General features: G+C 41.4%; 4 protein-coding genes across 7 annotated transcripts in view; 2 read left to right on the top strand and 2 right to left on the bottom strand.

Annotated features, from left to right (window-relative positions):
• Positions 1-59,230, top strand: part of ATP8A2 (ATPase phospholipid transporting 8A2) — a 612,290-nt gene extending 553,060 nt beyond the window's left edge. For both annotated transcript variants that reach the window (XM_075198918.1, XM_075198920.1), the window contains 5 exons: positions 3,906-3,994; positions 18,603-18,707; positions 51,182-51,273; positions 57,085-57,742; positions 57,789-59,230. In XM_075198918.1, coding sequence (XP_075055019.1) covers positions 3,906-3,994; positions 18,603-18,707; positions 51,182-51,273; positions 57,085-57,182 — 384 coding nt within the window. In that variant the 3' untranslated portion in view covers positions 57,183-57,742; positions 57,789-59,230. The remainder of the gene's footprint in view (positions 1-3,905; positions 3,995-18,602; positions 18,708-51,181; positions 51,274-57,084; positions 57,743-57,788) is intronic.
• A 39,915-nt stretch (positions 59,231-99,145) lies between these two features.
• On the bottom strand, positions 99,146-117,048 carry SHISA2 (shisa family member 2). The gene is made up of 2 exons (XM_075198917.1): positions 115,940-117,048; positions 99,146-104,046 (listed from the first exon to the last, which is right to left on the bottom strand). Exons 1-2 carry the CDS (start codon positions 116,250-116,252, stop codon positions 103,493-103,495), a joined length of 867 nt encoding a protein of 288 aa, XP_075055018.1. The 5' UTR covers positions 116,253-117,048; the 3' UTR covers positions 99,146-103,492.
• Positions 117,049-163,085: 46,037 nt separating this feature from the next.
• Positions 163,086-208,515, bottom strand: NUP58 (nucleoporin 58). 3 transcript variants are annotated; one of them, XM_075198914.1, is made up of 15 exons: positions 208,290-208,515; positions 198,324-198,466; positions 192,312-192,458; positions 191,498-191,626; positions 190,334-190,435; positions 188,701-188,725; positions 188,414-188,479; positions 186,281-186,455; positions 185,239-185,318; positions 184,459-184,577; positions 184,193-184,275; positions 182,122-182,323; positions 173,752-173,850; positions 166,821-166,916; positions 163,086-165,722 (listed from the first exon to the last, which is right to left on the bottom strand). In XM_075198914.1, the coding sequence occupies exons 1-15, from the start codon at positions 208,394-208,396 to the stop codon at positions 165,553-165,555; spliced, it is 1,743 nt and encodes a 580-aa protein (XP_075055015.1). In that variant the 5' UTR covers positions 208,397-208,515; the 3' UTR covers positions 163,086-165,552. The 3 variants fall into 3 exon arrangements, with proteins under 3 accessions (XP_075055015.1, XP_075055016.1, XP_075055017.1); XM_075198915.1 differs by having other exon boundaries at positions 192,312-192,455; XM_075198916.1 differs by lacking the exon at positions 173,752-173,850 and having other exon boundaries at positions 208,290-208,514.
• Positions 208,516-214,801: 6,286 nt separating this feature from the next.
• Positions 214,802-267,256, top strand: MTMR6 (myotubularin related protein 6). The gene is made up of 14 exons (XM_075198913.1): positions 214,802-215,183; positions 225,498-225,611; positions 228,704-228,866; positions 234,821-234,978; positions 236,118-236,246; positions 239,935-240,069; positions 240,828-240,960; positions 243,889-243,998; positions 248,824-248,949; positions 249,488-249,537; positions 251,251-251,451; positions 262,149-262,283; positions 262,371-262,497; positions 262,866-267,256. The coding sequence occupies exons 1-14, from the start codon at positions 215,160-215,162 to the stop codon at positions 263,124-263,126; spliced, it is 1,866 nt and encodes a 621-aa protein (XP_075055014.1). The 5' UTR covers positions 214,802-215,159; the 3' UTR covers positions 263,127-267,256.
• Positions 267,257-288,358: the final 21,102 nt, after the last annotated feature.

Below are 288,358 nucleotides of genomic sequence, written 5' to 3'. Positions count from 1 at the left end.
ACAAAAAAACAATTTATTTGCACCCCTTGCATCGCCACATGGTTTGTCCAAGTGCAAATTCGCACTCTAAAGCTGGATTTGATTGTCTACAGTAGTAGATTCACGTCAAGCTACTGTGCTCTGGGACAAGTCTATGGTCTGCATTTCTCTGCATTTACTTTATATGGGGATCAGAAACATACAGTAGTTTATGGAGGAGCTATAAGTTGCATATGTATTTCATTATAATGAACCAGAGGCTGTTTGCACAGTTACAAGCAGCCTTGGTATGAATGTTCCTTTTTACTTTTAGGTTCAGTTATATAAGCATTGTTATTTGATTATATATGCATTTATGTGTAAAATCACATTGACAAAGTATCTTCAATATTGTTTTTAGCCTGTTTGTTTATGTTGTGGCTTTAAGTTTGTTTTCAATGCTTTTTTTTATTTTATTTTTTATTTAATATCCATTTTGAAGGCAAATTACACAGTGCTATATTGTAACAAAATGTAATGCAAAATAAACAAGTTAGATGTATGAACTGAAATGTGTTTACACAGCCATGGGGAAGTCTTGCTGGTAACACTTAAAGCTGGTGGTGTTATCACTGACAGTAACCCCCTCAATGGATAGAGTGATGTGATAATGAGGCTTATGGCTGGTCAAAATTAGATTTTTCGCTGGCAATAAGGCTCTTTGCCCAGTTATATATAGACCTGGCAGTCTGTGACTTCCTGCCAGGGGCTGGCTGGCAAATATTAACCTGGAGGACGAGACTCTGCTCAAAGTAGCCTACTGTAGGACCGGCCCGGGGGAGGGCAGATGCCCCCTTACCCGCCAGTCCCTGCTTACTGCTTGCCCCCACTCCCCTCCTCACATCATGACACTGTGCCTGTCATATGCAGCCTTATCCTCACTAATATAATCACAGGAGTGCAGAGCCATAACTTAAAACTTTAGCACCTGGAGCGAGAAAGAAAAATGCCCCCATAGCCCTCAACTTTAACCAAATGCTGCGCCCCCCTTCAGCCTTGCGCCCAGGGCGGTCGCCCCTATCATACAGCCCTAGTTACGGCTCTGCAGGAGTGGACAATATACTGACTTCTACAAATTGAGGACACTCATCTCCTGGCTGATCTGCAGGATATACACAGGCCCACCGGACATGGAGATTATATCAGTTTTTTTAAAAAATATCATGGGTTTTTAAATTTGTTTAACATGTGTAAACAAACAAAACACATTGAACACATCCAAAAAAAAAAAAAACACAATGAATCAATGTTAAAGTTAAGAAACCTATATCTGTGTACAACACCATCATGATTAGTGATTTAGTCCATTTTTACAGAGAGAAACAACCACATTAATATTGGAGGAAAAATTACCCTTCACTTTTTGTAATTAAACACCTTCTCTTTGCACATATGTTTTATAACCACGGCCTTCCTTCTAAAACTTTCAGTATATGCAAAATTGTGCAGTTGCATCCGGCACATTTCTATCTCACCTTAGAGTCATTTAAATGGAATCTCTTTAAATCTATGGCAGTTTTCCTAATTTTTACAGCTAGGAAACATTACAGGTCAATCCAAAATCAACCCCGAAGCTGCCTGTTTTTTTTCTGTAGGGTGGGAAGTTAAACACAACAGCTAGTCTGAGAGTTCAGCTGACAGAGCGGCAACATTTTTACAACCATCTTGTCACTTTGACAACAGCCGAAGGATTTAGCACCTAACAACTGATAAATGAGCATGCGAACACCTGCCCTTTGTCATACGCTGTAAGGGAAACACTGACAGACCCAGCGCTGCCAAATATGGCTCAATTATCAGACGGCCACCCATAAACAAACTCCTATGTTGTGTTATGGCTACAGCATTCCTGATTTCCAGTTACTTCACTAATGAAGTTTACAAACACACATTCAGAGCAGGACTCTAAGGAAAAACACAGGCTGGACAGAAATACACTGGAAATATTTTTCTCCCATTACAGTAGTGTCCAGACTACTAAATACCATTTTTACCAGCCAAGCCTGTAAAATAAGCATCCAGATGGCAATGTAATTGGGGACATATAGGAAATTGTATTTGTGCAGAAAGAAGGCACTGTACACCATAGTAGCAATACCAACGGTGGTTGCTTTAATTTCCTAAACTGTAACTAGAACAATGATAATTATGGATCTGATTCATTAAGGATCTTAACTTGAGAAACTTCTTATTTCAGTCTCCTGGACAAAACCATGTTACAATGCAAGGGGTGCAAATTAGTATTCTGTTTTGCAATTAGTTAAATACTGACTGTTTTTTCATGTAGCACACAAATACTTGATAGCTTATTTGTACACTGAAATTTAAAGTTGATATTTGTGTGCTACATGAAAAAACAGTCAGTATTTAACTTATGTGCAAAACAGAATACTAATTTGCACCCTTGCATTGTAACATGGTTTTGTCCAGGAGACTGAAATAAGAAGTTTTTCAAGTTAAGATCCTTAAAGAATCAGGACCTATAATCTGATTGGTTGGGTAAAGCACTGTTACCTATTACCTGTGTTCCAGTTTGCACACGTGTCCCCTATTGGTAGATATCTTTGTACCCAGAACCCAGGTTGCCTCATAGTTGATCCGAATGCTTGAACCAGTGCTTCTTAAACTTTCACAGTTTTTCCGGCACACTGAGAAAACATTGTTATATTTTTTATATATTTTTGCAATGTAATGTGGACTGAAATATTTGACTAAATATCGTATTTATATGCAGAGCCATAAAATGATTGATGTTCAGTTCATTCTCTTCAGTTAGACCTGAGCGCTAGAGAATGAATAGTTCTACCGCTGAGCTTCCGGAATTTATCTTTTCTGCAGAAATATCCAGATGCATTTCAGGGGGAGTACAAGTGTTCCTCCTCGGTATAGTTTGACAAATGCTGATTTCAATACACTCTTCATCCTCATAACTTCTGAGATTAGCCTATAAGGGGATCCACTGAAATGTGTTGGCACTTATTAAAGTTTGAGTGTACAAGCTTTACAATGAGGGCAAGGCAAGCAACCATTGACAACAGAACAGAAACATACACTGCATTAAGTGGTCTGGATCCTCCTGGGAGCCTACATTTGTATAGGGGTGTGGTGGGAACCAGAGATTAAACACTGCATTCTGTTACTTCCAAAATGCTGATGTTTTGTATATTAAATGACACTAGCCTTACTTGCTTCATACGGTATCAATGAGCTGTTTCATTAGAATGATGCTTATATGCATTTGAGGAAGAAATAAAAGTGTTTGGCTTTTAGCACGTTTGTCACATTGTCTTGACCATGCTACAGCCTTCAAATCAAAATCCCTAAACAAAATCTATCCAAAACTAAGGGGTAAATTTATTAAGCTGTGGGTTTGAATAACTGGAGATGTTGCCTATAGCAACCAATCAGATTCTAGTTATCATTTATTTAGTATATTCTACAAAATGACAGCTAGAATCTGATTGGTTGCTATAGGCAACATCTCCACTTTTTCAAACCCGCAGCTTGAAGTGGCTGGCATCCCTGTGACCTCTGCTCTCTTGCACCCCATGGTCAGTATGCCGTAAGCATTGGTGGTGTCTCATGGTATTTGGATGGAGCCTTTCACTGAGCGTGCTGCTCGCTTGCTCATTGCCTCTTAGCATATATGTTACACAAACACCATTGACTATATAGCAACATTAGTCATTTTGCTCATCTTTGTATTTCCTATATGTCACATGCGAACCATACCTGCCCATTACTATATAGATTTGCAGCCTCATATATGGATAATGTGTTTCCACCTTGTAATGAAGCATGCTACCAAGATGCAGTAACCAAAAACTGAACTGTGCCTACATTATCCTTCTCCTTTGTAGAACTTATGTCTGTTTCTTGATTTCCAGGCAGGAATGGTGTTAAAGTGTGGATACTTCTGGCTTGGATTGTTGCTGGTCCCGGGTGCATGCCTGATTCGAGACGTGGTGTGGAGAGCGTAAGTTTCAGTACATTTGGTATCTTACTATGCAATGTTTAATATGCACCCAACACCCTAAGTTAATGGAGCCTTTCTATTGGCTAGAAACTAGTGACAGCACACAGACTTTGTACCTTAGTGATTTTACTAGGTTCTAGTCAATTCATAGGCTGAATATTGGTTCACCCTGCAGAATGGCTTTATCCATTATTCATAGGTGACTGGTACATATGAAAGGCTAACTCCAACTGAATTTTGGGATGAAATTGGGTAAAATATGTTAAATTAGAAAATCTTACTTCTCTGCTCCTCTGTGATCCTTTCAAATGGTTGTTCCCCCAGTTACGCTGACTGTCCCGGAGATCATCTACCCTGCTAGGGTTTTTTTTCAGTCTGATAACTAGATAGTCAAAGTCCTTTTTCCATGATACTCCCTGTTGGGATGATAGTTTCAGCCAGCAGTATTATTGGCTAATATAGTTCCTTTAACTGTTCTGCTCTTAACTCCGATTGGCTGTCAGAGTTCAGTGCAGTGTAGGAAACATAGCTCTACTTGTCAATAACACCAATCACTGATACAACAGGCACCTCTTTTCCCTCCTTATATATATATATATTAGATACAGAAACAGTGCGCACGAAAGTTAAAAGTTCAGTATTTGGTAGTGCTAATTCTTAATCGTTGTATAAGTCCATGATACTTTAAACACCAGCAGTCCATACTCTGCGCGTCATTCCCTTCAAACACCCGATCTCCACGGGGAACCAGCAACGCACCTATAACATCAAAAAGACAGGGGCGCTTCCATGGTGTAAAATCCAAGTAAAATGTTTATTTCCAAAACATTAAAATCAGGATCACACTGATATGATATTCCCACTTGGATGCTAGATACCTACTGATTTATGCCTGAAAACTTTTCAGTTCTGGTACGTGTATTTTAATGTTTTGGAAATAAACATTTTACTTGGATTTTACACCATGGAAGCGCCCCTGTCTTTTTGATGTTTTATATATATATATATATATATATATATATATATATATATATATATACCGGTATATATATATATATATATATATATATATATATATATTGTGTGTGAGTAAGATCCAGCTGTTCATTGCTATGCCCGATAGGCCGGAGTCACTTCTGGAACACATCGGGCCTGTTAATGTGGTCAGAAGATGACATCAAGCACAGGAGGATAGCAGTCGTCTTCTGACCACAAATGCCAATATTCCCGGTATTGATCCTATCTGTTGTGATGATCAGTTTTGGGTATTTTGGTTGTTTCGGGGCCACACCCTCTGATATCTAGTCAATATTGTATGGTGTGGGATCACCTTTACATAGGTTTCTTACTAAGTGGTAAAGGGACATTTCCAGTCTAGAGGGGGATTAATAAATCTCCAGCAATCTCCTCTTCACTGTGAAAGTACAAGAGATCTTTTGATCCAATTTAAATGAAACTAATTCCATGGCCATGGTATTATTGGGCATTGATAGATGTCATAGCTGTATATTAGAGGTAGGGTCATTTTCTCACATGATTTGGAATGTACCCAACTGCAAATATGCTATGTATAGGTATGATGAGTATGTATGTCTACAATCATTTTTGCATCTAGATCTAAAGAGTAATTTCTGAATATGTGTGTGTACTGTGTAAATGCTGTTCTGTAATATGTGTAACCACATTTAAGAACATGAGTTTTAGCGTGTCATGATGAGGCATATTAGTGTTGTCCCTTACTGAGTGTGGACAGACATGCAAAAAAAATATTTTCTTTTGTGGGATGAGATTATATTAGTGGGATAAAGGGGTGGAATTTAGTGAAGTGTTCCTCATTTTTACTTCCAGGGGGACATATATGGCACATTCCAGTTACACTTTGACAGAAAGGGATTTTCAGGCGCATTTCAAGCAGTATAATAAAGACATTATAAAACTCAAATGTTATAAAGGTAATAAAAAGCAGTGTGTGCATGTATGTCTCTCTCATTGTAACTGAGCCTCATAGTGTCCCATTGATGTCATATTAATGAGATGCTCATGAAGTACATATTGCATCTTATTATACCACATCAGTCACAATGAGATTTATAAAGACCTGGATTTGAAAGTGCTCACTGAGCCTATGTTCTATGCATTTGTTCCTTTATCAGAACTCATCATTGTGTGAATTTGTTCCTACAAGCAGACTGCTCCTAGATCCAGCTAAACAACCAGAACAGTTCTTCAGCCTATTAAACTGTGCAGATGCCGGTAGAGAGTGAAGGGCACATCTGTTCATACTAATATCTGTCTACTCCACAGTCTGACTGATCACTGAACAACAATCTCTGTGCTCCTTGCTGTTGTAGAGAATGACATTTACCATGTGATACAGTTATATAAATTGTGTATACAAGTTATAATCTGCCTACACTGTAGGAAGTTTATTTCACAGAACAAGCTTTATGCAAAGAAAGTTTCAATTGAAAAATTGGTGGATTAAATGCTTGTCTTATTGATGGTTTAACCCCTTATGAGGTCTGTGGTACTCTTCTCTGTTCTCCAAATAGTGCACAAGACCATTTCGGCTAGGTACACACTATAGGAAAAATAATAGATTAGCCATTTACAAACGACAGGACAAAAAAAAGTCCCGATTAGCGTGTCGATTCATGTGTACACACTATACACGTTTTACAAGATTTACCTTCAGATCTGTGCTCTTCATCTGTCATAACCATCGACTGGTTGTCAGACTGTCGTTCAGCAGGGATCTGCCCACATGCTCTCAGCCTGCATTCCTAGGTATCCCCAAGGCACAGATACATGGGAATGCGGGCTGTTCCAATTTTTTCCAATTCTGCAGAGTACATACACACTGCAGAATTGGAACAACATTGTTCTATTACTGAACAAGATTTTTAAGTCAGTTTGAAAATCTCGATCAATGATTTCAGTGGCTTTGGAACAACCATCGGTCATCGTTTCCCTGTACACACTAAGGCGATATCGGGCCGAGCGGTCGTTTATTGTCCAATTGACCCAATCATCTGCTCAAAGCACTGTAATGTGTACCAAGCCTTATGGATGCAGAAAGTATCATAAAGCTGTTACATCTTCTTTTCTGGTGTCATACACATTCATGACTCTGTACAGCGCTGCGGAATTAGTGGCACTATATAAATAGATGATGATGATACTTATTTTTATAGGTATTCACATGGGTTACTGCATTCATGTATATATCACCAATTGAATTACATTTGTACATCACGTATTAATGACCATTTAATGCCATATATATTTGCAACGGCATATAAACGTAAAATGGAGTGAATGCAATTAGTAGCACTATGTTATAGCAATGTGGAACATTAATAATATCTCTTTAGCAAAATAAACAATAGTATTATTTCCAATGTATATCCAGTGAGTTCAGAAAAGTTCATATACCCAGCATGTATATGTTTCCTTCCAGACTCAGTGGGTCTGTAGAGTCTCACTTTGATGCCTCTAATTAGGAACTTCTGCATAGTCCCAGCATCTCAGAGGCTGTGTGATCTCATCCACACACAGATTATACAGACATACTTTGCTGTGTATGACAGCGCTATGTAATCTCTAATCCACCCCTTTGTGATAATAGCTGGGATTCGTGCTACTGGTTGCTCAGTGTTAAATTGTTAAGTATTGTAATATGGCTGGTTCTGTGCCCAAAAATTATATTTTATTTACTGTTATAAGATATTCAAGGGGGTGAAGACTGCACATGTAGGGGGTGCTTTCCCTGCTTATGTGGGTACAACGTGACCTCTGTATCAGCACTCTGAGGTGATGGTAGTCTAGCATCTGCAGTTACTTTCAGTGCAATGCCTTCTGAACAAGATGCAAGTTATAGTGAAGTGTACATATATATGCTCACTCAGAGCCATAACTAGAATTGTCTGTTTCATTTGTTAATTATTGATTATGATTTATATTATGCAAAAATGAACAAGTATAATTATAGCACACTTCTAGAGACTGCCCTGATGTATAAAGAGGGAATTCACCAATGCCAATATATGAAAAACAAATGCAAAATTATACATACACAGGTGCTCATAGATATCTACCAGGACAGGATAATGGAATTCTTAATGCAATCATGCACAAGACCAGTATATAAGAAATATAAATGACATAGTGTAGTATATTTGTATAAATGGAATAAACTTCACCATATAGGTAACAAAGAACTTTGTTACCCATACGGTGAAGTTTATTTATTTTACTCGGCAGCATCGGTTGTTATTTGTATACTTACTATATGTAGATCCATATTACATATTATATTATACAGCTCTTTAGAGAGAATGTTTAATCATGTACATCAGTGCCTGCCTAGTGGAACTTACAGTCTAAATTCTCTACCACATACCCAAAGGTTATTTACGCACAGGCCTACTAACCTACCACTATGTTTTTGAACTGTGGGCTGTCTGGGGTAAGATGGAAATATGATGCCCCCATACCTTCAATTGTAACCAAATTAAAGTTAAATATTCTTTCCCTGCGCTCCGTTCACATTTGCGCCCTGGGTGGCTGCCCCTGCGCACAGCCCTATATACGGCCCTGGTTGCGCAGCATATGAACAGATGAACAGCAGAATGGGGTTGGTTACCCAAGAGATAGCGATGGAGTATTGTGTGATGGTTTCACAATTCCACATTTACAACAGGAGCCTCTGGAACCTGGACCCCCTAAATCATCAGACCCATAGGAGCTGCATTGGCATCTATGCCCATTTTAATGCCATTGCTATTTTCTCATTAACATCACAGTCCAGATGCATGACGTTCTGGTGCTGAAAAAATAGAGGGAAGGTTATCATCAACATTTATATAACGCCAGCATATCCATAGCGCTTACAGTTATCACCTTGAAACATCCATGTCTCTAACTTTAAGTTTCTATAACGTTTCTGTTCCATGTTTCCTGTTGGCTACTGTATTGTCACATGATCAGTAGAACCTTCAACTCCTTCAACTCCCTCCTCTCTCCCCCTCCCCCTCCGGTCCCTCTGTCCCTCTCTGCTGCTGACTTCGCCACTTTTTTCTCTTCTAAAATTGAAGCCATCAGACTTAACATTTCCGCTTCTAAACCCTCACCAGCTGTCCTCATCGCTCCACCCCCATCCAACAATCAACTCTAGTGCTCCTTCTGCCCAACATCAGGCGAAGAAGTCCGCTCCCTTATTCTTTCCTCTCCACCCTCCACCTGTCCTCTCGACCCCATCCCCTCCAACCTCCTTCGCTCTCTCTCTCCCACTGCCTGCTCCTACCTGGCACACCTTTTTAACCGATCACTCTCCTCCGGTGTAGTACCCTCCTCATTTAAACACGCTCTTATCTCTCCGATCCTCAAAAAACCCAATCTTGACCCCACCTCTGTCGCCAACTACCGCCCCATCTCACTTCTCCCCTACGCCTCCAAACTTCTTGAGCGGATAGTCTGCTGTCGCCTCACCAGATATCTCTCGGACAATTCCCTCCTTGACCCTCTCCAATCTGGATACCGTTCTCTCCACTCCACTGAAACTGCCCTGGCCAAAGTTACCAACGACCTCCTTTCAGCCAAATCTAAGGGTCACTTCTCCTTACTCATCCTCCTTGACCTCTCCGCGGCCTTTGACACTGTGGACCATCCCCTCCTTCTGCAAACTCTTCTCTCTCTCGGCCTCTCCGGTTCCGTCCATGCCTGGTTCTGCTCCTACCTCGCTAACCGCACCTTCTCTGTCTCCATGTCTGGCTCTTCCTCCACCCCCTCCCCACTCCCAGTAGGCGTCCCCCAGGGCTCTGTCCTCGGCCCTTTACTCTTTTCGCTATACACTTCCTCCCTTGGTGCGCTCATCTCCTCCTTTGGTCTTCAGTATCACCTGTATGCTGACGACATTCAACTCTACATCTCTTCTCCTGATCTCTCTTCCTCCCTTATCTCTCGCGTATCTGACTGCCTCTCTGCCATCTCCTCCTGGATGTCCTCCCGCTTTCTCAAAATTAACATCTCCAAAACTGAATTTATTGTCTTTCCTCCCCCCAAACTCCCCTCCCACCACAACCTCTCTATCGTTGTTAACAACACCACCATCTCCTCTGTTACCCAACTCCTTTGCCTGGGTGTCACCCTTGACTCCTCTCTCTCTTTTGCCCCCCATGTCCAATCCCTTGCCCAAGCCTGTAGACTCCAACTTCGCAACATAGCCCGCATCCGACCCTTCCTCTCACAAGACGCCACCAAAACCATCATCCACGCACTCATCATCTCCCGCCTTGACTACTGCAACCTTCTCCTCACTGGCCTCCCCCTCTCTCATCTCGCCCCCCTCCGCTCTGTACTCAATGCGGCTGCTCGACTCATCTTTCTCTCACGCCGCTCCTCCTCTGCTTCCCCTCTCTGCCTTGCCCTACACTGGTTCCCCATCCCCTACAGAATCCTCTTCAAACTCCTTACCACCACTTACAAAGCTCTCTCCCAGTCTACTGCCCCCTACATCTCCGACCTCCTCACCATTCACACTCCTGCCCGATCCCTGCGCTCTGCCATTGACCGTCGTCCTCTCTTCCACTCTCATTACCACTTCCCACTCCAGAATCCAAGACTTCTCCCGAGCTGCCCCCCTACACTGGAATGACCTCCCTCGCTCCATCCGTCTCGCTCCCAAGCTGTGCTCCTTCAAACGAGCACTTAAAACTCACCTGTTCCTTAAAGCCTACCAATCATCCACCTAACCCCTCACCTACTCTGCTCGCTCTTCCCTCTCTCCCCTGGTATCACCGCTCCCTCTTGTGTCTGTTTCGTCCACCCTCTCTTAGGATGTAAGCTCGTTTGAGCAGGGAACTTCTTCCCTCGTGTCTCCACACCTGTTCTTCTGCTCCGTCCTTACTCCATTTGTCTGTCCCGGAGTTTCTGAAGCACTGGTACTTTGTGTTTACTGTTCTGTACTGTTAAACCCTGTATGGTTTACTGTTTGTACTATGTACGGCGCTGCGGACACCTTGTGGCGCCTAACAAATAAATGATAATAATAATAATAATAATAATAATAATAATAATAGAAGGCACTGGAGTCTCTCTAAAACCGTAAAGAGGGAATTACATTCATAACAGTGCCTCTCCTAAAACTGGAAGAAGAAACTTATTAATTTAACTACAAATGAATATTCTGCAATAAACTGCATTGTTTTTACTGTTTCCAAGTCTATTTAAAGGAAACCTTTTTACATGTGCAACACATTAAGGGCTCGTTACACAATGACTGGGAAAATGGATAAAAACGCATGAAAATTGACTTTTTAGTGATGTATTTTCAACATGGTTTGAATGCGCTTTTCATGCAGTGCACTTATATTACTGGACTTGAGAAATAGTTTGTGCCTCATTCTAAAATTTTAAACTACATTGTTAGACTTTAGAACGCCGTGGTTCGAACGAGCCTACAAGGAACTACTCATACTATTGTTACTGCACTTTCAGCCATTGGTTAGCAGCTGAAACGTACATCACCAGCGAATAGATGTGAAAAAGTTCTAAATATTTATACATTTGCAAGAAATATTACATGAGGGGATTTTTTTTTTATATATATTTTGGAACCTAAACCCAAATCAAAGAGGAATCCAACCAATGAATGTCCTACAGCTAAGCCATATAAATGTGACTTGTCATAGCTTAGTCTAGTCCTGTCAGAATAATTCCCTTTTAAGTAAGGTTTCCATAACACTTCCCAGCTAATTAATGTAACAAGCTTACGCAACCCATTAGAGGACAATGCCAATTGTGATGGATTTACACAATATCTGCTCAGCCTGTGCTGGGGCGTCCTCCACAAATCACCAGTTGTTCACAGCAGGATTAGTAGGTTGTCACGGTAACAATAACACAGATCAGCCTGGATAACCCCGAACACTCACTTTTGCTACTACAGCAAGAGCCTGAGCGGCTGTGGATGGCTAGAAGCCAAATTAGAATAAACATCCAGCATAGTGGGGGGTATACGCAGGCTCTTATCTACAGAGTACATTAGTTTAGGCTGGAAATGTAGGACAATTTTAACAACATGATTTATAAACCATCAGGGAGTTTAAAACCTGGGATTCTACCTCCAGAACATAAATAAGGAACCAGAAGGAAGAGTTTGTCCCCCGCCTGCATTATGGGAAAGATTTGCTGGACGTTTGGGATGTTTTAAATTTGACAGTATGATAAAGTTTTCCAACTGTTTCCCAAAGACAGGAGAATCACGATCATCCTACTTATATCTCATTTATTATTCATACGTTTTACAATCCTCACAGAACCATTCTGTTATTTTGTTGCAAAGTGTTGAAATGCAACATTCTAGGCCTGATTCATTAAGGAAAGGAAAGCAAAAAAAAGTCACTTATTACCTTGGCAAAACCATGTTGCATTGGAAGGGGTGGTAAATTTAAAATGTGGGAACAGATTTATAATTGGGGTAGGACATGTCCTAGATCACCTTCAAATGTCAGTGTAAAACTAAAGCTATCAATTATTTGTCTCCTACATGAAAAAAACAGCCAGTATTTCAGTATTTTCTGTATGTGCAAAATAATAAACCAATTTGCACCCCTCGAATTGTAACATGGTTTTGTCAAGGAGAAAACTCATTTTTTGCCTTACTTTCTTTAATGAATCAGGCCCTCTGTCTTTTTTGTGTGTTTCACTAGCTTGTACGTGCCATTGTGGGTCATATATGAGACAACAAATAGTATATATTGCCTTCTCATTTAGGACTGTTGCACTTGGATATATTTTCAACTCTCTGAGCATGCCCTATAGATCTTGGTCATATTGCGCATTTATTTTACATATTGGTTTTGGGCGATTGCAAAGGTAAAAGTGTCACATTAAAGTACTGCCCAGTTCGATCATTTCAAAAGATTATTTTTCCTATGCACAATAGACTTCCTGTTTGTGACCTTATTAAAGGACACTGCAACCAAATTGCAGTCTCCATTCAACTGTATTGAAGGCAATACAGTTGAATGACAAGCTTATAGTATTCCTCTACCACCATCTTAATCTCTCTAGGTCAGGGTCGGATTGGGAACTTAAAGTGGCCCTGGAAAAAATTATTGAAGTGGCCTCATGTGGGCGGGACCAAAATAACTGTAGGTGGGGCCAACACAAAAGTAGGCGGGATTTAGAACTACTGGAATCTGTTTGTAGTAACATTTAGGAAAACCTAGATGTGACGACTTTACACACAGTGGGTCATTTCTAAAGCAATGCAAGGCAAATGCTGCCAATCCGGTGTCATAAAATTACATGAATCCTTTTACATTATCTGCCACTGGTTTATGCCTCTGTGCTCCAACTTTAGTTGCCTACTAACACATCCTTCCAAAATTCCCTTCATAGAAACATACCTGACTTTGTTTAATAAATTTAACTATTACGAAAGATGTTGGCACAATCGTATTTGATCAGACTGCCAGAGCAGCATATAAGCAGCTCATGCACTGTTGTTTCCCTGACATCATGAGATGCAAATTAAATCTCTCTCTATATATAATATATAAATATGTGTACCGTGTGTTTCAAAAATGCATTAATAATAAGCCTTATAATATATGGCTGTCTAGGTGCGATCATCACAAAGGTGAAACAACATCTGCAAGAAAACACTTAATTTGCAACAAATGTGTATGAGCCCTAAATGTGCCCAGTGATTGGGGGTGGTTTGAATTAACAGTGTAGGGAGGGTTGACAGACAACGGCATAAGTAAAGGGGAGAGCTATTACAAGTGTTTGCTGGTGATATACTAAGTGCAAAGGAGGCATGATTAATTATATTGTCAGTACAATGGGGGCTGGCCATATTTTCAACAAAGTGATCTGAGAATGGGACCAGTGCAAGGTAGAAGGAGGTAATGGAATCAATGTAAGAACCACTAAAGTATCATCAGAGCTGGAATAAGGCTCTCGGGGGGGGGGCACTTAAGACAGGGGGGTTATTGTTTTAGATACATTTTAGACAAATACACAGGCAAAACTGTGTGTACTACTGTTAGGTGCACGCATCTCTGCCTTCACAAGCAGTACACTGTGAAGCAGGACATACCTCCCAACTGTCCTTGCTGTCTGACCAAATCCTGAATAAGCGAGACAGTCACCCAAATTCGGGACTGCCCCATCAGATTCAGGACAGTTGGCAGTCTGTCCTGCTCTCTCCTACCTGTTCTTGTCACTAACACGACCTGTGGCTGCTGGTTTCTTTAGATCAGTTGCTGCTTGTCTGGATACTGGAATACTGGAGGCCCTATTTGGAAAAAATAATGGGTACATGAAAATTAGAAAATGCCAATCAGCCCCAGCATTAAATCTATAGCATTCACAGTAAATAATTAGGCCTCCCTCTAGCCCAAACATTAAAATAATAGTACTCACATTTGATAAATAGATCTATTTCCATCCAACCAGCCCTGACAATAAATTAATAGTATACACATTTAATAAGTAGACCTACTTCCCTCCAATCAACCCCAGCAAAACATTAATAGCATTTACATTTAATATTACCATTTCCCACAATCATTCTGAGCATTAAATAAGTCATATTCACATTTAGTAAATAACTCTCCTACCCAAACTCAGTCCCACATTGAATTAATAGCCCCATATCACATCAGCTTAAAAGGTCCCGCCACCCCATCTTAATTTAATAGGCCCCACTATTTAATGAAATAGCCCACAAATAAATTAAATTGCCCCACCATCACCCCACAAATAAAATAGCACACATTAAATAATTAGCCCCCACCTAAACCCCACCATTAAATTAATAGCCTACCTTCCACCGATGTGCTATTAAGACAGCCCTCCTCCCTTCCCTCATATCACACATTATAGCAACATAACCCCCTTTCCTTCACAAATTATAGTAGCCCTTCCCTGTCCTTCACACTCCCTATTGTTTAGTATAGGCAGCCCTCCCTTAGTATAGTACAGACAGCCCCCCTTAGTATAGTATTGGCAGCCCCCCCCTTAGTATAGTACAGACAGCCCCCCTTAGTATAGTACAGGCAGCCCCCCTTAGTATAGTATTGGCAGCCCCCCCCTTAGTATAGTACAGACAGCCCCCCTTAGTATAGTACAGGCAGCCCCCCTTAGTATAGTACAGGCAGCCCCCCCTTAGTATAGTACAGGCAGCCCCCTCCCTTAGTATAGTATAGGCAGACCCCTTAGTATAGGTAGCCCCCCCTCACTTACCTTCAGTTACTCAGGCCAGTGACTTCTCTCACATCAGGCAGACAGGAAGTGAAGTTAGACTTCCTGTCTGCCGAACAGCAGCCTGGGAGCCCATACAGCAGCAGGCAGCCTAGCGATTGGCTGCCTGCTGCTGCCCACTGAACACCAATGGTTGTTGCTTCCCTGCACACCAGCCCACGACACCCCCCCCCCCCCCCGCGCGGTCGAGCACGATCCCCCCCCCCCCGGTAAGGTCTATGGCCAATCCGCCCCTGCTCTAGGTTACCCTATTACCACCCTCTACACAGCTAACACAAGACAACAACCCTCTGACCAACATAGTTGTGTGACTGAGCATACAGCCCACTAAATACTTTGTAAGCTTTGCATTCTAGCTGGACAAATATTTAATATGATGTAGCACTTACCCTTGTGTATCAAACCATTGTCCCATAGATTGTAAGCATGCGAGCAGGGAACTATTACCTCTCTGTCTGTCTGTATTACCCAGTATTGTTTTATTACTGTTTGTTCCAAATTGTAAAGTGCTACGGAACCTGCTTGCGCTATATAAATGTTGATGTAAAACACTTGCTAGGTATCCTGTGTTATCAAAGATATCATCATATATATGTGAATGTAGCCGCAGAAGAGGAATGCATAGTTGTAATCATCATCATATATTTATATAGCGCCACTAATTCTGCAGCGCTGTACGGAGAACACACTCGCATCAGTCCCTTCCCTAATAGAGCTAACAGTCTAAATTCCCTAACACACACACAGACAACAGACTAGGGCCAATTTGATAGCAGTCAGTTAACCTACTAGTATGTTTTTGGATTGTGGGAGGAAACCCACGCAAACACACAGAGAACATACAAACTCCACACAGATAAGGCCATGGTTGGGAATCAAACTCATGACCCCAGTGCTGTGAGGCAGAAGTGCTAACCACTAAGCCACCGTGCTGCATATATAGTTTTTATAGAAATGTGCAAAAGAAAAAAACTATAATCATCAAATAACTTCATTTTAAATAACACTAAATTTAATTTTAAACTTTAGATGCTATAATATGAATAGCAGAAAAAAATGAGTACCAAGTAGACGTGATATAGTATAATGTGTATTTGTTACACACATAGGTAAAATAAATGATATAAGAAGAACAAAGTGTAATGGATGAGCAGCAGGCAGACATCTGACAGCTCTTCTCCCCTCTCATCCCTCATTTATAGTTTTCTTGTTTCCACTAAATCATCTTACACATTTCATTACGGATAAGTGTCATCTTTTCACTGTTCCTTACATGCTTATTCCTGTTATATTTATTCAAATCGATCTTATTATGTTTGTTTTATGTCCTTTCAAACAGAACTGATACATTGTTGTTGTAGCCGTGTTACGCACTCATTTGTAACATTTCATATCTTTCTAAAAATGAGCCCCGCTGTGCATATTTTGGGACACCCTGGTAGAAGATGATTGCTCTATTATCTGATTAGTTGTTTTTTTTTGTGTTTGATCTGACATCCCTGGTGCCTGTCTGAATAAACAAATCTAGGGCATGCTGCACTTCAGTTCGCATGTTATGACATTACGGAGAGTGTTCCGAGGTACAATTACGCCTCCTGTACAAATCTACACCGACTGTCAATAATTCAAGAGCGTGTCATTCCCTGTAGATGGGATCCTTATTTATGAAGTGATGTGGGGGGTTTTTTTTTGTATCTCTCAGTGATGAGAGTCTCAATTATTTTATTTCTCCTTGTGCTGTGTGTTGCCTGATGTCTGCAGTGGTGAATCCTGCTATAATAATACCATAGTCAAGAACTTCTCGTTTAACCCACCATGTTCATGTGATTGTCAAGGCATTGTTTTGCCCTTAGATGCAGCAGTGAATTGTTGTGGATACAATTGTGTCCAGTACACAAAGCTGAGCTGTGTCATATCTAAAAGCCAAAGATATAAAGAACTTCACCTTGATAATATAAAGGCTTTGGTGTAAAACATAGAAATAAGCCAGAAAGATAAAGCAGGCTACTTAATAAAAGTTGCAGCAGGACACAACCAAAGGTATCAGAAGAACTGAGCAGAGGCCTGAGAGGGTTTTAAATAAAAATTGTGTTACCAGGGGTCCCCCAAGGGACTGCAGTAATTGGGAAAAGAGACTTTATTTCCATTTGGTGTTTCACATTTCTAATTTACACTTGCTGTGCAGTTGAGTGCAAGCTACGTTTCACTGTTAGCAGACATTGCAAAAGGTTGGTAACAGTGACTAATCGGTGGTAATCGATTTCACGATTACCACCATTCCGACATTGAGGAGTCCTCAACTTAAATTCCAAATCTGTGAAAAAACTATTTAAATATAAGCAGACTTACCTCCATACCGACGCTGTAGGTCTCCGATCGCAGCAGGATGCTGACCGCAAGTTATTCCGACTAGTCAGGTGTCCGTCACTAGACTTTCACGTCATTGCGACCTCTATCACTTTTAATTTAAAGCGGCAATGTCAGGACTCCCGCAGGTTGAGTATTTAAATACTTAAGCCGACATTGCCGCTTTAAATTAAAAGTGATATTATTATTATTTTTATTATTATTATTATTATTATTATAGATAGTGGTCGCAGTGACGTGAAAATCTACTGACGGACACCTGACTAGTCAGAATAACTTGCGTACCCAACCCTGACTAATGGTGTGTTAATTTGGGGAGTGCCTACCTGCCATCCGCCTCACCACTTATTTAAGTTCTGATTAAACCCTAAAACATTTCAGTAGTGGTCAAAGTGGGGGAGTATACGGTGGTATTCCATACTGCCACTCTCCATTCCCTTACATTTCCATTACATTTTTCACACCACCACATCTAAATGTTCACTTCAACCACAACATTTACGTATATGTTCATAATTGTTTCTATTCTCAAGACAACTTAAATTTTCGGCTTAGGCAAGGAGTCCTGAGTGCCAGCATGCGGATGTCCCTGCCTGTCAGAGCATGATAGAACCTGTAGGGCCACTGGTTAGATATCTCTGGTGTAATCCTCTATTACCATGGAGCTCCACATAACTGTACCTGGATCCACGGATTGGTACATGTGGCCCAAGGTTGGAATCAGGAGACAAGTCTACACTCTGGGATACTACCCCCCACTATATCTTTGTTGAATATTATTACTTATTTTTGTATATGGATTTTCTGGTAGACCATACCCAATTTTAAATGAAAATATTACTATATGGAGTGCAAGAAGAGACTTGCAAAGGAACTAAAAAAAACTTTAGATGTTTTTGCAGAAAAGAAGAAATTTCATATCTTGTATGTGTTGTAAAATGTACTTGTTATTGGTTTGTTTCTGCAGGGCCAAGCATACCTACAGCAAAACACTGCTAGAGCAAATCCAGGAGATAGAGACCAGGACCAAAGAGATGAGCAAGGCTGCGCTTCGTGATTCCAACGGAAAAAGGTAAAACCGTTGTAACCTCCTGACTCTCATAGGTACCACGAGATCTGAAACAATGCAAAAGACCACAATATATATAAACAGAATGTACCCTTTTCTTTTAGTTAGTTAACGCGTTATTTTTTTTTTATTTTCTTGTTTAATTCGCTTTTTGCTTCAATATACTGTATATTTTTCTAATTTTGTTTTTTCTACAAGTCGTAGTAGATTAACATGAACTACAGAAAAATGTGTTCCTGTTCGGTACCAATAAACTTAAACTTTATATGTTTCACTACATGTTATCAATGTTTAACTACAGTGAGAAACAAGAACCAAAGTACATTATGCCTTATAATGTGTAATATTACTCTGCTTTAACCTATTTTAATTAGTTTTTCATTTTATGTTTAAGGACAGGAAATTATTGTTCGGATTAATGTCTGTGCCATAAACATTATTATTGTGCAGCATCATTTGTTCATCTTTAAGGGCCTGCACACCTAAGCGGCATTAAATGTAGACGGCCGGATTTATTTACCCAGCGTTAAAGAGGGGTCAGATCTTTCAGTGCTGTATCTGATTGGTTGCGAGTTGCTTTTAACTGATCTCATGTTGACTTTTATTGCTCTCACCACTTCATAGCAATCCTGGTTAAATCCAGTCTCCTGTATTTATGCCGCTTAAAAGTTGAACACCTTTAAAACTTGTAAAGTAATCATTTTAGTGCCTGAAGGAACAAGCTATAAACTACAGGCAGAATACATATGTATAGTAGTAGTGTAAACGCACAGAGGAATGAGACAGCCGTGTAATCAGATAGTCCCCTCTCAGGCATATCAGAGTTATGGTTCCTACACACGACATAAAACAACCGGCTGCATCATTGCTTTACTCTTGTTGACCAGAATTGACTTAAGGGCATGTAAGAGCTAGGTACAGACATAACTTTAAACCTGTGCTGCAGATAGTCGCATCCACTATTACCATAATGATCATTGACTTCTATGTTAAGTCTTACCAGCCAGCATTGGCAATTAGAGATTTGCCACACTCCCGATCCATCAAAACCGTGCCCCGTTTGGGCTCCAAAAACCTGTTCCTTGAAAATCTGGACTGGTTGGCTAAATTCTCCCTCCGTACCCCACGGCTTTTTAATATAATCAGTAGTAATAAGTTGCTTTGTGTATCATTTGTAGTCAGTTACTGCTGTCTTGTGGCTGCAATACAGCAAACACGAACATTCTTAAAGATATGTGGTTGTCGGCAGCATTAACGGTTAATTGAATTCCAGTTTGAAAAATAGTCTCGGGGTGAGATGGTACCTGACTTGTCTCATGCTTAATGACTGTGAGTGAACTCTGCTGGGAGTATCCTGTGTTGTGTTAACACTTAACAGAGGTTAAATGACTCTGAACAATTCAAAATACAGTGCTTCAGCCAGTAAGAATATTAAAGGTCAGCAATAGAAAATCTTCTTTATCTCTGGGTTTTCTTTGGTAGACTCTGAAATCTGCAGATGATATTACTAACATTACAATGCAGGCACTTTATCATATTTTATATTTATATTGTTTAATATTATGTATGTAAATACAGCACCTTAACAATTGATTATTAATGTACTTCATTTTTAATTGCCTATTAGCAATCCAACTGCTGCTCTACAGTTCGCTGTTCTCCATCAAATTACACATTATTATCAAACACTGATCAAAAACACAACCATGGAAAACAGCCTTTATAGAAATAAAACCTAAAATGTGGTTTAATATGGCAATGAACGGCTCAGCAACGACATAAAGAGGTGTAATATGTAATTGGTCTATTAGACGTATAGGTTAAGGTTTAATTATTAAGCAGACTCCATGTGAATTTTTAAAGAGAGGAAGTGTTTGAACGGCTGATAATTGCATTCAATGTTTTAAATCAACACTTCCATGAGTGTAGAGGGGGCTGATTGCTTGCCTGAGACCCTATCACTGCACTGCGGTATGAATCTCTGCGATGGTGTATCATGTTTTATTAAGCACCGCTGTGTCCGGCATCCAGTCCACTAACCCATGTAATAATGTTCCGTGTTTTGTATTAATTTTGCTGTATTCTCAACGCAGACTTTCATTTGTGTTCCTTCATGCAGATTTCCTTTACATTCACAAGGCATGCCTAGAAATGATGTAAGCAGCCCACCTCTGTTCTGCCTCTCACCCCTCCACACCAGTCCCCCCCCCCCCCTCTCCTAATTACTGCCAGATTTACTGGGTGGTCCAACTGTGTTCTAGATAATGGTGGAGTGCTTAAATCTTCTGGAGTTTGCAGTGTGTGCTCTATGGTGTGGCCTTCTGAGTGTTCTTCAGAACCGCACTCCTTTCATCTCTTCTCTTTGTATCTTGCCCCTTTCACACCTGCTTCAGTGGTGCATGTCTCCGGGGAGGGTGCCTGCCGTCTTGAGTAGATGAGTGGTGTGGTGGGATTTCATTCTGAAGCTTGTTTGTGTTTCAAACCTGCCCACCCCACTGTTCTCATGGAGTGTGTTTATCTGTGTAATAACCCGCTCTCTCCCCAGTCCTGCTGGGCACCTCCTGCCAGTCGCTGTGATAATTCTGTTAGCTTGGAAATGTGTTTAGCACAAATGAGTAACCAGAATCTTTTTGTTTCCAATAATGTTGTTCCAGTTTTATTAGAAACCTGCAGAGACAGTTATTTCCTACTGAGAGTCTTAAAGCTTCTTGTCAAACCTTCAGATTGTGTCACACATCTGATTGCTGTAACAAAAACTCAGCTTGTTTTAACTGCATTACCATACAAGGTGTAATATTTTAAATACATAACTCCTTTACATGCCCTACATATTGTTTAACCCTAGTATACAGTACATTATTTTATGCTGTAACTGATTATTTACTGATTAGTTGGTCCAGGTGGATTAGGACTTTAGCTGAATAATTTGTAATATAGACTACATGGGACACATTTTGTTACATTTACAAAGGTTGCAGCAACAAAATAAAGAAAAACAAGAAACCTGTTGTCTTTACAGTGTACCCATTACACACTAGAGGCAGCCATTTTGTGTCATCTCTGAGGCAGAAGGCACAAAGTGAATTGATAGGCTGAATAGGCAGCAACAGATCCTTGTTTATTTTAATAGCTTCTTGTCCTGTTTGTTGCTTTTTCTTTGCTTCTCCTTTTAATCTGAATCAAAGTAGAGAAATAACAAAACAAAAAGGAAAATCAAAGCAGGAAAACAGAGAGAAGAAGCACCATGCCCTAAACTGCTAATGTTGGCAGAAATACAGTATATTGGAAAGTATTAAATACAAAGTAATTGTTGTGGGTTATTATAATTCAGCACGGGAGAAGCGGTTTACAGTTAAAGTGGATTGTTAGTACACATTTGCCCAGTAATTAAAGAACAAATTTAATTCTAAGTCCAAAATGTATGTTCACTCTCATTTACTCCCCTCTCCTTGAGTATGAGCTCAGCTGTACAACCTTTGGGGCATATTTAATGAGCTCCGGAGATTGCGGTTATGTTCCAGAATGGCTGCAAAGTTAATCCATGTTACCACAAAAACGCAGATTTCCCTTCACCCCCCATAAGATTGCGAAAGAACATCTGCGTTGTTGCGGAACCGTATTACCTTATGTAATACACAGCCGCCGCGTAACCGCGATCTTCAGAGCTATTTGAATATGCCCTTTTATGTCATTTACATAACAACTTAATATGCATACATTGTCATTAATTATGCAGTCAGCGCTAGTTGTTCCATAATGTGCTTGCAGAGGGTGGGGTACATAATTGCGATGGAGCTAATGTCGGCACTTAATCTGCCGACATGAAAATGTCGCCAGGTTAAATGCAGACACTTAAGCTGGATACACACTACACTGTTTTCGACCAATAATCGGCTGAATCAGCCGACATACGATCGCTCGTTCAAAATTCGGGTCAGTATGTACAGTGACACGATGGTCGACAGTCTGCCCAAATGGACGATTGTAGCCTCATTTGATTGGTCGTACCGTTTAATATTTTCGTTCCAATCTCGTTTCCGCTGTGTAGTGTGTATAAACTTCCGACCGATCCACAACAGTGAGTACGAAATTACAATCATTGCTCACGACAACATGGCTGTAAAAATTCGCTAAAGGGACGTCCGATCTTCCCTTTATCGTCCTAAACAAGTCTAGTGTGTATGCAGTCCATGGACCGAGCGATCGGACCATCGATCGCATGTAAAATCGCTCGGCATAAAAAGTTGGTCGAAATTTCTGTAGTGTGTACCCAGCTTTACATTGTGCAGACAGGTTGACAATGTCTTCAGTGTAATTGGCGACCTTGACAATGTCACCAATCACAATGCCGACATTAAAAGAGCAATGCAGCCGGGTCCGAGGAATAGCCATCGGACGTGGCGACATTGGTCTTTTAATGTCGGCATTGTGATTGGCAACTTGTCTGCACAATGTACGTGTCTGCATTTAGCCGTCACAGTTATGACCGCCACCGCTTGCAGACAACAGAGGATTATTGTGGAGAGAATGCTAAGAACTGTATAGTACAAGAGTGCGTAGTCAGAGCTCAACCTCACACGTTATGCAATAGTTGAAAACTATGAAATGATAAGTCCCCCCTAGTGTTCACATAGAATGCAATAACACAGACTTCATCTATTTCCTTGGAAGTACTCCGCCAGTTTCATATTGAGGCGGATGGGAATGAGATATCACAATACAAAGAGAGATGGCGTACAGTACAGACAAGACCTTATATAGTCCCCTTTGTGCTGCAGTGACCAATGTTGCTTTGTTAATTATGAAAACAACTTCTATTCTTGTTATTTCCAAAGTACCCTTATGGGAACCACATTATACAAAAGTGAACAAACATTCAGAAATCAGCTTGTGATTACAAGTCCTAGCCTAGGTCCACAGATTACCTGCTCCATTGAAAGCGCTGTTTGAAGTTGCCGTTCCTCAGTGTATTGCCGATCAGATCACAAGTTAGGTGTGTTACCAGATGAAAGAGCATGTTCTATTCCCGTTTCCATCCCTGGGATAATAACAACAAGGAATAGCTTCATTATCATGCTGAGCCTAAAAGAAACCTCAAAGTGAAATAATGAAATATATAAATAGAAAAATAAATCATACACCTGGCTTTTAAAAGAAGGTTTTTTTTAAAATATTTTTTCAATCTCCATGTAAACATTTGCTGTTTGTTTTTTATAAACACTAGTAATACTTTTTAAGTGTTTGTTCACTTGTTTTGTTTAATCTATTAATAGGACCTGCTTGTTCCCGTTGGTTTATTAGTTCAGATGTGTCTGTGTTTGTAGTGAGAGAATTGAACATGACACACCTACACAGAACTGGCACAGATCAATGGATCCGCTAACCTTATTGATACATCCAAACAGCAATACTTATACGTTATTTATGTTAAGGTTATTTGTATCCTATAGATTTTTTTTTTATTTTTTTTTATCTGAGTTGTCTATACTGAGGACAGACATTATAGCTGGAAGTGCGTTGGTTGCATACCACAGCAGAAATAGCCAATTTTTGGCTTGTACAATATTCCTGAGAATGACGCAGCCTATGTGGTGGCGGATTACATTTGGGCAGGATGGTGTGACTGCCCGGGCGTTAGGGGTCCTATAGTTCTGGCCTCGTTCTCCCCTAAGTGCCTGCTGCTGTCTGTCTTCATTTATTGTAGGTTTTTTTGCGCAGTGGGAGGGGGTTTGTCAGACACTGTGCATATCAGACTAATTGTACAGCCTCAGCCAATCAGAATGTAGTGCTGAATGCTGAGTTCGTGTTACATTCCGACTGACGCGCTGCCAGGGCTGGTGCTACCATTAGGTGACCCTAGGCAGTTGCCTATGGTTAGGGGTAACCCAAAACAGTGAATAAATGACATCATGTCATTCACCCAGTGATTTTAATGCCCCTGTGGCGCACCTATATGGAGCGCCGTCCGCTGAACAAGAATCTGCCAGCTAAGATAAGGGTCTTTAGTTTCCCTTGACATCCCCAACCCGTTATGACTCCTTATGGGGCAGGGGTCTTCAGGCCCACCTAAGCCTTTTGGCATCAGACTACGGCAGCTTGCTCCATCAGAGATGGAGTCTCCCTCCTACTAGGACAGAACTACATTTGATCATAGCCAAAAAGCCTGAGAAGCAATACTACCCAATGTGCTACTATACTGTGTTTAAATTACTAAACTAAAGTTGCGAAAACTGTAAACCACAGTGCAAGGGCCAATTTAAATAGTGATCTGTTTAACCTATGGCTAGCTTCAAGCTAGGACTCATTTTTTTGAACAAAATAATGTTTTTTTAAAAAAGAGTTCGAGCCCTATGCAAACAGTTTATATTACCTGCAATTTAAATGCAAATCCCTTTAGTAGCATATTCTATATACAACAAATGGCGTAATTTTGAATAAATATCTACTTTTTACATAGGACTAGATCCATATTTTGGATAAGAATATTATGCAACACTAGCTCAGGGTCTTGTGCTTCATTATATGTTTATTCTTTTTATTTGACAAAACTGCACAATAACTTGTCACATGTTCTTCATATAGTTCTCAATATCCAATCAAATTCTGCATGCAAGGTTGACTGATATAAGTTCCTGGGTGTGGTTTTATGGGCCTCAGACCAGCTCAGTCTACTTCTGAACTATAAATTCACTAAGGTCATCACTAAGGCTGGTTACACACTACAGAATTTTCGATCAATGTGTTATCCACAGTGATGTTACCTACGACTGAATTTCCGATCGGTCGGTAGATTCATGCCTACATACTATAAATGTTTTCAACTAGTTTTGCACGAACAACCGAACGGGCATCGATTTTGGTCAGGCATAACGTCGTCTCAAAAGATTGTGATTCCGCACACACTGAAACGATATCTGGCCTTCCTGCAGCCATATGCCAAATACATTTAAATAAAGGGCTGAACCTCATCGGCAAAAAATCCCACAATTCTTCTCCTCCTCTTCTGCCTGTTTGAGTATTCTTTTGATTTGATTTTCCACGAGCAAGGATGGGATCTGTAGGTCTCAATGAGAATGCAGCCTATCCATCAGTTAGGAACCAACCTGAGGTATTCTCTGACCAATATTCATGAGCATAAATAATAGAGCATTCACAGTCTGTCTTCATTCTCAAGAATTTTAGTTGTGCTCATAAACAGTGTGACAGTGGTGCACTGTAATTTCCCAGTAGAATTTAGAATCTTATTCCTTCCCTCATTGAGTGCCAACAGTGTATGTGGCCAGGGCCAGTGCTCAGTTGTTTTAGAGCCTCCCTGCTTAGGGTCGGTGTGTCACTGTGAAGTCCTGCTTGACACTTCAGTGCACATATGTGGAAGAGGTTTCACTGCACAAGCACTGCTCTCCCTACCACTTTACTTACTCGCAGAAGGTGGAGTGGCTCCCGCCCTGCTCTCCTTACCACTTTACTTACTCGCAGAAGGTGGAGTGGCTCCCGCCTTGCTCTCCCTACCACTTTACTTACTCGCAGAAGGTGGAGTGGCTCCCACCCTGCTCTCCCTATCACTTTACTTACTCGCAGAAGGTGGAGTGGCTCCCGCCCTGCTCTCCCTACCACTTTACTTACTCGCAGAAGGTGGAGTGGCTCCCGCCCTGCTCCCCCTACCACTTTACTTACTCGCAGAAGGTGGAGTGGCTCCCGCCCTGCTCTCCCTACCACTTTACTTACTCGCAGAAGGTGGAGTGGCTCCCGCCCTGCTCTCCCTACCACTTTACTTACTCGCAGAAGGTGGAATGGCTCCCGCCCTGCTCTCCCTACCACTTTACTTACTCTAAGAAGGTGGAGTGGCTCCCACCCTAACCAGAAAGAAAAAACATTTTGTGCAGGTGGGCTGACATAAGCCATGTGTCCTCAAGTGCTTAACATGTTACACCAGCCTAGGTGTCGCTTTAGCGGCCGGATCCATTTCAGTTAAATTCCCAGATTCTATTTTAGAGACTATTCGTATGTGTAAATATTCCCAGAAGGCACATGGGACATAGCCATAGGATTTAGGAGGGAAAAAAGAAAGGGTTACTGTATTGAAAAATAGACTACAAATGGCTTGTATTGACTACCACATTGGTACTGGAACATGCTAATAACAGTGAACCATTAGGATATTACATATATAGAAACACAGCACATTACCTCCTTCATATAGCTTCAGATTGCAAGCTTTAGTGAATATAGCCCTCTCTCATATATATATATATATATATATGTGTGTATCTTTACTGTGTTCATTTTATATCCCAATTTGTACAGCACTGCAGAAAATGTGAGTACTATATATATAAAGAATAATACTGAGTTGCCTGGAACCAGTGTGTTTTGTGGTGAACAGCTGACTATTTGTGGGTGGAAACTGACACCCAACTGCCAGGACAGGTTAACACAATCTTTGAAGGCTGTATTGCCCGACAACAGCTGGATAAGTAAAATACTCTGCTCCTGCCGTATTATAGAAGGTTGGCTGTCTTTACCGTGGAGACAACTCATTTATCACAGTGCATTTTTAAGGCTCCTTCAGACCAGCATTTTGCTAGATTACACTCGTGCCGCTTTCAAGATAGAAATCAAAGTGATCAAACCACACGGCAGACACAGGGATCGTTGATTTATTAGGAAAGATCCTTCTGAGTCAGAGGGAAAACAATGACTTACAACTCTTATTAAAAAAAACCTGTAATAGTGATCTTTTCTTAGCTTGAACGTTACCTATTGGTTATTATTAAATCACTGTTGCATGCAGGGCCGGTGCTAGGGTCCATGGCGCCCTAGGCATTTTTACAAAATCGGCGCCCGCTCACCCCGTCTTTCCTTACCTTGTCTCACCACCGCCGCCTTTCTGCTCCGTCTCCTTCCCTCCACTCACTGACACTAGTGAGTGGAGGGGAGGAGACGGAGCAGAGAGGCGGCGGTGGTGAGCAATAGCCTCTTCCCCCCCCCCCCCCGTGCATCTGAATGCTGTGCGGCGGCCGTGACAGGTATGGTCAGCGGTCGCCGCACAGTTTTAAAATTAATTTCCAATTCTGTGGCATCCTCCAGAGCCCGGCGCCCTAGGCAAGTGCCTAACCTTGCCTAATGGGAGCGCCGGGCCTGGTTGCATGTTATCTAACAGTAATGAGGGGTGGTAGGAGACCTGAATTATATCGTCCTGTAATCATCTGACCCCTATTAGCTACAAACGTCCCAAAATTCCATGCCAAGCTGTGCCAAAGCCATGCCCATATATACCAGTGACACAAAGCCCAACATTTTCTGAAGGCCAGTAGTTTTTACTGACACATTCTTTAAGCAGATGAGATAACGTGAGAATAGAAACTTATAGAGGGCTACTGAGAGCCTCTCATACAGCCATAAACACATGTATTTTGGAAAAAAATGTGCATTGGGAATAATATGAATTAGTTATAATGGATAAATATTCCCACATTCTAATGCAAATCTGACAATGCAATCAAGAATGCAGGTTTTTCAAACACTTCAGTGGAGCTTACAGTCTAAATTCTCTAATACACGCCCACAAACACGTACATATTACCATACTTATCTACTCTCCCGGAATGTCCGGGAGGCTGACACATTTCTGGAATTTTTAACGGGCTCCAAGGAGAGCACCCTTCCAGATTACCACCAGCATCCCTAGTGAAGGGGCTGAGATGGGGCCTAGATGGCATGATTCATTGTGAATCCTGTCATCATGTCGACTATGCACGGTGGGGAGCCATGATAATGTAATTTTGTCTGACCCCCCAGAGCTCCCCTGCTGTTAAAAGTATGATATTACCTTCATAGAGATCATCGTTCAGGTTATCCTCCCACTTATTATTATTTTTAATATTCATTTTTATTTATAGGGTGCCACAAAGTGTCCGTAGCACCGTACAGAGACAAACAATAGTACAGTACAAGGTAAAACAGTACAGTTAACAATAAGCACTATAACTCAGGAAGCTCAAATCACAGCTAAAGAGACAGGCTGAAAGGTTACGGGAGAGGGATATTAGCACAGGTTGGAAACCTGTGAACAAGAGGGTGGGTGCGGATGACAGGTAAGAGCCACTGAATGGTGCAGAGAAAAGCGCGAGGAGACAGAGGGCAGAAGGTCCAAGAAGGAGGTGGGCTGAGTAGCTGGAGAGGAAAGTTAAAAGTGGTGGAAACAGGAGAAGAGAGGGCCGTGCTCAAAGGAGCTTACAATCTAAAGGGAGAGGCAAACAAACTGAAAACGCAAGGGTGATACAGAGATAGATTCACAGAAAACGAGAAAGGAAGGGGGAAAAAGGGATGAGAGGGAAAGGTAGCCGACAAGGTGGGTAGTTAAGCGGATGACTGAAGGGCCTTTAAGAAGAGCTGGGTTTTTAATGCCCGTTTGAAACTACAAATTGGCCAATGTTCTGATGAAACAAGGGAGAGCATTCCAATGGAGGGGGCAGCATGGGAGAAGTCTTGAATGTGTGCGTAAGAAGAGATAATCAGAGGGGAAGAGAGGCGACGATCATTGGCCGATAGCAGTGGAGGAGTGTGAATAGAGATGAGGTTGTAAATGTAGGGAGCAGTGGAGTTAGCGAGGGCTTTGTATGTGAGGGTAAGGTGCAACCCAAATTTACCTTTGGGATTCCCAGTGGCTACCAAACACCAGAATAAACTGGTTTGTTATATTATATCTGCTGCCACCTGCCAAATTGCAACCGACTGGAAACACATGCTCCCCCTCTCTCTCTCCACTGTAATTACCAGAATATGGCATGTCCACTGCATGGAATTTCATGGCCAGCATTATCAATAACTCCTCTAAAATGTTTAACAAAGTGTGGGAGCCCTGGTTGTCCTACTTTCAATTCCACACCCCCTGCGCTACCTCCCCCTCCTCTCCCTTGGCGGTTTCTGCCATACTGACCCTCCCCCGTTCTTTTTTCTTTCGCTCTTTTCTTCTTTCGTCCTTAATTTCAGTCCTGTATATCTTCTTTTGCTCCTTCTATTCACTTTACTTTCCTCTCCAAACATAAAACCACCGGTCATCCTGATTTAGGGGTCTATGTATCAAGCATATTTAACACATAAAACATGCGAAAACTTCTGTTTTATGTATGTTTGCTATGCATTACATGCCTACAGAAATCTCCTCCGTTTAGACTAATACCGTGCAGCATCACAGTCCCCATAGGTTAATATGGGAACTGTATTGTTCTGCAAAGCATCAAGCTTTGCTAAGCTATACATTGCGCAGACAGGTAACGCCATCTCAGGATGGCGTTACCTGTAATTTCCTACGGGATCCTGCTGAAGCCTCTCTGGCTTCACAGAATACGATACAGTGTTATGTGCTGTGCGCATGCGCACAGCGCTTTCGGTGACAGGAGGAAGCTGCCGGTAAACAGGAAATAAAGTTTGTAGCATAAGGGTCACTTCGCCGGGGCTCCCAGCGTAGCCCCGGCATGGTGCATCGCTGCGGTACATAAATATACATTACTGCACTGTGCAGCGGTGCACATTTAGCTGTACCGCATCTAATTGATGCATAGACCCCTGAATGTCTATGTTTCTGAGTAGTGGAAGTTCTCTTTACAGATGACTTTTGTTATTTTCTGTAACAATGTATTTATACTCTGTTATCTTGAACGTAAATAAAAACTTGTTTTCAAAAAAATAAAAAAAAAGTATGATAATAACATACCAGTATATTTTATAGCTGTGGGAGGAAACCAGAGCAGGTAGAAGGTAGAGATAATCCACACGAATGCAGGTAGAACATACAAACTCCACACAGATAGTGCCCTGGTGGAAATAGAGCCCATGGTCCAGCAATACTAACCTCTGTGCCATACATTCACATGTTCTAGTTATAAACTGGAATTCCACTTGATTAAACGTGTAAGAGGGGTCTCAGTCTCATAGGTGTCTCATGAATTGGAAATGAAGCATTCACAACACTGCCCTATATTGATATAAATTAAATGACACAGTGATCCCTGCTTGAGCTGACAGATAAGGCTGTAGGTTGCCAGTCCTAAGATGGCCGCACACCTGCAGATTTGGTCCATCAGTTTTTTACTGACCATTGCATTGATCGCACTGAACTATCAGTGATCACCCATTGGTACATGTGGAGGCAGGGCCAGATTAACCTGAGGTCTAACTGGGCTATAGCCCAGGGGTCTCGGGCATCCAGGGGGTCCTTCAAAGTCCTCAGCAGCATTATTGATTGGTCTGGGGGCGGGGGCGCCCCCAGCCCGATCAATGCTGCTGAGCACTGTCACTGTAGTCCTCCGTCCCCGGCGCTCAGTAATCTGCTTACTGAGGAGATCTCGCGAGAGGACTACAGTGACAGGTAAGCGCTTGGTGGGGGGGGAGGCCCTCACGGGCTACGGGGGGCGGCGGGTGGCTCACATTGGGGGCCTCACGGGGGAATGGAGGCGCCCTTAGCCCAGGGGCCTCCATTCCCTTAATCCGGCCCTGTGTGGAGGTGGTAGGGGGGGTTTGTCCCCATTGTGATTCCCTTGTTCTGCCTGGGTGACTGGATGTCTGCATTTATGTCCCTTAACACATAAGTGGGCAAACTGTTTGCAGATCCATTTGTTCAGTAATCACAGTATTACAGCGTGTGACCAGATCTGCATTAAGAGAGCATCAATCAGTGCAATGTTTTGCTTTGATATTGGTATTGTTTTGCATTGAATATTATTGTAATCAGAGGTCGAAGTGGAAATTTAGAAGTGGCGGTATGGAAATGTAAGTGAATGGAATTTGATAGTTTTACAATAAAGACAGTAGTTGCTGTGTCATACCACCATGTACACCTGCACTTCCACTACTGATTGTAAAAAAAAAATTTTTTTTAGTATATCTTGTGGCTCAAGAATGTGATTCACAGAAGAAGCTTTATTGAATGTGATCAACTAGGGCTCCTAAGACCAACAAACTAAGCTCCTCTCGTCCTTGCGCTGCACACGGACCAGTGACCATCGGTAAGGGTGTGACTTTATTCTGTGGATAATATTATAGGGGCTCGCCTTGCAAGTTGTGAACCATTGAAAAAGAATCTGTATTAAGAATTTTAAAAGAATTTAAAGATGGACAAAATATTCAACTGATACATTGTTTAATATTAAGGGGGAAATTAAATTCCCCCCGAAGTACCGCCGCACTAAAACTATTACCGTTATTACGGTGGTTTTAGTCCCGGCTTTCAGCTCAGGGAGCTGCGAGCAAAAAGGCGGCGTTAGAACTACCGTACAACGGTAATAATGCGCAGGCCGCTTTACTTTTACCAGTAACGCGGCCAATTGAATACCCCCCTGAGTGTTAAGAGTAGCATCTTTTACTTACTAATCGGCAACAATGTTTTACTGTCTGCCAGTAAATTTGCTGGCAGTTGGGAACCCATACTTGTCTGCTATCCGGCAGACCCCCGAAGTTCAGGTGTTTCTCCTGCACCCCTACAAAGTGGGCGGGAACAGGGCCTCATTGAAGTGATTCTGTGAAAATCGAGTCATTTTGGCCCCACGACAGGATGACTTAATCACAACGTTTTGTTCATGGGGCGGCCCAAAATGATGTGATTTGTGGCACCATATGTGATCATCATCATCATCATTATCTATTTATATACCGCCAGTAATTCCACAGCGCCCTGCCACATTGGAGCTTATAGTCTAAATTCCCTAACATACACACACACACACAGACAGACAGACAGACAGAAAGAGACTAGGGTCAATTTGATAGCAGCCAATTAACCTACCAGTATGTTTTTGGCGTGTGGGAGGAAACCGGAGCACCTGGAGGAAACCCATGTAAACACGGGGAGAACATACAAACTCCACACAGATTAGGCCAAGGTCGGGAAGTGAACTCATGACCCAGTGCTAACCACTAAGCCCCCCTGCTGCCCATCAAGACTCCTTGTAGTGTTGCGTAATAAATCTGTGCATAGAATAAAATAATTATGATAATAACATAATAATAGCTTTATATCAAACATTTACAGTTCTGTTTAGCTCATCAGATAGTATCGGTAGTATCATTTAATCTACAGTAACTTGCATTTTAGGTTCAGTGGCCCCTTAAATTCTGCATTTACTACTAAATTCTATGTTTAACCAAACCCTCCTCCCTGTGTAGATGTAATCTGCTGCTCCGCCCCTCCTTGTTCTTTACATTCTATTCACTAGTATCTGCTCCCTAGACAGTGTGTCACCACCGGCCTATCATTGTCTGCAACCTTTTTCACAGGCTGCGGCTTATCTCTGGGGCTCTCAGTCCTTTAGCATCCGTCAAGAACCTCTCTGTACTTTCTTCAAGACCCTTCGTAGATAAGCACTCCAGTTATAATTTGTAATAAATGCCAAGGAATTTCATCTTCTCATACCATAGACTATACTTGTTTGCTCTTTATCCAACTAGTTATGATAAAAAAAAGTGTTTTATTATATCCAGAGGACAGTGTTCTTAAGCATTGCTAGAAAATAGACACAATTTAATGTGGGGGGATATGGAAATAATAATAATGCCTCCTAGCAGACGTGCTGGGAATAAATCTATGTTAAGGACTTAATCAGATATAAAGCAAAACATAAAAATTATACATAAATACACGATCAGCCACAACACTAAAACCAATGGCAAGCGAAGTGAATACCCGTGATTATCTTGTTATAATGGCACCTGTCAAGGGATGGAATATATTAGACAGCAAGTGAACAGTCAGTTCTTGCAATTGGAAGCAGGAAAAATAGGCAAGTGTCGTTCTCCAAAATGGCAGGGAGGGGGGGGGGTGTTCCCGGTATGCAGTAGTTATTACCTATCAAAAGTGGTCCAAGGAGGGACAACTGGTGAACCGGCGACAGGGTCATGGGCACCCAAGGCTCATTAATGCGCATGGGGAGCGAAGGCTAGACCGTCTGGTCCAATCCCACAGAAGAGCTACTGTAGCAAAAATTGCTGAAAACGTTAATGCTGGCTATGATAGAAAGATGTCAGAACACACAGTGCATCACAACTTGCTGCGTATGGGGCTTTGTAGCTGCAGACCAGTCAAAGTGCCCATGCTCATCCCTGTCCACTGCCTAAAGGGCCTATAATAGGGACGTGAGCCCAGAACTGGACCATGGAGCAATGGAAGAAGGTGGCCTGGTCTGTTGAGTCATGTTTTCTTTTACATCATGTTAACAGCCAGGTGTGTGTGCATCAATTGCCTTAGGGAAGAGATTGCACCAAGATGCACTATGGGAAGAAGGCAAGGCGGCGGGGGCAGTGTTCCTGGGGTGACGTCATCACGCCCAATGACATATTCATTGAGGAGCTGAGAGAAGGAGAGGAGGCTGCCGGGCCATGTGACTTCCAAGTCAGGTGATTTATTTTTTTCTCTTTCTTCGGCTGCAATTTATTATCCTGGGCCAGCGGACAAGCAGCAGCAGGGAGGACAGGTGGAGGGGAGCGCATCTCAGGCTTGGCACTCCCCCGCCTTTCTTTCCCTGCTCACAGCGGGCCCCCTGGGAACCACTGGGCCCTAGGCATGTGCCTAGGTTGCCTAGTGGTAAATCCGCCCCTGCTACTCAGCCTACTCACCGAAACACCCCTATGCTCCCAGAAGCACCCCTACTCACCCGGGAACACCCCTACTTACCCCAGAACACCTCTACTCACCCTGGAATGCCCCTACTCACCCAGGAACTTCCCTACTCACCCCGGAACGTCCCTACTCACCCCAGAACTCCCCTACTCACCAAGGAACTTCCCTATTCATCCTGGAACTCCCCTACTCACCCAGGAACTCCCCTACTCACCCAGGAACATCTCTACTCACCCAGGAATGCCCCTACTCATCCCGGAACTGCCATACTCGCCCAGGAATGCCCCTACTCACCCCGGAACTGCCCTACTCACCCAGGAATGCCCCTACTCACCCCGGAACACCCCTATTAACCCAAGAACACCTCTACTTACCGCAGAAAACCCCTATCTCACCCTGAAATGCCCATATTCACCCGGAACTCCCCTACTCACCCAGGAACATCTCTACTCACCCCGTAACTGCCCTACTCACCCAGGAATGCCCCTACTCACCCAAGAATGCCCCATCTCACCCTGGAGCTGCCCTACTCACCCAGGAATGCCCCTACTCACCCAGGAATGCCCCATCTCACCCTGGAGCTGCCCTACTCACCCAGGAATGCCCCTACTCACCCCAGAACTTCCCTACTCACCCAGGAACTCCCCTACTCGCCCAGGAATGCCCATACTCACCCCAGAACTGCCTCTACTCAACCAGGGTCTTCCTTACTCACCCTGGAATGCCCCTACTCACCCAGAACTCCCTCACTCACCCAGAACTCCCTTACTCAGCCAGAACTCCCCTACTCACCCAGGAACTCCCCTTTCCACACAACTCCTGACATCAGAAGATGCTACATGTTTACACGTCCCATACAGCTGGGTGCATTTGCGCGAACACATGTGCAAGTGGCATTTACATTGCTGGAGGCGCAATTTTTTACTTTAGAGAATTTTGGGGAAAGTTTTGGCACATTTCATTTAACTTTAAGTTTATTTGAATTCTTATGTGACGCTCATGCAATAAGAATTAATAGGATTATTAACAGCAGTACATAGGGACTTCCACTACATCTTCCTTTGCCACCTTTACAACCAGCACATATTACATATATACAGATATATTACTTGAAATTTTAGAAATGTTGTAACTTACTATAATTAATATCATGCAAAATATATTCTTCTATTTGGCTCGCTCTGGCATCAGCATTGCCAAATCTAACAAAATACTTTACATCTACCAACTACTTCACTTTGTGGTCCAGTGCTCGGGCCGCACATTTGGAAAAAACACATTTTTAATCATCTGGAGCCAGCTATGTCAGTAGGGAAGCTGAGTGATAAGGTCTATTCAGAATACAGGAAGCTGCAATAACGTGACTTTCAGTGGTATGAATAGGCTATGTCCCCCAGCTTCCCAATTCATGTATATGATTTCTAGGGACTGTACCAGAAAATGAACTAATGACCCCTCCCGCCACATAATGTAAATAGTGTAAATGTAAATAGGTATGTTTCTGCATGTATGTACAGATGTATGTCTGCTGGTATGTAATTGTGTTTATGTATGCCTAATGGTCTGAAATCTGTACTATATGAGATACATTACCCCATGCTATATAAGAATATTATATTATATTGGTGTTCCATGACCATATAAGATTATTCACCATGCAACTTGTGCTTTTATGTTGTCACAGAACTCCGCAGTGACTTCTAATGTTTTACAGTTGGGGTGGGGGGTATTACCCCTATTGTATCCCCATGGTATTATAAAACATGCAAACAAACAATTGAAATATACTGATGTTTTTTAAGGTATGTGTTAGTGATTTATCCTCATAGGCAACAATATGTCCAATAATAGTGGTGTTCATTATAATGGGATAACGATTATGGTACAAAACAGGCTCAATGTTTAATGCTGTTAAATGAGCTGCAGTTCAGAAGTACAAACAGAGAGGTATGTTAATGTGTCTTTGCAGCAGAAGAGATGTCAGTCTGTTCCATTCTGTAGCTTTGAAGGGCGGTGAATGCCTGGCCTGGATTAAAGAGCTAAGGCCACTCCTTCTGTTCTCTCTTCTTGTCCCCTCTAACAAGGGACACAATGACTCCTGAGATTCCCTTTCACTTAAGTGGTTTCTGCTGAACTTTAAAGCCGTTCTATGGCTGATTCAAGAGGGGCTGCATGACTAGTCTCACCCCCTCTACTGAGGTATGTTACTTATCTCCTCTTCCTTTCTACTCAGCCAATGAATACAGATGCATATCTAGTCATTTCAATAGCCATGACCTCAGCATTGACCAGTCGGCTCGTATTATAAGCCCGATTTACTCAATGGCCCTCTTCAATCCATAGAGTGCAAAGTAATGGAGAACTAACTCCAGACACAAACCAGGAAATCTAATGCTCCAAGCCTCCAACTTCAGCCTTGCATAAGAGTATTGTGCAGTGCTTCTCTTCAACATGTCTATAATGCGGCCTGTGTGACTGGTGTGCAGCAGGTAAGCTGGGTACACACTGATGCAATTACCGTGTAGCACATGATAAACAACCGTTTGGTCAGATATTGCATTAGTGTGTGCGCTCCAACGATCTTGTTTTAACTTACCAAAACACATTGCTTCTTTTGATTTGGTTTTATAAACTTCCTAAACATCACGATCAATGGTGGAACGAACAGGCAAATGTGGAAGTGTGTACGCACTCACCACCAGCAGTGTAGGCAGATCTATAGAGCTATATATTAAGTTATATTTAAATGTAAGTTATACAAGTGTTGATTCTATAGCCCATGGGAACTGTTTTGAATGTAGGTTATTTTACCTGTTACAGATATTTCGTATAACTATAACCAGAGGACTGTAGTGATGGAGATTGTATTACATTATCGGGGACTTATAATTAATACCACTTTCATACTGCCGTCCCTGCAATATCCCGGGTTTTTGAAGCTGGGTTTTTGCAGCGTCTCGGAGCGTCCCAGCTCAGAAACACCATTCATACTGCACCTCGGACCCGGGAATTTCTGTGCCCTGGCAATTTGTGGGAGTCATCACCAGAGCACTTTTCATTGGCTGAAAGCTGGAATATGAAAAAAAGTTCTCTCTCTCTCTCTCTCTCTCTCTCTCTCTTTTATTCCTATCAGTCCCTCCCATATCGGAGCTTAAACTCTAAATTCTCTAAGACAGATAGATGCGGATTACCCTATTCGTACACAATATAATGTAATGAAGGGTCATATACACAGGAGAGAATCGTGTCTTGATGGTGTTTTTAATAAATGCAAGTCACATTTTTAATTTAAAATGTAATTAAATAGAAACACCCTACATCCATCACTTACCGCTTTTTAAATTCGATGGGAATCTTCTTTCCTACAGTAGTCCAAATGGAAGTGACAAATACGAAATCAGAATAAACAACTTCACATAGTAAAACTGATGCTAATGAATGACCTGCTATCAGCTGGAGGGGTCAATACGCAGCTATCTTTATACCAGGCCTCCAATACCAGCAACAGATAACAGATGCGCCTCCTAAAATGTGAACCTGGAGATATGGCTACATCTAATTATGCTGCATCTCCAAGCACTGTGCTACACTGACACCCTAAATATACTCATCTTATGTTTTCCCACCTCCTTTCGGCCTCTCCAGACACAAGGGGCCATGTCTAAGATACACTTACGGACACATATTAGTACACATGTGCAGTACAAACGCATTTTCACGTCTCATAAATGGACTTGTTTTCTACTCAATAAGGCCTCTGACCGCTGCCAGCAGCGCCGGGGAGCTGAGCATTGCTCTACTACCCCGGCAAACACTTAATGGTAACTTGTGCGAGAGAAGATTTTCTATCTCTCCCATAAGCAGAGATAGAAAATCTTTCATATCTCGTATTGTTGTTAAATAGACCACTTAGTGATGCTGTACATGGGAACAGGTGCATCTTAATTGCCATGTGCCGTGTAGTATTTACCAAAGTGGGACTTTGGTGATTACAGTTTTCATTATGATATGCTTAATGAACATGGGAGACTATTTTGAATATTATCCAAAGATAATTTTCTGACTTGCAGGTGTATGTAAGCGTATCATGCACTGTACTGCCTAGACAGACATTCATGCACTGCATCTCGTAGCGCTTTAGAATTGGGAACAAACAGTAATAAAACAATACTGGGTAATACATACATACAGATAGGGTAACCTAGGGAGCTTAAGAGGGTGGAAGAGGAATATTATAAGCTTGTCTGAAGAGGTGGGTTTTCAGAGACGCTTGAAGGTTTGAAGACTAGAGGAAAGTCTTGTGGTGCGAGGCAGTGAATTCCACAAAGTGGGTGCAGCCCAAAAAATGTCCTGTAACCGGGAATGGAAGGATGTAATGAGGGTGGATGAGAGACGCAGATCTTGTGCAGAACAGAAGTGTTGAGTTGGGAGATATTTTGACACATGTCGGTGCAATTTTGTTGTTTTTATATTGGATTCGTTGAAATACAGGCAACCAATGTAGAGACTGACAGAGTGACTGAGAAAAACGATTTGCAAGTAAAATCAATCTAGCCGCTGCGTGCAAAATAGATTGTAGGGGTGAGAGTCTGATTTTGGGACGGCCAGTAAGAATGGAATTACAATAGTTGATGCCGGAGATGATGAGTGCACAAGTTAAAGTTTTTGCAGTGTCTTGTGTGAGATATGTACCTATTCTGGGAATGTTTTCAGATCTATGAAGCATGATGTAAATATAAAGTTGATGTGGGGAACAAAGGATAGTTGCGAGTCAAGGATTACACCTAGGCAACGAGCTTGCGGGGTGGGATTTTTCTGGTCATCTTGTCAACAGAAATAGAAGTGTCAGACAGAAAGCTTCTACTGTTGTGTGGGAATAATATTAATTCTGTTTTTGAAAAACTGAGTTTGAGTTGGCGAGAAGACATCCAAGATGAAATGGCAAAATGACAGTCAGTAGCGCGAGACAACACAGATGGTGAGAGATCAGGAGAGGATAGATAGATTAGTGTATCATCCGCAAAGAGATGATACTGAAATCCAAATAATTACTATACTTGTTTACTATACATTGCTATAATGATTTTTGCTTTGGTTGTATGGCTATATTGGCTCTATTTTTTTTTTTTATTTAAAATTTTGAAATCATGTCTAATAAATAGTAAGATATACAGCCAGAGAAAGTGAGAATTTAATTAATTGTACAGAATAAGAGGACTTGTGTGTATATATGTATGTATGTATGTATGTATATATATATATATATATATATATATATATATATATATACACACACACCACAATAATAGAAATAAGGGAAGTTAGTTAGCATTGAATAGTAAGGGCTTTTCCAGGATTGATAGTACTGCTCTTGAAGCCCCTTGTGTGTCTTAAAAGGCCCCCTACATAGAATGATCATTAATATGATGAAATATTCAATTACGAGAATGGATGTAGTTTCTTCTTACTAACGTTTATAGATCCCATTTATACTGATCGTGTGGTAGTTGACATGATTGGGGCTATTGAGGTAAACCTGCTTAGTGAGGGTGAGTTTTATCTCCAAACGCTGCGACTGTGCAGCACTCCTGTTACTGAATACATAAAGGACTACTACAGCTGTATATATATATATATATATATATATGTATAAGGTTGTATAAATCATGTAGCCGGTGAAGTTCAGACAGTATCAGAGATAATTGATACCCTACTGCACATATAATGATATTTGCAGGAATACAGTAATCCTGATCTCAGGTTTATTTACATCACATGAGAGCAGCCAGCGGTCTCCTGTTATTAATCATCCCCGGACATAATGCTCTGGTGAGGGGTATTTCATCTTCCACAGTAGATGTAAACAAAGCATCCCTGATTATCTTTGTTTGTAATGTTCTACATCAATCAATATAGCTGGCTTTCCCCAGACAACTGTAATCCCACATTGAGGACTGAGTTGCTCTTCACATTAATTCTGACAGCAGTGCGGTAATATCTCATCCTTGTAGATGCATTTACATGTTGTGTATGGGGGCAACTTACCTAAGTGTGGTTTTGGGGTTTTTTGGGTAGCAAACCGCCAACACATCAAATGCAGTTTTGACATCTAAACCGTACGATAGTGATAACTCAAACCGCATCTGGTTGTACCCCTTCCATTCTGTAAGAGAACATACAAGCATCGGGCCTGATCCTCAACGGCCCAGTGCTGAGTAGCTTTGGGCCCTTCCCTCGTGGGGTACCTTGGGAATATTGTCCAAATATATTGCAATTGCTGGTGGCACTACCATGGCCAACATGCACTGAAAGGACATTAGTGCTCTTGGCTTGCATGCTGGCACTTGTAGAACTACAAACACCAGCATGGTCATGGCCGCCTGTGAAAACTTGTACTTGTGGTGTTGTGTACAAGTGTTGCCCCCCTAATAAATTAAAAATGATTTACCCGATCTGAAATTAAATAAGTAATGGCCCCAATAATAAATAAATAAATAATGTCCCCAATAATAAATACTGTCCCAATATTACATAAATAAAGCCCCCCCAATAATACAGAAATAACTAATGCCTCTGATATCACATAGATAAATAATGCCCCCTATAGCAATAAATATTTTTTACCATCATAAAAAAAAACACAAATGCTCCCATAATAAATAGTTGATAAATAGGAAATACTTCTTGTCTTGTAATCCAAAGGCATGGGGAAAAGGTAATCCATATAGGAAAGAAAAGAACACCCAGATGGAACGAACGGACCGCTCGCGACATCATCCAGCACAAAATGCCAATCACAGATAAGAGAGACCGCTCCTGATTGGCTAGGTAAAAGCCAGACTCCCCAGAGCTTAATTCTTTGTGTGTGAAAATACTCCTCTGTGCTCTTCGGGAGCAGTCCGTCCGTTCCATCTGTTTTGTCTTCTATCTTTCCCATATAGGATGTGGTTTCACCTTGGATGGTTTTGATTCATGATATGCAGTTTTGATATGCGGTTTGGCCTTCAGTAACTTGCATGGATTACAAACCGCACATCACAGTGCATGAAATCTGCAGGTTAGGAAATCTTCCTCTATGTCTGTTTATTTTTTATTTAATAGTAGCACAAGTACAGTAATGTGGGTAACTGTTGTTGGCGTTCTGATGCAATTTAATCCAAAGTGCTTTCCACCTTGGTGATCAGAGAACGTTTCACATTGCTGTGCTATGTCTGTTACATTAGGAATAACTTCTAGTTTTTGTCTGTGTAAATACATTTTAGATCTATTTTATTGGGTACAATATTTTTTTTATTTATTTAGAATATTTTTATTCCATCATATTTTGAAAAAATAGCCAAAAATTATTGGTTTCTTGTAAGCATTTAATGGAAGCAAATAAATGTACTATGGTCAGTGTTGTATCTGGTGTAAAATATGAGGTGGACCCCCCTACCGCTAATAAAACACACACACACTCACACACACTCACACACACTCATACATACTCTCTCACACACACACACACACACACACCTTGGTTCTTCTCTGGAGAGCAGGAGCCCTTTGTGTGTGGGTAGGGCTGGAACCATAGCCGATCACCCACAGTGCAACTTAGACTTCTGCTTATTGCCGAGTGCACACTAAGGGGCCTGAATTATGCTTTCCTGTTGGTCCTTGTCTGCCACATACCTTGTACCCATTGCAAGACTTCTTCCATTACTTACACCATCCAGGCTTTTTCCATTATACCCACCTATTGACTGCTCCCATCCCTCCAGGTTTTGTGACTGCTTCGCTCATCACACGTCAGTGACGCCGTTCCATCTCACTCCTTACACCCCTCCATCCTCTACACCTGCCTAGCAAATGCTCCTGTCACTTGAGTGAGGGCATCTGGACACACTGGCTGGTATAACAAAGAAAGGAGCCGGGAAGGGGTCAAACCAGTATCCTGCCTAGGGCCCCATGAGGTCCCAATCTGACTGACTGTAATTGGGATTTTGGATCCACCTTCATTCTTGGTCACATGCCTCTGCCAGTACAGGGTGATCACACAGTCCTGGTCTGGCCACAGTATCTGGACAATGGGATTGTTCATGTCTGTTATGAGTAATTAGTGAGGGAGATGCTATCAGGAGTTTGGAGAGCAGTTAATTTATCTCCACTTAAACCTGCTTTGCTCCTAGTGTTTTGTAAAGAAACAGACATTGCAGATCCAGCAATTATTGTATCATTATATTAGTGCTAAATAGTCTTTTGTAGGGTAATTGATGGTAATAATGGAATTAAAGCTTATCTCCATGACGAGGTGAAAACATGAGCCACAGGGCACACTCCATGTTTGAATGCTGTTCATTTACATCAATGTAGGACCTTTCAAGACCCTGAAGTGCCTGGCTTAGGGAGACAGCACAGCAAGGAAAACTTACGTCATCAACACGACATTGGGCATGACACCTGGCATAAGACACCATAGATCTGATGTTCTAAACCTGAAGCAGCCATTGCTCTAATTCCATACAAAAGGCCTTAGTGCCCAGAGAGCCTGCAGGCTTTAATTAGATAATTAGTTTAATATTTAGTTATCATTCTTATTATTTTGCTTGTTACGATCCTATGACTGAAAGCATTGTGGTCTCTGATCTACACTGACAAAAGGCATGGATGATCTGGAAGACCGAGAGATATGTTGGATAGACAGTGCTTGATGACCACAAACAGGACACAATTAGCAGATTGTGTTGAGAGCATCTCAGTAAAGATCAATCACGAAAGTGCAAATAATGTGGGAAGCAAAGCATTCCTATTTGTACAAACGCATCTGCTTGTCCACCTCACACATACGACAGAAACGGAGCTGCTGCACATGCGCCGGAGCATCAGCCATCTACGGCTTCTTTAGTGAGACATCTTCGGAGCTCCGACATGCGAGACAGAAGTGGTCCGCATGCCACTTCTGGCAAGTGTGTCGGTGGTTGCCGACCCCTGCTCTAGTATTTGGTTCAGGCCGTAGAAAATCATTCTGTGCCTATATTTGCAGGATTAATAATGTGGCGCATGGTGTAAAAAGCAAAAATGTCACTTCAAAGTCCATTGAAGCACGACCTTAGGACCAGGGGCAGACTTAGACTTTATGTTTAGGGGGGGGCGATTTTGCATAATCACGCCCCTCCTTTACGCTGATTGGCTGGCCCGCGTTAAACCCCGCCTTTTGCCCGCGATTGGCTCTGCCCCCTCCGGTTTTGAGCGATGGCTGGGACCACTCTGATTGGCTGGCCCACATTTAGCCCCGCCCCCCGCTTGCGCTTAGCCCCGCCCCTCCCGTTTTGCTCGGCGGCTGGGACCTATCGCCCCCCCCCCTGGATCCGCCACTGCTTAGGACCACATTTTACATGATCTTACAATTTAAATTTTTCTCCTAAAATACTGCTCAGTTTTGTCGTATTTATATCTTAAATTCATTGTGAGACCGTAGCCTGATTAAAGCTAATACATCCATAGCCCCCCCATCCCTCCCAAGTCTTTAAAGCAAAATTCAGGAGTGTTCTCCAGCATTCAGATTTGGACATATTGTGCCGTTCTCTCTTACCTGTCGTCTAGCTGGCTTCTGGAAAGTTGTGGTCTTGTTTAAAAATATGCATAAATTGTAGTATAATGCAAAATATTAAATAAACCTGAATGATTAGGCAGTTTAGAGAGTGTCATCATTGACCCCCCAATAAGCCTTTTTATCAGCCACCAGCGCCAATTCATTGCCACACTCCCCCCATGAGATTTCATCATCCATCCCTCTTCAGCAATTTAATTAACTCCCTCAGAGGCCAATTTATGCCCCCCCATCATTGCATCACCCACCCGCCTCAGCTCCCCGTGCATACATTTCACTTGCCCATTTATAACATTAGTAAAATGAGTGTATGCATAACCTCCAGTGGACAAATTATGAGCCCTCCATCACCAGCAATTTGCCCTCCCCCATCCATCACCCCCTTCCAGCCATTTCATCACACACACACATCCAGACATCACCCCGCTCCCCAGCAATTCTATCACCTCTCCTGCCAGCACGTCATTTACCTTCCTCTCCAGCTGCAATCTTAGGGCCCTGCTCCTCTCTTTTGTTCACTGGGCTCCAGCACAGTAGAAATCTTCTTCTTCTTTGTGGACCTGCAGCCTGGCAGCAAATCCTAATGCTTTTAGCGGCGTGTCAGTGCAGACAACTCTTAATCCAGTCTTGTAACGTGGTAATCACGCGAGACCAGACTAAGAACTGCGGACTCACTGATAGGCAGCTGACAGCATTAAGATTTGTTGTGATAGTAACTGTCTGTAGGGGGCGCCCATGGTCTAAAGCGGCCTGATGATTACAGCTCGCTCCGGGAGCACACGCCACTTATATATGCTGTAGCCTGATCAGCGTATTGGTTGATCAGGTCCTGCGTGAGACCAAGGGGACATCAGATCTGACTTTATTACATGTGCCACTATTGCCTGGTTTTCTGACCGAAGTGGGCCTAAAAATTCACTTTACTTTATAAAGTGAGTCTGGGCTGTGCAGATCAGCCAGTGTATGGTCAGCATTGAAATGGTATTGTTTCCCAACAATGTTTTAAAGTCAAGGAAGAACTTTAATGTCTTTGTGCCCAGTAATACCCCATTCATACTGCACCAAAATCCCGGGTTTTTGCTGGGGCGAGCTCAAACGACCCGGGTCTTGGTGCAGTATGAATGGTACAAGTGAAAAATCCCGGGTCTTCAACCCGGGATTTATCGAGGGGTAATTCCCGGGTCGGACCCGGCTTGCCTGCACTATGAATGGTGCAACCCGGGTTTTTGCATAGTTGCATAGGGGAGAGAGAGAGAGAGAGAGAGAGAGATTTCTTTCATATTCCAGCTTTCAGCCAATGAAAAGTGCTCTGGTGATGACTCCCACAAATTGCCAGGGCACAGACTTGTGCAGTATGAATGGGGTCAACCCGGGAAATTCCCGGGTCCAAGGTGCAGTATGAATGGTGTTTCTGAGCTGGGACACTCCGAGCCCCTGCAAAAACCCGGCTTCAAAAACCCGGGATATTGCCGGGGCGGCAGTATGAAAGTGGTATTACTGACTGGCAGATCATTATATTACTAATGTTGGAACACCCATCATTCCTCAACACGATGAAGCTGAACTATGTATTTTTCTTGGTACTCATGTTAATGACATTATTAATGACACTCATGTTAATGAGCATTGACATGAAGAACTTCCTCTGCTCTTGGTTTAATTTATTTTTCTGGGTGAGAGGATTGAAGAATCTTGGAGGGGTTAACTTATAACCATTAACTGGACAGAAGCATAACCTTCATCCAGTATGGTGTATTCTCCTAGTAATAACTCAGTCCTCTGCAGTGGTCTCCAGAGCAGTATATTAATATAGAATGTATTTATAAAATGTTGCCACAGTCCCTTGTGCTGTGTTGTGCAAATGATGACATACATTCTATTCGGTTCACAGTTTTCCTTTAGGAGTGCTATCAGATATATGTACAGCTAGGGTGACTTATAGAGAGGGAGCTCTGTAGATGTCTATTAATATGGGCACACTTTTGGTACCCTGCAGTAATTTTAAGGGAAGGATCACAGATCTTTCTTTGCTCCATCTCCTGAGATTTACTGCTGACTGTTTTCAATCATTCTAAAGGAGCATAGGAAAATCGACTCAGGGCAGGTGACACTTTTACACCACGCTTCATATTTTGAGACAGTGCTGATTACTTTTTGGGGGGCTTTTTTTGAGATGCTAATTTTCTTCTTCAGTAGCAATTTTCTTAAATCCGACTAAATGGATTATGAAATTAGTTTTACTAGTTTCTTGTGTTATCTGCAGTTTTCCATGTGATCAGTCTTCAGTGGTGTAAAGCTTTCTAATTTATATTGCTCATTCCCATATCTGTAGGACTTCATCATCATTACCATTTATTTATATAGCGCCACTGATTCCGCAGCGCTGTACAGAGAACTCATTCACATCAGTCCCTGTCCCATTGGAGCTTACAGTCTAGATTCCCTAACATACACAGACACAGACAGACAGAGAGAGAGACTAGGGTCAATTTTGATAGCAGCCAATTAACCTACCAGTATGTTTTTTGGAGTGTGGGAGGAAACCGGAGCACCAGACTTGTATCTATAAGGCTATATAGGTGCGTAATAACAATAATAACTGAATTTTTAGAGCATATATGATGGCTGTAATCTGTGTATGATATCCTACTACAAAATTAATTTCTAAATAAAATATGGTCGGCAGTTTAGGTGGAGTTGTAAAACATATAGAATACACCGATCAACCACAACATTAAAACAATCGGCCTAATATTGTGTAGGTCCCCCTCGTGCTGCAAAAAGCAGCTCTGACCCGGTGAGGCATGGACTCCACAAGACCTCTGAAGGTGTCCTGTGGTATCTGGCACCAAGACGTTATCAGCAGATCCTTTAGGTAATGTAAATTGTGAGGTTCGTGCCTCCATGACTCAGGCTTGTTTTTCCAGTTTTTCCGACAGATGCTTGATTGGATTCAACACCTTAAACTCTTTGTAATGTTTATCAAACCAATCTTGAACAATTTTTGAAGTGTGGCAGGGAGCATTATCCTGCTGAAAGAGGCCACTGCCATCAGGGAATACCATTGCCATTAAAGAGTCTACTTCTGCAACGATGTTTAGGTAGTTGGTATGTTTCAAAATGACATCCAAATGAATGCCAGTTTCCCAGCAGAACATTGCCCACAGCATCACACTGCCTCCGCTTGTTTGTCTTCTTCCCATAGGGCATCCTGGTGCTAGTTCCTCCGTAGGAAAACGACGCACACACACCCGGCTGTCCACATGATGTAGAAGAAAGCGTGGTTCATAAGTCCAAGCCACCTTCTACCATTGCTCCATGGTCCAGTTCTTGTGCTCATGTGCCCGTTTTAGGTGTTTTTGGCGGTGAACAGGGGTCAACATAGGTACTCTATGTTGACCCCTGTTGACCCCTCTATGTTGACACACATATGCACTGTGTGTTCTGACACCTTTCTATCATAGGCAGCATTACCGTTTTCAGCACTTTCTGCTACAGTAGCTCTTCTGTGCGATTGGACCAGACTGGCTAGCCTTAGCTCTACACAACTCATGAATGAGCCGTTGGGCACCCATGACCCTGTCGCCGGTTCACCAGTTATCCTTCCTTGGACCATTTTTGGAAGGTACTAACCACTACATGTTGGGAACACCACACAAGACCTGGGGGTAAATGTATCTCCTGTTTTGTCAACTCGCGGGAGATTGATACATTTACCTCCTGGCATTTTGGAGATGCTCTGACCCAGTCATCTAGCCATCACAATTTGGTCCTTGTCAAAGTTGCTCATATCCTTACGCTTTCCCATTTTTTCTGCTTCCAACCCATCAACTTCAAGTACTGACTGTTCACTTGCTGCCTGATATATCCCACCTCTTGAAAGTTGCCATTGCATCGAGATAATCAATGTTATTCATTTCGCTTTTTGTGTATTTTACAATTGTCTGAGAAGTCTATTTTGAGTTATGAGAGCCAGGTATAAAATATGGGGCCTCAGGGCTCAGGTGAGGTAGGGGCCTTAAAACTGGGCAAGGACACCAGTAAAAAAATGTAACAATGTCTTTACTGATGTTATATTGCTAGAATTATAAAACACTGTAATAAAAATCTAGAACCTAAGCTGGAACACTTGACTGATCATGTGATCTCCAATCAGCTGCCTCCCCGCTCTACTCTGGAAGAGTATGTGGCTGTTTTGTGAACAAAGGAAGATCAGGAAATGAAACACGTTGAAAACTGCATGACAAGTTGATGTACAATATGGCCTTAGGTCTGTTTGATAAGCATCTATTTCATGAAAATATATACAATATTATGTGGAATCTTATATGATCAGCTAAACATGTATTTCTCTTGATTCATTTTACTGCCCGAAGACATTGAGCAGTTTAAAAGTTTAAAGTGGTTGATATCCCTGTATCAATATCAGCCACATATCTGTACTTACCAGCGCCCCAGGAGACACAGTTATATGGTTAGTTCTTCATAATAAGATCCCTTGTAGTAACGAGATCATTCTGATTTTTTTTATTTACATGTGTTTCTAAGTCACACATATTTCAGTGTTAATCGCTATAGTAAAGTAGAATTTAAACTGGAAATCGCAAAAGTACATTACACATTGTAACACAACAAGGGGAAATCTTGTACAACTGCTGCAGAGGGGTGAAATAGTCCATGTCACCGACTTATGCAGCTGTAAGTGTATGGTTGTGGCAGGTTGTCCTCTTACATAAAAGTGCCAGAAACAAAATTCCAGAGAAAAAAGTGAATTTAGAGTTATTTTTGTGATTTTCGATTGGTTCCACCTTGAGAAAAAAAAACCCAGTCTAAATACCATTTTGTTCCTGGCAAATTTAAACCAATTATTTTAAAATGTTAACTTCTGGTAGCACAGTCGTTAGCACTGTTATCTGACAGCTGAGGGTCCTATGTATGTGGAGTATGTATGTTCTCCCCATGTGTGTGTGGGTTTTCTCCAGGTGCTCCTGTGTTTTTCCACAGTCCAATTGGTTTGTGACAAAAGGACCCTAGTGTCTCTGTGTGTGTGTGAATTTAGATTGTAAGCTCCATTGGGGCAGGGACTGCCCTAGTGACCTCATATCCTCTGTACAGCCCTGCGTAATATGGTAGGCACTATATAAACAATAATATATCAGAAACCGTGACTTGTCTTAAAGCGGCGATGGACGGACCACGTTGTTATTTATGTCATGTAAGTATTATTTTAGGGGTTAGACTTAGGGTTAGGGTTAACCCTAACCTAACCTAACCTAGCCTATCCTTAACTCCTAACCCTAATACCCCTAACCCCTAAAATAATACTTACATGACATAAATGACAGCGGGGTCCGTCCATCGCCGTTTTAAGGCAAGTCACAGTTTCTGATGACGTCATTTACTAGAGTCGGCAACAGTGCAAGTCGTCCCATCAAGTCATCTGCATCGTGGCAAGTTGTTTCATTTGCAGATTGCTGTACTATCCAAACGGACCCCTCATGTCATTTTCTTCTGTGTCGGGGTAGTCAGTACCGTTGATAGTTACTACACCCGTGCAGAGCTACATACATAAGTAGTCAGTACCGTTAATAGGTACTACATCCGTGCAGAGCTACATACATAAGTAGTCAGTACCGTTAATAGGTACTACATCCGTGCAGAGCTACATACATAAGTAGTCAGTACCGTTAATAGGTACTACATCCATGCAGAGCTACATACATAAGTACTCAGTACCGTTAATAGGTACTACATCCGTGCAGAGCTACATACATAAGTAGTCAGTACCGTTAATAGGTACTACATCCATGCAGAGCTACATACATAAGTAGTCAGTACCGTTAATAGGTACTACATCCGTGCAGAGCTACATACATAAGTAGTCAGTACCGTTAATAAGTACTACATCCGTGCAGAGCTACATACATAAGTAGTCAGTACCGTTAATAGGTACTACATCCGTGCAGAGCTACATACATAAGTAGTCAGTACCGTTAATAGGTACTACATCCGTGTAGAGCTACATACATAAGTAGTCAGTACCGTTAATAGGTACTACATCCGTGCAGAGCTACATACATAAGTAGTCAGTACCGTTAATAGGTACTACATCCGTGCAGAGCTACATACATAAGTACTTTATAAATATTGTATAATAATAATAATACAAACAATACTGAAGCTGACTGGAGTATACTTGTGATGGTGCTGTGTCTCCAGTGCCTCTAATCTGAGCCTGATTATCCAGTAGGCTGATTTGGCTGCCGCCTAGGGCGTAAGGGGTAGCACAAAAATTTTGGGGGTGCAAAATTGTGACAGAGAGAGGTATAAACTGAAATTCATTTTAATATATAAGAGAATACTTTTTCTCCAAAGTAAAAAGAAAATATGAAAGAAAAATATAGTAGGGTTTTAATCTTGATGTATTCCCATGGTACAGACTGAAGAGAATGAGTCATCCTTGGGTGGGCGCTTGTGGATGAGCGAGTACAGGAAACTAGGAGGATGACAGCGCAGTGATGACTGCCCCCTCCCACTTTACATCTTCACCCTCAGTAGCGCTTGTTCACACCTCCATTCTACGATCTGCAGACAGTTCTGATTTGAATGACAACTAAATGAGTGACAAACATTGCGCCTGAGCTTTTTAAAAAGCTAAGTGGAGCTGAGTTTTTGAAAACATGGGAACATAAACATTGGTGGGACGGACAGGGGGTTAAATTAAGGAGGAGTTCGTTTTTACCTGCCACATAGTAACTTGGCGTGGAAGCGGGGGAGGGGGGGTGTACAAGCGCATTAGCCTAGGGTGGCCTGAGCCCTTAATCAGGTCCTTTCTCTAATGAGTTACAAACTGTTGCACATACTACAGCTGTACACAACAAATAAAATGGCGAAAAAACATTCATAGCATACTTAAAGTCATTCCATCACATATGTTTAAACTATGTTGCATTTACATTAATATCCTAGAATTTCCTACAAATCTAGATGCCTCAGATGCTATTGTCCTATTTTCGTTTTTGACAAGGTAATAAATAAAATTCAGAAGACACATTGCTTAAGCTATGGTATTATTTCTCCTGGCATTAGTTTACTGCTCCATTGATAAGAAATGTGCTTCCCTTATTTAGTTTCTCTTGCCTAACAGAAAGCTTGTAATCTTTGTATCAGGCCGCTGTCGTCTAGTAAGAAGAGACCATTTCACATCTTAAGCAACAGCTGTTTCCGGCCCGGTTGACATGCACTGAAAGTAATGTTTATTTGATCTTATTGCAGCTTGAACGAACGTGACCACTTGTTGAAGAGACTTGGCAGAAAAACCCCTCCGAGCCTCTTTCGTGCTAATTCTGTCCAGCAAAGTGTATCATGTAAGTATGTGAGCGTAAATAATACGGCTGGCTGCTTCCTGCAGGCAGGTGGGGAGTGGGTTTTAATTAAAGTGTGCATCAGGTATAGCTGATACGAGAGGAAGCTTTCGCTAAAGACTTACATTTGGATTGTGATCTCTATCTGACCCCAGAGTAAAAGTAAGCTTTGTTAAAGAGGGTAATGTCTGTTTTCTTGTGTTTAATAGAAGATAAATACATCCTCCTTCCCTCGGGCAAGGGAAATACGGAAACATTAGTTTGATAAATGTGATTTTCCGTTCATTTACTTAACAAATCCAAAGTAAAGCCAGCCACACGCGGGCCGATCCTGCCACTCGGCTGATGGGGGCATCTTTGCTCATCTTCTGTCTTTCCATGTTGATGACCATGCCCAATAATGTCCCAATAAACTTCTACCTGTCATTAGATGGCAGTGCACCGTCTCACACTGTGATATCAGGGCAGATATCGGCTGCAACATTGTATATATATGTTAAAGTTTTGAATTGGACGCTTCATCCAAACATGGTGGAGGCAGCCACTTTGTGGTGACAATAGTTCTTCACGTTCTTATAGGCAGTGGTTTCCTATATAGCGTCTTTCCTTTTCAAATGATAAACGCGTATGATGAGACGCATCTCCACACATGTATACACGTCTATGGGCCTAGTAAGACGGAACACTGGACGTATAGCAACAATTCCGTCCTTACCGATGAACTGGGTTCTCTGCTGAGTACTGATTACATCACTCTGAAGGATAACACTATAGTGCAACTTTAATAGGATAGGACCGTGAGCTCCACAAAACTATACCCAACACTGCCTGAAAAGAGGAACCAGGTGAAGGACCTCCAAACGTGTAAAATTAGGGTGGTCTGTTGGAATATCTTGTCTGTTTCACAGAGCAGATATCAGGTCATATGTGTGATGTGCATTTCACTGGTTGATATGACTGAAGAGAAGGCCTGTGGCACACTGTTTGCAGACTAGCTGAACATATAATCACAGACTCTTGTTAAAAATAATTCCTGCACTCTTATGTTCAAGCCTCGAAGAGCTGCTAGAATTATTTTTGGAGAGACATGTAAGCTTACCTAAAATGTGTATGGTTTCTAATTATGAGACTTGTCATAGTCTTGGTTTAAGAATAAGCAGGGGCGAAACGCGACATCGCCAGATTCCCCCCCCCCCCCCCCCCCTCGGGGCTTCACTTTGCATGCACCGATCCCTGCAATTGCTCAGAAGAGTAGAGCAGATGACTCGAGTGGTTGGATCTGCACTACTGGGATCCCCTCACATCCAGGTCCTGTAACAGCCGTAATTCCTGAAATAGCGGTAGTTCCTGGGAATAAAGGACTGTGAGAGAAGGGTTAGAAATGTGATGATTGATCCTGTCACAGGCAAGTTTAAAGTGGACATGCTTCTTTGAACAACTCGATAGCGGGAGGCGGGGCCAGAAATGATGTGCTTCACTCCACAATCGCCAGTTCATCCTCCCCTACAAGTCTGCTGCTATCTGCCACCTTGTCAGTGGCATTGTATGCAAACGAGACTGTATCGGGAGATATCGTGGGTATCTGTGGGGATGATAGCTCCATTCTAGATTTCCTATTGAAAGTAAGTCCCAAATTCCTGTGGTCATTCTTCACTTGTTTTGTGCCTCCAGTTTAATGCAGACTGACAGGCGGAATCAATGTAACTCCATAATATGCATTGACCTGTAAGGATTCTATTGCTAAGTGACCCAGCAACTCACATCCTGAAATGTGTTATTTTTTGTTATCTGAATTAGAGGTGAGCAAAACGTTCAGAATCGTGAAATATTTCCCTGAGTTGGCCTTGAAATCACTGAAATAGCTGCTGCAATAACACTTTCCATTTGTGAAGTGGTCCAGGATCTAAACATCTTTGGTCATTTCAAAATAATACATTAGAAAATATGGGACCAAGTGATGGGCAAGTCTCACCAAAGGGGGTTTTAAAAACGTATTTTTGAAGGATCTATGTTTTACCTGAGACTGCAGCAATGTGGTCCTGCCTCGCACTGCTGTTCCTCTGTCTTAGACGCTGAAGTTGGGCAGGTATTTCACACCATTAAGACAGCCAGACACCTGAGTGGCCAAATCAGAGGTGTCCTGGCTATATGCCTGTGTGGTGCTTTCAGAATTGGACCACAGACACATGCAGCTAGTGGTCACCTTCTAACCACATCTGTTGTGTGCAGAGAGTATCCTATCAATTTCGGTGGGATCATTATTTGGTGTCACAGTAGTTTTAAGACCCCAGATGCAGGAGTATCATCATCATCAGTTATTTATATAGCGCCACTAATTCTGCAGCGCTGTACAAAGAACTCATTCACATCAGTTCCTGCCCCATTGGAGCTTACAGTCTGAATTCCCTAACATACACACAAACACAGACAGAGAGAGACTAGGGTCAATTTTGATAGCAGCCAATTAACCTACCTGTATGTTTTTGGAGTGTGGGAGGAAACCGGAGCACCCGGAGGAAACCCACGCAAACACAGGGAGATCATACAAACTCCACACAGATAAGGCCATGGTCAGGAATTGAACTCATGACCCCAGCACTGCAAGGCAGAAGTGATAACCACTAGGCCACTGTGCTGCCCATCAGACCATTATCGTCTGCGATATTGCACATGTGGGGCCAGTATTAGCCATGCCAGCCCTAGTTTGATTTACTGAAGAGCTGAAAATGGGTTTACACCAAGTTTTAAGTGCAGCTTTAATAAGTGAAGACTCTAAATTAACATTTATACGCTCTGCAATCACTATTTACAAAGCTCCATTCATTACTATGTATGAGTGCTTTCCTGATTCATTACCGCACTTATAAGACGACATTACACTGAGCTCCCCCAGCAAAGCTTCTCGGTGAAGCCTTTAGAAAATAAATAAATTTAAAAAAGAGTCTGCGGATGGGTGGCTGGGGTAATTTAAACTGTTGAATATGTTAGTAAATGCTGTACTTTATTACATAGCATGGACACATTCTGAATAAATGGGCATTTGAAGTGCGTGGAGACCCTTTAAGAAATGCTTCAGGCGTAATTGTCTGGGGAGCCATGAACAGTGCAGTGTGATAGTCACTAACAGCTGGAAAACGTATGTTTTTCTGTCAGGATCAGGTAATGTAAATGGGGGGCGGATTCACCGAGCAATAATGGGGAGGGGGAGGTGTAGAATCCCAAAACAGACAGCAGTTCTCACCATGAAATAAAGATCATTAAAAAAAAAAAACTACTTTAAAGTGTACCTGTTGCCTAGGCACAAATGAGGCAGCCATTTTGGGAGCTGAACCAATGTTACCAGAATGCAGCCTGTCAATACATTAAGAAATGGTAACATCCAGGCCTCCATTTGTCTAAAGACCAGCATATAAGCCTGGCAAAGTTTATGTATTCTTGTTTCTTTATTCATACTACTCTCTCAGAATGTCCAGGAAACTCACAGATTAGGTGAGACCTCCAGGCAATACTCCCGGAAGGGCACCTACAAAATGGGTGAATTGCATCTTTAAGCCCCGCACATCCCAGTGAACACCAAGTCAAGGTGTGATGACTAAATTAGCGCGATCATACACCGTGTCCCGCCCGATTGATGACACAAATGGTGTTATTGAGTCATGGCCACCTCTTCTTGTCATACTTTAGGATGTAAGCTCTCAGGAGCAGGGCCCTCTTTCCTTGTGTGGCACTTCTACTATTCCATCACCCTCTGTACCTCTTGGCCGGCTTCCCTAGCCCTGTTTTCCCTGTTTTTTAAGCTTCGGCCTACTTCTGATTTCTACCATCCCTCTCACTATCTGTCCCAGAAATAATCTGATTTGCTTTACCCTGTCACCTGTTTTTGTATATATTTTGTTCTTTCTGTATCATGTTGTGTCTTGGTTCTGTTTCTGTATATGTAATGTACGGTGCTGCGGACCCTTTGTGGTGCCTTATAAGTCAAAGATAATAATAATAATAATACTTCACATCTGCATCTGGCTGAAGTGAGGTATGCAAAGTAGATAAGTACAGTATATCATATAAAATGTCGCCTGTCTAGGGGTTGCCATCTTTTCTGAGGAAAAAATCCCAGTCTTTCTATCTCTGTGATATTTCTACCATATTCAGGGGGATAGAGGGTGCAGTTGCCCCCCCATGATTTCTGCTGGGTGGGCAAAGACTGTGTTTTGCCCCCTATGAACTTCTACACAAAGCCTTCATGCTACTTTCTGAAGTCATGGTATCTGTTCTAAACTTGTGAAACTTTTTTAAATGATAGATTGTCTTAGTATAACTAACAAATATCCTTTAATATAGATTGCCTTAGTATAGATTTAATACAGATTGATTGATTTGTTTACTTAAAAAACTCTTAAGTGTTCTGGTCATAAACATTAATAAATAATCTGTATTGATGATGAACAACTGTTTACGTTATGTTTACCCTGAATTTCGTGCGGTGCGTCCAGTAACAAACATGAGATATTGCAATTTCAATTTATAGCACAGACCCTAATCAGTGAGGCAGTGACTATAGGTTTAAAAATTCTCCCAATCAAATAAGATTATGCTGTCAACGAAAACTGAATAAAAACCTAGGCTAAGGACTATAAAAAAAATGTACATTTTTAAGATGAACAATTGAATTTATCTATCTTTTTAACACCTATTGTACTTATTGGTAGTTAATATTAATAATAATATTTATTTAATAAAGTGTAAATACATTTTTATAGTAAAATAAACAATAAAACTGGGAAAAGTCAACCTCTGAAACACTGACAAAAATGAACATAGGATTGGGAGTCTTTGTATTTCTACAGTCACTGTTACAACTGTTGTAAACCAAAATACCCAATGCGAGAAAAAGGGACTCCAAGCCCTATAGTAGTCCTTGGCCTTTCCCCCCTCCCCCCCCCCCCCCCCCCTATTTGCATCAAGTTGGATAAAAAGGTGAAAGTCGCAGTTTGATTCTGCTAAGTGGGAAAAGCTTTGGTGATTGAGAACCATCTGTCACTCTGTGTTGTATTGTTGTACAGTGATAACAGGGGCGCACGGAGGATTGTCGGGGGGGGGGGGTTTCCCCCCTGACCCCCAAAAAAAACAGCAGCTCCGTTTCGTCAGTTCTGTCCTATACAGCAGCCGCGGCGCTGTCTAAGAAGCGTCCGCGGCGGTGCTGTATACACTACAGCACCGCTGCTGACGCTTCTTTGACAGTGCCGCGGCTGCTGTATAGGACAGTGGCCACTTAGTTAGCGCAGGGGGGGGGTTTCTAGAGACTCAGAAACCCCCCCTGCGTGCGCCACTGGATAACTAAAGCTACATAGAACTTGCTGGAGACGTAATACCGGTGTTACATATTTTACCCTGAATACTTAGATTAGTAGAGTTTCTGTAATTAAAAGCAGCAGGCCTAAAATCCATTAAAACATTTTGAAAAATTACCCATGTCTTCCTTCACTCTCCCTTTGGCATTCTCCTGCTGATTGTCTTGTGCAGCAGTGCTCCTCGCAGTGACTGCAAGAGAAAGTGCACAGTATTTGTGTGACAGTACCACTGATGATTTACTTTATTTTTGATTTCAATACTTTCTGGTCTCCGGGACTTCTGGTGTAATATGCCATACTTGTTCCTCTTTTTTGCCAAGTGATCTGCATGAGTTATCTGTACCAAAATTCAGTCTATTTCCTGCCCTATATGATATATCTTACTTGTAGATAGGTTTGTATGATGCATCACACACGGTAGACCTGGTGTTTTCATCAATCTGCTTTTCTCACTTCTTGTTTTCAGATGGCTTTGCCTTTTCTCAAGAAGAACATGGTGTTGTATCTCAGTCTCAAGTTGTCCGCTCCTACGACACAACCAAGCAGAGAACTGGGATAGAATAGCAAAGGCTTTAGAGACTGGTGGCAGAAATAATGAGCTTTGGACAATGCATCTACTGTTAACAGATATTTGACTAAGTTTGGCCGCAGCAGCCAAAAACTGGGAATCCCATTTCTGTGGCCTTTGCCAACAAAATTTCTTAACTTTTTTTTTTTTCTTTTCCACCAGCAGGACCTGCATGAGATTTACATTCAACTATGCATTACAGGTCTGTCTGGGAGCTAAAAGGTTAATATGTGTACTTTTACCTAGGACACAGTATGTATTCTGCTTCTGAATTGTTTTTCTACCACAGGTATGTACCTGCCTGTCTGTTAGTCCACACTGTTAATAAGCTACATTTATGGAATCCTGTCGTTAGGGGCCATTCTTTAAAACAGAGATACAGTTATTGAGAAGAAGTGGTATTAGAAGCAATATAGGTGCATCCTCATATAAAGAATTGATTTGAAATAAGGTTTTAGGTATGTTTGTAAAGCTATGTTCTGGACAAATAAAGGATAATAATAATTAGGTTACAGCATTGCACTTTTTGGTTGCTAGCTTGACTACAAGTCCCAGAGTTCTTAAGGTGACAATATAGGAAGATCCGACCGTTGCGCAGTCAGACCATAAGGGTGATTCCCATAATGCTCTATTAACGTGGTCAGATGATTATTACCAATTTAGGTGGGACAGTCCCGAATTCTGCAACTGAAAGAATCAGAGCTGCACAGTTTAGATAGAGGAGCCGCCCTATTTAATGCGTATTTGAGGTGTTTCTGGCAGATCAGGGCATGACCTCGGTGGATAAGAGGCGTTGCCTAAAATGCCACAATTCAGAAGTATTAGAAATGATGTGACTGCACACAAAGTGATAGTGGTCAATCATTCCAATCATTCCCAGCCATTTCTGGTGGTCCATGGAACCCCATACAAACTATGATTCTGATTTAAATTGGTTTAAATTAAAAAAATTGGTCAACATGTGTGGCCCCATTGCCAAATTACAGGTGCTGCATTGAATAACTGGATCACAAGGCAGGCATGGTCTCCTGGGCTTCCATGATGGATCCACATAACTGGCAATGGGGGGGGGGGGGGGGGGTCATTCTTCAGTCTAATTTCCTGTCATATCTGAAAAAATCAGATCCAATCAGATTGGACTATCAGGTATGACAAGGTTACACACGATACATTGATTGGTAGATTGTCCAACCAAGATCATGCAGTGTTTTTCCAGTTTAAGAATTTCTAGAGCTTATCGGAACTAAAATGATTTGAGGTTGTGATTGTTGGGACAGGTTTTATTACTATGCATAGCAGACGTCTTGTCTGTAACCCTATTGAAGGACACGGCAGCCAGGCTGAATGTGAAATAAATAATAATTGCAGACAGTAGTTTAACATCTCATGTTCTGTCAGGAACTTTTCCATATATATTTTTGAATGCCATTAGTACAGAAGCTCTTTGTAGAAGTCAAGTTATATTTTGGGTTTAGTGACCCTTTAAAATTTCATAATGATGGTTTAGTTATCATACAGAAAAGTCAATTTAAGGACATGTTTACAATAGAACCCCCTGGGTCTGTTTGTTTCTTTGTTAGAGCACAGCGGAATGTGTTAATGCTATATATTCCATATATGCTAGCTTTTGGGGGTTTGTGCAAAACCTGCAAATATCATATATAACCTTGGAGCTTGCAATGAATTGCTAACTGTGCAGCTACCTCCCAAGTTTTAGTATATTGGCTTGATCTCGGCTTCATGCCTCTTAGTAAATTTAGCCCATAGAGTAAGTTTAAGAATCCTTTGGGCCAATGACATGACATTGGGACACAAGAATGGAGAAATGGCCACACGTGCATATCTATTCCATTGTTTGACTTGGCTTAACGAAACTATTATGTTGGTTTACTTGTAGTCTTAATCATTCTAAAAGTTAAGAGTACATTCTCTATATTTATGAAATGTGACATTTTATTTATTTATTGACTATATTTTGATTCCTACTGGTTTTGCAAATATGTATGTAGTGTTCTAAGAATAAAAAAAGAAATCTAATTGCCTATTCCATTGGTGATGATTCTTATTTTAGTAGAAGATATCCAAAGAGTGAACAACATTCAGCATTCTGCTATTGACGGATGCTAATACCTGGGATGGACAAATACCTGGAGGCAGAGCCGTAACTTAGAATTCTAGTGCCCTGGGCAAGAAAGACAAATGCCGCCCCCCTAGCCCTCAATTTTAACCAAATTAACCTAAAAAATTCCTAAATTGCGCCCCCCTTCAGCGTTGCGCCCTGGGCGGTCGCCCCTGTCGCACAGCTCTAGTTACGGCCCTGCCTGGAGGGGGCAAAGTTATTCTTACAGACCCTCTAATTGTTCTGTAGTGTTTGCGCAGATCTCATGCAAAGTGCATTTAAAGAGCATCCGTTTCCTACACACAATGGAGACAGACATTTTTAAACTGCAGCTTATCAATTAACTAGGAACCTGTGACATCACTGAGGCCCCGATATACATTTTATGCTGCCCTAAACTGCTTTTCTTGTGTAGCCCAGTTAAAATCATCATTGTTTTTTTTAATGCTGGCAGGCATATTACTCCTACAAACCAGGCAAAAGTGTTGATGCAAATTATTATTTTGTTTTTTAAGGGGTTCGCCACTTAAGAACTATTTTTCGTTGTTCTACACAACCTGTGTGGATGTTTAAAGACGTGATAGTGTTTGTGTTAGACAAAGGTCCCCGATTACATCTTCCTGGTGCTGGATTAGTGTAATGTGCTATCACATCTTAGTGCATAAGTAATCCAGAGGAGTCGGGTGGAGCCGGCGGAAGATGGAACACGACAGAAACGCTGAATGTCAGAATGATGCAGCTGTCAGCGGGAAGGGGGCCTTTGTACTCTCCAGTATCCTCTGCATTATGTTAGTGCTGGAACGTCGGTGGTATTTCCTGTATAGATGTGCATCATTTTTATTATCTCCCATAAGTGGGGTAGGAGAATGAAGAAAGATCATTTGCAAGAATCTCTTTAACCTGTTTCCATGTTATTCCTTTAATGGGGAAAACCAGATATCTGCAGCTGAGCGTTTTCATAGTAATGGATATTGTTTTGCTCTGAGCATATAAATCTCAGGACTGCCAACTTTATTCATCATGGCTGCTCCCAGTCAGCACAAGCTAAAATTCCAGAGCTGGACTAATTCATCATCATCATCAACATTTATTTATATAGCGCCACTGATTCCGCAGCTCTGTACAGAGAACTCACTCACATCAGTCCCTGCCCCATTGGGGCTTACAGTCTAAATTCCCTGACACACACACACACAGACAGAGAGAGAGACTAGGGTCAATTTTTGATAGCAGCCAATTAACCTACCAGTATGTTTTTTGGAGTGTGGGAGGAAACCGGAGCACCCGGAGGAAACCCACATAAACACGGGGAGAACATACAAACTCCTCACAGATAAGGCCATGGTCGGCAATTGAACTCATGACCCCAGCGCTGTGAGGCAGAAGTGCTAACCACTAGGCCACCGTGCTGCCAATTTGGTATTTTATCCATTTATCACGTTAAAATGCAATAATAGCTGTCTCGGTCATGGACCTTTTGGTTTAGTTTTAACTTTTTGTGGTCTATTTATGACCCGTTGCATATTGCTCACGTTAAATATCATTTCTTATTGCAAAAATAAGAAATTAAATAATGTGTCAATTTATTCAAATTGATTACCCGGGACCAGTGCCGTATTAAGGGAATGGAGGCCCCTGGGCTAAGGGGGCCTCCATTCCCCCGTGAGGGCCCCCCCCCCCCGTGATCCGAGCATGGCGCCCCCCCCTGCACTTACCTCCTTCCCCGGCGAGCTGTACGCTCTTTACTGAGGAGATCTCGTGAGAGTGAGACTCACGAGATCTCCTCAGTAAGGTGACTACAGCGCGCCGGGGACGGACTGCAGGGAAAGTGCTCAGCAGCACTGATCGCGCCGGAGGCACCCCCGCCCCCGACCGATCAATACTGCTGCTGAGCATTTTCAAGGGCCCCCTGGATGCCATAGGCCCCTGGGCTGTAGCCCAGTTAGCCCTATGGTTAATCCGGCCCTGCCCGGGACAGCGGCTCTGATAGGAGTTTTTGCAGACGAATTATCTATGGTAAAGTGGTAGCAATCGCGATCACTTTACTTACAAAATCTTCTGGCCTTGGACTATTTGCGATGGGGGAGCACGCGGCCTGATCTGAAGACCCCTCTCCTGCGATGTCCTCCCTATAGGATGGAATGGCCAACGCCATTTACAGAATTTCAGAGCTTGATAAATAGGGAATTTCCGCACTCTCTATTGACACCTATGGGGACTGCATTTACGATCTAAGAAGCTGGGACCACAGCCGATCTCTGCTATATGCTGCAATCCTCTAATAATATATAGCTTACTTACTTTAAAGTGAGTTAATCCCCCAAAAACTGCTGATTTAAACCTCTTCAGAGACCCATAGATATGCTCCTAGATACACGCCCAGGCGCCTGCTTTGTTTCTCTGTTTATGAAACAGTCCTCATTGTAAAACAATACATTCATAGGCGTCTATAAGCGGATGGACGAGCAGCCGTATGAAGATAAATACATATTTCTTGCTGCTGGTTATCGTCTGTTATCTGTTTGTCTTGAGCTGGTTGAACATTTACTGAATATTTTTTTCCCCAGGATAATTTGCAGCAGTTTTCCACAGCAAATTGTGAGTTTTTAGGAAGGGCAGCTGCCCCTGATACGTGATATATTGCCCAGTCCCATTCTGCCTTATGCCTTAATTGAGGTCAGAAATTGTCATGCTCACAGAATCTCTCTCCATTGGTCTGAGCTGTTTTACACATGTTGGTCCGAGGCGGTCAATGAGAATAACACATGGGCTTTGTCACTTGGTCATTCCCAGAGTGACACAAAGGAGGAAGGGTCACACTTTATCAGCATATTGGGACAGTAAAGTAAACCTTTGTTTATCCTGGAGATCTCCCCAGGTCAGGACACGGCATTCTTCCTGTCCCAGTACTGCTAGGTGAAGCGATTCCGTGACCTGGGTCTGTTATTTTTTACATTTGCTTTTACTGAATAAACACGTAAACACACGAGTGGAACTAAATGTAGTTGGTTTTCTCACAGGATCATTTTAAACACAATATATTAGTTTAAATGGGACAGTATATTAAATGACAATACTCCTGATTAGCTTTTCTTGGTTTATTCCTGTCAAACAAAATCAGGATATTGTGCTTCTTGCGCTACGGTGGCGCTTGGTAGAGGAAGTTCAGCTAGTCCACAATCCTGTGTTACACTTTGAGAAAAAAAAATTAAACTTTATAAAACTATTCCACATATAACAGTGAATAAAAAGTGGTACTTGCTATTAGGTCTAGGAGCTGGTAAAATCAATAACAATGTTTTAATTCCCTGAAGCATATTATAAACTATCTAACAAAACAATGCACTTGTACTTACAATGACAGGGAACACATTCCTTACCATAGGAACCGTGTAACTTCAAATCAATCCTTGTTATTGAATAAGGGCAATATTTATGAACACTATTGTACTGCACTTGGTTATTCCTGAAACATTATATTTTTTTTCACAAAGGTTACAATTTTAATATTTATACTTGAAATCTATTTACAGGGAAAATATATGCTTAGTAAAATAAAAAAGCTAATTTTGTAACCAGAAAATATTTGTGTACACAGTGCTAATGCCGTCTTGTAACATCATGTGCCCATTTTTTTGTGACTGCTTAAATATTTGTACTGGGAACCTCATTCATGTACAGACCAAATCAGAATCAACTCTAGAGGGGCCCAATTTTGCATCTTCTGATGCAAGGAGCTGGGCAGATTGGGTGTTTCTTACTTGGCCAGTTGCATTTAGGCTTCATTCTGCAAAGGTCTACTATAGGTGAAGAAAACAATTGATTGGTAAAGATAGATGTTATACTGTGTTTAGTTCTTTAATCTATGCCTTTTCTTCAATAAAATCAGAATGTACAAAAACAAAACAGATAAATGGTTCTTAAATGTTGCCATGTAACTATTGTGTTAAATACAAGTCATGTTATAAACATTGATCATGACAATGGGGACTTTAATATTATTAAGCACTGTTATCCACACAGATAATTCCGGAGCTCTCATATTCTAAGCAGCTACACTGGTCCAGAGGTGTTGGTCACTACAAAATAATGTTAAAGGATTAAGCCAGGGAAAGAAGCTCACTTATCCTTATCAGTGAGGATTAACTTGTGCAAAAGTGTTGATGCACATTGTTCACACTTTAGGGAGTCGTCTTCAGCAGAGGTCCAGGAGACGACATGAAGCAGAGAAGTGTCTCTGGACCACCCCCAGAAGATAAGGTTCACCAATCCCCAAAGCCAAGGAAGCTGGCACCCCCTGATTCCCAGCATCCAACATGATGGGAACCAAAGGGGCCATAAAAAGCGGTATCCAGCATTCAATGAGAGACTTGGAGACAGTAATGATGGGGGCTACAGTTCTCTCTGGACTATTGAGGACCGAGGCTGCTAAGAGAGGCTTTACAAGAATGGCCATCACCTTAGCTTTGCTACCCAATCTTGGTGGATACGTTACAGTGTATGCCCCACGAAAGGAGGGTGACATTGTAGTTTGGTTGCTACAAGAAATAAACAGCCAAAGACTGTTACCTGGTCATACATGTCCCAGGGGTTGGTTCAATGCTATATGTTTAGTTATAATTGTATAGAGTGATTGAGTACTTGTTCATAAAACGGTTATATCTCTACTAGTGAAAGATTCTTGGTTGAATAAAATATAATCTTTAATCAGATATTATTTGGATATTTGTCTGGGAGTGAACATATGTCCTGATAAGCACTGACGAGACATTACTGGTTAACTCTCCATCAGTGGGTGCAGGTAGGTGGCCTGAGGGTGCCCTGGTATTGTAATAGATAAACAGATATGAGAATGAGATAGATAATCTTATGTACATTGAGGGAATCATGAAACAGGTAAATAGGATACATTGACAGGAAGCAGAAGGTAAAATGGCCCGGCCTAAACAAGTTTACAATCTAAAGGTGTGGAGTACACTTGGTATATGAAGTAGAGGACTAAAAGATTGAAAGTGATGTCTGATTGGACAGATTATTAGGCAATTTGTCCTTCTCTTTTTAATTTTGGGCCCCAGTATAGTAACTGCTTAGAGCATCTGCCATAGCCCTTGAAGGGGGTGTGGCCTCATCATGGTGGTGGCTCCTCCCACTACACAGGCAGGCCTTGGCCCCGGTCCTTTTTTCCCTTCTCCCCCTCCGCTCAGCGCCCCTGAGAGTAATAGAGAGTGTTTGACACTAGCCCAATGCTTAAACCGTTACCTCCAGTCTTGTGATGTCTTGCATTTACAGTGCATATAAAAAGTATACACACCCTTATTATAAAGGGTGTGCACATTTATGAACATAATTTTAAATATGATCAGTTAGCTCTGAACACAGCTACAGTTCCATTATGACTGGGTGTGCATACTTATGCAACCGGGGTATTGTAGTTTTTTTTGTTTTGACTTCTTTTTCCTAAACTAAATTTTTCTGTATGTTTGCACTTGGATGTTGGATACCAGGTCACATTAAAGGTTGAAGGGCTGACATGACATATCTACTGTGATCAGGGGTGGGCTGGGGCGGGGTGCTGGGGGGCATTGGTCCCCCGGGCCGCTCCGTCTGACCCCTGTTCGGGCCGGCCCAAATGTGGGTGTTTTGGGTGGGTGGGAATTGTGCAGAGTTTGAGGGGGTATTTGGGGTGAATGGGGTTTTGAGTGGAAGGTGTGGAAATCTGAAGGGTGTTTTGGAGTACACGTGAGATCTATTCTAAGGTCACGTGGTGTCACTTTATGTGATTATATGTATTATTTTAACTTATGACTGAGATTTAGGGTAATATTTCGCCTTTTTGTATGTTAGAGTGCCTTGATGTATATCATGTTGCCAATCACTGACCTAAATGATCCAACCAGTGCATATAGGTACATGATTACTCTCCGCTCTAATGGGATCCTTCACAAACTAGAAGTGTGCTTAAGTGTGTGATAAGACGGAGAAATCTGAAGATTCACTCTGTGGAAAAGGGTCATCAGAAGTCCAACCACTTACTAGTTTAATATTACCCTTTCATTAAATAAAACACTGCTCGGTTTAGTCTCAGGTGTTGCTTACTTTATTTGGGAGAGTGAGGGAACATCGGTATTGTTTTTGATTGGGCAATGTGCACCTAGATGTATCCTTCTTCTCCAAAATCATTCCATTAAAGGTATAGCACAAGACCTAATCTCAGCCAGCTTGGAGCTAGTGCAAAAAAGAAATTCCTTTTGCAGAGGAAAAATTACTATTTCCATCTAAAATGTGTCTTCCCCATCCCTTTATCTAAGAATATACCTTCCCTTTTCCTTTTTAGAAGGTTTGGTAAATCTGCCCCTTAATCCACCAGCCAGGGGAAATTAATGTGAACATGCAAACTCCACTCAGCCTGAATTCATACTTAATTGAGAACTCCAGCACTGAACGACAGCAGTGCTAACTAACCCATACTTGTCAACTCTCCCAGAATTCCGGGTAGGTCTACCTGACTCCAGGGAGAGCCGACAATAAGAACTGAGGGCTGTATCTAAGCTCCAGGGATATTAAAAGATAAGGCTGTATTGGACTGTATTGGTACTCTGGGGGTTAATTTGTTTGGTATGTGGAATGACGCCCATATGAGTCATGGGGAGGGGTTACGGAGTTCATATCGGGAATGGGCGGAGAAGAATCAAGTCCCTTATGCAGCTGGACGTTGATGTGGAACGGCTTGGATGGTCATTTGCAGTATGATCCAGTACCGGTATAATCTGGTGGTGGTGGTTGTCTTGGAGTAGCAGTGGCCGGAAATCGCAGTACAGTCGATGGCCAGTGGTAAGGTCACATGATGGTATCGGGCACGCTTAACCCACCTGTTTTCAAATGGAATAGGCTATTAGTCTCGGTCCAAGTACTTCCCGACCGGGTTGGCTTGTGGTTGCTTCCGTTAGCCTAGAAAGGAGGAGGGTTCTCTAGTGCCTGGGGCGGTGGCCCCGGTGAGGTAGATAAGTGAACCTTGGGGTGTGTGGTTGTCCCCCATTTGCAGATGTCCCATGGAAAGGCTGGGGCATCCTGGTTCCTGGCGGATGTCAACTCGGACTGCTCTCTTTCTCCACCACCTTACAATAAATTCCCTTTACTTTCGCCACATTTAAGTTGTCTGTGTTTTATTTCTGGTTATAGTTAAACGGTAAGAGTATAAGGTAAGGAAAGGTTATCAGCCGTTAAGCATTTTATTCGCCCGCATCCTACTCGCAGTGAGCTTAAATGACGCGATTCACTACTCACTACTTCATCTTGACGCAAATTGCCATTCTCCGCCCCTTCTGTCCTCCAACCATGCCCCCCTTTCCAGGATCTCCCAGAGTCCACCAACAGAAAGTAGGCAAGTATTAACCAGCCACTGTGACACTGTGCTGACCCCCATGCCTGATGAAGATGAACTAACGATATAAGGAGCAATTTGTCGCTTAACAAGACTCTACTTGTTTCTCTGGCAGCCAAATGGTCAGCATACTGTAGATCTGTATTATAACAAAGGATTAATGAATGTCCATTTGTGGCATTTGTTAATACCCCTTTCTCTTATCCTGCCTCTTACCACTGCTTTTTCATACATACTTGGCACAGTTTTCGAGTAACTTAAAATCATATATGTTGACAATACTTAGCCATGCAGATGATTTAGGTAGTAAAAGATCTTTGTCTGATTCCTAAATAGCTGCTCTGTGAGACGTAATGTAATCTACTGACATACATAGCTAGAAGAAAGCACGGGAATCTTTATCTCCAGCTGAAATGAGAGATGCAACAATATGTTCTTGATCGTGATAAATAACTGGTTGGGCGCCAGCATATTTTTTTGGTACAAAGACAGAAGAAGACATAGAGACAACCATGTCATTGTACACTGTCTGGAAAATGCAAATACTCTGTAAAACTACACAGGTTAGATTGTTCAGTGAAAGGAAGGTACTCTCGTTTTCATGGGATGCTACTTTTTATCAAATTACTTTTGCATATCATAATAAACCCTAATATTATCACAACCACAAATTTAGCTTATTTTTCAAATTAAGGTGTTTTTGTCCCCAGACCAGAGGTGCAAAATCAACATTAGATCCTCTGTGTAACTAAACCCCCAGCATTGTTCTTGCAGAAGCCTGAATCAATGTATTTCATACTAAGAAGACGAAATACAAATAAAACAGTTGTAATGATGACTCTGTACCTCTGTCCTTTATTAAAGTCTGTTGTGCATGACACACAAAGCACATCAAACGAAAAGTGGTCATTTGCATGTCGCTGTACTCCCAGTTCCTAGTTGCAACAGCTTTTCCTGTATCTTTTGGGTTTGTGTGGAAATAACTTGCATTCAGTTTTTTGTGGTAACCATTCATCTAATGATCCCGGGATAATGGCAACATTCTATAATTATTTTACATTACTTTACTAAAGTAACACTGATTTCTGCTCATGCCCCATAAAGTTGCGAGCAAATATCTGCGTCACTTTTTACTATAATGTCTGTAAAAATGTGCGTTCACTATGTTCTTAGGAACATCGAGGACAATTGAATCCCCCCCCCCCCCATAAAATACATTATTAGGATGTTATTAATGCCTACTGTACATAAAATGCATTTTTACAGTGGCTGCTGAATGCACACACATGTTCTAGCGTACTCAACCGCCATCACTAGTTATCAGTACTTACACCAGAGCTGTAGCTGGTACTAGTGATACAACGCTTTAATTGGACACTGCTGCGTGCATTTAAACTTGTTAGGCCCTTACTGTACATTGACTACGTGCATACGCCCAGTTCTCTTCCCTTTGCACCCCTGAAATCGTAGTCTATAATAAGGGTCCTGGAACGATGAGCAGATACATATCTCCAGCCATTCTGCACCTTTTGGGCTCAGAATTACACCTCTGCCTCCCAATGGTTCTGACCACGACTGCATCCCACCTATTTTATATAGAGATGCTCTGGCTCGATTTTCTGAAAACCGAGCCCCTTGAACTTAGGAGATCCGAGTAGGCTCACGAGCCGGCTCAATACTTTTGCACGTCCTCGGATCTGAATCGAGGCAAAACGTCATTGTTGCATTGTGGAATCTTGCAGGTTTTGGATTCCATAAGTACCTCCCTCCCCAGGAGATCTAGTGCCATTGCTCACACAGAAACAGGGGTAGCAGTGTTCTTGTCACTCTCCATTTTGAAGTGCCATTGCTCAGTGCCATTGCTCACACAGAAACAGGAGCGGTAGCAGTGTTCTTGTCACTCTCCAGTCTGCAGTGCCATTGCTCAGTGCCATTGCTCATACAGAAACAGGAGGGGTAGCAGTGTTCTTGTCACTTGACAAAAATTGACTGGAAATTAATGTTATTAAGGTTAATAATAATAATGTAGGAACGAAAAAAGAGCCACATTATGTGATTTTTGAAACAAAAAATAGGGATTTTAGAAAAATAATAGGGATCCAAAACACACAAGGGCGGTTTTGCCAAAACCAAAATACGAAGTTAATCCAGATCCAAAACCAAAACACCGGGGGTCAGTGAACATCTCTAATTTTATATAAATCTTATTAAAACATTTTGTATACATTAATAATGCAAGCTAATAACAAAGCATGTACATTGTAGCAGGTTCCATTTAGCTACGAGGGTATAGTAGTCACAATGAAGTAAGAATTTGAAGCAGAAGAATGTTGTTTTGTGAGGGGGGGGGGACATATTCTGCTTTTGAAAATGAACACCATCAGGCTGACAGCGATACAGCTTATTGTTTAGAGAGGTCAAATATTCAGCTGTTTGAGTGACAGGGCTGTCTCATCAGCAAGCAGAGTCATGTGCATACTGCCTCTCTCATGCCTTGTTCACACTGCCTAAATATTGTCTTAGATTTCGAAGTTTTAATCTGGATATGCAGAACAAGACATGCTGTGGGGAGATGTTTAATTGGCTCCCAGCAGAGCGGAGGCTGCTTCAATTGCTTGTGTTTTTCCCTCTCAAATTGGTGCCATTTTCACATCCCATTAATGCCCTCTGGTAGTTTAAATACAGAACTACATTGGACTTTTTTTTCTCTCTTTCCCAAAGTAATTACTAAAGAAGGTCATATTGTAAAAATGTATTATCGTGCTGTGCGCCTCAGTGCAGAATCAACAAGCAGTTATACTTGATTTGTTTTGAAGATGCTTTTATCTCATTTTGTGAATTATTTTAGTGACAGATAAATATGAAGCGGGATTGCTGGACAGCTCTGTAATAACAGATACAAAAGCACAGTGGGACTGCAGGATCAGTGAGGACTAATTTGGAATCAGGAAACAATTCAGAAGAGGGAGGTTTAGAACCTTTGAACTATAGGAACAATAAGAAGTGAAGGTATATAGAAACAATATAAAAGTATGTAAAAGTTGAAATGAAAACATAATGGATATAAAACACATCTGGTATTCACAATGGTGACTTTATGGCTATATGATTACAACGTTCACCTGAACACGGTCTAATTAGAGGACCACTAACCCTACAAGTTGCTTCCTATAAACGAGCTTTTAAAAGACAGCATCAGATATATACTGTGATACGGACACCCAGCAGACACAAACAACTTCTTGCTTGGATAAAGGGTGCTTTTTCATTTTCACGTCACAAATAGCACAACAGACTTGTATCAGGATAACAGCAGACGACCCTCGCTCTAACTAGATACAGTTCAGTTGCATAGTCACCGGCCAACTAGCTGGCATTGGTCGCCCTGCTCACAAGAAAACCCAGTGTTTTATCCTCCACCCAAGCACTACAAACCAATCACTGAACACAACAAACCAAATACATCCATGTGATCCACCTGTGTGTTTGTATGCTGCAAGAGGAACCCAGAGGGAATTTAACCCTGTCTGCAGCCTGTTCCTGGGTTTTCAGTTATCCCTCTGTAGGATCGGTATGGCAAATAAGCGTCTTTGTCACTATATATAATTTGTTTTATTTTTTATGTTTGTTACAAATAAAACCCTCTCCAATAATACAACTACAGGCAGGGGTGGGCTGGCCCGGGGGGCGCGTGCAGAAGGAGTTTGTTTTGGGTCGGTCTCTCCTGCTCGGTGGCTGGTCCTGGGGAGAGAGCAGTCACCGAGCAGGAGAGATCGGCCCCCCTCCCGCTCAGTGATAGGCCAAACATTCAGCCTATCACTGAGCACTCTTGTGTGACATGGGACGCGCACCATGTGATAGGTGCCGTCCCATGTCTGAAGACTGCAAAGCGCGGCGCGGATGGAGAACGTGCTGCGGGGAAGAGGGGGTATATTAAGTGTGCGTGTGTACTATAGTGTGTGTGTGTGTGTACTATAGTGTGTGTGTGTACTATACTGTGTGTGTGTAGGGCCACTATACTGTGTGTGTGTGTGTGTGTGTGTGTGTGTGTGTGTATGGGGCACTATACTGTGTGTGAAGGGGCACTATACTGTGTGTGTGTGTGTGTGTGTGTGTGTGTGTGTGTAGGGGCACTATACTGTGTGTGTGTGTGTGTGTGTGTGTGTGTGTAGGGGCACTATACTGTGTGTGTGTGTGTGTGTGTGTGTGTGTAGGGGCACTATACTGTGTGTGTGTGTGTGTGCGTGTGTGTGTGTGTGTGTGTAGGGGCACTATACTGTGTGTGTGTGTGTGTGTGTGTGTGTGTGTGTGTGTGTGTGTGTAGGGGCACTATACTGTGTGTATGCTGCACTATACTGTGTGTGTGTGTGTGTGTAGGTGCACTATACTATGTGTGAAGGGGCACTATACTGTGTGTGTGTGTGGTGTGTGTGTGTGTGTGTGTGTGTGTGTGTAGGGGCACTATACTGTGTGTGTGTGTGTGTGTGTGTGTGTGTGTGTGTGTGTGTGTGTGTGTGTGTGTGTGAAGGTGCAGTATACTGTGTGTGTGAGTGAAGGGGCAGTATACTGTGTGAGTGAGGGGCCAGTGTATTGTGTGTGTATTACTATTTTATTTGTGTTGTGGCGATGGAGCAATTTAATTTAATAGTGTGGCCTATGAAAGTAAGATGAGGTGATTTGACCTTTAATTTAATTCTGGGGATGTTTGGGATCTATTAATTGAATGTGGCACTGTTTGGGGAAAATTAGATCTATTTATTAAAAGTGATTATGAATTATTTAATGCCTGGGATGGTTGTGGGAAATGGTTATATTTATTAAACGTAAATACTAGTTAATGTATCGCTTGGTCTGTTTGGAGGGAGGGAAATAGGTTATTTTTTAAATGGGAATACTATTAGCTTTAATGTCAGGGTTAGTTGAAGGGAAATAGGTCTATTTATCAAATGTGAATACTATTATTGGTTGGAGTTTTCTAAATTTCATGTACTCATTTTTTTCTCCAAATAGGGCTTCCAATATTCCAGGATCCAGTCAAGCAGCAAATGAGTTAAAGTAACCAGCAGCCACAAGTGGTAACAGTGACAAAAACAGGTAGGAGAGAGCGGGTCAGTCTACCAACTGTCCTGAATCTGGTGGGACAGTCCCGAATTTGGGTGACTGTTTCGCTTAGGACAGTTGGAAGGTATGTCCCGCTTCACTGTGTACTGCTCGTAAAGGCAGAACTGTGTGCACCTAACAGTAGTGCATACAGTATTGCCTGTGTATTTGTCTAAAATAATAACCATACTACATCATAGGGGGTTACTCTGTCTAAAGTGCCCACGCCCCCCAGAGCCTTAATCCAGCTCTGGGCCTAGGCATAAAAATATATATATGGATTAAGCAATGCTAAAATAGCCTCTTTTTATGTAGATAAATATATATTGTACCAAAAACCACCCTTTAAGGATGGGCCGCTACTTATGGGCCAGTGCTGTGTGCTTGCTCCCCAGGCTAAAGTCTGCCAGCCCTCCCCTGACTCCAGGGAGCCCTGCTGCCCATGGGGTTCACAAGTCAGAAAGGATGATTTTTTAAAAAAAAATCATTCTGCAGTGCTCTGATTACTTAATCTTGTCTTGTCATTGCAATTCATTCTGTATGCAAGCAAATGTGATGATTTGCATAAAATGGTTAGGATGAATTAATTATAAAATAATTCCAAATAACCTAAGAAAATTTGATGGAGAGGTAGTAATAAATTATCTTGCTTACATTAGGCAGACTGTTTTACAGATGACTTGGGAGACTTTTTGTGACTGAATGACTTTTATATGAATCGGCTTACAATTACTACAGGATGGTTTCTAAAGTAATATTGTGTGACATGGGTACTCACCTGCAGCAGCACCTCACATACCGTACCCTCCAGACATTGTGGACAGTTCTTGTAATGGGAAAATAAGTTTGGTTCCAGGTTATATGGGACCATCCAAATTTGAACTATAGCCCTTATATTACACAGGTATATATATATATATATATATATATATATATATATATATATAATATGTGGAACGGGGAGTCGAGAGTGGTTCAGAGAGAAACGACTCAAGAGGTTAAGAGAGAGAGATAAAAATGGAAGAGAGAAGTTTAGTGTTATTGCAGAGCACGTTATCCTAGTCTCACTTCAAGCCCGTGGTTGAGTCATAATCATTCTATATTTGTAAGGCGCCAACAAAATTTGCAGTGCTGGAATCAGAGTTACTACTCATACAAAAATGTTTCTTAAATTGTTCTTTAGACTCTTCCACATATAGTAACTTAGCTTAGCTTTCCCATGTATCACTTATGTGCATCTATTCAATAAAGAAAGATGGCAAAAAAACTAAAAACAGAACATGTACATATGATGTTGACAAAGAAGGTGAATACATGAGGAAAAGGCTACAGAGGTCCTGCCTGTAAGATCTTAGTCTACAGGTAGATGGCTATATGGAACAATAGGCGCTAGTGTGTATGGGACTGGAGCAGGTAGAACATGCAGAGGGAGTAGTGTCAGGTGAGAGTAGGACAGGCTATGGTAAAGAGGTGGGTTTTGAATGAGCGCTTACAAGGTTAAAGGTTACGGGAGTGTCTGGTCAGGCAAGCTAGGAAGTTCCATAAGTGGGGAACAGCGAGAAGTGGTTACCAGAGAGGAGGAAAGGTCATAAGCAAGCGGGAGTGTATCTAGTGAAGAAGTCAGAGATGTATGAAGGGAAGACATTGGTGAGGGCTTTGAGAAGGTTAAATTGAATTCTGGAGGAAATGGAAAGCCAGTGTAGAGATTTGTAGAGTGGTGCAGTGGATCTGCGAGAGAAGAAGATTAGTCTCACATTGGCATTTAGTACAGATTGTGGAGGGGAAAGATGAGTGAGTGAAAGGCCAGATACTAGGAGGTTGCAGTAGTCAAGGAGGGAGATCATGAGAGAATGGATAAGGGTTTGGGTAATGCCCAGAGTCAGAAAGGGGAATATTCTGTAAAGTTTCGAAGTTGGATTTGACAAAACAACGCAAGAGACTAGATGTGTGGAGTGAAACTAATGCTGAGTCAAAGATGATAATCACCTGGGAACTCAATGTAGAACCACAGGGAGAAGAAGAGTGACAGAGATTGTATATAGCTGCCAAGTAAGTGTATGCAAACTACTATTATTCACATCACAAAATGATCAGAATCCATTTTTCTAATCGTCTCTGTCATTGCACCACTTCACCTGCTTCATCTATATCATACCTCATGACCATCAAATATAACTCTATTCCCAATGCAACAGCCTCATATTAACCACATAGAGCCACATGCCCATCAGTCAGTCAGTCTTACACATACCACAGTCATGTGTCCACCATTGTCATGCCTGCATCCACCAAAACAATCTTATGTCCACAGTTATGGCCATCACACACTTTGTTGTACATAAGAGTGTCATACCCAGCACAGTATTATCCTGTGCCCATCATATTAAACTCAGGCCAACTACAGTTGTGCCAACCATACTCTGCACTGCGCTTAGCAGATTCATGCCTCACATAATGCTATCCTCTACACAGCAAAGTTCTAGCCACAATACAATGCACTGTATGTTCCCCCCATAAACGGCTACATTAATCCCATTGTGATGGTTAGGTAAGAGAATGCCCTGTGTGGAGAGTCTACGGAGAAGAAGCCGTGTGATTTCCTCTAGCAAGGTCATCGTCATTGTTTATTTATATGGCAGCACAGATTCTGTAGTGCCTGACATAATACTATAGATCAGGCCTGTCCAACCTGCGGCCCTCCAGATGTTGTGAAACTACAAGTCCCAGCATGCCCTTCCAGCTATCAACAGGTTGTCTACTAGCAAAGCATGCTGGGGTTTGTAGTTTCACAACACCTGGAGGGCCGCAGGTTGGACAGGCCTGCTATAGATGTATCGTACATGAAAACAGTATACAACATAATAACAGGATCATGGGTATAGTTATGCAAAATAATAAATGCACAGATGCAATTAACAGAACAAATCCCATATCATACTGAAAAATTAGGTTTCGGGACTAACACGCCGTAGAAATGAAAGGAAGTTTCAGAGAATTAAACCATTATGATTTGATGCAGCATGCTTCAAATAGGAACTCGGCGGCTTCCATTTGTCGCAGAACAGTGATTTTGATAAATTAAACCATCTTTTAATGTGTCAAGGGAAAGCGAAACACATCGGTCTTTAAAGTTAGTAATAGTCCTCTGTAATGCCAGCAGACGGCCGTGTACACTGGATGCAGTCCTAGCACTGGCTATTGAACAGTGGCTGCATTGAGTGAAAAATACACTTTTTATAAGGCTGATGATTACATGTTTCACTTATAATTAACTATATTAATATAACTTGAACTATACCAATGTCGCAATTTATTTCAGGAAAAAGCATGAATTATAATTTCTCTATTCTGTCACAATTAGATTGAAGTATATTCCAATAATCTGAACAACACTACTGTGATATTTATTTGAGAAAATGAAAAAATAAATAAAATGACCAGTATTATGTTTTCCATCAGTATATAGCTATTAGAACATTGCTGTCCTGTTCATCGAAAATGCACATATGGTTTGAAGATGTACACATTTGTGAAAGTTGTGTGGGACAAGGTAGAAATTGTTTAAAAAAAAAAAAGTATATTCCCATAATTTCAATCACCTCTACACTAATATTTATTTGACTGACAAAAGGCATTTAGAAAACATAATTAGGTATAAACTATATTCCAGCGATGAGAACCCTCATTTGATGCACTATTTAAATGAACTAAAAGAGCGATTACTATCACTGCAAAAAAAAAAAAGCTCCACCTTATATAATGTAAATTACAACGTGACCACCATATCAGAAGATTTTAAAGCGACAATGCCGGGTGACGATCCCTAACCCGAACCTGATCCCTAACCCTAACCCGATCCCTAAACCTAACCCTAACAGTTACACTTACCTTACATGACAGCTGGCATTGGCGCTTTAAAAACTTTTGATATGGCGGTCGCCATTTTCAATTACGTCAAAACCCAGTGCCGTTATTACTTGTCATCGGGATGTTTCAGAACACAGTCAGCTGCTTCTGTTGTCATTAAATATGTAAGTCTGGATTTTTTTAATGTCGTAGAAGTCACGTTCAGCCATATTTTGTCCATAAACTCGTCGGTGTTATCTACCCATGAATGTGATTACCACTGAATCAGATGACGTTAGATGGACAGAGGCATCATTTGATATTTAGACAAGTAGATAATCAATTGTAAAGCGCTACCTAATTTGCTGTCGTTATATAAATAAATGTTCATGATAGACGAAGGTGGCCTGCACACATACTACAAAAGGAATTAACAACTGTTTTTACTTCACCTTAATTTTAACTAAAAGACTGAGATATTGTGGGGAACCTTATCACTACTGTGTGGGAGAATATGGTACACTGGTGATGCAGGACTATTAAATGCACCAGAAATAAGATTTACACGTTGCTATTAGGCGCAGGAATTTATCTAGTTTGATCGTTGGGCTGTCAGTTTATTGAAGTAATTGTTTACCTGTTATTTGAAGTGTGTATTTTATTACCTAACAAGCTGCTTAGGGAATTGCCTATGCTAAATTCATTGTCTAACCAATGTGTATCGAATGTATTATTGCCAATTTGCCTTTTTCCACCTTAATCTCTTTGATCTAGAAATAAAAGGTTAAAGGTTCTGCTTTCGGTTATTGATTTGGGAAAGAGAAGGAATATGTGTGCCCTTCTGTCATCCATGTTCATTCTCATACCAACTGAATCTGAATTGCGAGGAAGGGGGAAGAACAGCATTGAAGAAAAAGAAGTAACTCCATTCCTCCAGGGTGTTACATTGTGAATCAAACAAGATAACTCTGATATATTAGCCGGGTACCATGTATATCTACATCCAGTTACCATGTCCAGTTTGAGATTAAAATGTCAATCTCAAGTGTAGTATCTGACCTAGTACAGTTGGTTCGGGATGCCCTGAATGGGCGGGTCTCCTTGGTCTGATGCCGAAAGGCCGGTGGTATTTGGAGCCCGAGCTGTCTGTGCCTTGAGGGGACAGGGCCCATAAGTGACCTGAAAATGCAATAGTGGTGGGACTGCAACCCTCACCTTGCACAACCCCAGGGAAAAGGGGACTGCCCGAGGCTTGCAGTGGAGGCGGTCCCGAAGACCCATGTATATAAATATGGAATGTCTATAAATATGGCATGTATAAATAATATATATATATAAAAATTGATATAAGTGAAGTGTAAGAAATATGTACAACAGACAGTTCAGATAGGCCACTAGATGCCCTTACCACACAAGTAAGTATCTATAATACTCATATTGATGCAGATTTGGTTGCCAAAAACATCTGTCTTGACAATGCAATTGTCGAGACAGAGAATTTAAGAGGACATAATTTGGCACAGGCAAAGTGTACATGTATAGATGGAGATATGATGGCTGATGACTTACACTATGTAATGGAGTTAGATACTGGTTAATTATTTTTTTAATTGAATTGGAGAAAGCAAATGCAACGATGGCAGAGTTACAATATCCTTCATTCAGATGAGAGTGGACACAAGATCTCAACTACGGATATCGGCATTAGCAGACATTTAAAAGATAATGAGGGGGCACAATGTTAAATGGAGAGTCAAGATGGGGCAAAACCTGTAACAAAACCAAAACACAAAGACATTTTAGAACCAAGACCACATCCAAAACCAAAACACGGGGGTCAGCGCACACCTCTTATATATATACAGTGTATATATTTACCATTGTGGTGGTCTCAATTAGAAATTCTGCCTTGAAAAAAAAACAACTAGAGGGTACATATTACACCCACAAATAAATAGCCCCACCATTACTCAGCCAATTAATAGCTCCCATCCGCCGTTAAATGATTAGCCCTCACCCCAACATTAAATTAATAGCTCATACCCCCACCCACATTACATTGATAGCCACTCACCCTTATTCCATTTAGCATTGTATCTGCTGAAGCTGAATCTTGTGTCTTGCTACCTGCACACATGGTACTGCTCAAATGCCAGCCTGTGCCTGCTCCACATGTGACATGTTGTCAGGGCACACACAGGGGAGGAGAAGGAAGTGGAGGAATGGATCATACGGTATGGTGGCTGGTCCCGAGTAACAGGCCAGCCACCAGGAAGCACAACGTGCCATGGCTATGGGCATCCACCACCCCATTCCCAGGAGGGAACTGTAAACTTGTCCATACATCCCAGTTGCAATTCATAGAGAATCCACATGTGGGCTGACCGGAACACGATTTGGACAATATTGGCAATAGTCTGTTCTTGATTAAATAAAATTAGAAATATTAGATAATGTTTTAACCTCCTTCACAACGATGTACCAGGGGAACAATGTAACTGTGTATAAGGTACGAAGTTATAGCGTGATCAGGGCTGGATTAAAGGAATGGAGGCCCCCGGGCTGAGGGTACTGTGAGCCCCCCACCAATATATATGTCACGGGCACTAGGAGTCTTTACCCAGGGATCACCAGGTGGTAGGCTTACCAGAGCAATGTAGATGGTAATAGGGTACTCTGGTAGCTGGGTGATCACGGAACAGGAAACAGCAGATGATGAGATGCTCAGGAAAGTCTATGACTAGCAGCACTGGTAATATGGAGGTAATAGTACACGAGGAACTGTAGGACAAGGACATGTGAAAGTAGTCAGTGGTCTGCGATAGCAAGGTGTACCACTGCTATAGTGAGGGGGAATGTCCAACAGAAACGAGGAGGTGATGAGAGTCAGCGGTCTGCGGATAGCAAGTGGTACCGCTGTCTGAGTGAAGGAATGGAATCCAAGTGGAGGTATCCGGAGAGTCAGTGGTCTGCGATAGCAAGTTGTACCACTGCTATGTGAGAGGATACTGGAACAGGTGATACTGGAAGCAGGGATCAGTGGTCTGCTACTAGCAAGTTGTACCACTGAATATATATGTGAGGAGGTGCACGGGGAGAGACTGCAACACAGGATATACACAGGCACCTATACACGATCCACAGTAACATGCACAATATATATAAATGACTGAACAGGTCTGCAAATATAGAAAGTCTCTTGAAGTAGTCCAGCACAAGTTAACACAGTCAATGATGGCAATAGACTCAGCGGATAGCAGACTCCAGAGGAGAACCAACACAGTCCAGCAAGATATGCAATACACCAGCACAGTCAATGAGAAGTATGCATACCGTGGTTCAGAAGCAGGCAGTCAGATAGGAGTGCAGCGATACCTGAGCGGCAGGAGGCCGACTGGATGAAAAGTCCCAGGATAGATGAGGCAGCGGTCTAGTAGGTGCAGCGCACAGATAAGAGACCAACAGGGACACGAATCCACAGGAATCAGTAACACGTGGAACTGGACTCAAGGAGGACCCAGGAGAGTGGAGATGATCCAGCAGAGGAGTAGTTGATGAGATACAAATCCAATGCTGACAGGAGAGTAGACCAGCGGGACACGTGAAGGCGTGGAGAGCGGGTCAGCAGTAGATGGGTGATAGCGCGGTCAGCAGCAGCAGGACTCTGCGGTACACGGAGGTAACCAGTAGCAACCAATGGGTGTCAGTAGCGATGGAACACGGGAGAGCAGAGTAGACCAGGAGCTGTTGATCACGGAGAGTAGCAAATGGCAATGAGAGCAGCAGTCTCGAGGAAACACAGGAGAGCTGAGAAGAGACTGCAGTGCACAGGGGCAGCGGATAGGAATCAGCTAACTTGTCACGATGATGAACACAGGCGAGTTGTAGGCTGGAGGCTGTAGTGCACGGAAGCAGCGGAAAGACATCAGCTAACAGTCACGATGATGAACACAGGCGAGTTGTAGGCTGGAGGCTGTAGTGCACGGAAGCAGCGGATAGACATCAGCTAACAGTCACGATAATGAACACAGGCGAGTAGTAGGCTGGAGGCTGTAGTGCACGGAGGCAGCGGATAGGAATCAGCTCACGGACTTGATGAGGAACAGGTGAGTGGATGTAAAGTAAAGGTTGGAGTGCACAGAGGCAGCGGGTAGGAACCAGCAAACAGTCACAGTGAAATATAATAGCGTGATGTGGATTAGAGGACTGTAGTGCACGGAGGCAGCGGATAGGAATCAGCAAACAGTCACAATGATATGTAATAGCGTTGAAGTGGTTTGGAAGACTGTAGTGCACGGAGGCAGCGGATAGGAATCAGCAAACAGTCACGATGATACAGATGATGGTAGAAGTGGTATGGGAACCACAGTAGTAGAAGTGGTTTGGAAACCACAGAGGTAGAAGTGGTTTGGAAACCACAGGAATCAGCAGCGCTGAAAACACGAGGAATACAGGAACACCTTCAGAGACTCATAGGGAATGAGACTCCAAGATCAGGCAACGTGGTATTGACCACAGGTGCTTAATATAGGGAGTGTTGCCTGATCTGCCAATTGAGTTAAAGGGACATACACTGAAGTATAGGAAAGGGCTGCGCATGCGCAGACCCTCAGGATGGAGGACGGCCACGGTTCCTAAATGTCCGGGAAGAGGCACTCACAGTACGGTGAGTGACAATATATAATACAGCATAATATAATAGCTCTGCTTCTCCTGTACCCCCCCCCCCCCCCCCCCGAGTGTTTACCTCTTGTTCCTTGTTGTCCAGATCCGATCTTTCTTCACTGCAGGCTGCATCAGGTGTTCTTCAGTCACTCCCTGTAGTGCTTGCGCGGTCCGCAGTAAGATCCTTAGAGGTTGGTCCATGCCTATGCATACTTCTACTGCTTCCTGCTGACCATAAAACTCTCTTTGCTGAAAAGCAATTGCTCTCCTATGTTTTAGAGATGATTTGCTCAAAAGTCATTGCATGGTAAAGCCAAGTACCAATCTTCATTATTTTCCACAGAAATTCTCCATTTTACAGAGGTGACAAAAAAAGAGAACGTGTGAACTTCCTTTTCCTATTCACAGATTTATTTGGTTACTGTTTGTATTGCAGCCAGACGCTGCTTCTGCTAACTTTTGTGTTGTAATTTAGCTAGGTACAGATTGGTTCTAACCCCATCCATTCAACGTCACTTATTCAGAGACAAAAAATTAACACAATACACACGTTAACCCCAGTAATACATGACTCAAATTTATATAAAAACACAATCACAACTTGCAATCTTTCTATCAATACAATTACACTTATGTGTTTAAGAGATAACTTGGTAGTGATTAAAGTAAACTCCCTTTCAAACACGTACAGAGGTTTATCTTGCATTTTAATGTGCTCATTGCAGTCTGTCCTGTTGATAAGAGATTTCTATCTAACTTGCGCTTCTCTGCATCTAACCTGAGTAAGAATAATTAATTCTTTTTCAAGAGTGTGTATTGCTGCGCCATTGATTCCACCTGGCTCCCCATCAATAATGTTTACAATCAGTCTTTTTCTAATTTCTACTCTCTGTAAATCTATGTCTGTGCAGTCTCAAAACCTTATCTCCGTGTTTGGTTATTCTCTTGTGCATCCTTATCATCCTCTTCTGTCTGTTTTTGTTATCAGTCTGACTTTTCAATCCTGTAGTTTGTTTTTCAGTTTATTCCCAAATCTTCCTGATACCTCCCACCTCCATTTATTCTATCTTCCTTGTCTTATGAATCACTCTTAAGCCTGAGCATTAGTGATGTTACTTGAGGACAATCTTGAAGCTAACTTTACTAAAATAAATACAAAATACTATGCTGGTGTTCATACATTGGGTGATTAGGGGGAATTCCAGGTTCCTGCTGCTCCCATTATTTTAGTTAGAAATGCTTCATGAACAAGTTCAATATTTTGCAAAATTTAAGGAAAGGCTATAAAAATTGCCCTATACATTTATATGATACATACCTCTGTATACATTCAGAATTTGATTACCACACATTAAATATATATAATTAAGATAAGTGAAAGTTTAGAAGTGGCGGTATGGAAAGTTTAAGTGATTGGAATTTGATATAGTTTAAGTGGTGGTATAACATACCACCGTATACCAGCCACTTTGCCACTGAATAAGACTAGCTGGGGAAAAATCATTTTTTGCCATATGTATTATTTCTGAGAATGTACCAAGGCCAGGATTTGATTTTGAGACATCCCACCCCGGCTCTCAGGCGAAATACACTCCTTAGTTCTCAGTAGCTCTCCTTAGATATCTTTCACCAGAAGAAGGGCTTCTAGTATGCCCACTCTCCTGGCTGATGTCATTTATGATTGATAAAGTAATTTAAGTGACAAATCTTCCAAAGAACTGGACTACAGGAGCTCAAAAGTTTCTTAATGCATGAGGAACCAGGGGAGATCCCATGGTGAATTTAGAAGAGTCACTGCCTTAAAAAATCTATGGACTAGTGGATCCTCTGACCACTTAATGGCTGTTAATTAAGGAGTTCTAGCTCAAGTTGTGGTCTAGGTCATTTTGACGGAACTCCAGAACTGTTTCTGGGGATGAAGTGAGAAAAAGATTCACGCTAAGAAATGAAAGTTTACCAGTTCTGCTGGTATTTTGATTATTTTGATGATGTGGATGGTTTTCTGCTATAAGTGACTTGAAATACCTCGCTTTTGCATTTTCTACCACTCAATTTCCATGCAGTGAATGCCAAATAATCAACTTCATGATTGCACACTGGACCTTGCATTAATAAATCCTATTTTATTGGCAACCTGAAAGGAAGGTGCATAGCTACTTGAGTAACATTTCTGCAAACGAATATAGTGACTAGAGTCTAATCCTCTATGAATTTCCTACATACATTCAGAATTGATGGAACCAGGGCAAATATGTAATTCAAACTGAGGTTCCAAGTCATACTGAAGGCATTTGTTGCTAAATATCCTGCCTTCTGAAACCTTCATCAATAATTCTTTAACTTATTGTTCCCAACTGGGGCCAGAAAGTCTACATGGGGCAGACCTCACATCCTTGTCAATAGCCAAAATGTCTTGTGATTAAGCTGCTACTCCTCTGGGTGATTGTTGATCCTCTGAGGAAATCTGCAATTAAGTTTGTTTGCCGTGAGATGAAGACAGGTGATATATTCTTCAGTTTGTTGTCCACCCAGGCAAATATTTAATGACATTGCTTGGTGGATGCTGCTGTATGTTCTTCACTGTTTGGCAGCTGATAGTGGTAGAATAGCCTGTTTAGATCTAGAGCAGGGGTGTCCAACCTTTTAGCTTCCCTGGGCCACATTGGAAGGCGACAAGTTGTTTTGGGCCGCACATAAAATACACTAACACTAATGATAGCTGATCATCCAAACAAAACATAGAAAACATTGCTAATGCTCCTTGTTGCTCAGTGCTTCAATGACATGCTAATGGCTGCTGTCAAACATCAAGTGATATTGTTACAACATTTTATGAAGGGCTTCAATACAGCAGTCATTAAGACAGGAAGATAGGGTCCGTGATGCTCCAGGACCAGGTGAGTTTATGCACTAGTCAGCGTCCCTTGAAATAATAAAAAAAACAAAAAAAACCCCTTAACTTACCTTTTAATCGGCTTGTTCTCTGATCCTCTTCTCTTGTTTTTTCCGTTTCACTGCTGCTGATAGTTCGCCCGGGTGACTCTTATGTGCTGTGCTCCGCAATGGATGTCGGACGTGATGACGTCACGCCCGACATTCACTGCGAGTGCCGCTCGGAGGAGGAGACCAGGGAGGGACCGCGTGACCACAAGGTAAGTATTTTCTTATCTTTTTCTTTTTTTGCAGGATTTTTTTTTTCATTAACAGTGCTGCCCCCTTGCCACAACCAAAACTCCTGCTGGGCCACATTTACAGGCATGCTGGGCCGCGGGTTGGACAACCCTGATCTAGAGTGTTTGTCCATGGATTTGGTGTGCAAGATGCAATATGTTCTGCCTCAACATCCTCATGTTGGATGGCCCTTATGTCTCTTGGACAGTACAAGTTACCACACTGTTTCTCCCTTGAGTTGCAGACACCACGCTGTTTTGCAGTCATCTGTTGTTTTTTTTTCTTTCTTTCTTTTTTTTAAACATCTGTTTATCGAAGCCAAACATGACAAAAAGTAGAAAAAATAGAGAACAGTACATTGGGATTGTCGTATGGCATAGGAAATAAATCGCGTGCCACAAAAAAGTGTAAATCAGCATATTAAGCCCAATAGATATGCACAAAAGCTATCCTTCGTATCTCTGGTGCATAACATTGGAAATGGAAAAACGTAAGGACCAGGAATCACACTAGATCATCAATAACTAATCAACAAATCAAATCCCTCCTGAGACACACCTAACTGAGAATGGGGGGATGTTCGGCCACATTGCATAACTCATACAATGACGTATGTTGCAAGCACGCCCAGATTTGGTCCTTGGTAGCGGAGGGTAGAGTGTTTATATAACTTTTCCACATATCAAAAAACTGCCCAACCCGATTTTCTTTAGCTAAAAGAGTTTCCACCCAATCCATATGGAATCTGTAGGCAAGTTTGTCCTTGAACAATAATATACAGGGGGAAAAGGGGGGCAGCGCTGTATCCATAAGTGAAGAATAGAGATTGACAGGCAGCAGTGCTAAGGGCGAGCATTAAGGGTTTCCCACCTCTAGTTATTTTCTGAGCTGCAGGAAAGAATCCCAATATCATCCATTCTGCAGTGAAGGAAACAAAATTGACTAACAATTCCTCGGCATAGCATTTCACCAATGGCCAAAAGGACTTGACTACGGCGCAACTCCATAGACAATTATAAAGATCTGCATTAGCAGCATTATAGCGAATACAAATATGCGAAGGCAAAAGTCCCATCTGAAATCACCTTTGAGGAGTCAAATAAAAAAAGACATAGGGCTAGATTTACTAAACTGCGGGTTTGAAAAAGCGGAGATGTTGCCTATAGCAACCAATTAGATTCTAGCTGTCATTCTGTAGAATGCACTAAATAAATGACAGCTAGAATCTGATTGGTTGCTATAGGCAACATCTCCACTTTTCCAAACCCGCAGTTTAGTAAATATACCCCATGGAGTCCCATGGAAAATGTTCAGGAACATCTTAGTGTATATATTGGAAGATACCAATTTCCAGGAGTCTACCAATGTACGTAGAAATATTGTGGCATGGTAGGAGTAGGAAAATAAGCCAACCATTGGAAAATCCCACTCCGAAGACCAGAATAGTCTATTATGTTTTGCAACATACCATAGTGAATGGTAATAGCCTTACGTTTAAGCAGGGGTGGGGGGGGGGGGTAGTAATAAGTCTAATGGAGTTTGCCAATGTCTTAAGGACTCCATTGATATAGTGCTGCACCTGCAGAAACGCTATTGAGTATGCCCCTATAGTTTCAAAACTTCTCAGAGGCCTCCAGAAGCGTCAGGGGTCTCCTATCCCAGCTATTGATGAAGTGAGAAATAGAGGCCACTCCACCTGCCTGCCAAATCACGAAGGGACAGGTTGCCATGCTGCCCTGGAAATCAGGATTCCGGACCAGGTGGAGATGTACAGATTTGTGTGAATTTAAATTGTGTTTGTGTCGGAGGATATGTGACAACTTATGAGATCTCCTGATCACGTAGGTTTAAAACCACCTTCAGAATGATGTCGGACAAAAATTGGTGTTCAAGAGCCGTGTTAACATACACAGTTCGGTCACACAGCCATTCCTGTAGATATCGAAGAATGGTGCATGATTCTATAAAGTAACAATAGGGAATCTTCTCCTCCAAATCCTTAATCGCTTTAGAGAAAGTAATCTGATAGAGACGTGACAGAACTTTAGTAAATTGTAATCTCAAGTACATAATCTGGTGAGTAGCCCAGTGTAGACTAGTGGCCTTTCCCCAAGAGGGACACAGCACATTAGCTTTTAGATTCAAAGTGGTAGATTTTTCCTTCTTTACTGTAAAGCCAGGAACAAGGTCAAAGTCCTCTGTTCTCTCGGGATTGCTGACAGTGTATTCATCTGATTGGTGATACAAAGCAGTACATCATCTGCAAAAGAAGAAATTTTGATTTGTTAGTTCCTATACCTTGAAATTTAGGCAAATTTAGCAAAATATGTAAAAGTGGGTCTAGCCCAAGATTGAAGAACAATGGTGAGAAGGGGCACCCTTGCCGAGTTCCTCGCTTCATTGTAATCTTATCATCCTTAATACCATTAAACACAATTGCTGTCGATGGATTGGTATAAAAATTCTTGTTCAACTGTACAAATTTTTAATTTTTATTATGTAAAATCACAAAGAGCTTGGGCCAGACTACCATAACAAATTCCTAGTTGGTGTCCACACTCAACAGCATACAAGGAGTGTAAGTGTCCTGGGACAACAACACTACTGCGGCTATAGCCATGTGATTCCCTTTCACTGAGTGTTGTCCCATCAGAAATCCCAACTGATGGTCAGTGAGAAGATCTGGCACAACAGAATGCAGTCTGGTGGCTAGTATTTTGGCCAAAAGCTTAAAGTCAAAATTTAGTAGAGTGATTGGGACGATAAGAAGTCACTAAATGGGGATCCCTACCTGGTTTCGGAATAACTGTGGTGTAAGCATTATTAAACAAGGCGGTCGATTAGTATGTACAGTTTGGAAGAGTTGGGGCTATGTTGTGTTGTAGTATCTTATAACATTTTGCTGATAATCTATCAGGTCCCAGAGCCTTATGACATGTTAAGCCAGATATGGTGGCATTAAGTTTGTCCACCGTGATAAATCTTATTAGACTTAAGACTTCCTTCTCCCTTGTCGACTTAAGTAAGTTGCTTTTGCTCAAAAGTCGTGAATGCAAGTAGGGATCAATAGGGATATCTTTATATAGGTCGGCGTAATACTCCTGTAAAATATGGCTCGATTGTATGTAAAGCATGTGAGACACAGGGTCCTTGATCGCAAGAACCTGGTGTGTTCGCCATCTCGGTTTGGACATTGTAGCTAAAAGTAGTATTTGTGTAGTATTTGTGTTGGGTAAATTCAAAATTTCGTTTCGCATGGTATAGAAGATAATTCCCCAAAAGAGCACAAGCCTGAGTGTAGTGGTCCTGGGTCTGATCACTAGAATCATTTATATATAAGCTGCAAATGCATCAGCCAGTGACAAGTACAATGACCGGTAGCACACATCAGCCTCATTTTTTTTTTTTCCGTAGCTGATAATATGGCCTCTCTCATTACCGCCTTTGACGTCTCCCAAAAAAGAACAGAGGTATCTTAGTGCTCAATATTATCATCCATAGTTTCAAAGTCATCAGAGTTAGCTAAGGAAGCAGGAAACACCAAAGGCAGCAATGGTCCACAGGTTGTGTATAACTGATTGAGTTGGACACTGGGGCATGATCGGAGAGGATATCATGTACGGTAGCATCTTGAATATCTTGGATCATGGAATCCACCACTAAGATGTAATAAATCCTGGAGAGTGATGGCCTGCAAAGTAAAGGTATAAGTGTATAAGTATAGCTCCGATCCGTGGAATTAAACAATCTCCAGGGATTTGTCAATTTAAGAATTGTCCATAAAGTGTGGATTTGCTTCAACACTTGTTGAGAGGCTCTAACCACAGAGGGCATTTTATCCAGTGAAGGAAAGAAGTAAGTTGTGAGTTGTTCCTCTGGGCAATAGTGTTAATCAAACTGATTTAAAATTCCTGCAGTGCCGAGTAAGGAGCATACATATTAATCAACGTATAACGTCTGTCAGGATTCCTAGCATGAACGGCTTATATCACCAGATAGTTAGCGAATGAAATAACCAACTGCCGGAACCCTTAATCGGGCCCTGAACTTCTGGCTCCCTGAATCCCATTGCAAATTGATGCTTGAATCTTAGGACATTTCTTAAAGGATAAAATGGAGCTTCAGACAGTTGTCTAAATTAGGGTTTTTGTGGCCTCTACTGCTTTCTTTCCCATAGTGAATATTTATAACCCTTCTGAAAGAAAATAGAGTTTCCCATCTGTGGCCTTTTATATATTAGTATCCAGTTCAAGCAGAAATTCACCCTGAAAAGGCAGTTCACAGTTCACAAGTGGTATTTGCCTGCCACTGTTCCGCCATAAGTAACTCCTAGGACTAGAGCGTACCATGGATTTAATGGTCAGTCTCAAAACTTCTGTATCTACTTTTGCCATAAAAGAGGAACTGCATCTGCTGAGGAGGCTGATGAGCTTCTCCTAAGACCAAGAATTTTGGGTACAAAAAAACCTCATGTCACAGCTTTCAATTTTTAAAGGAATGAGAGATTTCTGCTAAAAGGTATAGTTGTACACTCAATAAAAAGTAACTTACAAAAAAGCAAGCACACAGCTTTTCCGTTTGGACAACTCTACCAACTTGTCCAGTTAGCACGCCCATAGGTGCATGCGAAGACATCAGTGTCGGGAACAGCAACCCCCACCCTCCTGTTAAACGTATTGAATACATTATGTAAATTTTTACAACATTAAAATAAAATGCGAATAGAAATCATCTTTGCCGGAAAAAGTGCTCCTGGAAGGTGACAGACGTGTCATTGGAAGTATAGGCTGAGCAATCGTTGTCTTCATCTCTGAAGGTGTCCTAAATTCAAATCCTTTTGCAGAGAGGACGATGCACTCTGAACATCCCGTCAACACGCACCGTACGTCATTGTGTTGGGAGTTGGTCAACAACAGGACCTGTGGTCACTTTTAGGGATCTATCCATCAAGCAAAAATTTGATGCATAGATCCCCTAATTGGAGACGGCTGTTTCTGCATCTTTTAAGTAAGTTTGCTATGTATTAACTTTCATAGCGATCTCCTCCATTTAGGCTGACACCGTGCAGCATCGCAGTTCCCATAGATTGCTGCGATGTTCTGCAATGCATGAAGCTTAGATAAGCTTCGCATTGCACGGACAGGTAACGCCATCTCAGGATGGCGTTACCTGTCATTTTCTATAGGATTCTGCTGAAGTCTCTCTGGCTTTGCAGGATCCGGTACAGTGGAAGTGCTGTGCGCATGCTCCTGTCGCTGCCAGTAAGTAGGAAAAAAAGACCACAGGAGAGGGGTCACTTCGTCGGGGCTCCCAGAGTAGCCCCAGCATGGTGCATCTTAGTGGTACCTAAATATGCATCACTGTGATGTGCAGCAATGCATATTTAGCTGTACCGCATCTGATTGATGCATAGACCCCTTTATCTTTTTTCTTTTCTTCTATGATTTAGTGTGATGTGGATGCAGCAAGCAGTGAATGTGGTTACATGGTTTTTTTGTTGTTTTTTTTAACAGAATTATTTTTATTGGGGCATTTAAATGGTAAGGGATGGGGTACAGAAAAAAGAAGAAAGGAAATGGGAAGGGGTACATAGTGGGGAGCAGACACAACACATATAATCAGAATATGAAATGACATAAGTATAAAAGGATTAATATATCAGGCGAACATGTGGCAGATCACTACGTTAAATACTCTAGGAACAAACTGCTGCATGTCTTATGAAGGGACTTGGGAAGGTTGAACCTGAGGGTCATGAGTAGCAGAGGGCAGCATGACTGGTGGGCCAAGCATCCCGGCCCCCTCTCATACCAGGACATCCACTTGATAATAGGTGAGGATGGGGCCATGGAATAGGGAACCTCATATTAATAATAGGGTCTCCATCTCGTAACTGAAATGGATTTTAGCTACAACTTTGTTAATGGGTGGAGGAGAGGATAGATTCCACTGCTGTGCTATGGCCGCTCTAGCAGCAATCATAATATGACCCCACACATATCTATGGTGTTGCTGAAGTTGTTTGGGTAATAGTTGAAGAAGGGCAATTTCATGGTTTTAGTTATGTATATATGTTGTATATTTATTTAGCACCAGAGAATGTTTGTTTCTTACAATACAGGTCAAGCGACTCATTTGGCCACACACACGGGTTGATGGCACTCTGGCTGAGCGGTCAGAGTAATGGGGGCCTGTTAATGCCTGACTACACATGCCTCTAGATTAAGAGCATGATTTATGTTATAACATATTAGCCCTTTATTGTAACATTGGCAAATACATTAAAATCAAGATTTATTTACATGCCACACTGCACCAATGCAGCCAGAAAAGACATTAAAACACACACATGCTCCCACAGCGGTCATCTACCACAATGATTTTTCTACACACCCAAAAATTATGAGATCAGTTTTGATCAGGTTTTTCTTACGCATGGAGATAATTTGGGGACAATTTGTGTTGTCATTACATTGGAGGAAAGATATCCTGCCCGGAGGTGCTTACATGTGGCTGACTGTCTTGTATTTGTAATCTGCGACATGTAATATGATGTATATTTGTTTGTATAAATAACAAATATTGCTTTTTAGACTAGTATATGAAATGTACAGGACACAGGCCCGGCGCTCCCATTAGGCAAGGTTAGGCACTTGCCTAGGGCGCCGGGCTCTGGAGGGCGCCACAGTATTCTTAAATACTTTAAAACTGTGCGGCGACCGCTGACCATACCTGTCACGGCCGCCGCACAGCATTCAGATGGACGGGGAGGGGGGGAAGAGGCTATTTTGTCACCACCGCCGCCTCTCTGCTCCGTCTCCTCCCCTCCACTTACTAGTGTCAGTGAGTGGAGGGGAGGAGACGGCGCGATTTTTGCGGGGGGGTGGGGGGGGGCGCCGCTTTTTTAAAAATGCCTAGGGCGCCGTGGACCCTAGCAACGGCCCTGACAGGACAGCATACAAAGCCACAATGCTGTACTATATGAAAACCTCAGATGTATTAGTACAAGAGCCCATTCACATGTTAATTAGTCACAACCAGGTTCATAAATATGAGCGAAGAACGTGTGAGTGGGTTCATGCGCAAATTTAAAGCGATATGCACATTTTTTTATAAGAAATTGGCAAATGCCCCAATCCTTAATTTCTGAGTGTGTGAAGAACTCCCTTTTTGTTACATATTGTTATAGACTTCTGTGCTTTCCTAAGCTTATGCAACCTGTGTCTCTAGGTGTGGTGGAATTACATGCGCCCCTAAGGCATGCTGACACTTGTAGTTCCAAAGCAGCTGGACAGCTACAGGTCGTCAACTACCTTGCCCCGCCTGTAAATAAATAAATAGGGGGGGGGGTTGGATGGGAAGCATCCCCCTGCCCCAAAATCCAAACCAAATCTAGGCTGGTATTAGCTAAATCAGAAGACCCTCTCAGACCCCCCAAAGATGCTGATTCCAGCTCTAGACTATGCCAACCAGGGCTGGTGGTGCTATAGCAGGGCAACCTGCAGCATAGGGTCCCCCTGCCATAGTATCAGCCAGCACAGGGTTGAATTTCCTATGCGGATCAGGCTCGCAAAGAAAAATGTATCTTCCCCCACTTGGAAACACCAGCCCCAGGGGCAGGCTGGGGGGCAGGGGGGCATCTGCCCCTTGGCCCTGTCCTATGGTGGGCTACCTTGGGCTGGGTCACTGGGCCACCTGCATTTTTGTCCTTTAAAATGTTCCTATTAGGCTGCTGAGTGGCGATCGCCCCCCCCCCCTAGCAGACACTTGCTACCGACGGCTGCACAGTATGTGCAGGTCCGTCCAGCCGTGACAGGCAGGGACAGTGTGCTGCCCGGCTGCTCTGAAACACAATCAGAGCAGCCGGGCAGCACACTGTCCCTGCCTGTCACGGCTGGACGGACCTGCACATACTGTGCAGCCGTCGGCAGCCTAAACTGTTAGAAAGGGGCGTGGCCTAACCCCCCCCTAAATCGCCCCGGGTACGGTAGTTTTCTAGATCCACCCCTGCTGCTGAGTTGAGTCTTGGTCCCTCTGGGCTAAAATTTTCCAGCCCTCCCCTGACCAGCTCTGTGCTGATAGCAGTCGGGTTATCAGCACAGGGCTGTGGGTTAATAAGTAAAAGTTTTCCATTGTGCACTACTGAATGCCCTGGCCACCTTAAAAGAACTACAAGTGCCAACATGCCCTGGCATCCAGGGTCTGTGGAGAACTGTAGTGTACCTTGTGAAAAGTTTTAAAAAATCCACACACCAGTAAAAAAAACAAAATAAAACAAAAAAACTACCCTTTAACCAGTTTATTGCCTCACCTAAATCCATGGATGAAGGCTGGTACCTCTGGAATCTTAAGAGACCTGAGACTCTGCATACTATGCAAATTGTGTACTCTTCACAGTCTACAAATTCAGTGTAAATTATGTCTAACTTATACCTCACAGCGCTGGGATCATGAGTTAGATTCCTAACCATGGCCTCATCTGTGTGGAGTCTGTATGTTCTCCCTGTGTTTGCGTGCGTTTCTCCAGGTGCCCCAATTTTCCGTGTGTGTGTGTGTGTGAATTTAGACTGTAAGCCCCAATGGGGCGGGGACTGATGTTAGTGAGGTCTCTGTACAGCGCTTCGGAATTAGTAGCACTATATAAATAGCTGATGATGATAGGGCCCTGAATGTAAAGTAATGGCTGCACATAATAATCCAATTTCCTCCAAATCTACATATTGATAGTTTAAAAATATATCTGCTGTGTCTGATTCAAATAAATTATCTGGAACCAAAAACGATTAAGAAATGCATGAAAAAAAAAATATAGTCTCTAACAATAAAGTTGAGCCATAGCAACAACCAGCGAGCTGCTTAATGCTTTGCACACATATGGAGGGACAGTTAAGTATAGATCTGTCTTCCGAGCACAGACACATTCTGTTCAGCTTCAAGTACTTGCCCAATTTTTTCTGTCTGATCTCAGGGCAGCCAGAATAAACAAGCTTCCTAGTGAGCTCACTTATACTGAACATTCTCTCTTAGTAACACTGAGATTTATGGGTAGACTGAGCAACATTCATTTTCAGCAGACACTTTTAACATAGCTTTCTGCTCACAAGGCTGGAGCTGCCTGCTGAGAAATAAGATGGTGTTATATAAATGAAGGACATTGTTTTGTCATCGTTTATAATAATAATAACCAAGCCCAGAGCATGCACAAGGCTATCCAGACAACCAGGGGAGGGCTGGCAAATTTTACCCCGGAGGGCAAGACTCGACTCAGGAGCCTATTTAAAAGGGAAAAAAGTGCAGGTGGCCCAGTGAACCAGCCCAAGGTAGCCCACTATGGGACTGACCCTGGGGGGCATATACCCTATACCCCATATACTCTGCCCTCCCCCCTCCCCCCCATCCCCAGCCCAGCCTGCTCCTGCAGACAACTATCTAGGGCCTGAGACTATTAGGGGCATAACTAGGAAATTGCTCTGTACCTGCTTTCAGTGAAGTATCTAATCTCACCTAGGGAGGAGTTCTCTGTACAGCGCTGCGGAATTGGTGGCGCTATATAAATAAATGGTAATAATAATAATTTGTAGGTTGAATCATTTAGATCAGGGTCTGATTTAGCATGAGGCCCAGAAGTGGCTCTTTGCTTACACAGCACATATATTAAAAGTTTTCGCTTGTTTTTTTTTTTGTATAATTGACAATGAAACTTAAGGAATGAGAAAAACACAAACTTAGAGGTTGGGAAATGTTACATTACCTAATTTTGGGGTAGTTCAGCAAGGGGGCAGCAGGCAAATTTTCTGATCTGATTTTTTCATTTATTTTTTCCTTTCCTTTCACATATTATCAAACAAGCCAGTGTAGTGTAATTTACCAGCATTATGAAGGAATATTATTTAGCTAAAACTTTGAGTTCTTCTCTGAGGAATTATTGACCATCAATATTGGTATTAATTCAGAAGCCGCCCAAACAGTTCACTCTCCCTCACTCCCCATTCATTATAATGCTTTATAAAAATCTAAGTATAGAGATACTTCTGCATTTTTAAAATATATATATATATATATATTGTTATTGAAGCATTGTGTTACAATTCAAGGATAATAAACATATGTAAGCCATGATCATTCAAGGTTATATTACAAGAACAAAAAATAAGCTATCATAGTAGACATAATATCAAGGAGCAGTTTCCTGTAACTCAGCTCTCAACCAATGAGAATGTCATAGATTCTGAACTACAGAGAACAACTTTGTATGATACCATTTGGAAAGAATCAGGAAGAAAGGAGGTCTAAGGTCTTATAATTATTGGGGGACCATCTTTCACAGTAGGACTGAAGGATCTTCCACAAGGTTACAGAGTTCATACCATGTAGTATGACTTAGACAGTCACATAGCAGGTAGAGAAGTGACAAGCAGGGGAAAGAAGTGGGGTTAAGTGGCACAAGGTTTTGGGAGTGCAAGGGGAAGAAATAAAACAGGGAAAAGGGATATGTAGGGTATTTTTGCAGCAGATACCCCTCAATTATTTCTAATTACGCTGTCACTGTGTAGCAATAGGCTACGTTCCAAGATAGTGGTTCAATAGTACAAAGTCTGAGTGCAGCTACACAATGCAGTAGAGGTTTGGGAATCAGCCACTTAATGCAGAGCCAGGCAAGTAGAAAAAAGCCAAGCAGATCTGGTGTGATGTCCTGGTGGATGTCTGAAAAATTATCCTCATGGTGGCTCAATCATTCTCCTGGTAAAGGGCCTCCGAGTGCAGTAATTATAAGGCTATACCAGGTGGGTCGGCCAATGACCAGCTGAGGCTGCAGCTGTTAGGCAGAGTCATTCAATTCCCCAATAAAAGGCACCTAGGGGGAAATTCACTGTGAGCCAAATTCACATAGAAACTCTGATGTTCAGCAGTGAGTGGGTTGAGTCCTGTAAATCCAGGTAGGTGCAGACTGACTGCTATGGGTGCAAAATGGCAGCCACACCTGCTTGGTTCATGACGGGGAGAGTGGTCCAGTGAGGACTGTTTTGGAGATTGTCTCCCACAATTATCCATAGACCCTATTTGTGATTGAATTCTGTGGTCCTAAATGCTCAGTTCTTGAGGCAAGTGTGTCAGTCCTGGGGATAACTACTTCAAATGCAGCCTCAGGTTTTTTTACTTCTTCTGCTCCTAGGCGAGTAGGCCAATGAGCAGCCGAGGTTGGATAGGCCCTACATGGATTCCATTACGCCAGCTGCAACATTGCCCGGAGTGAAGTTGGGTAGCAGTTATCTAATTCAGCAGGCCTTCAGAAATCGCCAGTTCCCTAGCAATAGACACTGATGTGGACAATGGGTTATAAACCCAGATTCAAATAGATATCCCTACTATTACAGATAGTAATGTGGTCTCTCTATTTAATTGTAAAATGGGTTCCTGGCACGTATTGCCTAAAATAGCATGTAAACCTGTTCAGTCTGTGTCTGGGGAAGCAGTCCAGTAAAAGCTTTTTTGAGGGCTGCCCCCCACTATTATCCACAGCCCCTTTTTATGGCTGAGTTCTAAGACCCAGTATGCTTAATTCTTGGAGCGACTGTATACCAGTGTATGTGATAGTCCCAAGGAGTAGCTGACAGGTGGTGTCACTGGTTAGTATTCATTAGAAGTCTCACCACTCTTTGGTTTAATTGAAGGTAGCACATCCCACTCTTTCCAGAAATACCTGTACTGCCACTTGGCATAGTGAGGGTAAGCTGTTCCACCAGACAGCAAAGCAATGGTTTCTCTCTGACTGGGAGGCGGAGCCTACAATACTCACTTCCTTCCTGTCGTGCTCGTCCCATCAATCGTCCACCGCAAATGGATCCTGTCTGGTTAGTCCTCCATAGTATATAATTAGGGTAGTAGATGTAGAGGTTATATCAAACGCCACCACACCACAGATCATGCCCAGATTAGGGCTGAAATCCAGCCAAGTACTTAGTAGAACAAGAAAATTCTAACATCGCTGGGTGCACTGTGGTTTTGTGTTATAACTACTATGTCTCTGGATTAATCTTACACCAGGGTTGGGATAATTTAAGATTCAAATCTCACTCTCAGGAGCCCTGCTAAAAAGCGGCCATATAGTAGTCCTACTTCTACGTTTTACAATGTTGGTAAAAGTCTGATGCAGATTTAAAAGGATTTTCAATAATGGCGTCACCTTTTCTAATTCTGTATTCTTACACACACACACACGTTCTTTCACACTTCTATATGGCAAATGGTGACGTTCCAACTAATGACGAACTGCAAGTACTAATATGTCCAGTTAGTCTGCTTACAGATGTGCAGCTGAAGAGTCAAGGGTTGCATAATCCTGTTCTGTATCATCTATCCTTTATGTCACACCTTTTTCCAAAGTGCCCTATGCCAGCCAAATACACAAAGAATGCACCATATACTCCCCTCTACTGTATCTTCCAAGGGGCACACTATTTGCCCAAACACAGTGGTGGCCAAATCTGACCATACTGCAAAGCCTTGAAAAAACCTAGTGAAACGCGCGTCGGCGTTGTCGCTGTGTAACTCTCTGATCCAGTTCTATTTATGATTCTATGACATATTTAATAGGCTCCTTATACCCAAAGCTAACGTGGCTCAAATAGGTAGCTAGCAATACACTGCCCGTAACTCTCTCTAACTATCTCAGAATAGTAACAGTGAATATGAGTCTCTAATGGATCCAGATTAGCGGAGACATGTTCATTGACCAATAGACACTATCTTTATTTTGGGAGACTTTATCATACTTAGTGGAGGAAGAGATAGCATTGTCAGCCAGATATTATCAAATAACCTGAACGATTAGATAGGGCTGTGTTGATGCACTATACATCTGCTATAGAAACCAGTATGAGATACTGCTAGTAATAGCCTCAGTGCAGGATATTTAGCATAGATAATCCATGCAAGGCTTATTCTACCTATATTAGATGAGAACAAGTAATGCCATTGATTTGATGATCTCTGAGTGGTCTTTATTAATAATAAGACCAATTATCTCCCTGAATAATCAATATGTGATCACACAATAATCACAATAAGGGGGATTCCTGAGTTAAGGAGAAAATAAAACGCTATAGATGACCCACTATTATATGGTTCATATCCAGAGCCGGATTTAGACCTCATGGGGCCCTAGGCAAGATACTGGTTTGGGGCCCCCTCCCTGAAAAAATCCATAGCACTATAGCTTTTTAGCATAATATATACCTCTATTCAGGGGCTGGCTGGCAGACTTTAGCCCGGGGGGGAGCATATAGCACTGGTCCATAAATAGCGGCCCATTTTTAAAGGGTGGTCTCACCGCCGGCCCTCTGGGGACTGCTGGGCCCTAGGTAATTGCCTAGGTTGACTAGTGGTAAATCCGGCCCTGGTCATATCTAGAATTACTTTATTATATACTCCTCTGGATAAAGAGTGCTTCCAGCGTATTTTATCTCACGTTCACTTTATGCACAATAGTCACTTTATATTTCGCTACTTCCGATATTTTAAATGTATCAATAAAAGTTACGTTTTACTGATTGATATACGGTATCTATTACATAATCCCTACGATTTTGGAAGTCGCAGTGCATCCATATTAAAACACCAACTCTCTTTTCTTTCTTTTGTAAAAATTGCTATATCTTGGTGTCATTAGATAGCACCCCTCATATCTCTATTAGGAGGATAAATTGTAATATTCTAAATGAAGAGGGAGTCTTTCAGTAATCTGTGCGATTGAATTTCCTTTTACGAGTACTCATACTGCAAAGCAGCCAGATCACACAGAGGACAGCCAAGCTGGATAGACACTGCAGGTGTGATTTCTGTAGTGATATTACAGCAACTGAAAGTCCCGATGGGCATGATGCCAATTCATGTGTTCACAAGTTTTCACCCGATGGGTTATCTATAACACTTTTACCAATGACTGAAAAGAAAAGAAAGACACAATGAGCATGCTGATTCATGTGCACAGGTTTACAGGATTTACCTTCAGATCTGTGCTCTTCATCTCTCATAACCATCTGTCGAAAAGATTGTGTCTCAGTAAACTCTATGGAGATCTGCCTACACTACTGGTTGTGAGTGCGTACACACTTCCACATTTGTCCAACATCGTTCCATCATTGATAGCAATTTTTAGTCCGTTTTAAAATCAAATTAAATGATACCATGTGCTTTGGTACAATAAAACATGATTGTGGGAGTGTACACACTAGTGGACCTAAAAGTCAATTATCGCGTGATTGGTCGGACAATTAGTTGAAAAACCTGTAGTGTGTATCCAGCTTTAGTTTGGATGTAATGTGATCCCACACACAAGAGGTCATCCGCAGGCTGCAGTTATGGGAATGAGTGAGGATAACCTAACATCAAATGGATCATTTACTGCTATCATTATGGAGCCAAACACATTCTAAATTTGGGCCAAGTTTCCATTACTGCAGGTGAAATTGGAAAAATAGAATAAACAGCATTCATTTGTTTCTCTTCTAATTTATCTTTTGCTTATTATTTGATACTACTTTGCCAATTATAAAAATACATGTTTTCTAACCAAAATGGTTTGTATTTGTATTCCATTAATCCATTGGAATGTTCCATACAAATGTAATGATATGAATGCAGGGTCACATACTGTAGAGTTTTGTTCTTAAGGCTTCCATCATTCCAAACTCAGGATGACTTATTTTTTATCTGCTGTATTATTAAAAATATTGTATGATTAAGTTGTATTCTGTGGCCTGAGATCTTAAGAATCTACAGTTGTTGCAGCCCGATCTCAACTGAGATCCATGGTGGTGGGCCCAGGAGCGGTCTGGGGCAGGGGGGCATATATAAGGTACTAACACCACTATACTCTTCACTCATTATCCTAAGATACATATAAAATGTAATAAAATGCAAATCTACTGGAGACACAATCATTCATTTCCAGATCTGTTCTATTATAATTGACTGTCTCCATAAAACCTCCCAAAATCTAATATGACAATTACAAAATTTCTACGAATCTATTTTTTTCAATAAAGGACTTATATATTTTACTCAAGAAATCCCAATTTTTCAGAAATAAACCCTATATGAAGCATTAATCTGATTAATACCCTCTCTAATACGGTATATCTAAGAGCGTACCGTATATTACATCATTTGTTGTTATGTGGGAACATTAATAAAAACCGATGCACAGGACAAGGTGTATAACCCATAACTACCACATGGTTCTAAATGTAAAACTTCTACTACAGGTTAGAAAATTAGAGTGAACATCTGGTTGGTTGCCATGGTTTCCTCTTTATCCTGTATTCCATTTATCATAAACGGTCCCCATTGCGTTTTAAATCCGCAGAGTGAAATGTGTATATAATTATGTGCACAGGACCAAGAGCCAAACAATATTTTTGTTTTTCACTTAGATCCCTGATTTATGTATTAGTGGTTTTTCCCTAATATAAACCAAGTGATAAATAAAATAACAGAATATACCCTGACTGATATACAACAACAACAAAATACCACAAAATGACAAGCGTAAAACTACAAAAACAATAACAGATTCTGCACCCCATCATTGGTGAACAGCAGATGGGGTATGTTTGTGTAAATAATATATATTTAAATACAAAATACATTATAAATAATAAAAAAAACAGTTCTATCACACCATAAAAATTTTATTAAAAATTGAAATTTTACTTCACTTTAAGAAACACTTTACGTTAAGTGCCCTTTCAGAAAAATGATGGCAAACATGGATATTTCTTTTACACTGTTATACCCTACACATAGAAATTGTGCAAAACACCACATATCACAATTTTTGTTTTCCACTCATTTTACCCCCAAAAAATGAAAAATATTTTTGTTAAGCTTTACAAATTTAACTTATTTTTTATCTTTACAGTATACAATATACAAATGATGGACCCCCTGAATTAAGTTTGTCAGAGAAAATCGTCCTTAACAGGCTTGTGCAATGGGTGTATTTTGGGAACATACAAGTCACTCAAGAATAAAATATTTTTAGTGACATTTGAGAGAAAGAAAAGGCTTAAGCCCAGATTATGGCTATACAAGTTAAATGGCTTCGTTAAAATTATCGTTTCCTCATGATGTCAGAAATTTTCTAGAGACACACTGACATGGTTTAAAATTTTAAGAAGTTGGAGCAATTAAAAGACAATGAAATCTCAAAAAGCAGATAGAATGAAGTATGTAGTTAAAACGTGGTTTTAAACGTTACTCTTCTTTTCTCCTGTACCTTTATTAAAAAGCATTTACTTCTCACATACTGGAAGCCAAAGACATACCTCCCAACATTTATAAATGCTAGAAGCCCCGTCCTGCCCCAAATCACCCACTTTTGGGTGAACTCCACCCCTTTTGAGCTCTGTGACTCCTGACAGTTGGGAGGTATGCAATGAGTTAGATCTATGAAGGTTTATGCTTCTGTGCACTGCCCCTTCTCTCCTTCCCCATCCCAAAGGGAAGTTAAGGAGAAGTGTCATCCTCTAAAAATAACTTCAACATGCTTGCTATCAGCAAATTGGTGTGACAGAGAGCAGGCTTGACGGATAATTAGCTTAGTAATGCACAGCATTTGGTACATATTAATGACTTGATCTTTAAGGAATAGTTTTATTCTTTTACAGGCCACATCTTTTTTTTAACCCCAAGTCTCCCATTTATCCCTTCCATTGAGCCTCCTCTTGTATTACAAAGAGGGATACATTGCTTTTCTAGCTGCCAAAATGATCTCCCGGGCTGTTTAATTCTACATAATGCTATCATCTGTGTCCAATGTTGTAAATTACAGCGATCATCTGCATATTGTACCTGCCATCCCACGTCATTTCACAGTATGATAAAGTTCTGCTTTCCCCAATTATTTTGTGGTTGAAACCATCTGGGCTACAACAATTCATCAGTATTAAATGTTAATATCAATTATTTAGTTCTGCTGAATGTATTTCCTTTGCAAAACTAACTGGAGATGAGCGGAATGCCGTCATGCAGTGAAATGGCTCAGGTTAGCAGGAATGCACCTGGTCTATTATAAGAAATGTGAGTGCTCTTGTGGCTTTGTATAGTGTGTCTGTGTCTATGTGCATTTTCCTAAGAAGGACCAGATTTACCATTAGGTAAAAGCACTAGTACCCAGGAGCGGCTAGGCTGCAGTATCCATGTTTAACTTTTTTTTCTTCATCGGTAAGGAAAAATTAGTTAAGAGAATAAGAATCAATCACTAAGGTGAGAAAACATTATATTAACCAGATGTGGGGTGGACATTATATATCTGAGGAGGGACTGTTTAGGCTACATACTATTCTGCGGCTGGTAACTGTGGCATTGCTTAGGGTACGGTCTTATTCCGAATCTGGTTGGATGGAAAATAAAGAGGCGTCTCTATACTAATATCTATCAGAAATTTGAAGACATTGGATGTATTGTGCAACCTATATCAACCAATCAGATTATTGCTCTTAGTTTGCCAGGCAACAAACTTGGCCCAAATATCTGATCAGTTGCTAAGTTGCAAACAATACAATATTAAGTTGAATTAAGAACTGTGTTCACAACATTGGTGGCAATGGGGGTGTATACGGTGGTATGTCATACCGCCAATTCTCCCACTGCCCTCATTGTAATACTATCACATTCCATTCACTTACATTATATATACAGTATATACAGTGGTAGAAGTGGAGTGTATACGGTGGTATGTCCTACCGCCACTTCTCCTACTGCCCTCATTGTAATACTATCACATTCCATTCACTTACATTATATATACAGTATATACAGTGGTGGAAGTGGAGTGTATACGGTGGTATGTCATACCGCCAATTCTCCCACTGCCCTCATTGTAAAACTACCAAATTTCATTCACTTACATTCCCGTTACATTTTTCATACCACCACTTCTAAATGTCCACTTCAACCACTGGTTCCCAACATACATAGTAGGAAAAAATTCTTAAACTTCCATTGGGCGGTATTATCAAAATATAATTTTAAAATATATTAAAATAATGCATAATATTCATTCTATGTATTGTTTTGCTCTTTTGTTCATCCTGCTATATTTGTGGCTTAAAAATACCCTTGTTCAATCTGCAAATGTCAATGCTGTAATTGAAATCGAGGATCTTCTCTTTATACATGTCTAGCAAAATCAGAAATTAGCCTCATTGTTGACAAAGAGCCAGAACTGTTGAAAGCTCACATCTGATTTGTTGCTATGTGTTTTAGTTTACTTGGAACTCATACTTAGTGGCTTATGTAATAACTTATGTAATAACTTGCTGCAAAGGGCAATTCTGTGCTGTGATCACAGCAACCAATCCAATATCTGCTTTGAGCAAGTGGCGGGAGAGTAAGAGGACCTAGTATTTGGCCAGCTGCTGTTATCTGTAGCCAGAGCCGAGTTAGGCATTCGACACTGTAGACGTTGCTCTTACTGTTTATTTTGTATTTTATTTTCGTCACCAAGGAAAGATTAACTGGGGGTCTAGGAAATCTTGACTGATATGATGAGTTCATCTGGTGAAGGGACAATGCCACTATATTCTGATCTGTGACAGAACCAGTGAAACGACAGAATGTTCATCATGAGTAAGGGGGTAGCTAGTGGATAGGGCAGAGCTCGGGGTGCCAGGTGTGCCAACAGCTTTTACTGATAAACATCTGACATGCCCCCACATGGCACTCTCCTAATGTTGTGTGACCATGTGCTCACCTCCTCCTCACTTCCTGCACCTATGTCAGGAGGTATGATTTGGCTGTGGGTGCAGCAGATCATTACTCCTTAATATTATGTGCACCTTTATCATGTAAACTTTTTGATTTGTCTATTAACTTTGGTCACATATGAAATTGCAGATAGATGATATTGTTGTACTAAAGGAGTATTTTCTATGTTACCTGATACACATACCACAATTATTATTATTTTATTACTAGTTATTTAGAATTATTATTTCTAGCTTTGTACCTGAAACTGTGTAAGAGTTGTGGTCTTTTTTAATTTGATTTATTAATTGTATTTTTGGAAATAAAATAAAAGCAAAAATAGACTTTTGTACCACAAGTGGAATCAAAATATTACATTTAAAAAGTGGTGGCAAAATATTTGTTACACTGAGCTACTTTCTGTACCCATTAGTAGCAGCTTGAACAATACAGTATACTATTACCATACACAGCATTTTAAATTGAGCGGTCAGCTACATTCATCTCTGAATAAGTCCTGAGGCTTTAAAGAACATGTATTACCTACACACAGTGCAGGCAGCCATTTTGAGGACCAACAGTCATGAGAAGGCAGCCGACCAATTAGGAGCAAGTGACACCACAGGCTGACCTCTGACAAATATTTGTGCCAACCACAAAATGGCTGCCTCCACTGTATGTGTGGGTAGGCGACAGATGCAGTATAAAATCTATGGCACATCCATTCATAGTTTATTATGCATTAATTATTTGTTTTAAACCGTAATGAGTTAACATGAGTGCTATTGTTGTGTTTCAGGCCTGAAATAAGCATTAAATAAGCTTGTGTGATTGCACTGTCCTGCATGATTGTCTGCATGATTGTCAATGTTAAATATAAACATGTTATTTGCACTATAATTAATACACTTCAACAGGAAAAAAAAATCCCTATACCTGCTATACCAGAGTATACTAAAACCTGGTCTTTGCTGAAGTTGTGTCCAGCAAAGAGTAGGGTAATGGCTCAGGCATTTTAAGCTAAAATAAGTATTCTGCCCCCCCACCCACCCCTCCAAAAAAAGAAAACATACACACATTCATTATAAAAACAACAACAACGTTTTTGCTATTGTGATTCCACATGCATTTTACAATAAAGCTGTTCAACGTCTTTCTTGCCAAGTAGTCTCTAAGTCCCGTAAAATGCAATATTTAGTGTACTTCTCAGTCTGTTCCCTCACAGCAGAGAGGTGATATTGTCCTAATTTTCAGTCAGATAAATATGGCTCAGCTTATACTGTCACTGCCGGGTACATCATCTGTTCTGGGTTGCTGTGAGGATATGGAGATTGCATTTGTCTGTATCCACCTTGTAGCCCATCCAGAAAAGGTGGCATAGGAGTCATGGGTACAGAGTCATGAGGTACAGCATATCCCACAAACTGAGGGTGAAGATATTGTCCTTGGTGCGGAACCATCTGGGTCGCCTGTTGACAGTTTAACACCGAGTAATTGGTCGGCATGTTTACATAGACATTATTCATGGCTCCCTCTGGCAAACAGCAGTTGGTCTGTGACCTCGTTGGAGGAGCCCTTGCCCCCGAATTGGCACTGGAACTTGAGCTGGTAGCCGTGCTGGACTGGCGAGAGGACGAGCCCCGGGAGGTGTTGGCACTTGATATCATAGGGATGGTCTCCATGAGGCGGTTGCTTCCGGGCGCTCTGCTCTGCTGGGGTTCCTGCTTCGGTCTCAGGCAGCGACAGCAACAAATGGCTACCAGGGAGCCCAAGATGATGAAGGCAACAAATACAGATCCGACAATCAGAAATGGCACGTAGATGGGAACTGAAAGAAAAGAGGAAATCGTCAGTTTTAAAGTGAGGAAATTAATATGAAGTAAATATTACAGCACAAGCCATGCATGGATTCAAATAGGCACGCAAGGCACAGATTACAACAAACACCACTAAAATAAGAAGAAACAGACAACAAGTTGCAGCTCAACAACATCACAGCCACACTGTTTGTGTGGTTTTTCTCCGGGTGCGTGTCAGGGAATTTAGACTGTAAGCTCCAATGGGGCAGGGTCTGATGAGAATGATTCCATTTAATAGAAAAAGAGCGCGTCCAAGATGGCTGCCTGCAACAATGTAAAGTGCTTTAATGAGTCCAATTGGGAGAAAGGTGCTATGCAACAGATAATTATTATTATTTTAGGGTCTCCCGTTAGTGCAATCATAGGAACCAGCTTTGTGGGTGCTTGAGTACCCCCAGTGTTTTTGCCACTAGCCACAGCCATTCATGGAATTTTTCAGTCATGAGGGGGAAATTACCATTTTAAAATATTTGCTCCTATGTCCCCAAAAATAACAATATAGGATTTTCTAGGGTGAGTGAAAAAATAAAGTTATTCCAACAAAACCTAATACTGCGCTAAAATGCACAAAAAATATGGGGCCTCCGGAGGTGTAATTTTGGACCCTGGCAGTGAAAGGGTTAATAAGGGGGTGAAGACCGCACGTACTGGGAGGAGCCTTCCCACTGTACAGTACATCACACTCGGAATTCTGACAGTTTGTAATATAATGATCACATGAGATTAGTGTTACAGCCTTCAGTCCACAGAATATTTATAGGTCTTAGGGTTTTCTTTACATCAAAGATGATTGGCTCATCTTTATTTATATAACAGAAATAGAATGTAATGAAAGTCCCAAAAGAGCAGGTTTAATCAATACAATAGAAGGAAAAAAATAATAGCCAAGGAATATAACGACTATAGGACTTCAAAGGATTAATAGTGCTTACAAAATAAAACAATATTTTTGCTTTTGGCCAAGCAGTCCTAGCGCTGCTTACATCCTGCTAATTGAGTAAGCTCCAATTGCAAATCCCAAAATGAAACCAGCATGCATAAACAGAGGCTGTAATTATACAAGAGGATTCTGTGCATTAGACAGGTGGTATAATTTCACTTATTGAAGCAATTTTTTCATTAGTACACTACAGTTGCCTCGGACACAGGAAAGGCAAAGAATCAAATAACAGGAAAGGAATCTTAATGATAACGAGAATGTTTCCACTCCTGTAGGACTGGCTGCTGTGACGGTGTGGCAGCTTACGCTGCAGACTGTGGCCCCATTCTGCAGGGAAGACGGCCTGGCTGTTTTCTATGCGTAACGCCATTTGACAGCGTTGGGATTTAACCTAGGAAATTAGTCAGGCATCTGCTTCTCTCCGTATATGAAATATGGCACTCGATATTGATATTTAATATCACAACCGATATTTTAATCCCTATAATGTTCAGTTTAGTGTAACAGGATTACACAGAAATTGTTTCCAGAATTTTCTTTTCTTCGGCTTAGTTTTTCACAGGAGCCTGTATATTCAGCAACGTTTTACTGCAATAGAAATCTGCTATTTTCCATTTGTCACCATTACCAGTTTATTGTCAAGATTAGTCAAATTAGGAATGTAAGCACCAAAACATTTAAATCATGAGTAATTCATTTAGTATTAATGAAAAACAGGGCCAGACTAGGGGGTATATTTACTAAACTGCGGGTTTGAAAAAGTGGAGATGATGCCTATAGCAACCAATCAGATTCTAGCTGTCATTTGTAGAATGCACTAAATAAATGATAACTAGAATCTGATTGGTTGTTATAGACAACAACATATCCACTTGTTCAAACCCGCAGTTTAGTAAATATACCCTCAGGTCTCAAAAGTGGGACAGGCAATCAAAGTACACCAGAGCACATTGTCATTGCCAGATTGCTATAGTGATGAAAGCCTCTAAATATTTGACTACTGACTACTTGTGTGGAGCAACAATTAGTGAATCTGGTGCAATGTGTGAATGAAAGAGACAGGAAGTCTGTGGCAATAGTGGAACAGGAAGAGGAGGGACTAACTACTAATGTTAGCATTTACATATTTCAATTAAATGGACTTTTAGACATATTCTATTTACAAATCTTAATTATATCCCTTGCATTAATGTCTTCTACAACAAAGGACTCTGGATTATTTCAGATCATATTACTTATTATGTCTGACTGTAAGGGGGGAGATTAAATTCAGCATGACATGTCCCGGAACAGTCTGCGGAGACACATCAACGTAATATTGAGAATAGAATCTCTGCTCATTTTCCTCGTGTTCCATAGAGGTGAAAAATGAGCGGAGATTCCTTACCGTAATGATCAGAATGTGCACATACAAACATCAAAGAGATGTTAGGCAGCATCTCGCCCCCTTAGTGTTTTAAAAGGGGTGGCAGAATCACGTTAGTTAAGGCAATCAGCGAGGAGGCTCAGAAGTAGTAGGGCAACTGTGCCCCAACATTTTAATATTCCCACAGAAAAAAGGGAAAGTACAATAATGTGAACAATATGTGAACTGTGTTAAAGCTGCATTATGGTAACCCACCCCTCTAGCCATATTTCCCGGGTCCCCGACGATGCTATCATTAGAGATCCTGTAATCCTGCTCACACGCCTCCCATCCGGATTTCGGCCCACAGGGACTGTGGGAGAAATGGAGGAGCTTTAAGTTTTAAAATTATAATTTGAGATTTCCACTCCAGAGTCATAGGTGGACATGGGAACTTTTGAGAACAACAACACCAATAGATCACTGAAAATTAACGTTATTGTCTTTTACATTTTTTTAATCATTCCATATTAATTTCTTGGCCATAAAATAGCTGTTTTTACAGTGTGTAGATGGCAGCCTGACGTTAACATCAACGGGGCTGAATCAGCAATGGCTAGCACGATGGCTAAGTAGTTAGCACTTCTGCCTCACAGCACTGGGGTCATGAGTTCAATTCCCGACCATGGCCTTATCTGTGAGGAGTTTGTATGTTCTCCCCGTGTTTGTGTGGGTTTCCTCCGGGTGCTCCGGTTTCCTCCCACACTCCAAAAACATACTAGTAGGTTAATTGGCTGCTATTAAAAAATGACCCTAGTCCCTCTCTATGTCTGTCTGCCTGTGTGTGTTAGGAAATTTAGACTGTAAGCTCCAATGGGGCAGGGACTGATGTGAATGAGTTCTCTGTACAGCGCAGCGGAATTAGTGGCGCTATATAAATAAATGGTGATGATGATGATGATGATGTATGTCTGCTAAGATACACATTTCTGTACTGCATCTGCGCACATAAAATACCTACACAAATACGTCTCTTTAGTAAACATATCTCTTGCGGGTGCTGCAGGGCGGTGCAGCGAGACACAATGATGATGAGGATAATCAGCAGCGCTCTCTAGCTGCAGACTGACCATCCATTCCCGCTGCCGCTATATTATATCAAGTCGTGGATGTTGCATTACCTAATTGAGGGCTCCATCTGGACTCAGGCAATAAGATCCCCATTGTGCTTTCAAAGGCGAAAACCACAGATGCTGTTTAATATAACTTTAGTTCATTTTTATTTAATTTAACGTAATATAATTTAATTTGCATTTTATATTTGTGTTTGTGCTTAATTACATGTTATGCTGAAAGTGCGACTTTTACATTTATTAATAATTTCTTAACTCCCAACAATTGTACATAGAGAGAAGGATAGAAACATAATGATAAAGCATTTGCTGTACACAATAAACTACAACGTTACCTCTCATTTAACAGAAAAAACATTGTACTTTATCTTTTCTTTAAATGGTTTTACCCCTGACAGCTCCACTTCTGGCTCTCAGCTCTTTCTTAACAACATTCAAGACAGAAAATCTAACCCACTCCTGTATAAAATTACACAAGACTGTTTAAAAAAGAAATATTTTGGGTGTGATGCTAATGAGATCCTACATTTGGGAGTCTTGCTGCTGTTAATAAATTAAGTTGTGAAAGACATTATTTCCTATAATTACCACATGTCTGGTTGTTCTTTAGAGAAAACAGGTGTCTGCAATATACACTTAAGGTTACTTCTAATCAGCTCCTTCACTATCAGTGTAATGTGTATCAAACTCAGAAACTAAGGGGTATATTTACTAAACTGCAGGTTTGAAAAAGTGGAGATGTTGCCTATAGCAACCAATCAGATTCTAGCTGTCATTTTGTAGAATGTACTAAATAAATGAGAACTAAAATATGATCGGTTGCTATAGGCAACATCTCCACTTTTTCAAACCCGCAGTTTAGTAAATACACTCCTAAAAGTTATTTTTAAATGCATACAAATGCTGAAGTGCCACACGTGTGTATATTTCTGTGCATTTACACTTTAATAATATGAACTTGTATTACAGCACCAAAAAGCCGATGAAGTCCCTTCGCTCTCGTGATTTAGGAAGAGATGAGGCTACAATTTGTTATGGGGTGGTCTCATAATAACTAGGCCTGGATGTTAACAAGACGTTTTAATGCGCTTTCAGTGATAGACAACAATTCAACAAATCGGCACATAAAGCGTTTGCACTGATGAGCTTCAAGAACAGGTGTGCGCACCGTTATATGCCCTTGGCGGACAAACAGGTGCGTTTGCACAGAATGTAATGTGCTAAGCGGAACATTGACTTCAGCAATGACAACAATGTGCTGCTTTCTCTATATTAATACTAAAATTGGTTCAAAGTCTACAACTATGCTAATTAAGGCTTTAAAGATAATTGCTGATTAGTGACCCTGGAAATGAAGAGAATAACCTGTTTTGAGACCGGAGTCACAATAAGTCAACAAGAGGTTGATTGCACATGAAACAGCTGTTCTTATTACTATGGTAATCCTCAGGGTTTCCAATGTCTACAACCCCTTCATCTTCTCGGAGATCACACAAAAGAGAGAAATGTTCACATTGCTGGCAGGCAATACGATAATTGGTGCAAAAGGATAATACTGTCAAAATCGTAGCACTTCATCAAACATTCCTTAAATACTTGTGTTTATAGTGTTGATGTTTCTAATAAGTTTCTGCAATGCACAAGACTAAGCAAGGTTAATGGGTAGAATACTAGAAGCCACTGTTGGCTCTTAGCATTCTGAATATAAAGATGTATCACTTCAGGTATCTGGGAGTACCTACGTTCTTGAGATTTTAGTTTCATTTCAGCCAGTGATGACTTTCTACAAGAGAAGTGTCATTTCAGATTGTAATACACATGAAACCTGATTGTAAATGATTATCAGAGCACAGATACGCAACACGTATACAGAGCTACGCTTGCTCAATACCACCAAAAATTCACAAAGATAGTATACCTTTGAATTCAGGAACCAAACGCTATTCGGATGGATGAAATTTTTTCTGCATGTCTACATATCAAATCCCAAACTAGAACTGTGGGTGAATTGTTAATCTAGATATAAATTGAGACAATGAAACCAGTGGTTCTGGCAAAGAAAGGTGATTTGTATCTATTTCAAAAGACAAACACCTTTTGCAAGAGTTAGAAGAACCAAGTCTACTGGACTAAGACTGGGTACACACTACAGGTTTTTCACCCTAATATCAGACTAATCACACAATAAACAAGCAGATATTACATTAGAGTGTACGCTTCAACGATGAATTATTATCGTTCCAAAGCACATCGTATTGTGATTTTATAAACAGGCCTTATCTGTGTGGAGTTTGTATGTTCTCCCCGTGTTTGCGTGGGTTTCCTCCTGGTGCTCCGGTTTCCTCCCACACTCCAAAAATATACTGGTAGGTTAATTGGCTGCTATTAAATTGCCCTTAGTCTCTCTCGGTCTGTGTGTATGTATGTTAGGGGATTTAGATTGTAAGCTCCAATGAGGCAGGAACTGATGTGAATGAGTTCTCTGTACAGCGCTGCGGAATTAGTGGCGCTATATAAATAAATAGATGATGATGATGACTAAAAATCTTGTTCAGGGATGATGACTAAAAATCTTGTTCCAATCCTGCAGTGTGTATGCACTCACAAACAGATCTCCATAGAGTTTACAGAGTCACGATCTTTTCAGCCTATGGTTATGACAGATGAAGAGCACAGATCTGATGGTAAATTTAGTAAACCGTGTATAGTGCGTACACATGAGTCGGCCTGGTGATCAGGACTTTCAGACGCTGGTTAAATTGTTAATGATATTGCATCAGGAGAATTTTTGTTTTGTAGTGTGTACCCAGCCTAAGTACTATCAAATAGAACATATAGGGGGGAATTCAAGTGACCGTGCTGTTCATTAGGACAACACTTCCTGCGCACTATTACCGTTATTATGGTCATTTTAATGCAGATTTTTGCTCACAGAACTTCGAGCAAAAATTAGCGTTGAAATTACAGTACTAACGGTAATAGTGCGCAGGACAGTAAGGGAACAGTGATAACAACATGGTAACTTGAGCTTCAATAAAATGTTGTGCAAGGGAGCTATAAGCAACCAATCAGATTCTAGCCATCGTTTTCTAGAATGTAGTAGATAAATGATAGCTAGAATTGGATTGGTTGCTAAGGGCAACCCCTCTACATATTTTTTTTTAGAAATTTTAGTAAATGCACCACTATGAGTTTTAGCAGAGTTTAAGTCAGTTTAATCAGCTCAGAGAATCACTGAAGCTTGTGAAAATGTACTGTTAAGTGGCAAGTACTTACCGAATAGCAACATATGTTCTAAGAATAAAAGTAACTAAATAAGAAAATAAATAAGAAAGTGTTGGGATACTACGTAATAAAAGACAGTATTTAATTGTTGGAACTAGAACAGACTGAAATGCATTATGTAGGTAGAAGGATTGCAGCAATGTATGTAAAGCTGAAAAACAGATTGTAAAGATAGCACGGACGAAACCCCAACCGTTTTCAAGTACATAAACAGCATAAAACTGATAATGGGCCACGAAATGAAAACGTAGGGAAATAACTGAAATAAACCATACCTGCCTACTCTCCCGGAATTCCCGGGAGGCTCCCGAATTTCGGGAAGTCCTCCCGGACTCCCGGAAAAGTAGGCAAAACTCCCAAAATTTGGCGAAATTAACGGCAGTGAATGGAGGGGGTGGGGCTTAATCATGTCATTAAGCCCCGCCCCATCTATTCAATGGCGTGAATTTCGGCTGCCCCATGTCACATGACTTGCCCTGGCAAAGACCCAGGTTTTTGGTGCAGTATGAATGGGGGTATAACTACTCATCACCAGCAGTGGTACTATTGTGCACTATACCAGTTACTAATTACACTTTCATTATTAGGTTGTATGCATTTCCTGTCCATTTATCTGTTTATTTAGTAATAATATACTAAATCTGTAGACATCCACAAATTATTAAAAGTTATTATTACAAAAAAATAGAACGATGAGGCATGAAGATGTTTCACAAACACAATTTGCTCCCTACCAAAAAAAGTTTCAAAGGGAAAGTACATACAAATCACTAAGACTATCCCCCAACTGGTATTATTTTTTATTCTAAGCTGTGCGTGAGATGGAAATTTCAACTGCATCTGTCAATTTCATTTGAAAAACAAAGTGGTCTGAGCTCCAATGACCCCTCCCTGTTCTATTCATTACAATAGTATTTGGCAGCCATCACAACAACTGTTTTTACCTTTTCTGTAACAACTGCCGCCCTCTCCAGAAACGTTAACCTTTGGTACTAAAGTGAAGTGGGTTTAAATGCTGTTTTTCAAAAATAAAATAAAACAGAAAAAATAAATAAATATTTGAAGCATCGTCATCATCATCATCATTTATTTATATAGCGCCACTAATTCCGCAGCGCTGTACAGAGAACTCATCCACATCAGTCCCTGCCCCTTTGGAGCTCACAGTCTAAATTCCCTAATATAGACACACACTTACACACAGAGAGGGGGACAGACAGACAGAGAAAGAGAGACAGACAGACAAAGAGGGAGAGACTAGGGTCAATTTTGATAGCAGCCAATTAACCTACCAGTATGTTTTTGGAGTGTGGGAGGAAACTGGAGCACCCGGAGGAAACCCACACAAACACGGGGAGAACATACAAACTCCACACAGATAAGGCCAAAGTCGGGAATTGAACTCATGACCCCAGCGCTGTGAGGCAGAAGTGCTAACCACTAGGCCACTGTGCTGCCCCAAGCTTATCTTATTGCATATGAATTAAAATAAATAAATAAAACAAAACAAAAAATTGAATAGACATCCAATGGTAATATTGAACACTTCTGACTTAAAAACTTGACTCACTGGATAGAGATCAACATGAAACATAGGAGCTAAAACATTTGCAACGGTACCTTCGGAAACTCTATGGGCCTGATTCATTAAGGAACTTAAATTAAGAAGTTTCTTATTTATGTCTCCTGGACAAAACCATGTTACAATACAAGGGGTGAAAATTAATTTTCTGTTTTGCACATAAGTTAAATACTGACTGTTTTTTCATGTATCACACAAATACTTGATAGCTTATTTGTACACTGAAATTTAAAGTTGATATTTGTGTGCTACATGAAAAAACAGACAGTATTTAACTTATGTGCAAAACAGAAAACTAATTTTCACCCCTTGCATTGTAACATGGTTTTGTCCAGGAGATTTAAATAAGAAACTTCTTAATGTAAGTTCCTTAATGAATCAGGCCCCATGTTGTTTTGTATAAAAGCATAAAGTTTGTTTTACAGACAGATCACAATGATAACTTATTCACAATCCACAGTTTCCAAAGCCTATTCCAAATGTCCAGTTAAAGATTCCAATTGCTATAATAGAAGCATAGTACTGAAAGAATGAATGCAATTGTGATTAGAACAAGGGGTCAGAGGTCAATAGAAAGAGACAACACCCAAATTCCACCAATCAAGTATCTTCTCCATACTTTGTGCCCTGGACTTTGACAAACAGTAAATGTAAATCTACAACTGTTTAGCAATCCTATCCATCAGCGCACATCTAAATGGCAAACTAGTTGCCTTCATTTAGACATTTAGATTTTCAAGCTGTCCTCCAGCAGTACTAAACCTAGTGGACATTATTGCTATACACTACATTTGTTTAAAGAAAAGTTAAAGGTAGGTCGTTAAGAGAAGAGTCAACTAGTGTCAATCTAGTGATTGATCTATCACACACATTAGTTGCCGAGTTACTAAATCTCTTTATTCTTTAGTAAACAACATGATTACATTAAACATTTGCCTTTTCTTCTGGCTTGTCTGCTGACAAATGTAATGTCAGATAAGAGCAGGCCATTTAGCATTTAGTTAAAAAAACTATTACCTCTTTTGGGTACCGCTACCATTTTTTTCTGAACTTTTAAATGATAACAAATGAACAGTTTCACATATATATCTTATATGTTAAATTAGGGTTCATCGGTCTCTTACAAAGCACTCTTTGGGCTAGATTTACTAAACTGCGGGTTTGAAAAAGTGGAGATGTTGCCTATAGCAACCAATCAGATTCTAGTTATCATTTATTTTGTACATTCTGCAAAATGAGAGCTAGAATCTGATTGGTTGCTACAGGCAACATCTCCACTTTTTCAAACCCACAATTAAGTAAATATACCCCTTTGAGTTTATAAAGGTCTATCAAGTCTCTTCCATGTATATAATTATTTGCTAAGCTAATCAATGACGGTAAATGATGACCATGTACGCACTCTACATTTTTAAATATATTTTTTTACTAATTATTTATATTATTATTTACCAATGTTGCTTTGAGTTAGAAGGACACTATCATGAAACATATTTTCATATGATTCATGTTTTAATATATACGTCACTGCATGTTATTACAATAATTTTGCAGATTGACATTTCTCTCTTCATGATATTGATATGGAATCACTATGTGGACAGATACTACTGTGTATCCACAAGATCGGCTGTGTCTGACAAGAAATCAGTAACAGCTAAGACGTTTTGTGCAAAATGTTATCCACACAAAGTACTATTAGCATCATAGTTATGTGTTAGGATACTTTTAAATTAGAGATTTAGTGTCATTTTTAGCCACCATTACCCTGCCTGGCAACAGGATCAGAGGGGATCATGAAATTAAGCATTTTGGCTTCTCCCTGTACAGAATTACCAGGCTATAGTATAGGAAGTGAATAAAGTGTTATGGTAACGCATGGTGGTTTATAAAAGGCTGCACCTGATTGAATGGATCAATGTAACCATCTAATGCCAAGTGTCATTTCATTATACACCATCCAAATATCATAGAAGGGGCTTTAAATAAACGCTGTGCACCGCCATCTGGCAAGACACCTCTGGGAAAAAGCCAAATTTTAGGAAATTAAATAAATATGGACATCCTCTTAAATATACCAGAGGTTGAGAAAATATGTTGTAAAATACATTAATGAAATTGAAGTTGGCAATCAACAAGTGTAACATTTGACAATTAGGATTTCAAATGTGTCACCAATCACATGTAGATTTCGTCATCCACGATACCAAGCAGGTTAATGGCTACAACCAAGATTCTATTCTAAAAGCTAATTAAATATTAATTATTGATGAGGGATCTGCTCACAGTACTTTGCGCTATTCTGCTAAGTGTCTTGAATTATAATTAATACCACAATGAATGGAAATATTTGGAATATAATTTCAGCCACTAGGAATTAATTATATCTATTTATTGCAGAAGCAGATGCCCAACTGTTGTGTTCTGGGCTGAAGAATTGCAGCCAGGAAAAGTTCCAAAACAACATGCCTCTAACACCTTTCTCAAAGCAAATAGTTCGGAAACGCCATCCCCAACCCTGTCCAAGTCACATCCAGAGCCACAGATCCACAACTTTCTTTTCTTTCAATAACATAAATATTTCCATCAAAGCTCCGTCACCAAATTTCCTTTCAGCTGTATCTGGGGCGCGAGTGATCACAGTCTAATGCACAGCTGATGTATTGATCTTATGATACACTGGAGAAATGGTTTTAATAACTGGGAAATACTGAGAAAAAATACACACAGTCCTCTGCTACTCTCATAGATAACATATGAATATAATGGAACAAGTAAAGTCGCAGCTGTCATGATATTCTCACATTTTATTACAAATAATAGTACAAGCTGTAGAACCAAGAAGATATCTAGGACCCCATTAATGGGACGCAGTATTTGTCTTGTTAGGAAAATTTCAGTTTCTTTCTGGCAAATCTTAGCCAGGAAGGGGGGGGGGGGGGGGATATTCAACACCCGGCCCAGCAGCCTATAAGGAACATTTTAAAAGCAAAAAAAGCAGGTAGCCCACTGACTTAGCCCCAGGAATCCCACTATGGGATCGGCAAATGCCCCCAGCCCAGCCATCTCCCAGGGTGTATGATAGATAATTTCCACCAAAAAGCACACATACAATCATCCAACCTGTTTTATATAAAAAAAGGAATAAAGAAAATGTATAGTATAAAGAAAATATCAATATTTGTGTTAACGACTATTATTATTTATTATGTGAAAACATCTCACTAATAAAGAATAATATAAATTGTTGATGCATGCCCAGTAGAACACACAGATTAATGTGTGATGTATTTTGCGCTTTATTCTTTTCCGTATCTTATCCAACTTTTCCAGTCTACAGTAATAACAATCGCTACATCTAGTCGGGCGATGCACATATATCCATCTTGGAGGTAACAGGATGGTTATTGTTTTACATGAGTTTGTGTATTGTCGTCGACTTCTAGCTTCATGTACAATATCTCTTTAACTAGAGGAATCTTACCCTGATAAACCCACTGCTTGGCATCAGGTGTCACATCCAATGTGATGCCACCCAGTTGTACACCAGACCTGGCACCCTGACAGCTAAACCTACCTGCTGCAGAGTCGGGGTTATCCTTGTCCGGCTTGCTGTGATCTGGCGCCCCCTGCTGTCTGTCGTTGTTACACAAACCCTGTTCCAGCCTGGCCTCTGAGCTGGAGCAGCAGTAGCGCAGGGCGCAGGTACCGCAGCATATCGTGGCGTCATCCCCATCAAACCTCTCCGGACACTGGAACCCGTCCCGCCACACCTCCTGCGCGTCCGTCCACCCGTGACAGTACTCCCCACTTCCCCGGGCAGCTGCCAGCACCGCCAGCAGAAAGGAAGCAAAGGCCAGCAGTGTCAATGGGGAGCCCTCAAACCACATGATGGGCAAAGTGCGCACACACAACACAATCAGATGCGCTGTCACAGATAATAACTCCAATTACGCACAAAGCGCACAAGCGCAGACGATTCCTAAATAGTTGTCTTTCTGTTCTTCAAATAATTATAGCACAACAATTACTGCGCTATATAGAGCTGAGCAAGATTGGAAGGTAAATATAAGTAGTAAATGATTCACTTGCTCTCATCCCAATGAAGGAGATTATCCAAGAGATATGAAGTTCTCCTGAACTATCCAGAGTTGTTGGAGCAGCTGTTGTTCCTCTTCAACTTGATGAGAGTATCCCGCACCCACAGCGCTTCCCCTCCGGAAGATCACAGCCTGGCAGCAGCTGCCAAGCTTACCCTGTGCCTTCTCCACGCCAACCATGAAATAGCGACTGTCTGGGCTCAGGGATCTAGAGAGGACGCGGCGACCTCAGAGTAGGATGATCAGGAGGGTGGACATTCCGTACTGATAGGTTTCCTGCCCGTAAATGTATATTCCAGGACCTCCACGTCCCTGCCAGCATCCTCGCCCAGTCCTCAGAAAACAGACCTTTCATAGCCCACTGTCTATTCACATGCTTGGACGTCCAGGAAGGGAAGGTGCACAGGGATGGAAGAGAGTGCTGAAAAGTCACAGAGGAGAGAGCAAAGACTGCCAGTTGTCAACGGGAGAGCAAGTGGGCAGCAACAGTGAGGGGAGAGCGGTTCTGTACTTGTGAGATCCCTGTCACTCCGTGCGCCTCCCACCTCCCTCCACTGCTCTGTAAATAATCTCCTTCCAGCTCCACACTCTTCTTATAACCACTAGAGCGCACAGGACACGCATGTGCGCGCACCCAGGCACTTTAATGACCTGTAGGAAACACTAGCATTAGTTCTGGGGTAGGCTAGGATTCGCTCTACAACTGCTGTCGGACTACAAGTCCCAGCACTTATGGTTTTGTGGCACATGAAGTTCCATAGAGCCACAGAGCAAGGTTATAAAAGTCACACTGAAGTATTTATGAAATTAGTCTTTCACAACTCGCAGAAATAAACTTTATCAACGTCTATGAACTAGCAGATTTATTTAGTTGTCCCATCTATACATACTTTTATATTTATATCAGATATTCAGACATTGAACAACAGTGTAATACAATGAAGTTTGTATTGCATTGTTTGCTTTATTGTTGCAACATAAACAAATACCCTAAGTGGAAATGCAACAATTAAGTCGATTGTGACATAATTGTAGCTTGTACATACATAAAGCAGATCAGTTGTTAATTGAACGCACTGTCAAAACAGAGAATGACGCATGACGTCATTTAATTCTCAGAATAAACAACTATGCGACAGAAGCGATAACATTCTCAAGTGTGTAAAGATAAATTATAAAGACTCATTTAGATTTCTATTTGTTCATAGTTATTCCATATAACTTGCAATCAGTCTTCTAAATATAATGTTTGTTTTACCCCCTCAGCAAATGTTTTATGACTATATCAACCCATTAGTAGTTTGAGCAAGTAATTAACATTAGCAGCTGCAAGCATGCAGTGGATAGCAGAGGTCCCCAGAGAGGTGTATTACCAGGGCTACTGCAGAATAGTGTGTGACTGGTGTAGAAACTCCTGGAAGTGGTGACTGACATTTCTTGTTCACAAGAGGTTCTGCAGCAGATCAAGTTTCCATTTCACTTTTGACTCATCAAAGTGAGTTTTTTCCCAAACCACAACTGGTGTGGACAACCATCTTTATGTGCGATTTTGAAAACGTGATCTATCAAAATAAAAAGCACTCCGCAAGACACATTTTTATCAGTGTCAGATTGCAAACAACATTAGAAGTTTTGTGACCTTGGATCCATATAAGAGGTACAATAAATCAAGCAGCAGGATGCAAAAACACATGGAAAATTGTGCAAAGAATGCAAATATTTTATTGATATTTTTTGGTATACTGGTCAATTAGCATGCATAGTGAGTATGATGCATTAAAAGGTGCTTGATTTACACAATGTGACAGCTTGCGGCGTGGCCTAGTGACACGGTACTGGGTCTAATGTCATTGGGAACAAAAATGTTAGGAATAACTAAAAAAATGACAGCAGACATCGGGGAGACATACACAACCCATGAAGGTTTTTCACATCTTCGTTAATGACCATGCAGATCTTACACACTCCTATGTACTTGTGTGTGAAGTAATGGGCGCATGTCAAATGCTCTCTTTGCTCTGTCTTTAATAATAAGATCACAAAACAATACTTATAACAGGAACTAATGCACTGGAGATCTGAGCTGCAGAGGCACTTACACTTCATGGTGACAATACCAGGGTTCTTCTGTCCTAGTTGTCTACCAGCCCAGTTGTACTCTTTTCTTCTGGACAAATACCAAAGAGTCAAATAATTCCTCCACCCTGTAATGAATAAAAACATATCACACAATGACAGTGACAAACAGCATTGAAAGCATAGTCCTATCAGTGTAACTACATTCCTTGTGATATCGGGAACCTGTAACAGTAGTAAGAAGTGGTCATACCAGAGAAGGTCAATGGCAATGTCTCTGTACACCTCTTCTTCCTGGAAACACACAGTGCCTATGTGTCTGTGTACACTTCTTCTTCCCAGAAACACACAGTGCCTATGTGTCTGTGTACACCTTTCTTCCTGGAAATACACAGTGCCTAAGTGTCTGTGTACACCTTTCTTCCTGGAAACACACAGTGCCTATGTGTCTGTGTACACTTCTTCTTCCCAGAAACACACAGTGCCTATGTGTCTGTGTACACCTCTTCTTCCTGGAAGCACACAGTGCCTATGTGTCTGTGTACACCTCTTCTTCCTGGAAACACACAGTGCCTATGTGTCTGCGTACACCTCTTCTTCCTGGATACACACAGTGCCTATGTGTCTGTGTACACCTCTTCTTCCTGGAAGCACACAGTGCCTGTATGTCTGTGTACACCTCTTCTTCCTGGAAGCACACAGTGCCTATGTGTCTGCCTACACCTCTTCTTCCTGGAAGCACACAGTGCCTATGTGTCTGTGTACACCTCTTCTTCCTGGAAGCACACAGTGCCTATGTGCCTGTGTACACCTCTTCTTCCTGGAAGCACACAGTGCCTATGTGCCTGTGTACACGTCTTCTTCCTGGAAGCACACAGTGCCTATGTGCCTGTGTACACCTCTTCTTCCTGGAAACACACAGTGCCTATGTGTCTGTGTACACCTCTTCTTCCTGGAAGCACACAGTGCCTGTATGTCTGTGTACACCTCTTCTTCCTGGAAGCACACAGTGCCTGTATGTCTGTGTACACCTCTTCTTCCTGGAAGCACACAGTGCCTGTATACACCTCTTCTTCCTGGAAGCACACAGTGCCTGTATGTCTGTGTACACCTCTTCTTCCTGGAAACATAATGTACCTATATTTCTTAGAATGTATAGGATGGACTTTCTCCCAGCATAGTGACAGCAGCTGATAGCTTCACCTTGCATGCCATGTAAATCACACTCACTGCACATCCACTAAGATTGGAACAAATGGTTCATACAAACCAACGAATGTCCAATCTATTTCTGCACGCAGGAAGTGATACAGTTGCAGACAGATAAATATAACTGTGAGAGGTAATATGACTAGACAAGATCACATATGAAGCAACCACAACTTACACGACAACACACTATTAATCCAACATTCAGCATGTTAAACCCACATTCATTCCATTTTTGCAGAAAAACCACCTGCCCAGGCATTAAGGTTTGAGAAAACTTAACCTCAAGGGGTAAAATAAAAAGTCTCTGCTTTGTAATACATTTTTCTCATAGGAATATTACATAGCTAAATGTTCAATGTTTTTGTAGCCACTGACTCACAGTCAGATATCTTCTGCAGATAAGACGTCAATCCCTATTCTTGCTAAGAGAGATCATAGACACAGTGGGCCTGATTCATTAAGGAAAATTAAGCCAAAAATTAAGTAAGTTTTCTTATTCAAGTTTTCTGGACAAAACCATATTACAATGCAAGGGGTGCAAATGAGTTTATTATTTTGCACATAAGTTAAATACTGGCTGTTTTTTTTATGTAGCACACAAATACTTGATAGCTTATTTGTACACTGAAATTTAAAGGTGACCTAGGACAAGCCCTACCCCAACTATAAATCTGCCAACACAGTTTACATTTACCCCCCCCCCCCTCCAATGCAACATGGTTTTGTCTTACTTGCTTACTTTTGCTTAACTTTCCTTAATGACTCAGGCTCAGTATCTGAAATAGACATTGCTCACAGGTATATCTGATATAATTTACGTGTTGTTCCACCTTCCTAAAGGAACGTGCAGTGATATTGGATTCAGGGCCGCCATCAGGGGGGTACAGGGGGTACTCCTGTACCGGGCCCGGGCTCACCAGGGGGCCCGGCGGCAGGGCCCCCTGTCTGGCCCGGGCCCTCACTGCCCACATTTCTTTTTTTTAAAAAAACTTTTTAAACTTTCTTTTTTTCGCGCGCACCCGCTGCCGGGGGGGGGAATGGGGGGCGCCGCTGGTGTTCAGGGAGGAGCAGGGTAGTGGGAAAAAAAAAAAAAACACAGATACTCACCTGTGATGACAGCGCTGGCGTCCCTCCTTCTTCCTCTCTGCACTATTTACAGTGAGTGTCAGGTGTGACATCATCAAGTCACGCCTGCCACTCAGTGAGGAACTGTGCAGAGAGGAACAAGACAGAAGAGAAGAGAAGAGAGGGAAAAAAGCTAATACAAAGGTAAGTAAATGAAAGGAGAAAGTCACACCATGAGGAAAAAGTAGGAAAAGAGGCACAGACATCAGGAGGAAAAAGTAGGAAAAGAGGCACAGACACCATGAGGAAAAAGTAGGGAAGAGAGGCACAGACACCATGAGGAAAAAGTAGGAAAAGAGGCACAGACATCAGGAGGAAAAAGTAGGAAAAGAGGCACAGACACCATGAGGAAAAAGTAGGGAAGAGAGGCACAGACACCATGAGGAAAAAGTAGGGAAGAGAGGCACAGACACCATGAGGAAAAAGTAGGGAAGAGAGGCACAGTCACTATGAGGAAAAAGTAGGAAAAGAGGCACAGTCACCATGAGGAAAAAGTAGGAAAAGAGGCACAGACACCATGAGGAAAAAGTAGGAAAAGAGGCACAGACACCATGAGGAAAAAGTAGGGAAGAGAGGCACAGTATGAAGAAAAAGGGGGGGAGGAGAAAGTCACGGAGTGATGGAGAGGGGGTGTAGGATGGCACAGTGTGATAATGGGGAGCCAGGTGAAGGGGGAAAAGCAGCATGGAGGGCGCAGTGTGATCATAAGGGGACAAAACATGGTGATGAAGTGGCACAGTAATGTGTGTGTGATGGTACAGGGGGCTTGTGGCAATCTAGTGTGAGGTAGGTGGTGGCTAATTAATGGGTGCAAGTTTGTTTGTGGGGTAATGGTTGGGCAATTTTATAGTGCAGACTATTATTTTAAGATGGGGTGGTTTGGGGGCTACTGAATGTGGGGAAGAATGAGGTCACTCTTTTAAATGTGACTATGAATTATTTAATGTCAGTGATAAGTATATTTCTGAAATGTAAATACTATTAATTTATTGCTGGGGCTGTTTGTAGGGAGGGAAATAGGTTTATTTATTAAATGTGAATACTGTTATTTTAATGTTGGGGTTGGAGGAAGGCCTAATTATTAATCGTGGGTGCTATTGATTTAACGCCGGGGCTGGCGGCCTTTTTTTAAATGTACCAATTATTTTTTTTCCAAATAAGGCCTCCAACATTCCAGGATCCAGAAAAGCCGCAACTAAAGACACCTGGAGCCACAGGTGGGGAAAGTGAGAAGAACAGGTAGGACAGTCTGTGAAATGTTGTGATTCTAGTAGGGACAATACCAATATTTGGTGAGTGTGTGTGTGTGTGTGTGTATATATATATATATATATATATATATATATATTAGTGGCCCCCTTAACTTACCTGAACCTAACTCATTAAGTTCAGTGATTTTTTTTTTCATTGCCATGGGCCCCCTTTTCCCCTGGGCCCCCGGGCACCTGCCCATTGTGCGCAGTTGGAAAGATGGCCCTGGTTCATTGGGGGGGGGGGGGGTGATCATCGGGGGGGCCCTGCCTGCTTCATTTGTACTGGGCCCCATGATTTCTGATGGCGGCCCTGATTGGATTACCCATGATTTGGGGGTAATATACAAGTCAATAGCTCGTAATACATCCCTGTCACGGTCTGCTGACAGGTTTAATCCTGAAATAAGGAAAATAAGGTCCATTTTTATTCCAATGATATTGGGTAGCATAATGGAGAGCGTTTAGAGTATTGCAGAAAAGTTAAGTGTGGGCTGTGTAAAATAATGGTCAGGTAAGGCTAATAGCATTTGTTGTTTAACTGAAAGTGATGCTAATTGTGGTTAGATAATTAACATGTAGAATATGTTGATATTGTACATATTATTCATTTATAATCAGAAATTGAGAAAATTAAGTTGTCATGTGGGCAACTGCCAACAACACTGAAATAAAGCTCTGTAACAGAGGGACACAAACAGTTTCTTCCATAAGAATTTTGTCACTTGAGGTATTGTTGAAGCTGGTGGAAATTGCTCAGTTCAGGAAGTTCTCCAGTATCTCCAAAAAGTGTTGAGTTCGCTTAAGATCTGGTGACGGAGATGGATGCGGCGTATGATTTACATCATCATTATTCTCAAAACATTTGGTGACAACTCGTGCCTTGCGGATGGAAGCATTGTCATCCTGGATCATTCCACCCCTGTCGGGATCAGGGAGCTTCAGCTCAGGAGAAAGAAGGTCACTTAGACTGGCTGTGTAATTATTGTACCTACTTAACCATGCAACACATAACAGAAGAAACAGAAGCCGTCACCGTGGGACACCCGCATCGGGGGCACATACGTGTGGAACCACAAGCTGAGCACAGACAGAAGGACTTAGTAATCCAGTGTCTGTTTTCTTTGCACCACTTTAGTCAGTGGCTACAGGTAAATTATTACATCATTAAGCTGATATATTTTATGAAATTTACTTGTTTAGTTTTGTGATGTAAATAAATTATGTTTGGCAAAAGTCCCGTTTCGCAGAATAGTCTGGGTGTTATTTAATGTACTTTATGCTGCCTGTGAAATCAGACATAAACTAAATTAATCCTTAAACTAAGATCAGTGAAACCAAATGATAAAAATACAATAGTTGTTTCTGTTCCTAACACAACATCACACCTAAGGCCCGATTCACTAAGGAAGATAAATGCTGATAAGTGCTGTATTTTGCATCTGTGCCAGAACCAGAACATACGCCAGTGAGCACAGCAACTTCCAATTCATCTTTGAGTGCAAAGGACCATTACTACAGCCTACGATTTCATGAGCGGAAAGGGGAGGGGACTGGGCGCAGTGGCGCACGCAAACCCCTCCCCTTCGCGAACCAACGGTACTGTACAGCAGCCGCGGCGTGTCAAAGAAGCGTCCGCGGCAGTGCTGTATTGTAGTATAATACAGCACTGCCGCGGATGCTGCTTGACAGCGCCACGGCTGCTGTAGAATTCAAACTCGCCGAAATGGAACTGTTGCGCGCAGCAGCTCCCTCTCGCAATATTATTTATTTTTTTCGGGGTGGCGGAAACCCCCCTTCTAAATCCTGCGTTCGCCCCAGGGGCGTATGCTTATAATCATTGTACAGTAAGGACGTGCCAAGCTCATGCAGCAACATACAATGCAAGCTTTGGGCATCTCAAAGGTACATGTTTTTTTCTGTCGTATTACTTGCACCAGCTACAGGTCAGGTTGGTAGACATTCATAACATCCTAATAAATGTGGTTATGGGGAAAAAAATGTTTTGTCATTAATGACTATGGGCCTGATTCATTAAGGATCTTAACTTAAGAAACTTCTTATTTAAGTCTCCTGGACAAAACCATGTTACAATGCGAGGGGTGCAAATAAGTTTTCTGTTTTGCACATACGTTAAATACTGACTGTTTTTTCATGTAGCACACAAATATCAACTTTAAATTTCAGTGTACAAATAAGCTATCAAGTATTTGTGTGTTACATGAAAAACAGTCAGTATTTAACTTATGTGCAAAACAGAATACTAATTTGCACCCTTGCATTGTAACATGGTTTTGTCCAGGAGACTGAAATAAGAAGTTTCTTAAGTTAAGATCCTTAATGAATCAGGCCCTATATTATTAAAAGGTGACATTTATTGAATTGTTTTATTTTTCTTTGCGTTCTTTTGGGACTTTATATTCCACTATGTATTGGATGTCTCCTACAGTGACTTGTCTGTTAGAGCAGAGCGGACCTAGACCCATATTCATCTTCACATCTGCTCTGTGTTGAATATGGAGGTGCTTATGCCTGATTTACGTGCATTTTTTTTTATTAAATGCCTTAATGAATCAGGCCTCTAGTGTGCTATGGCTTCTAAGTACACAGGATGTACGAATATCATGTCAGGTCTTATTGGTGAATATGAGCCAAAGGAGACTGAGATGTTTTACGTTTTGATCCAACCTGATAGTTCTATAGACGGAGGACTGGTCTGTAAAGACTGGAGGGTCCCCATGCTCCTCACAGGAGGAGTATAACATCTTCGTTCTGTGGTCTTGACGTATATTGTTTCTCAGGAGGTTGCTTCTACAAATTTATCATCGCTCCAAGTTTTATTAACTAGAGGAGTGATATGGTATCCAGCTGTCATTATAATTCTGAGGTTATCTCGCTGACTTATCTGAAACCCATGCCTTATATATCTTACCAGTGTTGATAAGCAATAAAGCTACTGCCGCCACATAGACAGTGATGACTGTCACCTGCAGATGGTCCAAGTTTGAAGACATATTTCAGAGGTGAACATCAAACTAGCTGGTGTCACTAAAAATGAAAAACTTTGGGTAACAAAACAACTGTTCCACGTTAGGTCTTTCCCTCAGCATCAATCATCCTTCACAGCAGTTAAACTTATTTCTCTACTAATTTGTGTTAATATTGCTTACTCAGCAAAATGAAATTGTATTTTATCCCAATAAACATAACATTTCCATTTAATGTGCTAATGGCCAAAATATCTACATATAAACAATAGCAGAATCACATCGCCAAGGGACAAGCTTTGACCACACTTTTCAGGCATGGTAATACCAAAATACGTGCAAATTTATGGTAAAGTATCTTTAATATATTTTAGCCCTAGTTATTATACCCCCATCTAGTATATGTTATTGTTCCGCTGTAAACCTGAGACTGGATGAAACCGTTGTCTTCCAATGCTCCTTTATGCTGATTCCCAGTTTCTATGAGAACCGCTATTTTATTGCAAGTATTTAAATAGGATCTATGTAGTTATGATACATATGGAATCCTATATATGTATATGTTAAGCTTGCAAGAGGAGACAAAGAGGTCAATCTGCAGCTGCTGTTATTTAGTACCAGAGCAGGATTGCCAACAGTAAATGTGAACTACTGAGAAGAGAGCAACAAAGAGAATATATAGTGTAGCAAGCTAGCAACATCCAAGTGTACCTCCTGGACACTCAGTAAAGGTTCAGCAAACTAAAGGATAGGTTATCCAGGACAATGTATATAAATGATCAGGAAGAGGTGGTGATTACATCATATAAATATATATTTGTATGACAAGACGTGAAACTTGAGTCCTATAGATGGCGGAAAACTTTCCCTGCAGTATCTTGCTCCATGTAGATGCATGCAAGCCTTGCAGCATACATGGGAATATATGCACACATAAGTCAATGCATTAAGCAAATGCAAATTAAAATGTTTAACACTTACAATAACACTTACAATAAATCCTTACTGTCAGGTGTTATATGAATGGTGGTGAAATGCAAAGTACTTTGAAAGCAAAACGAGTTGAAATAAATGAAGGGGCCAAATGTGACGTTAGGGTGGGCTTAGAGGTGACACGTTCAATTGCACAACATTTTCCCTTTGCAGTGCCAGCTTCATACCCACAAAGATTGCTCACATCGAGTGTGCAGATGGAATCTGACCATTCACAGTGTGGCTGTTCTCTTCTGACCTGTAAGATAGTAGCAATTGTGTCATTATGGATGCTGTGTGAGATGTAAGTCTAGGGCTTCATAAATAAAACAGATCACACTTTCATTTTTGGTTTATCCTCCCGTCTGGGGAATATTTGACATTACTTAGCTCAGCAGTGCAGTATGTACTTACATTTTGGGTGGGAATAATGATACATATTCAATGGATTCTGCTTTAGATTGTGATTCATCCAAATTGACTAATTCACCCAGTTATTGGTAAAGCTCCCTGCTGAAGGTGGGGAAAATGTAATAATCTGACAATATCAGTCTCCAAAACAATTCTCTCCCCTTCCCATTCTTTTCCGTTCTTTATCAAACTGCTACTTTTGTTCAAAGTGTCTGTAACACTTATCACTAGATAAGAGGAGAGGTGTCGGAGGAGAAGCATGATGATGGAACGATGATGAAGATGATTATGGACAAAAGAAGACAATGACGATGTGACCTCATAGTTCTGCACATATTGAATTAATCGGTGGCTGTGTCAGATATAAATACAGTAAGGATAATACCATCTCTCCTGACACTGTCTACATTGACCCACATTCTAATGTACAGTCAGCTGGACAAGTGAGTTTTTAACTATTTGCACTAAAGATGGTATTGAGTGTAAATCCCCATCCTGCAGAGCACAGACAAAACTAGAAAGTAAATTCATATCTCTATTGTTATGTTATTTTTTATTGACTCCTGTTTTGTAAGAGGAAAGAATAAAATAGGTTGATGATAATTATTAATAATCTGATTGGAAGTTTGAGTGTGAATCCTTCATCTACCAGCGCTGACCCTAAACTATCTAGAATTAGATTTGCTGTCAATGAATGTGGAACTCACCAACTCTTACACTCTCTCTTCTCTTTCCTTTCAGGTTTCTGCCTCCCCGCTTTTTTGCAATGCATGTAGTTGTACTCAATTGTTAATGTCAATTTGCTATAACACCCTCATTTTTGGAGCATTATTTAATGGATGCCAAACTTGCAAAATTCCACAAATATGAACTGGTTCTGATCTCATCTCTTCTAAAAAGTATGAAAGGGAAAAAAAACCCATATTGGCTGATCATGTATAACAACCATAGACCGACGCTTGCAGGTTATAAAATTGTTTCTACTAAACTTATCCTGCATAAGGTTATGGTTGTAGTCTTTGTTTGACTGCTGGGATTGAACTCACAGTAAACAACAAAAAGGAAGGATAAAAGAGGAAGCACGTGGCTGAAGTTATAATGGTGACGGCCATTAGTATCTGGCCATAGAGTATCAGCCACACACATAGGGGGTGGAATGTCAAATACAAGTTCGACCAGCAATCAGCTAGAGGTGCATGGTGCTGCGCTGAGACAGCTGCTTGCAGAATGTGGAGGATATACATATTTTTAGCTGTTTGAATGGGGGGGTGATGGGTGAGTACGAGTAATTTACTATGTACTACCCTTCCAAAAAAGAGCTGTCACCAGGCCCTATGTTATATTTTTTTGGCCTTTTTAAATAGTGTCTTGTGCAAAGCTAGTGGCGCTAGTTATAGCGCCTCCATATTAATCATGGCTGTATAGGATATATTTTGCTCACTCACATCAGTGCCTCATTGAAGTCTCACTGCCTATGCAGTACGGTCCATATTTGGACTGAGGAAGGAAAGCAGGGCACCAGGAGCTAACCCAGCCCAGGCAAAATTCGTTGCTCGGTCTTCCCACACCCCACAGATCAAGAAAACTTGCATGGAAGTAGCTGGACCAATACCAAACTGTTTAGTGTAACAGCTTAGCTCACCTTCCAAATCGAGCTTTCACACTGCTTGCTCTCTTGGCACCACAATTCAGACATTTTGAGGGAGGAATTTGGCCTTAAGTACCCGCACGGAATTAATCATTATTGTTCCATCTGGGATTCTACCTTATACTTCAACAACAGCAGAGAGCAGAATGAATTGACACAGTCATTGTCCCAGCTGTCTTTATAAGGCTATAAATTCCATGGAATGCAAGTGGAATTTAACACGGAACTTGAATATTGTATCTGCAGAGCGTCACACTTCTGTGAAACAACCTGTTCCGAGACAAAATTTGATTCTCTCAAGATTCCCCTAAAATCTCACTCATCCCTACTCTCTCCTTTGGTGAATGATGGTTCAAGGAGAACACAGTTTTATTGCTTATTACATATTAGTAAGGCAGGTCCAATTTTATATATATTAATAAGTTCCTAATTTGGCCACCAGGGGCGTTTTACATCATCAGAGAAAGTAATATGACAGAGAATGTAAATGCCCTAAGCAGAATGAGCATTACAACCAGGATTCCTGGTGTATGTATGTTTATAACCAAGGGGCTGATTCATTAAGGATCTTAACTTAAGAAACTTCTTATTTCAGTCTCTTGGACAAAACCATGTTACAATGCAAGGGGTGCAAATTAGTTTTCTGTTTTGCACATACGTTAAATACTGACTGTTTTTTCATGTAGCACACAAATAGCAACTTTAAATTTCAGTGTACAAATAAGCTATCAAGTATTTGTGTGCTACATGAAAAAACAGTCAGTATTTAACTTATGTGCAAAACAGAATACTAATTTGCACCCCTTGCAGTGTAACATGGTTTTGTCCAAGAGACTGAAATAAGAAGTTTCTTAAGTTAAGATCCTTAATGAATCAGGTCCCAGGATTTCTTTTAAGTTTTTTTGCTTCAAACTCTTGCAGATCCCAATACACATAGCAGCTCAGTTCTGTCAGCAATGTAATATGTCCATGGGTTCTTCTTGGTGTTTGCTGAAGTTTGGTTAGCCAACACCTGTCTGCAGTTAAAATTATCACCTGACCACCTGACTCAGTCATAAATAGTCTCCTGACACAAGGTTTACCTATCCTGTTGCAGGGAACAAATCGTTTGCTGGCGAGAGGTCTAAGCAACCATTGCTCAGCTGTTTGTCATGGAGAGATGTCCTGAGGTGACGTGTTACAGCCCACACACAGCACTGCACTGTAGCTAAAGGACACCGAAAACCAGAGAGTGACACGGTGTTATCCTTTCCACATCGATTCTAAAGATATACATTATAGTGACATATCCCAGGCCAAGTGTTATTTCATATTATGTCATTCTTATTCTTTTCAGGAGACATCTAACATTGATCTATTGTAAGTCACCGAAAAAAAATGGAGTGTACCAGGCTCCTGTCCTGTCTGGTGTCTATGTGGGATCACTGACACTGCCTTATGTCCTGAAATGTTAACAGGTTCTCAACAATAGGTGTGTGCTTACGGCTGAGAAGCACAATTTGTATTCGTGAGGACAGTCCAGACTAACACAAAGAGAATATCTGAGAATTCCCAGGGAAACTGTATGGCAGCCGACCTGGAATATTGGACTGAACCCCAGCGAAGGGCTAAAATAATATTTAAATGTTAAATATTACTGGCCTTTATAGGGGAGTAACTAGGCATTTTGTTAGGGCCCCCATGTCCCGCCCAATGGTGAAAACTGCGATATACACACAGGGCTTTGACAGGAAGGTCGGCCCCACTCGGCTGTGGCCCCCTATGCAGCTGCACCCCCTGCACCTAGCTATGTTATGCCCCACAGGAAATCCCTCATTATCTCATTCCAGGAACCATCTTGACAACTTGCGGGGGCAACACAAGTAAAGCCCCGGGCAGCATAATGGAGCTGACTGACCCTGCTTTAAAAATGATGTGTATCATGGGGAACCAGAAGAGATGGACAGAGAGAGATAACAGAGTATTTTTTTAAACCTGCTAAAAAGGAAATGTGGAGCTTTTGCCCATACCAACCAATACGAGTGTAGCTATCATTTTATAGAATGAACTAGATAAATGATGGGTAGAATCTGATTGGTTGCTATGGGCAACACCTCTCCTTTTCCTTTTTAGAAGGCTTGATAAATCTACCCCATTGGGTCTTAGTGTAGTGTGTGTTATCATTGTTATGGGTTTAATGCAGTGTGTAAGGAGTACAACATTAAAAGTCACGAATATTGTACACAGGATGCTTTGACAGGGAAGGATCTGAATCGAGGCAAAACGTCATTGTTGTGTTGTCAGATCTCGCGGGTTTTGGATTCCATAACTACCTCCTTCCCCGGGAGATCCAGCGCCATTGCTCACACAGAAACAGGAGGGGTAGCAGTGTTCTTGTCACTCTCCAGTCTCCAGTGACATTGCTCACACAGAAACAGGGGTAGCAGTGTTCTTGTCACTCTCCAGTCTCCAGTGACATTGCTCACACAGAAACAGGAGGGGTAGCAGTGTTCTTGTCACTCTCCAGTCTCCAGTGACATTGCTCATACAGAAACAGGAGGGGTAGCAGTGTTCTTGTCACTTGACAAAAATTGACTGAAAATTACTGGAAATTAATGTTATTGAGGTTAATAATAATGTAGAGTGGAAAAAAGAGCAAAATTATGTGATTTTAGTAAAATAAATAAATAGGGATTTTAGAAAAAAAAAATCAGGATCCAAAACCAAAACATGCGAGGGCAGTTTTGCCAAAACCAAAACCAAAACATGAATTTAATCCAGATCCAAAACCAAAACCAAATCCAAAAACACGGGGGTCAGTGAACATCTCTAATTTATAGTTACTGATGTTTGCAGAGGTGTAAGTAGACATTCTTGTGCCCTACCCATCCTATGAAAACTATGGCATAGTATATAATTAGTAAAAGTACCATAGGAGAGACAAAATGCAGAATACTGAGAAATACACCTTGATTGTACCATGACATTGCCGCTCTATTATCAGCCACATTGCGCAAAAAGTCACCAGCGTTTTATTTACTTTACAGTAATGGATTATAATGGATTAGGAATCTCAAGTGTACGGCGCCAGATGCTGAACCTAAGGAAGTACGTTCTGGAAGGTAGGAGATTTGTTGATGCAAGTTGATATGTTTCACAGAGTTATTGCTTAGCTGTGCAAGTAAGGTATTTGCATTCAATATAATTCTCTCTTAATCGAGCTTGCAGTTCTGTTGTTTTTGGATTTAGAGACATTTCAGCATCTTGTCTAAAATCCAGCACTGCTTTCCTTTGTCAGCTTCTTGTTTATGTGGATTATGCAAACGTGCAGAGAGAGAAGATAAGGTGGTAATCCTAGCTCGCTCTGTTCTCAGAACCAAACAAAAGCACAACGCTGTCCGTTTACTGGCCAGCGAGCAGCTTCCTGCAAATGTAATAGGTTTATCCCCAATGATGTCATTACATCACCTGGCAGCAGGAACAGGAAAGCAACTAGTTAATACCTTCCCATTGTGCAGACATAAGTACATAGACTAAACAATTACACTTGTCTAGTGCACCTTAAATATCATTAGTCTCCATTCAGTCCCTGCAATTGAATACCCAAGATGCCCTTTTATTAAGTTATGTTTATCTACTACACATACACATTATTACTTCTATAGGACAGGGATTTAAAATAACACACACTGTGGAAAACACGGAATGGTTATGGCTAATGGAGTAACTGCTTAAGAAATATGACCTCTATTGCGTCTACATTGACCAATGGAATGTACAGCATCTGCCAGTATACATAGAATTCACGAATCAGGATATATTAGGACAAATTCCTGATATGCTCAGGCCACACCCTAGATATATTTGAACATGACCACAAACTGCCACGGTTATGTCCCCAGAACGTTAAGTCACGCTTCTCTGATTGCTGTGATATAGGACTACATTGCTCTCCAATTTCTGTACCAATGTATGCAAACTTTTAGACAATAAAGCTGCCTGGCTATACTCTGTTCCTCTATATACATAATGCTGCAACTCTCTTGTATGACATCTTACTTAGCTACATTCACCTATAGGCAATTTCTTCTTTATATCTATGGTCAAATTGTACATTTAGAAGTGCCGGTATGAAAAATGTCATGGTGATGTAAGTGAATGGAATCTGGAATACCACCGCATACAACCCCTCTTCGAGCACTGATCTCTGTGTATTAAAACTGAGTTTATAATGAGTTATATTTATCGATACTTCCAATAGGAAGTCTTGTGTCCTACTCAAGCCTATAACGACAGTGGTATTAGCAGCGCCGGTGCTAGGGTCCTTGGCGCCCTAGGCACAGTGTGAAAATCGCCGCCCCCCCCCCCTTTAAATATCGCCGCTGCGCTTCCCTCCCCTCAGCTCCCCTCCCCACCCCTCCCCATGTCTTTCTTTAACTTACCTGCATAAAGCTGCTCCTCTCTGCTCTGTCTTCTCCCCTCCACTCACAGACACTGTCGGGCCGTGATGATGACATCATCACGGCCTGTCACTGTCAGTGAGCGGAGGGGAGAAAACAGAGCACAGAGGAGCAGCTTCATGCAGGTAAGATTCAATAGCCCCTTCCCTCCTCTCCTCCCCGTGGATTTCCGTTTTTTTTTAATTTCGAGGCGCCCTGCAGAGCCCGGCGCCCTAGGCAATTGCCTAACCTTGCCTAATGGGAGCGCCGGGCCTGGGTATTAGGGGAAGGGGGGATACATAAGGTGCTGGGGTTTTCAGATACCTGTAAGAAATATGGTTAGGGAAATTGGAGGTACAGCTGCTGAAATACCACTTGTGGCTACTGTATCATTCTGCATTGCTTGTGTGTTATTAAACCTGAGTTATACATTATTTCAGGGTAAGATGAATATAGATTGTAAATTTACAATGTGCATTCATGGTTATATGAAAGTAAAGCAAGAAAATGAGTAACTTTTAACATTGGCAAAACCATGTTGCAATTCAAGGGGTGCAAATGAGTTGATTTTTTTGCACATAAGGAAAATACTGGCTGTTGTTTCATGTAGCACACAAATACTTGATAGTTTTTTTTTACACTGATGTTAAAAGTTGATCTAGGACATGCTCTACCCCAATTATAAATCTGTCCCCAAATTTTAAATACGCCCCATACGACATGGTTTTGCCAAGGTCCAAAGTTATTATTTTTTTGCTTTACTTTCCTTAATGAATCAGACCTCTCTGTTATATGTAAGATGTGCAAATATGAAGAGTGTAATGTTAAAGTTTCATTAGAGAAATTGTTAATGTTTTATTCATCTTTCCTATGGAAATCCTGTTTTTGCCCCTGTACTGTTCTGTGAAATCTAACGTACCTGTGCAGTACTGCATGCTTACCTGCTGGGGGCACTGTGTCAGAGTGCTTTGTCACTTTAGATAAATGCAGTTTCCTATTTTCACCAGTAGATGTCAGAACTCTGGGTAATTCATCTGATACGCCGATTAACTCCTACATCTGATTCTCATCTGCTGCCTTTATCTGATCAAATTTGCATACCTACCTTGCTGGGTCATTGTTGCCGCTTCTCAGGGGCGGATCTAGGAAATTGCTATACCCGGGGCGATGTAGGAGGGGGTGGGGGGGCGATTTAGGCTCCGCCCCCTTTCTGACTTCTAAGACTGCCGGCGGCTGCACAGTATGTGCAGGCCCGCTCGGCAGTGACAGTGTGCTGCCCCGCTGCTCTGATTGTGTTTAAAACACAATCAGAGCAGCCGGGCAGCACACTGTCACTGCCGAGCGGACCTGCACAGTGTGCAGCTTTCGGCAGCAAGCCCCTGCTAGGGAAGGCGATCGCCCCGATCGCCTCCCCCCCCCCTGGATCCGCCACTGCCGCTTCTAGACAAGTCTTCCGTATCTTTCAGCTTTGCTCGTTGTCTCTGACATGTCCTGTTTGTATGCAGAATCCAGTTTTAGAGCCTGATCGGTTATAGAATCTGAGTTCATAACCATGGCTTTCCTGGATCCTGCCCTATTCTCCAAGATCCAAATATGCCTGTATTCCCCTGATTATATGTTCTGTTTTGCCTTTTATCATTCATGCTTCTTATTTATTTTAAATTGTTCATTTGTCCTTCTGGTGTTTTGTGATTGTTCTTCTGTTTATGTGCTTATTTATGGATATTTGGATATGGTTCTGAATTGAGACTTCCCCATGAGTGAGTCTAGATATTCTGCTGTCTGAGATGTACATGGACCTTGAATTGGTACCCTTTACAGAAACTACCATAAACACTTGCATATAAATGGAATGCACTTAGTATGGCTAGGTACACACTGGAGGCTTTTCAGCCAAGTATCGCGCCAATCAGCCGATAAAAGACTGTTTGGTCAGATGCCACGTTAGTGTGTATACTTACACTTACTTAGTTCCAAAGTGACGATTGTCGTTTCATTTGGTTGGTCGTACTGTTTGATAATCTCGTTCCAATTACCTTCCGATCGTGTAGTGTGTATGAATTCATGACCGGTTCCATGACCAACTGCCGATAGCTCCTTAAACTGCGACTCCTTGCGGGTCGTGTGTATGTACATTTCTGAAGACTTTACCTCTTTAAGAGTAATTTTGTCATTTTTAAACATTCTTAGACCAGCAAGGTAAATATCATTAAATTTTTAATTTAAATCCCTTAATTTCGCTGCCCTTCAAAGTTTCTGCCAGAGATAGTTTCCTCCAGTATCCTCATTACTGACACACCCCTGGGAGCCCCTTTCACCTCACTAGCGCCCAGAATCCTCAGACAGTAATACTTTCTCCTGTGCAGGAAAAATTTCAATAACCCAATTACTGGGATTTTGGAGAAAAACGGCAACCATTGTCCTTGATGTGAGTAAGATAAACATTTAGGTGTTTATGCAGAGGGCGATGTGTGAGAAAGTCCAAAGTAAAAATAAATAAATAAACTTGCACATGTCAACTTTATTCCATACTTAAGCATCCTACACCCATGTATGTATATACATACATACATACATACACACACAAATATTGGATGCGGTCAGAATTCTGACAGTGGAAACGTCGATAGGCTAAATGCACACACTTCCACTACGGGAACATCTTGAAAATGTCGACAGTGTGATTGTCGACATTCACAATATCGGCAATCACAATGCCGACATTAAAAGACCAATGCCGACGGGTCCGGTGGCTATCCGTCATAGGTCTTTTAATTTTGCCATTGTGAATGTCGACAATCACACTGTCGACATTTTCAAGATGTCCCCACAATGGAAGTTTCGGCAATTAGCCTGCCAACATTTTCCTGTTGACAAGTTAACTGCCAACATTTCCACTGTCAGAATTCTGACCGCGTCCAATATTTAGTACCCTACCCCACAAATGGATATACCAATTAGCCACAACATTAAAACCACCTGCCTCATATTGTGTAGGTCCCCTCGTACCGCTAAAACTGCTATTAACCATTGAGGCATGGACCCCACAAGACCTCTGAAGGTGTCCTGTGGTATCTGGTACCAAGACATTAGCAGCAGATCCTGTAAGTCATGTAAGTTGCGAGATGGGGCCTCCGTATCTTGGAACTTCATTTTCCAGCACATCCCACAGATGCTCGATATGGATTGAGATTTGGGGAGTTTGGAGGTCAAGGGAACAGCTTGAACTTTTTGTCATGTTCTTTGAACAATTCCTGAACAATTTTTGCAGTCTGGCAGGGCGCATTATCCTGCTGAAAGCGGCCACTGCCATCAGGGGATACCGATACAGGGGCAAACGCAGGATTCGAGGAGGGGGGTTTCTGTGCCACGATACAAGTGGGCGTGTCCAGTATGTGTAGGGGCGTGGCTACAAACACACACTGTGTCAAACACACAGATATGTAAACTGTCCCATACACAGACAAGCACGGACACACACAAACACACAGGATCAAACACACAAACATGTAAGCTGTCACATACACACACATACATAAACACACAGATATGTAAGCTGTCACATACACACACACACATACATAAACACAGATATGTAAGCTGTCACATACACACACATACATACATAAACACACATACATGTAAGCTGTCATACACACACACACACACACACACACACACACACTCTTACCTTCTTCTGCTGCTGCCTCCTGCATTACACCCATGCTGACTGTGTGGGAGGAAGGGGCGGGGCCAATCTGCCGGCAGAGAGCTGTGCTCACACAGCAGGGGACTGACTGGGGGACGATCCTCCCAAGCTACAAGCAGTAGTGGCTGGTCCTGGGAGAGGGGTCAGCCACTGTAATCATACAGCATCCCAGGTAGGACAAGGGTTTCTGGGGCATGGAAACCCCCCCTGGGTGCGCCCCTGCGATACGTGGTATATGTCAAAGTAACATCCACATGAATGCAAAACGCCCCTTCAACGCCCCATCCACTCCCAGAAAACAGTTCTGGGCATGTGCAGACTGATTTTGCAGGTACGCGTCTTGATGAATAAATCCTCATATATTTCTTACGTAACATAGCAAAGCGTAAAAAAAAAGTGTGCATCCCAAACAATGACAAGGATTGTTTAGATAGTTGCATGGTAACCACTGGTATAAACAAGTCACAATTGCATCTAAAAAAAATCTATTTTTATCTATGACCTGGTCCTGTCTGCAACTATTCTTCCGCTTTTTTTTTTTACCTTAATATTGTAACATAGCAATTTTACCCCACAAAACATATTCTTATTATTTCCTATAATATATAAACACTCAGCATTTTTATGTAAACATATGTCAATAGGAGGGGGTATTTAATGAGCAACTAACCAGTAACCCATAGCAACCAGTCTTATGTTTCAGTTGCCTAATTTACACTAGTATGATCAATACTATTTGATGATTAGTTGCTATGTATTGCCACTCTTTATAAACTAACCCCCAAAGCGTGATGTATGCTACACAGACAGATGTATAGGAGGAGCACAATACTAATCTTCTGCCTTTGCCAAAAATAGATTTGTATGTCCACAATTATTGATTATAACTATGTTTGGAATGTTTCAACTCATTTTTTAAAAATTAGATCTACTCATTTCTACTAATAGACACTAACCTGTAAGATCAGGCATTATTCATTGATCACATGTAAAATAGTGCTGCAAAGAATACAAAACAACGTTGTTTTCGTTATTACCAAACTGTAATTTCTGTACATTGTTTAATTTCGTAAATTTGTATGTACAATGTATTACACAATGTGGGGCATATTCAATTGTTGAATATCCCCGCGGCGTTAAAACTATTACCGTTTTTATGGTAATAAATCCGGCGAGAAAACTAGTATAATAACAGTTTTTATGCACACTTACACTATTACAGTAATAAAGATTTTTGGCATTTCCGCCAACAATTGAATATGCCCCTAAGAGTCATATGAGACACATTAATAGTTTCACGGTAAAAAATGGTTATATAACAGAAAAGTATTTATAAATCAAATGTCCATCATATTCAACACATCGTGGCATTTCTTTAAAGTCACCAACACATATGAATGTAGCCCCCTCTAGTGGCAAAACATGTACAAATGACACCTTTGTGGGTCATATAAAGTTACTGGCATTCAGAGAAGATCACCTTACAACCAGATCCAATTCACCCAGCACCCAATGGTTTCGTAGATGTTTTCCAGTTACAGTAGATTTGGCTGAATTAACTGATATAAAGCTGTTTAATGTGTAAAAACACATAACTAGCACAGTGTACTGCAGTATAGGGAGAAGGTAGACCATTATGTAATTAGTATTATTATCATTATTATCATTATTATTAACAGTAATTTATTTAGTGCCGACATATATATCAGCGCTTTACAGAGAATATTTAATTATTCTTATCAGTCCCTGCCCCCAATGGAGTTTACAGTCTATATTCCCTACCACACAGACACACACTAGAGGCTAGATTTACTAAACTGCGGGTTTGAAAAAGTGGAGATGTTGCCTATGGCAACCAATCAGATTCTAGCTTTCATTTATTTAGTGCATTCTACAAATTGACAGCTAGAAACTGAATGGTTGCTATAGGCAACATCTCCACTTTTTCAAACCCGCAGTTTAGTAAATATACCCCTAGGTCTAATTTTGGCAGAGCCAATTAATCTACTAATGTTTTTGGACTGTGTTAAGGGATCAGGGCGTCCAGAAAGAACCAACGCATACATGGGGAGAAAATACAAACTACATACATACAGGGCCCTGGCCCCTGGTTGGAATCGACTCCATGACCCCAGAGCTGTGAGGCAGCAATGCTAACCACTGTGCAACCTTGCTGGACCAATGTGGGGATTGGAATATGTTTGAAAGTATGGCATAGAGGATGAAATGCAATGAATGGCATTAAAGTCATTGTGGGCTAAGGCATATTTATATAATTTGCACTTTGCAATTAAATAAACTTTCCATTCAGACTCCTAGGCAGGGGGGGGGCAGGCCCGGGGGGCAGGGGTGCAGCGGCCGGGCCGCTCGGTCAGACCGCTACTCGGGCCGGGGGGGTAGGCCGGCCGGCCGCCCCCCCGGATGCAAAATACAACACTTACAACACTTTCCCCTGATGACATCAATGACGCGGCCGCCTCCCCTGTCATGTGATGCGGCCGCCTGTGTGCCCCCCGGGCTTCCCTCTCCCAGCCCGCGCCTGCTCCTAGGGGGTATATTTATTAAACTGAGGGTTTGGAAAAGTGGAGATGTTGCCTATAGCAACCAATCCAATTCTAGCTTTCATTTATTTAGTGCATTGTACAAAATGACAGCTAGTATCTGATTGGTTGCTATAGGCAACATCTCCACTTTTTGAATCCCTTTAATGTGCTGTAATTTTAAAGATACACCAAAAAATGTCAAGATTAGTTTTAACCTCTCCTCCACCAATAGCAGCATGGAGCATCCACCAATCCTGTGCGGTATACAGGCCATTGGAGTTTGAGTCAGCGGCAGGGCCGGACTGGAACTAAAAATCAGCCCTGGCATTTCAAGCATACAGGCCCATCTCTGTTGATGAGCAGGACAAAACTGTGTGCCGCTACGCAGCAGAGGCGCCGCCAGGGGCATACCCACATTATGTTGGGGGCGTGGTCAAGATGGGGCATTGTTACATACATTATAATAAAACATTACATTTATCAGGCCATCCCTATCATACCACACCCCACCCCAGAAACACATTACAACACCCCCAGCCCACTGCACCTATCTATGCTTCTGATGCTGCTGACATCCATCAGGGTGGGAACTTCCTGTAGAGTGAGCAGGGAAGATCTTAGTCTCACAAGATTAATAAATCTCATGAGACTTAGAGCTCCTCGGCTTGCTCTGCAGGCTGTGTCCTGTCCAGGAACTGGGAGTAGCTATCCGCTCCCTCCTGCTAACCAGAGCTGGATTAAGGCTCAGGGGGCCCTACGCACTTAAGACAGGGGGACTCCTATGATGTAATATGGTTATTAGACCCATTTTCAACAAATACACAGGCAATACTGTGAGCACTACTATTTGGTGCACACAGTTCTGCCTTCACAAGCAGTACAATGTGAAGCAGTACATACCTCCCAACTGTCCTTGTAGTCAGACCAAATCCTGACTAAGCGCAGGGCCGGATTAACCATAGGGCTAACTGGGCTACAGTCCAGGGGCCTCGGGCATCCAGGGGGCCCTTGAAAGTGCTCAGCAGCAGTATTGATCGGTGGGGGGGCTCCCCCGGCGCGATCAGTGCTGCTGAGCACTTTCTCTGCGGTCCTTCCCCAGCACGCTGTAGTCTCCTTACTGAGGAGATCTCATGAGTCTCACTCTCACGAGATCTCCTCAGTAAAGAGCGTACAGCGCGCCGGGGAAGGACTGCAATGCCAGGAGAAGGAGGTAAGTTCCTTGGAAACGACTCGGCTCACCGGGGGGCGGCTCGGCGGATCACGGGGGGGAAGGGGGGGGTCGACCCTCACGGGGAATGGAGGCCCCCTTAGCCCAGGGGCCTCCAATCCGGCCCTGACACAAACTGAGGATCATACCAAATGTTTCCTCCACTCTCACCTTTTCCATACACAAACTGAGGATCATACCAAATGCTTCTTCTACTCTCACCTTTTCCATACACAAACTGAGGATCATACCAAATGTCTACTTTACTCTCACCTTTCCCATACACAAACTGAGGATCATACCAAAATGTCTCCTCTACTCTCACCTTTCCCATACACAAACTGAGGATCATGCCAAATGCTTCTTCTACTCTCACCTTTCCCATACACAAACTGAGGATCATGCCAAATGCTTCTTCTACTCTCACCTTTTCCATACACAAACTGAGGATCATACCAAAATGTCTCCTCTACTCTCACCTTTCCCATACACAAACTGAGGATCATACCAAATGTCTACTTTACTCTCACCTTTCCCATACACAAACTGAGGATCATACCAAATGTCTCCTCTACTCTCACCTTTCCCATACACAAACTGAGGATCATACCAAATGCTTCTTCTACTCTCACCTTTTCCATACACAAACTGAGGATCATACCAAATGTCTACTTTACTCTCACCTTTCCCATACACAAACTGAGGATCATGCCAAATGCTTCTTCTACTCTCACCTTTTCCATACACAAACTGAGGATCATACCAAAATGTCTCCTCTACTCTCACCTTTCCCATACACAAACTGAGGATCATACCAAATGTCTACTTTACTCTCACCTTTCCCATACACAAACTGAGGATCATACCAAATGTCTCCTCTACTCTCACCTTTCCCATACACAAACTGAGGATCATACCAAATGTCTACTTTACTCTCACCTTTCCCATACACAAACTGAGGATCATACCAAATGCTTCTTCTACTCTCACCTTTCCCATACACAAACTGAGGATCATACCAAATGTCTACTTTACTCTCACCTTTCCCATACACAAACTGAGGATCATACCAAATGCTTCTTCTACTCTCACCTTTTCCATACACAAACTGAGGATCATACCAAATGTCTACTTTACTCTCACCTTTCCCATACACAAACTGAGGATCATGCCAAATGCTTCTTCTACTCTCACCTTTTCTATACACAAACTGAGGATCATACCAAAATGTCTCCTCTACTCTCACCTTTCCCATACACAAACTGAGGATCATACCAAATGTCTACTTTACTCTCACCTTTCCCATACACAAACTGAGGATAATGCCAAATGCTTCTTCTACTCTCACCTTTTCCATACACAAACTGAGGATCATACCAAAATGTCTCCTCTACTCTCACCTTTCCCATACACAAACTGACGATCATACCAAATGTCTACTTTACTCTCACCTTTCCCATACACAAACTGAGGATCATACCAAATGTCTCCTCTACTCTCACCTTTCCCATACACAAACTGAGGATCATACCAAATGCTTCTTCTACTCTCACCTTTTCCATACACAAACTGAGGATCATACCAAATGTCTACTTTACTCTCACCTTTCCCATACACAAACTGAGGATCATGCCAAATGCTTCTTCTACTCTCACCTTTTCTATACACAAACTGAGGATCATACCAAATGTCTACTTTACTCTCACCTTTCCCATACACAAACTGAGGATCATACCAAATGTCTACTTTACTCTCACCTTTCCCATACACAAACTGAGGATCATGCCAAATGCTTCTTCTACTCTCACCTTTTCCATACACAAACTGAGGATCATACCAAATGTCTACTTTACTCTCACCTTTCCCATACACAAACTGAGGATCATGCCAAATGCTTCTTCTACTCTCACCTTTCCCATACACAAACTGAGGATCATACCAAAATGTCTCCTCTACTCTCACCTTTCCCATACACAAACTGAGGATCATACCAAATGTCTCCTCTACTCTCACCTTTCCCATACACAAACTGAGGATCATGCCAAATGCTTCTTCTACTCTCACCTTTTCCATACACAAACTGAGGATCATACCAAAATGTCTCCTCTACTCTCACCTTTCCCATACACAAACTGAGGATCATACCAAATGTTTCCTCTACTCTCACCTTTCCCATACACAAACTGAGGATCATGCCAAATGCTTCTTCTACTCTCACCTTTTCTATACACAAACTGAGGATCATACCAAATGTCTACTTTACTCTCACCTTTCCCATACACAAACTGAGGATCATACCAAATGCTTCTTCTACTCTCACCTTTTCCATACACAAACTGAGGATCATACCAAATGTCTACTTTACTCTCACCTTTCATATACACAAACTGAGGATCATACCAAATGTCTCCTCTACTCTCATCTTTCCCATACACAAACTGAGGATCATGCCAAATGCTTCTTCTACTCTCACCTTTCCCATACACAAACTGAGGATCATGCCAAATGCTTCTTCTACTCTCACCTTTTCCATACACAAACTGAGGATCATACCAAATGTCTACTTTACTCTCACCTTTCCCATACACAAACTGAGGATCATGCCAAATGCTTCTTCTACTCTCACCTTTCCCATACACAAACTGAGGATCATGCCAAATGCTTCTTCTACTCTCACCTTTTCCATACACAAACTGAGGATCATACCAAAATGTCTCTTCTACTCTCACCTTTCCCATACACAAACTGAGGATCATACAAAATGTCTACTTTACTCTCACCTTTCCCATACACAAACTGAGGATCATGCCAAATGCTTCTTCTACTCTCACCTTTTCTATACACAAACGGAGGATCATACCAAATGTTTCCTCTATTCTCACCTTTTCCATACACAAACGGAGGATCATACCAAATGTCTACTTTACTTTCACCTTTTCTATACACAAACTGAGGATCATACCAAATGTGTCGTCTACCCTCATCTTTTCCATACACAAACTGTCACTGAAGCATGAACTGAAGGCCAATATACACTTTAGTACCTATTTCTTGCTTTTTCTGAGACTGTCTCAACTCCCTTTACATTCTTTCCCTGGTAAGGAAGTTTATCTGCAGGACCTTAAGATGAGTTGCTGCTATCAGGTGTTCTTATCTATCGGCCTACTATAAAGAATGACAAAGAAAACTGTGTTCACCCCCTTTCCAATAAAAAAAAAAATATATATATTGTTAGTGAAGCGACAATAACTGGAAATCAACTGTTTATACTTTTTACTGTACTGATTTTTGGTGATGGATTTTGAAATATCTTTGAAACAATCGTAAAAATAGTAGCAAATGTTGGAGAAAACATTTCATTGTCATATCTGAAAATATTTCTACCTAAGCACATGTCCATGAAAAATATATATATAGTCCATTTATATAAATCTCCTGTATATATGATTGAAACCTCCTCCATGGAGGTTACTTGCATAGAAACATTGTGGGGCAAATTCAATCAAATAAAAAATCTGCCCGAGGTGCCTCTGGAACGGCCGTGAGACACTTCGCACATATATTTTTTTTAAACACGTAACATTGATTGTTGCTCGTTCCCCATAGAGGTGCGAGTAAAAATCTGTGTTAATTATTAAGGTAATGTCGGTAAAAAAAATGCGTCTGGGATTTTCTTAGGAACAACACGGACAATTGACTCTTCACCTGTATGTCAAACTCACCAATAATCTCATACAAATCTTCACACTGTCAACTTATCAAAAAATCAGGTGTAACCCTCAAGCAGAATTGACTAGAACAGTGTTTCTCAAACCAAGTCCTCAGGACCCCTAACAGTGCAGGTTTTCCAGGTGACAAGGGAAATAATTATACCATCTGTTACAATGTATCAGTCAATATTGACTACACCTGTGCTAAGACAAGGAGATGCACTGTTAGGGGTCCTGAGGAACAGGGTTAAGACTAGACTACCATCAGTTGTAAGACCACACTAGTGTAAATTCCTATAGGCTCAAATACTGCTTTAATTGCTGACACAATTAGTCTGCCTGAAGGTTTGCTACAAACTGGGGATCGTTGGGGGAGGAGGGAGGTTTGGTGAGACTAAACTCAGCAGCCCATTATTAATAATTTAAAGGAAAAAAACATGCAGGTAGCTCAGTGAGCCAGCCCTAGGTAGCCCACTTTGGGAGCGGCCTGGGGGGAAGATGCCCCCTGCCCCCCAGCCCAGCCTGCCCCTTTCTACAATTTTTATGGACCTTAGGAAATGTATATAATATCAGTACATCTCTACAGAATATGCTGCTTCCGTATAAATAATAGCAAAGGAAATTTATCAGTAGGAAGAGCATCTTTCAGCTGCACAGGGATCATACCCCCCAAACACTGCCTAGGACAAAAATACACCAATCTCTTTTTAGAAAACAGGCTGGACAGCTACACAATTTCCTAAAACCTGTTCCCTCATTTAATTGCCTTGTTAATCTCACTTTGATAACTGCACCACATTTAGCTCCCCATCTGCATTTTAGACTAAACTTTTTTGTTTCACTCATATTCTACAGCATTTGTTTTTCCAACAATGTTACATTCTGACACCAAGGGGTAAATGTATGAAGCTCCGGGTTCTTCAACACCCGCGAGTTCGGCGTCTTCAGCGCTTAAATTTAAAGCCGCGCTGCCTTGTAAAGGGAAGTTTCCCTTTACAAGGCAGCGCCGCTTTAAATTTAAGCGCTGAAGATGCCAAACTCGCGGGTGTTGAAGAACCTGGAGCTTCATACATTTACCCCCAAGTAATGTTCATTCTGCTCCATTCTCTCATAGTTCATGCAAAACTATCTTTTCTAATACGTGAAGAATATTATTAGCAATTGCTGGATCAAAGGCTCTCCTACTTCTAAGTTTCTCAGGAATAGACATAAACATTGTACAGTTACGTCAGTAGAGCCAAAAGGGGTAACAGAGTTCTTATGTTCTTTATACCATATTTTTGCTTTCATAGCGTCTTATAAAACTTTACTCTGATATTGAACAAGTCTACATTATGTGCAGCAACCAATCCCAGACCTCTGTAAAATACTTTAATTTCAGCTTTGAACCATTACTAGGTCAAGACAAAAGTCACATAAATGGGCCTTATTCCCCTTTGCAGAACCCGAGGGGTAAATTACAAGTATTAAACAATTAAAGAGCAGTACAATACAAAAACACAGAACAAAATATTTTCTTTACACATCCACTGGTTCAAATGATTTGTATGTGGATTTCTTACATTTTAGAATTTGAGAAGATCAGAGATATGTGATGACCTGGGATACTTTTACAGTTTGAGGTAGGACTTAGGCTTGGATTGGGATCTGGGCTAACTTTTAGCCTATTTAAGGGTTGGTTAGGACTATTGGGTTATTGTTGAGGTTAGAGTTCTTTTTTAACCTTTATTGAAACTCACTGGAAATATGAGCCCCACCCCATTAACAACAAGTTGATTCATGTCTTCCTAGGACACCAAGGGCTCAGATTGTACTTCTTTTATCTAGGCTCCATTATTAGGCAAATGTACATTTTGTGCCTTTATTAAAACGGCCCTAGAACAACTACATTGTGAGAAGCATGTTACTATGGCAACACACATAGCTAAAGAAGGCAAACAAACAAATACTACACCAACATGATTTATAAACAACAATGTCCATTCTAAATGTCACGGGAACATGTATTAATAAAAAACAGAGAGCTTATTACTAACTTTCTTATCCTTTTACCTTGTTCTTTGTTTCAACCATTATTGTATTATCCTTCAGTTACTCAGTATTTCCAAACTGTCTATCAGCATTTTTGGATTGTTCATGACTTGATAAACACATTGAAAGTTGCACTAATTTATACACTTACGCAGCATTGGGTTTAATTTACAATATCTACAATTTAGTTGTTAAAGGCTATTTCATTCCTTACTGACATCTAAAGGGTTAACGCTTTTCTGGGATCAGAATGATTTGGTAACTATCCCAATCTCATCACCGACACTCCAGTATCTTGGAACGGGTCCACATATACTGGTGGTAACATAATGAAAACCAGTAACATAGAATTGTACACGTATGTGTGATCTATGCATTGCCACAGTTTTACATTACTGTTTTCTACTAGGAAACCGAGCAATGTCTGTAAAACTATATAAACCTGGAGTCCCTAAATGATCCTAATTCTTTTATTATTTGCCCTAAGATTAGGCTCTCTTAATGTGGAAAGCATCTGTGCCAAGATCACGATCGACCATTTTATAATTATCTGTCAGATGGCATTCAGCAGGGGCAGATATACATCCTAATATTCCCACCTATTGATGCACACATGGGGTACTTTGCACCAATGTTCTAAGGCAGAATACCGAGGTTGCATCGTCATCTGCTTGCAGTACCCCCTAATGAGATACAAATAGAACTCTGTAGATTTGCAACGTTGGTGCAATGCGGCACTTCCTTTATTGGATTAAATTAAACCTAGTGAACCAGACTGGTGCATTACTGGTGCATGCACTAGGGGAGGGGCAATAACAACCATACAGAATAAGCCTTGTGAGATCTTTATATTCTTTCACAATGCATAGTATCTGCAAGCAGTGGCGGATCCAGGGGGGGCGATCGCCCCCCCCCTACCAGGGGCTTGCTGCCGACAGCTGCACACTGTGCAGGTCCGTTCAGCAGTGACAGTGTGCTGCCCAGCTGCTCTGATTGTGTTTTAATCACAATCAGAGCAGCGGGACAGCACACTTTCACTGCTGAACGGACCTGCACATACTGTGCAGCCGCCGGCAGCCTTAGAACACAGAAAGGGGGCGGGGCCTAAATCGCCCCCCCCCCCCCTAAAATCGGCCCGGGTAGGGCAAATGTCTGGGTCCGCCCGTCTGCAAGTGTTGGGGCTCTAGCAAAACACAACATACCCAGCTCCAGGGCTGATCGATCATATCATGCTTTTGAATCAGGTGTGCTCCAATCTAGAGCAGTGGTCAGGGAATCGGGGTAAATTACCCCAAATGGGGTAAAAATGAAGTTCCTGGGGGTAATGCTGCAGATTCACATGCTGTCAGTTGGATTGTAGACCCCTTTAAATGTGAAATTGCTGTTGTACCAGAAGAGCCTCAGGGGTTGGCAGAGGCACTTCTTGAGCGTCGATGTAATAATGAAGCATGTATTGCATTTGAAAACAAAGCAGATCTGTCATATTTTTGGATGTCAACAGCTGCAAAGTCATTCAAAATTGCACACGTGGAGGCAGTCAAAAAGTTGCCGCCTTTTGCAACAACCTACCTTTGCGAACAAGGATTTTCCATTCTAACAAACATAAAAACAAAGCAGAGAAATCGATTGGACGATGAAGACTGTATCCAAATTGCTCAGACATCAAAATGCCCCAATATTGATGCTCTCAAATCAAAATTGAAGCAACATCATTTCTCCAAAACCTGAAGTTTTGAAGTTGAAGCTTTCAAAGAAATTTTGAACAGATTCAATAAAATTTTGAATTCCAATAAATAATAATATGATTTCCTTCCTTCCCTTCAAATCAAGGGGGTAACGTTTTATCTAAATATATTTGGGGGTAAAAGGTAAAAAAGTTCCCTGACCCCTGATCTAGAGGCTCTTTGAAAGACATTTGCCATCTGGGCTCCAAAAGTACGAAGTTTGACAATGGTCTGTAGGCAAATGCTTCACCTAGGGCCTGATTCATTAAGGATCTTAACTTAAGAAACTTCTTATTTCAGTCTCCTGGACAAAACCATGTTACAATGCAAGGGGTGCAAATTAGTATTCTGTTTTGAACATAAGTTAAATACTGACTGTTTTTTCATGTAGCACACAAATACTTTATAGCTTATTTGTACACTGAAATTTAAAGTTGATATTTGTGTGCTACATGAAAAAACAGTAAGTATTTAACTTATATTCAAAACAGAATACTAATTTGCACCCCTTGCATTGTAGTTTCTTGAGTTAAGATCCTTAATGAATCAGGCCCCTTGTTGTGAACCCAATTAGGTGGATTATTTGTAATGGAGTTTAAACTATGGTCGAAGGGAAATTACAACAATTTTATTTTAACATGCTGCTAAAATAAAAAGAAATACACAATGTGCAAATTAAATCTAGTTCTCCAATTCTAGCAATTTGATTTTAAATCAGGAGAGTCACGATTTTCCATTCAGACTGTGTTGGCAGTGAGACCTATGATGTCCTTTCTATATTCTTACAACTAAATATATTGTTTTATCTATTTTACATTTAAAAGCATACTAGCCCAGTTTTCTAAGCTTTTCCATATGATTTAACTACTACAGTTATACAGAAATATATTTTTATATAACGTGTACACAAATACTTTCTGTACATTCTGCAACAATGCTTGATATGATAATCATTTAGATGGGAAGAGCAATAGGGACCACTCATGGCTGTCTACTGTGGGAAACCCACTGTATCCCACAGAAACGTCTTTAACCAAAGACAGAACATAGAAACAAGATTTTCACATTTGCTTTTCTGCACTCGACACAAAGAAAGAAAAATGTTGAGGTTAGTGTCCCTTTAAATAGGATTGCCAACTCAACAGTGACACCTGCAGGCTAAAATATGTTATTACACCCCATAGTAAAGCAAGTAAACATTGGATTTGCATGTATCATTTTCTCATTGTAATCAGCTGGAAGAGCCCTGCAACATTTGACTGTCTTTTAATTGATAATTGCTTTCAAAGTAATCTTGTGCGTCTATATCCTCCAGTCTGTTATTAGTAAGCATTTATACTTGATGTTGCGGTATAGACCACCACAGAGCATTTTTTTTGTTTAAGTTTTGCTTTTTAGATGAAATGTCACTTAGCATTCTTTCCAAACCTCAGATATTTCTACTTCGACTGTTCTGTCAGCAGAAGGATAATGCAGAACACCAAGTTTTACTAATGTGCAGCGAGCTACAGCCAAAACATAATAAACTTGTCTCTTCTAACACAAACCAAACTGCTTTACAACGTCTTGTTAATCTATGAAAATTAAGGAATGTATCAATGGAAACATTTCATTGTGGGTTAGTATTGGGTTTGTGGACAAAGTTACATATTTTTAAGATTTGTTATGGAATCAAAATGTGTTGCTGTAATGCTGTAACAACTTAACTGTATGATACACTCTTTATGATTTTACATTAATTAAAAATGTAAATAATACTTTTTAAACTAAATGACAATTGGCAATACTTTGTTAATGTTGACCTAAAATATTTTGATGTTATAAAGGAAAGTAAACTATATTATTCTTGGCTTTGTTAATCAGAATATGATTAAGAAGTTACTCACTTCTTGCTGCCTTATTTCTGTGAAAGTATATCTGACATTATTAGGGCTACAGGCAGGGCCAGACTGGGACTAAAAATCAGCCCTGGCATTTAAAGCACACAACGGCTATCGGCTCCACAAAGGCCCATGGGAGGAGCGACAACACATGCCATTAGTACACAGCCAACAGCCGCTAGTGCCGACAGCGGTGAATCTGAAAAAAAAAGTCAATCAGTGACAGTAGGGTCCAGTGAGAGTGAGGCAGCACTGACCTTGTGTCCGCCGGCCTTTCTGGCGTTTTCCAGAAGTGCCAGATGGCCAGTACGGGCTTGGCTCCATGGCAAAAGTGACTTTTTAATTTTTACAAAGGTACACCATGGTGAACATAACACTGACTGACCTAAGCATAGGGATTCTTCATCCCTTTGAAAAGAAGACACTCTGTATCCATCACCGAGTGTACATGGAGTGTCCAATTATTATGAGGCCCAATGATGCATGTACTTAGTTTTCCATTCCCTGCAGCATGAGTAGATTGCTTTAAAACATGAAACAATATTATCCCTACCATTAATTTATTTTATATGAGCCGTCTACGACAATTTCACCATGAGAGTTAAAGGTCTTTCTGCCTTTACAACAGAGGACTCTGTGAGGGACCCCAGGCATCCTGTCCAATTACAAATAACCACTCAGGTACAACAACGGTAACTGAAAAGAAGGAATACTGTCAGGAAGAGTAATTCCAAGGGTCCATTGTATCCCCCGAACAGTATCACCTTTTGAGACATTTTGAGCAAAGGCAAAGACTTGGTTTGTGAATACATCAAGTGGTTGCTCTGCAAAGATTCAAGACTGATAGTTTCTTGGTCCAGGAGGGTGAAACAGCTCGCGTTGAGTGGTCTTTAGTGACTTCTGATATCCACCTGGCTATGGATACATAAGATGGCTATTTCCAATGCCTACAAACTTATTAAGATTTTAGCTCCCTTGTTTTTGACTGTTGAGAAGGAGAAAATTACTTAGTTATCCTTCCTAATATTTTCCGGTATGGTAAAAGGTATCCTCTGACATACATCATCATCACCATTTATTTATATAGCGCCACTAATTCCGCAGCGCTGTACAGAGAACTCACTAACATCAGTCCCTGCCCCATTGGAGCTTACAGTCTAAATTCCCTAATACACACACACACACACACACACACACACACACACACACACACACACACTAGGGTCAATTTGTTAGCAGCCAATTAACCTACCAGTATGTTTTTGGAGTGTGGCAGGACACCGGAGCACCCGGAGGAAACCCATGCAAACACGGGGAGAACATACAAACTCCTCACAGATAAGGCCATGGTCAGGAATTGAACTCATGACCCCAGAGCTGTGAGGCAGAAGTGCTAACCACTAGGCCACTGTGCTACCCCAATCTTACTTCTACCTAATTAGATTTCTCCCACTCTCCTGGACAATGTGATGACAAGAAGGACAAATTGGTAACACGAAATTTGACCGATATTTCTTTCAGCGATTCAAATAGAAGGATGACAAGCCGTTATAGAACCCAATCTCCAGATGGTACGGTGTTCATAAATCTAATCTTCTGCTTCACTGTAGCTGTCAAGAATCTAGGAGCCAAGGTTCTGAGGCAAACTTAAGATCAAGAAACCAAATAGAACATAGAGCTGCCAACTGTAAATTCACAATACTGAGGAAAAAACAATCCAATATTGTGGGGATGATAAGCACTCCGACATCAAACAGTTGCAAAATCTTTAGTCATAATAATTTATTCCAGATCTTCAAATAGATTCTAGAAGTGACAAGTTTTCTGCTCTTCATAAAGGTAGAGATGACCTTGTCCAATAGATCTTCTTATTTTAGGATCCTTTGCTCAGAATTCAGGCAGCAAAATTCAGTTTCTGTTTCTAAATGAAGTACTTACTATGTGCCAGGAAGAAGGAAGAGTCCAGACATTATCTTCTTTAAGAAATATTCAAGAAAACAGAGGTTGAGGTCAGAAGGAAGTTATTATAATCTCTCTTGCTTTTTCTTCTTTGGTTTTCTTCAGGAATCTGCAAATTAGGGCAGCTGAGCAAAATGCATACCCAAGAGGGATATACTGTCTCTTTACCAATACCCCTTTCACAGTGCCTAAAAGTCCTGGGTTTTTGCCAGCGTGAGCCCCGATGACCCGGGTCTAGGCTCAGTATGAAAGGGGGTCCCTGCATCTACCAGGTTCGAATTACTAGGCAATTAGACCTGGGTCTTTTGGAGGGTTATTCCCCGATTCGACCCAGGTAGCCTCCATTGTGAATGGTGAGACCCAGGTTTTTCAACCTTACAAAAGGAGCCAATCTGAACTCTTGTGATGTTGCCATGGAGACCCGGGTTCAGTGTGAACACGGTCTACCCGGGTATTTGTCAGGGTCAGAGTAACTGTCCTCCGACAATATTCCGGTTTCATATAACCGGGATATTGCCAGGGTGGCAATCTGAAAGTGGTGTTAGTCATACTGAGGCGTACAGACCTGTTGGAAGATCCGATAGAGGAAAAGCACTGAACTTTCTGTTTGGAAAATCTCTTATTTCAGAAATCACTTTCAGTTTTCCTTTTAGGTGAACTGCAGACAAGGATGAAGTATTTTTCTCTGCCGAGGAGAAGATGTTCATTGTTTTATAAGCAGACAATGCAAGCTGCTTTGAGCATTTAGAACTAATGTTCTCCTAGAAAGAAATTGACTGAGACTGCCCCTATAGGGCCCCTGGCATCACCTGGAACCTCTGTCTGCTCTGCTTTTAAGGGTATGTAATTCACATGTGGCAGAATTCACCTGGTTGATCTGATAACCTAACAAACACAGTTGCACATGGATAGCATTGAACGAAAATATGAAGTTTATAGTCAAAATTATTTCAACACAATGGACAGTGTGGATAACTGGTTTACATTATCCCCTAAGTCCATAGTGTTAGAATTATTTTTAATTCTAAACTTCATGATTACCCAATGTATGTTAAGTGCAGACCACTAACATATCAGAAGTAGGAGTTCTGGCCAGGACTTTCAAAGAGAAGACAGACCACAATTTTAGGGAAGTCAATATGGTGACTCCCACATCAGGACCATGTGTAAATATCACTCACTGAGAACTAGGTAAGTATTATCCTTTTTAAATAACTAGAATTTTTACACATCTATACCATAGACATTCTGTTAATTTCAGAAATCTACTTTAGTTCCACTCTGAATTATCTGACAATACATACAGGCTCTCACCGCTGTTTGACAGTAGGGACACTGGGCATTAGTGGACTTGTGAGCAATATTTTGAAGGCACATTAATTCCATTTTTAATATCTTCCCACATGATTTCTGTAATGTTATAAAGAAGTATATTAATATAAGAAATGGCTTCTGTACATTGACAGTGCCTGCTACAAAAAGCAGCTAAAGATCCAATTTGAAGCGCTGCCAATGTCCTGGTTTTCTTTCCAGACAAAACGTACGTATACATGCCATACCCCAGATAGTACTTTACTTTATTATCAGATATTGGTTTACAGGGTAGGAGGGTTGGAAGGAGATGATAAGTGGAGGGAGCAGAGGGGACCACTGAGAACCACTTACGACTACCTAGAGTGAGTGTAAACAAAGACTATCTCCGACAGAAATGTCTTCATCTAAAGGATTGAATATACCAACAGAGAACATTGTAGCACTTACCTTTCTGCACACAACACAAAAAAGAAAGTTTGAGGTTAGTCTTCCTTTAAAAATGAATTATTCAAAAAAACAGTTTCAGTCTCTGCAGCTGTTGTGAAACCCCGGGGCGTAACAATAGGTGACCTATCGGAAAGCAGGTGTGGCTTTCTGGAGATTGGCGGATTGGGCCAAATTAGGGGTGGGGCTTATTTTGGCTTTTAAAACAATGGAAGGTTAGCTTTAAAATGAAATGTATTTAAAATGATCTAGCGCACCTGAATTACAATACATCTGTATAGAGTATACAAATATCCATGAAGTGGTTTGGAAATGGTGCATAGCATGACAAAATGCCCTCGTCTGAATAAGGAAAAATAAGGCACTTACATGCTTACTTGCAAGTTGCAGGCTAGATGTTTCAAACAAAAAAATATAGGAATGTCTCCAGTATATAATGCAGCGGAGCCCAACACATCCTGTTTAGATGATCTAAGATCTGTCACATTTTGTACTTAATATAGAAGTGTATTGTTTTTTTTAAAGTAAAGCCACTTTTGAACTCTAGTATATATCAATGACTGTGTACTGCTGAGCTACTTTTCCTAAAAGAAATGTAATTATCTACTTTCTGATCTATCCTTTACATAAGAGATGTTTTCAGAATCACTAAGGAGGGCAGTGCTACTCCATCTTCCATGTCACAAACAATGCATTAGAAACGTCTACACAATTGCCAACTATTCAGTCATTTTCTGTGCATTGAGCCACAGCTCAGAGGGTTATTTTTCACTAGGAAAACAGCGTAGCTACCAGGTAAATATTTTTACAACTGGATTATCGTTTGGATTGCATTCTTGTGCCAAAAGAAAAGCAAAAAGCAGCGACTGTATTTACCGGTCATAAGGCTTGCTTCCATCTTTATTAGTAATTTGGCTAAATGATTTAAAACAATAAACAGTAGTTGTGTTTCTGTAATAAGTCTAATTTCTATATAGCAGAAGCATGTCATGTTATTATTGTATTTTGGGTATTTGTAATCATACCTTGCAGTTATTATATGTTATAATAAAATAATGAACAAAATAAGAATACATTGTGTTTTTATTTTGTGCGGAAATTATATTTTATAATTATTTTTTATTGTATTGTAAAATGTGAAAACATAGTTGAAACAAAGGCTTAACACTAATGTTAATTACAATAACAAATTAATTTAAATTTGAAATGGCAAAATAAAATGAAAAATAGCTTTTTACTTTGAAATGTGTTGGTTTTTTTTTTTTATAACAAATCACTAAAAATGTGGTACCCTTCCAATAATGGTACTGGGTATGTCAACCTAAATTGCTATCACTTGCAAACACATTCTGCCAATGACATGCAGCATGTTAAAACATTTGTCTCAATCAGATGGACGTTTTTTTAAAAACCTTCATTAATACAACATTCACAAAAAACTATTTCTATACATGGGGTTAAATGCATTTTGCGCTTATTTAATCATTAATAGTGCCGATGCCACACCAAATACTGTGGTACCACCATGTCAAGTGTAATTTAATTTATCTTAGCCTCCCACATTCATTAATCATTCTTTAAGTACGGTTGTGGCAAATATAGAATATATGCAAGTTATTATATTATATGGTTTGTGATCTAATAAACTATTTATCTCTCTGCTTGTCTACTTCACATTTCATGAATGTGGGCTTGTGTTATTATTTCTACTCATTTATAAAGCTGCGGAATTAGTGCTGCTATATAAATAAATGGTGATGATGATAGTACCAACATATTACTTAGTGTTGTACTGAGGATGTTTATTCATTCACATCAGTCCCAGTTTCACTGGAGCGTACTACATAACAAACACACAGGCCAATGTAGTCAGAACCCAATTAACCTACCAGTATGTATTTGGACTGTGGAAGGAAGGCTTAGTGCCGGAGGAAGACCACACAAAACAGGGGGAACATGTAAACGCCACGTAGACCGCATCCAGGTCAGGATCCAATCCAAATACTAAGCAATGAGAGACAGCAATGAAAACCTCCACACTTCCTGGACCTATCAGTTGTTAAATGAAACCCAGAGAGCAGTTTGCCTTTGCCAAATACTAGTTTTATGTCTTACAAAGGAACCAACACTGCTTCAAACTCAATAATCCTCTTACTTTTTTCTGGCCATAGAGCGCTAGTATTATGTCCTACTAATTCTCTCAACTTTGCTGGTTGTGCAGCTCAGAAACATCAAAATAAATTAATCTTGGATTACTTAAATCTGCAGGTAATTGTCCAGTTTGATTTTGCCGTGGACTCACCCCATAAATAGTTTTATATGTGTGCTCGCAGCACCTTGATGGACTTGGCTCGTGACAAAAGAATCCAGGACTAGTAATTCTGTGTATGACATATACACTACTCTTGGCTTTCAATGAGTCCATATTGACGCTTACATATGGAGAAGTTTTGGCTGCGCTCTCCTTGTCACTGGGATACGTCACTGTTACAGTTTTGATTGTGTTAGATGGCTGCCAAGCTTTCTACAAATACAGCAGCTCTGAGTTACAGATCACTGTGTTGGTGCACAGACCTCGTGTGGTGTAGACCTAAGAGGTTTAAAGCAATTTGACTATTTAAACACAACAATCTTTTCACATTGTCGTGAAAAAATGAGCTTTGTATAAGTTTCTTATTTTATATGGGAAGTCAGAAAAAGACTGAAAGGAAAAAATGTAATTTTATAGGTTGTCGTTTCTGAAACGTGAATCTTACACATGGCAAATTAGTTTGCAGAGGTGAACAATATGGCAGTATAGAAGTAGTGTATCATAGAACTTAAATTAGAATTTCTGTAGAGTATACAGAGTTAAATAACTTTTCATAGAGTATTAGTAATTAGGTGTTTTGCTTACACCTAACTGAACATGTTGTAAGCGCCTGCAGAACAGGCCCATGACATTATTAGGGTGGAGAGCTGGTAAAGTGCACTGTCCACCTACATGCTGGCAGGTTCCAAGACAAAATATCCCACGAGAATCTTACGATTCAGAGTCTTGAAGAACACAACTATATACAGTCTCTGGAGTCTATGTACTTCACATCCATACAGCACCACTGCTTTTCTCTCCTACGCAGCACACAGAACATCAGCAACTAAAGAAAACCCCTGCGCATGCGGTGTAGGTAAAAGTGTACTGGAGCCCAGCGGTGCCGCACTTCCGGGGTCCTGAGACGGAGCATAGTGCTCCCTACCCACACCGCCCAGCTTAGAGAGAGAGAGCTTCGGTTACAAAAACGCATGCATTAACTTTGTCAATAAACTTTTATGTGGTAAACCGAAAACATGTGGTTAAGACAACAAATAATGTAAGCAAAAAACACATCAGTATTCATGACATTGAAAACCACATTTTTCACAACATGTAATCAACACTTGTGAATTAAGTCTCTTTGTAAGCTTATCAGCTGCATTCTATTCACTTGCATTGTAGCTTACTCTAACTGACTTTTTCTTAACAAGTTCTCGCATGAAATGGTGTCTAATGGCAAAATGGTTGGACCTGCCATGATGCTTGGTACTTGCTGACAAAACATTGGCACCTCTGTTGTCGCATTTGATGTCAATAGCCTCATTTCTACTTAGAAGATGTAGTTCAGATAAAGTCACTTTAATCCAAAGGGCTTCTTCTACTGCTTCTGTTAAAACCATAAACTCTGCTTCAGTACTGGAAACAGCAACTGTAGGCGGTTTCATACTTGTCCAGCTTACCGCTGCATCTGCTAATCCAAATAGGTAACCCGTATATGAACGACGATCATCTTCGTCTGCTAACCAATTTGCATAGCAGAAAATCTCTAGTTCTAAAGATTTTTAGCATTTTAATTGTACCTTTTAGGTATCTCAGGATTGTCTACGAAGCTGTCCAGTGCTGTTTTCCAGGATTTATCAAATTGTCTCACTCGACTAACTACATGTGTGATGCCAGTACAAGTTTCAACACTTGCATACATAAACCTTACAATTATATACTGATAGGGGATTTCTGTAATCTCCTGTATATCAGATTCACTTGTTGGTGACATCTCTGACTAATTTTGTACTCTTATTTACTGGTTTAGCATCTGTCATCAGAGCCGTAACTAGGGTGGTGCGGGCAGTGCCATCGCCCAGGGCGCAGCAGCAGCCCACTACCTAGCTCTGTTGCCAGTGATAAGAAAAGCCTTTGATTTCTGCAGTGGAACGCATTTGCGTTCCAAATACCAAACTTCCTGTCTGTGGAACGCACATGCGTTCCACTGCAGAAGTCAAAGGCACATCTTGAGTGAAAGTCTCCGCTGCCATGCACCGCTGCATCGTGTCTGCACTCTCCTCCAGGGCTGCTGTTTTTCTTTCTTTCTTTCTCTCTCGTTTGAGAGACAAGGATAAGGCATCACAATTTTTGGTCGCAATATATTTAAGTCACTTCAACCTACACATCACTGCAGTATTTCAGTTACATTGACCCATTATACAAATAACACACACAATTTAGTATCACAATTCTTATTTGAGTATTAAGTGCACAATACCCATCACTATATATTTTTGCTATGCTTTCAATAGTCATTAGGGGAAGGAGGGAGGGAGAGAATATATATATATATATATATATATATATATATGTATATATATACACACACACACACAAATTCTTTCAGTAAAGTGCTAGACACACCCACATTAGGTTGCCCACACCCACTTGTCAAATGCCACCCCCACTTAGATGGGGGACACCGGTGCCCTGTCTCGGCCAGGACACCAAAATGTCTAGTTACGGCACTGTCTGTCATCTTGTACTTTAGACATATAGACTCAGTATAACTTTATTGATCTATCGGGACAGTCCCAGCATTCTTCCCAGCAAAATTCTTATTCCCAACAGGTAATGTACAAGTCTTTCAATCTGAATTTTTCTCCCAACAGACTTTTTGTACTGTCTGTCTATGTGATTTTTCTGCTCTGCAAGAAAAAGTCATCCACATATAACAATGATGAACAACTTTCCATCTAATATTTTGTGATATAGACAGTGATCAGCCTCTGATCATACAAAGTCCATGTCAATCAACATGTGTAAAGTTTGATGTACCAATACCGGCCACTTTGTTTCAAGCCGAACAGAGATTTCTTTAATAAACACACTTTTTCCTGGCAACATGTACTCATTGTAATGCTCTGGGGGGGTCCATAAAGATTTCCTCAACTAATTCCCTATTTAGTAAAACAGAGTCAAAATCTAACTGATAGAGCAACAATTCATGCAACATAGATATGGGAATAACCAAAGTGTACTGTACATTGCCAAAGGCGAGATTTCCTTGCAATCAATTCCAGACCTTTGACTAAATCCATTTGCAACAAGCCGAGCCTTGTAATGGGCAATTGATCCGACTGTATTTAGCTTTTTACAGAAAACCCATTTGTTATTAATTGTTTTATGGTGGCTTGGCCTATTGACAACATTCCAGGTTTAGTTTTCATCAAAAGATGTAATTTCTTTATTTACTGCTGATTTCCAGTATTCCCACTCATCACTAGACTTTGCTTCTTGCAAATGTTGTGGCTCTGAGAACACAATGTTGGCATATTCCTCACTATATCTCCTTGGAGGTTTTGTCAAGTTTTAAAGTCTCAGACAGAGACACATTGAAGGATGTGAATATATCAAAGTATTATGGAGGATGTGGATTAATCAAAGTATTGCTACCTTTTCTTGAACATCTTATCCTATTTAACGCCACAGTATAACTGAAGTCAGGCTTTTTGACCACACTTCAATTGGTGTCTTGCCTTTTACTGCAACAGTGGGAACATGTTTTTCAAATAAACTGCTGTTTGTACGACTTCAGACCAAATTTATGTCTAGGCCGGCTTTACTTAACAACATACGTGCTCTCTCAACTCTTGTAGGATTTGCATGCACACTAGCATCATTTTGTTCAGGCGTGTACAACATAGTCAACTGATGTTGAACTCCATGATTTTTTAGACACTTGGGAAAGTTCTTGTTCAGATATTCTCCCCGGTCGTCAGATCTCAAAAGTTTTAGTTTATGACTCGCTTGGGTCTCCACCAGAATTTTCTATTACTTGATCTTGTGTATGACTTTGCTTTTCACTTTCAGGAAGTGCACATGACATCAGTGTCATAAAGGAGCGGTAACCACCAATTGTCTCCATAGAACCCATACATATGTATGGACCAATTCTAAACGGCGCCTCAGCTCTTGTCGCTGACTACGGGAAGGGTTGTTTTGTTTGTTTACCTTTGATGCAAGTCTCACATATTGGAATATCAGGATTATTCACCGCCGTTCCTGTTACTATCCCATTCAGAAGTTTCTGCACATTATCATACTCAAGACATCCTAATCGCTTGTGCCACAGTTTCATAGTCTGACTTGTGTCAGAAGTCGCATAACACTCTCAGGGGCATATTCAATTAGCTTTTTGATTCGCGGTAACGCGCGTTGCCGCGAAAAGTGCGCGTTCTTGCGGGTATTACGGTACCGCATTAACGCGGATTTTCGTTCGCAACCCTATGGGCTGCGAACGAAAATCCACGTTATTGCGGTACCGTGTATTACGTTTCGCGGCTGTTCCGGCGTGTTACCGCGAATCCAAAAGCTAATTGAATATGCCCCTTAGTGTCTAAGACATAGAGTTGCTGTCACTCACTATTACAGTCCCCCTTTTTGTTTTGCACAGTGCACTTGCCTTATGTGAATTCTAGTTTGCAAGTTTTCTATAACACTTATGCCAATCAAATTAGTTCCTAACTCTGGTACAATCAAAACTTCTTCAATATTTGCGATTCCGCTGACTGTGATGGAATCACACTCGCCCAGTGAAGTAAACCAGTGCTTGTTACTGAAGTGTCTGGTGGCTCCAGAGTCCATGTACCAACAGTCCTTTCTGTGACTGTCCGCCACCATTTAAAGCTGGCTGTTTGTTTTTAATACTGTTACTTTTGGTGCCATTTTGCACTTTCAGTCTGCAGTCCGAGACCTTATGTCCCATTTTGTGACAAAAGAAGCACTTATACTTTGGCCTTTTGGGTTTAATGTCCTTAGTAAGCAAAGCAGTTGTTTCAGCTTTAGTGTCCACAGGAATACACTCCTGGAAATGTAACTGCTTCGCCCTCATGACCACTGTAGTTAAGTTGGTAGCACACAACTCCAATGCCAATGCAAGAAAATAGATTTCAGGGGTCAGGTTCTGTAACATAGCCACGGCGACCACTTTGTTATACACTTGAGCTCCACTACACATTGATCGCTGTGAAACTGATAACATTTTGTCAATATATTCGTTCTTGTCTTTCAGTCACTCAACTTGGTACTGTACAAAGTGACCTTCAGGTTTATCTTTCTCAGGGGACCTTTTTCTTCATACATACACTGTCTGCAGGGCAACCCATATGTCTTTTCTTTTGCTGGCGCTTACCTTTTATGATTGCATAAACATGCTGTTCTTAGCTAAGCCAATGGTTCCAAAGGCCCTATCCACATCATCGGGGTTTGGGTTGTGACCTTAGATACAATTTTTCACATTTCAACTGTACCTCTATAGCGAATTTCCACATGGAATAATCCTATGAATCTTTTAATTTTATGAAGCCCATGATCGCGCTTGGAGTACACATATTTACCTCATTTCAAACAAAGAACTTTGCAATACTTGCGGTTTCCTTTGATTCAAAGTTGTGTCTCCTGTTCAACATGTTCTTTACACTTGGGGGGCCGGGTCCATAACCTATTGCCCATTTTTGATAATAGCCGACAGAGGAATGTGAGGTTATCAATCCACACTTGTATAAACTTAATCAGGAGCATTGATTTGTTTAACAGGATACACAGGTAAGTATATATGGTATGCAGTCTTGTGGGTACTCGTGACAACGATATACAGTCTCTGGAGGCTATGTACTGCACTTCCAGCAAGTACCTCTGCTTTTCTCTCCTTGACCGCACACAGAACACTAGGAACTGAAGAAAATCTCTGCACATGCACAGTAGGACAGGGTAGACCGGAGCCCGACGGCGCTGCACTTCTGTGGAATAAAGGCGAAGTGTAGCGCTCCCTGTCAAAAATTGTACTTTCAGCATGCAGGTTAATATGCATAAAGAATGGGGGTAGATGCACATGTTGCAAACACTTTTAGAGATTCTTCAGTGTAAAGGTAGGCAGACTATGAGATTCTCTACCAAGGAAGGTAGTAATGTTTCATTTATTTAAGATGATTTATAAATGGATCGGAAGCCTCTCACAAGAAAAGGTATCTCTAGTGTGTTAGTGTGAAGTGTCAACCTGTACCATAGTTAAATCCAGACAGAGCATCCCAAACATGTTCCTAAAATAGAAAAACTGTCCCAAAGTACTCACAAGAGTCCAATTGATTCACATGAACGTTCAAACAATAGTAGTCTGTTGTAGAGAAAGTGGATGTATCACCACTCTTTTTGGCCTTGAAGTCAGTTGTGATGAAGGTATCCCAGTGAGGGCTTCTCACTATTGTTGTGTCAAAGGTACCTGAGGATTTCTTCAAGTCAGTCTCTGGCTGAATGTGTACTTGTTGTGTAATCATGGAAGGTTCGTAAAGTACTGGGAGACTGATGTCTAAACACTTCAAAATAGAGCAGATAATAGGGTCAGGAGACCCAATTAATAGGTTAGTGAGGATATTGTTGTTATATAATTAACATTAGAGTGCGGCTCACCAACTAAACTGCTAGTATAACATGACAGCCAATTATAATAAATGTAGTACTCGTGTATCTTCTAAAAAATAACCTTAATGAAAGGAATTAAAAACAATCATCAAAAAACATCTCAGTACAATCAGATAGTCACTATCTCCCACTTTACGTTTATTATGAGCGCGGATGGGCCATCAAATATTTTTATAGATTGATTATTCAAGGAGGGATACCTTGGTCCCACTGCTGCTGTAGTAAATCCGTGTTGCCCCACTCTTGAGTGCAGTATATTTCCTTGTCTGTTTTATTTGATGTATAGAAAATGAATGTCCTTAATGTCCCGAATTTTCTAAAATAAATGTAAAATAGTAACTGCAATTCCATGCAAGCAGCAACAACTAACCAAAAGTCTGCATAAAAAATGGCCAGATTATGCTCTAAAGCCTCCATAGTGAGACCAATACGTTCACACTCAGTACTTGATGGCAATAAATGTCATACAGACATGTAAAAGCTGAATAGATTTAAAAATAAATAAATATGTGTCTAGAAGAAAATGTGCTTCAGAAACCAGATTGTTATTTTTTTTAAGGGCAGTTCAAAAAATTGAAGTATCTAATTGGCTGGCATGGTGTAAAGCAACTTTTCCTATGTACCAGTTTTCATAAACCTACCATTAAATAGAACATTTATAGGTTGTCTATTCAGATATGCTTAATATGTAGACGACCGGTTAACTTTAAGAATAAGGCCGTCATTACCACACACTACCCTCGTGAGTACAGACAAATGATTATCTTTTCCCCTTCTGCCTGCATTAATTCTATGCAGACTCGTTAAACATTGCAGTCAATGTAAGAATCCCCTTCATGCAATGACAATTCAGGTTATAAGCCCAAGTGCCAAGCAAGGTGGTCTCCGATGGACCCATACACACATGCGGGACTGAAGCGGAGCATTCTGGACAATGACAGGATGCACTGTCCAACCAGATTTATCGTTCATTCTGATCTATCAGTTTGTGGGTCTTTTTGGGCACATACACCTTGCAATTTGAAACCAACGCATCCAATACCTTTAGTCCTTCTTCCCAAAGTCCATCAATGGCCATTAATTTACTTATAATCCCTCAGTTGATACCAAGTCCACCACCAGAGTGCAGCTGACAATATTAATGTAGCACTACAAGCGGAACACAGTGCCTCCAATTCTTCACTTTTTTTTGTGTGTAAAAAGGCAAAATAAATAGTGAGAAAAGGAGACAATCTACACAGCTGCCACAATTACACAATGTCAGTTTATATACATATTCGGTATGCAGTACATATACAATATACATACACTATAATGCATACATGCAATCAGAATTCTCCTCATCAGTTTAAAACAAAAAACACAAATCTATAGATGGAAAATAGAAGGCAGCAATTATACAGTGTACAGTGTACAAACAATTGCAGCAGTCTGTGGAGAACAGAAGGCAATAAAAATACACTGCACAACTAGTATCAGTCGCCTAAACAAAATGTCTATGCCCCCAATACTTAGACCACAGGTGCTCTCAAACAAATAACCCTGCATGTAATCAAATCCTACTTACAGTATGTAACTTGCGGTAAAATGTCTACTGTAAAAACAATACAGAAATAAGGTTCAAGAACCCCCCACACCCCCCCAAAATAAAAATCCAAACATTAAGTCGTGAGAACACTGGTAGAATCTGATGATTGAAAAAGGAGAGTAAATAACATTTTTCTAATTGGAAAGTTACAGCTGCCATTGGAGATAAATATAAAGTAAATAAACTTTGTTCCAATGCTAAACAAAACAAAAGAGAAACCACTCTTTGTTTTGTTTATAAAGGACATCACTCATGGTATAGAACCCCTTGCACACTAACCTAAACTGTACTCACACATATGACAATTCATATAAATAATCCTAAAAAGAACAATTTTCATAAATCCACTTGTTTAGAGTACTACTGTAGAACGGGTGTAGAATAAACACATTAACAAAACTTGTTGCTATTACAAACGTTTGCTATGTTACAAAATGACCTATTCCAAAAAGAGACATGGATGCTAGCAGCAGTATGGAGCACTCTAACTACAAGCACTTATGGCACATCATTGTGTATAATCAATAGCTGTGGGACTTTTGTTATGAATGTACATCTTATTCATCTACACATATTTAGAACTGTAGATCTTTTCCAGGCCAACAATGACTTGGAACATAGGACATTGTGCCGTTTATTATAAAGCTGAGCAATCTTAGGTTTATTCAGGACGATTTGACTGTTGAGACCATATTAACTTTGACTATTATCTTGCGGTTATTTCATTTTTAAAATTATTCCTTTTATATGAATTGTCCTATATCTGGGTAGATATAAAGTTACTGTGTGGAGGCGATTCTATAGCACACAAGTGCCACTGACATTTTATGAAAGGTTCATAATTTCTTTTGTTATATATCTATAGTATGAACAATAGATTTTTATTTTTGTATGTATCTTTCACCTGTACAGATAGTTGCACAATCATGTTACACTCCCAGGGCTGGACTCCCTACCAGTTCAATATGTAGGCCACAGATTCTACTCAGATAACAGATGGGAAAGAACTAAAAGTTACTGTATTGTTCAACCACAAGACAAAAAAACAAAACAAACATCCTCCCAATGTTTGAGCAAAATCCTGGACCTTGTGCTTCTTGGAACAAGGTGTCTTTATATGGCTGGAACAGTTTTCTGCAGAGAGACTGTATAAATAGGTTCCACTCCATTTGGGTCTATGTTACATACGGATGTGTTACATGGATGGAAAGCAAAGGCTAGTGTTTACATAAGACAGAAAAACATATCTACATTCTCTTCACCTCCATGACTGACAAACAGGTCACTGGTGTAAATATATCTGCCACACAGCAGAAATCTTCTTGCACTGTATATCCCACAGAGAACAATTACTGATTAAATGTCAGGGGACTTACTACAAATGTGCAGCACAACATAAATGACGCTGCACGTCAACAGCGTGGGGGATGGATGCATGGTCCCAAATATGTTACATTCAAAAACAATGTGCTCTATATACACTGAATCTTAGATGAGAATCTTCAATACTCATAATAAAGTTATTTATACAACAGCTGGGAAAACAATCATTTAAAAGTGATGTGAAAAACAGTAAATGATTTTATTGATGGAGTAATACTTCTTACTGTCTGGAGGGGTCACTGTTGCTTATTATATCTAAGACAAGTACTCTTAATATACAGAAAAGCCATTAGTGACACAGACTTGAAGCTTATCTGAACAAAAACAAAAAAAAAACATAAAAAAAACTTAACAGATATGAGCAATAGCTTTCCAGACAAAATGCAAGATAATCATGGTTACAACTGTACTATACAATACACCAAAATGAGGAGGCATCATAACTAACCAATAAATCTTAATGCAATACATTTTTGGTAATACGCCTTTAAATGTTGAAATACAGTAAAAAAATACAATATTAGACAAGAAGCCTTTCATGTTATGTTACATTTCTAGTTTGGAGTACAGTTGTCATGACATCATGGCAGAAGAGACTTTTTTTAAGCAAGGGGAAAAGTACAGATACATCATTGGCATTTGGACATGAAAATAACTTTATAAATCTCCTGGGGAACAATTACACCACTGGTTTAGAAAAATAGACCTTTCAATGTACTAACTAGATTGTTTTCACCTAAATGTCTATCTTTTCCCCCTCTTGTTTCCAGCTGGGGGCTTCTTAAGCTGTAGCAGCTGTGATCCAGTCCCAAAACCCACAGATGAGGGGTTAGATACTCCGAAGGTTAAGCCGGCTGATGCATTGATGCCGGGATTGCTGAAGTTAAATCCAGACGTAGAGGAACTGCCAAATCCTTTAGGGAGTAAAAATACATTTGAAACCGTTAATTTAGGCGAGAAAAGGTTTCCATTTAAATAACTTTACCCCTAGCCAAAACATAAGAGACATTTACCGCTATATATCTGCACTGTGGAGCGGTTACATTTTCAGTGTGTGACAAATCACTATAAATGGGTCAGAGTCATTTAAAGTGAACTCTGCACTTAGAAATAAAGTTTCACTTTTCTCAGATATTATTCTTGACAATACAAGCTTTAAACACTAGCGTCAGACTAATGGATTACTCTGGGAAATTAAAAGTCGTGTATGAAAAGTCTAATGATTTGTTCTATCTTCCAAATCTCAATTGGTGCGTGACTGTGAGACCCTGCCAAGTACCATGCAATGCCGTGGGAAAACAGGTTTCAGATGAAAAAAAAATAATTATATTACACATATTTAAGTGTCAAGTTCACTTTATATCTCAATGATAAAATGAACTCATAACTGGAAGGTTATACATGAGTTCATACATATATTTCCCATAGTCATTAAAGGATAATTCCACCAAAAACTGAAAATTCAGTTTTGGGTGCAGTTCCATAAGTCAAACATTAATGCAAAATACTAATTGCCTGGTCTTCCAGTTGATCAGAGGGAACTCCGATGACTGCTGTGGACCAGCGTCGTTCTCCTGGCTCCTTACCGAGGCGGCAGCGAGGAGAATAGTCGCCAGTCTGCAGCAGACATTAAAGAACGTTAGATCCCAAGAAAGTAATATTATTTTGACTTAAACATTAAGTCAAAATAATGTACATCGGCAGGAACGTTAATACATGGAATCCTCATCTGATGCTAAAATGAAGCACTAAAAAAAAAAAAAAAAAAAAAAAAACCATCAGAAAGGTTTGCAGCTAAGATTATGCAGGGTTGCACTGATCAGTAGATGTTTGTAAGAATCAACATTTTGTTCTTCTCAAAGCATTCTTTTAGGTGTGAAAGTTAAAAATGTCCTATAGCTTTTCAACACAACTGACTGCCCATGAGAACCTCTTTGGGAGGTTGAATTCTCTTACTCTGCATGTTGCTTATCTGTACGTACACACACACACACACACACGAATCTACAAACCTGCACTGAGGCTTCCCGATGGTTTATTTGCTGCTCCAAAGCCAAAGGAGGAGGCGCCAGTGGAGGTACCTCCGAATGCAGAACTACTTCCAAAACCTAGCAGGACAGCATTGGATAAAACACATGTAACATCATTTGTAACAAAGGAAAAATTCAAATTGTGTCCCTAAAACTAGAAGACATTAACTAAATTTATACAGACAGCTCTTTCAAAAGCCTAAATCCTACCTTTGTCTGAACTATATTGCCGTTTAAAAGAAACTATGCATCATTCATAAATAGGGTTGTTTATTATTCTACAAATTAGAAGACCTGACAAACATATCTATCAATCCATCTCTATATATCTCTCTCTCTCTATATATATATATATATATATCTATATACACATATATATGAGAGAGAGAGATCCATCTATATATACACATATACAGTATAAAAGTTTTAGGCAGGTGTTTATAGTTTTATAGTTTATTTTTATCAGTTAACAAAATACAAAGTGAATGAACATAAGAGTGTGCCAACCAGCATCGAGGACAACATTGGCCAAATCCCCAACTCCATTTGCTGAAATGCAGCTGCAAACTTGCACAGAACTTCCACCATGCTTCACTGTTGCCTGCAAACACTCATTGTACCGCTCTCCAGCCTTTCAGCGAACAAACTGCCTTCTGTTACAGGTACTTATCCATCATGCAATACCATTAGAGATGTGTCCGATTGGCTCCATATTTATTCTGCAGCAGGACAATGACCCCAAACATACAGCCAATGTCATTAAGAACGATCTTCAGAGTAAGTAAGAACAAGGAGTCCTGGAAGTGACATGGTCTCCACAGAGCCCTTATCTCAACATCGAGTATATCTGGGATTACATGGAGAGACAGAAGGATTTGAGCAAACCTACATCCACAGAAGATCTGTAGATAGTTCTCCAAGATGTTTGGGACAACCTCCCTGCAGAGTTCCTTCAAAAACTGTGTGCAAGTGTACCTGGAAGAATTGATGCATTGATGCTGGTATGAATGCAAAATGTGGTCACACCAAATATTGATCCGATTGATAGATTTCTCTTCTGTTCATTCATTTTGCTAACTGATAAAAAATAAACTATTAAAACTTCTATTTTTGAAAACCTTCTTACTGTGCAGCATTTTTTCCACACCTGCCTAAAACTTTTGCACATGTATATAATATATATATCTCCTAAACAAAAACATATTTAGTTATATTAACATGAGTAAGAGCTGCCATAGCATACTTCAGTGGACAGACACTCGTGGAACACACTTGGGCATGGTAGTACCTTTGCCTTACTTAGTAGAAACACAAGTACAGTTTCACAATAACTTTCTTCCAAACGTGAGCTGATCACCTTTTAAAAAGACAAGTACTGTGTGTTTTAGGAATATAGTTCCTCTTAAAGAAGTTAATTTGATATACAATACTTTGATGTACAAATAACAACACAAAGCTTTATTTAAAACCAAATATGCACGTCCAGTGGCATATTAGGACTCTAAAGTGATAACACCCCCCCCCCCACTCCAAAAACCCCCACAAAACCCCCCACACACATCTAAATTTTGTGCTGTAAAACTCTGGTCTAAGAAAGAGCCTATTTGTCCTGTTATCATTGGATAACATGTAACATACTGGCCTCTGTAATAACTTTAGTGTCATCATTGTGATAGAATAAAGCAACACCAAAGAACTTTCACATGTCAAAGTAATAGAAGGGAATGTTATAAGAGGATATTTATGGTGAAGGGCATTACCATGCATTATCTAGGTGCTAAGAGGCAGATGTACACACTCTTTTGTCCTAGCGGTGTGAATGACAGCTGGCCTGCTGAATCTGTCCCCTCACATCCCTAAATATGCCAATTTCTGCCCCTATTCCACCAATATTTGCAGAGAATAAACAGAAATGAAGAAAAAGCAGAGCAAGAAAAAGACTGTTTACATGTACGTTGGGGATGAAATGCTCCTGATGACTTTGTGGCTGCTATTTGTTACGTCGGCTATATCTCAAGAGGAGCCCGGCTGGGATTGGGCTGTGCAGCAGTCTGGCCAGCGCAGTAACAGCCATGGTGCTGCCACATACAGGAGAGGGGCATATTCTATAAAAGGAGGAGTAATGGAAACGTTACTTCCACTTGTCTTGGGATCTTTACTCTAAAATGTTGAAGTCACAGAACTTAACAGCAACAAAAAATACTTTTAAACATAATGTGATGTAAGTGTCCGAGGAGACAAATTTTAAAATAATATTTTCAGATTCCTCCACTTTAATACAGAATATTCCCCATCGTCTGCCCCTGGAGGACCTGGGTAGCCACAGATTTGGTCTAACAGATATGAGCTAACCGATAATTGTGGATTGGGCAAGAGGTGTAAGACAGAGGTTACACTGAATCAGATTGGCCAATTACACCACAAAGCCTCCAGGAAGCTGCGATACAGCCTAGTTAAAAATTGATTGCATGCAAAATTAAACAAAATAAAAGTATAAATGTATAACCAGAACTGAGCTTAGACCTGTTGCTGACATAAAGGAAACAAGCTGTTGAAAAGCAGAAAGAATGGCAAGACAGCGAGTAATACGGCTTTCACATTATTATAGGTTTGTTCTTTTTCACTTTTAGATATATAGAGGCCTTGGACAAATTTCCCAAAAAGCCAGAGCCAGTGCCAAACAATGAGTGTTGTGATACAAGGTGTGTTGATGTATGTTGGCAGCTAGCTAATAATGGACAATCCAAACATTATCCATCACAACTCAGCAACCTGTGGCCCCTTCTATCACTACACCGCCAGCCTGTTCCCCCTACCACCATACAATGTCAGCAATTTCCCATACCATTAGAACAGGCTTCTAGTGATAACACCGCCAAAGGAACAGTGTCCTGGCAATCAGAGCTACAGTGAAACAAAACCCCAGTACAAGAACACATCAACAGTAAAGTAATGTATTTCTTGCATACAAAACTATGGTCCCTATTACAGGAAAACATTTAGAAGTACCCCCAAACCTAAAATACAAGCTTTTTTACACAAAAGAGCTACAAATACCATTAATAATAAGTGTGTGTGTGTGTGTGTAAAAGTTTCATTAGTTTATGAGAACAGACGAGAAATAGGTTGTAATCAATGGGGGAAGCATTTGTCCGATACACAGCAGTTTCCTGTGTAGTAATCCCCTTTAATCACGATTGGGGTATTTCCTAACTTACTGACGCCCACACTTTTCCTATGATTCTTCCCATAGTTACTTTGATGCAATTAGTGCAATCCTGAGCATTTATCCCACAGCTTTAATCAACCTTTAGATGACTATTATATGTGACGTGTTATTGCTGAGGTCACTTATACTGTGACTTAACCCCACAATACAGGGGATACACTCCCACATTGCTGGCACACAGTGCCGTATTTCACGGACCATGTGCCTGGGCCTAACGGAGCAGTCAGTGACCAGCTTACTTCCAGTCTGGTGGGAAGAGATAAGTCCCTGCCAGCAGATTATTTGGTAAATAGATCTGATTCCCTAAGGCCTGGCACAACAGTAAGTAGTCCTACTATAGGGTGGCTGACTGAAGCCCTTTTTGAGACTAGACTAGCAGCTCTCACTCAATTGCAGAGCAAAAGTAAGTATGTGGAACGCAAGACAACTTGGACATTAAAGGACCACTTGCCTAAAATACAAGTTAAGAGTACAATAATGAATTAAAAATTTGTTAGGGACAGGGACCTGCAATGTTCTGTACTCAGAGAACCCTCAAATGAATTAAGAGGAAATACAATATTTAAGCTTTTTCGTTTCGGTGGTATGTACACAATAATTCTTGTTTTACAGTCTAATTTACACTGTACCTATTTAGCAATCTGTAAAATAAAGCCTCACACCTAGTCACGTGACTATCTGCTATTTCCATTGTATGATCATGAAACGATAAAACCAGCACATAGCATTGTTGAATATGGAAGTCCTTTCAGCTTACGTCTGTGCGATGTTTAGCCAGCTCTTAATGCGGCTTTGTATTAAAATAACTTTAAAGAGTATTTTTATAGCAAAACCACATGTTTTTAGATTAATATGGATCCTGAACGTTTGTCTCAATTGTTTAAACACACCCAACAATCACAATACAGGTCCGGGCAGCAGAATTAAGTAGATAGCCAATTCTTTATAAAGCTGGGAATAGCTACAGACGTACCACAGTCACTAAAGGATCTATTATGCACAGTATAAACCAATTGCTTTTTACTTGGCTCTGAAAGTACCACAGATATGGGGGGTCTCTAAACCTAATCCCACAATTGTGGTTTCAAGCAAACACATATGCAGTCACTGTACACTGGGTATAACTGGCAGACTTCACATTTTATTTTCTTACACCATGGAATCAACATTATATTTCTTAACAAAATACTCTCATGTCATTGCACATAAGGATTCACCCCCTTGTATATTAATCATTGGTAAAGCTGTGAAGCTATTTAGACAAGTCGCTACCAGCTTTGTCACGAGTGAGAACACTTTTCATATTTACTGTATATCATCAGAACGGCCGGAGTATGCATAATACACCAATAATCTTTACATTGGTAGTTAAACTGACATTTTCTCCCATTCTTCTTTACAATATTGTTAAAATTCCATCAGGCTGGAAGGAGACCATCAATTAATTCTGGGATCTAGGTGTGTAGTTCTACTGGGACTCTCCAGGACAGGATTTGGGTCACCGTCCTCCTGGAACAGAAATCTTCTCCTTAGTCTTTGTCACTAGCAGACTGCAGCAGGCTTTCTTTCAAGGCGAGTCTATATCTTGCTACATCCCTCTATTTTGATAAGTCTTACAGTCCCCATAGCATTATACTGCCACCACAGGCACCACGGTCGGGATAGTGTTCCTGAGATGACGCACTGACTTTGGCTCGCTCCAAATAGTACCGAGAATCAAGGCAATTTTTTTCCCCCAGTCTAATCAGACAGTAGAATCTTCTTGGTATATGGGTCTCCCACGTGCCCTCCGGCAAACTCATTTCACACCATTTCTTCTTGCCAAGCTCCCATAAAACATAAATTTATGATGTGCCCACGCTATGATATCCCATGGACAGTCTTCTCCCATCTCTGCTAAGAAAGATTAATTTGGTCATTGTTGCCCCAGTATCCTCCCTAACAAGTAACATGGATTCTCAGCTCCAGAAGAGCCTGTTCTAAGTTCATTGTGCCATATTCTCGCCATTTATTGATGGGTACGACAGCTTTCCAATAGATATTAAAAGTCTTTGAAATCTATTTATAGGATTCCCTAGTTCAGTGCCATTGAATACCCTATTCTAGTATTTGCTTTGAATGTTCTTTGATCTTCACAATGAAGCTTGTTCAGCAGTGCACTAAACACGGTGGTACCTCCTCTCTCAGAAAGGCCTAGTTTGAAAACAAATAAAGCACTTTCATTGTACACACAAGTGTACCAAGAAGTCCAATCAATGAGACTTTTGAAGACAACAAATAGCAACGAGTTTTATTTAGGTGTATTGTGGCACAAGGGGTGAATAGTTAGGTAATTAAATTTCGGCATTAAGTTACAGGGGATTTGTACTAACTGGTGGTAAAAATTCCCAAAAATATACAATTTTGTTCACAAGAGGTAAGAAAATAAAATGTGATATATACCAAAGGTGTGATTACTTTTTATAGTTACTGTATAACTTCAGAATGGTCAGATTATGCATATTACATTGGTGGGCAGACGTAGGCTGGGATTTGCTGAAGATGAAAACTGGAAGACGCTCTGATGTGTGTACACATCTTTTGGGTGGCAGAGGTGGAAGTGAGAGACTGGTTGGAACTACGAGTAATAAACTTCTGCGTCTGAGGAGCTCACTCCATAAAAGCTGTGCTATTTGGGCGATTCCTGAACCCCTAATATTCCTTTTGACCTATGGGCAGAGATACAAGAACGGATACAAATGTCCCAATATATGAACAGTTTAAGTGAAAGCCATGGAAAGGATTGCATCACATGAAGAGCAGTTAGATTAGCAGAGCGGCAGTATAGGAGGGGAAAGATCTGTAGGAGTGCCCACACTATGGCTGATCATGCTGCTCAACCCCAGGATCAAGCGTTAGGATCATTACATTTTGCCACAGCAGAGAAGACCGTCTGTTTGTTTCTCCAGTCGGATCTCTTCTGCCTTCATTGTCATATAATGACCACACATGCCGGTGATCATCTTCTAACCGCATTTTCCTGCACGCCCAATAACCATCCTACCGATTTCAAGAGGATCGCCATTAGTATTGCAGTGGTTTTGGGGCCACGCGCTGTGGCGTTGGGCCAATAATGCGACACTGGATGCGATATTTCAGTGTGCGAAATCCCCCTAAGACTACAATAGTCAACGGCGCCCAAGTTTGTGTTTTTGCAATAGGTAAAGACAAATTGCATTATCTTCACACTCAGAAATGTGATTTTGTTTGCAAACCATATCAAATGGGGTAAGCAAAATCAATGCTCCTATCATTTTATACTTATTAATTTTACAGTGGTACATTCATAGAGATATCGAACCACCAAATGGGTACCAGCGGTACAATACTGAAGCCCAGTGGCTAAACAGATTCTGCTTTCATCCAGCCAGGACTGTAAATCCAGTCACTATAAAAAGTACAATTTAGAGGGTGGATAAGGGCAGACAACAGGGTACACTACAAGGATAGATACTCCGCTTTGTTTCATATTACACAACCATGCAATAAATGTTAGTTTGATATTTTTGTTTAGTGTTGCTCTTATAATATTTTGAGAACATTCTATAAAAGGCCTAGTCAACCACAATTCAGATTTCACATAAATCCTTGTAAGATTGAAAATCATTTGCTTCTATAATAAAATGTATAGAATGTAAAAAGTACCTCCAAGACTCGAAGAGCCCAAGCCAGCTGGCTGCAGAGCAGTACTCATAGCTGAGCCGAATGGTGCTCCAAAACCCACTCCCAGTGTAGGCCGAGGCCCTAGTATGAAAAGTAAAAACAAAAGCAAAAAGGACACCAAAAAAAAATAAAAAATAAAAAACAAAAAAAACTTTCCTTACTTGAAAAATTAAAGAAAAACTTAAAAGCAGAGAAGTAACACCAATTGAGAAAAGCAAACACACCAAACCACCAGAGTCATTCTTTTCCCATTGTGGTTACTGACATTTTATTGTTGTAAGATAAGACTAGCGCTAAAACAGAAGATTACAGTTACACTGTAATATAAAGAACACGACCATAGCATATTGTTTATTGAATTTATTTTTCAGTTTCAGCAAATCAATTAAATGGTAACATGACAATTCAATTTTTTTCACACACACAGATTGGCAGCTGGGAATCTGGAAACGTTGGGGTAATTACAGAATTCAAAAGGAGGAGAATAGATGGTTTATGTATTCGGTTCTGCCCTGAAACATGGTTTTAGTCACATCTAGCACCTAAGCGGTGGCAAAAAGATGTTGTTGTTTCAGTTCAATTAGTCTGGGTCAGAATTCGTTGGCTAGGAAACACCACCAAAATACAGTAGTTAACTTACATAAATAATGATTAAACTAATAAATTAAAATGCTAACAAAAGAACAGATATTTCTTTATATGCAATTAAGAAACGCCTTTGTTAAAGGTCACAAAACTTATTTTACCATATGCAAAAAAAAAAGTTACCTGCTAAGTACTTGCTCAATGCTAACTTCGTATAAGAAGAATATGCCACAATTGGTATCTATATTCCTATAAATGGTCAGGAAAGATCGGTACAAATGCAGTCCTGGCAACCCAGTCTTTTGTCCAATTGCTGAACAACCAGATTGCAAGGGACCTATGCAGACACACGGATGTGATCACCTGCAAGTCAGACTTACTGTCTCATTCGATTGTTAGAAGTTGTGAGTCCAAAGCAAAGTTGGACCTCTTTGTATCTAGACAAAACAGGACTGGCCAACAAAATAGCCACAATGTGTAGTCATCTGAACACATATGGGCATTAGGAGCAGATAATGCCTATTTCTTTGTATATTCACATTTTATGAGCAATAATACACTTGTTCGTCGGAGGCAGCATAAATTAAAAACACAACACACCCATATGACGCTATTTGAAAGTAAAAAATAAACCTAAACGTCTGCATGCATACTTCTTCACGTTACAAGCAGCAAATCTTTGTTCTCTCAGATTTTATATAGAAATATTTGAAAAAGCACACAGCAGAACATTATAAACACAACAAGGTTTGTGTTCTGCACAAATTCAGTCTTTTGCCACTGAGCAAACTGGTGGCACTCATGTTTGGAGCTAGACCTGTTTGAGTCTTTTTTTTAGGAACATCCTGTTAGGAAACAACAAATCTTCTGTAGGTGGTATGGCAAAAAAATGAGTTACAATAAGTGAAGTCAGTGCAAGGTTCAGCTGAATTGTTTGCACTGTCATTTTAAAAAACACCTTAAATTAAGCAACACCAGAAAAATTATAGGCACTGTGGCTATCTGAGATTTGTCCAGCCCTGTAGCCAAAGACATTCTGCTGTCAATAAAAAAAATACAAGAGGTCACTGTTACGGAAGCAAACGTACAATAGAACAGCAGAAGGAGGACACAGGCGGCTTTCAGGGCCCGACCCAAAGCAGTCAATCAATTCACTAATAACTAAAGGGCCTCACAGAAACTGCACACTAGAAAACACCAACAAAACATTTGCATATGAGAGATCTGTGTTGTGCATCTTCTGCGCTGAATGTTTTGTTTTTCTCAATATGGGAGGAGTTACCCTTTAAAAGCCTGAATGTGTGGTATATTGGACTGAAATGTGTACATTACTGCTTCACTTTATACACACACAGGATGCACACAAGGGGTCTTATCAAGGAATATTCCGATGTTGCAGTGCTGGAATAATGCATGTACCGTTCACCTACACCCCGTGTACTCTACGTGCCTCAGTGATGTTACTGCTCCCAGTGTCATGTTCATTAATCTTACTGCAACCCAGAAAACGTCTGCCTCTATCTTGTGTGTGCAACAGGTACACTAAGTATTCTATTTTTTGTAACCTTACATTAGCTAAACTTAATGATTTCCATGTGCCGTTAATTATATTCCCTTATAAACACTTAAGGTTTATTTTGAATGTGGGACATTTTTACGTAGTGTTCAATGTCACTATAAAGCTGCACTACCACACCTACACGTTTATATATTTTACTATACGTTCTCCCCTCCTATAATAGGCACTACTCCATGCAGCCGTTTTGCCCTGGCCGCTCACGGTTCTGTAACAACTGGCAAATCTATTCCATTCGCCACCAAACTGGTGATGGAGGGGTTTCAGGGCTCCAGCTAGGAGAGGGAGGAGGTTAGTAAAACGTAACATGTGGTTAAACACCATATGGTTAATACTGGAAAACAATAAAAGACGAAAGATGAGTATAAAAGAAAGGTGTCAAAATTAGAAACACACTGCCAGCTGGAACCAAATGGTGGGAGATTGTTCCAACTTAGTGTTTTTAATTCAAAAGTATGGAGAAACCAAGGTTTGGCACATCTAATAAAGATTTTTTTTAAATTATATATCAGATAATATGCCATTCTGCAAGAGTAAAGTCAAAACACAGCGCTAGCATTTGATATATAAAAATATAACCCACTGCACTTCAGTCCTCTCCATGTAACACAGACCCTAACTACGCTGCTTTAATATGTGCAATATTCACAATTCAAATTTTGCAGATCGTGCAATTTTGCCTTTCCTATGTGTAGGCACTGGCAGTGGAAGACTATAAAGGGGAAAGCCTCCATTGCTTTGACATATTTGTCAAAGCTGTATGACCAAATGCATCAACACCTCATCTAATTGTCCTATATTTATATAAAGCACTTCAAGGTTAAACAGCAAAAGAATACAATACTGTACAGTAGCTCGGGAATCAAAGAGCCAATTGAGTCTTCCAATTAGGTCTTATTGTTTGTAATTATCCAAGTTGACTACGCATTGAGAACGCTCATATTTAAATGGCTAGGTCTCATTAACAGCTGATAACATTGAGCAATATCAAATTCACATTTGTTGGGTTAAGGGACAGCCACATAACTATCTTGCTAGGTATGAATATTTGCATGGCGTACAGCAAAAACCCGCTATATTTGTGTATTAAACTTCAAGTCACGTTAATATTAATACAATCACCGTACGCTAAAACAAAGATGTAAACAGCTGAATTTAAAAAAAATAATAAAAAATAAGCAAAAAACACAAACCACACACTATACCAAACCCCACAATTCAACCTACAAAATATGACCGAACACAATATGTACCTTGTCTGTAATGTAAAGAGGAAAAAGAAAACAAAAAACAGTGCTAACACTGCTGATTTAAAGGGAAACTGTTCCTTAAATTTGGTCAGAACAAAGCTACCTGTGAAGGTTTTCCAACCGCAGACATCCCTATGCATGAAATGTGTACAGCTGTGGAGCGGAATACACCTATTATGATGGTGCTACCTATATCTGTTGCTCACTTGGAGTAGCTATCAGACAGCAGATTTTATGTAAGACCGTGGCTTAAGCAGAATTATTATTTAACTATTGTGACACCAGAAATCCATTATATAGGAGCTTCTGTGAACCCCAGTAACCGTTTTCAGGCAGTGCAGGGGAGAGACACACGGCAGTGATAGCACCACACTGCGTGCAATGATTGTGGCAACAGATTACAACTACCATCATCCACTGCAAATTGTTTCCATGTCTCCTCCATCATCAACAAGCTGCCTGCAGTCTGGTTACATCGGCCAGTGTAAGAGACCTGAAACCACAGAGCTGATGGCTATAGCACAGGTAAAAAGAAACAAAGTTGGAAATGGGGGTAGGGGACCAGACAATCATAAGGCTGCACATTAGTGTGTTAGCCAAAGGATCCTAAATAAAACAACATGACTCTAGAGAAGGGCAGACAGTGCTGTATCTTATAAACTAAATCTCACAAGCACCATGATGTGCTGGCAAATATACACAGATGAGACCCAACAACAAAAGCACCTATCTATATTGTGTAGGTCCCCCTCGTGCCACCAAAACAGCTTGTGGAGTTGAGGCACATCTGAAGGTGTCCTGTGGTATCTGGTACCAAGTCCTGTAAGCTGCGAGGTGGGGCCTCCATGTCTCAGAGTTTTATTTCCAGCACTTCCCACAGATGCTCAATCGGATTGAGATTTGGAGGCCAAATCAACACCTTGAATTCTCTGACATGCTCCTCAAACCATTTCTGAACAATATTTGCAGTGTGGCAGGGTGCATTATCCTGCTGAAAGAGGTCCCTGCCATGAGGGAATACCGCTGCCATGAAGAGTCCTTTGTCTGTAACAACGTTTGGTATGTGGTACGTGTCAAAGCACTGTTCTCCCCAGCACCTATTTCTCTGGTGCTACACCCGGCTGTTTTTACTTGCCATCCGGTTCTTAGAGCCCAACATAGTCCTATTATAATAGAATAAACCATTGTTTCTCCTATTATAACAGACACTATGTGAGCACTACAGGCAGCAGTGTGTGTTAGACCATGGACTACCAGTCTGACCAGTCCTGGCAGGTGTGGGCAATAACCTCCAACATTTTTTAATATTATTACAAAGTATTAGAACCGACTCCAGCCGGCTGCTTCTTAATGCCACCTGGCTGGCAAAATTTTCTAGGGAAAACACTGCAAAGCAACATCCACATGAATGTCAGGACCCAAGGTTTCCCAGCAGTACATTGCCCAGAGCATCACACTGCCTCCGCCAGCCTTGCCTCCTTCTCATAGCGCATCCTGGCTCCATCTCTTCCCAGGTAAATGAAGCATAAGCACCCGGCCATCCACATGACGTGAAAGAAAAAGTGATTCATCTTACTAGACCATCTTCTTCCATTGTTTAATTGTCCAGTTCTAACGCTCATGTGGCATTGTAGGCGCTTTCATCAATGGACAGGGGGGGTTAGCATGGGCACCCTGACTGGTCTGCAGCTACGATGCACTGTGTGTTCCGACACCTTTCTATCATAGCCAGCATTAACTTTTTCAGCAATGTATGCTACAGTAGCTCTTCTGTGGGATTGGACCAGACAGGCTGACCCATTGGCCAGTTCACCTATTGTCCCTTCTTGGACCACTTTTGGTACCAGGAACATCCCAGAAGACCTGACGGTTTTGAGATGCTCTGAGCCAGTCATCATAATTTTGCGCTTGTCAAAGTCGCTCAGATCCTTACGCTTGTCCATTTATCCTGCTTCCAACACATCAACTTCAAGAACTGACTGTTCATTTGCCGCCTAATATATTTCACCCCAGGTACCATTGTAACGAGATAATCATTGTTATTTGCTTCACTTGACAGTGGTTTTAATGTTGCGGCTGATCGGTGTATATGTTTGGACATTATAGATTCATTGGCAAGAACTTGTTAGAAAATGGGAATGTCCATTAAATTAAATTGGCAACATTTTCTAGATAGGAAAGTCTTCAGTAGGAAACCATAGCTCAGTTTTTTTTTTTATGGTACAGTCTCCATTTAAAATTCAATGAGATGAAATTATCCATGAATACAAAATACAGTTTTGATATTGCACTAATGGAATAAAAATACATTCATGTCTAAAACCAATGCTAGGTAACTACTTAAGCCAAATAATCTCAGTGTTCCAGATGAGTTTACTAACACTTGGTAAAGGAACTACTAGATAAGACTGTGCTAGCCCAATGTGTGCATGTACAAATGCATCTAGCGTTGTTGTAGCATGTGTCATAAGTGCTTGTCGTGGTGCGTCACAATTGTCACTTTTACGGTTTTGTACTGAAAAACAAATAACTCTCTTTAAATTTGCCATTTTTATTTTTGAGTTTCTAATCATTGTAACATTCCGCTTACGCTATAGTGAACCGATGCTCAGAGTTCTAAGGGGAGTTTACACAGTTTATCAATATGATTTTCTCTTTAGCCAATTATCTATAAGGAATTTGTTTTGCTCAAATACTCTGACATTCTGATAAAAATGATTTACTTGATTTATTTTAGCAACATCAGAACAAGTGGCTGCTAGAAACTAAATCATAGAAACTTATTTAATTTTATAACAAATACCGATTTTTATTATTAGTGTTGGTTAATGTTAAGAGTTTTTCCACTCTCAGGTAATGTTTTGGTTTCTACGTCTGCTTTTGCAATTGTTACAAAGTATACTGTTTTATATTCCTGACCTTCTTTTGTTCAATCAAAGCGTTTATATCATTCATTTTATTTTTTAATAATTGCCCTTCCATACCAAACAAATACACTCATAGCTCAGCGCCTAATATGCAGGGAATGAAAGAACTCTGCATGGATGATATAAAAGTCTTTGTGATAAACACAGAAGGATGTCGGAACGATAAATAAATGTATTTAGTAACAATGGCTGAAGGCAATGCCGAACACAACATATTACGCCAGGCAGGAACTCCTTTGAAATATCTGATAAGCTGGCATGCATTTTTAAATTGCCAATCAATACCCTGCTAGATAAGTTAGAGCTCATTAAACAATGAAATATACATCAAAATAATTTACATATTACAGCAATTCTGCAGCACCGTAACATCACGTTACAAAAACTTATCTGCATTTGCAATGCACTTCATTTTTTTTTTCTTTTTTAATTAAATCAAACTTTTATTGCCTTTAACAGTACAACAACGTTATTTGTACTTTAGCAAATGGCATAAAAAGGGGCAAGCCAATCAGGGTGATTCCCCAATTAAATATAATAATAAAAGAACCTTTTATAACACGAGAGCTCTGATTATTTTTGTAGTGCCTCCATTATAACACATATCTATATACATATATAACTTAACACCATCATTAAATAACGCATGAAAAATGTTGGCTGCCAAAACTGCGATTCACAAGAGGCGCCCATGATAGAAAACAATATTGGTCTGTCAGCATGGAAAAAAAAAGTTTCCAAAACTATGTAAACAACTTTTAAAACATCACTGGAACAGAAGATAAAAAAAAAAACCAAACAAAAACGAAAAGAATCCCACAAACGTTGGCAGTAGGTTAAATCTGTATGCAGCATAATTTAAAACCTATTCAAACACACACATTTACTAATATATAAGTAACTAAGCAACACTGCACAGTGGCAGAGTCGCTCACTTTAATACAGCAATCTTGCCTGATGTTCACAGTTCCTTTGAAAATAAACTCCTAAGACTGAAAAGGGGGTGTTCATGTCGAAATGTCACAACAAGTAAAGATATTGTCACAAGTGCAAGTGTTCCATTCTGTTTTCAGACAACTCCAGAAGAGCAGGAAGCTCGCACAGATCAAATAAAAGGACACAAAATATTTTTAACAATAAGGAGGGGAAACAAGGCCAGGGGGAAGTAGAATAAGTTTTACATAAATATTTCTCATTTCAATTTTTAAAACTCATTGGGACTTCTGTATTTCCTTCTCAATGACCCCTGTGAGGAGCTTCCGTCTCTCCTGCAGAAATGCTCAGAATCCTGAGCGGAATATGGAAGGAATGTTTTACAGAAAGCCAACATATTCAAACCGCTACTTGTCAGGGTGGCGCTTCTCTCTTTTGCATCACTCTGTGGAGCGTTTGCAATCACATTCTTAGGTGATAAGTGTTCTGTACATATCTGTGGACATACACACAGGAATTGCTGGTGGTGTCCCAACAAGAATAGCAGATGAGCTAAAAATGCATCATTTCAGCTTTTTGACCCTGCATCACTCCACGTGGTGGTTCTAAAGGTGACTACAGTTCATAAAAGGGGGACTTTATATTTTAAGAAAACCGCAGTGGAAATTTAGGTTAAAGCTAAGCCATGTGTTTTACTGCCATGCTTCAGACATGAACGTTTAGGTTCCAGGCTTGACAATAACTTAGTTGTCACATTCTTAGTGTAGAGGCACAAGTTAGTCTCTTCAAGTATAATACGGTCACCAACAGCTGGAGACTCGGAAAAGATTTCTAAACAAGCAGGCAGGATTGCTGATTAAATATGGTTCAGTAAATATGAAAAAGGTCAATTCACACAGTTAACTAACTACTAAGGTGTAATTATTGCCAAGACTAAACCCTGCCTATTCTAGAAGCTGCGTGTAGTAAGAAAATGTAAAAATCTTTCGCCAGCAACTAGGAAGACCCAGCACAAGAGTTGAGAGAAGTTTACTGAGCAGAGAATGGGTTTAAAGTATCTAAAACTTCAATGCATTCAGACCTGTAGCAGGCTGCTGCTGCTGGGTCAAGGTGGCAGCCATTGCAACGGCGGCTGCGTTTGATATGTTGCTGAACGGGGTGGGTCCGGTGGTAATGCGCGGGGCACTCTGCCACTTCTTCACTTCCGACCGCCTGGCTTCGAACACATCTGTGGAATCGCCCAGGAAGGTTTTCCGGTAGCCGAGGTATTGTTCTTTGAGCATCTGAAAGTCATTTTAGTTTGAAAGTGAACGTCCATAACGTGACTGCAATGGACAGGTGGACAGCGACTAGTGCTATACTTTAGAATGTGCCAAATGTTACTAGGACTTATCCGGATGCAGAAAAAAACACCCTAAAAATAACCTAAATAATGACAAAGATAGATAAAAAAAAAGGACAATTCCCTAAATTCCTCTGAATTCCTGTGCAGTTCGGGGAGGTTAAATCACCACTGGAATAAGCTAAGATCAATCCTGGAATCTACCAGAAAAGATATACAAGTTGTAGATTTAGGAAGAATAAACCAAGGAGATTGCCTTACGTTTTTCATATCCACATAGAGCAGGCATTATTACAATTAATGATTTAGACGCACAGAAGTAAAACATGAACCAGAACGATGGTGTGTGCTATAGTCTATACATTACATGACTGCCAAAATCATGGATCATACATAAGACAATCTCCTAGGTTTACTCTTCCTGAAGAGAAGGAACCTTACATCTTATTTGGTAGGTTTAAGAGACTTCATGTCCTCACTGAAATGGAATATTGTGAAGCCATACAAAGGGAAGATATAAACGAGTAATGTGCACTGATCACTAAACAACCAATTCCAATAAAAGAATATAAAATAATACAACTAAAAACCCCACTACAGTTAAGTTGTAATTCCTTTTATGTTTTGTATTTACAGGTGCTTCAGACAATTTCTCAGAAATACTGTTTTTAAGTATCTGTGTGATTAATGGGGAAACTCCTCTACTGGTTTAAGAATAGATCTAAAACCAAAATGTACTCAGCAATTCTCCCTGCTTATCTGCATCAATGTATACTTCAATCAAGGTCTACAAGCAGCACCCACTGTAGTGTGTACGAGCTCTTCCTGGAGAAGTGAGTAGAATTATGGGCAAGGTATGTGGTAACGTTATACATACGTTATACGTATGTGGTGACTGATTGAGAAGAATGCAGCAATAAGGCACAAATACTCAGTGATGTCACTACGGAACACATTAAGTCTACTCAGGAATATTGTTCAGATCCACAAATAGGCAGCCAACCTTATCATTACGATCCTAAGATTTCAATTTACTATTAAGGCAAATGTGATGACAAAATAAAACCATTCTGGCTCACATAACAAGGGCAATTTACACTCTGTAAAACAAGTCATAACATGATTATTTCCATCATACATAACACAGGGGTTCTGGATTTTAGTGTTTATGTTTTGATGAATTCAGGGCTTATTTTATGGAGGCGGCGGGGGTCACATGTAGAATACATAAATAAATTAACCGATAAAAACTAAACACAAAAAAGGGAAAAACTCCATATATTTTAAACAGGAGAGATGGTGACAGGGGTAAGGGAAGAGGGTTTTAGGACCCAGTGGAGAGGGCCTTCAGTGGACCTTTTCAGGCTTTTTAAAGTCAAAAACAAAACCCAGAATCCCTAACTAGAACTTATTTAAAACCTTTTGTATTATCTAACACATGCAAATTATAGAAATACCTCATGTGAGAAAGAGATAAATGAACTAGACCCAGGATTTCCCAAACCCAGTCCTCAGGGAGCCCTAACCTCCAGGTAACAAGGAAAATAATGATATCACCTGTGGATCTGTTACACTGTGTCAGTCAGTAATGACAACACCTGTGCTCCAGCAAGGAGATATGGAAAACCTGCACTGTTATCGGACTCGACTAATATAATTGTTTTACAAAGAATCCAAGACATTTAACCTTACAATGTACATTACACCAGACACAAACACTATATACAACAGTTCTAAGACTTCCACATCCATCAAATACCTTTTTACGGTCACACTATGTACGCTGTGATAAGTTTATCTGGCCACGTACCTTAACATTTTCATGTATTGATTGCAGCTGGGCTGCTAGTGCTACAAACGTCTGGTACAGCTTCTGCATGGCCATGGACAGGTCTGAAGGGATACAAAAAAAAACAATAATGTCTAATATATATGTATGCTGTATACAAAAAGGAAACAGATGGGCCACTGTTTTGCCAGGGGTGTGTGTGTCTATATCTCTCTATACATATCTATATCTCTATATATATCCTCTCCCACAAGGCAAGCAGGCAACCCCAGCTTGTAAGACTGTACCTTGTGGAGTTAGGTGTGAGCTGTTTGCTTGTGTTGCTAGGTGGTTTTCCAGCTCCTCGATTTGCTGCCGGTACTGCTGCAACTGTACTTCAAACTGTTCCACCAATGTCCGGAAGTAGCTATAAAGTAGTATATAAAAGACACTTCAAGAAGTTGTATTTACATGTATATAGCACACAACACTGCATGCACTATTCAGTTTTACCTTGACTCTCTATTGCAACTTGTAAAAAGACCCTCACCCAACACAAATAGCTACAACCATACTTTGGATACTTCTAATATAGATAGTCAAATAAATACTTAAATAAAGCATATTTAGCATATGAAGTGACAACGACCCTGTATGCAAATCAACCAATATTCTGTATGCATAGAGTATCCTGTTACCTAGGAGACTACCACCCAATCCCACACATACTGGTTTTTATACTATCTCAGTGATTGAAAATGGACAAGTGCCACAGTAAGCAATGTCTGCTTTTCTAATCACATTGGCAGCCATTCATTTAGACAGATTTTATGTATAAACATATAAACTATGTGTAATGCTCATTGCTTGGCTTCTCTCTAGCCCAAGCAGGTGGTGATAGCTCTCTCCAGTCACAGGGGAGGGGTACAGATACCTTCTTGGCAGTTTTAAAAAGGCAGAGATGAGAGGAAAAAAGAGGAGCAGCTGCAAGTATAAGAGGATTATTTATGTTACAGTCACTACAGCAATAAGAACGTTAGAAAGGTAGTTTTATGTTTCTGTTGACTGTCCTGGAGGAGGAAACTTACTCTGATGGCGCTGTATTCTCATGTTGAAGGCCTGGTGGCGTTTTCTGCGTTCTTAAAGCTATTTCAGCATTTTTAAGTTCCTGAAAAATTAAAAAGTGTCTTACCAAGCAGGCAGGATTTAGAGACAGGGAGCTGTATTTTACGGCTGCTTAAAGACTGAATGATTTGCCCTTTAATCTGGGTATGCAGATTGTCCCACTCTTTCCCATACCATGGCCTCCAACTGGGGCGACGGATACACAACAGAGTGGTCTAGTAGAGCCCCCGTGTAACCGAGCGGATTGCCATATGGCTATTGTACAGTGAATAAATTAGCCTCATTAACCCTGTGTGTTGGATAATATAAACACTATAAGCCTGTCATCCAACTGAACTCGATAGCCAAGTTCAGTAACACTGCTTTCATACTGCCGCCCGGCAATATCCCGAGTATATGAACCCAGGATATTGCCGGGAAACAGAGGCTCCCACGGAGAGAAATTCTCGGATAGACCCTGTTCATACTGAACACGGGTCTGACCGGGTCTCCATGGCAACATCACAAGAGGAGCTCTGATTGGCTCCTTTTCTGATGTGTTTTTTTTTTGTTTTGTTTTTCAACTTTATAAGTGTGTTTGGCGAGACCCAGGAATTACCCCACCAAAAGTCCCAGGTCTAATTCCCGGGTCATCAGACCATTCATACTGCGCCTTGTCCCGGGTCGTCTGGGCTTGCCCCAGCAAAAAGCCGGGTTTTTGGCGCAGTATGAATGGGGTATAAATAACCTGTATATACCCAGCCCTTCCTTCATTAGCAGATTTACCCCATCAGCCTCTGGCCTGGTAGTGTACATACCCTACAGTATTCCTGGAGTCAGGATGCTGGTCCTAGGGGTTGGGTTTGGGAGGCAGTTTAAGACCCCTGGAGATACCAGGACTACAAACGTATAAAGGAAATTCCATCTATATGTAACACTGGATGTCAGATCTCTGGAAGTCCACTCTGTAATGGAACTTACCTAAATGTAATGTGTAGCACTGACAGTGGGAGCAGCAGTAAATACCTGAGCAGTTTCAAATTTCAGTTTGTCAATAGCCAGAGTGTTTCTCTGGAGGCCGCTGGACGCCACAGATAGGAGCTGTTTCAATGCTTCCAGGTCCTCCTGTACTTTCAGCATGGCTTTGGAGGACATCCTACTGATCTCCTCCTGCACTTGTTTCTGCTCCTTCACAAACTTCCTGTACAAGAGAGACAACAATATCTTCTCACCACAGCAGTCTTCACCATAGCACGGGCATCATCTTTACAAATAAAACTGCTTACATTTGAACTATCAGTTCATAAAGTTTGATATGTTGTTAAAGTAGGTGAACTGTGCTCTGTATGGACTTTCCATGGATCCGTTACACTTAAGTTAATCACAGAATGCTGCCATATTCCTGCCAGACTGTGCCTATGTAACTGCCTTGGACCAATACAACGTCCTGTAAGCGGCAATGTACATTAAGACATTTCTTTTTTTTAACCTTTTCACATATTAAGTCTTGTGCATATTAAGATACTGCGTTTAACAAATGCTGAGAGCATGCCGTTTGTAGACAGCACAATGCCCTGGGGATCACACTATAGCGCATGTTAAGGACGGCCTCACTGTTCCTTAGATAGCGGCATTTAGTGTGCGCTATATAGCGTGAAGAGGGGAGGTGAGCTGGCATAGGGATCATTGATACCTAGGTCATCGTACGCTTTACAGTGGTGAGCTCACACTCAAATCATAAGGTGACTATTAAGATAAATTACAATGACACATTCCTAGCTTTAAAAACAATATACACTTGGTAGAGATCTTCTGGTTCAGTACAATAAGGATAGGCCTGTGTTTGATACAGTCACCAATCTGTATAAGCACTTAGGTAAAGCTGCTGCCATATGAAGTGATTTTATTTAGTACCATCAAACATGGCAGCAATCTGAGGCTCAATGATGCACTGGTCCATGTGCGCACATTCATCGGGCAGCAGAGAATAATGTGCCACTACATTCTGTACAAGCCGGCGCACAGAACGATCTGACCGTTCACAAGTCAGCAACGTAAGCGCAAATCTAAAATTCTCAACCGTGCTGAACAAACTGACTGCAGTGTGTGGGGTCAACTTTAGGACAGAAACTGACAGAACTGAGCTCTCTTTATTCTGCATTATATGGCAAACCACAAAATAAAATGTCCTGTTAATGGTGCTTTAAATTTTAAATGACAATAGAATAATGGTTATGGAGGAGACTGCGGAAATATGAGACTTTTTGAGCAATTCTCTCGCTATAACAAAGAGATGCGGCCATTTTCTATTAAAGCTATGCAAAAAGTCTGTTCTATGCAGAATGTCCTTGTTTTGCTGGGAAAGAAAATAGAAAATAAATCAACTTATTCTTTTAATTTATTTTAATGGCATCAGGGCAAACCATTATGCAACACAGAAACCTGATAGCACCATTGCTGGATCTCTTGTAACAGTGATCTAAAACTAACCAGCATGGACCTAGATGTGTGTCACCTGCATGAATCTACACTATATTGCATTGCACAAGTAATAATCCATTACACTGGAGTCATTATCAATTTCCACACCTAATTACTTACCAGGAAGGGAAAATGCGGAGTAAGGACTAGGGATATAGCCAATACACATTGACTAGCATACATTTACCCAGAAGCCATGTGCAAAAAAATAAAACGTGAGTCAACAGTCTAGAGCAGGCCTGTCCAACCTGTAGCCCTCCAGATGTTGTGAAACTACAAGTCCCAGCATGCCCTTCCAGCTATCAACTGGTTGTCTACCAGCAAAGCATGCTGGGGGTTGTAGTTTCACAACACCTGGAGGGCCGAAGGTTGGACAGGCCTGGTCTAGAGAGTATATTTAGCAAACTACAGGTTTGAAAAAGTGAAGCTGTCTATAGCAACCAATCAGATTCTAGCTATCAATTATTTAGTACATTCTACAAAATGACAGCTAGAATCTGATTGGTTGCTACTGGCAACAGCTCCACGTTTTCAAACCCGCAGATTAGTAAATATAACCCCTAGGCTCCATTATTTTACTAAGTAAAAGGTGGAAAGAGCCTACTAAACTGAAGGAGCTGAAGCATGCCGCTGCAATGGAAAGAATATAGAAGGACTTCCAGGTACCACAAAACTTACTGGAAATTGTCAACATCCTGACAGATTAATTGAGGTAGATTTTCATCTTTAAGCGCTTTACTGTCCCTGAAAGGAAAAACATTTATAAACCAGATATTGTCGGTGTGCACACAAAATATGTTATTACACATTATAAAACATTGTTTAAAAACTATTTCGCAATAAATTGTGTGGTAAAAGTTTCATTCCATTATTGAAATATGGGTTTTGTGGTTGTGAACATAGAGGACGCTGCTGCTGTAGGCGTGAGAAGCGTAATGTGCAATAAGAACTGTAACATAACTTACTCAGGTCTGGTTCCAGTTTTATCACCTAAAAGAAAGTTACACTATTAGCATTGTATGAAGTAATATTATACAGCAATTCATTTACCCTGCATATTTAGCTACTGATTTTAACACATTAGATTTTTTTACATTTTTTTTTGCAGAATTAAAACAATATTTTTTTTATGATGGTCAGTAATGTGGAAGTTCCTCTCTTGTGCAGATATCTGCCTAATTCCTATGTACACCACCAATTGTGTGACATCGCTTTGCTTTCCGATGTATAAATAAGGTAACAGGAGAATTGTCATGTTCTCAAAAAGTGAAGCCAGCCCCAGAACACCAAGATCTGTACATTCATAGCCACTCCTGCCACTGTAATTACATAGCTACAAGTGACACTAATAAAAGGAGGAAATGTCTGCATAGTAGAAGTATAATAAACCGTTGAAATATTTAAAATAAACAGCTGTAAGTCGAATAATAATAAAACAAATAAATAAGAATATTTCAAATTGACAAATGACTTTCGAGGTGTAGACAACTCAGGCCGTAGGAATCTTGGGTCAGGGCCCAATAACTCCGACCTTACCAGCCAATCCAAGAGTCTACAACGGAGCTTTTCTTTTTAGCTAATGCTAGAACACGAACGAACAGCTAGGAAAAAAATATATACTGTTCTATTATTATTACTATCGTAGATTTATAAGGCACCACAGTGCTCCACAGCGCTGTACAGTATGGAAAACAGGACATACATAAAACAAGGACATACAAGGCAGACATGAAAACAAAGGGTATGGAGGATCCTGCTCATTAGAGAGCTTACATTCTAAGTGAAGAGGGCACAGCTGAAACAAAAGTGCGTGTGGCTTAGAGTGGAGATTAGGACAGCTGTGAGGATGTACTAGTGTGAATAGTATCATCAGGGATAAGGTAAGCTTAAAAAAAATAAATCGAGAGAAAATCTAAAGATTTAAAAGTTGTGGGAAAGCCTGACTGGGCGTGGTAAGCAATGCCATAAGTGAGGAGAAGCACAGGGGAAGTCTTGTAGGTGCGAGTAAGAAGTAGTTATATAGGATTTATAGGAAAAAACATTAAGACAACTTCCATGATTCTACCACTAATTCCACAAAATAACCACCGAATGGAACACACTGGAGGGAACAGAATGTTGTTACCTGCCTGGCGTATACAGCTGCACTCCTGGATGATAGGAATTAGATATCATCCAGATACATATCTCTCTTCCAGAGTGCGGCTCTATATGCAATACAATTACATCCAGCACATAGTTTTCATCACATGTTACCAGATCAGGGATACAACACTAAAACACAGCATCCAATATCACATTGCGGCAATGGTTTCCTGAACACATGGATAGTGAATTATAAGCTGTAGTGCCACTTTAGATAATTACATAATCTGTCAGGATGTGTATTTTATTTACGGTGGAAGCAGTTGTGTAAACATCCTATATTTATATTCAGAACCTCTTTTTCTTGCTTTACTTTTAATGGAGTTATTTAACCTTACATTCTGATCTTCTGTCATGTTTCAGGAGAAATATAATCCTGCATGCTACAGTGACAAACAAAACTAAACACATTAAGCAAAAAAAGTAAAGTCATTCGATAAAGGGAGCACGTACTTTTTTTGTCCGAGGAGCTGCTAAAGTCTATGCCACCAAGCCCTTCATTAGTGGCAGCCTGAGGAGCAGGCGCAGATAAGCCAAGTGGGTTCTGTCCCAGACCTGGAAACAAAGAACAAGTTGTTACTGCACACCAGGTATTAAGAGACAGACTCCTGCAGTTGCTCAATGTTTTAAATGACAATTCCACTTTTATAGTATTTTTCAAAATGAAGCTCATATCTACAACAGTGGGTGCCCTTGGCCTGGAACCCCCGTTCACTGCACCTTAGAACCCTGATGAAATTGGGGTTCCACAAAAGAAACCAATACACAGAGCATGTAATGGAAGAGCTTAACCTGGCAACGCATCATTCGGACACCAGGGCAGTAATTACTTATTACAGTAAATAAGTGTTGGGACTTTCAAATCTTATTACACTGAATACTATATTGTACTATGTATAATCTAAATATGCTCCACTAGTGTCTGTATATATTAGACACAGATTCAAGTTAGATTATTAAGTAGGGGTCAATAACAAAGACTTGAACTGTGCCATTATTTTACAATTTGAGTTTGTTTGATGCACAATTATAGAATGTTCATCCGTGTAGCAGCATGGGTGAATATTATATTCCTAAATATTATAAAATAAATATATTATATACCTAAACTAAATAAAAACATCTATGTGAAACCGACCCTCTTTGCAAGAGCTCATTGGAATTTAGATGCATCCTGTGCTTTGTGGAGCACAGAAGGCTTGTTTGCTGTAAAGATCAAATCATCTCCAGCAATTCAGCAGCAGCTAGTTTGCGGTGTCTATCCATGCACAGAACAGAGCTTATAGTGTTAAAGCCACTTGTCCATTGCACAGTGAATGCCAGAGACAGGTTGTGGTCGTCCAACACTAAATGCCCCTTTTCTTTCAAGAAAAAAAATGGAATACAAAACGCCATAATACAATAGTTTGCTTCCAGACAAAGGTCTCCATGCTGCTGTCACCCACCCAATATACTTCCCACACACTTTCCAGAGCAGCACAGCTATTTTATATATTATTGCTTGGTTAGTAAGCATGGAAATTATAAATAGTATGTAAATATAATCTGCATAGACAGCATAAATATGTAAATATTGAACACGGTAAGGAACGCATTTATGAAAGCTGTCACAATTACCTGAAAGTACTGGATTTGTACTTTGGAAGAGTGATCCAGACAGTCCTGGAAGAGTCCCAAGTGAAAGCCCAGGGGGCGCTGTAGTCGTAGCTGTGGTACCAGCCAAATTCAAAGAAAATCCGGTTCCCCCTTGAAGCAAACCAATAATGTTATATAGAGATGTCCAGAAAAAGTGTTTTTTGTTGTTTTTCTTTTTTTAAGTGAAGCTCTCCCGTAGAGCGACTGGTGTGAATGGATTGTCAACACACTGTATCGAAACCACAGTGCAGGCATCCATTTTGTGGGCAGGACCAGCAAGCAGCCTATCAGTTTGCTAGGATCCTGTGACATCACTTAACTAGCAACGCCTGGCTAATAATCATAATGCCTGACTAATATTCATGGGGTACTTAGCAGAGGAAACAATACATTTAGCTGCCATGTGATTGAAGTGGGCTGCAAAGCCAACAGTACAGTGGGAATGAATGGGTGGGATAAGATAGCAACATCATACGTTGGTTTTTATATTAGTATCTGTGAAACCTTCAAGCGTTCCCACCTCCTCACGGTCATTGGAGACAGAGTAGTTCCACTGACTCGAGAGCCGACAGCTGTAAAAATGGATTTAGAAAGCCCAAATGCAATAGGAAAAATATATTTACAATACTCTGCCTTTTGCGATTGTGTCTGTATTACATGACTACAAAACAAATGGAATGGAATGTTTTCATGTAATCTATACACTATAGAAGCCGTCAATATTCAAGATAATGCAGCCTATCAGTAGGACCAATCTGTGACACTACCGATGCATGAAAGCCCAATCCTTCCCTACCTGTTGCTGGAGCAGAGGTCAGAGTAGAGGCCAGTCCGGTGGCTGAGGTAGTAGCAGTAGGCAGAGAGAACGGTGTAGCAGATCCTGCAGGTTTACTGAAATTCAAACTGAATCCAGTGGTTGGTGCAGATGCCGTAGTCGCTGCTGCTGGTGTAACAGATAAACAAATTTATAGGACATGAAGTTTTACAAATACACAGAGACCATAGCTGAAAATAGTCAGGACAGAAAGCTTTTTGGAACAGAAGCATTTATTAGGTATACACTGTGGCAGAAAACCCCAAAATGCTACAGAGAGAGAAAGTGATGTGGTCTAAAAGGTGGGACAGTCCCATAGTACACACAGACTACACAAGTCATGGCAACAGTATAATATCTGTAGGAAGAAGATCTGATAAGATCAATTCAATGTACACTAATCGGGTATTATAATATAGTATTAAGCGCCCCTTACTGTAAATTACTACCTTAAAGAATCCCAGAAGCCACATAGCCAACATGCCACATTACTGTACTATATCTACTGTTTTCTTCCATATAGTGCCTTCATAGTTCCCTGGGAAACACAGGTATGTAATATATTTAAACAAAAATCATATAATAGGATTTTTATACTTGTATGAAATCCATTTCTCCTAGTCCATTGGGGGACACCGGGGACATTGGAGTTTAGTGTAGGTGAGATAGGCACTTTAAGGAAGTTGTTAGCTAGCCCTAGCTCCGTCCCCACTATATCCCACTTCCTGCTTAAGCCTCAGTTTAAAAGACTGTAAAATTTATATCAGATGAAATTACACTTTTATTTATCTTTTAATTATGCATGTATATATATGCTCAAGGACCTATATAGATCTCCTAAGATATATCCTCTATTAGTTTCCAATATGTTTACAGTGCACTTAATTCTATAAGAAATATGTACCATTTTATGTCACCAATGTTTATTATCATACAAGTATAAATGTTCATAACTATGACCATTAAAGATCATGTTGTGTAACGCACTACTGGTTTCATTGCCAAGCAGTATGGCCACTCCTACTCTGCTATCATTAGTGAAGAAAAACACAACCCAACTATTAAAATTTGCCCTCTTCGCACAAAGTAATCCCCCTCAAGAGAGTCCCAGTGACAAAACAAAGTGATGTATGGCTTGACAGGAGTTATGATTGGGACACGGGACACATCACACAAACGTGTACACACACACACACACACACACACACACACACACACACACAATGTCATATCAGGGGAGGATTTTATTTTACTCACAGTAAAATCCATTTCTCAGAGTCCATCAGGGGGACACTGCAACAACGGGGTATAGCAGCTGGAGTCTGGAGCGAGGGCACTACTATGCTCCCTACTATGGCTGCCATGTGGTTAGACAGACAACCACATGGCAGGCCAGCACACCTGTTTGTCTGACACACTGTGATGCCTCGCCCAGAAGGCACCTACCGCCCTGGTTGAATGAGAACTCAAACCAACAGGCTCAGGTCTGGACATCTCAATGTAAGCCAAACGAGCAATAGATTGTTCAGATGCTGGGCAACCACGCTCATGGGCATTATACAGGATGAAGGAAGTATTGGTCTTACGTACCAAGACCGTACGGGCCACATAGCATTTGAGAGTCCGGGCCACACCCAGAAGCATCACAAGTTTGAGACTTAAGACAAAATGCTGGAACAACGATTTCCTGGTTCAAGTGAAAATGGGAGACCATCCTTGGAACAAAAGTGCATTTAAAAGAGGGTTTAGTGCAAAGTACTGCCCTGTCACAGTTAAAAACAAAGAGAAGGGGGATTTACAGTATAGAGTCCCCAACATCGTGCCGAAGAAATATATCAAATGATTCTAAGGGATCTCTAGTAAGTGCCTTGAGCACTAAATTGAGATCCCAAGAGCTGAACATGAAGAACTCCCTGCAAGATGGTCTGCACATCTCACAGTAACGCCAACTTGCGCTGGAGGATAAGGGATAGCGCAGAGATCTGCATATTTAATGAGGAGAGTCTGAGCCCCTCATCAAAACCCTCCTTTAGAAAAGATAACAGGCGTGAAAGTCTAAACAGATGTGTGAAAACTCAGATCCTCACACCACTGAACACAATGCCCTTCATACACTAGAATTAGCTGAAGAAGGTTTACACTCCTTAATTATCATCTGCTACACTTAGAGCAAAAAAAACCTGGCCCGAAGGATCGGGGTTTCAGTAGCCACGCTGTCAAAGCCAGACGCTCTATAAAGAGTGGCACAGAAGAGGACACCGTTCAAAAGTTAGGACGAAGAGGAAACCAGTAAGATGGACTGCCGAGGATAGCAGAGTACCATGCCCTGCATGGCCAATCCAGAGCCACCAAAATGTCTGTCGCTCGTTCTCTTTTAAGCTGTTTTAATACCCGCGGGAGCACAGAAATGGTGGAAGGAACACAGAAAAAATTTCCACTGAATCATCATGCAATCCGTGTACCATGCCCTGGGGTCTCTGGACTTTACACAGAACTGGGTAACTTGAGGTTGATAAGGGATGCCATGAGGTCCATCTATGGCTGGCCCCAGCTGTGACAAACTGTGTCGAAAGCCAAACCAAGAAATTGCATCTGTCGAGCTGAAATCAACGAAGACTTGGGTAGATTGAGAATCCAGATGTGTCACTCTAAAAGAACGCATGCAACCTACCATAATGGAAAATATTTTGGTGAAGACCTTCTGGCCAGTAGCTAGGGCAATGGGTAAACCCCGAAACAGATAGTGTTCATTACGAACTGCAAAAGCAGCAGACACTGATGCCCCTCCCATATGGGAACATGGAGGTAGGCATCTTTTCAATCAGGGGATGCAAGGTATTCCCCTTTTTCCAATCCAGCAATCACCGACCACCACAACTCCAACTTAAATCCCAAGACCCAAACAAGTTTGATGAGGGTCCTAGGATTCAAAAATCAGTCAAAATGACCTGTCTAGCTTTGGTACTAGCAAGGGACTGGAGTAAAATACCATACCCCTTTCTTGGGTATAAACAGGAACTACTACTACGAATACTACAACAAAGCCAGAACCTTCCAAATAGCTTCCTTGAACGCCAACCTCGTATCTGCAGGCAGGTAGGTAGGTCTGTGGTGAACAACATGTGGTGCGGAAATTTGACAAAGTCTATGACATATCACCTCAGTCACCACTCAGGTCAACCAATGATCCTGAAACTGCTGGAGACAGGCACCCACCACTAGGACATAGTGTACCATCCAGCTATGCTGTGGGATTTTCTGCAGGCATTGTAGCACCAATTCGAGCGGACTCCTGCTTTTCTGATACAGACCTTGAGAAGGCAAAGACTGTCCTCTAATGAAGGTTCCTCTCATTCTACAGAAGCAACAAAACCTTGCTAGTTTTGGGTTACTGATGGTAAGAAAGAAGCTCTTACTTTCTGTAGCTACATTAACAATTAGCGCCAAGGATAAAGACTCCAACACTCGCTTAGACAAGGACCAGAAATGTAACCACAAGGAATGTCTGTCTGCTATGGTTCTGCCAACACTAATAATTCAGCTCTAAATCTATTTTCCTGCAGACCCGTAGCCAATTGTTTCACCCATTTTTTTAATTGCTTTTTTATCCAGGCTGTGGACATGGCTGGTCTGAGCAAACTTCTTGCTGTTGCTTAAACAGACCTGAGACGAACAGTTCAGCAAGCTCTGGTTCCACAAAACCTAAAGTCTGTCTCACCCCCAGTACCCTGAGTAGGACAACACTCATTCTGTGCAGGATGCCTCCAGAGAGCAGACTCGTGAATTAATTCTCTATCCTCTTTAGAAGTAAAATCAGAAACAATTGTTTGCAGTTTTTAGAAATATGGCATTTATCCGTTTTCCATTGGGGAGCACTGAGGCCGCCCTGAACAGACCCTGAGCAGGTTCAGCTAAACTTAAAGCCAGCCCTGTTTCTGCCTGAGATGGCACCATAGTACTAGCTAATAGGAATGACTGCTGAGATATGAGAAGAGATTCAACTACCTCTGCAGCCATTACATGAGTAAGCCAGAGATGTAGCCCAGACCAGTTCTTCCATGGCCGCCTGTGCAGGTGCAGAGGAGCGCTGAACACGGTCCTTCGCCTCACAAGCCGTACACAAGGCATCCGGGCAGACAGTCCATAAGATGATTTAGAATTCTATTTGGCACTGGTACAGTGTAACTCAGACCTTCCAGCGGACCTCTTATCCTTGGAGGTTCCCTTCTCAGACATGGTGGTGAAAACGAACGTACACAGACACACCAGGAAATCAATTGCATGTAAAAGCTATTCTAATATCACATGTTAAAATGAAAAGATTATTATTAAAGGGGAAGATGTCTGCAAACACTATTAGAAACTCAGGCAACCCTGATGCTGTTTAGCAGTACAGTTTACTGGTCACTTAGAAACAGGCTCACACACTCACTACTCAAGTTAAAACAGATAGGAGAAGGTAATGCAGTAAGCCATTATAGAAATTGCAGCCAAGTCTGTGAGCAAATGATACTGGATAAGGGGGCAACAGCAGCGGTGAAAACGAGGCACAAGTGCAAGAAAAATGGCAGCATCTGCTGAAGAACTGAAGAAGCCGACCAAACAGGGCAGGAGCCACTCGACCAAACACATAAACCTTGTCACCGCCTCTATAGTCTGTTCCCCATCTGATATCCAGGACTCAAACTGTTTATTGTGGCTCTTGCCACTGGATCTGTTCACTCCCTGGAGTAGATCTGCTTCTGCAGCACATCCCTTGCTACAGTAGTGCAGAGTTGCTCGCTGCTAAGGGGGAGATATCAGTGTTATTGCTCAAGCTCCATCTCTGCAGGGCAGCAGCTATCACTATAGCCCCCTCACACTGCCATAGTGTGGAGGAGACAACCTCAGCTCTTGCAGATTTAAAGTGTCTCCAGATTCCACCTACTATACCCCATTGACACAGTGTCCCCCAATAGCAGGAGAGAGAAATAAAAATAAAGTATCCACGATTTGTGCACCTAGCACCAAATTCAATTCGCCCCTAAACAAAAACTTTGGGGAAGCAAAAAATAAATAAATAAAAATATCTACAGCTTAAACCTCAGGTGTCCTTTTAATAATAATATATTAAAAATATATAAACAGGTGTAAACTGACAGATATAAATATATATTAGTTTCCTCTAAAGTTGACAGCCCAAAGTTAACCTGGCCTTCAATATAACATAATGACCCAATACATTCAGCATTGTAAAAGTTAAAGGACACATCCATCTTTTCGAAAGTTCTGATCCCATATTACTTAGGTCTCCCTAATAGGAGATCTCCACTGGCTTTTGTTACAGCTGCCTCTTAATAGCTGTAAAGGCCCCATGCCTGGAAACAAGGTTCCCCATGTTACCCTTAGCAGTCACCCCATCAGCAGTGTATCGTGCACACACCTTTGTTTCTCCACAGACAACAAGACTCAGGGCAAGATTTACTAAGCTGCGGGTTTGAAAAAGTGGGGATGTTGCCTGTAGCAACCAATCAGATTCTAGCTGTCATTTTGTAGAAAGCACTAAATTAAAGCTAGAATCTGATTGGTTGCTATAGGCAACATCCCCACTTTTTCAAACACGCAGCTTAGTAAATCTAGCCCTCAGAGTCTCAGAAGGGCTATTCGGCAGCCCACTGTCACAGGTCCCACGGAAAAAAACAGGGGAAGGGATTGCAGTAAACAGAGGCAACAGTAATACAACATGTGTGTGTATGTGTATAAATAAATGTATATATATATATATATATATATATATATATATATATATATATATATATATATATATATATATCATATACACACACACACACACACACATACATACATACACACACACACACTAATGTATCAGAGACAGACATTTTATAGAATGAACCAATATTAAGTTGCAGCATGTAACTATAATCTAGTGCATCCTTTAAAGTCAGTTATAAAATGTGTATTGTTAAACCAATAAGAAAATAGAAGAACTACCTGGATTTTGTAGGCCTAATGTGAATCCCGTGGTGGGTTTTCCTCCAAAAATACTTCCAGGCACCCCTGTTGCAGCTACACTTGTTGCTGGGGTTGCAGATGTACCGAAACCACCAAACGGTGTCCCAGCTGCACCGGTGTTACTGTGAGAAACAAAAATACATAACATAAAATACATTGTTTCTGATAGGGCAGATCCATCACCAGTGAACATTAGCTACATCTAGTTTTTACCAAACACAACATATAAATGTACATCCGCATAAGACCTTTTCCTCAGAGGGAATCTTACCATAATAATTGTATTCTCCATTTATATATATAATGATATTAAATCTATAAAAGACAACTGTATAAAAAAAAAAAGTTACTATGCTAGGACTTTAATTTTTATGATGGTGCTTGCATAGTTTACCATTCAATACAGATGCCATTGTCTCTGTTTTCTTCCCCATAATACATTGAATCATTTAGGACTTGGTACAATATTAAAATTACTGTAAATATGACAGAACAAGCACAGTGGTAGATACACAATTACCTATGTTTGCTTGTAGCCCACACAAAGATACCTCTAGATTCTTTAAAACAAAGAACTTTACTGATGTTTCCTTGGCATCTCCTTTCCTCCCATTCCATATTTTGTCACGATCCAGAAATCCTCATTAAAACAGAAATAAGCCCACTAATACCCAAAGCCTGTGTGTTACCAACCACGCCATCTAGCTCATCCTCTTGTAGGTCAACGCTATTATAGGAAGAACGCTCCTCCATATATATTACACTGATAGGGTGCAGGCACCCAAGACAGAGACAGGCTTGCAGTCTCCATGATCAGTATGGATTGCTGGATTCACACACCAGATTGAGGCCAGCTATGCTTTCATTTAAAGCATAGTTACAAAGCTATAATTTGCCATTTCATCTTAATCCAATTTCATCATATTTTTAGTCACTTTGAACTATGCTGTAGGATATAGTATTAGTTTGTGCACTAGGGGAGACAAAATATTCCCACAATCTGAGGATGAAACTAGGTTCTGCCCTCTGCTTTTATCACTCCACACCGCTTATCTTGGTGAATTTATTTGTTAATTTGGCCTCCAGCACTACCTCTATTCTGATGACATCCAAATCTACCAATCTCCAAGTCTGTTCTACACTTGCTTCTAATATCAACTCTGCCCTTTTAAAGCTAAAAAGTAAGTTCTCACAAGCAAGAAAATCCCTTTATCTCCTCCACCTTGTATACCCCTTAGTGTATATACGCATTGCTTTCCCCACTAGGTGGCGCCTTACAAACCAATGATAATACTCATTACTATGCAGAGGAATGTCAAAACAAAATATTTTTACCACCATGCATTAAAATGTTTTTGTATAGTTGACTCCTATTTAGTTTCCTGATTTTATGAAATGCATACAACATTTTATTACCCCTTTCAAAATAGTTTTTATTAATCATGTCTTCTGGGAGACAAGACTTCCAGCCTCTAGAACAAGAATCAGGGAACTTTTTTTTACCTTTTACCCCAAAAATATATTTAGATACGCCGACGTAACCCACTTTATTTGGAAGGAAGGAAATTTTATATTATTAATTATTGGAATTCAAAATTTTATTGAATCTATTCAAAATTTCTTTGAAAGCTTCAAATTCAAAACTTCAGGTTTTGGAGAATTGATGTTGCTTCATTTTTGATACGAGAACATCAATATTGGGGCATTTTGATGTCAGAGCAATTTGGATACAGTCTTCAGCGTCCAATCGATTTCTCTGCTTTGTTTTTATGTTCGCTAGAGTGGAAAATTCTTGTTCGCAAAGGTAGGTTGTTGCAAAAGGCGGCAACTTTTTGACTGCCTCCTCGTGCAATTTTGAATGCCTTCTGTTGACATCCAAAAATATGACAGATCTGCTTTGTTTTCAAATGCAATATGTGCTTCATTATTGCATCGACGCTCAAGAAGTGCCTCTGCCAACCCCTGAGGCTCTTTTGGTACAACAGCAATTTCACATTTAAAGGGGTCTACAATCCAACTGGCAGCATGTGAATTGGCAGCATTACCCCCAGGATTTTTTACCCCGTTCCCTGACCACTGCTCTAGAACCATATAATGAAAGCAAGAATCCTTAATTATAACCTTCAAGTTCCTCCAACCAGTAAGTTTTGTGAGAATTCCCTTACAGTGCTGATATATAAATATATATAGAAAAGTCACTTCCACTATTTAAAATAAGAGGACCTTATAATCAACAATATGCATTATTTCCAACTATAGTTTCATACTCCATATGTGGCAACCGTATTTTGATGCTGCCGCCTCATTACTCATGCACTTATGAGCCAATATATTTAACTGGGCCATTAGTTATCCCATAACCTCAACACAGAACCTGCTCAGATAGAGGATTTCGACAAAGAAATCCAGAAAGCCTGGTCACTTAGCAACTCTACAGGAAACCTTGCTAGAAATAAATATGTATTTTACTTAAAGGTTTGCATGCTGGTCAGTGTCAGTCAACCAATGCTAGTGTAGTGTGCACAGCTTGTTGGCTTATGACAAAAACAAACATGAAATATATACAAATTGGCTATCGTTAAAGAACTCCTGGAAAAAAAAAGTTTAAATCCACTATTGTTTTCCCAGTCCCTCCTTACTTGTGTCGTTAACTATTACCACTCTCATAGGCGCTAACAGCTTAAACATCTATTTGAATGACAACCAGTCACTTGCCCACGACAGGCATTAGTGGTTGTCGATGCCCCTCCCCTGTGTATCTCCTTCAGCCCTGATGCCCGTACTGAGCGCACCTTCTACCACTAGAGGGCCACAGTGAGTGCTGGGAAGAGTAGACTTTCATTGTGTTCTGTCTACAGCACCCTTGGGCATGAGACCCTTCCACTACCAACTTGCTCTGCTGCAGTAGGGTAGGTCAGGAGCACAAGAGAACCCTTGAGAAAAGATATTTGGGCAGTACTGTGCTGAATATATAAAGAGCAGAATGTTTTATGACAGAGGCATATACAAAATGTGATATAGCATATATTGTTACTATCAGGGCAGTTTATTATAGGACATTTGCAGATAAATGGACAATAAATCATTCAGATTCCTCACTGTACCGAGACCTGTCCTGGCATTCAAAAAAAATCAAGACACTGCACTTTTTCACGTTTAGTTACATTTTAAGCCAATGACAATGTGAATCCCCCTGAACAAAGTAACTTTGCTCATGTGACAACCAACTGCTACTGTACATTTACCTCAAGTTTGAAACGGACCCCTTGTTTTTCTGAAGTAAGCTGCTTTTCCTTCCCATTTTCTCAAATCCAAATTCAGTCTAGAATCCACATTGCAACCCTGGTTTGCCACTAACCTACTGTACATAACCATTATGCTGACACAATGCAAACCAACCAGTGACATCACAATGAACAATTTTGATGAAAAATATTTACTAGAGGTATAATCTTTAGAAGAAAAAAAAACTTTTCTGTGTTCAAATTTACAAAATACAGACATGAAGTTTCTAATTTGATAATAAAATCCACCACCTTCCAATGAAACTGCTCTCACAAAAGTGATCAATGATCTACATACTGCAAAGTCTAAGGGGTATAATTTACTAAACTGCGGGTTTGAAAAAGTGGGGATGTTGCCGATAGCAACCAATCATATTCTAGGTGTCATTTTGTAGAATGTACTAAATAAATGCCAACTAGAATCTGATTGGTTGCTATAGGCAACATCTCCACTTTTTTCAAACCCACAGTTTAGTAAATATACCCCTAAGGGTAATTTTTTTTATCTCGATAAAACGTTACCTAAAGCTCAACATATCCAGAACAGCTGATTACCTTCCCTCCAGCCAGAGTCACCACCACCCCTCAAATCTCCCTCACTGTCAATAACTGTCTTAGTGTCACACTTGACTCCGCCCTTTGCTTTATTCCTCACATCCAGACTCTCTTCCAGTTCTGTGGACTCCACCTTAAAATCATTGCCAGAATATGCCCTTTCTTACTCAACAGGCTACCAAAATCTTATCCATTCTCTCATCATCTCCCATCTCGACTACTGCAGCCTCCTGCTATCTGACATTCCTGACACCCATATTTCCACACTTCAATCCATCCTAAATGCTGCTGCAAGGCTGATCTTCCTCTCTCACTGCTCCACCACTTTTAAAATCCCTACACTGGTTTCCTGTGTCCTCCAGAAACCAAGTCAAATTACTCAGCCTTTCCCACAGCCTTTAAATCTTCAGATGTTCTCTAAAAACGAATATCTTTTTTTTTTTTTTTTTAAACTTAAATAGTATTTTTATTAGTTTTCAAAATTTAGGGGGTACAGAAAATAAAGAAGGAAGGTGAAAGGGAAGGACAAAAAGAAAAGGGTAGGGGGGTACATAGTTGGGAGGAACACAACAAACAATACAATATCTGTAATACACTCAATGTGAGTAGTCAGGAACCTTATAAAAGTTACTTGTTCAAAAAGAAAAAGAAAAAAAAAAAGCCACCTGGAGGGTACTATGGAAACCGATGTAGATCCATTAAGCGAGGGTGGATGAAGAGGCGGAATATAGTTTGATTGGGCCACCTTCTATAACATACTCGTGCCAACTAAACTCTCTCACTAATGGGGATGAAGGGGCAGTAGAATATAACATGCCCACAGTCTCCAATTCAAAGCTATATTGTACTTTGACCACTAACTTCTTTATCGCAGGTGGGAATGGGGATTTCCAGCTTTGTGCTATAGAAGCCCTTGCAGCAATCAAAATATGACCAAACACATATTTAGCATGAAGTGGAAATTGCGGGGGAAAGTGATGTAACAATGTAACTTCAGGGGCAGGAATAACAGTCTGGGCACCCAGAACAACTATGAGAGTACAATTCCAGAATACATGCATTATGTCGCCTGGAATACCACATTGTCTCCAACAGAATTTAGACTGAGCAAGCCACATTTTTTGGATTCGGGTCGGGGTGAGGTACTGCCTGTTGATTAGCTTTACCATCATTTCTGTATGATTCATACATTTAGACATTCGAAATGAGTTAACAAAAATAGCTTCCCAATGTTCGCTAGTTAGGTCAATGCATTTAAATTCTAGTCTTATTTTCTGACGAGGATGGGAGAAGGTAGCGATACCAAAAGGTAATGCCAGCTTTATTAGTTCCTTTTGTCAACTTCATGTGCATCAGGGCCGGGGGAGAGGTCACACCCAGGCCTTGTCTGGGTAGGGCTGTGGACCAATGTCTTAACTCTAAGTATTTATAAAATTCTCGGGCGGGGAGGTGGAACTTTTCCCGTATTTGGGTAAAAGAGGGTAAACTCTGTCCCTCAAGTAAATCAGAGTGAAATGGCCCCATTGATTGTCCAAGGATAAAGGTTTAAGTCTGGAATAAGCTTGGCAATAGCTGCTAATAACATATTTTTAGTAGGCACCATAAGGTCAGAGTTAGCCTCCAGCACTCTGTACCACACTGCTAGGGAATCGCTGGTTGTTCGTGGTAGATGAACAGGCAGTGGTCGCCAGACTTTAGATACCCAGATCAAATCTGACAGTGGGAACTGTAGATTAAGTGCTTTTTCCAGGTCGACCCATGGTTTCTGGTATGGGGGCTGGGACCAATCTCGGAGTTGGGAGAGTAACAAGCATCGTGATATTTTCATAAATCTGGTAAAGGATAGCCCACCCTGTTTAGGTAAACTCATCTGAGAGTTAGCTATACGAGGGGGATTAAGTTTCCAAATATATTTGATCATAATCAAATGCAATTTATCAAACAGTAGTTTAGGAATGGTTGCCGGTATGGTTCAAAATAAGTACATAATTTTTGGTAAAAGAAGCAACTTGAAGGCCGCAAACCTTCCAAGCCAGGAGACTTCGCAGCAGACCCAGGATTTGGTTAAAAGTAAGGACTTGTATTAACATTGTAAAATTTAAATTAATCGTATTTTCCAGGGTAGGGGTGATTTGAATGCCCAGGTACGGAAGTGCTGTTGTCTTACGAAAATATAGAAAGGCATTTTTGAGGCGATTCACCTTCAATGGGTAAATATTTATTGGGAGAGCTTCCGATTTAGAGGAAATTAACTTATAATAAGAAGCGCGACTGTAAGCGTCAAGGATGTTACGCAGGGTCAGCAACAAAGTCTTCGGGCTGGTCACCAAGAGCAATATGTCATCTGCAAACAGACATAACTTGTGTGAGGTATTCTTAATAGCGATACCTGGAAACTATAGTGAGGATCTAATGGTTTCCGCAAGGGGTTCCATTGCTAGAATAACAGATCAGTGGCGACTGGGTGCGGCAGCCCTGTCTTGTACCATTTGTTATTAGAAAGCTATCGGACAAGAAGCCGTTGCTAAACACCTTAGCTGAGGGATTAGAGTATAGAGCAGAGATGGCTGTCAGAAATTTGCCCTGAAAACCAAACTGAAGAAGGACTCTTTCCATGTATCCCCAATGTAACCTATCAAATGCTTTCTTGGCATCAAGGAAGAGGGCAAGAAGTTGTGATCGGGATTCTGAGGCCCATTCTAAAATATTAAGTACCCTCCGTGGGTTCTCCGAGGCCTGGTGCTCCTGTGCAAAACCTACCTGATTGGGGTGGACCAGGGTCAGAAGGAGGCCATTGAGCCTATTCGCTATTAGTGTAGGATATATTTTAATATCAGAGTTTAAAAGGGTTATTGGTCTGTAGTTAAGACATGGAGCAGGGTCCTTCATCGGCTTGGGTACGGCAACAAGTTGGGATTCTAGCATTTCGGTGGTAATGACCGTTGTGTTTTACCCACATTAAACAATTGCTCAAACAAAAGGAGGAACTCCTGAAATGTAACATAAAAGTCATTAATAAAACCATCAGGTCCTGGAGCCTTGTCCCTGGGGAGACTTAATGACTGCTAGGATTTCAGCTTGGGACCAAGGGGTAGACAAGGCGTCCGCAGTTTCTGGATCTATAAGCTGCTTAAGAAACTATCTATATCCGCCGGGCTCGGTTGGTGTGAAGGTACTATCCTTCTTCAAATTATAACGTTTGACATAGTACTGTGCAAACATGTTGGCTATGCCTCTAGGGTTAGAGTCGAAGTCTTGTCAATGCTTATTGACTTTTGGACATTAGTAATTTCTGAAGTTGACCTCGGACCTGTATAGCTCTTTGATTCAGTTCTGTAGAGGGACACTATTTTGGGATTCTAAAGTTTACAGCTTGGCTTCAAGCTCTTTTTGGATATGACCGTTGGCTCTTTTCAAACGAGACCCCGTCTGGATCACTACACCCCTCAGAACCGCTTGTTTGTGTCATCTGGGGAATTAGTTTGACAATATCGCGGTGTGGCATTTTTAAGATCTAGCTTAGCTTCTAAAAGGGTCAGGAGATATGCCGTCAGCGCCACGGCCTAGGAGGTACATAAGCTCTTTCACACTGCCACAACCAGAGTACTGGGGAATGATGGCACCATGTGATTGGTGAGATTTTTATCTGTTTAGTAGCCTGAAGTATCCACTTGTCAGTGATGATGAGATCTATGCGGGAATATGAATTGTGGACGGGAAATGAGTGAAGGGGAGGATCTAGTTTCGGGCAACTTTATTAAAGTCTCCCATTATAATCAGCCCATCCTCTATGTGTCTCAATTTCCTGAAAAACTCCTTTCAGAAAAGGGATCTGTCTGGAGTTTGGGGTACACAGTGAGACCAGGGTGACTGGTTTATTTTCTAATAAGCCGATCAGAATCGGATATATCTGCCCGCCTTACCTGCTATAGCAGTTTTGTGTATAAAGGTAACTCTATTTCTAAATAATATAGCTACCCCGTTGTGTTTAAGAGGACCATTGGCTGTAAAACAAGTTGTATAGTGTTTATCTCACAGAATAAGATGGGATACAGCCATAAAGTGCTTTTCCTGCAATGCTACTACGTCAGCCTTAAGTTTATAAAATGAAGTTAGAGCTAATCTCCGTTTATTTGGGTAGTCTAAGCCCCTAGCATTTTGAGTAAGAAAATTAACCATCTACAACAATAACTCTGGCTATAGGAACCCACACCCGACGGTCAAATGTTAACCAATCTCTCAACTCAAGAAGCAGCCAGCTGAAGTAAAGGTTGAGAAGGTAAAGTTGCGAAGGACTGGTTAGAAGTATTAGTGTTCCAAGAACAGAAGAGAGGGAAGGTAGGAGGAAAGATGGGGAAGGAGAGAAAAAAATAAGAGGAAAGAAACTGATATAACCCAAGACATTGGGTTAGAGTATTTGCTGGTAGGGAAAGAGACATATCATTTTTTAAAGCTTCCCTTATCCCTGATACTATTCACACTAATGCACCCTCACAGCTATCCCAATTTCCACTCTAAGCCACATTCGCTCCTCTTGTTTCAGCTGTGCCCTCTTACACTTAGAATGTAAGATCTCTAATGAACAGGGTCCTCCATGTCCTTTGTCTTCATGTCTGCCTTATATGTCCTTGTTTTGTGTATGTCCTGTTTTCCCTACTGTATGGAGCTGCGGACCACTGTGGCACCTTACAAATCTACGATAATAGAAAAAACTTATTTTAAAGTTCTTTGTTAGATGTATTTAGACATATGACAATGATAAATTAGTTGACAGTGTGTTTGGTGATAAATACAGACTTAGGTTAGCTCTACAAATCACAGGTTTTGCCAACATGGAACTGTATTGTGTATATGTGCATGGTGTAATGTGCATTATGTTCCAAGACAAAATACATTTCTCTCATAACAACTACTTTTTAAATGTAGACAACTAAGAATACAAAATGCAGTAGATAACAGTTCATCATCCTCTTGAATCCACCCCACAAAGAGGCCATTACTAATGCAAACATTGGACGATATAATTAATTTCCAATATGGCCACACACAGACAGCAAAATTGAGTATGATCTGAACATTCAGGCTGATTCACTTCAGCTTTTTGTGGGGGCTTGTACAAGTGGTTTGAAGAAGACTAAACACACAGCCCAAAATGGGCCCTCTGCTATAATCTTCTGATCACATCTATGTACATGCCTGGTAGCCATCCTACCTATTGTGATGGATTATTACCGGACATTCGGGTCATCTCCCGGCTATGCACAATGCAACAGCAGACCTATGCCAGATAACACAGGTGTGTAGATAGCATTAAAATGCCAATGACATTTTGGGTATTCAATTCCAGATCAAAGTACATTCATGCACTTTCTTTAGGGAAAAATTAAGAATGAAAAAAGCAGAACATAAAATAGTAGATTTAGCTGATGATAATATCAATGCAAATTTGATCAAATAAAGACCAACCTCTCAATGCACAATACTGGAATGAATGAGTGCAAAGCATCCACATACTTTAGGCTTTTATTATGAGAGACCCAGTGTACTACAAGAATATGATCACACTGCAGCACAGCAGAGCAGCCCAGGGTGGCAGAACAAGACCACACTGTCATACCTCTGTGCTCTCTCCTAACTCTGCTCCCTGTTGGTTAAGTGACTAATGTGGAGAAAAGTGGACCCAAATAGAAGAATAGCTTCGAAGTCAATCGCTGCCATTAACATATAGCATATTACATTCTCTACCACGTGAATGGGGAGGCTGAGGAATGCAGACTTTTGTTATTGTTATTAAATGCATACTTCATTAGACATTAGAGAGTAAATAAAGTTCTATGAAATAAGTAAATAATGACGATTAGTGATAAACATGACAATGATCCCTTTAACTTATAAAGCCCAGAAAATAACTGCTATATATATATATATATATATATATATAGGCAGAATAAGAGAAAGTATAATTTTATATAGAATAAAAGGACATTAGCAGAGGCACATTTTAATATCTGTAAATTAGGAAGAGTGAGAACTATATATGAGGTAGACATAGGTCAGACATGCTGCAGGATGCTCATGCCTGGGTCTCTGTCATGTGCATCCTCACCTCGCAGGCTGGGTTGTCCCAAAGGAAAATGGCGCCGCTGTCCCTGTGGCCGGATTCAGGGTCGTGGTGGCGGCGCCCGGTGCCCCGAAGCTGAACCCGGTTGCCATGTCGCTCCTAGAGGATGTCTGTCACCCCAGTGCGAGAGCCAGACGCCGGAAACTACTCAAACCCCGCGTCCAAGGCCTGGTGGGGAGCGGACGCCGGATGATGACATCACCGACAGCTTCTGACACTTCTACCCAGCAGAATGCAGCTTGCCAGTACACTGACGTCACAAGCAGCGCGACAGCGACTCACAGTGCTACTGCTAAGCTGCAATAACGTCAGTGGAATATTGTGAAGATGAAGAAAGTGTATTTTTTTCGTGAAACCAAACAAAAACACACTTAAATAGCCTGCCAATCAAGGAAAAGTGTCATTGCTTGCAGTCAGAGAATGTTTATTTGCATACATTCCTTCTCCATCATCATCACCATTTATTTATATAGCGCCACTGATTCCGCAGCGCTGTACAGAGAACTCACTCACATCAGTCACTGCCCCATTGGAGCTTACAGTCTAAATTCCCTAACATACACACAGACAGAGAGAGACTAGGGACAATTTTTATGTAGTTTACATTATAACATCATGCACGCTTATACTAGAGCTTATTTAGCATAGCTCCTGACGTTGTCCCTGGGCAAATTGAGCTGTGTGATCTTGTTTGGTTGGCGCACCTGGCGTAATAAGCAGACCCCAACTCTTACCCTCTCCGAAAAACACCTCTGCATTGCCAAGTGCACCTTTAGGGAGGTTGCTCAACTCCTCAAAGTCTTGGCAGTGGGGATAAGGCTGGCTACATACAGGTTTTTCAGCTGACTATTGGGTCAATTGAGTGATTGACCAATATCGCGTTAGGGTGTATGCCAGTGGATTACAAACTTTTTCAGTTCAAGGCCTCCAAAAATTTTTCAAGGCACCCCTAAGCCAAAATAATTACCAAGTAGTCCCCCCACCTTGCTTACCACTGGCCCTGCCCAAGGCACCCATGTGAGATCTCCAAGGTACCCCAAGGAGCCTAGACGCACAGTTTGGGAACCACTGGTGTATGCTATTCGTACCGATCATCGTTCCATTCGATCATTAAGCAGAACCATATATCTTGTTACAATGTTGTTCTAATCGTGCAGTCATGATGAGGATCTCCATAGAGTTTACAGAGTCGTATTAGACTGCTGATTTTTCAAGTCACCGATATTTGGGGACTTTGCAGGGGAAATTTAAAACGGCTATGTCTTTAAAGACATTGGCACTTTAAATTTCCCCTGCAAAGTCGCTGAATATTGTCGTATTATGACAGTTGAAGAGCACAGATCTGAGGGTAAATCTTTTAAAACATGTATAGAGTGTACGCATGAATCGGCATGCTGATCGTGACACATTGGTCGGAAAATACTGTAGTATGCACCCAGCCTAAGTGATCTACCAATATATTTTTGGACTGTGGATGAAAAGCACCGTGAGGAAACCCACAAGATAATGGGGAGAATTAAAAACTCCTTAATTGAATAATACATTATGAAAGAACAAAACACATCTATGTGCTGTTACTTATTCATTGTGGCTTTTACGCATACTTACCAACTTTTAAAGACAGCCGTCCGGGAGGGGGTCCGTTGAGGGGGCGTGGCCACACGGGGATGCGCCGTTTGGCTCCGCCCCCTGTCAATCATGAGACATTCTGGCCAATCGCAGCAGGGGGCGGGACCACGATGCCGCGGTTAGCCCCGCCCCCACCATCTACAACAACGGGGAGACGCTGGATCCGGGATTTTTGCCTGCTCTCTCGGGAGTCCGGGAGAACTGAGAAAAATTCGGGAGTCTCCCGGACATTCCGGGAGAGTAGGCAACTATGCTTTTACGTCTGCTACTAGAGCTGAGTTACCATCCATTGTATGTGTAGTTTTGGGGCCCCACCACTTATCAAACAGGGCCCTTAAGCACGCAGCAGTCTGCCTTCATGATTATTCTTTCCAGAACTCAATAGCATAGACCTTGTAAAATGGAAGGCTCGAGGAGCATCTGAAAGAGTACCTTAATGTTACTGGGTTGAGGTAAGGCTATCTTCCCGTACGACCTCTAATAACACAGACCACACAAACAAAAAACCAACTCTGCTGGGGGCTTCTTGAATTCATTGTTATTGTAATATGTTGTGTAGGGAAGCCTAGTAATATCACTTTACAGGCTTCCTAGGTACACTGCCATAGGCATATTTCCCAACTGTGGCGATTTAGGCGGGACAGACCTGACAGCCGGAACATCTGTCCCGAATAACTAGGAACGTTGGAAGGTATGTCCCGTTCACAGTGGTGATGAGCAGGTGGCGGCAGCAATGGTGTCTCCAGGGGAGGGGAGGGGCTTGAAGGAAGTATAAATCTTCAGAAGCATTAGATGCACCCCTGGGGTGTGACCATGCCCACCATGACATGGACACACCCTAATATTAACGTGGACACTCCAAAAAGGGGGCATGGCTGTGCCCTGATTGAGAAAACTTAAATGTTGGGAGGTATGCATGTGTTATAGCATTCACAGGACCATTCCAGTTTTTTTGGTAATTTTTAAATATTTATTTCCTAAAATTCACACTCCTTTTATATCAATAAACAGAATCAGAGGGAATATAATGCCATAACTGCTTCAATACATTTGGCACACATAAGACTGCATGAGATGTCCATGATGGTTATGACAGATGAAGAGCACAGATCTGAAGTTAATCTTGTAAACAGTGTTTAGTGTGTACACATGAATCAGCTGCTGATCAGAGCTTCTTTTTTTTTTTAATCGTTGGTAAAATAGTTAAAGATATCATATCGGGAAAAGTTTTCTGTAGTGTGCACCCAGCCTAACTGACATGTGAATTTGTGAAGAAAACAAAGACAAAACATTATTAAATTAAGTTTAATATGACAAATTCACAATGCTTATTGTATACGAAAAGATAATAAAATGACATTCAGAAGAAATATAATTGTGCAAAACATTTCTTAAAATAAACAGGAAGAAAACAGAAACTGAAAACTCACATGAAATCTGCATAGCGGAAGGCTGAAAAATATGCAGAACCTCAATAACAGATTAATCCCCAAGTGACGATTTTCTAATGATGTTAGCAATTTTAAACAGTCTCTTGCTTCCCACAATTCTCTTCACTGTGAGGTCACTAAAAAAAAAGTCTGAGCATGGTAATTGGTCTGTACAACACTTTTTGTTAAGATACATTTCTATGCAGGAATTCTATAAATAGGATACTTCTCTAATGGAACATAGCAGAAATATCATATTAACTGCAAAAAACAGTGGTCTATTATTATAAATTAATAGACCACTGTGGCACTATACTATGTTACTATAGGGAATATTACTCTTATTAATTGGTGGGACAGAACTTCTCTATCTCTTCTCACTGATCACATAATTCTCAGTATGCACAGCCTCTGCACGGTGCTATAAAACCTTATCTGACAATATGAGCTTATCTATAGCTGGAGCACTCTGGATTGTCTGTGTAAACATTCCTCTATATCCTGTTAGATTCAGCATTAAGGCTGGGTACACAATACAGGTTTTTCACCAGGTTATTGGGCCAATCACACGATAAACGACCGTTCAGCCCGATATTGTATTAGTGTGTATGTAAGGGGTCCGCTGGGGGGGGGGGAGGGGATGTCCGAGCGCCCAAAACACTGCAGGACCTGTCTTCGTATGCAGGGAACTCGTTTTGCTGTAAGGGAAAAGGGGGAAATACGGGAGGGACAGCTCCGCAAGGTGAGTGCACCACTGAAACAGCCCTCGTCGCGACTTTACTCATGGACGCGAGTCTACGACGGCGACTCCCTCTATCCCTTCTGCTCAAGGTCCTCGCTCGCCGGGGTCTTCCGTAAACCTTGTCTGACCAACATATGTAAAACAAGGGAGACAAAGCCTCACAGAACACTCCCTTCCCCAACACCCCAGATACTCACGGAATCCCGAGAAAACCGCTACGGAACACACCGTACCTTTTGCCTCCACGACCGGCCCGAGCCCCGGCTGTTAAGCCCACCTGGTCTTGGGGCTCAGGACTTTAGGTGCCCTTCCGGAAAGATGGAGGGATTCTATAAGCCACTCCAGAAACCTTACCACTGGACTATCAAGGGACCCAGTGTCCCCTACGCTACTCCGGGACCTAGCGTCCTGCTAGACCTGGGCCGAACACCCACTGCCAACTATGAGGGTCTACTGCCCTGCTAACCATCAGGGACCTTCTGTCCCTCTAACCGCAAGGACCCAATGTCCTTGTTACACTACAGGGCAGCCACCCTGCTACTCTGGCGGGAGCCTATCGCTCCCCTCACCTTGAGGCCTGCGCCTCTCTACACTGAAGGGCCTGGGCCTTTTGCTCAACCTAAATGAGTATTTTTATACTTACCTGCTCCGCACAGGAACTCCGCTTGCCGCGTCGTCTGCGGGTCTTCCAGCCGCCGGCACCTCTTCTCCCGGTCAGCATTTCCGCAGACTTCGCGGCGGGAGCGCTCTTAGCCCTTATCAGGGCTCTCCGCCGATGCTCCCCGCTCCAGCTCCCTCTCCGGCGTGTTCGCGTGGCAGGGTAGCTCACAGCCCTTTCAAGGGCTCCTTTCCATTTTTGACAGCGTCTCCGGCACTGGACGTCCTCTTCTTTCTCCTCCGCCGGCGAACACTCAAGATGGCGGCGCCCAGCGGCTTATAAAGCCGCGGATGCGCCGTCGTTGGCCTGTAGCCGCGAGCCCTGATTGTCTCGAGACGGCGCCAAAAGTTCAAATGTCCGGAGGTGAGCCAGGATTGGCTCGCCTGTCCGGCCACTGATTGGCCAGCAGCGGGAAGTGAGTCCTGATTGGCTCAGCTGCCCGCTGCCACCGGGACCTGCAGGGGAAGAGGAGGAATACTCACCGCTGGAACGGTGAGTAGCTTTCTTCTTCTTCTTTCTTAGCCCGCTTCACGGGCAGCTGATCCGTGGGGCACTTCTCCACATGTACGCTCCAACGATTAACAATTATAGTTCCAAAGCACATTGTATTGTTTGATTTTATTTTTAAACTGAGCTAAAAATCTTGTACAACGATGGAACAATGTCATGCCGATTCTGCAGTGTGTATACACTCACGACCAGCAGTGTAGGCAGATCTCTATGTAGTGTGCAGAGTCACAATCTTTTCAGCCGATGGTTATGACAGATGAAGAGCACAGATCTGAAGGTAAATCGTGTAAAATGTGTTTAATATGTACATATGAATCAGCACTTTTTTTTTCAGTCATTGGTAAAATTGTTAACGATATTGCCTCAGGAGAAATTTTCTGTAGTGTGTACCTAGCCTTACCCCTGGTTTCCTCACAATAACTTCACAGGTACTCATATCATTGGGAGTACTCATTTATATAGTTATATTCTATTTTCTTAATTCCTGATTATGTTCTAATCATGACAAGCATACATTACATAACCATGGCTCCCTAAAAGGATATGTCCACCTCTGTGAACAATTTTTGTACATTTTCAAATGAATCCCCCTACTACATAAAATGATTGCTTCATTAGAGTGTACTTGAGAATAAAGTACTCTCTCTGGCTACCTCATGGGGTGGTGGGACATTGTATGGAGACAAAATTGTGCAGCATAGTGTTTTACATTTAATAATGTAGAAAAGTCTTCACAAAGTCCTTGATGGTTTTTCAGACCATAAAACCGCTCCCCATACTTTGTTCCCAAATAATGTTCATCAGGATTTATGTGAAGTGGCAAAATAAGAGAATATGGAAAAACTGGGACATAAACATAGGAGCATAATGGGTATTATAGCCCCACAGGGTCCTCCTAGACCAGTGATGGGCAACAAGCAGCGGTAGAGTGGCATGCAGTCCGCTGAGCCTTCACCTGCGGCCCCAGCTCCTTCCTGTTTTATTGTCAGATGTTTGTTATAGCTGGTAACACTTGCTTAAAACGCCTGCTGTGTTATTACAGATAGGTGTCTCTTTAAATAAATATATTTTTAGATTAATTGCACACTTGCCAACCTTTTAAAACTTCATTCCGGGAGATCCTAGTTTGGGGGGCGTGGTTGGAAGGCGGGAGGGGCGGGTCAAAATGACGCAATTCACCGCAAATCGCGTCATTTTGACAGCAAGTTGCCCTAGGCGGGACACTTGCCTGCTCTCCCGGGAGTCCGGGAGACTTACCCGAATTTTGGGAGTCTCCCAGTTGGCAGGTATGATTAATTGTACTGCACAGTCCTTTTGAAGATCAGAGGGCTTCACCATGTGGCCCTTAACTGTCCTAGACATGTGCTCAGATCCATCAGCTCACCAGAAAAGTGACCATGGAAATTATTTTATACTGACGACTAGACAAGCCACATCCATATTTTGGTCCAACGTCTTCTTAGTAAACCTGAAGATACATTTTCCTGAGTATGTGGTCAGCACCAAAATGCTGTGAACCTCTTCATTTCCTGCAATATCGCTGTGGCTTTTGATGGAGCGGATTTTCTAGGCAAGGATTTAAAATGTCAGTCTCACAACCATTATTGTCCATATACAACTCTACTAGCAGAAGGCAGAGTCTGCAGAGTTTACTGTGACCAACAACACATGATTCGACCACTGTAGCAGTGCCCTCTGTGACCTGACGGTGGCGCTATTCCCGGCGTTCTGATTCTGCGCCGCCGCAGCATTGCCCTGTGCTGTCATTCCTGCTGGATCTGATCGCACCAGGAAGTGTCTCCCAGTTACAGCAGCTGCAGGAAGCGAGAGGACTGAGCTAGGAGGCTGCACCCGGTCCATGGTACATCTTATAAAGGGGGTCAGAGATGGAGCACATCCGGACCACTAAGGTAAATACAGAATTACTCCATAGCAGCACCTCAGCAGGGGCTTAGCTCATGCATGTATGAGCTGTGTTTTTTTATAGCAGTTTTGTTCCTCTCTATCCTTGATGTAGGTAAGAAGGAACTGCCACAGTCATGTGCATTATATATATGGACACTCATCTGGATGATTACATAGGGTGCATGCAGCAAACATAATGACATTGTGTTTATTGTACAGGAGTAACCTCCCTTTTAGTGGCAATTGCTTCTTACCAAGTATCATGTTACCAGACCTGACCTGTGCATGTGTGGTGCTTGCATAATGTGTTTGTACATTTCAATATAAGTCTGCTATCAGAAATGACTATAGTAAACAGTATATTAACACGATGACACAGTGTTATGATGCATGCAACCTGTGGCTATTCTATTATTATGGAAGTACAAGTGTCAACACTTCTATCGCAGTATGTTGTCATCTATTACTGTATGCTTAGGCAAACTGAGGCTCTTCAGCTCTTGTGAAACTCCATGTCCCCATCATGCCCTGCCAGCCACAGATCTTTGTGTTGCCTAAGCTTGGACTAATATATTAAACAAAACACAAAGCTATTCTGATCACAATCTAAGTGGTTAATGTCACAAATGATGTGATGACATATTTACATGACAGTTTTCTGTTAATTCAGTTGAGCAGTTATTGCCCTTACTTTGTAATAACATTTTACTTCAAAAATCACCTTCCCTTAACGCAGCACTAATACCTATGGCAGGGGCAAACGCAGGATTTGTAGAGATGGGTTTCCACACCACGCCACCAGTGGGCATGACCAGCATGCATGGGGGCGTAGCTATAATATTAGACAGTGCTTGACTGCTCTCCAACTCTTTCTATCTCTATAATATACATGGGCAATGCTGCATGCACTACTGTTAGGTGCACACAGCTCTCCCTTTTCAAGCAGAGCTGTGTGAAGCGGGGGCTGGGTCCAGCCACCTCAGTTATACAGTGCCCCAGGCTTGGAGGGGGGTTTCTGGGCACTAGGAAACCTCCTCGGTTTGCCTATGTATGGTAAAGATTTAACGAATGTGCCCCTAACCGTAGTCTTGGGAGCTGCTATATGGAGCCATTTTTCATTGGGTTCTTGTTGGTTCTGTCATACAAACCAGCAAATCAATGCCATTTGTCACTTTAAAATGTTGCCACAGGGGGTTTCCTTGAGCAAGAGGAACAAACCCAAGCCACAATCTCTTGATTGCCATTTGAGATTGATCCTCAACCCCCCTTCTTCCTCCCCGGTTATCCTCGGAGGATGTAAGAGCCCCATGAAAACAGCTTCTTCCTCATGTCTCTGTATTTTATTTAATTTTATTCTGGATTTACCCCTTTCAGCTATATACAGTACTGTGTTTGAAGTGTACCATATAAATAAACATATTTGTACATGCAAACAAATCTGTTTGTTTTCTGCTGTATCTAAAGATACAAGTTTAGATATTGCTGAATAAGTTGCTTTGAACCTTAGAAAGGAAGTGGTAACTAGAGCATTCTCCTACATCAAAGAGCTGTGTAAACTGACACAACTTGGGGTATATACAATACTTAGAAATGTAGAACACACTGTGGACATATGAATATCTCTATGACTTCTGAGTCCATCTGACTTTGGTTTAGTGTTTCTAGATAAAGCATAGAACATAAAAATACATTTCTAAATTTTCAGCAAGTACTATATGTGTAACTTGGCTACATGAATAAAGTATTAGACTGTTGGCCACACACATTACATTCTGATTAGAGTGAATCATTTTTGTTGGATCAAATCTAACACCCTTCAAGGGACAAATGTAGAGGGCCAAATTGCACAGACCAGATTACAATAGTCAAAAGTGATAGAAATTAAATGGAAATTGTTTGCATGTTACCTTACTATTTATGAGCTAGCTGGTGACCCATAGATTGTAAGTTTGCGAGCAGGGCCCTCTTACCTCTTTGTCTGTTTTACCCAGTATTGTTTATTTATTATTTGTCCCCATTTGTAAACCGCTACGGAATTTGCTGGCGCTATATAAATAAATGTTGATAATGATGACCTATCACATGGACAGATGTTATCAGACAACCTAATTTTCCACTCTGATAGATCAAATGTAATCCAATCAGCCTTAGTTCGATCTGATTTTGATTATTTGGGATGGGGCTTCACACTGTACAATTGTTTGTTAATTTGATGGAATGTAAAGTATTAAGTGCAGAGCCACTGGAGATGCGATAAGGGGGTATTTCACTAGAAGATACTGTAGTCACACATCCAATGCAGCTAAAGCCCATAGATAGTGCTCTGATGAGCTGCATCTGTCAAATTTCTAATCTGGGAGTCCCCTGAAAGCCCTTCAGTGCTAAAAGGATTAATGTATGGCGGGATGTTGTTAATGGTGGATATATGAGGGGCCCAGGCTCATATTTTGCAACATGGCCAAAGGGCCTTCAACTGTGCCGCTAAGAATGCTGTCTCATATGGGCTGGCAAAAAAAACCACTCTGATTCAGGTGGCATTTGCGAAAGTTGGCATCACCAACTTTCACAAGTACTACTATGGAGTATTGTTGGCACAATGCATACAATCCCATTTCCCACCAGGCACCATACTGTGGGTGGACATAAAGACCGCTGTAACAGGTGTCTTCTCAATTAGCTACTCTGGCTCCCATCGGCTCTTTCTCTGAGACCTGTTCCTGCTCAGACACAACCTATAATTTACTTCTCCCTTACTATTTGGACTTGCTGTAACAAGATGGATAACTTGCCCAGCTTTTCCCCTTTGGGTTAACCCTCCAGGGCTCTCATTACCAGTGTCCTCCCTTTGGTCCAAAAGAGGAATTCTATTGTTAAATAACCTCCCCAGGGCTCTTCCCTTGGTTCTCAGACTTAGCAGATTTATCTGGCTTCTCTAAGGGGCAGTTCCACCACTATTTACAGATTAGGCATTTCTTCCACTCTCTTAAAACCTGCATTTTCATCAGACCAACCTCTATGGTAGAGAACCTTTTCCTTTCTGGCCAGTCCTCCAAGGGCCTTATCTCGATGCTTTACAATCTTCTCACCATTTCCAATGGTGAGAAGGACCACATGACCTGCAGAAGTAGACAGATAATCACAAAGGAGTTGCTCAAAGCTTCATATGTGTCTATGTTAAAGAGAATATCTACAAACTATTTTACGAACGCTATTATGTCCCAACTATGCTCCATGCCATTTATCCTGATGCTTCTTATGTCTGCTGGAGGAACTGTGGTCACCCAGGGTCTTCCCTGCACATCTGTTGGAGCTGCCCTAAACTCCAACCATTCTGGAAAGAAAGTTATCTCCTTAGCCACAAACGTCATTACTTTGCAGATCCCACATGACTCCAAGCATATCCTGCTCTCTCTGCCTGTTCCAGACGTTCCCAATCACTCTCTTAAACAGCGTAGACACATCATGAGTACCGCAACATGAGAACTAGCAGCCCTGTGGAAACGGCCTCATCGCCCTACCGCGATCTTGATCTGCAAGCAGGTGTGGTACACCTGTCAATGGAACACATAACAAGTATATTGAGTAACTCCTCTGCCAATCTTCACAAAGTATGGTCCTCCTTTCATGGTCAGTCTTTACTCAACCACTAAGCCAGTAGTTTGTCTTTGTTCTGTTGGGATCTTGCTCTATTTCCCAATGCTCCAGTGATTCCCCCTCTTAGGGTTAAATGTATTAAACTGCGATTTTGACAGCCATATTTAAAATGCCACTTTTATTAAAGACAAAACTCACCTGCTTTTGCCTTTTAATAAAATTGCATGGCTATGAAAATCGATGATTTGACAAAACTGCAATTTAATACAAATTTACCCATTAGTCCTCCGTGTGGTAATTCCCGTCACCCCACCATCCTGTTCCCAAGTCCATTTTCTCCCTATGCTATTCGCTAAAACCTGCACTACCAGTTTTTCTTTCCATACTTTGTTTCTGGTTATAACATGGATCAAATGTTGTCATAATTTGTTATTTTTATTATATTATTGTAACCTTATTTGTATTGCTTCTGATGTACTCAATAAACAGTGTAAAAATTGTTGTCATATAATATATACTTTGGAAGTTTTTAGTAAAGCTTTGGGCCCCAGAAAAAGCTTTTCTCATTATTGAAGCTGATTATGACAGCTGGGAATATCCCTACACAAATGCTGCCAGTACATGGGATGATCTGGTCCAGGCCACTCACAGACTGACTGGTGATTTGATTGGCCAAGTGCTATTACAGTCAGGCCCAATCAAAACATGTGAATTTTTGATCAGGCAGGAAATGTATTTGGCATCCATACATACAGTGATGCTCGGGAAAATATGGTAGAAAGCAACCAAATTGGGCTACCAGATCAGCCAATGCACGGGCAGATTTATGCTGCATTTTAGCTACCTTTACTCTAACTAAATCCAAAATCTCATGAGCAGGTCAAGTTTTGCAGATTTTTCATGTTTAATCACATAAAGGATAATTAGTGGTTCACTCAGGGCAAATTGTCTATGCTTAAAATGTGTCTTTAATTAAAGGTTATGTTTTTGTTCAGGAATTTTTCAGCTTTATCTGTAGTAGTGATGGAAGCATCACATCCTGTGGTTTGTGGTCAGTAAATTTGAAGTTCAATAATGCATGTACAAAATATGCAAATATAAATGTATGTAAGGTGACAGAAAATTCAGGTTAAGCCACAAGCCCAGTTAATCAAAAGCAGTTTAGGTCCACTAACTTAATTTTACCTTCTTTTAAAATATAAATAAATAAAATATTAAAAAAAATCCACATTTTATGGCTTTCGTTGTCAAATACAATAAAGTTGATGTCATGTCTAAACAATGTTTTTTCTCAGTAGTTATTGCTTGGTAACAGCAGTAATTGTTCTGTATTTACATGAAAATGTGGCCACCAGGGGCACTGTTGCTTTGCTTTTTACCTTGGAAGAGAAAGCAATATTGCAGCTTGTATTTAGCAATAAATGCAAATAAGTATGTCCCTATTAACTAATAGCTAAATGAGTATGGAAATAGTTAGAACTTTTCCCCCGGGCACTGTAGCTAAAAATATCGTCCCGGCTTATGACACTATGCAATGAGACTTTGCACACAAAAACTGTGTACATTAAAAGTCACAGTGCCCCATGTAAGTAATTGCTGGATAGACCCCTCCCTTGTTTCCTCTAGAACTTTGTCTAGTACATGTGAATGGTATCCTTTTTGCAGAGAATTCAGTGTACTATATGCGATGTGTATGTAAGTGCAGGGGCAGCATGATTATCTTGTCCCTAAGAGGTGGCAGAACACCTTGTGCAATTGTATCAGTGCCTGTAGCCAGCAGCTTGGTAAGCACGGTGGCTTAGTGGTTAGCACTTCTGCCTCACAGCACTGGGGCCATGAGTTCGATTCCCGACCATGGCCTTATCTGTGTGGAGTTTGTATGTTCTCCCCGTGTTTGCGTTGGTTTCCTCCCACACTCCAAAAACATACTAGTAGGTTAATTGACTGCTATCAAAATTGACCCTAGTCTCTCTCTCTCTCTCTGTCTGTATGAGTGTGTTAGGGAATTTAGACTGTAAGCTCCAATGGGGCATGGACTGATGTGAGTGAGTTCTCTGTATAGCGCTGCGGAAGCCGTGGCGCTATATAAATAAATGGTAATGATGATGAGGTACCTTGCCTTATCAGATGATAAATGGGTAATACATTTTGACTTTAGCCCTACTGTTTGTTGTAGCTGATGACAAAGTCGGCTGGTACTAATATAAATATCAAGATTTACAATAATTTGCATGGATTGCTCATGATAAATTTCCCCGCTGAAATGAATGACTTGGAGATTGGACTGTGTGCTCACAAAATATACATTTTGAAAAAGTACTATACTGACATCTTAAACTGTATCGCTTTAGTCTATCTCCACAGCTCTTTCCTCATACAGAAGGCTTAGTTATAGGACATAAATAAATCATATATTATATGTGGAAATGTTTGCCATACTCCCCTCGAACCAGCTAAATTCAATCAAATTTGTACCGGTTCATATTATTTGAGCATTTTCTAATTATTAAACTCTATGATGAGAATCATTTATTTGGCTTTCAAAGGCAATGCAGGGAGAAGGAAGCCGCATAGATGCTTCTTGTATTATTATCTTCTGTTTATTCTCATCCTGTAATCTTGTCCTAAATGCCATGTGAAATGCTTTTTGCTTATCATAGAGATGTTTGCTCTATTTAAAAAGTCCCATCTTGTATGTCTCAGTGTTAGTTAAACACAATGCTGGGGGTAGTGAGAAATAATGTATCAGCACTGGCCACATACCCTAAAAAGTTTTCAGCCGCACCCAGATCCTATGTGTAGGTACTAGATTAGTATTTCCTTACTCATTTCCATTTCAAAAGTGTGTCTTTCACACTTATGGAGCAACGTGTGTGTGTGTGTATGTGTGTGTATGTATGTGTGTGTGTGTATATATATATATATATATATATATATATATATATATATATATATATATATATATATATATATATATATATATATATATATATATTGTGTTTGTCACAAACTATTGTGAGTTGTTATCCACCCTCGGGTACAGAAGTTGCTTGTTGCACTTGGCACAGTGTTCCCTGTCTGTTGTTTGTCTGTACTTCCCTTTCAAACCCTTTCAAACACAGATTTAGCTTCCTTTGTTGTAATCTATGATGAAACTTTTCTTTGTTGTCAGACAGTAGATATCACTAATCAGAACAAACAAGACAAAGATGTATCAGTTTTATCAAACCTGATATATAATATACCTCTCCCAGCTTTTCTATACCTGTATCACTGGCTGTATAGTATATAATATATCCCCAGCTGTACTATATGTGTATCACTATCTGTTTCACTGACTGAATAATATAAAATATATACCCCCCGACTGTACATTAGCGGAGGGGTTTCTGGAGACCCAGAAACCCCCCCCTGCTTGCGCCCCTGTGTACTATACCTGTATCACTGGCTGTATGATATATAATATACCCTCCAACTGTACTATACCTGTATTACTGGCTGTATAATATATAGTATACTCCCCAGCTGTACTATATCTGTATCACTGGCTGTATAATATATAATATACTCCCCAGCTGTACTATACCTGTATCACTGGCTGTATAATATATAATATACTCCCCAGCTGTACTATACCTGTATCACTGGCTGTATAATATATAATATACTCCCCAGCTGTACTATACCTGTATCACTGGCTGTATAATATATAATATACTCCCCAGCTGTACTATACCTGTATCACTGGCTGTATAATATATAATATACCCTCCAGCTGTACTATACCTTTATCACTGGCTGTATAATATATAATATACCCTCCAGCTGTACTATACCTTTATCACTGGCTGTATAATATATAATATACTCCCCAGCTGTACTATACCTGTATCACTGGCTGTATAATATATAATATACCCTCCAGCTGTACTATACCTGTATCACTGGCTGTATAATATATAATATACTCCCCAGCTGTACTTTACCTGTATCACTGGCTGTATGATATATAATATACTCCCCAGCTGTACTATACCTGTATCACTGGCTGTATGATATATAATATACTCCCCAGCTGTACTATACCTGTATCACTGGCTGTATAATATATAGTATACTCCCCAGCTGTACTATACCTGTATCACTGGCTGTATAATATATAATATACTCCCCAGCTGTACTATACCTGTGTCACTGGCTGTATGATATATAATATACTCCCCAGCTGTACTATACCTGTATCACTGGCTGTATGATATATAATATACTCCCCAGCTGTACTATACCTGTATCACTGGCTGTATAATATATAATATACCCTCCAACTCCAACCCTCGTCCTGTGTTCTGCGGGGATGATACATAAATCTGGTTTTATCTTTAATGTGGTCTTGTCACCTGTATGTTAAACATTTTTATGATTGTTTATGCTGTTCTTCTCAGATGATTGCATTTATTGGCTTACTGCTGCCTGGCTTGTTCTGCGTTCATGCTCAGTAATAGAAGCCACCTACTGGCAGCTATACATACCCATGTGTATTAATGATTGTGTGAACATCCCATGTGCTGGTAGGTCACTGCTCGTTTGTCATACAGGCATTTGTTATTAACAGCTAGTTCTTAGTAACACTGTACACAGACATGACCACCGACCATTTCTTCCTACAGTCACTGTGAGGAGTGCTGTTAAACAATATAATGCGACAGGGAATCCCTGGGGCAGTTGGGGAAAGACAGGGGTTGTTTTACAAGGTAATCCATCATCATCATCATCATTTATTTATATAGCGCCACTAATTCCGCAGCGCTGTACAGAGAACTCACTGACATCAGTCCCTGCCCCATTGGAGCTTACAGTCTAAATTCCCTAATAAAGACACACACTCACACACAAACACAGACAGTCAGACAGAGAGGGAGACTATATATAGGATGAAAAGTCCCCTATGGCGCAAATAATAACGGTGCTGTCTGTGCTGCTAGGTGTGCCAGAATGAGAAATAGTTATAGAAGCGAGCAGACAGCTATACATATGTGCCCTTGGATATGGGACGATAGGCGGGTGTAGGTTGCATGTATCCAGTAAGCAATGACCAACGCGTTTCACGAAACATGCTTCTTCAGAAAAAATCCCTGAAACGCGTTGGTACATGCTTACTGGATACATGCAACCTACACCCGCCTATCGTCCTGGTTTACCGGCACGAATAAGGACTTGGCACTTTACCGCATGCGCATCTGGACCAGCCGCGACCTCTCCGCTTCAGATGTAAACTGAACACAGCATTTGTTTATTCTACTGGACACAGCTCAGCTCTTGAAAGGACACAGACATCATCCCTGACGAGGGTAAATCCTACATTATTTTACCACAGACTTTTATTGCCGGACCGTACATACTATGTGCGGCGCTGCGGAAACCTTGTGGCGCCTAACTAATAAACGATAATAATAATAATTCCAATGTACTTGAGGAATATTGTGTCTGTATATGTATTTTTAGACCCATAGCATAAACCTGCTATTTTTCTGGATTATGTCCAAGGAATAAAATGATTGTATTTTACTTTCATTTCATCTGTCACTATTTATACTGAGACCACCTGTCACCATATCCAAGGGCACATATGTATAGCTGTCTGCTCGCTGCTATAACTATAACTATTTCTCATTCTGGCACACCTAGCAGCACAGACAGCACCGTTATTATTTGCGCCATAGGGGACTTTTCATCCTATATATAGTCACCTTTTAGGGTTGGGACTACCCTTCTATTTTGTCCCCCAGGCAGCATTACTGACCTGTACATTGTAAGGGAGCGCGGTAGCCCACCCCCCTTTATTATACAGAGAGGGAGAGACTAGGGACAATTTTGATAGCAGCCAATTAACCTATCAGTATGTTTTTGGAGTGTGGGAGGAAACCGGAGCACCCGGAGGAAACCCACGCAAACACGGGAAGAACATACAAACTCCACACAGATAAGGCCATGGTCAGGAATCAAACTCATGACCCCAGTGCTGAGAGGCAGAAGTGCTAACCACTAGGTCACTGTATATTTTATGTATGGTGCTCCAAATTCTGATAGGTCGAATACAAAGCAAAGCAGCAGACATCCTAAGGCTACATAACCGCTGGTATTTGCTGTGCGTTCGTTACCACATGCCTGTAAGAATGCATATAAACCATATGGCCTCACATATGCCTTTAAATGCATTTGTGAGTGCCTGTTAGTCTGTGACAACACAGGAAGTTGTTCTCTTCAGGCCAAATGCATTTGGACAGACTTCTAAATGCTTCATAACCGTATCTCATTGTGGTTACAGTGCGCTTCTATTCAGATGTGTGTTGGCGCCTGTCAGATGCACTGAAGTGGACCAAGAGGACTGTACTGTATATAGCGCACAGCAGCACAACGCATGTAAAAAGCAAATGTGTATAGTCTCATTTGGTACAATGACATCCATTTACATGTACATTAAGTGTATTTTGTTATTGCAAGTGTGTATGTAGTCTAAGATCTTTAGGCAATTATATTCCCCCTTCTTGGGGCCCTATATGCTGTTGGCCCCGTGACGTTTTTGTGCAGGGGTAGGTGGGGTTGTCTATTTGTTTCTGCCTTGAGACCTGCAGATGTCCGTGTCTTAAATTACATCTCATAGTAAATAGAAAGCTTGTGAAGTTTTACACGACTTGTGAACTTTTTTCTTTTGTTTGTTCTTGAAGGTGGAGCAGGTGAAGTTATTGGATCGGTTCAGTCCCAGCAACAGGTTCACTTCAGGGACTCTGTATCTCACAGCCACCCACTTAATGTTTATAGAGGCGCAGAGAGAGATCTGGGTATGTAACTGTATATGGCTGTTCAGCTATGTAACCTTCTACCTTCATTAGGAAGACTCTACAAATGGTTAACAGACCATTACATGTAAAGAAAAAAAACAACAACCTTGATTGTAAATGGAACAGTATGATCTATAATCTCATATCATAGTAAATGTATCCATGTACATTGCTCATATGCCATGCACAGGCCCATGACACAATCCTCCTTTCCCACACTGACTGCCCGGCTACATGCACACAGGATCGGATGCCTTATTGTCCTTGTCTAACACCGGCTCTGCCCTGGCGTCGCTGCATTTACAAAACCCCTGAAGTAGCTGTTTAGGTGACGTCAGGATCCTTATACAATTAATAGGCTCAATAGTGATGTTTGAATCGGTAACACAGGGAGCCCGGAGAAGTCATTGTCCGCAGTTCAGCTGCTATTCCTGTAAAATACACTACATACATTAGTGGTACTACAGCAGCACGTCCTGTGCTCCCAGGCTTCACTGGTTACCTAGGGCACAGTTCAGAAAGCTCATCAAATCTCCCCCGCCTCTCCCTACCTCACTCTTTTATTCCTTTTGTCTGTTTGAATTGCTGGCAGTCTCCTTCTGTGCTATTACCAGAATCAATTTAATTTCCCTCTGCTCAGCCTTCTCTCGCCACCTCCTCCTCTCTCCCAGCCCCACCTCGCCCGGCTCCCCTCCAACCTTCAATCCTTCCTGCGCTCTCTCAAAACCCATCTCTTCTCTATAGTCTATACTACCCCCACCTGTTACTATAGCCTATCCTTCCACCCCCACCTGTCACTATAGCCTATTCTTCCCCCACCTGTCACTATAGCCTATCCTTCCCCCACCTGTCACTATAGTCTATCCTTCCCCCACCTGTCACTATAGCCTATCCTTCCCCCACCTGTCACTATAGTCTATCCTTCCCCCACCTGTCACTATAGCCTATCCTTCCCCCACCTGTCACTATAGCCTATCCTACCCCCCACCTGTCACTATAGCCTATCCTTCCCCCACCTGTCACTATAGCCTATCCTTCCCCCACCTGTCACTATAGCCTATCCTTCCCCCACCTGTTACTATAGCCTATCCTTCCCCCACCTGTTACTATAGCCTATCCTTCCCCCACCTGTCACTATAGCCTATCCTTCCCCCACCTGTCACTATAGCCTATCCTTCCCCCACCTGTCACTATAGCCTATCCTTCCCCCACCTGTCACTATAGCCTATCCTTCCCCCACCTGTCACTATAGCCTATCCTTCCCCCACCTGTCACTATAGCCTATCCTACCCCCCACCTGTCACTATAGCCTATCCTACCCCCCACCTGTCACTATAGCCTATCCTACCACCCACCTGTCACTATAGCCTATCTTACCCCCCACCTGTCACTATAGCCTATCTTACCCCCCACCTGTCACTATAGCCTATCCTACCCCCCACCTGTCACTATAGCCTATCCTACCCCCACCTGTCACTATAGCCTATCCTGTCCCCACCTGTCACTATAGCCTATCCTACCCCCACCTGTCACTATAGCCTATCCTACCCCACCTGTCACTATAGCCTATCCTACCCCCACCTGTCACTATAGCCTATCCTCCCCCCCCCCCACCTGTCACTATAGCCTATCTTACCCACACCTGTCACTATAGCCTATCCTTCCCACACCTGTCACTATAGCCTATTCTTCCCCCACCTGTCACTATAGCCTATCCTGTCCCCACCTGTCACTATAGCCTATCCTACCCCCACCTGTCACTATAGCCTATCCTACCCCACCTGTCACTATAGCCTATCCTACCCCACCTGTCACTATAGCCTATCCTACCCCACCTGTCACTATAGCCTATCCTACCCCCACCTGTCACTATAGCCTATCTTACCCCCACCTGTCACTATAGCCTATCCTTCCCCCACCTGTCACTATAGCCTATCCTTCCAACCCCACCTGTCACTATAGCCTATCCTTCCCCCCCACCTGTCACTATAGCCTATCCTTCCCCCACCTGTTACCACTCCACCTATATGTATTTTCTGCTACAGTCCCATGCTCACTCCAGTCCCACTAACTTATTGTCTCAGCATTGCTCTCTCCCTCTAGACTGTGAACTCTCATGAGCAGAGCCCTCTCTACCCTGTCTCACATCTGCACCTTCCTCTTAAACCTTGCATGTACTTGTTCTGTGCTTATGTGTGTGATTTGTATTTTGTACGATTTGCCATTCTGACTGTCTTGCAAAACTTATTTTGGATTACTTAACACCTCTATATTGTCAAAATCAGGAATGCCCTGTAAAAAATAAAGGAATTAGCTAAAATATGAAAACAAAAAATAAGGCCCGATAACTGTACTACAAGTTGTGTAAAATACACTCTTTACTATTATATTACTATTATATTACTATATTTTAGTGAAGTAGCCTATTAAGTAAAACCAGGTCCTAAAAGGTTATTTACCTGGGGTCTGGCATTTAGACTATCCAGCGAGGAGTCCTGGTGTCTTGCACGTTCCCACTGGCATTGTGTTGTCTGTGGACGGAGTGGGCAGGAGCTCGGGGACTAACGGGTCTCTTCTGGCTCCTGCTAGCAGACACTGATTGGACAGCACAGTGCTAGTGTAAGCATGCAGGAGGGAGTACAGATGTTTGTTCAATTATAATGAGCATAAAATAAAAATATAATTATTACAATATGTAACCAAGAGAAGCTATTGTGTGTCCATTAAAAGCAATAAAATGATCACAAAAATGATATGATTGGCATACATGAGATAACATACATCTTCCAATTAATTATAAGTCACAAGGAGTCATGGGATAATGTATGCCGACCATAAATTATAAGAATATCATCAGTCACAAGGACTTCCATGGCATATAAAGGAATTACAAGGTGTCTTAGAATATTCGTAATAATTCCCATATTTCCTAAGGAACACAGATCTTATTTATAGGCATTTATACATTTACTATGCTGTGCTCTATAACATGTAAAACACACCAAGCTATAAAAAGAAATGAAAAGGTTAAAATATGAGAAATTTGTTTGAGACCTTTCTTATGCTCCTGACGTGTTTTTGGTTTGCAATAGATCTTACACCATCACATTGCTGCAGTGGAGAAACTCGCCCTAACTACGGCTGGCTGCCCTCTAGTGATACAATGCAAGAACTTTCGTGTGGTCCACTTTGTAGTACCCAGAGAGAGAGATTGCCACGACATATACAACTCTCTGCTTCAACTTTCAAAGCCAGGTAAGGATTCTTTAGTGAGTAAAGTTCTAAAACCCAAAAATGAGAAAGTTCATAGTCGCTGCTGCTCAGTGAGGAGGCCATATACGTAGATGTAATCACTAAGAGTCATCTCTAGATACTGCGTGGAGCACTGATAAATAGTTTATTAGGGAGGAGAAAGGAGAGACCCATTTAATCTCTAAAAGTATTTTAGTATGTTTTAGATGTGGTGCTTCAAAACCGTCCCAAACATTGTGAATATTTCATCCCATACCTCTACTGTAAATGACGTGTATCAGAAATGGACTGAAAAATATTATCAGTTCATATATAAAACATCAAGGTATTGAGTTTAAAGTAATACGCTCTATCTTGGATAATAAAGATTTATTACATGGTAAGATGTACTATTTTTTAAATGTGATATTTATTATATGTTCACCATTTACAGAACAATAAAGCTACAAATATTTCATGGCAAAAATAGGCAACATAATGATCGGCAACTGCAAAATAACTCCGGAAGGAAAACTTGGTGGAAAGTAAGACTTAGGAGTAGGTTTATCAAACCTTCTAAAAAGGAAAGTGGAGGTGTTGCCAATAGGAACTAAATTCCAGCTATCATTTATCTAGTACATTCTAGAAATTAATCGCTGTTATGTGGTTGCTATGGGCAACACCTCCACTTTTCATTTTTAGAAGGTTTGATTAATCTGCCGCTTACACTTCTTTACTGTATCTCTCTTCCTTATTGAATGGAGATACTCCTAGTGAGTAATCTGCAGTACCCTGTTGTTCCTGTTCCACATTGTTGACTTTCAAATTCAGTAGTACCCCACAAATTAAAGCAGGGCATCCACTGGCCAATCACAGATGGGTATGGCTACATCTGATAGATCAGGACTGTCAGCACTTCAGTTGAATGTCTGTGCATGACGGAGCTTCGTTACTCAGTTGGATAGTAACTGCATATGTGGTCAGATGTAGTCATTGTCTTACTACATCTCTCATCCGTCCAGTTCCACGCTTGATGACTCCCCATCATATGTAGATGAGGATTGGTGATCTTCTTGTGCCCATACAAACGGTGATTTGAGGTAAATTAGGTCTATAGCTGCCTTGTATGGGCTCCTTAACTTTATATCATGCTTCGACCATTTACATTTACCCTCTGTCTCTTTTGCCAGTGTCATTTTCATTGCAGATGAAACTAAAATTTAAAGGGGTTTGCCCACTTTGGGACATAGCCCACTCTTCAACTTTCCCTCCGTTTGTTAGGTATCTTTCAACCCTCCACTTCCATTTCCTTCCCCTTCATTACCATCATCACTAGCCCCGTCTCCATCTGGTACCAGAAATTGCTTCATTGCCACTCATTTCACCCGGTATCTGCTCACCCCTGATGAATCTTGACCCGTGGTGGAATGATTTTGTTTTTGAGAAGAAAATCTGTGTTTTAAAGACAGGCGTTTGGTGTCATGTGGAATAACAAGTTTAGACGATATTGGATATATGCCCAGCGTGACCGTTTGAAAATAACAATGTTAAGCTTTGAAAAAAAGGTTTGATCATACGGAACCATTCCCAGCTGATCTAGACTAATCCAGAAAGTTCACATAGTGACTCTAACTGGTATTTATGCTGTTGGAGTTGTTCTAGAGGTTGAAGCCTTCAGGTGGTCACAAGCGTGTTATTTTGGGGGAACTAGGACTTTAAGAACAAATTTTTCAGACATCACTCTTCTTTGAACCTAAAACTGCCAGATATCCCAATAACAATGTATATATCTCCTTTTGGAGAGGGCCCAAAGGACCAAGCCCCCAGCACAGTGCATGGCCGGATTAAGGGGGGGGCACAGGGGGCACGTGCCCCGGGCCCCCCTCTCTCCGAGGGCCCCCCGCCGCCAGCATGACCTCACCTGCAGTGCTGCTGACACAGAGTGGGCGCATGCGTCAGTGGGGACCCCGCCGGCCGCCGCATCTGCTGACAGCTGTCAGATGCAGCGGTTGCTGTCAGTTAGCAAACTGGCAGCAGGTTGTCAGATGTCAGATGCGATGCGGCTGGGATTCGTAGTCCCGCGGGGGCTGCCGGGAATCGTAGTCCCGTAGAGGCTGCTAGTGGAGGAGTGGTTGCACACTGTACGCTGAACCACCAGAAAGCAAAGCAAAGCGACACCTCGCCCAATGGATATCACACGTATGTAACAGGTCCATTTACTTACATTATTATATTACATGGAGCAGGCTCAGCATAGAGACAGTGACACACAGCAGATACTGATGTGACAAGCATCAGAGATTACCAAAAAGCACCACTCAGCCCCCACAAATAAAGGAGATTTTATTTCTACATGGACATACATAAATATAACAGCATTATAGCTGCCAGAACAGATACGTGGTTTCACCCAGACCCTGAATGTAAAAGAGATTATTGACTTTCTGATCTCCACAAAACACTGACAGTGCTCAGTACGTTACCTACACAAGGAACCACAAATCGAGGACGAACACAAAGGAAACACGAGGAGTCCAAAGAAAGGTACTGAGACTACATGCCAGACACTTCATTAGGAGCCTCCAGGACCCAAAACCACTAGGACAGGTTATTCCCGCACTCACACTCACATCAGGTGAGTAGCTGCTAACACTGTTCTTTCCACAGCGAACTCTAACTAGATTTACCCCACCGGGACTTCCTAAGACAAATACCACAAGGACCAACCAGGGAATAAATCATAACTATTCCAACAATTAGAAGGACGCACCACGATGTCACAACCGACATCACCAAATAAACCCCTCATGTACCTCAGTGCTCCCAAGTGATTTGCAAAAAAGGGATTAGAACCCCGACCCATACCGTAAGGTAACAAATAACCAAAACACAACCATTCAACCATCTACACCAGCGCAGGCGGTGTACACCTCCCTCTATTATCATTACTAGTGTATCTGTGTAATATACTGTATATGTGTGACATCACATGTATCACTTGTAATCTAGTGTGTGACATCATGTGTGTAATGTGTAATATACAGTGTGCATGTGGCAGCACGTGTGTAATGTGTAACATATAGTATGTGTGATATCATGTGTGTAACATAATATTTGGTGTGTGTGACATCACATATGTCATGCTTGCCAACTCTCCCGTAATGTCCTGGAGACTCACTAAAATCTGGTCGGTCTCACGGACTCCCAAGAAAGCTGGCAAATCTCCCGCATCCGAGAATTACAATTACTTTCCAGAAATGACGCGATTTGCTGTGAATCGCGTAATTTTAACCCCACGCAACAGAACGGCATTTCCGTTGCGGGGAGCAGGGCCAAAATGATGCGTTTGCAGTGCCCCACCCCCTCCAGCCACGCCCATCTCCCAGAAAACACTTGCCAAAAGTTGGTAAGTGTGACATATGTAGCATATTACAGCACAACATTGTAGTATTCAGTCACTATTAGTGATCAGTAACCAAGTGTAGACAACTTGTGCTTTTCTACCTGTGGGTGAAGAACAACTCCCAGCATGCTGTGACACCAAGTAACAGCTGGAGAAGCAGAGGCTACTGGGACCTGGATAATACAGACACCCAGCTATTGTGTACAGTAATCCAGTAATGCCACAGCTCCTCCATTACTGGAAACCAGGTCACATGATCTGATCATCCAATAGAAACTGGAATAGAGGGATCAGTCACACAGGGTGTAATGAAAATAAAATAAACAATTTGTATTCTGTCACTTAAGAGAAGCTGCTCATCACTGATTGGTTGCCCTAAGCTGACAAACAGTTCTATTGTCCAATCAGGTGTGAAGGCCTCTGGTAGGCAGTTTATTGGTTAGAGTTTCACTCCAATTTCTAACAACCAATCAAACAGTGAGTTACAGACACTGGTAGAATGAACCATTCTACAGAAGAGGAGGGGGGGAGGGATCAGTCAGTGTAGAGCTCTGTGTAATATGTAACAGTTGCTTTTAGACAGCAACTGACAGCAGGATGTCAGATGAGGCGGCCAGCGGGGCCCCACTGATGCATGCGGCCACTCTGTGTCAGCAGCACCGTGGCTGCTGTATTATCTAAAATGGCTGAAATGAAGCTGCTACGCATGTGCAGCCGCAGCAGCTCCTCCTTGGCATGAAGAGACTAGGTGAGTCACCATAGTGGAAGCAAAAAATCATATATAAATATATCTACAAGACCCTTCACCAAGAAAGGGTCTTCTTAAATATGTATATACATAAAATAAATAATCATTATATACATATTTAAAAAGAACCTTCATAGCATGATTATTACTTGACTGCTTGATTAAATATGTCAAATGTAGCCACCTTTAGCAGTAAGAGTGTATATTTATATATTATATATATATATATATATATATATATATATATATATATATATATATAGTGGATGCAGAGGGGGCACAGAGTGTGTGGAGATGAAGGAGGGCACAGAGTGAGTTAGCTGTAAATTATTCTTTGACAGAAATATAATAGAAAAAAAAAATATAAAAATATTCTTTTCCCTTGGATTTATGTGTATTATTTTTGCAAACAACTTACTAAGTATTTCTGTCCTGACCTAAATACTTATTACGTTATTTTGACCCAACTACTTATAAAACGGGACTGCTCGGTAATTATTTTGGAAGGGTTGGCTTGAAAATGGAGACTAAGGGTGCCGCGAACTGCAAAAGTTTGGGAGCCACTGCCTTAATTTTAGATCCTAGGGGCCCCCCCATCTTAAGTGCCCCGGGCCCCCCAAAGCCTTAATCCAGCTCTGGCACAGTGTGAATGCTGCACTGGCTGATTAGAGTCACGCACCTCGGGCTTCAATAAAAAAATGGAGCTCATATTATAAATTCAGAAGATGCGCACCACATAATACCCCAATAGTCTGCTCAGCACATAGCACGGTCGGAAGTGGAACCTTCTTTAGGAGGTACATTGTAAACATAATATCCAGCGTCCTACCCCTTTTAATGCTGCCCATTTCCACTGAATAAAGTTTTCAGATTTTCTCCTAAACCCTTTCTCTGTTTAGACTTAAGTAATTGAGCAGAGTGAGGGGAAATCCCCATAAAGATATAAGCCCACCTGCACACTATGAACGACCAAAGCAAAATGATCAAATCTGGCATTACCCTTCCCCTCCAATCACAAGTGTTTTCCCACAGTAGTCAGTTATGATTGGCTGCCAGTGAAGGGGACTCCCAAAGTTTGCTTATTGTGCTTTGGTCGTTCATAGTGTGCAGGGGGGGGGGTCATTTTATATGGGGTTTTTCTAGGGGTGAATAATGTTAGTAATATGCTGGATCGAGAAAGAAGAAAGGAAGATTTAATTTTATATTTCATAGAGTGGTGAGCGAGGGTCTTGAGGAGACATATATGGTGTCTATTTTTATTTACTGCATTGGTATAATGGGCAGGGGTCCTAGAGACTGGAACCACTCGGGTGCTAATTACCCCTCACCCCCACCTCTACAGCACCAGTCAATCACTGACCAATTAGTCATTGTGGGTGGGGCTGGTTTCCATATAGATGTTGGGGGGGGTTGTGGTATAGTGGAAACTGGCCCAGAGTAGCCCAGGGACTGGTTGAGGAATTACTCCCACTGTCCATTGTTAATTGCTGAGTTAGTTAATTAACTTGTAATACTCAATGCATTGTGCATGGGAACTGTTATGTTTCTTAAAAATATAGGATGATATCTGCCCTGAGCTGAGGCAAGTACACGGTAAGAAACGCTATTCCACCCCAATATTTCATTACAATAATCTCTGCAAAATGAAACGCAAAGCTGTAACTGTGCGCGACAGAGCAGCCATTGTGCCCTTTGTAAACGGCCTCCAATGACTGTACTGACTAGGGCATATTTGGCCAGTGCTCAGAATGACATATCTGTCTGCTTATTTGTGGAGGACTGGAGTAATGTCTGACTGATAATCACACTTGTATTTCTCTCTGTAAGTGAGATACGATGATCTCTACGCATTTTCCTACAACCCAAAACAAAAGGAGACAGAGCGGGTCCTTGGTTGGCAGTGCATTGACATGACAGAGGAGTATCACCGAATGGGGGTGCCCAATTCTCACTGGCAGCTCTCCGATGTAAACAGAGATTACAAGGTAATTCAGTCATATTTCTGATGTCACCCATCTGCATATATTAAGGTGAAAATTCTGTATATGATCTCTAAATGGTGAATGCAAGTTGCATTCTAGAAAAGAACTGCTAGTAACATGTACAGACATAAGTAAAACTTTAAGGAGCATATCTGATCTAAATGTATCTAAAATAAAAATCTGATTATGGGGGAAGCATTGTTGTTTCCTGTGCACGCCAATTTTCCAGTTAATAAGGACATTGGATAACAACCTTGCATCCAATGTCAAATATATTAATTCCAGTTACCACATGAAAATGTAATAATGGGTCAATTCATATTTTTAATTTTTGGCCCTTTGAAGAGAGGTATAAAGACATTGGGGGGGACATTTATGAAAATTGGTACACGGGTCAATGTGCTAAAAAGCCATATTGTCCCAGAGCAAGCAATATAATTCTAAGTGTTATTTTTCTAGTTCAGTTTTTGAAAATGAAAGCCCACATCTGAATGGCCACTATGGGTTACACTGACATTTTTTCAGAAATGTCCCCCATGGACTATTTTTACAGTATATTATGTTTTATATATGATGTATTCTCACCTTTCTTATAATCAATGAATCAATCAAACCAGGACGAACACCATTGAGCAAGATCGTTTAGAACAGGGGTAGGCAACCTGTGGCTCTCCAGGTGTTGTGAAACTACAAATCCCAGCATGCCTTGCCACCTATCTGCTGGTTATCTACTGGCAAAGCATGCTGGGACTTGTAGTTTCACAACACCTGGAGAGCCGCAGGTTGCCTACCCCTGGTTTAGAAGGAGGACCTGCATTAAGTTACTTAAGAAGCAACGGTACATTTATATACCGACACTCAGACAGTAGGTGCAACCGTTCAGGTAGACCCGCATTAGGCAGGATAAATAAAACATTTGGGCTCAGGTACAAGATAGCCGGGAGGATATGCATAACAATGGGATAACAAGTCATTAAACACGTACAATAGATACATACATGCTCTAGTATTCCTGTAAAGTAAAGGCGTTATAGTCCAACAAGGATATTCGTTAAAACAGATGCTTCAATGCAGTGAAGTACCTTGGGTAATGCTATGTGAGCAAAATAAGATGTTGTATTGCTTTGTATTCTGTGTTTCAGGTATGTGAGACGTATCCTAGAGAGCTGTATGTACCATTTACAGCCAGCAAGCCAATCATTGTCGGCAGCTCAAAGTTCAGAAGTAAAGGAAGGTTCCCAGTGCTGTCCTATTATCACAAGGAGACGCAGGTACCTATTCAGTCGTCCTTCTTATTGTACAGGTTCATTGTAATCCAGCAGCACACTCTTAGCCTGGAGCGTGGAGTAGCACAGTAACTATAGATAATGAGATCCCTTCTTCTTTTATATTGGTGACAAATGTGCCTATATATATATATATATATATATATATATACCCAGTGTCTCTAAATATATTCTTATATTTGGTGCACTCAGAGTATGTAGAAAATAAGAATATATTTTACAGCCCCCACAGGCTCAGTCTGCTTTAGTACAGATAAAAAAACAAACACGTTCATTTCTTTCTGTGTAAGTGATCCTGTTGTCATTATCGCAATGTTGTGATCCCTTGTCTGGGCTCATTATCTGTTGGAGCAGATTCTGAATTTGAAATGCGCGTAACTAGGATTTTTGGTACACAAATGTGCATAGTATCGAGTACTCTGTAAAATTAGAATACATATTCCAGAATCTTTCCACAAATTACTGGGGGAAAAACCCCAATAAAAATTAAATATATATACTATATTTTTATGTCCTTTGTAATTGCAAGATGAAATTTGCACAGGTGCACCACACTTCCTCAGAAGTTACCCAAATTCTTAAATTCTTTATTGATTCCATGTGTGTAAGTAATGAGTGGATCATCGGCTGTCAATTCTTTCTTTTTTTCCTTTTTTTTTTTTTTTTTAAATTATTTAAAGAGGAGACAATAAGAAAAATACAAACAGCATAGAAATAAAAAAGAAATATGAATGAACAAGATGTTTCCTCTATGTTTTATGTATTATATCCATGGGAAGCGGAGAAAGGGTAAAGGATAAGAAATGAGCCGGGGGGGGGGGGGAGCTGGAAAAAGCACTAATAGCATCAGGTATTTTGCTACGAACAGTATGCGCAACACGCCTGGGAACAAAGTGCCTCATATAATTAAAAATCAAATATCCGCAAGGACGGGAATCTTACTCACCATGCACCGCACCCAGCCCGAGGGATCCGGAGGCGGCCTAAACACTGTTCCAGTTGCAGAAGCGGGCGAAGTGGATACGCAACTACGGCTTGCTTGCAAGAGCCACGGGGGTAGGGGGGGGAGGGGGATGGTCTTTCCAATGCTTGGCTATTAGGGATTTGGCAGCTGCCACTATGTGAGAAATAAGCTTGTTGGAAGGGGATCTCATCAGGTATGGGGCGAGAGAAGAAATGACCAAGGGTCCATATCAACCTGCTGTTCTGACATGGAATTTATAAGTACAAGGACCATGATCCAGAAAGGAACTATACGAGGGCAGGTCCACCATATATGTAGCATCGTAGCCCTCTGACCGCAGTCCCGCCAGCAGCCCGGAGTGACCGCAGGAAACATTCTAGACTTGGCAATTCCCTCCCTGACTTCCTCCCAACAAGAGTCATCTGGGGGGAAAGGGGGCCAGGTCCTTCTCCCATTGCTGCTCATGCCTGCCTGGTATGTTGAAAGTGGTCTCCATAAACCCATCGTAAATCCCAGAAATCTATGGCCCATTCTCATAACCACAGTCCATTACAGCCCCTGTTGTCAGGTGCGATTAATAACTAATGCTGTTGGTACAAGCTGTGAAAATATGGAATGCTGCAAATAAACTGGCGGGTGGGGATGATTTAGATCCACTCCTCTGTGGGGTACTACTAAACTTAAGGAATTATTTTCAGTGGAGGGTAACTTTCTTTGGTCCCAGCAAGGGGTGACAGCATTAGGTCAGCTTTATGCAGATGGTGCCTTTTAAATCCTTTGAGCAACTGCGAGAGGAATATAACATACCCTGGACAATGTTTTTCTCCTATCTTCAACTCCGACTTGCTTTGATGGTGCAATTTGGCAACGATATACAGACTTTGATGGAGGTCCCCCACAAAAAAGCTACTTCAACCTCTTGGCTACAAACGGCTAATCTCCTGTGTTTACTTCTACCTTCTATGTGAACTGACTGCTAACGATCTTGTGTATTTAGGTCCTTTTATTTACCAAGACTGGGGAATTATCTTTAGTAGCTCAGGTTATTCTATTGCATCATTAAGGTTTCAGCAGATTCAAGTGTATGTTTTACATAGAGTGTATTTTACGTCTGTTCAATATGTGAAATTTGTTTCTGATCATACTGGTAATTGCCCAAAATGTGGGCGTGAGTCTGGGACCTTTTATCATCTCCGTTGGGAATGTCCCATAATTCATTCATTCTGGCTTAAAGCAAATTACTTTATCTGTAAAGCAGTTGTTTCAGTCCCCTTACGGTCACCGGTCACTTGTCTGTTTGGGCTGCACTTAAAGCATTTGATGAATAAAGTAACTTAGTTCTACATACTGTATCTGTTAATGATGGCTAAGGTCTGCATACCCGGCCCCCACAAGCCCATTGATTCACAGCTGGATTACGTTGGTCAATGACATCATAGGACATTAAAGATTTGTGGATACCAGTGGGAAGACCCTACTGAAAATTCACTGTATATGGTGTAGATCAGTGGTCAGGGAACGGGGGTGGTAAAAATGAAATTCCTGGGGGTAATGCTGCCGATTCACATGCTGTCAGTTGGATTGTAGACCCCTTTAAATGTGAAATTGCTGTTGCACCAGAAGAGCCTCAGGGGTTGGCAGAGGCACTTCTTGAGCTTTGATGTAATAATGAAGCACGTATTGCATTTGTAAACAAAGCAGATCTGTCATATTTTTGGATGTCAACAGCTGCAAAGGCATTCAAAATTGCACATGAGAAGGCAGTCAAAATGTTGCCGCCTTTTGCAACAACCTACCTTTGCGAACAAGGATTTTCCTCTCTAACGAACATAAAAACAAAGTAGAGAAATCAATTGGAAGCTGAATACTGTATCCAAATTGCTCTGACATTAAAATGGCCCAATATTGATGCTCTCGTATCAGAAATGAAGCAACATCATTTCTCCAAAACTTGAAGTTTTGAAGTTGAAGCTTTCAAAGACATTTTGAATAGATTCAATAAAATTTTGATTTCCAATAATTAATAATATATGATTTCCTTCCTTTCAAATCAAGGGGGTAACGTTGGCGTATCTAAATATATTTTGGGGTAAAAGGTAAAAAAAGTTCCCTGACCCCTGGTGTAGATGGTCTGACTCTCCTTATGCTTTGGGCTCCATGAGGCGGTTGAGTGTTGATGACTGAGCCCGTGAGCGCTCGTTCCAAATTGCATTTACTACATTAATGTCCATTTCAGTGCTAAAATGACAGATTGTGTTTCTACATGATTCCTTTTAAGCTTTTCCATTCTGTTTTGCTTTGTTTTTTGTTTTTGTTGCTTTGTTTATCACTTTGTTTATTTTGTAATCAACATACATGTCTGAAATGGTAAGCAATGTCTGCTCTGTTAATTTGATTTGTTTTCTTATATTTAATTTTTTTATACCAATAAAAATACTTGATTAAAAATATAAATGAATAGCTCCCTTTCTCTCAGTCCCTACAGCAAAGATGCTGAAACTCAGTACTCAAGAGCTACCAACAGTTCATGTTTTCAAGATTTCTTTAAACATGCACAGATGAGTTAATCTGTTTCTCTGGGTCACTGATTATCCCACCTGTTTCTAGAGACAGAAATCCTGAAAACATGACCTGTTGGAAGCTCTTGAGGACTGGGTTTAAGCACCTCTGTCCTACAGCATCATTTCCTGTTTTGGCTTTTCTGTCCAGGCGGCTATTTGCCGGTGCAGTCAGCCTTTATCCGGGTTCAGTGCGAGATGTCTGGAGGATGAGCACATGCTGCAGGCTGTCAGTAAAGCCAATCCCGTGTGTCACTCCATGTATGTCATGGATACTAGGCCTAAGGTAGGTACATGCCTCCTCCACTGTTATAGTGACATGTCTAGTGATGCGTTGTGGCAGCGATTATCATTAATGGTGAACTCTACCAACATTGACATGATTGTTCTCATACTGTCTTGTCTACTTCATAAGATGATTCTGGTGGAAGTAAATCCACATTGAAATGTTTCCATTCACTGTAATACAGCTGTTTGTTAGTAGTATATTAGAACGGAACTGATCTAATTTTTTTTTTTGTGTAATATTTAAGAACACAATTTAAGAACACAATTTATTCAAACACAAAAGTTACACTTTAGAATTCAGTTCTGATGCTTCTACATATTTTGTCGCTGTAGGATTTTTATCAAAGACTAATGTAGATTTATCTAAAGGTTCTAAAAATCAGAAGTGGAGATGTTGCCTATAGCAACCAATCAGATTCTAGCTATCATTTTCTTGTTCTAGTGAAATGATCGCTATGGCCAACACCTCCATTGTTTCCTTTTTAGAAAGTTTCCTACCTCTAAATCTCCTCCTGGATAGAAATAGTGAGGGTGACACCTGTAGTTTATAAAAAAAAAAATAATACAATTGCAAACCATCAACTTACAAAAATACTAAAGAGGAGCTTCATAATACGCTGTTATATATAATAAAAAGAAATAGATTTCACATTTTAATTATATCTACACCACATAGTGATAATGTGCCGGGACAGATTAACATAAAGCTAGTTTGTTTTGTAAAATTCTGCTTCAAATTGTATTTTTATTTTCTAGCTGAATGCTATGGCTAACAGAGCCGCAGGAAAGGGCTACGAGAATGCAGATAATTACTCCAACATTAAATTTCAGTTTGTTGGAATTGAGAATATTCATGTAATGAGGTCAAGTCTTCAGAAGCTCCTGGAAGGTACGTGACACGCCTCAGAAGTTTTTACATCTACTCACTATTTCGCACTTATTCTTGTACTGTGATCAGAATTTCTTATGGATATTTGCTGGCCCATTAATCACTGCAGGTATAAAAACTGCCTCTAAAAACTGTCTGTGAAACCCTTATTTAGCAAATGGTGCAAAATGTTAATTCCAGAAGAAATAAGAAAGCAGAAAAATTGGTTCACTGAAATAATTAAATAAAAAACTAATTTTTAAATAGAGTGTAGGTTTCTTACTAACAAAGGGCAGATGTACAAATACCCCTAGCATCCAAAATTGAGATAGCTTTAAGGTATCAAGTGCAAGTTAGTATTTGAAAGAATATCTCTGGTTTCTGTTTTGTTACTGCATATTTGCACTTTGTTGGTAATAACACTCAATGGAGGGAATTCAATTCCCCCCGAAGTACTGCCGCGTTAAAGATATTACCGTAATATTAACCATAATAACGGTAATTACGCGCACTATTACCAGAATAACGGTAATAATGCGCAGGCCGTGTTAATTTTAACAGTAACGCAGCCAATTGAATACCCCCCAATGTCTTCAGTGACAATTCTGCACTCTGTAAACATTAAGGATTAGTAAATATTTTTATAGAATTTCCTGTATGTTGTGTTTTATCCAGCAGAGGGCAGCATATAGCTCTTGATGTACATTGTAGCGTTTATTATCTGTGCTAATAACATAATTTTTATTATTATTGATTTGTAAGGTGCCGCGGTGCTCTTCAGATAGAAGGAAATTTTGTAGCCACCTAATTAATTTTTTTTTATTTTTTTTATTTTTTTTCAGGAAAAGTAAATAATTTTTATTTCATTTTGTTTTAGTATAACATTGTAATAAATGTATATTTGTTTTCTGGGCAATATTTATGGGAAAACAATCTAAAATGGAAACAAAGTACACGTTTCAGTGGTTCTTCACATTGTTACTTTCAAGTAACAAAGATAATATTAATATTTTATTCTTATTAACGGGAAAAAAAAAATTGTGAGGCACCATGTATTGAGAAGGGAGGGTCTAAGGGACCCTTTTCACATTACCATGTTTATATGTAACTAATATGTAAGGATAATGTCACACTAGCCATTTTTCTGCAGCGATTAAGTCAATAAAAATCATTGCAAATAATATTCCCATGGACATCTATTAAATGTTATTAGAGGACATCACACTGGGGGATTTCCTTTAACGACCAGCTGGCATTTCCCACTTTAACCAGGTACATACAATGGAGATTGCAGCTCTGTTGAAATGAGTGGTATCTGAGTGATCTGCCACACACGGCGCCTTCACAGCGGTCAAGCAGCCATTGTAGCGACTTATTTCTCAACAAGTTGAACCTCAAAATCACCAGAAAAACTCTCCAATATTACAAATACATAAAATGTGCAAAATTTACAAACCTAAAAATTATCTTTGCATCATAATTCTGTAATTCAAATCAGTTTATGGATACCCGGTTGAGTTCCGAAAACAAAGGCTTCCAATGCAGTGAAATATAACTGTACATATTATAACCGTATAACTGAAATATAACTGTGTTTTCCTCAGTGTACATTAGAAAAGTCTGTCTCATTCTTTGTCATGAAAATATAGATAGTGGGGCCGATTCAATAAGCAGCGAGATTCTGTAGTAAGCCTGTGGCTGAGTTTCTGCATGAATAACACAATTACGTTAATGAAAACGTGGCTCGTTTTATCCGGACCTCAGGGAAGATTATCACCTATTAAAATGTGCGGTAACCTGGCCCCAGTGACTCTGGGGAGGTTCTTCAATAAATAATTGCTCAAAAATTGTACAGCAGATTTAACTTGTATGAGTGGATGGGTGAAAGACCACAGCTGTAAAATCACAGTGTGACACTAAGGGGGCGATTCAGTTGCCAGCGATGATGCACTGACATCTCCGCTATGTCTGCTGCGCACGTTACCGGCCATTACGGTAGGAATCTCTGCTCGTTTTTCTGCCCACCTCTACAGGGTGCAGCAACAAATGAGCGGCGATTCCTGTAAAATCTCCGATGCAAGGTGTTTCCGTGGGCGTTCCCGAAAAACCTCGCCCAATTGAATCTCCCCCTAAGTGAACACAACCTCTCTATAACACAACCTCTCTCTAACCTATATTATTGTTGGTCACCACACCACCAAGCAAGCCCCTGGTGACTACATTGTGACATCACCAAAGTCGCCATCTACTGGCCGCCATTGCCAGCTGCGGTAAATATATGTTGAGATAGAGATATAGAGCCTCAGCCGTCTTATATATTCTGTGGCTGAGCCAATTATAGTTTGTTTTCCAATGCTAGCAGGATTCTGGCAGACATGTCTTTATTTGACAGATGTCACTGTGAAAGCAACGATACTTGTGGGCTCAGCGATGGTCCTGAAAACACAGCTTCACTTCTCTGGAGACTAGTGCTTGGTTTATTGGTCATCATGAATATTGGTCCTAGTGACTTTACAAGCTGCCTTCTCATAAATCAGGGTTCAGCCCACAAAGGCCGGTGTCCAATGTTTTTATAGGGGGTCCCAAGACCACCATTAAGTGACTTAACTTGTTTATTTACCAGAAGTATTATAAACATTGGTTTAGCCCTCAGAATGGCTGGCGTCACTGTTGGTGTGTGACAGGCAGAATATAAATATGTGTTCAGAATCTCTCATTGGTGGCTTAATGTTCTGTGGCAGCTGCTGTGATATCAAAACACATGATGGTGACCAAACTATTCCCTGTTCTGATCTTCCACTCACACAAGTCACCAAAGACGACTTCTGCTTTGGCTCCCTAAAATTCTTGTATGGTTTTCATATCCAGTACTTACTAAATCCTCACTAGCTGTATTATAATATTTATGTCCGTAATCAATGAAAATGTTTTGTTTTTGCTCTCTTTCAGTCTGTGGGTCAAAAAACTTATCAGTAAATGACTTTCTCAGTGGATTAGAAAACTGTGGATGGCTTCGCCACATCAAAGCGGTGTTGGATGCTTCAGTCTGCTTAGCTAAGGTACTGGAAGTCCTTACTCCTATACATATTGTTGTACAGTGCTCATTATGTATCTGTCGTTGCCCTTTCAATACCTGTTCTCTGCCAGTGGCTCCTAACTAGGGGTGCACAATCTGGTTTTGGTCTGAGGGGCACATTGGTAGATATTTCCTGCCAGGGGCTGCAACAAAATATTAACTTGCTTAAAATGTAAAATATATAAAATGTACTAGATCAGTGATGGGGAAACTACGGCCCGCAGGCCAGATCCGGCCCACTTAGAGGTTCTATACGGCCCGCCAATATTTAAAAAAATGTAAGTAAAATATGCATAAAATTATTAGGGGTACCCTATGTGTCAGAACCTTCATTTTTATGCCTTCCCAGCTATTTCCTCCATTACACTTCATCCTCCTTCCTAAAAGGACACTTCGTATGTCAATCACTCAAACACCTGCCCGCCCCCTAATGGCTGAAAGTCATGTGAGAAGAGATGGGCTGGGCTGGGCCATATACTAAGGCGGATTTCGATTGGCTGCTGTGTTGTCAGTTAGTGGCTCACCAGAAAGACGGATCTGCAACAAGCTGCTGAAATAAGTGCTGTGTCTGTACGATCGCTGCACTTATAGAGGTAACACTGCTATATAACACCCTCCCGTCCCATTCAAAACATTTGTATTCTATATTTCGATATTTGAGTTTTTTAATAAATTATATTGGCGCGCCAAAAGTTTTTCTTTTTTATTTGGCCCGTTCCTGAAAAAGTTTGCCCATCACTGGTCTAGAGGAACAATGGAACTTCTTTGCAGTTATGTCATATCTCTCAGCATTTCAAAAGTCCCTGTAGGGGGCGTGGACATGTCACATAGGGGGCGTACCCAGCTCTTCGGAAGCAGTAGATCCCTCTCCCCCAATCTTTTCCTTGGCTAGCTGATGCTGTGCCCTCCACGACGTGGGTAGGAGCCACACATCTTGAGCTGTAGTCTCCCTCCAGCCCAGTGAGTGTGCCACTTCTGTGAGGGTCCAGACTTCCTCCAACATCCTTAGAAACACAGCGGTTCTTGCCTCTAACAACAGAAGTGCGTCAGGTTTACACCGTGTAGCTTTCCAACTTTGTTGCAATTCCAATTTGCTATTGACTACCCTGGCGCTGCCTGCGTGTTACACAAGAGACTGTTCGATAGGATGGTGGGTCCCTGCAGCCACCACTGCACGTGCCTCTGTCTTCGTAAAGGAGTGAACAAGTAACAAAGGTGCCAATCTTTCTGTGGGCTGCAATGAATGACCTGGCAGGGCACATGAGGGCCACAGCTTGGGCATCTTTGCTCTAATCTTACTTATCTACAAGCCCAGGTCCTGTGTATATCGCAGGTGCTTGTTTTCTCTGTAGCTGTGGGAAGAATATATTTATGAAGACAGAAAATAATGGCTAGGTTTTACTGGAGGGCAAATAATGAGACTTTGACAAACTCCCACACACTAATGTTCCCCCAGCCCATTATTCCTCACACTGCTAGGCTGTACATTGTACACTACTAGCGCTGTGCTCACAGGAGCTGAATAAGCTTCCATACGCCTTATTAATCTAGCATCATTCTTACTGGTCTTATCTCTATGGTATCCAAATCATATAATCACGGTGGCTCAGTGGTTAGCACTTCTGCCGTAAAGCACTGGGGTCATGAGTTCGATTCCCGACCGTGGCCTTATCTGTGTGGAGTTTGTATGTTCTCCCAGTGTTAGCGTGGGTTTCCTCCGGGTGCTCTGGTTTCTCCCACACTCCAAAAACATACTGGTAGGTTAATTGGCTGCTATTAAATTGACCTTAGTCTCTGTCTGTGTGTGTATATGTCAGGGAATTTAGATTGTAAGCTCCTATGGGGCAGGGACTGATGTGAGTGAGTTTTCCATACAGCGCTGTGGAATTAGTGGCGCTATATAAATAGCTGATGATGATAAGAATGGATCTGCAAACTTAACTGGGTTATGTATATAAACAGTTCTTTCAGAGCAAATATACCCGTTATTGAAATTAATATGTATCGGATATTTTGTAACTGAAATCTATTTGAATAACAGAAAATTAAGCTAAAATGATATTCTGACATTTTCACTGGTCAGGATCTATGCCAAGCAGCTATTATGTTCTGTCGTTCCCTGTACTCCCTGTACATGTGACAGTCTTCTCTTTCACACAACTGGTCAGGAATCATCCTTTATTGTCCTGTGTTCTGTACTGCTCAGATACGTTACATACATGGCTGTACGTGTCTGTGGTAATCACATCATCAGTCTTCTAAGGAAAGATGCTGTTTATTACATCCTGTCATTATATTCAGGAGGGTCTGCTGTGATTTGTTTCTCTGTCTCACTGAACCTGTCAGCAGAGTTGAGGAGTTTATTTAATTTTAACCTATGGTAGGCGTGAGGCGTAATATCACATTTATTGTGCGAGCTGCTATTTTTTGGTTTCCTATAAATTTCAAAATATTTTAAAACACCCTCCCAGACAAGCCTTTCCCCCAGTAGTACAAGGCTGTGAGTTTCTCATTCCTAACTGCTACATAAAGTACACTAAAGGCTTGTTCCTTATTTTAAAATAAAGTTAAATTAGCCATTTGTCATATTTACCCAATAAACCACTGCCCTGATTTAATCAATCCTCCAACCATAGGAAACTATTGTCCCATAAATACAGCTCTGTTCAGACATCGCGTCCTCTGAGTGGGCTGCGCGTCCCCAGAGTGGGCTGCGCGTCCCCAGAGTGGGCTGCGCGTCCCCAGAGTGGGCTGCGCGTCCCCAGAGTGGGCTGCGCGTCCCCAGAGTGGGCTGCGCGTCCTCTGAGTGGGCTGCGCGTCCCCAGAGTGGGCTGCGCGTCCCCAGAGTGGGCTCCGCGTCTTCTGATAGGAACCGCAGCCCTGCAGTAATTATTCACGCACCACTCAGATCTGCGTTCTGTGCGGTGTAAGGGTGAAGATCTTCAGTCCTGTGCTGCATGGTGTGTCTTCCAGTCCTTACTGCTATTATCATCATCATCATTTATTTGTATAGCACCAGCAGATTCCGTAGCGCTTTACTATTATAATCCGCCTTTTAAACGGTAGCAGTTTTTATTGTTACTTTGTAGAAAAATCTGCTCATTATTTACCCTGAGTTTTGTCATCTGGCAGAGCAATGAGACACATTTTACTAATAATGTTTCTCTGTACAAGTAAGCTTAGTAATTGTTGCAGAACATCAACAATAACTGGCTGTCCTTAAGAAATGATCATGTTGTGACAAAATCCAGAATGTGTGCAAGTCACTTCTCTGGTGAGCCTGTATACGGCTGTCACCTGAGTAATACAGAGAGCTCAGACTATAAGTGTCAGGTGCGATGAGGCAGGTAGAATGTCCAGGGATTTGCTGAGCTGTTTAGTATGCGATTCAGGTTCCTAATACAGAGAGGGAATGTGATGCCTGTTCACTGGTGTCAGTAGGGGCTGCGTTTATCCCTGCCTGGAATTAAAATTAGGGAAATAAACAGAGAGCATTCCCCTACCCCCTTCTAATTAGCTTGTACTTCAACTAATCGTAACAGGAACTTAAACTGAGAGAAGCAAAACGTTTTCTTAAAGGAGAACAGGCATCAAAATAGAACGTGTGTATGTGCTGTGAATGTAATGGTTTAACTTTGCACCGTTATTGTTCAGCAATGTTGCTAAGCGATCATGGTAAAGTAACAAATATAAACAAATTCATTTTATAATGAAATATATTGCAATGTTCAGTTAAAATATGTATAGGATTCGATCCTTGTCTCGATTTGTTATCACTGTTAAAGTCATTCCCTCCCATGTTTGTTAGCGACTCCGTTTATGTAACACGTTTTGAAAGCCATGTACATTAATAACGTAAAACAATACTTAACGTTATTGATCAGTGGTAGAATTTCCTTTAATGTATCACACTAACGACCACTCATTCTTAATGGTTAAGATGTGTTGCTAGTTTCGTTCTGCTATTTAAAATTTCCATCATTATTCATTTTGTTTTGTGTTTTAAAAACTTGCCGCAGATACCATTGCACTCTAGAGAAGGGTTTCTCAAACCCAGCCTTCAGGGAGCCCTAACAGTGCAGGTTTTCCATATATCCTGGTTGTAGCACAGGTGTATTCATTTCAGACTGATACATTGTAGAAGATCCACAGGTGGTATAATTATTGTCACTTTGAAAACATGCACTGTTAGGGCTCCCTGAGGACCGGGTTTGGGAAAAACCTGCTCTAGGTGAATCTGTATCAGCAAGAGCAGACATTGTGGGGGGAATTCAATTGGCCGCGTTACTCTAAAAAGTAAAGTGGCCTGCGCACTATTACGGTATTAATGCACTTAAATAATGTTATTACGGCAGATTCAATGCCGGCTTTTTGCTTGCAGCACCCTGAGCTGCGAGCAGAAAGCCAGGTTAAGTTTACCGTAATAACGGTAATAGGTTTAACGCTGTCTTATAGAATTTGACACTATGGCGTATATTTACTAAATTGCGGGTTTGAAAAAGTGGAGATGTTGCCTATAGCAACCAATCAGATTCTAGCTGTCATTTTGTAGAATGTACTAAATAAATAATTAGAATCTGATTGGTTGCTATAGGCAACATCTCCACTTTTTCTAACCCGCAGTTTAGTAAATATACTCCTAGGAGTATTATAAAAATAAAAAACCCAATAACCATAAAATGCATTATCTAAAAAATGAGTCAGTCTCTCTGGTTTTTGGGGCAGGATGGCTCCTGGGGAGTCAAGCAACAATTGAAATCCGATAAATGTCTCCCTACGTAATGAATGTTATGTCTTTATTTACTTAGGCTATATACGAGGAGAACACTAGTGTTTTAGTGCATTGTTCTGACGGCTGGGACCGGACGTCACAAGTCTGTTCCCTGGGATCCCTACTCCTTGACCCTTTTTACAGAACCATCAAAGGATTCATGGTGAGTCCAGCTACTGCTGTATTTTCACAAGGAGTTAAAAAGTATAAAATTGCTTAGGTAGACGTGACTCGGTAGTCACTAAAACACCTATGTAGGTAACGTTAAGGTGGGTTCTAGGTGTCTCCAGCTGCTGCATTACCGCAGATGAGTCTATCCATTCTCCCAGTGTGGAATAAGCAAACCATTGCAGACATTATCTCAAGGTGAGATAAATATGGCCTGTAAAGTTATTATGTTTATTGGACATTTATGTGTATGTGTATATATTATATGCATGATTTTCATATACAGAGAGTGCAAAGTGGAGAATTGCTCTTATGAAAAGTACATTTTACTGCTTGGACTAGTCACCCCTCCACTTCTCTCATACACCCATCCTGTGTAGTGATCGTGAAGCACTGACTTGTAGCTGCGATCCATCTCTCAGCCAATGATGACACAGAGGATCACCAGATCATCGGCAGCTGCAGTGTGCCTCCTCTGCCTTCCAATGCTCCATGAATTGTTCGCCAAAAATGTTTCACTTTTTTCCCTACAGGTTTTAATTGAGAAAGACTGGATATCATTTGGCCATAAATTTTCAGACAGGTAAATATTTTCAGCAGATTGACCAGTAAAATGCTCTGACGAATACAGTTTTGCCAACATCTAGGCTTCCATAGATTCATTTCATCAGAAGTTGGGCCATGATTGTTTACCTGCTGCTAGGCTCATCTGCCTTAGAATTGTACATATGCTTAACCCAGTCCTTCAATCAGATGTTCCAAATGTTAGACCCAGTTTACTACATGATTTTCCTGCTGTTAGTTCCGATATCCCACCGGATATTTCAAGGAGCTAGTTGCAGTTTTCCAAAGATGTTTCCAATCGCTAAGAACAGTTTACAGTCAAGGACCTCGTCTCAGGTGGCGCAGTCCTAGGGTGGCAGAGACGTGGTTCTTGCCTCACTACGTGGTTCTCACCTAAGACACCACTCCCTCCCCACCTTTGTAATCACTCTGGTCTCCTGCCGCTCTGCAGTAATTGATAGCGGAAGACTTGCAGGTTGGCACAAGTCTCCTGCGCCCCTGTAGTCACTGTAACATGGGGACTGACAGCATTCGAGAGCAAGGACAGGACATGCAGATAAAGTATTCTCAATCTCCTGCTCATCCCACCCTGTCCGTCGCTCCTACAGTAAGTGCCAGTGACCGGAGCAGCAGGGCGTGAGAAGGGTGGGCAGTGTGGGAGGGTCAGAACACTCCTGCTTACAGTGCCATTGGATTATAAAATGTGCAGTCCCTCTTTACCACAGAAGTTCCAGTGACTGGTCTTAGGCTTTTCCCAGCAGCCAGGCCCAGTGTACCTTCTCATTTTCCTGCAACTCGGCCTAGGCCAGTGATGGCTAACCTGTGACACTCCAGGTGTTGTGAAACTACAAGCCCCAGCATGCTTTGCCAGCTACCAGCTAGTTATCTACTGGCAAAGCATGCTGGGGCTTGTAGTTTCACAACACCTGGAGTGTCACAGGTTAGCCATCACTGGCCTAGGCTAACAATGGATTTACAGACCCAGTCTACCCCAACCAGTTTTAATAGCAATGGCTATTGCAACGGATAAAACATCTGCAAACGCAGGGCTCGTTAACGTTTATTAAAAGAGAACTCCAGCCAAACCCGTATGAGCTGGAGGCATTCACAGCGTATATCGGTGCTTGTGTGACAGGAAGTGTAAGCATAACCAATGTGACCGATGTCTGATGAACAGGAGCTGCCCTGTATCCAGAATAATGCCTCCATTATCCATGTACAGACAAAAGCTTGTTCATTCCTAACCTTTTATATACATGTATATATATCATCATCATCACCACCATTTATTTATATAGCGCCACTAATTCCGCAGCGCTGTACTCACTCACATCAGTCCCTGCCCCATTGGAGCTTACAGTCTATCAGTATGTTTTTGGAGTGTGGGAGAAAACCGGAGCACCCGGAGGAAACCCACGCAAACACATACAAACTCCACACAGATAAGGCCACGGTCGGGAATTGAACTCATGACCCCAGTGCTGTAAAGCAGAAGTGCTAACCTCTTAGCCACCATGCTGCCCCATATGATTCTAACACATCTGAAGTAGTCTGTATTGGGTTAAATATGATGTTATATTTAGTATGTTCTGGGAAGGATTAACATGCTCGTGCTATTCATTTTCGTTTGAAATTATTATTTCTCAATTATCTTACTTTTAAATCTAATTTTGTTTTGTGTTGTTACTATAGTTTTTTCAGACAAATTAATAGTAACTCTGTTTGGTGTTAGGTGTGGACAGTTAGACAGTGACTCCAAGGAGATCTCTCCGGTCTTCACACAGTTCCTGGAGTGTGTCTGGAATCTGACAGAACAGTTCCCCAGAGCTTTCCAGTACAACGATGCATTTCTGCTTCAGATACACGAGCATGTGCATTCCTGTCAGTTTGGAAACTTTGTAGGGAACTGCGAAAAGCAGCGAGAAGAGTTAAGGTAAATGGTGGATTTTGGGGCAAGAGGGGAGAGGGAGGTGGTTCTGGTCTATTCCATTTATCTACCTTTAAATACCCTATACTGCCTTATTCACAGCACTGTCACTGATAAATATCATCAAGCACAGAACTGAATACAAATGCAAGGATCACAATAATAATGATACAGATTAATTTCTATTTAAATATTATTGAACATTTTAATCATATTATTATTACCGTATTTCCCCATGTATAAGACGCACATTTTTCCTAATAATTTTGGGTCTAAAACCTTGGTGCGTCTTATACAAGGGTAGTGGGGATGCAGGGAAGGGGGGGGGCAGCGTTACAGGGGCACCGGGGGGAGGGGGGGGGGATCGAGGGGGAGCGGGGCAGCGTTCCAGTGGCAGCAGGGGGGGGATCCAGGAGGAGGGGGACAGGCAGAGAGTGGCAGCGGGGACAGGCAGCGGGGCTGCCCGGCTGCTCTGATCACAATCAGAGCAGTCGGCCATTACACTCTCCCTGCCTTTTTTGACAGCTACCGTAATATTTTTTTTTTAAAATTTCGGGGCCAAAATTAAGGTGCGTCTTTTACATGGGAGCGCCTTATACATGGGGAAATACAGTAGTCTAGAAAAATGTGGTTGTGAATACATTTAATTGGTTAGATTTTTGGTGCTTTCATTTTTTCGCATGATGCGGTTTGCGGAGATCTTGTAGTCATAGAATGAATCTGCTGATTAACAGCTATAGCAAAATTGACATTAGCAGGCTACACAAAGGGTGCTTCTCAACTTACTAAAAGAGAAGGGTCTCATAACAAATCAAATCCATTTTTCTAATTAAATAAACTGAAACGTTAAAGTGCCTTCATCATCTACACAGAGAGAAATATGGCGATTTGTTGGGTGAAATCATCATCAGCATCAGTTTTCATTAGTAATTTGTTCAGCCACAGAAAGGCCTAATTCCTATGTGTGTAGATGAAGTGCCTCCCAGTACATTGGTGAGCTGGATTCTTGAGTTTAGTCCACTGAATGATAGCTTCATTATGTGTAAGAAAGAGAAGACCTGGGTCAAAGATGGCAGAATTGCAGGAGTGGTAGCTTGGCCACTGTTTTATTATTCTTCAACATAGTTTTGTTTTTTTGTTGTTTGTTTGTTTTTTTACATATGTCTGCAGGCAAAAAGTATATATTAAAAAATATAAAAATCAATGATCGCTTTTTATTTATAGTAGTATACATTTGCAAGTTCTATGTATTTCCTGTATGATGTGAAGGCATGATGCTCCGAACATAGTTGTGCAAGAGTTGGCACCACTGACGGCTCCACCTGAAAAAGCAGGGAAGTGTCAGAGGGGTTTTAGAACAGCCATATTGTGACCAGGAAACCGCTGTATACCCGAGTGTGGATACGCTTAGTCAGCTTTACATTACATTGAATGTCAACACGCTGCATGCACCCTGTTGAAAGTGCATTGGCTATACTCTCTTTAGAATGCTCCATTTCCCTGGTCAGAAATTCTCAGCATTCTAACACACCCACCTGACACTACAATGTGGTTTATAACCAGTGATGACCTCAAATTATATTAATAAAGATAATAACTTATTAAGGGATTTTGCTAAATTATTCTCCCCATTAACCATATTTCCGACCGCAGTGTAGCTAAAATTGTCCACATTTCCCCTAAAAAAGGGACAACTGAAGCCTGGGTATTTGTAGACAGACATATACCAAAATATGAACTCCTGGTCCATTGGTAATAGCTACAGCGTAGTTTTTCATTTATTACAGTACATAGTTTCATTAATTTGTCTGTGGTAGTTTTCTAATCCGTACAATTACAGCTTGATAATTAGGCTAGTGGCAGCAATTAGTTCTAACATTCTTCATTTCTGTACGAAAAAGTGACTGTTTTGCTGTGTTTAGACAGATTAATGCTCCGTCAATTTGTGATTTGGTAATCGTCACTAATTGGGTCAATGTGGTAAAATAATGCATTTCTGGATGGATTAAGCAAAAGTCTCAGATTAAGGTCACCATAGCCTGGGGAACACAAGCCTACTTTTTTGCCTAATTAGACAATTATGGGAAAATGAAAGCATCGCCTCTTGTCATATTCTGTGAATTTAAAGAACATTACTATTGCATAAATGACAAAATCAGGGTTAGGGTTAATTTCTTACATAAAATCTTGGGTCTAAAATACACCCGTACAAACAATGGAAACAGCCATATTGTCAGCTAAATCAAGCAGCCATTTTATGGGCTGAATTTACTAGCAAATAGTGATATCACTAAGGCACACGGAGGCAGCCATTTTCTAGAGCTGTGCCAATATTTATAAGAACGCAGTCAATCCAGTAACTAGAACCAGTGATGTAACGGGCATAAGATACTGGGAAAAGCCAAGAAGTGATCTTGTTTAATCCATCATAGCCAAGTGGATTGTACTCGCACACAACTGAATGACTCATAAGGGTGAGGTTAGGCAGAGCTGTCCTGCTTTGCCAGCCGCGGCAGAGCTGCCCAGCAGTGTCAGGGATGTGCTGCTAGCATCTAATAGGTCGCTGCTCCAGGCCAATTAGAGCCCTGCGGCCCATGCCAAATGATGTGGATACTACTGGCCGCTGCTGACTCCCCCCCCCCCCCCCCTGCAGCCCCATAGACCTCAGTAATACTAAAGTCCCAAGAGAAAAGGGCACAAATCTAATCAAGCAGTAGAACAGCAAAAGGGAGGGAACGCAGTGTCCCCCAGATGGACTCGGAGAAAGAGATTTAACGTAAGTACAAAAATCCTCTTTTCTCCAACATCCACTCTGGGGGTCACTGCTACCATGGGGACCTTCTAAAGTAGCCCCCTAAGGGAGGGAATGATCTGGTGTACCAGTCCGTAAAACACTTCGGCCAAAACTGGCATCCAAAGACGCAAAAATGTTGAACTGGTAAAACCGTGTAAAGGTATGGACAGAGGACCAGGTAGCCGCCCTACACAGTTGATCTGCAGAAGCCCCCGTGACGAGCAGCCCAGGACGCCCCCATTGCACGGGTAGAGTGCGCCGAGAGAACCCGAGGCACAGCCCGATTCATACTCACATAGGCGTGCTTAATAACAGACCTAATCCAATGAGCAGTAGTTTGCTTGGGGGCTGGACACTCTCTCTTAGAGGAATTGTACAGCACAAAAAGAGAGTCAGTCCTCCGACAAGCAGAAATTCTTTCCACATAAACCTTCAAGGCTCTGACCATGTCCAGACTAACAGAAGAAGAAGTAGGCCCAGAAGAGGGCACCCCTTCCCAAAAGGCCAGAAGCACTATCACCTGGTTTATATGGAACCTGAAACCAGCTTTGGCAAAAAGGAAGGTACGGTCCTGAAGACCGTTCTATCCTCATGAAATACTAAATAAGGAACTCTACAGGACAAGGCCCCTAGTTCTGAACTCTTCTTGCAGAAGCAATGGCCAACAGAAATACCATTTTCCAAGTCAGAAATCTGAGGTCAGCCGACTCCAGAGATTCGAAAGGAGGCCGCTGAAGGACATTAAGAACCAGGTTAAAATCCCACAGAGCCAACGGAGGAACATGGGGAGGCTGAACATGCAGCACTACAAGAAGAAAAGTACAAACATCAGGCAGGGAACCTAATTGGCGTTGGAAGAAAATAGAAAGTGCCGAAACTTGAACCTTCAGGGAACTTAACCTAAGACCTGTCTCTAACCCATCTTGAAAAAAAGCTAGAAAATGAGCTAGCTGAAAGATGCCGGATTATGTAGTTGTTGAGACATACAAAATAATTTCAATATATCCCCTATGGCGTACTTAGCTGACACTAGGAGGAATTGAGGGGAGAAGCCAGCAGCAGAAGTACTCTCTGAGGTGCTCCTGTAGTCCGACTGCGATGAGAGGAAAAGGCGTGAATATCTCCCACTTCGTAGCATACCACTGACAGCCAGAGAGTCTCACACTTACTCCCTGCTGTCCGATGCTACACACACACACACACACACACACACAGAAGAGAGTCTCTATGAACACATGCTGCCACACTACTTTGTTAATTCCTGTACCGCTGCCCTATGGCGTACTTAGCTGACACTAGGAGGAATTGAGGGGAGAAGCCAGCAGCAGAAGTACTCTCTGAGGTGCTCCTGTAGTCTGACTGCGATGAGAGGAAAAGGCGTGAATATCTCCCACTTCGTAGCATACCACTGACAGCCAGAGAGTCTCACACTTACTCCCTGCTGTCCGATGCTTCACACACACACACACACACACAGAAGAGAGTCTCTATGAACACATGCTGCCACACTACTTTGTTAATTCCTGTACCGCTGCCCACTCGGTAATATCTCCCGCTCCTACAGCGTATCATCGGGCTCTGAGAGATTGAGAGATCCAAGGCGGGGGACTTGGTATCTCCCAATATGGCAGGTCCTCAAACGAAGTGTGGCGCTCTCTGCCCGTGGCAGCGCCGGACCCGTTGTGACAGTGGCATAGCGCTGTCACTGCCCGCGGTACTAGTAAATTCCTCTTGTTCTTTATCCTTTTTTTTTTTTTCTTTTTTTTTTAAACAAAAAAAAAAAACATTGTTCCATTAAAGACCTAAGAGGAAAAATGTTAGCAAATACTTATCCCCACCTAACACTCGCTAAAATAAGAACTAAACAATAATAAAATCTAATCTGAACAGCAAGTTCTGCCGGGCAGTACTAAACACAGCCCAACTGCTTGGGCACTTAAACAAAACTGAGGTCTATGGGGTTGCAGAGGGGAGGAGTCAGCAGCAAGTTTAGTTGTTAACTATTTAAGTGCCAACTCCAAGTGCCCTCAGACAACCCCATGGTAGCAGAGTCCCTCAGAGTGGATGATGGAGAAATATTAGTTTCCTTCCACTGGAGCCCGGACACTATTGATTTATTTCTAGTGTAACTGCCGTGTAATGCTCTTCAGAGAGAAATTTGCCCTGCACCAACAGTAATTATAAATCGATAAAACAGAAGAAAAATACATTAACTTGCCTTTTGAAACTGAGTGGAATTCTCCATTTAATATGAATTTCACTCCATCCCATCCATCCCCAGTAATAGTACTTTGGTGGGGGCTCACACAAATGTATGTTGTATTTAGCAGTAAATATTTCACACCACTCCTGCACCAGCTATCTTTAAATTGATCAGATGTGCAGTTTTGTCTTTTAAGTATATGGTATGCTTAGACTAGAACAACAGTGCTGAAATTTTCTCCCAATATGTTATCTAAAACGATTTTACCAACGGCTGATTAAAAAAAAAAATGTCCCGACCAGCATGCCAATATATGTGTACACATTATGCACGTTTTACAATATTCACCTTCAGATCTGTGCTCTTCATCTGTCATAACCATCGGCTGAAAAAATTGTGACTCTGTAAACTCTATGGAGATCCTGGACATGAATGCATACACACTGCAGAATTGGAATGAAATCGTTCCATTGCTAAACAAGATTTTCAAGTCCGTTTGAAAATCTTGATCAACGATTTCACGTGCTTTGGAGCGATAATCATAGTTCATTGTTTCAGGGTACACACTACTGTGATATCGGGCCAATTAGTTGTTTTATCGTCTGATTGACCCGATAATTGGCTGAAAACACTGTAGTGTGTACCTAGCTTTACTCCTCTAACAATTTGTTTTATTACTATGTAGTGTGTGATTAGTGGGGGTTATTTCAAGAAAGTGATCAGATGACTCTGTGACACTAATTAACCACAAGACTGTGGCAGCCTTGGTAGGCTGTGTTAGCCAGTGTCTATGTATTTAGCCAGTGTGTATTTATTCTAAAGCTAGGTACACACTACAGGTTTTTCACCCAAATTATAGTGCCAATCACACGATAAACTACTGTAAAGCCCGATATTGCATTAGTGTGTATGCTCCCACCATCATGTTTTAGATAAAAGATAAAAGGAAAAAACTCCTCTTGAATGGGGGTAAGGCAAATCTGGGGCGTTCATTCCCCAACTTGTAACATTCACCATGGGCGGCGGCAGAGGGTCCTCCCCCTCAATTCCCGGAGGGAAAGCTACCTGGTATTGTTTCATTTGATTTTATAACTGGACTAAAAATCACTATAAACCATGTTGGGTAAATGTATGCACTCATGAACAGCACTGTAGACAGACCGCCATAGACTGTACAGAGTCACAATCCTTATAGCAGATGGTTATGACAGCTGAAAAGCACAGATCTGAAGGTAAATCGTGTAAGTGTGTACACATGAATTGACTTTCAGTCGTTGTTGTAAAATCGTTAAAGATATTGCACTGTGAGAAATGTTCTGTAGTGTGTACCCAGCTTAAGTGTGGATTTGTACAAGTGTATAGACAAATTTATATAGCATAGTAAGAGTTACACAAGAAGGGAACAAGAGGGGAACATTCTACCTGGAAACACTGTTAGATGAGGACAACATTTAACAATCACCTGTGAGTCCATTTATCCTTCACCTCATGCACCTGCCTTGTGCACGGCCTGGACACTCTCTGCTCATCTGTTTCTCACCTTGATTCTTACAGCTGCAGTTTTATTATGACTTGTTAGTTTCACTTATGCTGTTGCTTCTACTCCCACCTTCAAAGCACACTTGCTGCTCCACTTACTCTGACTCTCTAACTGGTTACCAGCTCCCCTTTCTCCACTGATCATACAAGGCCTCCTTAGTCTATCTTCCATTTTATTTAATGTTAAATAGGCCCTCTCCACTCCTGCCAAATGCCACTGTCAAATCTAACTGTCTTTTACTCACCCATACCTCATCTCCACTTCCTAACTACTTTCCATTCCCTTGCTGACACTATTACCTCTTCACTTCCACTTTTCTCTCGTGCTACCTCTGTAGTCTCTCCCCCTTCACTCACTTTTTTGTTTATCTAACTGTGTTCCCATTACCTTCCCTTCACTGCTCTTCTCTCTGCTTCTATTTCTACCTACACCTTAAGGAAATCTATTCCCTCACATCACTCCTTCCTTCTCCTGCATCTCGTTCTCCCATCCATGCCACCCAAATCAGCCCCATCTTCACTACTTTCCCACCTGATGCTCCCCTTCCTCCCTGGCCTGGCCCACTGACAGGTCCTCTCCTAGTTCTGTTTCTTGTCCAATTCCAACCCTCTTTCCCTATCACGCCCCTCACTTAAAATCATACACATCCATGCAGTCCCGCAACCTCAACAACCTCATCTACCTCTCTGCTCTTCCCTCTCTTCCTCTATCCTGTGGTTGCTGGAATGCCAGGTTATTCTGTAACAAATTGGCTTCTATCCATGATCTGTCTATCTCTAGATCCTTCAACCCCTCTCATCTTCCCTAGCCCCTAAAATATATCTTACTAGGCATAAATTTTACACCATTGACCTATCACATTCTCCTCCTCCCTGGTCTCACTTCTCTACCACATAACCACTCTTTCTTGTCCCAATGAGACCATCTCCGTTCTGTAATCACACCCTTACCACTGCCCACTGTCGCCCCAGCTATTACCATCAAGCTTTGTCAGCTCAACCGTAGCACTCCAAACTTATTGTTCTCTTCAAAAATGCTCCTGTAGTTCAGAACAGCTCTGGTGAAAGTCACACAAGCATGCTGACTTCCTTCACTTAAAGTTCATACTTGACTCATACAGTTCTGTCGTATCACTCTCTAAACAGCCCTACTTTAAAGGCTCTCATTTCCTCCCAATCCTTCAACTGCAGTCACCTTTTTGTCACCTTCAACTCCCTCCTATCCACTTCCCTACTCCCAGCTCTCTGCTATCGACTTTGCTACCCACTACACCACCAATATTGAGTCAATATGTCTTGATATCTCCTTCCATCAGTCCCTTTTTGCCCCTCCCTACCCGCTTTGTCCCCCCTCCCACCATCCTCTGTGGATGCTGTCTCCATTCCTTCCTCCCTTCACCCGCACTTCCTGACCCACCCTCCTTCTCTTCCTTCACTGCTGATAAAGTCAGAACCCTTCTCTCCTCAACCCACTCTACTTGCCCACATGACCCCCTCCCACCTCCTTTGCGCCCTCTCCCTTAAAGACTGCTCCCACCTTGCCCACCTCATCAACTTATCCCTCTCCTCTGGAACCTTCACCTCCTCCTTTAAACATGCTCTAATCTCCCCTATACCCAAAAATCCATCCGTTTACCTTGCCTGTCTAATTATCGCCTTATCTCCCTCCTTCCTTTTGCCTCCAAACTTTTTAAACGAGTTCTCTACAATCATCTCATCTATTTTGTCTATCCTCACTCACTCCTTGACCCACTCCAATCCAGTTTTTGCTCCCTCCACTCCACTGAAACTGCCCTCACTAAGGTCATTAATGACCTTCTCTCCACTAGATCCAAAGGACACTTCTCCCTTCTTATCCTTCTCGATCCCTCTGCTGCCTTAAGTACCGTCGACCACTCCCTACTGTTGCAAAATCTTAAATCTGTTGGCGTCTGTAACACTGTCCTCTCCTAGTTTTCTTCTTACATCACCAACCACTCCTTTTCAGTCTCTACACATGACTGCATATCCCCTACTCTTCCATTACCTGGTGGAGTTCCCCAAGGTTCCGTTCTTGGCCCCCTGCTTTTCTCCTTCTACACCTCCTCCCTTGGTGTCCTCATCTGCTCCTTCGGCCTCCAGATCCACCTCTTTGCTGATGGTACCCAAATCTATCTTTAATCACCTGTCCTCCCACCTTCCCTTATGTCCTCATGTCTCCTGCTGTCTCAAGGCCATCTCATTTTGGATGTCCCAGCACATTCTTACACTCAATATTTTCAAGACTGAACTAATCGTCCTCCCCCCCCCCCCCCCCCCCCCCCCCGCCCCTGCCAGGGCTCCCTCTCCTTCCCCCTCTCTCTTTCTATAAATAATACCCTTCATTCTTTCCCTCAAGTCCGATGCCTAGGGGTCATCATCAACTCCTCCTTCTCCTTTAAACCTCGTATTCTGTTTCTCTCAAAATCCTGAATATATCCAAGATATGCCCTTTCTCACCATGGAAGCCACCAAAACTCTTACTAATTCACTTCTAATCTCTTGCCTTGATTACTGTAATCTTCTAATATAGAAATGGAAGTTGCTTAGTCAATTTGTAGGCTATAGCAGGTGCGTGAAAGGGTGGGGTTATCCTAAAAGGAACAAACATACAGAGATCCCCAGCACACTGCTATAGCCAGCAACACATCGCTATTTCTACTGTAGATAAAAATGCAAAAGTCTCAGTTGCACACATTTGCAAATGTATGTTAAAGCCACCCGCCTCTCCACGGTGCTTTTGCTAATAGGGTGGTCCTAACTCTAAACAATGAGAGTCCCATATATTTGGGCTATACATATGTGTTTTTAAATTGAGAGCTAACTTACCAAAGAGGTACCCCAGAAGCCTCCAAATAGCAATCCAATGTCCGCACTCCCCCTCAGCTACTGACACCAACATGCCTCCTATGTTTGTTCCTTTTAGGATAACCCCACCCTTTCACGCACCTGCTATAGCCTATAAATTGATTGAGCAACTTCCATTTCTTTATTTTTCTGAGAGGCATGTTGGTGTCAGTAGCTGAGGGGGAGTGCTGACATTGGATTGCTATTTGGAGGCTTCTGGGGTACCTCTTTGGTAAGTTAGCTCTCAATTTAAAAACACATATGTATGGCCCAAATATATGGGACTCTCATTGTTTAGAGTTAGGACCCCACCCTATTAGCAAAAGCGCCGTGGAGAGGTGGGTGGCTTTAACATACATTTGCAAATGTGTGCAACTGAGACTTTTGCATTTTTATCTACAGTAGAAATAGCAGATCTGTTGCTGGCTATAGCAGTGTGCTGGGGATCTCTGTATGTAATCTCCTTCTCTCTGGCCTACCTGACTCTCACCTTACCGCTCTTCAATGCTGCTGCCCGTCTTATCTTTCTCTCCTGCCACACACACTGTCGTCCCTCTCTGTCAGTCACTACATTGACTTCCCGTGGCCTACAGAATTAAATCAGGTTAGCCTCTACTCACAAAAGGCTTCAAACGAGCCCTCATTTCTTTACTCAGTCTAGCAGCTCTCCTCCTAACGTCTTTGTCTCAGCTTTCACCCCCACTTCCCCAGTCGATACCACGCTATTGGTGTCTCTCCCTTTCCTTTAAGACGTAAGCTCTCATGAGCAAGGTCCTCTTTCCTTGTGTTCTCCTCCTACTATTCCATCACTCTCTGTACCTCTTGGCCAGCTTCCCCAGCCCTGTTTTTTATTCACTATGTCTGGCCTTTGTATTTTTTCTTCATGTATAATGTAAAGTGTAATAGATCACTGCTTTCTGTATATGTCATGTTCAGCACTGTGGACCTTTTGTGGTGCCTTATAAATATAAGATAATTACATATAGCCAGATCCTTTGCAGATCACTTTCAGTGCTGCTCAGCTCACTGTGTAGCAGATCCAACACAACGGTTCTAAGGCTTTCAGTTAGACCCACTGTGATGGATCCCCCCTGCTACGGAGAGATTTCAAACACCACTGAAGGTAAACCACAGATGCTCTGGCTATATGTAGGGCCAGGACCTTGTTAAATACACACAATAGTGGGTATATTGCATTCTAGCGAAATACTATTATTGGGAAATAAGAGGATTTAGTGAAATTCATATTTAAAGTGCAAAACCCCTTAAAATTAATTAGCCCGAATGTCCTTTTTTATACAGATTAAAAGAGAAGACGTATTCATTGTGGGCTCATCTTCTGAGCGAGCAGAGCAAGTATCAGAATCCCGTATTTGATCTAAACTCCTTAAAGACCCTTCCCATTCTGGAACCAAACACCATCCACTTCAACTTCAAGTAAGTCCATTTTTCTTCCATATAGTGCTTTCCACGTGGTCTTTACCTGGATGTTTTGTTTACTTCAGCATTGTCATTTGTGGACAGATTTTGGAGGAACATGTACCAACAGTTTGACTTGACACTGCACCCTAGACAGTCGGTTGCCAACCTACTTTTAAAGATGGCTGCTGAAAACGAAGGCTTGGAGGATGAACTGAAACAATTCCAGCTGGTAAGGGGGATTTATATTATTTATCTGGATTATTATTTTAAAGATGTACAATATGTATTTTTATTGATTTATTTTATTTTGAACTGCGGCTTAATTCACAGCCATTCTTTTTCTGTGGAAACAGTTGTACAGTCAGTGAAGGTGCGATTTATAGATAAACGTGAGTGGCTACTGGCTATCAGTTCTGTATGAACCAGGGATATCGCTAACTTCCTAGTGAACTGATAGTCTGCATTCTCAGTTAAGTAATGTCAAGGACTCCAAGTGGAGAAATACTGTTCCAGCCAGCAAATCACTGTCTCCACAGGAGCGCTTCCGTTGTCATCTTTCTAGTGAAGATAACCTTCCCAGTTTGTTTCCTTCTACAGAAAATCAGCAATCTTAAGAAGGAAGGAGACTATGCAGACAACCACTGTATCAGTTCCCCTACCACAGAGCCACCAAATCTCAAGGAGTCTCCCTGTTATAAGAAGGACCAAGCTCTTCACCCTCTGCAGGACCCCATTCGAACAATAGAGGGCAGCACCACAGAAGACAACCGTTATACTGACTACTCAGAGGAGGTGTCTAAAGCTGAGCCCTCCATTGTCAGCCTGGAATTTGGAGTTGCAAAAATGAGAGTTAGTTAAAAGTCGACAATACTGGAAGTGCCTTCGGTGTTTGTTAAAACCCTTCTAGCACATGGCTTATATCCTGTATATTACATAGCATAATGTTCGTTTACATGAAAGTGAGAGATTAGAGAACGTGCAGCCTGCGTTTGGCTTTTTGGCTACATGGAATGAAGGTAAAATCTTGTCAGCAGCTATTTTAAAGCCTTTAGGTTTAGACTGATTCTTTTAAGGACGTTAAATACATGATTGATATGTTAAGCAGGACTCATAAGTTGCTCAACATAGTAAAGTATTCTAACTCGTGAATATTACTTATTTAGGTATGGAAGTCAACAGTACTATAAATATAACACATTTAACCAGGTCCTCCTAGTTGAGTATATGAGCTTTTTTCCATCTACTGCTAATGCTGGAGTGTGCTTAACATGTCCCTATTACAGCGGATGTTTTATATCATAGTTATGTAGCTGTATTGTTACGCAACAGCCTGTAGTGTTCTAGGAAGGTCAGTTCATTTGGCTGTAAATTGCAGATTATTTCAACATATACGGAACACACAGATATCTCCTTAATGCATATCACAAACTCCTTTGTCTGTGTAATCCAAGAGCAGCCGACTTGGTCACATGGACCGCTAGTTATTTCTCCGTAAGGGTGAAGTATGGTAAGCCAGGTCTGCTAGCAATACCGTTTCTGAACTCCATTTGAAAACTTGTTAAAGGGAATCATTTGCACTACAAAACTTGAAACTCATTGGATGAGTGTGAGTGTTGCAGAGCGTTGTATGTAAATACTGTGCCATTTCATTTATTTTTTTTAAATTCATTAACCGTACGGAAAACTGTGGTGTAGATGTCTGACGCTTGTTTAACTAAAGATGCTGCTTTGTTTTGTTCACGTTTATTTCCAATTGTCCAAGGAGGCAGCAATATGTATGAATGACCTGGCTACAGATCTCCAGGGGAACATTGGTTTGCCAATACTGTCATTTTGAGGGTGTTTTTTTTTGTTTGTTTGTTTTTTTCTGTTTACAGCATCATCATTCCATATGGGGGATATAAACAATTAATTTTCCACCCCAAAAAATTATTGTATAAACGGTTTTTTGTTTTTTTGTAATGCATTAGTAAATCACATCTGCATCAGGATGTGTGTGTGATATATTGATCCACTGCATGTAATATGATGGTTGTCCGGAACCAACAAACGGCCAAATCAGTTCAATGTGGCTGAGATCAATTCCGTGAGTGATTTGTCATTGAGCTGTGGAGTCAGCACTTTACATGGACAGACTAAGGACCATTTACATATTCCTGGATTCATTCAACAGTAACATGGTTATTCTGAATTTTAGCTGGCTGTTTAAGTGACAAATCTCCATTCTAACCACATTTGTGTGTTGTTTTCATTGGAAAATAGATTTTCCCATTGAAGATAGATTATACATGTTTTCATCTGTTTTTAAGTTTTTATTTATTTTTCCATAAGATTAAAAGTACATGTTTACAGTCTGCATTATAATGAAAATGTACCTGATGCTTTCCTTCACTACCAAAAAAAGCCAAAATAATTGCTATCAACGCCAGAGCTAACTACCGCAGCATATGCTGGCTGAATAACATTAGCAATAGGGGAGGGAGAAAATGGCTGATGCACAGTCTGACAGCAACATGGCAAGGAAAATGTACCATGGTGACATGCAGTCATTTAACAGTGCTTTAATGAAGGAAGGACATGATTATTATTTCTTTTATTTTGCATTTCAGTGATTTTGTTTGTTTTTGTCCCTGTTGTTTACCCACAGCGGAGGCAGCCATTTTGTAAGGTGACACAATAGTCATGAGAAATACAACCTATCAATTCACTGAGAAAATGGCTGCCTCCAGTTTGTGTAGAGGTGACTGATTCACTTTAACACTGCATATTCCAATAATGGGAATACATTTATTTTGGTACATTGTACCTCACGCTTACAGGACATTCAACAGTACATTTACGTTCTATTAATATATATTCTGCTAATGTTAGTCTGTCTTCATTTTCTGTCTGTCAGCTGTTGTACAAATAACGCATGAGTTGTCCTAGCACTGTCCTAAAGCAATATAAAATGTATCGCCTTAAAAGAATAATTAGTCTACAGCATCATACATGGTACGCACAGAATCCATTATCCGGGCCATCTGTTTTATCTCTGTAGCTGTAAACAAGACCTGTTTTTGTTTTTTTTGTCTGGCAGTGTATTGATAACTGCAGAGCAGGTCCTCTCTAACACAACATACAGCCAATGATTTATCACCATGGAACTGTAAAGATGGCAGCATTCACTCTGACTTAGGTCATGACATGTTATATGTGTTTGTTTGTAATATGACATGACCATTATTTTCCAGTGTATGTTCATTTGTGTGAAAGGTCCTCATTGTAATAGTCAAGGGCTATTTCTTATAGGATTGTAGGTATATGGACGATTGAATACAATTATTACCTGTCATTTAATGCTGTAACAGTTCTATTTAAAAGAGACCAAAATTAGTTTTACCATCCCCAGGATCAGTAACAGCAGAGGAAAAAAAAGTGTGAAAAACACAAAGAATGTACACCTGGATTGTGGCTGAAACAGGCCCTCCTCAAAACAGGAAGCGATCCTTGACTCTTAATGACCTTTAAGAGGCAAGGACATTCCAACAACCCTTCATTGTAAGTCTCGTGGGGTCCCTTATACCCTGGGATCTACCAAGACTTTACCAAGGGAATAAAATCTTTGCCCCCTCCCATGATGGGAGGATTTAGGCGATTTAGGAAAGAGTGAGCCTCAGAGACACATCATTTCTGTAGATGTTGGGGCCAGACCCCATCAGGGCATAACACACCTTCTAAATCCATAAGGAAAAGATTCAAATGAAAATGACAAAACCAGGAGGTGAAATAACTAAATAGTGATGTGGGTACAATCCCAACCTTTAGCTGTGTCAGTAAAACTTTGTCCCACCCAGCATGAGGCCGGGACGGTAGAGCAAGTGCAACTAAGAAAAGAGCGGGTAAAATAGTGCCTTACTAGTCATGGTGGGGGTCCCATCCCACAGGGTGATTTTCTGGGACCCCTGGGTCACCACTGTTGGGGCACATATTATCCCGGCCATTCAAGTTACTTTTGCCACCCTGTCTCTATTACTGGAGACATTTTGCTGGAGCCAACTAAATCTGCCTCAGGGCATACAGCAGACATTGTTATAGGACTGATTATTAAACTTAGTGTTAGTTGGGCATTATGTAGTGATTAGCAATGCTGGAGTAAAGAAGAGTTATTTCGTTATTTTTTATAATCTTGAGGTGCCAAATTAAAAAGAATAAAACGTGTGTTTTGAAATGAGAAATAAAATTTTTTCAATGTTCCTCTGTAATCTTAATTTGTCAATAGCCAAACCCACTCCATCAATAATGGACTTGACCCAACACCACAGCCATTGAAGAAGAACCAAGTGGAACCAATGGTGCCTTTGTTGAGGATTCTAACATGGCACTCTAAGGGTGAATGTAAAGTCAATGTATGTGGTGACTTCCAGAGGGGGTGTATGTACTGTGCCTTGTGTTCTACCTCCTGTTGGATGATCAGGGTGGTGGGCAACCTTCAATAGGTCAGCAGTTGCTGGACAGCACATTCCATTGTGCATTGTGGGAGAAATGGTTAAGCAGCTACAAGCATATTGGAGGCCAGCTATTACTGCTGTATGTCATGGCGTAGCCTCACAGTACCTTTTATTTTATTTTTCCTTTTTGTTAAAGTGTCAAAATGTTATTCTATGTTTGATCTCAAAAAATTTATATTTTGTGGCATCTTATTCCTTAAAAATATCCTGTTTTATTGTGGAACTCTGACCTGTCTTGAAATACTGGACTGGAAATGTAATATTAAAACTATGCATAAGCCCTCATTTGGAACTCATAACTGTTCATTTCATCATCAACTAATACAAGTATTTTTGTCAAGGAAAGTTATAGAACCATCACATTAGCTGTACTGCTGCAGACCAGTGGGTTTATGTTCAATTAATGCAACATCTGGAATACGAAAAATTGCAAAATGTGTCCTCAAAATTCATGGTGAATTGTCAATGACAGGTAATAAAACAAATTATTCTCCTTTATTTGTGTGATGAAGTGAGACTCATTTCTTGATTGTCTAGGAGTGTTGGTGTGATCTTTCCTGTTGCTGCTCTTAAAGTGACATAGTCCATGATGAAAAGCTATAGACCACAAAACAGTGGTATATAATACTATGTACACTTTCTAATTAAATAAAGGGTAAAGTATATTTATTAACCGTATATCGAGATTTATATACTATATTTCTAAATTAAAGTGAAGGGAATAAAGCCGACACACACACACACACACATACATACATACATATATATATATATATATATATATATATCTTTTCTGTTCTTAATAAAAATAAAGCATGCAGTAGGAAAAGGCAGGGAGTCACCGTTGCTTATACAGCACTCATAGTACAGACCAGAACCACCTATTCTGCACTGATGAGATCACGGCAGGCTGAAACAGATCTGTCTGCTCGTGGGTGTTCTGTGTCAGCAGAGTCCTCTGCCTAAAAATCCAGTGTATGTGTGTGTGTGGCGCATTTCCCAGAAGCCCCTTTTTTTTTCTGAGTGGTATATTTGAATATTTTCCTGGGTAGCATTGCCTGAAAATCTTCCTAACTTTACTCGTTGTTCGAACAGTTATTACTATAATCCTTTTTTTTTGTTGTTGGTTTGTTTTGTTTTGTTTATACATTTGTGCTGCAAGAGAATAAAAAGAACTTTTGAAATGTGTCTTTCAATAAGCATAACATTAATCTTCCTTTCCTTAGAACAGTGTTTGCTAACCTGTGACACTCCAGGTGTTGTGAAACTACAAGTCCCAGCATACCCTTCCAGGAATAAGCTGCTATATATTGGCAAAGCATGCTGGGACTTGTAGTTTCACAACACCTGGAGTGTCACAGGTTAGCCTGCACTGCTTTAGAAACTGGGGTAGAAGTCACAATAATTTTATAATTAAATAAGTCTCTGATTTCTTTTTACCCAGACAATCTAAGACTTTTAAAGAAGGAGCGTTAAGTGACACGTGTCTGGGAGATAATAGCGCAGCATTTCATGTCTGTCTGAGCTGTCGTTCATATGACAGTTTAATTGAAGATGAGCAGGTAGCAGCAAGATGCATTTGCATCTGCAGAGCCCTAATATTATCCATAATAATTGTACTAAAAACTCTGCTGCATTCCTCATTCAGAAATCAAATTATTTGAACAGAGTTGTTAGTCGGTGCCTTTTGTGGCAGCACATTACATAGTTTAAAGACCACAAGGTTCTTTCAATGTTTAATTCAATGAGGGATATTTATGAAAAATGTTCCACAGATCCCTGTGAAGAAAACGTGGTGTTGCACATAGCAACCAATCTGAGATGTCCTAAGGTGTACTAGACAAATGACAGGTAGACATCATCTTTTCTACACAGTTATTTGTAGTCTTCATATATGCTGTCCAATATGTATAACAGAATTATTGCACTTTGTTGAGGACACGGTATTCTCAGTATTAAAAAGTCCATCAATGTAAGACAAGCCAGGCCCATTATAAAAAAATACCCTTAAACAAACATGCCGAAATTGCTGAGCAGCAGGACTGTCCGTCTATGTCAGGACAGCTGGGAGGTTTGGTATGCAAAGCAGGTGCATGAGGTGGCCGATAACAGAAACGTGTTGGATTTTGTCCTCTTGTACCAGTGCTCACCTCCTGTTTAACTCCTGTACAACTCTAACTATACTACACACTAACACGCTTGTAACAAACACACACTTCAAAGAAACACACTCTAAATACTAAAGCTGGGTACACACTACACGGTTTTCGTCCAATAATCGGCTCAATCAGCCGACATACGACTGCTCGTTCAAAAGTCGGGTCAGTGTGTTTAGTGACACGATGGTCGAAAGTCTACCCAAATGGACGATTGTCGCCTCATTTGGTTGGTCGTACCGTTTAATATTTTCGTACCAATCTCGTTTCCGTTCTGTAGTGTGTATAAACTTTCGACCGATCCACGACAATCCTCCGATACTTCCTCGACCTGGGGGGGCGTGTGTATGTAAATTTGTGATGTCTGATGTCCTTCTTGCTACAGCAAGCAGTAAAAGTACTGTTGCTTGTTGGCTGTTGTACTACTTATAGCCATTGTAGGTTTACAAACAGGAATGAATGAAGAGACAGTGTTGCCTTCTCTTTTTATGCGGTTTTGGGTGTTTATAGCGAAAGCTCTGCCCCTTCATGCTAATGTCTTTGGTATATCGTTACATGCCCCGCAAATGTTGCTTCAGTGTGTAGGAAATTGCAATCATTGCTCACGACAACATGGCTGTAAAAAGTCGCTAAAGGAACGTCCGCTCTTCCCTTTAAAAAAAAAAACAAAAAAAAAAAACCCATACCCTCTCTAGACCACAAGTGACATTATTAATGAATAGATGGAATTTTAAGGAAACTATTCGTGTGGGTGGTCTTGGGTACAGGCACCTTCCTTTATATCAGCTTTGGTGCAGTGAAGGGCTTCTAATGTCTTGCAGTTGGCAATACTAATCATGTCCTGGGTGTAGGTTCAATTACTTTCTGTTTAAATTTTGTGCTTGGAAGTAATGAGTATCTACGTTTCTCATCCTGCAAACCTTGGGAAACAAATTAGTCGGTGAACCTATTCCATATTTTCTCAGTCCCTCGAACCCTCACCGTAGGACAAGCCATCAATATCCTTCATGTTGAGTGGAGGTTCGGATACCATTCCTTCTTTTTATAAGGTGCCTCTGCCCTCAAAACAGCAACATTCCCAAAAGACCTATTATTATAATGTGTACTATAGTATGTACAGCATTCTGAGGGAACACTGTCAATGAGGAGCAATGTAAAAGACCATTTCCCTAAGGACAGGGACCAATTAAAATACACACCCCTAGAACTAAATGATACTAAAGGAGAACATGCAAAATGTAGTTGTGGGTGGAATGCACTTGTACTACTGTTTAATAAAATACAAAGTTCATCTTACATGTGTGGGGGTCCCATGATCAGCAGGTCCTCCATGAAGTTCGTGGTGGAGGGGCTAGGAAACATGGTTTTGTATTTGAAAAGGTTACATTGATGCAGAGCAGTGGCGGCCTGTATCTTTAACATGTATTGTTGTCTTAATGATTCCCAGGTCTCTGGTGCTGGCAATGAAGGTTGGAACCCCTTTGTACGAATCATAAGCCAGAAATTGTTTTCCCATGTTGATTTTAGTCCAATCTGACACCAAAGGTGCCCGATCGTTTCCAATGTGTGCCAGAATGTTCAGCCATCCTCTTTACTCATATATCCCCCCCTTCCCCCATAGGCTTTCATCTGTACACTGGAATTAAAGCACAAAATCCACCACAAAATTTTCAGCACATCTATGCAGAAAACCTCATTGTCTTATCATGACCCTTTGTTCCTGCATTAGTTGTCTTATTGCCACCAGATATCCATCCCAGTCCCACTATAGTGGGTTGTATAGGGAGGGATAAATTCACCATGCCCTACCTGGTCCAGCTTATCTCCAAGTGCCTTAGCTAGTGTCAGGCCAACACATACAGTCCCATCTGAGCTAATATGCTTAAGAGTGTGGGATAATGTGAAGGAATTGAAGGCCGTGTCTGGGGAGAGCTTAAGTTTTTGATGGATAAGTAGAGGCTTGGGCATCAAGGTTTCTGTCCGGCTGATGGACGTGAGAATTGAGAAAAGCTGCTCCGCCATGTCATTTCTAGTAGATCCAGGTAGCAGGAGTGGGTCTGCCAAATGTTGAGAGACTATAGGGTCTGGTACTGCCTTTGCAATTTGAGTCCCAGCTGGGGGTTTAAAGCCAGTAATATTACTTGGTTATTCCAAGCGTGTGTTGGTAGCCTATCCTTGTGTTTTCTAAATAGGAGTCTGACTTTCCCTTTATATTGTCACAATGGGCTATACCCAATTGCTTGAGGAAAACAGGATATGCGGGCAGTTTTTCTCACGTCTAGGGTAAATTTGAGGCTTGCTTCAGTTGACATTTTGATGTTAAACAAAAATGAGCATTAAATAGAATACTGAGCACATATTCATGTGGACTATAGTTAAGAAGCCTTTTACTAGCCAGAAATATCAGCTTATGTATTGCAAACATTCTGATTGGCTCTTAATTAGTCTAGTCCTGTCAACATTGCAATGCTCTGATTGGCTACATGTTGCTCTAGCCCTGTGAATGTTCTAATATTGTGGCCATGATGTGAATATTCCAATAACCCCATAGCTTCCAATGCAGCTCAGCAGTGTAGTGCTCTCACTATGGAAGGGAAAGATTTGGGTAAGGGAATGGATTGTTCATAATGACATTTTTAATGGAACATTCTTGTATAATAATTGTATAATTTAACTCCTGACTCATAGGACGCTCTTATTGTTTCTGTCTTGCTTTGCGTGTTTATGTAAATGTGCCCTTACAAAGAACACAAAAAGCTTTTCATTTTATTTTGATGAATAGATTCTATAACTTCAGAAATAGTAACTAAAGGGTGTTATTACTGTATTATTATAACACAAGAGGCTTATTTTCTGTTACATAGTATAGCAAGAATATTATTTGTAGATTTAATTTGAGTAACTAACTAAAAACAAGGTCACCATAATTTACAGATGGTCTTGATAGCACTAAATGGATTATATGTGTTAAAAAAAAGTGCCTTGTATTAATGAGGCATCAGAACACAGTCTTCTTTACATAAAAGCCACCATTATGCTGCTGGGCCTGTGCTGTTTAATGTAGGTGTCATGTTATGTATGTTCTGTTCATCTGAGTGCTAATAATGTAATGAATAAGATAACATCGAGAATTCCTATTTTCTTGACTATATGTATAGGATGTAAGGATGGGATTGCACAGTAATTGTTTTCATTTATACAGCACTAACAGTGATTTTGACATCCTTGCAATAAAGACAAAGCAAACAACAATAAACATATATGTATATATTATTGGGCTAGACCAACCTATATAAATAAAGTATAATACGGGATCTGTTATCTAGAATCCTATTATCCATAAAGTAAAAAAAAAAAAAAAAAAGGAATGATGTCATATAGAAATAATCAATGAGCATTGCCTGCTGCAGTTACTGTGAGGGTCTAGGGCAGGCCTGTCCAACCTGCGGCCCTCCAGGTGTTGTGAAACTACAAGTCCCAGCATGCCCTTCCAGCTATCAACTGGTTGTCTACCGGCAAAGCATGCTGGGGCTTGTAGTTTCACAACACCTGGAGGGCCGCAGGTTGGACAGGCCTGATCTAGGGCCTAATTCACTAAGTAACGCAAAATGAACGTATTGCATATTGAATACGGGTCTAGCTGTGCTCTAGCAGACAATACACTCCATGATATGTCGAATACATATGCAGAGTATAAAGTCCCAAAAGAACGCAAAGAAAACAAAACTATTAATGTCACCTGTTATAATATAGTTAATGATAAAATATAAAAAGAATACATTTATTAGGATATTATTAATGTCTAATATATATTTCTACAATAGCTCCTTATTGCAAAGACATGCTCTAGCATGCATACGTGATCGTCGCCATTAGTAGTCCTCATCATTTATTTCAGTAGCGCTTTACAATTGGGAACAAACACATTAATAAAAACAATACTGAGTAACACACAGACAGACAGGTACTTATACCTGATCTGGAGCAAATGATAGGACAGAAAAATATGTATCTACAGTTTAAATCAGATGTTGCTGTGTGTTTGAGCTTAGTACTCCCTTATTGTACATTGACGACGTGCATACGCCCAGTCCCCTCCCCGTTCTGCCCTTAAAATTGGAGGCTGTACTAAGGGTACTTTTGCGCTCAAATATGAATTGGATGTTGCGTTCACTGGCATTTAATCCAGTTCTGGGCATGTGTATAATCTATGTATGCAAAATATGGCACGTATCTGCATTTACATTCCATAATGAGAAAGGCCCCTAGTGTTCAGTGTGTGTTTCTTCGAAGTGTGTGTTTGTTACAAGTGTGTGTAGTATAGTTAGAGTGGTACCGGCGTTAAAGAGGAGATGAGCACTGCTACAAGAGGACAAAATCCAACACGTTCCTGTTACCATCCCCCTCATGCACCTGCTTTGCGTACCAAACCTCCCAACTGTCTTGACCTAGGCGGACAGCCCTGCTGTTCAGCGAGTCAGCATGTTTGTTCCCCATGGTGTGCGAGTGCATTACCTTGGTGAGTGGGTGATGTGGGAATCACAGCAGGTACCTTTAGTTTTATGTTGTCTCTGGCTTCACCTGCAACCCATTATAATTCACTAACTCACACCGCCTCATTCAGGTGCACGTTTTCTGGTATCCTCCATGGTGTACTCAAAGCCTTAAAATGCATAGTGTGGAAGTTCCCCTCGACTCACACCATACCGTGGCACAGACACCAAATTAACGTTGGAATGAATAATAGGATTTATTAAAATGAATTATAAACTTAACGTTGGAATGAATTATAAATTTAACCTAAAGAGGACTGTAAGGCGGACGAGAGCAGGGCAGTCAGCAACAGCAAAACCAATAACGGTGGAAAGGTCAGACCATAGTACCACCAACCCAGGATCATACCTTATCTATTGACCGGTGCTAAAAATCTTGTCCAACAGCAAGACTACGCCCCCTATTAACCGTCAGTATAAACCTGAAAATACCGGCCGAGGGGGTAGTGACCTATGACCAGATGAACTGAGCACCATATGCACACTTACCGACTGCACTGCTCTCCTACCCTAACTACAATTAACCTGCAACCGTAACCTAAAACCCTTACCAAATCCAACTTGAAGGATGGGAGGGAGGAATCCGGAGGCAGGAACACTCAGGTACTGCACGAGCTGTCTTATATATAAGGATTTATCAACACCCCCCTCCAGCCCCTATTGGCTGTTACTCTGTAAGCCTCATATGACTCAAGTCACTCACCCGCATGATTTTAACTTTGTTTTGTCTAAAGGCCACACTTCCCTTCTCTTTCTAGTGAATGTTTTGTATACCCACCTACTTCCTATGTCATGCCAGCTTAACAATCTTCCTTATTAAACCCCTTCCCCTCCACTGCCCTGCACTGGCTGATTCAGCTGGTACAGTTTATCTACACTCATAGAACATATTTCCGTCCTTCTCACACGATCTCCCCATGGATGCATTAATCCAACCTCCTACTTACCTGCACTTTCTCATCTCCAACACTTCAGCTTTATCCTTCTCTTCACTACTTTCCCCCATTACCCTCTTTCTCACCTATCGGAACATTTATACGCTCTTCCCAGCACCTTTGTCGCTTCCAGAAACTGGAACTACCCTCACACTTTGTTTACTCATTTATAGTATCTGACTCTACAATACTTCACGTGACATAACACATTGCTACATGGTGTACGTACATGCAATTACAAACATAGCAAATTGATAATATATAATACAAGCAGCCCATAAACTATAGCACAAGGTCACCCGGTATAATCCTTCAAGGCAAATGACACTTTCATAAACACTGGTTCCGTGTATTGTATATTAAGAAGGAAAACATCAAGGTTATTGTTCAACGAAACCGTTGTGGTCAAGTATGATTTATGTTTCAGTACAAATAAACACAATGTATGGTAGGTGTGGGTGCGAAGAGCAGATATTGTACATAAAGAGGAGTACAATGCCTCCCACACACCCAGCATGTCTCACTCTGAAAGAATCCACATGTTAACCTTCAGGTTTTTAATGTATTATAACATTATGATGGAACTAGTACACTGGCAGATTGCATCCGGCCCCTGTGTTAGTTTAAATGTTAAATATACATATTAAATAGAAATGTGATATTAAATGTGTTCTGTAAAATGAAATATAATCCAATCTTGCAATGTAGTGTATTTATGCAATTGGGTGGCTTCCTGCAAGCTCAGAGATTGCTGTTCCCCCTGCAAATCGCAGTTCACCTCCTGTGACAGGCAGGAAACACCAGTGATATGATCATCGTTGTTTCCTGCATGAAACATACCATCTGGCCATAGTAAGACCCAGATAATCTTTGCCACAGTGCCCCCGATGTTTATGACATCCCAACCTGTGTTATTGCATCACTAGCTAACAGTTAATAATAGCTAAACCAGCTAAAAGATCATAACAAATAAAGTGGTACAATGTATAAAAACATAAATGATTAATGTTATGGAAACAAAACGGATACACAAATATGTATATGTATCTACAAGAATATCACACTTACTTGCCCACGGTACCAAAAGAAAGCTATATATATGTGTCCTGGAAAAAACAAGTTTAAATTTGCTTGGGTAGGAAAAAAATTATTAAGTTATTCCCAGTGAAACGGACGCAGCGCAAAAGTGCGAAAAAAAATGGTGGGGCATGGGCACAGCTGAGATTGCTTTACAATCTAAGTCTAATTTCCTGGCAGTGAAAGGTTTAAAAGGGCAAAAGTAAATAAAATCAGCATAAAAGTATTTCTGTGCTGCTCCCTGAACAATGCAGTCCTAGGTCTAGTATGGTAAACACAGTCCTTCCTCTATGAAACAATCACATAGGCCTCTTGCCTTGTGCACTGATCTTTCCTTTATTTATTAACCACACGGGCAAGTACTCAGCTGGCCTCTATTTTGTCCCAGGGCACATCTTCCATCTAACGATGAGCAAAATAATTCAGAAATAGTTCAGAGTCCACTCATTTCAATGTTTCACAGTCAGGACATCCCAAAATTGCTGGTTTTAAATTCTTAAAATTTGTTTAAAAAATGGTCCCCTTGGCATGATTACATGACCGATGGAGAGAGCTTACCACTACCTGATCCCAATACTATATCTGATCCTTTACCCTTTAGTCTGAATGAGCCTCCACAAAACGGATCACGTTTAATTCTCGGGCTTAGTGTTTGTTCTGTCTACATTACAAAGACGTGTACAACAAGTCCTATTGTTACAATGTGTATTGTTTGTCTCCCTCTTTTATTTCCTGCTCTTTTATTGCCCCTCCCTTTCGCCTCTTCTTTTCTGTACTACTAAAGTTTAAAGATTCTTCTTAATAAAAACTATTGACGATAAAAGAAAAAAAATTGATTAAAAAGTTAAATATAACTTAAAAAAGTTAAATTGCAAACTTATTTTTGTTTCTTAAAACATCTTTATATTGATGCTTTCTCTTTGACTCAGTAGTAAAAGAATCAAATAATTGAATGAGAACTAATAATGCGAATGGTTCATTAAACCAAAGACACTTATCTCTAACCAGGGGCAGAATAGCGTGTTGCTGGACCATAGAGTAAAATTTGATTAAGGGTCCAAAGGTGGTCAGAGACCCTCTTCTGTGCATGCGTTGGTCCAGTGTATGCATAGTGAAGCATTTCTAGTTAGGGCTCTGCTCTCACCTACCTGTTATTGCAGCTTTCACAACCTGGTACTGATTTCTTGTATGCATCCTGGAATGTTGGGACCTGTCTTGAAAATGTATAGGTACAAGTAATATGGAAAACTGAGTAATAAGTAAACACAGATCACGTGGTATATAATACATACATTATATTAAAACATCACATTTATCACACCACCCCCAGCCACATCACACCATCCCCAGCCACATCACACCATCCCCAGCCACATCACACCACCCCATGCCACATCACGCCACCCCTAGCCACATCACGCCACCCCTAGCCACATCACGCCACCCCCAGCCACATCACGCCACTCCCAGCCACATCACACCATCCCCAGCCACATCACACCACCCCCAGCCACATCACACCACCCCATGCCACATCACACCACCCCTAGCCACATCACACCACCCCCAGCCACATCACGCCACCCCCAGCCACATCACGCCACTCCCAGCCACATCACGCCATCCCCAGCCACATCACACCACTCCCAGCCACATCACGCCACCCCCAGCCACATCACACCACCCCCAACGACATCAAACTGTCCCCAGCCACATCACGCCACTCCCCAGCCACATCACGCCACCCCCAGCCACATCACGCCACTCCCAGCCACATCACACCACCCCCAACCACATCACGCCACTCCCAGCCACATCATGCCACTCCAAGCCACATAACACCATTCCCCAGCCACATCATGCCACCCCCAGCCACATCACACCACCCCCAACGACATCAAACTGTCCCCAGCCACATCACGCCACTCCCCAGCCACATCACGCCACTCCCAGCCACATCACACCACCCCCAGCCACATCACACCACCCCCAACCACATCATGCCACTCCAAGCCACATAACACCATTCCCCAGCCACATCACGCCACCCCCAGCCACATCACGCCACCCCCAGCCACATCACGCCACCCCCAGCCACATCACGCCACTCCCAGCCACATCAGGCCATCCCCAGCCACATCACACCACTCCCAGCCACATCACGCCACACCCAGCCACATCACGCCACCCCCAGCCACATCACACCACCCCCCAGCCACATCACGCCACCCCCAGCCACATAACACCACCCCCCAGCCACATCACGCCACTCCCCAGCCACATCACGCCACTCCCAGCCACATCACACCACTCCCAGCCACATCACACCACCCCCAACCACATCACACCACCCCCCAGCCACATCACACCACCCCCCAGCCACATCACGCCACCCCCAGCCACATAACACCACTCCCCAGCCACATCACGCCACCCCCAGCCACATCACGCCACCCCCAGCCACATCACGCCACTCCCCAGCCACATCACGCCACTCCCCAGCCACATCACACCACTCCCAGCCACATCACACCACCCCCCAGCCACATCACACCACCCCCAGCCACATCACGCCACCCCCAGCCACATAACACCACTCCCCAGCCACATCACGCCACCCCCAGCCACATCACGCCACCCCCAGCCACATCACGCCACTCCCCAGCCACATCACGCCACTCCCCAGCCACATCACACCACTCCCAGCCACATCACACCACCCCCCAGCCACATCACACCACCCCCCAGCCACAGCACGCCACCCCCAGCCACATCACGCCATCCCCAGCCACATCACACCACTCCCAGCCACATCACGCCACCCCCAGCCACATCACACCATCCCCCAACCCCATCACACCATCTTCCAGCCATATCACACCACTCCCAGCCACATCACACCATCCCCCCAGCCACATCACGCCACTCCATCCCCACAGCCACTAACACCACCCCCCAGTCACATCAAGCCACCTGCAGCTGCAGCACACCACCCCCAACCACATCACAACACCCCCAGGCACACTACAATAAACCCCAGACACATTATGACACCCCCCCTCAGACACAACATGACATCTCCAGCCCACTGTACTTACCTATGCTGTACTTGTGCTGATGATATTCTTATAATGGAAACGTCCTGTAGAATGTACAGGGAAGGTCTTAGTCTTGCGAGGTTTAGAGCTCCTCAGGTTGCTCTGCAGGCTGAAGGACAGTGTATGATGTCACACACTGACCGGGGACTAGGAACCACTATCAGCTCCCTCCCTATCTCCTTAAAGTGAACCTAGAAATACAACTGGAAGGTGCAATATGCATCCCATTAAAAGTATAGGACAAGGTCTGGTTTGCACCATCTCAAACAGTGTACTTACCCACAAGTCACTCATACCTATAAATCTCAAATACTTAATCCATATTTATTACACAATGCACAAATTGAATTGTTCTCACTAGCGCACTTGTTTAATGCATTTACCCTTGATAATTACATTTAGAGACTTATTAAAGGCATAATAAGATTTCATCAGGCAGCTCAATGGGTTAGTTGTATGTCATGCAATGCAATCATTATGCAGAGAATAATATTTAGGAAATGACATGTAAATAGGGCATGATGATTCATCTCTTACTCAGTATGGAGCCGGCGGAATGTCATAGACCTATCTGGTATAAATTGATAGTTGTAGACTGATGCATGTCTGTCTTCTCCTTCAGGCACATTTATGTAGCCTTATCTAATCACTATGACTTTTTAATCTATCATGCTGATTGATGGTCACTGTCTACACGGCTTGTACTACAACATGGTCATTGGAACAGATGTGTACATTCATGGGCAAAAGTTTTGAGAATGACACAAATATTATTTTTCACAAAGTCTGCTGTCTCAGTTTTTATGATGGCAATTTGCATATACTCCTGAATGTCATGAATAGTGATCATATGAATTGCAATTAATTTTAAAGTTCCTCTTTGCCATGATAATGAACTGTATCCCCAAAACAACATTTCAACTGCATTTCAGCCCTGCCACAAAAGGACCAGCTGATATCAGGTCAGTGATTCTCTCGTTAATACAGGTGAGAGTGTTGACGAGGACAAGGCTGGAGATCACTCTGTCATGCTGATTGAGTTCCTCTGTTAACCATGGTTATCTGCAAGGAAACATGTGCAGTCATCATTGCTTTGCACCAAAATGGCTTCACAAGCAAGGATATTGCTGATAGTAAACCAACCATTTATCGAATCATCAATAACTTCAAAGAGAGAGGTTCAATAGTTGTGAAGAAGGGTTCAGGGCACACAAAAACGTCCAGCAAGCGCCAGGACAGTCTCCTACAGTTGATTCAGCTGTGGGATCGGGGCACCACCAGTGCATAGCTTGCTCAGTGAAGACTTTTGGAGGATGGCCTGGTGTCAAGAAGGCCAGCAAAGAAGCCAGTCTTCTCCAGGAAAAACATCAGGGACAGACTGATATTATGCAAAAGGTACAGGGATTGAACTGCTGAGGACTAGGTTAAAGTAATTTTCTCTGATGAATTCCCTTTCAGGTTGTTTGGGGCATCTGGAAAAATGCTTGTGGACTGGGCCGCAGACTGACAGAGGGTCGTGAAGTGCGTACCGGCTGGGGAGAACCCAGACAAGCGGAGTGAGGTCCACGCAGAGGTCAAGGGCCGGCAGCAGACAACAGTATCGGTAAACAAGCTGAGGTCAGGGGTCACAGGCGGATAGCAGAAACGGTAAACAGGCCAGAGATCAGGGTCACAGGAAACACAAGTGAAGTCCAATTCAAAGCCAAGGGTCATACACGGGAAATCAGTAGCAGTATCAGAATACAGAAACAGGAACAAGCAGGTCAGCAGACTGGAGCACAGAAGCTATAACCGGCAGTGAGTTTGCAGAACTCACTGCCTTAAATATACAAGAGGACCAATCAGAGCCTAGTTCTGCAAGCGGACCCAGGGGCTGACTAATAAATAAATCAGGGCAGATAGCCACCAGGTGATTATATATTTCTGCGCATGCGCCCGGCTGTCCCCTGTTGCCGGGATGCGGCGCTACACTGCGGGGCGTCCGACCGTTGCCTCGGCAACGGTCGGGAGGAAGTGACGTCCCGGTCGTCATGGTGACGGCCAGGGCGCACGGGAAGCGAGCCGCGGCGGCTGTGAGTAGCGCCGCGGCTCGTGACAGTACCCCCCCCTTGAGGAGCGGTTAAGGAACCCCGACACCCAGGTTTCTTAGGAAATCTCCGAAAAAATTCCTTCAACTGTCTTGGAGCATACAATCGTCTTCGCGGAACCCAGGACCGCTCTTCTAGTCCACGATTTTTCCACTGTACTAGGAAGTATACCTGCCCGTGCACTCTTTTAGAGTCGAGAATCTTCTGGATGGTATAACTCTGTGGTTTGTTCCTATTCTGTACAGGCAAACTTAACGATTGAGATAGATTAGAGTATAACACAGGCTTAAGGAGGGAGCAGTGGAACGTGTTGGGGATCCTCAATGAAGCAGGATTTTTCAATCTGAAAGCTACAGCATTGATCTGCTTGATAATGGGGAAAGGACTGATGAATTTAGGCCCCAATTTCCTGCAAGGCTGTCGCAGCCTAATATTGTGTGTGGACAGCCACACTTTCTGGCCCACTTTGAGGGAGCAGGTGGTACGGTGACGGTCCGAATTTTTTTTTGCAAAGAATGATACCCGTTTCAATGATGACTGTACCTTCTTCCAGATGACCTTGAGATCCCTGGCTGTGGAACGAATTTCCGGAATACCAGCAGACTTGAGAGAGCACAGGGAATTAGATCTGGGATGATAACCAAAATTGCAGTAAAATGGAGAAATTTGAGTGGATGCATGACACAAATTATTATAGGCAAACTCCGCCCAGGGTAACAAGGAGGACCAGTTGTCGAGAAACTCCGAAGTGTAACAACGCAGGAACTGCTCTAATGACTGGTTAACCCTTTCAGTTTGCCCATTAGACTGAGGGTGGTATGCGGATGAAAGACTGACCTTGATGCCAAGAAGGGAACAGAAGGATCTCCAGAATTGCGCCATGAACTGGGACCCACGGTCCGAAACAATGTCAACCGGAAGACCATGGACGCGGAATATGCGCTGGACGAACAGGAGAGCCAGATTTAGAGCACTAGGGAGCCTGGTTAATGGTATGAAGTGAGACATCTTGCTAAATCGATCTACTACAACCCACATGGTGTTGTGTCCTGCAGAGAGTGGCAGATCGACTATAAAGTCCATGGACAAGTGCGTCCAGGGTATTGCAGGAATGGCCAAAGGAACCAACTGCCCTACCAGACGAGTCCTAGGAATTTTGTTTCTGGCACAAACTTCACAAGACCGAACGTGATCCTTGACGTCATCAGACAAAGATGGCCACCATACCTTATGTGAAAGAATTTCCAATGTTTTGAAGACCCCAGGATGTCCAGCAGTCCGATTATTGTGTGCTTCCGTAAGGACTGCCTTCCTAAGATGTACTGGGACAAACAAGCATCCTACTGGAGTATTATCAGGAGCCAATTTCTGAAATCTTTGTAGGGTGCAACTTAGGTCTTGGGTTAACCCGGCATGAATCACGGACATGGGAACAATAGGCTCTGGGCTAGAGACCGGAGTATGATGTGCCAGGAAACTTCTGGACAGGGCGTCTGCCCGAACATTTTTAGAACCTGGACGATAGGTGATTATAAAGTTAAAACGGGTGAAGAACAGTGACCAACGAGACTGTCGAGGGTTCAGTCGTTTGGCCGACTGTATATACTGTAGATTTTTATGATCCGTTATAACGGAGACCTGATGTGCAGCGCCTTCCAACCAATGTCGCCACTCCTCGAAGGCCCATTTAATTGCTAACAGTTCTCGATTTCCAACATCATAGTTGGTTTCCGCTGAAGAGAACTGACGGGAAAAATAGACACATGGATGTAGACGTGAGTATGGGGATCTTTTTGTGACAAGATGGCCCCGGCACCGACATCAGAGGCATCCACTTCAAGGATAAACGGTACTTTAGGATCCGGGTGTCTAAGGACCTGAGCAGACGCGAAGGCTTTTCTTCAAGGTTTCAAATGCCATTATTGTTTGTGGAGACCAATTAGCTGGATCGCTTCCCTTGCGGGTCAAGGTAACGATAGGGGCCACAATATCAGCAAAGCCGCCAATAAATCTCCTGTAATAATTGGCAAATCCCAAGAATCTCTGAACCGCCTTGAGGTTATTCGGCTGTACCCAATCCAGGATTGCTTGGACCTTGGTTGGGTCCATGGAGAAACCTTCTGAGGAGATTATATAACCTAGGAAGGATACCTTCTGTCACGGGCACTAGGAGTCTTGCCCAGGAATTCACCAGATGACTGGGCTTACCAGAGTGGTGAAGTTAACACAACGGTCCTCTGGTAGCAGGGTGACCAGCGGAACATATATCACAGCAGATGGAGAGAGAATGCCAATAAATAATAGGAAAGTCAGTGACTTGCAGCAATCTTGGTCAATGAGTCAGCGATTAGCTGATAGTGTGGAAAGGCAGATTTGAACACAGATCGGGATGGACGTGAGCAGATGCAGGGAGGTAGCAGGGAAGTCAGTGGTCTGCGTACAGCAAGTTGTACCACTGCTTATGGTGAGAAGACTTGTCCAGGTGCAGGTAGGTAGCGGGGAAGTCAGTGGTCTGCGTACAGCAAGTTGTACTACTGCTTATGGTGAGAAGACTTGTCCAGGTGCAGGTAGGTAGCGGGGAAGTCAGTGGTCTGCGTATAGCAAGTTGTACCACTGCTTATGGTGAGAAGACTTGTCCAGGTGCAGGTAGGTAGCGGGGAAGTCAGTGGTCTGCATATAGCAAGTTGTACCACTGCTTAATAGGTGAGGATGTGTACAGGTGTCGATGAGTGGAGGCATACAAAGGATAATAGGATGCAGACACTGAGAGCACAGAGGAACTTGATCCCAATAGATATGCAGCGTATCCAGCAAAGTCTATAACGGTATGTGTGGCGCTGCTTGGTAGAAACTTGCTCAGCACAGATATGCAGGCCAATAACGGATAGTCAATCACAATTGTGCATATAACGACTGAGTAGTATGGTTTGTTCCAAACAGATATGCAGCGTAACAATAACAGTCTATAGCGGGTATGGATACCGCTGCTGAGAGTGGAAACTTGTCCTAGCGGATATGCAGAGTAAACGTAGAAAGTCAATAACAGATAGGCATACCGCTATTCAGTAGAACAGTCTGTCCACAGGAAGATGCAGGGACTGCAGAGACGCTGAACGTCAGAGACGAGTGTAGGAACCACAGGTGAGTAGATCCAGTAATCAGAGTCCAGCTGAGGACACAGGCAGGAAACAGGAGACTGTAGCAGGTATGGAAACCAGCGATGAGTAGCACAGGGAATCCACAGGAACTGAAGACACTAGTAGTACACAGGAGACAGTAGCGGGTATGGAAACCAGCGATGAGTAGAACAGGAATCAGCAGGAAGCTGAAGACACTAGTAGAACACAGGAGACACCTTCAGAGACTCACAGGGAATGAGACTCAAGATCAGGCAATGAGGTTATGAGCACAGGTGCCTTAAATAGGGAGTTTCCTGATCAACTAATGTAGATTAAAAGCAACAGTCACAAGAGTTCTTGGGGGCTGCACATGCACAGACCATCAGGATGGCGGACGGCCGCGGTTCAGGATAGGTGCCGGCAGGAAGGCTAGGGAGCCACGCAGCAGCGCAGAGGCACTCACGGTCCGGTGAGTGACACCTTCTGAACCTCAAACTCGCATTTCTCGAGTTTAGCGTAGAGATGGTGTTCTCGCAATTTCTGTAGGACTTGTCTGACGTGACCCTGATGTACAGACAACGATTCAGAATATATGAGGATGTCGTCCAAGTAAACAACAACGAAGTGTCCCAGAAACTCACCTAACACCTCATTAATCAAATCCAGGAATACTGCAGGGGCATTACTAAGGCCAAATGGCATGAATAGATATTTGTAGTGGCCCGAGAGGGTGTTGAATGCCGTCTTCCACTCATCACCAGCTCTAATACGTATGAGGTTATAGGCACCACGAAGATCGATTTTTGTGAAGATAGTTGCCCCTCTTAATTGGTCAAAAAGTACGGATATGAGAGGAAGGGGATAGGTATTTTTAACCGTAATAAGATTCAGCCCTTGGTAATCGATACAGGGTCTGAGTCCCCCAGCCTTCTTGGATACAAAGAAGCACCCTGCTCCTACTGGGGACTTGGATGGCCTGATGAAGCCTTTCTCCAAGTTTTCGTCAATATATTCTTGCATGGATTGGGTCTCTGGACCGGAGAGAGAGTACAAGCGTCCCTTGGGTAATTTTGAACCTGGAATGAGTTCAATGGCACAGTCAAAATCCCGATGCGGTGGTAGAGTGTCAGCAGCCTTTTTGGAGAAAACATCCCAGAAGTCATGATAGTGTGAAGGAAGATGCTTCGGAATAAGCTGAATCACACGCAGAGGTAGTGTCAAGCAAGACTGAGTACAATAAGGGCTCCACTGGATAATCTCTCCTTTTACCCAATCGATGACAGGGTTATGACGGGATAGCCAAGGGTGGCCCAGAATCAAAGGAACTGACGGGCATTCGATAAGGCAGAAAACTATGGATTCCGAGTGGAGAGCTCCAATGTTCAATTGTAGTAGTGGGGTCTCCCAGGTAATCTTACCGCTTGGCAATGGAGTGCCATCTAAGCCACATGCCGTGATGGCAGATTTGAGTTTAACCCGCGGAATTCCAGCAGAGCGGGCAAACTCGAAGTCAATGAAATTGCCTGCAGCTCCACTGTCAATGAAGACCGACAGGTCCACAGAACGAGCACTGAACGTGAGCTGTGCAGGGATCAATACAGCATTTTTCGGGGAAACAATCTGCAGACCTAGGTGAACTCTCCCCTCGTTCCCTAGGCATGCTCTTTTCCCGGCTTATTCGGCAGGAACGGGAGAAGTGGCCTTTAGTGCCGCAATAGAGACATAAGCCCTGTGATCGTCTCCTGTCTCTTTCCTCAGGGGAGAGATGATACGCTCCTAATTGCATGGGATCCTCACCATCCGTGGAAACAGGAATGAAGGCGGATGGAGGTGAAGATGCCTCCTTCTCGGTTTTCTGCTCTTTAAATCTCCTGTCGATTTTAATGGAGAGGTGCATCAGATCCTCCAGAGAGGTAGGAGATGGGTATTGCACCGGGGAGTCTTTAATCTGTTCCGACAGGCCGAGACGGAACTGGCTACGTAAGGCGGGGTCATTCCATCCACTATCAGATGACCATCTACGGAATTCAGCGCAATATTCCTCTGCCGACCGCCGGCCTTGTTTCAAGGCCCGTAGATGAGCTTCTGCAGAGGCCATTCGATCCGGGTCATCATATAGTAGACCTAATGCCTCAAAGAAAGCGTCTACGGACTGCATGGCAGGACTGGTATGTGGCAAGGAAAAAGCCCAGGACTGGGGGTCACCTTGTTGCTCTGTACCAGAGGAGCGGGGTCTTAACCGGAAATAGAGCTTGCAGCTTTCCCTGAAATTCCGAAACAGGGATCTATTTCCAGTAAACCGATCCGGTAAATTCACCTTAGGTTCACAGGTGGAACTCGGAGTGGGTTGTGAAGTTTTTGCGTCTTCCTCTTGAACGGATAACCGCTCAGCCAATCCCTGGATCATCTGGTACAAGGACTCAACATGGCCTGCTAAGGCTTGTGCCGGAGATGGTGTGGATCCGCTTTCATCCATCGCAACCTCGTCTCAGTGTGTGGGCCGGTTATAATGTTAGGAACCCCTCCAGCCGGCACAACACAACCCGGAATCTACTCTGCCAATCAGGTATTCACTGGAGCCCCTGATGGTGGGGACAGACTGGGCCGCAGACTGACAGAGGGTCGTGAAGTGCGTACCGGCTGGGGAGAACCCAGGCAAGCGGAGTGAGGTCCACGCAAAGGTCAAGGGCTGGCAGCAGACAACAGTATCGGTAAACAAGCTGAGGTCAGGGGTCACAGGCGGATAGCAGAAACGGTAAACAGGCCAGAGATCAGGGTCACAGGAAACACAAGCGAAGTCCAATTCAAAGCCAAGGGTCATACACGGGAAATCAGTAGCAGTATCAGAATACAGGAACAGGAACAAGCAGGTCAGCAGACTGGAGCACAGAAGCTATAACCGGCAGTGAGTTTGCAGAACTCACTGCCTTAAATATACAAGAGGACCAATCAGAGCCTAGCTCTGCAAGCGGACCCAGGCGCTGACTAATAAATAAATCAGGGCCAGATAGCCACCAGGTGATTATATATTTCTGCGCACGCGCCCGGCTGTCCCCTGTTGCCGGGACGCGGCGCTACACTGCGGGGCGTCCGACCGTTGCCTCGGGAGTTGGGAGGAAGTGACGTCCCGGTCGTCATGGTGACGGCCGGGACACCAGGGCGCACGGGAAGCGAGCCGCGGCGGCTGTGAGTACCGCCGCGGCTTGTGACACTCACTCACAATTTTGCCTAAGAACACAGCCATGAATAAAGAATGATACCAAAACATCCTCCAAGAGCAACTTCTCCCAACCATCCAAGAACAGTTGACAAACAATGCCTTTTCCAGCATGATGGAGCACCTTGCCATAAGGCAAAAGTGATAACTAAGTGGCTGGGGATCAAAACATCAACATTTTGGGTGTATGGCCTGGAAACTCCCCAGACCTTAATCCCATTGAGAACTTGTGGTCAAACTAAAACCCACAAATTCTGACAAACTCCAACCATTGATTAGGCAAGAATGGGCGGCCATCAGTCAGTATGTGACCCAGACGTTGATTGACAGCATGCCAGGGGGATTGCAGATGTCTTCAAAAAGAAGGGTCAACACTGCAAATATTGACTCTTTGCATAAACTGTAATTGTCAATAAAAGCCTTTGACACTTATGAAATGATTGTAATTTTACTTCAGTATACCATAGCAGCATCTGACAAAAGACCTAAAAACACTGTGAAAACCAATACTTGTAATTCTCAAAACTATTGGCCATGACTGTAGTTGGTGTATTGTAGACAAAGTGCATCTTTCAGGGCTAGCTCCGGCTTTCATATATGTTGTCATAGCAGAATCATTTATACATTTCAATTCAGACTACTAACAGGCTTCAATGGTGTTAGTATTTGGCAGGATAACATAGCATATGCAGAGCTTACATATTACTTTTCCTCATATTTAAATTACCACAGAAAGTTCCATGTAGGTTAGTAAATACCAGGACAAGATTGTAGGAAATTTAAATTTACATGCGCTCACACTTAAGCTTCATTGGTTTTAGTTCTATAAGTGTCATCCTAGGGTACTATATTCATATAAGCTCATGCATATTATTGAATAATTATGACTGAATTAATCAGTGTAATATTCATTAATTACTTAGGCCCGAATACCTACTAAAAAAACTGGAAGGTATCCAAGCTTCATAACCGATTGTGCACAAATGTAAAGTTGAGTATTTCCTACGGTTTTCGATGGTTTGCAGTGCTTGAATAATGACAAAGTTAAGAGGAAATATTGATTAATCACTTAATAGACTCTCCACGCTGAGATATACAGTATGTATGCATTATTTAGTTACACTAAGTACAGAACTAAGGACGTTTACAGTCTATCAACTCTGATTGTACCATTGTCTGCCACACACACAACTGGCTAGATTTAAAGACACCCTGTTCTAATATGAAAAAAGCATCTTTTTCGTCAAATCTATATGTAATTACTACCATATCCTGACACATATATATACATATATATATATATATATATATATATATATATATATATATATATATATATTTTATTTTATTTTTTTTTC

Source organism: Mixophyes fleayi, chromosome 2 (assembly GCF_038048845.1).
Source record: "Mixophyes fleayi isolate aMixFle1 chromosome 2, aMixFle1.hap1, whole genome shotgun sequence".
Lineage (NCBI taxonomy): Eukaryota > Metazoa > Chordata > Amphibia > Anura > Limnodynastidae > Mixophyes > Mixophyes fleayi.
The sequence above is the reverse complement of the archived record's forward strand: the minus strand, read 5'-3'. Positions and strand labels throughout refer to the sequence as shown.

What these genes read in the sequence shown, in the direction of transcription:
- SHISA2 (XM_075198917.1), bottom strand. Translation starts at nt 116,252, where the DNA reads ATGTGGTTTGAGGGCTCCCCATTGACACTGCTGGCCTTTGCTTCCTTT. An exon ending in TAACCCCGACTCTGCAGCAG is followed by an intron (nt 104,047 to 115,939) that starts GTAGGTTTAGCT and finishes CTTTTCTTTCAG; the next exon opens with TTCCCATCTACGTGCCATTT.
- NUP58 (XM_075198914.1), bottom strand. Translation starts at nt 208,396, where the DNA reads ATGGCAACCGGGTTCAGCTTCGGGGCACCGGGCGCCGCCACCACGACC. An exon ending in ATTAGGCCTACAAAATCCAG is followed by an intron (nt 192,459 to 198,323) that starts GTAGTTCTTCTA and finishes CTGTTACACCAG; the next exon opens with CAGCAGCGACTACGGCATCT. An exon ending in GAGAATACAGCGCCATCAGA is followed by an intron (nt 184,578 to 185,238) that starts GTAAGTTTCCTC and finishes ACTACTTTATAG; the next exon opens with CTACTTCCGGACATTGGTGG.
- MTMR6 (XM_075198913.1), top strand. Translation starts at nt 215,160, where the DNA reads ATGGAGCACATCCGGACCACTAAG. An exon ending in ATTATCACAAGGAGACGCAG is followed by an intron (nt 236,247 to 239,934) that starts GTACCTATTCAG and finishes TTTTCTGTCCAG; the next exon opens with GCGGCTATTTGCCGGTGCAG. An exon ending in GGCCATAAATTTTCAGACAG is followed by an intron (nt 249,538 to 251,250) that starts GTAAATATTTTC and finishes GTTTGGTGTTAG; the next exon opens with GTGTGGACAGTTAGACAGTG.